The 271715-nt window shown below is 49.7% G+C and overlaps 82 protein-coding genes across 82 annotated transcripts; 35 read left to right on the forward strand and 47 right to left on the reverse strand.

Annotated features, from left to right (window-relative positions):
• Positions 1-56789: 56789 nt before the first annotated feature.
• Positions 56790-58918, forward strand: CLAFUR5_06646 (Metal tolerance protein 3; the record flags this gene model as incomplete). The annotated part of the gene is made up of 3 exons (XM_047905794.1): positions 56790-57229; positions 57313-58181; positions 58272-58918. The coding sequence occupies 3 exons, from the start codon at positions 56790-56792 to the stop codon at positions 58916-58918; spliced, it is 1956 nt and encodes a 651-aa protein (XP_047763330.1).
• Positions 58919-59499: 581 nt separating this feature from the next.
• CLAFUR5_06647 (Putative amidase) lies at positions 59500-61215 on the reverse strand (the record flags this gene model as incomplete). The annotated part of the gene is made up of 3 exons (XM_047905795.1): positions 59500-60419; positions 60472-60883; positions 60931-61215. 3 exons carry the CDS (start codon positions 61213-61215, stop codon positions 59500-59502), a joined length of 1617 nt encoding a protein of 538 aa, XP_047763331.1.
• Positions 61216-61562: 347 nt separating this feature from the next.
• CLAFUR5_06648 (Replication factor C subunit 3) lies at positions 61563-62768 on the forward strand (the record flags this gene model as incomplete). The annotated part of the gene is made up of 1 exon (XM_047905796.1): positions 61563-62768. One exon carries the CDS (start codon positions 61563-61565, stop codon positions 62766-62768), a length of 1206 nt encoding a protein of 401 aa, XP_047763338.1.
• A 509-nt stretch (positions 62769-63277) lies between these two features.
• On the reverse strand, positions 63278-64180 carry CLAFUR5_06649 (Short-chain dehydrogenase/reductase ascJ; the record flags this gene model as incomplete). The annotated part of the gene is made up of 1 exon (XM_047905797.1): positions 63278-64180. One exon carries the CDS (start codon positions 64178-64180, stop codon positions 63278-63280), a length of 903 nt encoding a protein of 300 aa, XP_047763339.1.
• Positions 64181-64913: 733 nt separating this feature from the next.
• Positions 64914-66031, forward strand: CLAFUR5_06650 (Pyridoxal 5'-phosphate synthase subunit PDX1; the record flags this gene model as incomplete). Its single annotated transcript, XM_047905798.1, has 2 exons — positions 64914-65555; positions 65627-66031. The coding sequence occupies 2 exons, from the start codon at positions 64914-64916 to the stop codon at positions 66029-66031; spliced, it is 1047 nt and encodes a 348-aa protein (XP_047763891.1).
• Positions 66032-67166: 1135 nt separating this feature from the next.
• CLAFUR5_06651 (Meiotic recombination protein SPO11-1) lies at positions 67167-68041 on the reverse strand (the record flags this gene model as incomplete). The annotated part of the gene is made up of 2 exons (XM_047905799.1): positions 67167-67974; positions 68010-68041. 2 exons carry the CDS (start codon positions 68039-68041, stop codon positions 67167-67169), a joined length of 840 nt encoding a protein of 279 aa, XP_047763890.1.
• Positions 68042-68089: 48 nt separating this feature from the next.
• On the reverse strand, positions 68090-68618 carry CLAFUR5_06652 (uncharacterized protein; the record flags this gene model as incomplete). The annotated part of the gene is made up of 2 exons (XM_047905800.1): positions 68090-68339; positions 68389-68618. 2 exons carry the CDS (start codon positions 68616-68618, stop codon positions 68090-68092), a joined length of 480 nt encoding a protein of 159 aa, XP_047763893.1.
• A 221-nt stretch (positions 68619-68839) lies between these two features.
• On the forward strand, positions 68840-70983 carry CLAFUR5_06653 (uncharacterized protein; the record flags this gene model as incomplete). The annotated part of the gene is made up of 2 exons (XM_047905801.1): positions 68840-70821; positions 70875-70983. 2 exons carry the CDS (start codon positions 68840-68842, stop codon positions 70981-70983), a joined length of 2091 nt encoding a protein of 696 aa, XP_047763892.1.
• A 208-nt stretch (positions 70984-71191) lies between these two features.
• CLAFUR5_06654 (Transporter aclS) lies at positions 71192-72918 on the reverse strand (the record flags this gene model as incomplete). Its single annotated transcript, XM_047905802.1, has 2 exons — positions 71192-71479; positions 71512-72918. The coding sequence occupies 2 exons, from the start codon at positions 72916-72918 to the stop codon at positions 71192-71194; spliced, it is 1695 nt and encodes a 564-aa protein (XP_047763887.1).
• A 502-nt stretch (positions 72919-73420) lies between these two features.
• CLAFUR5_06655 (2-oxoglutarate-dependent dioxygenase gloC) lies at positions 73421-74733 on the forward strand (the record flags this gene model as incomplete). The annotated part of the gene is made up of 2 exons (XM_047905803.1): positions 73421-74426; positions 74486-74733. The coding sequence occupies 2 exons, from the start codon at positions 73421-73423 to the stop codon at positions 74731-74733; spliced, it is 1254 nt and encodes a 417-aa protein (XP_047763886.1).
• A 51-nt stretch (positions 74734-74784) lies between these two features.
• On the reverse strand, positions 74785-76149 carry CLAFUR5_06656 (FAD-dependent monooxygenase OpS4; the record flags this gene model as incomplete). Its single annotated transcript, XM_047905804.1, has 2 exons — positions 74785-75342; positions 75394-76149. 2 exons carry the CDS (start codon positions 76147-76149, stop codon positions 74785-74787), a joined length of 1314 nt encoding a protein of 437 aa, XP_047763889.1.
• Positions 76150-76884: 735 nt separating this feature from the next.
• On the forward strand, positions 76885-78511 carry CLAFUR5_06657 (uncharacterized protein; the record flags this gene model as incomplete). Its single annotated transcript, XM_047905805.1, has 2 exons — positions 76885-77037; positions 77093-78511. The coding sequence occupies 2 exons, from the start codon at positions 76885-76887 to the stop codon at positions 78509-78511; spliced, it is 1572 nt and encodes a 523-aa protein (XP_047763888.1).
• Positions 78512-78661: 150 nt separating this feature from the next.
• Positions 78662-81346, reverse strand: CLAFUR5_06658 (uncharacterized protein; the record flags this gene model as incomplete). Its single annotated transcript, XM_047905806.1, has 3 exons — positions 78662-79952; positions 80009-80991; positions 81050-81346. The coding sequence occupies 3 exons, from the start codon at positions 81344-81346 to the stop codon at positions 78662-78664; spliced, it is 2571 nt and encodes an 856-aa protein (XP_047763895.1).
• Positions 81347-81689: 343 nt separating this feature from the next.
• On the reverse strand, positions 81690-83006 carry CLAFUR5_06659 (AP-2 complex subunit mu; the record flags this gene model as incomplete). The annotated part of the gene is made up of 1 exon (XM_047905807.1): positions 81690-83006. One exon carries the CDS (start codon positions 83004-83006, stop codon positions 81690-81692), a length of 1317 nt encoding a protein of 438 aa, XP_047763894.1.
• Positions 83007-83169: 163 nt separating this feature from the next.
• Positions 83170-84906, forward strand: CLAFUR5_06660 (Origin recognition complex subunit 2; the record flags this gene model as incomplete). Its single annotated transcript, XM_047905808.1, has 1 exon — positions 83170-84906. One exon carries the CDS (start codon positions 83170-83172, stop codon positions 84904-84906), a length of 1737 nt encoding a protein of 578 aa, XP_047763371.1.
• Positions 84907-85642: 736 nt separating this feature from the next.
• Positions 85643-87199, forward strand: CLAFUR5_06661 (uncharacterized protein; the record flags this gene model as incomplete). The annotated part of the gene is made up of 3 exons (XM_047905809.1): positions 85643-85732; positions 85790-86445; positions 86527-87199. The coding sequence occupies 3 exons, from the start codon at positions 85643-85645 to the stop codon at positions 87197-87199; spliced, it is 1419 nt and encodes a 472-aa protein (XP_047763372.1).
• Positions 87200-87977: 778 nt separating this feature from the next.
• Positions 87978-89210, forward strand: CLAFUR5_06662 (uncharacterized protein; the record flags this gene model as incomplete). The annotated part of the gene is made up of 3 exons (XM_047905810.1): positions 87978-88133; positions 88183-88369; positions 88435-89210. 3 exons carry the CDS (start codon positions 87978-87980, stop codon positions 89208-89210), a joined length of 1119 nt encoding a protein of 372 aa, XP_047763373.1.
• Positions 89211-90222: 1012 nt separating this feature from the next.
• On the forward strand, positions 90223-90809 carry CLAFUR5_06663 (uncharacterized protein; the record flags this gene model as incomplete). The annotated part of the gene is made up of 2 exons (XM_047905811.1): positions 90223-90323; positions 90377-90809. 2 exons carry the CDS (start codon positions 90223-90225, stop codon positions 90807-90809), a joined length of 534 nt encoding a protein of 177 aa, XP_047763374.1.
• A 321-nt stretch (positions 90810-91130) lies between these two features.
• Positions 91131-94037, forward strand: CLAFUR5_06664 (uncharacterized protein; the record flags this gene model as incomplete). The annotated part of the gene is made up of 1 exon (XM_047905812.1): positions 91131-94037. One exon carries the CDS (start codon positions 91131-91133, stop codon positions 94035-94037), a length of 2907 nt encoding a protein of 968 aa, XP_047763367.1.
• Positions 94038-94905: 868 nt separating this feature from the next.
• Positions 94906-95881, forward strand: CLAFUR5_06665 (Short-chain dehydrogenase ptmH; the record flags this gene model as incomplete). Its single annotated transcript, XM_047905813.1, has 3 exons — positions 94906-95353; positions 95404-95753; positions 95807-95881. The coding sequence occupies 3 exons, from the start codon at positions 94906-94908 to the stop codon at positions 95879-95881; spliced, it is 873 nt and encodes a 290-aa protein (XP_047763368.1).
• Positions 95882-95970: 89 nt separating this feature from the next.
• CLAFUR5_06666 (uncharacterized protein) lies at positions 95971-97314 on the reverse strand (the record flags this gene model as incomplete). The annotated part of the gene is made up of 1 exon (XM_047905814.1): positions 95971-97314. The coding sequence occupies one exon, from the start codon at positions 97312-97314 to the stop codon at positions 95971-95973; it is 1344 nt and encodes a 447-aa protein (XP_047763369.1).
• A 445-nt stretch (positions 97315-97759) lies between these two features.
• Positions 97760-98475, forward strand: CLAFUR5_06667 (uncharacterized protein; the record flags this gene model as incomplete). The annotated part of the gene is made up of 3 exons (XM_047905815.1): positions 97760-97834; positions 97962-98106; positions 98162-98475. The coding sequence occupies 3 exons, from the start codon at positions 97760-97762 to the stop codon at positions 98473-98475; spliced, it is 534 nt and encodes a 177-aa protein (XP_047763370.1).
• Positions 98476-99085: 610 nt separating this feature from the next.
• CLAFUR5_06668 (uncharacterized protein) lies at positions 99086-100406 on the reverse strand (the record flags this gene model as incomplete). The annotated part of the gene is made up of 2 exons (XM_047905816.1): positions 99086-100179; positions 100238-100406. The coding sequence occupies 2 exons, from the start codon at positions 100404-100406 to the stop codon at positions 99086-99088; spliced, it is 1263 nt and encodes a 420-aa protein (XP_047763365.1).
• A 1890-nt stretch (positions 100407-102296) lies between these two features.
• Positions 102297-103138, reverse strand: CLAFUR5_06669 (Endo-chitosanase; the record flags this gene model as incomplete). Its single annotated transcript, XM_047905817.1, has 2 exons — positions 102297-102974; positions 103028-103138. 2 exons carry the CDS (start codon positions 103136-103138, stop codon positions 102297-102299), a joined length of 789 nt encoding a protein of 262 aa, XP_047763366.1.
• A 2408-nt stretch (positions 103139-105546) lies between these two features.
• CLAFUR5_06670 (uncharacterized protein) lies at positions 105547-105895 on the forward strand (the record flags this gene model as incomplete). Its single annotated transcript, XM_047905818.1, has 3 exons — positions 105547-105600; positions 105653-105742; positions 105800-105895. 3 exons carry the CDS (start codon positions 105547-105549, stop codon positions 105893-105895), a joined length of 240 nt encoding a protein of 79 aa, XP_047762792.1.
• An 80-nt stretch (positions 105896-105975) lies between these two features.
• On the reverse strand, positions 105976-106845 carry CLAFUR5_06671 (uncharacterized protein; the record flags this gene model as incomplete). The annotated part of the gene is made up of 1 exon (XM_047905819.1): positions 105976-106845. The coding sequence occupies one exon, from the start codon at positions 106843-106845 to the stop codon at positions 105976-105978; it is 870 nt and encodes a 289-aa protein (XP_047762791.1).
• A 242-nt stretch (positions 106846-107087) lies between these two features.
• CLAFUR5_06672 (50S ribosomal protein L1) lies at positions 107088-108075 on the forward strand (the record flags this gene model as incomplete). The annotated part of the gene is made up of 2 exons (XM_047905820.1): positions 107088-107353; positions 107415-108075. 2 exons carry the CDS (start codon positions 107088-107090, stop codon positions 108073-108075), a joined length of 927 nt encoding a protein of 308 aa, XP_047762790.1.
• A 252-nt stretch (positions 108076-108327) lies between these two features.
• On the reverse strand, positions 108328-110997 carry CLAFUR5_06673 (Calpain-type cysteine protease DEK1; the record flags this gene model as incomplete). The annotated part of the gene is made up of 1 exon (XM_047905821.1): positions 108328-110997. The coding sequence occupies one exon, from the start codon at positions 110995-110997 to the stop codon at positions 108328-108330; it is 2670 nt and encodes an 889-aa protein (XP_047762789.1).
• Positions 110998-111936: 939 nt separating this feature from the next.
• Positions 111937-113784, reverse strand: CLAFUR5_06674 (uncharacterized protein; the record flags this gene model as incomplete). The annotated part of the gene is made up of 1 exon (XM_047905822.1): positions 111937-113784. One exon carries the CDS (start codon positions 113782-113784, stop codon positions 111937-111939), a length of 1848 nt encoding a protein of 615 aa, XP_047762796.1.
• A 728-nt stretch (positions 113785-114512) lies between these two features.
• Positions 114513-116441, reverse strand: CLAFUR5_06675 (Arylsulfatase; the record flags this gene model as incomplete). The annotated part of the gene is made up of 1 exon (XM_047905823.1): positions 114513-116441. One exon carries the CDS (start codon positions 116439-116441, stop codon positions 114513-114515), a length of 1929 nt encoding a protein of 642 aa, XP_047762795.1.
• An 884-nt stretch (positions 116442-117325) lies between these two features.
• Positions 117326-119106, forward strand: CLAFUR5_06676 (Quinate permease; the record flags this gene model as incomplete). Its single annotated transcript, XM_047905824.1, has 3 exons — positions 117326-117530; positions 117586-118429; positions 118485-119106. 3 exons carry the CDS (start codon positions 117326-117328, stop codon positions 119104-119106), a joined length of 1671 nt encoding a protein of 556 aa, XP_047762794.1.
• Positions 119107-119492: 386 nt separating this feature from the next.
• CLAFUR5_06677 (uncharacterized protein) lies at positions 119493-119882 on the forward strand (the record flags this gene model as incomplete). The annotated part of the gene is made up of 3 exons (XM_047905825.1): positions 119493-119524; positions 119586-119739; positions 119793-119882. The coding sequence occupies 3 exons, from the start codon at positions 119493-119495 to the stop codon at positions 119880-119882; spliced, it is 276 nt and encodes a 91-aa protein (XP_047762793.1).
• Positions 119883-119969: 87 nt separating this feature from the next.
• On the reverse strand, positions 119970-120833 carry CLAFUR5_06678 (uncharacterized protein; the record flags this gene model as incomplete). The annotated part of the gene is made up of 1 exon (XM_047905826.1): positions 119970-120833. One exon carries the CDS (start codon positions 120831-120833, stop codon positions 119970-119972), a length of 864 nt encoding a protein of 287 aa, XP_047762798.1.
• Positions 120834-120977: 144 nt separating this feature from the next.
• On the forward strand, positions 120978-121868 carry CLAFUR5_06679 (1-(5-phosphoribosyl)-5-[(5-phosphoribosylamino)methylideneamino] imidazole-4-carboxamide isomerase; the record flags this gene model as incomplete). Its single annotated transcript, XM_047905827.1, has 3 exons — positions 120978-121277; positions 121335-121521; positions 121576-121868. 3 exons carry the CDS (start codon positions 120978-120980, stop codon positions 121866-121868), a joined length of 780 nt encoding a protein of 259 aa, XP_047762797.1.
• Positions 121869-124385: 2517 nt separating this feature from the next.
• CLAFUR5_06680 (Major facilitator-type transporter ecdD) lies at positions 124386-126141 on the forward strand (the record flags this gene model as incomplete). The annotated part of the gene is made up of 3 exons (XM_047905828.1): positions 124386-124713; positions 124768-125939; positions 125995-126141. The coding sequence occupies 3 exons, from the start codon at positions 124386-124388 to the stop codon at positions 126139-126141; spliced, it is 1647 nt and encodes a 548-aa protein (XP_047763257.1).
• A 1881-nt stretch (positions 126142-128022) lies between these two features.
• Positions 128023-129850, forward strand: CLAFUR5_06681 (Cytochrome P450 monooxygenase; the record flags this gene model as incomplete). Its single annotated transcript, XM_047905829.1, has 4 exons — positions 128023-128139; positions 128188-128275; positions 128325-129537; positions 129589-129850. 4 exons carry the CDS (start codon positions 128023-128025, stop codon positions 129848-129850), a joined length of 1680 nt encoding a protein of 559 aa, XP_047763258.1.
• Positions 129851-131140: 1290 nt separating this feature from the next.
• Positions 131141-132523, reverse strand: CLAFUR5_06682 (Malate dehydrogenase, cytoplasmic; the record flags this gene model as incomplete). The annotated part of the gene is made up of 4 exons (XM_047905830.1): positions 131141-131144; positions 131199-131946; positions 132028-132261; positions 132511-132523. 4 exons carry the CDS (start codon positions 132521-132523, stop codon positions 131141-131143), a joined length of 999 nt encoding a protein of 332 aa, XP_047763255.1.
• A 796-nt stretch (positions 132524-133319) lies between these two features.
• On the reverse strand, positions 133320-134326 carry CLAFUR5_06683 (Transcriptional activator HAP5; the record flags this gene model as incomplete). The annotated part of the gene is made up of 2 exons (XM_047905831.1): positions 133320-133433; positions 133490-134326. The coding sequence occupies 2 exons, from the start codon at positions 134324-134326 to the stop codon at positions 133320-133322; spliced, it is 951 nt and encodes a 316-aa protein (XP_047763256.1).
• Positions 134327-135590: 1264 nt separating this feature from the next.
• Positions 135591-137798, reverse strand: CLAFUR5_06684 (Glycine--tRNA ligase 1, mitochondrial; the record flags this gene model as incomplete). The annotated part of the gene is made up of 1 exon (XM_047905832.1): positions 135591-137798. The coding sequence occupies one exon, from the start codon at positions 137796-137798 to the stop codon at positions 135591-135593; it is 2208 nt and encodes a 735-aa protein (XP_047763261.1).
• A 295-nt stretch (positions 137799-138093) lies between these two features.
• Positions 138094-139395, forward strand: CLAFUR5_06685 (Ribosome production factor 1; the record flags this gene model as incomplete). The annotated part of the gene is made up of 1 exon (XM_047905833.1): positions 138094-139395. One exon carries the CDS (start codon positions 138094-138096, stop codon positions 139393-139395), a length of 1302 nt encoding a protein of 433 aa, XP_047763262.1.
• A 1030-nt stretch (positions 139396-140425) lies between these two features.
• CLAFUR5_06686 (RNA-binding post-transcriptional regulator cip2) lies at positions 140426-142340 on the reverse strand (the record flags this gene model as incomplete). The annotated part of the gene is made up of 2 exons (XM_047905834.1): positions 140426-141925; positions 141978-142340. 2 exons carry the CDS (start codon positions 142338-142340, stop codon positions 140426-140428), a joined length of 1863 nt encoding a protein of 620 aa, XP_047763259.1.
• A 2769-nt stretch (positions 142341-145109) lies between these two features.
• Positions 145110-146486, reverse strand: CLAFUR5_06687 (LIN1-like protein; the record flags this gene model as incomplete). Its single annotated transcript, XM_047905835.1, has 1 exon — positions 145110-146486. One exon carries the CDS (start codon positions 146484-146486, stop codon positions 145110-145112), a length of 1377 nt encoding a protein of 458 aa, XP_047763260.1.
• A 1194-nt stretch (positions 146487-147680) lies between these two features.
• Positions 147681-148070, reverse strand: CLAFUR5_06688 (uncharacterized protein; the record flags this gene model as incomplete). The annotated part of the gene is made up of 1 exon (XM_047905836.1): positions 147681-148070. The coding sequence occupies one exon, from the start codon at positions 148068-148070 to the stop codon at positions 147681-147683; it is 390 nt and encodes a 129-aa protein (XP_047763263.1).
• A 1365-nt stretch (positions 148071-149435) lies between these two features.
• Positions 149436-149762, forward strand: CLAFUR5_06689 (uncharacterized protein; the record flags this gene model as incomplete). Its single annotated transcript, XM_047905837.1, has 1 exon — positions 149436-149762. One exon carries the CDS (start codon positions 149436-149438, stop codon positions 149760-149762), a length of 327 nt encoding a protein of 108 aa, XP_047763264.1.
• A 450-nt stretch (positions 149763-150212) lies between these two features.
• CLAFUR5_20218 (uncharacterized protein) lies at positions 150213-150668 on the reverse strand (the record flags this gene model as incomplete). Its single annotated transcript, XM_059463054.1, has 1 exon — positions 150213-150668. The coding sequence occupies one exon, from the start codon at positions 150666-150668 to the stop codon at positions 150213-150215; it is 456 nt and encodes a 151-aa protein (XP_059319019.1).
• Positions 150669-150743: 75 nt separating this feature from the next.
• CLAFUR5_20219 (uncharacterized protein) lies at positions 150744-151130 on the reverse strand (the record flags this gene model as incomplete). The annotated part of the gene is made up of 1 exon (XM_059463055.1): positions 150744-151130. One exon carries the CDS (start codon positions 151128-151130, stop codon positions 150744-150746), a length of 387 nt encoding a protein of 128 aa, XP_059319020.1.
• A 276-nt stretch (positions 151131-151406) lies between these two features.
• Positions 151407-152234, forward strand: CLAFUR5_06690 (uncharacterized protein; the record flags this gene model as incomplete). The annotated part of the gene is made up of 2 exons (XM_047905838.1): positions 151407-151444; positions 151499-152234. The coding sequence occupies 2 exons, from the start codon at positions 151407-151409 to the stop codon at positions 152232-152234; spliced, it is 774 nt and encodes a 257-aa protein (XP_047763790.1).
• Positions 152235-152373: 139 nt separating this feature from the next.
• CLAFUR5_06691 (Trafficking protein particle complex subunit 6B) lies at positions 152374-153392 on the reverse strand (the record flags this gene model as incomplete). Its single annotated transcript, XM_047905839.1, has 4 exons — positions 152374-152505; positions 152563-152669; positions 152727-152845; positions 152914-153392. The coding sequence occupies 4 exons, from the start codon at positions 153390-153392 to the stop codon at positions 152374-152376; spliced, it is 837 nt and encodes a 278-aa protein (XP_047763789.1).
• Positions 153393-154371: 979 nt separating this feature from the next.
• Positions 154372-155108, reverse strand: CLAFUR5_06692 (NADP-dependent alcohol dehydrogenase 6; the record flags this gene model as incomplete). Its single annotated transcript, XM_047905840.1, has 3 exons — positions 154372-154612; positions 154645-154837; positions 154919-155108. The coding sequence occupies 3 exons, from the start codon at positions 155106-155108 to the stop codon at positions 154372-154374; spliced, it is 624 nt and encodes a 207-aa protein (XP_047763792.1).
• Positions 155109-155615: 507 nt separating this feature from the next.
• Positions 155616-156011, reverse strand: CLAFUR5_06693 (uncharacterized protein; the record flags this gene model as incomplete). Its single annotated transcript, XM_047905841.1, has 1 exon — positions 155616-156011. One exon carries the CDS (start codon positions 156009-156011, stop codon positions 155616-155618), a length of 396 nt encoding a protein of 131 aa, XP_047763791.1.
• Positions 156012-156482: 471 nt separating this feature from the next.
• On the reverse strand, positions 156483-159736 carry CLAFUR5_06694 (uncharacterized protein; the record flags this gene model as incomplete). The annotated part of the gene is made up of 2 exons (XM_047905842.1): positions 156483-158809; positions 158857-159736. 2 exons carry the CDS (start codon positions 159734-159736, stop codon positions 156483-156485), a joined length of 3207 nt encoding a protein of 1068 aa, XP_047763794.1.
• A 2134-nt stretch (positions 159737-161870) lies between these two features.
• On the reverse strand, positions 161871-163680 carry CLAFUR5_06695 (Glutathione synthetase; the record flags this gene model as incomplete). The annotated part of the gene is made up of 4 exons (XM_047905843.1): positions 161871-162158; positions 162210-163082; positions 163137-163212; positions 163391-163680. 4 exons carry the CDS (start codon positions 163678-163680, stop codon positions 161871-161873), a joined length of 1527 nt encoding a protein of 508 aa, XP_047763793.1.
• A 1207-nt stretch (positions 163681-164887) lies between these two features.
• On the forward strand, positions 164888-169978 carry CLAFUR5_06696 (uncharacterized protein; the record flags this gene model as incomplete). The annotated part of the gene is made up of 1 exon (XM_047905844.1): positions 164888-169978. One exon carries the CDS (start codon positions 164888-164890, stop codon positions 169976-169978), a length of 5091 nt encoding a protein of 1696 aa, XP_047763796.1.
• A 312-nt stretch (positions 169979-170290) lies between these two features.
• CLAFUR5_06697 (Endosomal/prevacuolar sodium/hydrogen exchanger) lies at positions 170291-172427 on the reverse strand (the record flags this gene model as incomplete). Its single annotated transcript, XM_047905845.1, has 3 exons — positions 170291-171435; positions 171487-172015; positions 172068-172427. The coding sequence occupies 3 exons, from the start codon at positions 172425-172427 to the stop codon at positions 170291-170293; spliced, it is 2034 nt and encodes a 677-aa protein (XP_047763795.1).
• An 884-nt stretch (positions 172428-173311) lies between these two features.
• CLAFUR5_06698 (General alpha-glucoside permease) lies at positions 173312-175481 on the forward strand (the record flags this gene model as incomplete). The annotated part of the gene is made up of 2 exons (XM_047905846.1): positions 173312-173718; positions 173798-175481. 2 exons carry the CDS (start codon positions 173312-173314, stop codon positions 175479-175481), a joined length of 2091 nt encoding a protein of 696 aa, XP_047763798.1.
• A 418-nt stretch (positions 175482-175899) lies between these two features.
• Positions 175900-177300, forward strand: CLAFUR5_06699 (uncharacterized protein; the record flags this gene model as incomplete). The annotated part of the gene is made up of 1 exon (XM_047905847.1): positions 175900-177300. One exon carries the CDS (start codon positions 175900-175902, stop codon positions 177298-177300), a length of 1401 nt encoding a protein of 466 aa, XP_047763797.1.
• Positions 177301-177717: 417 nt separating this feature from the next.
• On the forward strand, positions 177718-179874 carry CLAFUR5_06700 (Homoserine kinase; the record flags this gene model as incomplete). The annotated part of the gene is made up of 1 exon (XM_047905848.1): positions 177718-179874. The coding sequence occupies one exon, from the start codon at positions 177718-177720 to the stop codon at positions 179872-179874; it is 2157 nt and encodes a 718-aa protein (XP_047763143.1).
• A 75-nt stretch (positions 179875-179949) lies between these two features.
• Positions 179950-181562, reverse strand: CLAFUR5_06701 (MFS transporter prlL; the record flags this gene model as incomplete). The annotated part of the gene is made up of 3 exons (XM_047905849.1): positions 179950-180113; positions 180170-180830; positions 180891-181562. The coding sequence occupies 3 exons, from the start codon at positions 181560-181562 to the stop codon at positions 179950-179952; spliced, it is 1497 nt and encodes a 498-aa protein (XP_047763142.1).
• A 278-nt stretch (positions 181563-181840) lies between these two features.
• On the reverse strand, positions 181841-183826 carry CLAFUR5_06702 (FAD-linked oxidoreductase sorD; the record flags this gene model as incomplete). Its single annotated transcript, XM_047905850.1, has 2 exons — positions 181841-183438; positions 183493-183826. 2 exons carry the CDS (start codon positions 183824-183826, stop codon positions 181841-181843), a joined length of 1932 nt encoding a protein of 643 aa, XP_047763141.1.
• Positions 183827-185038: 1212 nt separating this feature from the next.
• On the reverse strand, positions 185039-185635 carry CLAFUR5_06703 (uncharacterized protein; the record flags this gene model as incomplete). The annotated part of the gene is made up of 1 exon (XM_047905851.1): positions 185039-185635. One exon carries the CDS (start codon positions 185633-185635, stop codon positions 185039-185041), a length of 597 nt encoding a protein of 198 aa, XP_047763140.1.
• Positions 185636-185837: 202 nt separating this feature from the next.
• Positions 185838-187118, reverse strand: CLAFUR5_06704 (putative NADH dehydrogenase; the record flags this gene model as incomplete). The annotated part of the gene is made up of 1 exon (XM_047905852.1): positions 185838-187118. One exon carries the CDS (start codon positions 187116-187118, stop codon positions 185838-185840), a length of 1281 nt encoding a protein of 426 aa, XP_047763147.1.
• A 289-nt stretch (positions 187119-187407) lies between these two features.
• Positions 187408-188861, reverse strand: CLAFUR5_06705 (Store-operated calcium entry-associated regulatory factor; the record flags this gene model as incomplete). The annotated part of the gene is made up of 3 exons (XM_047905853.1): positions 187408-187481; positions 187562-187813; positions 187868-188861. The coding sequence occupies 3 exons, from the start codon at positions 188859-188861 to the stop codon at positions 187408-187410; spliced, it is 1320 nt and encodes a 439-aa protein (XP_047763146.1).
• Positions 188862-189198: 337 nt separating this feature from the next.
• CLAFUR5_06706 (Adenylosuccinate synthetase) lies at positions 189199-190524 on the forward strand (the record flags this gene model as incomplete). The annotated part of the gene is made up of 2 exons (XM_047905854.1): positions 189199-189376; positions 189425-190524. The coding sequence occupies 2 exons, from the start codon at positions 189199-189201 to the stop codon at positions 190522-190524; spliced, it is 1278 nt and encodes a 425-aa protein (XP_047763145.1).
• A 534-nt stretch (positions 190525-191058) lies between these two features.
• CLAFUR5_06707 (SRP-independent targeting protein 3) lies at positions 191059-191771 on the reverse strand (the record flags this gene model as incomplete). The annotated part of the gene is made up of 3 exons (XM_047905855.1): positions 191059-191459; positions 191529-191689; positions 191755-191771. The coding sequence occupies 3 exons, from the start codon at positions 191769-191771 to the stop codon at positions 191059-191061; spliced, it is 579 nt and encodes a 192-aa protein (XP_047763144.1).
• A 463-nt stretch (positions 191772-192234) lies between these two features.
• On the reverse strand, positions 192235-193855 carry CLAFUR5_06708 (DNA damage tolerance protein RHC31; the record flags this gene model as incomplete). The annotated part of the gene is made up of 2 exons (XM_047905856.1): positions 192235-193425; positions 193478-193855. 2 exons carry the CDS (start codon positions 193853-193855, stop codon positions 192235-192237), a joined length of 1569 nt encoding a protein of 522 aa, XP_047763149.1.
• A 573-nt stretch (positions 193856-194428) lies between these two features.
• On the forward strand, positions 194429-195772 carry CLAFUR5_06709 (Transcription initiation factor TFIID subunit 6; the record flags this gene model as incomplete). Its single annotated transcript, XM_047905857.1, has 1 exon — positions 194429-195772. The coding sequence occupies one exon, from the start codon at positions 194429-194431 to the stop codon at positions 195770-195772; it is 1344 nt and encodes a 447-aa protein (XP_047763148.1).
• Positions 195773-195958: 186 nt separating this feature from the next.
• CLAFUR5_06710 (uncharacterized protein) lies at positions 195959-196201 on the reverse strand (the record flags this gene model as incomplete). Its single annotated transcript, XM_047905858.1, has 1 exon — positions 195959-196201. One exon carries the CDS (start codon positions 196199-196201, stop codon positions 195959-195961), a length of 243 nt encoding a protein of 80 aa, XP_047763699.1.
• Position 196202: 1 nt separating this feature from the next.
• On the reverse strand, positions 196203-196664 carry CLAFUR5_06711 (uncharacterized protein; the record flags this gene model as incomplete). The annotated part of the gene is made up of 1 exon (XM_047905859.1): positions 196203-196664. The coding sequence occupies one exon, from the start codon at positions 196662-196664 to the stop codon at positions 196203-196205; it is 462 nt and encodes a 153-aa protein (XP_047763700.1).
• A 291-nt stretch (positions 196665-196955) lies between these two features.
• On the reverse strand, positions 196956-197339 carry CLAFUR5_06712 (uncharacterized protein; the record flags this gene model as incomplete). Its single annotated transcript, XM_047905860.1, has 1 exon — positions 196956-197339. The coding sequence occupies one exon, from the start codon at positions 197337-197339 to the stop codon at positions 196956-196958; it is 384 nt and encodes a 127-aa protein (XP_047763701.1).
• Positions 197340-200190: 2851 nt separating this feature from the next.
• On the reverse strand, positions 200191-201375 carry CLAFUR5_06713 (Zn(2)-C6 fungal-type transcription factor afumD; the record flags this gene model as incomplete). Its single annotated transcript, XM_047905861.1, has 2 exons — positions 200191-200300; positions 200343-201375. 2 exons carry the CDS (start codon positions 201373-201375, stop codon positions 200191-200193), a joined length of 1143 nt encoding a protein of 380 aa, XP_047763702.1.
• A 386-nt stretch (positions 201376-201761) lies between these two features.
• On the reverse strand, positions 201762-202535 carry CLAFUR5_06714 (uncharacterized protein; the record flags this gene model as incomplete). Its single annotated transcript, XM_047905862.1, has 1 exon — positions 201762-202535. The coding sequence occupies one exon, from the start codon at positions 202533-202535 to the stop codon at positions 201762-201764; it is 774 nt and encodes a 257-aa protein (XP_047763695.1).
• Positions 202536-202949: 414 nt separating this feature from the next.
• On the reverse strand, positions 202950-204179 carry CLAFUR5_06715 (Serine/threonine-protein kinase Nek2; the record flags this gene model as incomplete). Its single annotated transcript, XM_047905863.1, has 1 exon — positions 202950-204179. One exon carries the CDS (start codon positions 204177-204179, stop codon positions 202950-202952), a length of 1230 nt encoding a protein of 409 aa, XP_047763696.1.
• A 1684-nt stretch (positions 204180-205863) lies between these two features.
• CLAFUR5_06716 (putative NAD(P)H-dependent D-xylose reductase xyl1) lies at positions 205864-206897 on the forward strand (the record flags this gene model as incomplete). Its single annotated transcript, XM_047905864.1, has 2 exons — positions 205864-206021; positions 206072-206897. 2 exons carry the CDS (start codon positions 205864-205866, stop codon positions 206895-206897), a joined length of 984 nt encoding a protein of 327 aa, XP_047763697.1.
• Positions 206898-207094: 197 nt separating this feature from the next.
• Positions 207095-207691, forward strand: CLAFUR5_06717 (uncharacterized protein; the record flags this gene model as incomplete). The annotated part of the gene is made up of 1 exon (XM_047905865.1): positions 207095-207691. The coding sequence occupies one exon, from the start codon at positions 207095-207097 to the stop codon at positions 207689-207691; it is 597 nt and encodes a 198-aa protein (XP_047763698.1).
• An 863-nt stretch (positions 207692-208554) lies between these two features.
• On the reverse strand, positions 208555-211464 carry CLAFUR5_06718 (Vacuolar protein sorting-associated protein 18; the record flags this gene model as incomplete). The annotated part of the gene is made up of 1 exon (XM_047905866.1): positions 208555-211464. One exon carries the CDS (start codon positions 211462-211464, stop codon positions 208555-208557), a length of 2910 nt encoding a protein of 969 aa, XP_047763693.1.
• Positions 211465-211725: 261 nt separating this feature from the next.
• On the forward strand, positions 211726-212839 carry CLAFUR5_06719 (uncharacterized protein; the record flags this gene model as incomplete). Its single annotated transcript, XM_047905867.1, has 3 exons — positions 211726-212032; positions 212085-212238; positions 212287-212839. 3 exons carry the CDS (start codon positions 211726-211728, stop codon positions 212837-212839), a joined length of 1014 nt encoding a protein of 337 aa, XP_047763694.1.
• Positions 212840-213019: 180 nt separating this feature from the next.
• Positions 213020-214201, forward strand: CLAFUR5_20220 (uncharacterized protein; the record flags this gene model as incomplete). The annotated part of the gene is made up of 1 exon (XM_059463056.1): positions 213020-214201. One exon carries the CDS (start codon positions 213020-213022, stop codon positions 214199-214201), a length of 1182 nt encoding a protein of 393 aa, XP_059319021.1.
• Positions 214202-214457: 256 nt separating this feature from the next.
• On the reverse strand, positions 214458-216142 carry CLAFUR5_06720 (uncharacterized protein; the record flags this gene model as incomplete). Its single annotated transcript, XM_047905868.1, has 3 exons — positions 214458-215424; positions 215477-216039; positions 216110-216142. The coding sequence occupies 3 exons, from the start codon at positions 216140-216142 to the stop codon at positions 214458-214460; spliced, it is 1563 nt and encodes a 520-aa protein (XP_047763105.1).
• Positions 216143-217945: 1803 nt separating this feature from the next.
• On the reverse strand, positions 217946-219366 carry CLAFUR5_06721 (Ribosome-interacting GTPase 2; the record flags this gene model as incomplete). The annotated part of the gene is made up of 7 exons (XM_047905869.1): positions 217946-218397; positions 218446-218701; positions 218751-219069; positions 219121-219145; positions 219193-219207; positions 219257-219285; positions 219338-219366. 7 exons carry the CDS (start codon positions 219364-219366, stop codon positions 217946-217948), a joined length of 1125 nt encoding a protein of 374 aa, XP_047763104.1.
• Positions 219367-219769: 403 nt separating this feature from the next.
• CLAFUR5_06722 (uncharacterized protein) lies at positions 219770-221419 on the forward strand (the record flags this gene model as incomplete). Its single annotated transcript, XM_047905870.1, has 1 exon — positions 219770-221419. The coding sequence occupies one exon, from the start codon at positions 219770-219772 to the stop codon at positions 221417-221419; it is 1650 nt and encodes a 549-aa protein (XP_047763184.1).
• A 1366-nt stretch (positions 221420-222785) lies between these two features.
• Positions 222786-223577, reverse strand: CLAFUR5_06723 (uncharacterized protein; the record flags this gene model as incomplete). Its single annotated transcript, XM_047905871.1, has 1 exon — positions 222786-223577. One exon carries the CDS (start codon positions 223575-223577, stop codon positions 222786-222788), a length of 792 nt encoding a protein of 263 aa, XP_047763106.1.
• An 800-nt stretch (positions 223578-224377) lies between these two features.
• CLAFUR5_06724 (uncharacterized protein) lies at positions 224378-225543 on the forward strand (the record flags this gene model as incomplete). Its single annotated transcript, XM_047905872.1, has 2 exons — positions 224378-224954; positions 225008-225543. 2 exons carry the CDS (start codon positions 224378-224380, stop codon positions 225541-225543), a joined length of 1113 nt encoding a protein of 370 aa, XP_047763681.1.
• Positions 225544-271715: the final 46172 nt, after the last annotated feature.

The raw sequence follows: 271715 nt of genomic DNA on the forward strand, positions 1-271715 counted from the left end.
AGTAGGCGCTAGGTACGATACGTAAGCCAAACTTATATACTATCCTCGGGCTAATAATATTGACTTTAGATCCCTCGTTAAGTAGGGCTCGAGTCTGACCTTTACTAGTCCTAAGCTCGGTAACTACCTAAGGGCTAGGTACTATTACAAAATCGTCTAGTATACTAGAGAGACCGATCTTTTTAATGTTCTCGTACAACTCGGCGGTAGGGATAGCATCCTTACTATATAATATCGTTAAGAACATACCTATAAAGCGAGCTTAATAATCATCCCGAAAGACTTCTTTATTAGCCTCTTCTTCCTCGTCTTTATAGGTAGCGATATGACTCGTACGGACTTTAGTCCCTTCTTAGCTAGCTAACTTACGGACGGTAGTAAGCTTAGACTATAGATTAGGGGTATTTACTACTCTCCTAAACAAGATAGTCTTAAACTAGCGACTATACCGAAACTAGTCCCGGGCATTAACGTTTAGAAACGTAGTCTAAAGGATTTAATCAATCTAATAGGTCACTCCCTCCTCCTTAGTAACGGGCCTATCTCCTATACCGTACTGTCGGACGTAGTTATTAATCCTTATCGTCTTTATATTCTATAACCGTTTACGCTATACGAATAGGGTATTAATAGGCCCTACCGGCTATTCCGAGGGCGTAGGCCTTGACTTAGCTCGAGGCTTAGGTGCCCTCCTTCTAAGAGTCTCCCCTAACGCTACCGTTAACTAGCTTCTACTAGCCCTAGAACCGGCGTCTTTAATTATCTCTACCTCCTACTAACCGAGTTCTTCCTACCGGATCTCCTCTTCGAGTTCTTATTATATAGCTTTAGCGGCCTCGGCTCGTACTCTTAATACCTATATACTAGACCTAGTTCGAGGATTCGGGTTCTTTATAATTCCTACTAGAGCTTTGCCTCGAGATTTATTACTCTAGACTAGGTAGGCCTTAACCTTAACCTCGTCGTAGTTTATAATCCTATACCCTTATAGAGCCGGTTCTTCTTCCTTAAACTAGATCTAGTAACTACTAGCGGCCGTCGGTTACTACCTAGATCTAGCATCTTAAGGGCCGTATTCTATAAGGTATCGGTTGTTAGGTAGAGGTTTAGAGTAGTTAGGAAGCTTTACGCTTAAGACACTAGTATAATCTCGACCTATCTATTGTTTCCGAAGCGTAGGGATTTTTATGTCCTTATTAGATAGAATTAGGCTATAGTATTCCTTAAGCTACGGAAGTATATAAAGGAGCTTAGGTTGACTATAGTCCCGTTAGAAGTTAAACTTAGGGGGATTTAGATCGGTCTTCTTTCCTAGGTACTACTAGTTATTCGTCGCTAAAAAGACATACCCTTATAAGATAAGGAATAGTATCGCGGGGTACCTATTAGCCTAATGTTCCGTACTACTATAGTTATAATAGTACCTATTTAGCGCTTTAGACTACTCGCGGTTCTATAACTACGGGCGCTATATTAAGTAAACCTATAGTTTAGGCACTCGATCGGGGTTCTCTAGTTATATAGACCTTTAATTTTCACTAGGATTAAAGGATCTAACCTCCGCCGCGCGACCTCGTTAGTAAGCCTAAATACTTATTTCTACTATTTTCTAAATAAGGTTATTGTCGATAGTAGCGGAAATAGCTAGTTTATTAAATATATTAATCTTAGGGATTAAGCGCGGTATCTACTTTATAACTAACCGATAAAGCTACGGTAAAGTAAGTAGAAAGTCCGTATATACGGCCTTCTATCCTTCTTTACTACTAGCTATCAAGAGGTAGTATCTTAAAGGGAGTTAATAATTTGGAAGTGATCTAGTAGCCTAAGGCATCTATAATGACTTAGCTTATAGGGAGATACCTTCTCTCCCCTTTAGCTTAGATAGACATCTAATATAATTAACACATTAGTTCCTAATATATTGCTATATACTCGTACTATTAGTTGGTTAAAGATTGATCTCTTACTCTACTCCCCTACTATCTACCCGTACCTATTCAATAGGTTATAAGCCCGGGTTTATATAGGAATAAGAGCAACCTATATCAGTATAGGTTACTTATATCCCTTGCTATCGTAGTAGAAAACATCTAGGAATTAGAAGTCTACCCCGTCTATCCTATTAAGGAGCTTAGTTCGATACTAAGTAATAGGTAACCTAGACAAGGACTCTATACGGCTTACTTAAAGCCAATACCTTAAAGATACTCTATAGGTAGAACTGTATCGAGATACTATTAAGAAGAACTTTAAGTAAGTCATTTAAAGCTCTACTAGGAGAGACAGACCTATGTCCTAGCCCCGAGACCTTATACCTCTCCTTCTTTACTTTACTAAGCAGGCCTTAGTATCTATACCTACGAACTTTCCTATTCTATACTAGAAGCCTTAGTAGGATCTGAGCCACTACTTTAGAACTTATATACCTTGTTTCATTACATCCAATCTATTATAGATTTATACTAAGAGAAGATAGAGGAGAAGGGAGGCAAAATCCTAATTCTTAGGAGGGACAATTAGAAGAGATAGTTCAACCTTTAGAGATATAAGATAGAGAGCCAATCAGCATTCTTTGTAATTAATGACCTAATAGAAGTGTCTTTTAATAACATTAAGGGCAAGACTCTAAAACTCTAAGAAGAGGCTATAACTAAAGAGATCCTCAATACGCTAATATAGACAAGACATAATATAGTATACAACTTTAGTATCCTTAGTAGGATTATAGAAGAAGATGAATTTGAGCTTAAGGGCTTATATAAATCTAGAAGAGCTACTAAGAAGTAGGTGTATCTCTAGAACAAGTATAGCTAGGTACTACCAACCTATATATATAAGCTTATAAAGCAATTTGTGACCTTTAAGATGAGTAAAGAGTTCACTATTAGATCTGTATAGACACACCTAGTTTCTCTTAGAAAAAGGATTGCTAATGTTAACCTAGAGGGTCAGTATTATAGGAAAGCTAATGTAAGGATAACCTAGCTCTTAAGCTTACTACTACCTAACTACTATATAGCTAGGGATACTATTATAGCTTAGCTAAAGATAGATCATAAAAGGACCTTAAAGATCCTTAAAGCTTAAGAAGCTAGGTTAGATCCCTCTAAGGCTAAGTATAGTATAGTAGCTACCTAGGTCAAGCCCTTAGGTCTAGTAAGACCACTCTCCTACCTTCTCTATAAGAAGGATTATCTAATCAAGGACTACCCTAGTCTGCCTAAGGCAAGAAAGATCCTTAGATCTTATTCCTAACTACCATCTTCCTAGAATATAATATATATTAAGAAGAAGAGAACTCTACTACCCACTTTAAGGAGGACACTAAGAGAGAAGTCCTCTATAGAAGAACTTAAGAAAATAGTGAAGAAACTCAGCTCTAACATACTGTCACTCTAGAAGAACTAGGCCTAGTCTTATACCTCTAAAGCAAAGAAGACTAGAAAAGGTTTTTCCGCCGAAGAGTCACGTGACTTATGTAGCTCATCCCTAGAGACAATGTCTGATAATGATGAGTATAATAAAGTGGCTTACTTAACTACAGAAGTCTAAGGCAAGTTCCCCTCGTTAGAGTAGTTACTTAACTCCTATGCTTTATCCTATATAACTGACTAAAGCTGCCTCTTTAGATCTATAACTCCCTTAATAAGGAAGAAATAGATCAAAGTAGGAGGTAGGTTTTTATTAGCCACTTATATTAGGAATATAGAGATAAGTAGGAGAGCTAGTAGAAAAGTTGTTTTAGGAGATGTCCTACTTATACCTAAGCTAGGAGTAAACCTAGTTTTATAGAACTAGTTTAGTAAGTAGTTTAGTGTTTAACCTCTATTATTTTCTCTTGTTTCCCCCTCTAGTAAGACTGTTGTCTAGACAAAGCTCCTTAGGGGGGTTCTATTCATTAATAAGATTTCTCCTCTCCTATAAGAACGGGCACATTACTCATTATATACACTACTAATAGAGAATGCCTTTGTAACTACTTAATTAGAGACCGACCTAAAGCAGTAGGAGCTTTAGTATAGAAGATTTGTACACTTTAGGAAGAATTTGCTCTAGAATCTTTATAAGGTAATAGACTTAAAAGAACCTATTCCTATCCCTAAGGATAGCTTTTACTAGTATAGAGTATATTCAATAGTAAAGATAAAGAAGTACAAAGGCAAAGTTATAGAGAGAAGACCTAAAAGACTTGCCCTTATATCTATTGACATATATAGCCTACTACTAATCTCAAGACTAGGATTTAAATACTAGCTTAAGATTGTTAACAACTTCTCTAGGAAGAAGTGGACCTTTCCTCTTAGGAAAAGAGAAGATGCTCCAGTTGCTCTCTAGAACTAGAAGATTAAAGTAGAGAGGAAATTATTAGCGTGGCTAAAAGCAGTAAGACTTAATAATACAAAAGAACTTATTATATTAGTAAAGTAGTAGGAGAAGGATTTAGGGATTAGGCTCGAGCCGACTAAGGTAAATAACTCTCTACAGAATAGACTAGTTAAGAGGTCAATACAAACCTTAGAGGACTCTATAAGGGCAATGCTTAAAGAGGCTAAAATGCCGGTTGAATTTTGGCCTAAAGCACTAGAGGCCCAAACTGATATAAGGAACAAACTACTAAATAGCCTAGATTACGATAGGTTTAAGGTTTTACTAGATAAGGCTTTTGATAGTATCAAACCGACTATCAACTATTTGAAAGTTTAGGGATACAAAGCTGTTGTCTATATAGATACAAGATCCTAACCTTAATAGGTAAGAAGTGACAAGCTAATAAATAGGGGTAAAGAAGTAGTGTTTATTAGGTATATTAAAAACATAGCTAAAGCCTAGCTCTTTTAGGAACTAGACATAAGAGCTGTTAAATAACATATATATAGATAGATAGATATTTCATTAAGCTGTTATAGTGCCCTTTGGCCTATGTAGCTATGCTATCTTGTTTTCGTATATATAGAGGGGAAACCGTGTTAGTAAAAACCCCTCCTCCTTCCCGCCTGTCTTTTCCTCCTAGTTGTTGTCTTAATTTTCCCTTGTTAGGGGTACGCTAGTGTTATAGGCCTGCCCTAATGACTACCCTATCTGCCACCCCCTAGCTTCCGCCTCTTATCTATCTACTCCTCCGTCTCGCTAGCGAGGCTAAACTACTAGAGGTATCCCTACTATAGTATCTACCGAGAGATTCGGCGAATATTACCTTTGTCCCTAATAATTGACTTATAGTCTCTCCTTCCCGCTTAGTGCCTCCAATTTCCCCTACCTCTCGCCTACTACGGGCATCGTAGTAGTATATGTTCTAGGTTTTACGATAGGTAGCTACACTAGTAGGCTAGGCTATAGATGTCTAGTACGCGTCTTCTAAATAGGTAGGCCCTTAACCTAATATGTTCGGACCTAATTTGGATCGCTATACTTGCCTCGGCCCTTGTTAGGTCCCTATATAGCTAGTAATTGTGTCTCTAGAAGGCTCGGAGCGCTATCGGGCCTATTGTCTTAGGGGGCTTCCTTTTCTAGTCCTGCTCCTATAGGCAGCTCGCTATCTATTCCGCTAGGCTTTAGGTCTTAGCCTTGCTCCCGCCGGCCTAGCGAGTCCTACGCTCCTCCTCTTTTCGTGCTAGCCATTCGGTGCTTGTCTATATAGCCGTAAAGGTAGTAAGGTCATCCTCTTTTTGGCTTGTCCTATGTCCGGCCCCTCTCCGGTAGTAGCTTTCTATCTTATTCTTTACCTCCTAGATTGTAGTTTGTACTAGGTAACCTGTCGTCCTTGCCGCGTATTGAATTCTTATTCCCCGGATATACTAGCCGATTAGTAGTGTTCCTGTCTCTATTTCTACCGTGCTTATTAATGTTGTCTTATATACGCCTAGTACCCTACGTAGGTTGCCTACCTATATCCTATTTAGGGGTTGCTCTATCCGTTTCGGGATCGGCTTACCTACGCCTCCTGTTCCCCAAATCTGTGCCCCGTATAGTATAGCTAGTCTAACGATCGCCTTATCTATTACTCTTACCTTGTCGAATGTTGCTCCCTATATAGATACCGTAAGTCTCTTTATCGAGGCTTCGTTGACTTATACTCGACTCTAGGCTTTCTTAACCTATACATTCTAGCTTAGCTTCGGGTCGAGCTAGATCCCTAGTACTCGTAGCTCCGCTAATAGCTTTGTCTCGTAGCCTTAGATTCTTACCGCCGCCTTTATATTATAGTATGTTCTCGCTTTACTAAAGTATATAAGTTAGTACTTTTTAGGGGCGAACTAGGCACTATGCTTCTTTGCCTACTCCTCGCATTTCTTATGCCTATCTTCGAGGAGGCGATAGTTCTCTTCTATCGAGTCTAACTAGGCTAGGATGTTTATGTCGTCTACGAACCCCGATACTAAGGTTTGCGGAGAGGTAAGTAGGGGGATTAGATTAGACATAAATATTAGAAACAGGATAGGGGAGAGAGTAGATCCCTAAGGTATTCTAGTCTCTGCCTTTACCGGGTCGGACGTGTACCTTCCTAGGACTAGGTATGTCGTCCGTTCCTAGAGAAAGGAGTAGACGAACGTCGTTACCTACTAGGGGATGCCTTTCTACTATAGAATATGTATTAGCCTTTGGTATAAGACGTTGTCGAAGGCTCCTACGATGTCGAGGGTAAGGAAGGAATCGTATTTAGTAAGCTAGCTACGAGATAAGGTGACAAGTCTTAACCGCGCTTTCCTACTTATCTAGTACTACCGTATAGCCTCGTTTCGAGAGGTTAGCCCGGAGCAAAAGCTTCCCTCTACGCCCTCCCTCCCTATTTGCTCCTTAAGCCAATATCTACCTCTATAGGCCTAAGCCCTTTAGTGCTCTCTATTAACCGACATACGTATCCGTCCTCTCGGGCTATATAGACAGTGTTAGCCGTCGCTACTAGTATATACTACGCCCTAGGTTTTGACGCCCTTCGCGTTACCGTAGCCTTTCTCTAGAAAGCGGCCGTCTATACCTCGTAGGTTTGCTCGGGGCATATACTACGCCGGGTAGCGTACTCCTTACGTTTCTACCTACTAACTAATATAAAGTTCCTTATTACCCTACCCTCGATCCTCCCCGATCACAGAACTAATCTACTTGTATTATACGTCTTTTCCCCGTCCTAATAGCCGTCTTTTCCTTGCTTAGGCTATCGTCTTTTCCTCGTCGCAATCTACTATATTAGACTAGGTACATTGTATAGCGGGATAGGCAGTGCCTTAGGCAAAACCCTCGTTCCTATACCGGGTGTTTAATAGGCCCTTATAGGCTTCGTCGCGTGTCTACCTACCTACCGTATTGCCCGCTAGCAAATACTAGATTGTTTCGTAGTCCGCTCGACGCCGTTATATAGTCCGCTTAGTTATTGTTCTATAGTCCGCTTGTCTAATGTTCGTCGCTTAGTCCGCTCGGTTTACGGTCTCCGGAGGTAAAAATTCTATACTTATACTAGAGGTGTCCTATCGAGCGTATAGGCTACGGTTCCGCGCCCTTCTTACACGTAGAAAGAAGAGGGACTCGCCCCCGACACGAGTACACGCTCGTCGGATAGTTTTTATACCCGTTTTGCTAGTAGTCCTCTATTCGCCGCGGCTTCGCCTACGTTACGCGCCCGTCGCGCCTACGACGCTCTAGCGTAAGAATACTTAGCTCTCTCGTAGCTAGACGAGAGGTTCGTAGCCGATACTACGTATAGGTGATTCTCGTCGTCGACTAACATATATATATAGACTTCTTTAAGGACTAGCCTAGAGGTAATATAGGTCTTAATATTCTAATATTAAATCTACTAAGTAGTGTACTAGCTAGGAAGCCCTTAGGAAGGCCGAGGAAGAACGTATCCTTAGGACAATCTACCTACTATTTAGGCGTCTATCAAAGCACCCCCGAAATAGATTAGCTAATTAAGAGCCCTAAAGTCGCTTAGCCGAGAAAGCTATTTATATAACTTCTCTAACCTCCGGAGAACGTAGGGGAATTTCAGAAAATCGATTAGCTAATTAAGAGAAGCTCCCTAGATCCCTAGGAAAAAGACGTTACTAGGTCATAAGTGACGGTCCCTAAATCATCCCTTAGAAAGAGAAAGGCTTACTATAATGTTGAGGGCTATAATATGAAACAGAAAGCCCTAAAATCTATAGTCCCTAAGCCCGAACTAACTACTAAAGTAGGAGAAGTAATAGACCTCTTAGAGAACCTTACTACTTTTTACTAAGCTTTCTTTATAGCTATGTAATCAGTAGACATTTCAATACTATAGGATAGCGAATTCCTAGAAGAAGTTAAGGAAATGGCCTTTATAGCAACTGTAGAAGCTATTATATATAAGTAAGAGGTCCCAATTCCAAAATCCTATAAGGATGCTATAAATAATAAGAAATGGGGACATCTTTAGAAGGAAGTAATCCAAAAGGAACTAGATGCTCTATAGAGTAACAATACCTAGGAAAATTCTATTCTACTAAAAGGAGCAAATCTAGTTACATCAAGATAGGTCTTTAATATTAAGAGAAGCATTAGTAGAGCTATTGAAAAGTTCAAGGCTAGACTAGTTATAAGGGGCTTCTTGTAGAAGTTTGGTGTCGACTTTATAGAGACATTTGCACCTATAGTAAGACAGGACACCCTTAGGGTGTTTATAGCTATTATGTATAAGAAGGATCTTCATCTTTACTAAGTGGATATAAACAATATATTTATAGAAAGCACCCTCTATAAAGACATCTTTATGTTACTACTACTAGGAGTTGAGCTTCTACTAAACATAGTGTTCAAAATCCTTAAAAGCTTATATAGACTTAAGCAAGTAGCTAGAGATTAGAATCAACTCTATATATTAAAGCTTAGAGAGATTGGATTCACATAGTCAGAAGTGGATCTATGCCTACTTATCTATAAGAAGAGGGAGATCATAATCCTTATATATATAGATGACATTCTAATTGCTATACTAAAGTTGACAGATGTTCTCTAGTTCAAAAGAGAACTTAGCAAGATCTTCAAGATTAAAGATCTAGGTGAACCTAAAAAGATCCTTAGTATAAGAGTCACAAGGGACAGGAAGAGAGGAATCCTAAAACTTGACTAAGGACACTTTATTAGGGACAGCCTAGCTAAGATAGGAATGAACTATAAGAAGGCAGCACCTACATACTCACCTATAGACAGCTATAAGGCCCTCAAACCTTCAAGCTATATAGATAAGAGGTGTAACAAGGCAGAGTACTAGAGTATTAATAGTACTTAGATGTGGCTAGCAATAATTATAAGGCCAGACATTGCTTTTACCCTAGGAAGGATAAGCTTATTTATGAGTGACCTATCCACCTACTATATAAAGGCTTTGAAGAAGATCACTAGGTACCTAAGATCATACCCTGATCTAGGACTTCAGTTCTTAAAGTCTAGAAAAGGACACCTTATTAGATACTATAATTCTGATTATATAATAGACAAAGTAGACAGAGTCTCAATCCTTAGGTATGTCTTCTTCCTCTATAGGGCACCAGTTTGTTAGATAAGTAAGAAGCAAAAGTCTGTAGCAACATCTATAATAGAGGCTGAATATATAGCTATAAATGTATATATAAAGCAGTCCTACTTCCTAGCTTCACTACTAGGAGAAATAGATTGTCTAGAGTTAGTAGGAGACTGTTCCTATCAACTAAGAATCACTAGAAACTAGGAGACTGTATCAAATTTAAGACTAGTCCAATTAAGAGGTGACAATCAAGCTGCCCTCACCCTAGTAAAAGATATACATATTTATAATAAGTCGAGGCACATTAATATTGCCTATAACGCTATTAGGAAACTTTAGTAGAGGAGGCTTATTGCTATTGAGTACACCCTAACCTCTAAGATAGTTATAGACGGGTTTATAAAACTAAAGACTAGTCTATACTTCTAGAGGTTTATAAGCTAGCTAAACCTATTATAAAAAGGTCTAAGTACTATTGATAGGAAGTGAGCAGACTGTAACCTCCTATACGAGATGAGTAGGACTGTTAAGATGTAGCATCTCAAAGGGAGTTAACAATTAGGAAGTGATCTAGTAGCCTAAGGCATCTACGATAACTTAGCTTGTAGGGAGATACCTTCTCTCCCCTTTAGCTTAGATAGACATCTAACACAATCAACACATTAGTTCCTGATATATTACTATATACTCGTACTATTAGTTAGTTAAAGATTGATCTCTTACTCCACTCCGCTACTATCTACCCGTACCTGTTTAATAAGAGGTAATCGAGAACGAACTTATTGCCTTAGTAAGTAACAACACCTAGGAAGTAGTTGTACCGCCAAAGGGTACGAATCTAATTACTTCTAGGTAGGTCTTTAATATAAAAAGAATGATTAGTAGAGCTATTAAGAAGTTCAAGGCAAGACTAGTTATAAGAGGGTTTTTATAGAAATATATAGTTGACTTCGAAGAGACCTTTACACCTACTATTAGACATAATACTCTCCAAGTATTTATAGTAGTAGTATATAAGAGAGATCTCGAGATATACGTAGTAGATATAAATAATGCTTTTACCTAAAGTAGCCTTCTTAGAGATATCTATATAATCCTACCCCTAGGAGTTAAAGCACCTCTAAACATAGTGTTTAACGTCTTACAAAGCCTTTATAGGCTTAAGTAAGTAGCTAGAGACTAGAACAAGCTCTATGTTACAAAGCTAGAGAAGATTAGATTTACCTAGTCCTAGGTAGATCTATGCCTACTTATCTATACGGATAGAGACCTTATAGTCCTTACCTATATAGATGACATACCTATTATAGCTCCGAAGCTATTAGATGTTTAGTAGCTTAAGGCTAAGCTTAGAAAAGTGCTTAAGATTAAAGATCTTAGTGAACCTACGAAGATCCTTAGAATAAGGATTATAAGAGACAGGTCCTAAGGCACTTTAAAGCTTAATTAAGGACACTATGTCTACGCTAACTTAGCTAAGATGAACATAGCTAGAGAGAAGGCTACGCTAACCTACTTACCTATAGAGAGCTACGAGCATTTAGTACCTACGGTACCTATAGATAAGAGGTGTAACAAACAGGATTACTAGAGCTATAATAGTATCTAGATGTAGCTAATAACAATAACAAGCCCAGACTTAGCATTCCCCCTTAGAAGAATTAGCTTATATGTTGCTAATTTCTCGTAGTAGTATATAAAGGCTTTAAAGAAGCTCTCCCGATACCTACGGTCGTACCTAGACCTAGGTCTTATATATAGAAAGGGAGGGGGTAATCTCTAGGGATACTCGGACTCTAACTACGCTATAGACAAAGTGGATAGAGTCTTAATTCTAGGATACGTGTAGTTCCTTTATAGATTACCTATGTCCTAGATAAGTAGGAAGTAGAAGTCTATTATAACATTAATAATAGAAGCTAAGTTTATAGCTATAAACGTAGCCGTAAAGTAGTTACAATTTCTTGCTACTGTTCTTAGGGAAATAGGGTGCCTAGAACTAGTAGGAAAGAGCTCTTTCTAGCCGAGTGTAAGGGTAAGCAAGGGCACTGTTAACGAGCTAAGGCTAGTCAAGCTTATAGGTAATAACTAAGCCGCATTAATACTTATTAAAGATACCTATATATATAACTATGTCAGACATCTCTAGTAGTAGAAGAAGATTATATTAGACTACTACTATATAAAGGACATAGCTACTAATAGGTTAAGAAAGCCTCTTAATAGCTAGTAGTTCTAAAACTTTATAAGGTAGCTCTAGCTTACGTAAAGGGATTATAGGAGACCATGTGGCCTAAGTAGGAGTATTAAGAACATATAGGCCGCAGGACAAGTATATAGGTGTAGGTGTGTTATATAACTAGATCACGTGACTAGGGTTTGCTAGCCTATAGGCTAGCAAACATCCGGACACCTAGTATCTACCTATACTAACACTAGCGATACTATATATAAATACACGCTATCCTATTAGGTCCTTCTTCGTCTTTTATATAATCCGCCGTCTTCTACTACTACGTAACTCGTACCTATTTAATACTAAATAAGGCTACTATCGTATCCGGACTATAGGGCATTCCTAACGTTATAGTGCCCTTATTTAAGTCATCCTCTTCTTAGTTATTTCGTCGTACTCTTTCCTTACTCTTATTAGAGCCTAAAGCCTCCGGGGTGTTATCTTCGTCGCTATCCGAGTCTTCTATCCCTTCTAGGATTATAGCCTCCCTATAAGGTCTATAGGCCTTTGTTAGACTTTCTAGTAACTCTTAGCTAGCTCTAATACTAGTAAACGACTCGAACCTCGATAAAGATATAACTAAAACTTATGACCTTGTTCGTAACCGTAACCTTACTCGTAACGTTATACTTACTTTACTTAATACTAAAAACCTTGACCTTAGGTGCCTTAATACCTTAAGATTTCGACTTCGAGTCGACCTTAACCTTGATTTTACTAAAATGTACTAATAATACTACCGGGTATATACTTAAAACCCCCCCTTATTAACTACTAAAATATAGACGACTAACTATCCTAGTAAGTAAGGGCGCGCCTAGTGACCTTAGGATAGCTTACGCGTAGGTATATATTGTGAATATAGGTTAGTAGGCATGTCGTACGGTACTAAGACTAACTTAGTATATACTAAGCTAGTCGAGACAATAGTACGGTAATACTATTATAATACCGTACGAATAGTAGGAGCGACTTAGAGGAACTACCGTCGTAGGATAAGATATAGGTAAAACCGATAAGGCGTAGTAAAATAGAACTAGGACTAGAGCAATATCCCTCTATATAGATATAAGAGACGTAGTCTCTATACCGATAGTAGAGATACCTTTAGTACTAAATACTGTTCTACTATATACCTTCGTATACTATATTAGTCCTTCCTCCTTCCCTATTACGTATCCTAACTTCCGTACATATATATACTATACCTGTTTAACAGGTCATAAGCCCGGATTTGCTTAATAGGTCATCGATATATTAAGGAAGTACGACGTAGGGTATTATACCCTATACCCGGAATCCGTACGGTAACGTACTAATAGACTCGGGGAGTCTACTATACGGAACGCTACTAATAGACTCGGGGAGTCTAAGCTTATTCTAACTACCGTAGTTAAGTAGAGCTTACTATATATCTAAGGCTACCTTCGCTATAGAAGACTTAACGAGTTACGAGGGCCCCCGGAAGGTCGGCCCTACCCTTACTCGTAAGAACTAGAAGCGCTAGTTCGTTATACTACGAGACTATCTCGAAAGCCGGGAGGTATTCTAGGTTATCGACGACTCGTCGGCTAATTACCTAGAATCCGTTACGCCTAAGATCACTTCGAAGGCGAACGGTATAGCGAGATATAGATAGATAGATTTGTCATTCCCCTGTTCTAGGACCCTATCCGGCCTATATAGGTATATATCTATTATTATATATAAAGGGAAACCCGAATAGGTGAAAACCCTTCCCGCCCCCGACTACTCCTTATCTAGATTAGCTTTCCCTCTAAACGTACGTAGTCTATATCACTACCCCGTTAGCCCCCGCTCCTAGCCGGTCTCGTCGCGCTACGTCGTATCCTCTCTTCCTATACTACTCCTACTAGGCGGTACTGTTCTAGCTAGCCCTTCTCTAGTATCTAGTTCGTAATACGCCGTAGGTCCTTAGCGTTATTAAGAAGTACCCTAATCGTCCGGTTCCTCGCCTTTACTATCTACTCTCCCCTTCCTAGCGACTACCTCGGACAGACGAGGAGTGCGTACCGTACGTTCTAGGAGCGATAGCCGTAGGGGTAGCTAGTATTTGTGTATCCTAGAACCTTCCTCTATAATAGGTACCCCTAGAGGCCGATGTGTTCGCTTCGTAGTTAGGTTACTATACTACTCTATCCCCTCGTAAGGCGGTAGTAGATAAGCTTCGGGGGGTACTTAACCGCGGATTTCGTAGCTAACTATTCCTTAGGTTGTCCCGCTAGCTAAGGGCGTCTACTATACCCTATAACCTAGTTGTTCTACCTCTCTTTCTATAGTTACTCTATAAACGATTTCTTACCTTCCTATTATATTACTAGCTATTCGTCCCTTACCCGGTAGTTCGGCTCGTTTCCGGATCGAATGCCCTTATACGCTAGTACTAATTCGCGGGCCCTTACGACTGTACTAGCGATGACCTTCTATACTAGGTACTGTGCCGACTTGCCTAAGTAGGAGGTCCGTAGTCCCTAGATATATAGGTCGATCGGCGGTATAGCGGTCTCGTGCTTAAGTATCCTCGTTAGTATCGACTTATATACCCCGGTGACCTTCCTTAGGCATTAGTTTTAGATCTTCGCTAGCGGCGCGACGAGTCCCTTCGATAGGTAGGCCCTCTCGCCTAAGGACTATACTTAGCTACTATAGGTAAGGACTGGCCGTATAATAGCCGTATATAGAAGTCGTGACTACCGGAAGTCCGCCCCCTATATAGACGTAGTGAGCCTCTAGTATAATGCTATATTCTATTTAGCTTTCCGTAATATTGCCTATACGTACTTCCTCTACCGTAGCGCCGGGTCCACCTATAGTCCGAGGATCCTAAGCTAATTTGCCGGGTTAGTCGTATACCCCTATATCTAGATAGAAGCTTATATATTATAGAACCGTGGCCGGCGCGTAAAGTGTATTAGATTGTACTTTTCTAGGGCAAACCGAGCCCCGTGCCTCCTAGCCTAGTCCTCGCAGATCTTGTGCTTCTCTTCTAGTAGCCTATAGTTCTCCTTAGTCGAGGAAGACTACGCTAGGATGTTTGTGTCGTCTACGAAGCCGCTCGTAGCGGTGTTCTAGGATTCTAGGGCTAGGAGCAGCGTCGCTATAAAGAAGAGGAACAGAATAGGTACTAGTATTAAGCCTTACGGGATTCTAGTATAGACTGCTTAAAATAGGCTTCTGTACTAGCCGACTAGGATCGACGTACTACGGTTTTAGAGGTAGGACCGTACGAAGTTGACAAGCTACTTAGGGAGTCCTTTCGACCTTAGGATATAGAGTAGCCGCGGGTATGACACGTAGTCGAAGGCTCCCGATATGTCTAGGCTAAGTAAGGAAGCCACCTTGTCCCTATTCTTATACTAGATAGCCTTTACCTAAGAGGTGATAAGTTCTATCGCGGATAGCGTCGATCGCTATAGGCGCGTACCTATCTAGGTGTCCGGGAGTAAGGAGTGTTCCTCTACCGCCTCGGAGAGTCTCGTTATAACCAGCTTCTTAAGCGCCTTCCTAAGAGTATTAAGGAGCGCAATTGGGCGGTACGACTTTACCTACGTATAGTCTTCCTTCTACGGCTTACGTAGGACCACTGTCGTCGATTGTTTAAAAGCTATCGGGTAGTACCCGGTCTGTAGGCAGGCGTTAAAGATCGCTATAACTACTAGGGCTAGACGATCTCTACACTTCTTTAGTAGCTCGTTTAGGATCCTATCCGGCCCCGGGGCTTTCTTCGCCGGCAACTTCCTTAGTATAGCGGCAACTTCTCCCTCGGACACCTCCTATTAGACCGCGATACTAGGGGCTAGGGGAGTAGAGCTGTTTATGTCGCTTAGATTAGCCTCGACTAGGGGCGGGAAGAACTTGCTAGCTAGTAGACGCGCCTTGGCCTCGGGGTCGCTAACCGGGCTACTAGGCGATTATAGCGCTAGGATAGAGAAGGAGGGGCCCTGTATAGGGTCCTGTCGGGCCCATTTCGCTAGCTTCTATATCCTCTCTAGCTTACCGGCGATTTCTTCTACTATAGCCCTCTAGCCGACTACTTTCTCCCTTCGTATTATAGCTTTCTTCTATTAGTATGCCTCCCTATATACGTTCTAGGCCTCCTCGCTATAGCTACTCGTCCACACCCGGCGGGCTCTCCTTACTTCTCTTACTACCGTAGTGCACTCCGGCGTCTAGTATAGTTTAGACTATGTCGTTAGTTAGGTAAGCGGAACGTAAAGTAAGGTCGCTTTTCTTATTTCGTCTGTCAACCCCTAGACTACTTCGTCTATCTCGTCTTTACTGTTATATTACTACTACGCGATCTAGACTAGCCTCTTAGAGTTATCGAGGTACGCCTAGATGTTGGCCTAGTAGGCCTTTCCCTAGTTTAGCTTAGGGGTTCCCGCTAGTGTACGTTATATCTATGTCGTAATAGAGGTCCTAACTAGTATGTGGTCTAACGACGCCTCGAGTTTATGTTCGATCCTATAGTAGGTTACCGTGTAGTAGTGGCTATCTAAGATCTAGGAGAGGTCGATCGTGCCTTAGAGTCCCCCTCTCTTCTAGGTACCTAGGTCCTTCGGGGTATTAAGGGCAATTACGTTGCTCGCTATTAAGTCGAGTACCTCGTCGGCTATAGGGTACGGCTACATAAGGCTTTCCTAGGAAGGGTGGTGTATGTTAAAGTCTCCTACTACGATGTGGCACCCTTGTCTCTTAAGCGTACTGTCTAGGTGTCTATAGACCCCTAGGTCGCGGCTAGACCTCGAGGCTAGCGGTTGTATATATAGGTTGTGTATCTAGGTGCTACCTACGTAGAGGGAGGTAATATCGCCCCCGCCTTCTTCGTCTACGTAGTACACTACCTCCTAGTCGGATTCTAGTATGTCCTTGCTGACATAGAAGCACGTACGGGGTCTGCCGTCGCCTCGTAGGCATGTCGTATAGCCTAGTGACTTGTAGGTCGTTAGTCTCTTATAGTACGGGTTAATCTATAGCTCCTAGATTATAAGGACGTAGTGGACGCGCGGGTCCGCCTCGTGTAGGAAATGGTTCTAGACTATATCCTTGCTATAGTTAACGTTATACTAGATAATACTAAGCGTATCGAGGCTAGTTATCGGCATCGACAATCATTTCCTCTATATTGTCCTATGTCCTACTACCCTATACGTCCTAGTCTACGCCTATCGGCTATATACTAAAGGGGAGCCGGGCCTAGTTAGATTCCCTCGCCGTAGCTAGTAGAGTACGTGGCCTCCCGTACGCCCTAGGTTACGTATCCTTTATATCGTTCTCGGCCCTAGGGCGCTTATGCCCGACCGCCGCTAGTTAGTTCCGGTATAGGCTAGCCTTACGGTCGCCGTAGAATCTTAGGGCGACGGTTCTATTTGTGATTGCCTTGTTTTTCGCTAGTTTCCGCTATAGGCATTCCGTACTATACGATAGGTAGTACCCCGGACAGTTCGCGTACCGTCTCGTAGTCGATGTATAGTCCCTAGATATATAGTCTCCTATATAGTTTAAGTAGGCCTACTTGTTTGTACACGTATAGGTTTAGTGTCTATACTGTTAGCATTTGAAGTATTAGAGGACACGAAAGGATAAGGAGTGCTTTTCTACTATCTTAAGGCTATATTACTAGATTAGGCCTTGTTCTATCGCTAGATCTACCGCTTTCGCGTCTTATAGCTATACTATTAGCGCCGAGGCCTTCTTACCTTCTAGCCATTTCCTATAGAGCCAAGTCGCCTTCTAGATTAGAGAGTTTAGGGTGACCGGGTTGTCCTCTTAGAGAGTATGTAGGTAACCTTAGTTAGTTAGGTCGAACTCCTTAGGCATATCGTAGACTAGGATTGTAAATTGCTTTATTAAGACCTTCGCTAATACCGTAACCTTAGATGCCTACTATAGCTATACCTCTAGGTACCTCCTAGTAGTAGTAGAGCTAGTATAAATCTATAGAGTGCCGTTAGACTATTAGTTTACTATAACTACCCCTAGTTAGTTAATTCGTTAGGCGAGCTCCTTGTTCGATAGCTTCGTAACTTCGGCCTAGTCTTCCTTTGCTACAATACGGATCGTAACTATATCGTACGTTAGGCGGGGGCCTAGTATCGATGCCGCGACCGATGCCTAGCTATAGGGGTGTTGATTCCGGGTGGCCTTATTAATCGCCTAGGACGTCGTCCTTATTTCTTATTGCCCTCGGTAATACGATAGTATAAGCGCCGTACGTAGCTAAGTGATCATTACCTATAGAGACCGGTATAGGAGCTGATTATTACTTTCTATACTTTTTACGTCCTCTATAAGTTACTACTAGTTATCTTAGGGGAGCTTCGCCTATAGGGCCGTAGGCGCCGTTAGTACCGTAGCCTAGGCTACTATTGCCTAGGAGTTGCCTAATGTAGCTAGGCACCTCCGCGGCGTTTAGAGCTAAAGGGATAGGGTGAAGAGAACTTTAAGCTATCTAGATTGAATAAGGTAGAACTCCCTTAATTCTAGGGGCAGTGGCTAGCTTTATATATCGTTAGAATAGCCTTAATAAGAGCTTTCGACTTAGCGATTCTTAATAGTAATAGCGTTCAGCCTACGGTAGTTAATATATACTCGTAGCCCTCCTCTAGGCTTTCTTACTACTAATACCGGTGCCGGTGACTAGCTTATTTTCTAACCGGCCTTACCTACCTTACCTTCTAAAGTCTATTCGAGTAACTATTTCTTAACGGCTTTATTCTCCTTCTCGGCTAGTCCGTATAGCTTTCGATATAGCGGTTCTTTAGATCTACCGGGTTTAATATAAATCTCGTAGTCGATACCTAGTCGGTAAGGTAGGAGTCCCTCGTAGTCCTTTACTAAGAAAGTATCTATAATATCGTAGTATATAGGCGGGAGCTTCTCTTTAGGATTGTAGTTAAACTGCTTATTTAAGAACTAATCTAGGTCATTAGCTACTATCGCGCTTAGTTTAAGGCAATTATCGTTGTTATCGTTATCCTCGCGCCCCGTAGGCATAATATAGAAGCACTCGGCCCTAGGCCGGTACGCGTACATCTCCTATACGCGCTACGAGACTTCCTAGTAATCTACCTCTTTATCTACCTCTAGAGCGGACACATTTAGCTCCGCCCCTCCGGCTATAAATCCTACTAGATCGCTAGTAAAGGGCTTTAGTCTATATTTCGTTTACTAGGTTCTACCGATATAGTTTAGAGATTGTACTATTATCGATATCTTATTATATAGACAGTAACCGAAGTAGTAATTATATCTAAACGCCACCTCGCTAGTTTCCTAGAAGATATTCGGGTTATACGCGGAGAGCTACGGTAGTCTAAAGACGATGTCGTATTCGAGGTCGATAATGTAGTATAGTATTTACTCGTAATAACCGCCAATAACTACGTCTATAAGGGCTATATATATGATCTGACGCGCTATAGCCGATCTATCTCCTAGTATTAATCGTCTATTCTTTATTAAAGGGATTAGCTACACAACGCACCTAGTCTGACATAGTAGATTGCAACGAGGAAAAGACGATAGCCTGAGCAAGGAAAAGACGGCTGTTAGGACGGGGAAAAGACGTATAATGCAAGTGGATTAGTTCTGTGATCGGGGAGGATCGAGGGCAGGGTGATAAGGAACTTCATATTGGTTAGTAGGTGGAAACGCAAGGAGTACGCTGCCCGGCGTGGTGTGTGCCCCGAGCAAACCTGCGAGGCATGGACGGCCGCTTTCTAGAGATAGGCTGCGGTAACGCGAAGGGCGTCAAAACCTAGGGCGTGGTGTACACTAGTAGCGACGGCTGACACTGTCTGTACAGCCCGAGAGGACGGATGCGTATGTCGGTCAATAGAGAGCACTAAAGGGCTTAGGCCTATAGAGGTGGATATTGGCTTAAGGAGCAAACAGGGAGGGAGGGCGTAGAGGGAAGCTTTTGCTCCGGGCTAACCTCTCGAAACGAGGCTACACGGTGGTGCTAGATAAGTAGGAAAGCGCGGTTAAGACTTGTCACCTTATCTCGTAGCTAGCTTGCTAAATACGATTCCTTCCTTGCCTTGCAATCCAGGAGCCATGGATTAACCCGCACTATAAGAGACCAACGACCTGCAAGTCACTAGGCTACACGACATGCCTACGAGGCGACGGCAGACCCCGCACGTGCTTCTATGTCAGCAAGGACATACTAGAATCCGACTGGGAGGTAGTGTACTACGCAGACGAAGAAGGCGGGGGCGATATTACCTCCCTCCACGTGGGTAGCACCTGGATACACAACCTATACATACAACCGCTAGCCTCGAGGTCTAGCCGCGACCTAGGGGTCTGCAGACACCTAGACAGTGCGCTCAAGAGACAAGGGTGCCACATCGTAGTAGGAGACTTCAACATACACCACCCTTCCTAGGAAAGCCTTATGCAGCCGCACCCTATAGCCGACGAAGTACTCGACTTAATAGCGAGCAACGCAATTGCCCTCAATACCCCGAAGGACCTGGGCACCTGGAAGAGAGGGGGACTCCAAGGCACGATCGACCTCTCCTAGATCTCAGATAGCCACTACTACACGGTAACCTACTGTGGGATCGAACATGAACTCGAGGCGTCGTCAGACCACATGCTAGTCAGGACCTCTATTGCGACACAGATACAACGCATACCAGCGAGAACCCCTAAGCTAAACTGGGGAAAGGCCCACTGGGCCAACATCTAGGCGTACCTCGATGACTCTAAGAGGCTAGTCTAGATCGCGCAGCAGCAATACAATAGTAAAGACGAGATAGACGAAGCAGTCTAGGGGTTGACAGACGAAATAAGAAAAGCGACCTTACTTCACGTTCCGCTTGCCTAACCAACGACATGGTCCAAACCATACTGGACGCCGGAGTGCACTACGGTAGTAAGAGAAGCAAGGAGAGCCCGCCGGGTGTGGACGAGCAGCCATAGCGAGGAGGCCTGGAACGTATACAGGGAGGCATGCCAACAGAAGAAAGCTATAATACGGAGGGAGAAAGCAGTCGGCTAGAGGGCCACAGTAGAAGAAATCGCCGGCAAGCTAGAGAGGATGTGGAAGCTAGCGAAATGGGCCCGACAGGACCCTACACAGGGCCCCTCCTTCTCTATTCTAGCGCTACAATCGCCTAGTGGCCCGGTTAGCGACCCCGAGGCCAAGGCGCGTCTACTAGCTAGCAAGTTCTTCCTACCCCTAGTCGAGGCTGATCTAAGCGACATAAACAGCTCTACTCCCCTAGCCCCTAGCATCGCGGTCCAATAGGAGGTGTCCGAGGGAGAAGTTACCGCTGTGCTGAGGAAGTTGCCGGCGAAGAAAGCCCCGGGGCCGGATGGGATCCTAAACGAGCTACTAAAGAAGTGTAGAGATCAACTAGCCCTAGCAGTTGTAGCGATCTTTAACGCCTGCCTATAGACCGGATACCACCCGATAGCTTTTAAACAATCGACGACAGTGGTCCTACGCAAGCCGCAGAAGGAAGACTATACGCAGGTGAAGTCGTACCGCCCAATTGCGCTCCTTAACACTCTTGGGAAGGCGCTTAAGAAGCTGGTTATAACGAGACTCTCCGAGGCGGTAGAGGAACACTCCCTACTCCCGGACACCTAGATAGGTGCGCGCCTATAGCGATCGACGCTATCCGCGATAGAACTTATCACCTCTTAGGTAAAGGCCATCTGGTATAAGAATAGGGACAAGGTAGCTTCCTTACTTAGCCTAGACATATCGGGAGCCTTCGACTACGTGTCATACCCGCGGCTTCTCTATATCCTAAGGTCGAAAGGACTCCCTAAGTGGCTTGTCAACTTCGTACGGTCCTACCTCCAAAACCGCAGTACGTCGATCCTGGTCGGCTAGTACAGAAGCCCATTTCAAGCAGTCCACACTAGAATCCCGCAAGGCTTAACGCTAGCACCTATTCTGTTCCTCTTCTTTATAGCGACGCTGCTCCCAGCCCTAGAATCCCAGAACACCGCTACGAGCGGCTTCGTAGACGACATAAACATCCTAGCGTGGTCTTCCTCGACTAAGGAGAACTGTAGGCTACTAGAAGAGAAGCACAAGATCTGCGAGGACTAGGCTAGGAGGCACGGGGCTCGGTTTGCCCCAGAAAAGTACAATCTGATACACTTTACGCGCCGGCCACGGTTCTACAATATGTAAGCTTCTATCTAGATACAGGGGCACACGACTAACCCGGCAAATCAGCTCAGGATCCTCGGACTATAGGTGGACCCGGCGCTACGGTGGAGGAAGTACGTACAGGCAATATTACGGAAAGCTGAATAGAATATGGCATCATGCCAGAGGCTTACTGCGTCTATATAGGGGGCGGACTTCCGGCAGTCACGACTTCTATATACGGCTATTGTACGGCCAGTCCTTACCTATAGCAGCCAAGTGTGGTCCTTAGGCGAGAGGGCCTGCCTATCGAAGGGACTCGTCGCGCCGCTAGCGAAGATCCAAAACCAATGCCTAAGGAAGGTCACCGGGGCATATAAGTCGACACCAACGAGGATGCTTGAGCACGAGACCGCGATACCGCCGATCGACCTATACATCTAGGGACTACGGACCTCCTACTTAGGTAAGTCGGCACAGTACCTAGTATAGAAGGTCATCGCTAGTACAGTCGCAAGGGCCCGCGAATTAGTACTAGCGTATAAGGGCATTCGACCCGGAAACGAGCCGAACTACCGGGCAAGGGACGAACAGCTAGCAACACAATAGGAAGGTGAGAAATCGTTTGTAGAGCAACTATGGAAAGAGAGGTGGAACAACTAGGTTGTAGGGCATAGTGGACGCCCTTAGCCAGCGGGACAACCTAAGGAATAGTCAGCTACAAAATCCGCGGTCAAGCACCCCCCGAAGCTCATCTACTACCGCCTTACGAGGGCACAGAGTAGCATAGCAACCCAACTGCGAAGCGAACACATCGGCCTCTAGGGGTACCTATCATAGAGGAAGGTTCTAGGATACACGAATACTAGCTGCCCCTGCGGCTATCGCTCCTAGAACGTACGGCACGTACTCCTCGTCTGTCCGAGGTGGTCGCTAGGAAGGGGGGAGTGGATGGCAAAGGCGAGGAACCGGACGATTGGGGCACTTCTTAACAACGCTAAAGACCTACGGCGTATTACGAACTGGATACTAGAGAAGGGCTGGCTAGAACAGTACCGCCTAGTAGGAGCAGTGCAGGAAGAGAGGACACGACGCAGCGCGACGAGACCGGCTAGGAGCGGGGGCTAACGGGGTAGTGACATGGACTACGTACGTTCAGAGGGAAAGCTAATCTAGACAAGGAGTAGTCGGGGGCGGGAAGGGTTTTCACCTATTCGGGTTTCCCTTTGTACATAACAATAGATATATACCTGCATAGGCCGGATAGGGTCCTAGAACAGGGGAATGACAAATCTATCTATCTATTAAAGGGATTAAGGGGGTTGTATATTTACGTATAAATTTCTGATTAAGAAAGAGAGAGGTAGAGGTAGAATCTATAAGGCCGCGAGCCTTTTTATATTATATTATTACGGGTAATACTATATAAGGGTATATAGCTAGTTATTGTTTATCTAGTATATATACCGATATCTTAAGCTCCTTACTATAGTCCGTCTCTTATATTCTATATCTCTTAATCTTATACTCTTTCTATCTTAGAAAGTTCGATTACTAACCGCTATCTACTACGCTTAGGTAGCGGTCGTACTATTTCCCTATTACTATAGGTCGGTAGTAAGGGATCTAAGGTTTGGGTTGTTTCGTAGGCGTAGAGGGCGGTAGTCGCCGTCGTAACTATATATCGGGCATTCGGGGTTCGTTAATACGTACGAGCCTATACGGTAGCGGTAGTACTTACTCTACTTCTTAAGGTCCTCCCGCTACTTACGGTTTAATATAGGCAGGTTCTATAAGTACACCGGTAGGTCCTCCTTCTTCTTCGTACCTACGTATTATAGTAGTCGCTAGACAATTATAGCGGTTATACTAGTAGCTACGGCGCCTACGGTATTACTACCGCCCTATACGCCGTTATTATTCGAATTAGGGTTGCTACGTAGGCGCTCCTTCTATAGATATAGTCGGTCGGTCTTATAGAAGCTCTAATCTAATACCGTATATTCCTTAATAATATCCTATATATTATATAAGCGTCTATCTACTTCCCTATTACCGAAAGTCTTAATAAAGTACTTACGGTTTAGGCGGTTACGAAATAGCATTAGCTTAGTCTCGTCGGTCTACTCTATCTAAGTACGTAGCTTCGAGTAGCGAGCGTAGAAGGTTATAAAGGTCTCGCCCTACTCCTACTTATAGGTAGCAATATTAACTATAGCCTTAGTTCCTTCGTTACGGGTGCCGTACTAGCGCGTTATCTAATCTAGTAGTTCTTTACTAGTCTTAAACTCGTTAAATAATTGTTATCTAGGTACGGGGATCCTCGGCTTAATACTTCTCTAAGGGTCACTCTATGTCTATCTATATATAAAATATAGGCCGTCTACCTCGGAGCGGAAAGTAGTTATAGTTAGCTAAAGAAGCACGCTACTATACTAACTATCGAAGTTAGGGTCGTTATCGTTCTTAAAGTACTTCGGGTTAGATACGCCCTTACTAACCTTAATACCGCGTATTAGAGTACGGTTAATAGTAAATAGGCGTTCTAAAAGTTCGGTTAGGGGAGTCTATATACGGGTATTACGCGCTCGAGAGTCGCGACCGTTATTATTATTAGGTCGTAGACGGTTTCTATTACGTCCTCGGTCGTTATTACTATTACCGTCATGATTATTGTTACTACTACCTCCGCCGCCGCCGCCTCTACTAGTAGCTTTACGATACTTACGTATTAGCTACTCGAGTAAAGTCTCGCGCGGAGGTAAATAGAAGAGTCGGCAACTAGAGCGGCCCCTACCTCTATTCTATATAGTGTCTTTAGTAGCTTAGAGTCGAGTCTTTAGATCGTTAACCTCCTTCTATAGAGCCTAGTTCTTAGCTTCGGCATCCTATACCTTCTTCTTCTCCTCTTATAACTTTACTAAGTTATAATCCTTCTTACTCTTTAGGTCTACGGCTATCTTTTATATTATAGCCTCCTCGCTTCGTAGTATCTTATAGATACGGTTATACTCGGTATATAGCGTAGTATACTAGGTGTTCTAGAGGTTATTAGCTCGCTCTATTATATCGAGTTATCTACCTTTAGTAATCGCTATATTTACTACCTATAGTACGAAGTCGTAGGTAGTCTTCGGGTACTAGGATACGAGGGTCGTAAGTTTATCTAGTATAACATTCTAGTATTCTAATACGAGAATATGCTCTACCTCGTCGAGTAATAGGTACACCTCGTCTAGGTCGCCGCCTAGGTTCTCTTCGAGCTTAAACTTAAACAGTTCTATAAAGTCAATCTTACTACCTTCTTCTCGCTCGAAGGCTTTCTAGTAAGCTTTATTAATTTTCTATTATAGCGCGATACCGGTGTCTACTATAACCCGCCGGTTATCGTCCTATATCTAACTCCGAGGAAAATAGGAGAGGTCGGGGAAAAGAGATATACGCTACTTACCTTTGCCCTTAGGCTTTAGTAGCGGTAGTATACCGCCGTTTGTCTATAAAGTTATATTATCTAGGTTCGGGGGAGGCGTAGCAATGCCTGTTTCCTAACTATCTACGAGCGCGCGACTACCTACTAATAATGTCGCCGCGTTACGTTCTCTAGGTATCTACGCGCTATACGCCTTACCGTGTTCTATATTCTAATACGACTCTACGCGTTCTCGAGTTCTACGGTTCTATCTATTCCTATTATTACGCGTCCCTTACCTAGATCCGCGATCTAGGTAGGGTAGTAGAACAAACTATAAGGGCGCGCGTACTATAGGGTCCGAATAAGAGAGTTGTTATTCTGAGTCCGCGGTTTAGCCGGGCCGACGTAGCTATAGTAAGAGGTCGCGGGCTACCCGTAATAAACCCGAACGCTAAGACTAAGTAGGCTAATCGACCTTAGGCATTTTAGTATATCTAACCTTTAGATACTACTCGCGCCTAGGAATATATCGATTAGAATCGGTACTTAAAGTACGAATAAGAAGGTCACCGTCGTGTCGATACCGATTAGTACCCCCTTCGAGATATCGCCCGCCGCCTATTTACGCTAGGCTATAACCTAAGTAATAACCGCCGTAATAGTAGTAATAGTAGTAACGCTAATAATACCGGCGGCGCGGGAAACGTCTAGTCTACTCCGTAAGTATAATACGTAGTAGACCGTACGAGTTAGGGTTACAAGAAAACGAGAAAAAGTATAAATATAAACATAGGCCTCCTAAGAGAGGCAAGGTTTTAAGTAGATCGGTATACTCCCTACTAGCTATAAACTACTCTATAGGTAAATACAATCCGGTAATAGCTTCTTATCTAGTTATACTATATATAGTAAATAGAAAGATCTCTACTTAAACCCTTTATAATAATAGTACTAACTCTACGTACTTTAATATCGACTTTACGTATAAGGATAACCTTAATATAATATAGCTACCCAATCCGCTAGGGCTAATATTAGTAGATAGCCGACCTACTAGTGACCTTATTACTTATAGAACAACGGTATAGATTCAGATCGGTAACTACGTAGAGACTAGGTCTAGCTACTACGTATTATTAGAATATAATATAGTCCTCGGCCGTCCCTAGTACGACGAGTATTAACCTACGTTCTATTTTACGTTAGGAACTATAACGCTATTCTTACTATATTGTCGACAGAACTATATACTCGGAACTAAACTAGTATACGTATAGTCTATTAACGATAAGGGTATTATACTAAGAGACGTTCTTTAGACGGAGATACTAGTACTAGAGAGTTCGCGACCTTAAGCTATATCTAATTACGTTAAACTCTACGTAGAGGATAAAGACGAACCTATAGTAGTATAGGAGACGTATACAACGAAGGTAGTAATACGACATACCGTCGATATCTATAATAAACCGGAACCGTCTTATTACGTCCGCTAGCTACTACCCGCCAATAGGGTTAAAACACTTAAGCGCCTAGCGCGTCGAATAAAGAAAGAACTAAAGGTCGAGACTAAGCTAGAGATCGATATTAAGCCTATTAATATAGAAGCACTTCGGTGTCTAAGCTAGAGGAAGGGCTATAAAGTCTATATAATATAGATATTTAATCCGAAAGAAGATCTTAATAAGTAAGTCGCGCGAGACCTACTATCCGCGTATATACTAAAAGCTTTCGGTATAAGAGCGAAGCTAGTACTAGGAGGTAGCGCGGTAATGTTAGTAGATACTAATACTTAAGAGAACATAGATAGATAGGAGAAGCCCTAGAGTAACTATACCTAGCGGTAACTTAACGCCTCTAATATGCTTTACTACCGAGCGGGCTATACTACCGAGCGGGCTACGTTTACTAAGAACTATACTACTTCTACTTTAATTACGACGGTATCTTAACACGACGACATCCTATAGAATCGTTACTAGGAGGACAATTCCTCTTTAGATTCTTCGCTATCTAGCGAGTCTACTTAATAGGTATGTACGTTATACCCTAACTCGCTATATCGCTTATAGCGTCGTAGCCTTAGTACTAGCCGAACACTATCTAGCGACTCTCTACTCACTTCCTACCTCCTAGTATCCTCTAGAGGTATTAATTACGACGCCTTATCGAAGGTTAGAGACCCTCTAGACTGAATATACTTGCGCTTTCGTGCTTTCCGCTATATAAGGGCCTCGTTAGACTTACGTAGCTTACTAATCTCGCTTCGTATAAGAGCTATCTAATACGCTATCTCTCTACTCCCTCTCTATTGCCCTATTAAACGACCTTCCTCTTTCTACTACGCCTTTCTAAACCCGTAACGACGCTCTAAGACGTAATAATACCTATTATAATATTACGGGTAGTGATCTATAAGACGATAGTATAGGGTTGCCGTAAAATAAGCGTTATTCGATAAGGCTACGAAAGAGAAGCGCGAAGCGCGCGAGATATATAAGGAAGCGCTAAGGCGCGCGACGTCACGGTAGTAGTAAACCGTAATAGTACTACCCCCTTTAGATCGCTATTCGTCCTCGGACGGCTCTATCTCTATAGTAGTATATCTACGAAAACTATATTATTCTCTAGTCCACCTTGTTTAGCTTAAGTATCCTCTAAACCCTTAATATCCTCCTTACTATCGATTACTATATCCGTCGGGCAGCTAAGCTAGTACGGCTATATAGAGGCTTAGGATATATAGCGACATCCTTGTTCTAACGCTTATTATAGAGACTTTTATCCGTTATTATCTTTATAGAAGTAGGCATACGCAGTTCTATAGTAGCCCTAGCGTATTAAGTATCCGAGCCTATATCTATAGCGTTCGTTTCTATAGAGCTTTATAGGTTAACTATAGGCGTATCGACGGCGGCTATAGGATAAAACTCTATCGTACTCGTATTAAGTCTTATCGAGCGGCGTAACGTCCTTACTTATAGCTTAGACGCCGTTACGGGCGTATTAGTTTACGGTATAACTACCGGTATAGACGTACTCGCGTTCTCCGTAGGTAACTACCTAGACTTAGTATAAGATCGTAGTATACTAGTAACTCGGTCCTTATTAGGTACCTAGTTATACGGTAGCTTAAAGTCGGCGGGTATAGACTTCGTCGGAAAGTTGTAGTAGAAGTCTATAATAGAGGCGGCTACTCCTACTAATACTTCTAGTAGCTCCTAGCTCGGCTCGCGGTATCCTTTCTACTTTACTAGGTACTTATACTCGTCTTACTTTAGTAGTAAGTGTTTTAGTAGTCTTCCCTTTAGCTTGAAATATTTCCTATCGAGTATATCCTCTACGAAGTACTCTTCGGATATTTCGCCGTCGTTATCGCGGGTAATCTCGATTAGAGGCGGCGGTACTAGGATCTGTCTAGGTTCGGGGTTATTAGTAGCTAGTTATAGGAGCGAGGCGTAGAAAGTATTATAGAGATTACCTAACTAATCGGGTATTATAACGCGGTAAGTATTTTGATACGGGAGTACTACGGTAACCTCGTACGGCCCTACGTTCTTAATGTCGAGCTTCTTAGACGGGCGTGTTATTAACTAGTTAGTAGTATTAATATAAACTTCGTCGCCGATGTTATAATTCGGAGGTAGCTAGCGATATACGTTTATAAAATCTACTTATAACGCTTAGGCTAATACAATTTCTTACCTTAGATATACGTATATCTAGTTTATAGGCTTAGTAAACGTATTCGTAGATTCTATATTGAGTCGTTACTTATAGAGCATAAGCTTTATAGGAGTAGTTAGACTAGTATCCGTGAATTCTAGGTTACGACCGGTATTAGCGTAGAAGGGTAATACTCTAGTAGTAGCTAATATATAATTGTTAGTAGTAAACTCGGTAAGTAGTAACTAATCAACCTAATCATCTTAGGCGTAGTTAATATAGGCCCTAAGGTAACGTTCTATAACCTTATTTATGTTTTTAGACTATCTATCGGATTCTAGGTAAAAGGCCGTCGATAGTCGTTATTAAATACCGAGTAGGGAGCAAACTCGTCTCTAGAATATAGACGTCTACTAGGAGCTCCGATCCGAGACGACACTCTTAGGAATACTATAACGTACGAAGATGTAGCGGATAAAGATGTATACGATATATAGGGCGTCTATCTATAGTACTAGGATTAGGTGCCTCTCCTTAGTAAGCCTATCCGTAACTATAAGGACGTTTTTATACGTTTATCTATCGGTTAAGCTCCTACTTACGGGCAAATCTATAACGAAGTTAATAGCGATATCCTCCTATACTCTAAAGGGTACCGGTAATAGTATAAGGAGGCCCTAATACTACTAATTTAACGGAACCGTTGTTCTATATATAATATTAAATAGGTACGAGTTACGTAGTAGTAGAAGACGGCGGATTATACGAAAGACGAAGAAGGACCTAATAGGATAGCGTATATCTATATATAGTATCGCCGGTGTTAGTGTAGGTTAAGGATATAGGTGTCTAGATATTTCCTAGCCCGGGGCTAGGAAATATTAGTCACGTACTTAGTTACGTAATTAATGATCACGTGATTAAGTACGGGTCTACTAGACCTATATATTTCGCCCTACTGGCCTACATATTCTTAATACTCCTACTTAGGTCAGAAGGTCTCTAATAATCCCTTATAAGAACCTTAGCGAGTATAAATCTAAGATATAGGAAAGCTACCTAAGAAAATTCTAAATATAAAGCTAAGCGCTAAGCCGGCGGTATGTTCGGATAAAAACGTTATATCCTCCCCTACTAGACCCTAACACACCTATATTAGCCTAAGGCGGCCAGCCTGATCGCCTATATACTTAAATCGATAACAAAAGAGATCCTAAAGCTTTAGCTTCCTTCGTCGTAGCTTCCTAGCCTACGACCCTTTAGCTTACTTTACTCCGTATATATAACTACCTTACGCGGCTTAACTCTGCTACCTAAGCTCACTACGAGCTTACTGACCCCGTTAGATAACCTCGCCGCGAGCTTCTTACGCGTATACGCGCCTTCCTATATCGTTAGAAGCTCGTAGTATTAGGTAGCTCGTATAGAACGTAAGCACAAAAGTACGCTCTTATTCCAAATCAATCTGACTACGAACATTAACCTTTAAGCTTACTAAGTCTTAAGTAACCTCTTCGCCCTTCGGTAGCTTCTTCCTTAACCTTCTTTAGCCTTAGCTAACTTATTCTTAATTAGATTAAGGTATATAAGCCGCGCCGCGGTATCAGCGTTAACGTAGTAATACTAACGTATTTCAGACTCCTTTCTTCCTTATAGCTTACTATAGCTCTTATCCCGCGCTCTCCTTAAGGCGAGGAGTTAATAGCTTAGATAGACGCCCTTACCGTTACCTATACTTCGGCCGTATCTAATAACTTCCCGCGGCTCCCCGTTTGTACTAAGACGCGCCTTCTAGATATACCTACCGGATAGTTAGCCGGTTAGTAGACTCGGCTCTACGCCTTCTAGTTTAAAGTCTAGTTCTCTCGCGGCGTTATTAAGCTAGACGATTAGATCGCGCTATAGTTAGCCCGTATCGCGCGCTAGTAGCTAAGGGTCGACGGAGAAGCTAGATTCTTTAAGATAATTTATATACTCCCTTCGCGCTATAGCCGCTTCTAGTTTAGGGGCGTTCTAAAGCTAGTAGCCGCGTTAGACTCCGACTTCGACGTCTTCGAGGAGGTCCCTTAGGGCGGTATCCTAAGGTAGCCTATCGCTTTTAGACCGTATACCGTATAAACTAGGCTAGCGGCGATTGTCTTTAGCTACTATAGCGGCCGCTCTAGATCTATACGATACGTATAAAGCTACCGTTCTAAGGGCGATGCCGAGCGTCCGCTAGGAACCTTTACTAAGTACTAGTAACTCAGCCTACCGAGTAGTAAGCTAGAGAAATACGACTAGGAGGATCCTAAGCCTAATACTATAGGCGACTTTACCTTTATCGAGCGCGGCGGCTACACTAATTGTTTCTAGACTAGTAAGTACTCTACCTACGACCGTAGCCGGTCTCGTACTAAGTTTAGCTATACTAAGCGGTCTTCCCGGTCAAAGGACTCTAAGCGCCTAGTTACCCCTAGTAAGGTAGCTAACTTCTCTAATCTTCTATAGGCCTACGATATTACTTAGGTCACGGAGTCTAGTTAGTTCTAGAACACTAAGTTTAAGTATCGTAATCTAGCTTAGATTAACGCCCCGACCCTAGCTATATATAGTCTAGTCTTCTAGGTTAGTCGTAAGCCTTATACTACCCGCGACGCCGCTAGCCGCCTAAAGGCCGCGTTAAAGGCTAACTTGGCTTACGTCCGCGCCTTTATTTACGAGAACGCCGAGACTAATATAAATAGACCTAGCTAGGAGGAGAACACCTTAGATATAGAGGACGACGGCTTGTTCGTGTTACTAACTAAGCCTAGTAAGTCCGCTAGTATACCTAAGGTACCTAGGAAGCCTCCTAGTAAGAAGCCCGTGTCTTTAGCTAGTAAGAAGCCCGCGGCCTTAGCTAAGAAGAAGTCGGCTCCTAGGATTCGGCGTAGCCCTCGGTAGATATCGCCGCGCTATACCCTAGACCGTAACGAGCCGTAGGAGGGTCTAAGCGATACCTCCGACTACGTTAGGTAGCTCCGCGAGATTCCGGTATAGACGCCTCTCCTAGAAGACTCTAAGGGTAAGGGCGAGGCGGTCGTAACCTCGCCTACGGTCTACGGTCGTATAGCTAGTCCTCCCGTTCTTCTAGTAGCTAAGCGGTTTAGGCGGTCAATCGCGACTAGACGTACTTTACGATTCGGCTCGATTACCGAGAGGCCGAGAGGGGCTATAGTTCTATCTAGCTCCTTAGCTCGTTCGCCTATACCGATAATAGAGGATGATAATAGAGAGGATCTAGAGGTAGTACCTAGCAATTTCCGGTTCCTAGGTTAGAAGTAAGGCTCTAAGAGCCTAGATAATAATAAGCCCGAGGCTACTTTATAATTTAGTACTACGTTCTTGTTTTATACGAGCGATAGGTAGCCGAGTAGCCTAACTTAAGAGTACTATAGACTAACAACCCTAATTAATAATTCTTACGACCTAACTCCCTTAGCGCCGCTTCGGTAACTAGGCTTACTCCTATAGTTTCTTCTTCGTTATCCGCTACCTTAGTCCCTTTAGGCGAGCGGTCTTAGCTACTACCTCGGCTTCTTAAAGTAGCTACTACGATAGGTTAGCTTATCTAACCTCCGGGTCTACTAAGTCTAGTATATCTATATCTAAAAGGCTATTAGCCGCTTTAGGTTCGGCTATAACTTCGTCCGCTACGCTTGATCTAAGTAATGTTCCCTAAGGTAGGGCTAACTCTTTTTCGTCGGCCTAGGGATAGAGCGTCGAGCTAAACACTTTAATCTCCCTAACCGGTATCTCCTACGGGACCTTAGCGGGTTTAGCTAGGATAGGGATAGCTTCCTAAGGACTTTCTTATTATAGAGGCTAACGATCTTCCTAAGTGTCCTTCTCGAGTAGTAGGGAATATACCTGATCTTACTCCTCGCCTACTCTTCTTAACTTAATCTAATAAGATCGCCTTTAAGACCTAAGTGCTTTAGCTAAAGTCTTTTGCTCGCTTCTTTTCCTCTAAGCATTCTTCGTAACTCTGAGGTCTCGCTAAACTTACTCTAGTAAGTTAGCTTCTCTTCTTTAACCTTCCTCCCCTACTAAGAACCCTCGCGCTCCTACGTAAGGCTAGCTACGTTCTTTCGTAGTCTAGAGTTCAACTTGTTTCTTTAACTACTTAGCCTCCGGTATAGTTAAAAGGTCCTTTAGATTAAGACTCGTGTCTTAACTAGTGCCTAGAACTTCCTTAAGTTCTAGCTTATCTTCTAAAACACCGGACCTATCTAGAAGCCTCCTAGCTAGATCATTATATACGGCTAACACAAGCCTATTCCTATAGACGAGATGCCTCAGAATCCTACCCGTAGGGGTCTAAAGTATATACGTCCCTAGGAAGCTCGCTTTACGGATCTTATAGGGTCTAAAGTACTTAGGTTCTAGCTTACGCGGATCTAGGTTCATTAGCAAGACCTATTCCTTCCTGCTCTCCTCCTCCTTCTTTCTCTCCTCAATCCATCTCTCTGTTTCCCTAGTAAGAGAGAACTGCTCCAAAAATCCTTGGTGGATGATCCACCTTGTAATTCTCTGGAGGTCTCCCTTATTGCTGATCATGGCTTGGAAGTTTCTGTTCCTTGCCCTTGCCCTCCATTCACCTCTCCCTGTACTCCATTCTTTGCAAACCAGAAGTCTATGTTCGACATTCTGGGACAGGTAGCCGCATGGGCAACTCTTGTCTTCGATACCTGGGACTTTTCTCTGATGCAGGTATGCCCTGACTCCGATGTGTTCAGAGCGGATTTGTATTGCTATGCTTGCTTCTGACCTGGTCAGGTCTGAGTACAGTAGGTAGTTGTGGCTACCAAACTGTTGGAGTGCCTTTGGGGTTCCTGGCCTCTGTGGGGTTCTTGTCCATTCAGTCTTCCAGAGGAGTCCTGCCATCCTTTCAGCTAGAGACTGTTGCTTCTTCCCTTGGCTGGCTGCTGATCCTCTCCCTTGAGCCCTTCTGTCCTGTTCCTGCTGGGCTAGGTGCAGCTGTTCTGTTAGTTCTTTGAACTTCTGCAGGTCCTGCTGCTTCTGTGGGGCTGGATTGGGTCTTGCTTGTCTGTGCCTTCTTGTGCACTGGCTCCTGATTTTGTTGACTGCCTTCTGGATTACTAGCTGGGCTGGGTATGCAGACGTCTTTCCTGCATACTGGTATCTCAACCCTTGAAGGTAGAGCTTGGCTGGTGGGGAGCCAGACTCCATTTCGACCACCCTTGTTGGAGTTGACTTGTATGCTCCAAGCACCTTTTTCAGACAGGAGGCTTGGGCTCTGCTGATGGGATCTGCAATTCTCTTTGGGATCTTGTCTTGGGCTGACCAGATCTGGGCTCCATATAGCATGGCTGGCTTCACAATGGCCTTGTACATAACCTTTGCTTTCGCAAATGTGGCTCCCCATGTGGAGGCTGTAAGCCTGTCAATTGATTGCCTGTTGTTGTCTGCTCTTGCCTGTGCTTTCTTGACCCGTGGTCCCCAGCTGAGCTTTGGATCCATCCATATTCCTAGCACCCTTAATTCACTTGAGGGTTCTGTTGTGTGTCCCTGAATAGTGATTGGGGCTTGCATATTGTGTCTGTTTCTGGCTCTACTGAAGTGGATGAGTTGATACTTCTCTGGGGCAAATCTGGCTCCATGTTTCCTGGCCCATTCCTCACATTCCTTGTGTTTCTTCTGCAAGATTCTGCAGTTCTCTTCTGTGCTGTCTGACCAGGCTAGGATGTTTGTGTCATCTACAAACCCTGAGGCTGATGTGTTTCTGGAGTTTAGCTTTGCTGGCAGGTCTGCCATAAAGAGGAGAAACAGGATTGGAGACATTGTTGATCCCTGTGGGATTCCTGTCTCTGTAGGCATGCTGTCAGATTTGTATCTGCCCAGTCTTAGTCTTGTGGTTCTGCCTCTGAGGAAGGACTGGATAAACTGGACTGTCCAGTTAGGGATAGCCTTCTGTTTCAGGATGTGGATCAGCCTCTGGTGTGAGACATTGTCAAAGGCTCCTGATATGTCTAGTGAGAGGAGTGTGGCTGCTTTGTTGTTCCCAAAGTGCCATAGGGTCTTGATCTGCTCTGTGATAAGTTCCACAGCTGTTAGTGTTGATCTTTGTTTCCTGCCTCCCATCTGTTCTTCAGGAAGGATTCTATGTTCTTCAGCTAGGTTTGTCAGCCTTTCTGCTATGATCTTTTCCAGGAGTTTGCCTAGTGTGTTGAGCAAGGCAATAGGTCTGTATGCCTTTAGCTTTGTGTAGTCCTCTTTCTGTGGTTTTCTCAAGACCACAGTCAGTGACTCCTTGAAGTGTTTAGGGCAGTGTCCTTGGGCCATGCACTGTGAAAAGATGTTTGACAGTGCAGGGGAGATCTGGTCCTTGCATGTCTTAATGAACAAGTTTGGAATCCCATCTGGTCCTGGGGCCTTGTTTCCTGAGAGTCTCTTAATGATGCTCTTGATCTCTCCCTCTCCCACTGTGCAGGATTGCTCTAGTGGTGTTGGATACACACTGCCCTCCAGATCCTGCAGGTCAGCTTCTACCTGTGTGCCAAAGAAATGTTTCCCCAATGCCTGTGCCTTTCCTGGGAGAGTGTGTTGGATTACTCCTTCCTGGTCTTCAATGTTTGGAAACTGGGGCAGCATGTTTCTGTCCTGTGTGGGTTGTCTTGCCCACTTTGCTAGTTTCCACATCTTCTCAGGATTCTGGGTAATGGATCCAACTGTTGACCTCCACTCCAGCATCTTGTCCCTCTTGATCTGGGCCTTCTTGTCTCTGGTTGCCTGGTTGTATCTGTCCCATGCTTCCTGGGAGTGGCTCTGGGTAAGGGCTCTCCTGACCTGCCTGGCTGCCTTGACCTTCTCTGAGCATTCCTTTGTCCAGAATGGCTTCTGGTACAGTGACTGTTTCTTTTCTCTGGTGTGGGCTGCCGCAGTTTCCTGCATTGTTCTAACCAGTTCTGCCACTGCTTGGTCTATGTCTAAGGCTGTTTCCAGTCTCCTGGTCTCTAGTCCAGCTAGATTCTGTTCCAGGTCTTGTCTGATCTGTTCCCAGTTGGCTGCCTTCTAGGCCAGCTGAGGTTCTAGGTCTCCTTCCTGCTGTGTCTGTGTTTCAAACTCCACCTGAATTGGGAGGTGATCTGATGAGGACTCCAAGTCCTGGTTAACCCAGCATCTGGTGACCTTCTGCTGCAGGTCATGTGATGCAAAGCACAGGTCAATGGTGCTTGAGCTTGCTCTCTGTGACCAGGTAGTTAGGCCCTTTGGGGTAAATAGGTGCATGTTGTTGCTTTGGGTAGTGGAGAGGAGTCTGTTAGCTAGGAAGTGATGGGCAGGTGCAAAGTCTGATCCCCATGTAGGATGGTGCAAGTTGAAGTCTCCCAGCACGATGTGTTGGGAGTCACTCTGCAGGATGTCTGGCAGCTGTTGTAGTGTGCCCAGCTGGGTGCTGCTTCTGGAGCTGGGGGGTGGGTTGTATACACTGTGGATGTGGATGCTGCCTTGGTTGGTGTTGAGTCTGACTGAGGTGATGTCTCCCCCTTCCTGTTGGATTTGTTCCCAGCTGTCTGTTGCCATGTCTTTGCTGATGTACATGCATGTTCTAGGGGTGCCTTGTTTGGCTAGGAGTGTGTGATACCTTGGGTCGTTAGCAGTAGATGGTCTGTTAGATTTGCTGTTGATCCAAGGTTCCTGGACTGCAATAACTAGGTGTTTCTTTGGGTCCAGTGCTTGGAGAAAGCTTCTCTGGACCTTGTGCTGGCTTTTGTTGACGTTGTACTGGATAGTGGTAAGATTAGGTGTCTCAATCATGACTCATCCATGCTGGTCTCCTGCTGGTCTTCTCGTGCTTCCTGCTGCTGGCTGCTATTTGGGATTGTGGTAAGGTTGAGCCTGCTTTGTGACGGGTCTCTTCCTGCAACCACAATTGATTTTGGTCTACCCATAGCAGGGTGGCCTTGGGCCTGTGTGGTCTCTTCTGTTCTGCCTCTTTTCAGAGGGTTGTAGACAGTCCTTAGGGGTTCTTGGGTGATTGTCCCTGTCTGGAATCTGATAGGGGTGTTGATCCTGGCTTCTCTTGCCCTCCTCTTTGCCTCAATCCTAGCTGTGCAGTCTTGGGACCAGGAAGGGTGTTTCTTTCCACAGCATGCACATCTGGCTTCACTCTTTGGGGCTGTGCAATTCTGTACTTTGTGGCTACCAGCACAGTGGGAACAAGTGTCCTTTTGGCTTGGGCATCTAGTAGAGATATGACCATACTGTTGGCACTTGAAACATTGCAGTAGTCTGTGGGTGCTTCTATGGATTTCTGTGTCCATTCTTTCGCATTCCCAGAAGATGCCCTTGTCAAGCACGGTGTTTGCCTGTTCTACAGTGCCTATCCAGAGCACTAGAGAAGACTCTCTCTTTGTGTCCTTTGTCTTTCTGTTGACCCATGCTGCTTTTGTGATCTGTAGCCCTGGGCATACAGCCTGGTTCTGGTCCTGCAGCCTCTTAAGGTCTCCTTCAATGTCAAACTTTGTGGTCATCCCATGGGCAATAACCATATTTTGTTGGTGTGAGACCTTAGCCGTCTTGCCTAGTTTGACTGTCCACTCCTTCTGTGTCTCTAGCCTCTTCCTGTCTTGCTCCTGTGCTGTGAACAGCTTAAGGACACCTCCCTTCTCTTTCCTGGCTCCAATGATGCCTTGTATCCCAATCTTCTGTATGATCTCCTTGCCTGACAGGCCCTCAATCTCTTTCTGCTCTTGCTGGTCGGAAATGTAGACCTTGATAGCTGTTTTCTGGGGGGGAGGGTTTTGGGATGCAACTGCTGCCCAGGTTGGTTGGCTTAGTTTCTGGCCTTCCTGTGTCCTCTTCTTTGCTGCTGCTGCTACTGTCCTGTTAATGATCTGTCCTGTTTGGCTCCTTAGTGCCTTTAGCCCTCCAAGGAGCTCCAAAATCATCCCCTTAAGTGCTCTTTCTGGGTGCTCGCCATCTCCTGCCATTGCCATTGTTTCTGCCTTCCTGCAGACCTCCTTCCACTCGTTACTCTCCTGCTCCTGGTCGTTTCCTGCGATCGCTATCATCGTGTCACGCCTCTATTAGGACCCTATTCGATGGTCAACTAATAGTACCTAGCTAGTAAAGGCTTCTTCCGGTAAAAGAGCGACACTATTAACAATTAGGCCATTCGGTAGTTTGTTCCGAACTATAGCCTAAGTAATAAGGGCTTCTAGCTAGAATTCAACTAGTATGTTTGAGTCCTTAAGCATAGCTCTGACTATGTTCTTAGAGGCTTGAATTGACCTTTCTATAGGCCTATTCTAAAGTGAGTTATAGGCATCAGTTATGTCTATCTAAATGCTAAACTCCTTCTCCTACTGTTTTAGTAAGGCGAGAATCTCCCTTATACCGTTACTCCTTATTATAAAGAGAAAGCACCTTGAGCCTTTCTCTGTCTTTATCTTCTATTCCTATAGTGCTATAGGAGCGTCGCTCCTAGCCTTTAAAGGGATTACCTACTTCTTACGAGAGAAGTTGTCTATAATCTCAAGCTAGTACTTGTACCCTAGTCTTAAGACTACGCCCTAAAAAGGCCTACAGATGTCAATAGAGACAAGGGCTAGCCTTTCTCCTTTTCTCTCTATAGTAGGTCCCTTAAACTTCCTTATATTAGCAAGGGAGTATACCTTATAACTTAGGTGTTTAGAAGGAATAGGGATAGGATCTTTCTTATTAGTAACTCTATAAAGGTTTCTTAGTAGTCCCTTACTAAGGTGTACACATCTTCTATACTATAGCTCCTACTAATCTTCGGACTTAGTATTAGCTATAGCGGTACCGTTACGTTCTTAAGAGAGTATACTAGTATACTATAGCTTAAGAATTTCCGAGATCGAGTAGATAAACGGTACTCCTCCTCGAAGTTTAGTCTAGACAACGGGTTTACTAGACAAGGATTTTAGGGTGAAACTAGGTAGTTATATAGCAAACTATTAGCTGAACTAATCCTACGAAACAAGACTAACTCTAAGGCTAGGAACAAACAGGACATTTTCTAAGACAATTTGCTTTCTAGAAGGACCACCTATTACTACACTTCCTATATATATAGCTTGTAGATAGCCACCCCTAACCTTAATCCACTTCCTCTTTTAAAGAGGCCTTAGTGTCTCAAATAGTAAATCTTAGTCAGTTATATATAATAAAGTATAAGAGTTAAGTAACTACTCGGACGAGGGGTACTTACCCTTAGCTTCTATAATAGAATAGGTAACCTCATCAATATTATTATCTTCTAATAGTATCTTAGAGTCTAATACGTCTTCCTAGGTCGTATAGGCCCTTATAGGCTTACTAGAGGAGGCCTTTAGCTTACGGCTCTCCTTTATCTACTTTATAAGGTCCGTTATTACCTTAAGGACATTACGAAGGTTTAGTAATAATGACCTCCTACGAGGTAGTAACGGTTATCTCTTAGTAGGGTAGGTAATCCTAGCTAGTTTGCCCTTGTTCCTAATAGCCTACTAAGCTACAGAAAGGTGTAGGCACTTGCTTATAAAATGGTTACTACCGTAGAGATAGTACGTAAGCTTGCCCTAGAGACCCTTCTTAGCGAACATAGCTGTCCCTTAATAAATCATTGATTCTTGCTTCTCCCTAAGGATTATAAGAATGTCTTATAGTAAGAGATTTACCTAGGCATCAATTGTATCGCGAATTGAGCCAAATGAGTCTAGTAGAGCTACTAAGAGTTACTAGATCTTCCTGTCCTTAGTCTTGATATCTTAGAACTAAGGCGAGATTAAAACAGCCCTCCTTATAATTGAGCTAAGCTCCTACTAGGCGTCATCTATTGACTAGTCCTCTGTTATTATAAAATTAGTGTATTGCTAAAGCAAACTTCTTCTAGTAGCGAGAAGTCTTCTCTTATATTTAGCTTCAGCCCACTCCTATAACTCCTTCGTATACTAGATCTCGTATATTATCTCTTAATTATCTATCGACAGACAGATATACATCTTATATAGGGCCGTTACATTGTGCCGTCTATATAATGCCTTCCTTATCGCTTGATCTAAAGAAAGGGATGACTCCGATAATATAGAGGGTGTCGCTATAGATAGGATTATAGCGGGAATGTCCGTAATAATGTCTTCGAGGACCTAGTCAACCTACTTTAATACTAGGTATATTCTTATTAGCTTGAACTATATTTCCTAGTTCTCTCTTATTAGAACAGGTGCTACTCTCTTTCTTATAAACCTAGTCTCGTTCTCTATTTTTATAAGTTAAGGGACAGGTTAGCTACCCTTAGGTAAAAGGATATATTCAATCGTACGCGATTAGATCGATAGGAGGTGAACCGAACGCAAGGTTAATAGTAGAGAGAATAGCTATCTACTAGAAAGTAAGGAAAGTCGTTCGTAAGGATCGTGTTTCTAAGACACTATCTCGTATTAGTACTAAGACATTATAGCGTAACTCGGTTAGTAGAGGGGGTTTCTAAGACACTACGGCTCTCTTAGAATAAACAGTTAGTCGATACGAACGCGATGTCCGGAGAGCGACTCTTCTTAGTAAGCTCGCCTACTTGTCTAAGGTATTAGTATAGGCTCCCTAACTCGGAGTCTAATAGTGCCTTACTAGGCTCTTTTACGTCTTATATATACCTATAGCACGGCTATAGCTTCCTATATAAGGCGGGTGCGGCCTCTAGTCTACCTTCCTTTTGTTCTAAAGAGGAATAACTCTAATACGACTTTGTCGAGGGTAAAACACCGAGTTACTAACTCGGGCTTATAACCTATTAAATAGGTACGAGTTACGTAGTAGTAGAAGACGGCGGATTATACGAAAGACAAAGAAGGACCTAATAGAATAGCGTATATCTATATATAGTATCGTCGGTGTTAGTATAGGTTAAGGATATAGGTGTCTAGATATTTCCTAGCCCGGGGCTAGAAAATATTAGTCACGTGCTTGGTTACGTAATCAATGATCACGTGACTAAGTACGGGTCTACTAGACCTGTATATTTCGCCCTACTAGCCTGTATATTCTCAATATATAACATAATTACAGACGAATCTCTTAATTATTTATACTATACGTAGCTAGCGGTAGTATCTACTAAATAACTCGAATGTCTTTTTACGGCCGGGATACCTAGCCGCGGGTATATCGTAGAAACGTTTCGTAATTAGAGTACGAAGTTCTACTACGCTAGTAACTTCTAGGATAAATAAGCTATATCCTCCGTAGGCGTTCTTTATATAAATTATACTATCTTCTACTTTAGACGTACGATTGTCGATCTTATATTTACGTAATAGGGGTACTTACTAGTTCTAGGATAGCTATTATATAGTAGCCTGAACGGTCTCTTTATTATATAGAGCCTTGACTTATAAAAGTAAATCCTACTATACTACCTACTACGCTACCTCCTACTTATATAGCTCGCTTAAATTAAGCTTAATATCGAGGCGAGCGGGCGGTAGGATGACCTAGCTCTAATACTATAGACATAGATCGCTTAGATCCGACGGTAGATCTTGTCGCGATCCGAGCGTGTATATAGGTAACATCCTATTATCAAAACTTGAGGCTACGTACGCTAAGAATCAGGTGACTAATTAGTCACCTATAGCCTCTTCAAGAGCAATACTTGTCCATTCTAGATAGACACATACAATACACAACCTGCTTTTGAAACACCCTATATAAGCCCGTACAATAACTTCCTATACTTCTAACGTAATAGATCTTATAATCGTCTAGTAAGACTATTAGGCTTTATGCCCTATATACCTAGATAATAGGTAATTTTGAATACGAACTATACTAGGAACTATACCTAGCGTACCTACTGTCTATTAAGTTATTTCGTACTTATAAAGTATTCTAGGTTCTTATAATTGGAGTAGATAATGACGGGATTATTATCTATATCCTTCGTATTCTCGAAATTAGTATCTATATTATCGTCTAAGTTAACGGTAGGCTTAGGTCTCTATTCTTCGAAGGCGAGGACGATAGCTAATAGTTCCTTATCGTAAATCTCGTAGTTATACTCCTATAGTAACATCTTCTTAGACATATATACTACCGGTCTCTAGACGTCTCCGTGTTTCTATAAAATTACTACCGTAGTAACGAAATCTAAGGCATCTATTTCGACTATAGTTTCTAACCCTAGTACGAAGTATACGAGTACCGTATCCGTTAAGAATATATCTTTGAATCCTTAGAAGGCTACTTCGTATTCTATTATCTAAACGAATAGTATCGGCTTACTATTCTTACTAACGTACTTTACTACCGAGCGGGCTATACTACCGAGTAGGCTACTTTTACTAAGAACTATACTACTTCTACTTTGATTACGACGGTATCTTAATACGACGACATCCTATAGAATCGTTACTAGGAGGACAATTCCTCTTTAGATTCTTCGCTATCTAGTAAGTCTACTTAATAGGTGCGTACGTTATACCCCGCCTCGCTATATCGCTTATAGCGTCGTAGCCTTAGTACTAGTCGAACACTATCTAGCGACTCTCTACTCACTTCCTACCTCCTAGTATCCTCTAGAGGTATCAATTGCGACGCCTTTTCGAAGGTTAGAGACCCTCTAGACTAAATGTACTTACGCTTTCGTACTTTTAGCTATATAAGGGCCTCGTTAGACTTACGTAGCTTACTAATCTCGCTTCGTATAAGAGCTATCTAATACGCTATCTCTCTACTCCCTTTTATAAGCTAATATACCCCTTCCTATAACGAGTTTAGCGATAAACCTGCCCGGGCACGCATTTTGTTCGTTACTAGTGTCGATTAAGAGTCGAATTCTTTTGTAGTTCGTAGTGTCTTTGACTCCTAAGGAGTAGAGTCCGGAGCTAGAGGGGTTAGCGTACGTAGCTTAATATTAAGCTTGTCTATCACTACCTATAGATTAAATAGAACCAAACTAGCGCCTCTAAAGCTCGATAGGATGTTCTCCTATCTAAATATAGCGTTATAGGCTGCCGGGAAGGCGCGTAGGAACTCTACTTTATCGATATAAGTAATACGCTAGCGTACTAAGCCCGAGAGCTAAGTACCGTATACCTTCTTTAAAGGCGAATAGTAACCTACATCTAATAGCTAGAGTAAGTACGAGGCGTACGATAGTATATATAGGGCTAAGATCTTGTATTCCTTATATAGATTCTAGAATGCCTTCGAGTTATAGCTCTCGTAGCTATTAATAATAAGTAGTCTCTATACCCTAGTCGTACGAGCTATAGTATAGTTCTAGAAATACTCTAGCTACCGTATACCGAACTCATTATTAGTCTAGCCGTTCTCTATCAGCCCGATTGTCTAGTCTAGACCCAAGTTGCCGTCTTAGTACTAGGTACTAATGTACTATTTGCCTATAAGGATGACGTAGGGTAGGAGCGCTATTCCGTCTATATAGATAGTCTTAATCACTATTACCTATTCTCTATTACCCTATTAAACGACCTTCCTCTTTCTACTACGCCTTTCTAAACCCGTAACGACGCTCTAAGACGTAATGACACCTATTATAAACCCTATCTCGTCGAAGTTGTAGGTGTCCTAGTTAAGGATGCTATACTTCTCCTTTATATTACGTATAAGTAAGAACTACCTCTCGATAACGTCTAGATCTTCTATTAGGGCTTGCTAACGATCGTATCTACGTGTTATACGAACCTTTAGCTTACGATACCGCCTAATGAACCTGTCTATCTAATTAAGACTAGCGGGCTTAAGACCCTTCTCTTATAGTAATAAATCGGCTATTACTCGTATACTAGCCTTTAATAGCGGGAAACCTCTAAGATCTAGCTTAAGTATGTACTTAAGTATCACCCTCTCTTCTAGCTCTATAAGCTTCTTCGAATTAGGCTCGTAGTCACCCCGAGGAGGTCGTCTATTTAATCGATACCCTAGTATAGTTCTAGACGCGTCGTATACCTTTATAGTAAGTCGATTCGTAATCGTCGCGTCGCGTTTCGTAGCCTAGATAGCTAAGGTCAGTTTGGCCTCGTTTAAAGACAATATACGCTATAATAGTAGTTATATAGCTATATCTATAGAAGTAGTATAGTTCTTAGCAAAAGTAGCCCGCTCGGTAGTAAAGTACGTTACTATATTAGCTAACGACTATTAACGTTTTATAAACGGTAAGGATAAAGACTAGGATCCTATCCCTTTATTACTAGTAGAGTTTAGGGAAATAGCTAGGCTATTTAGCCGTAAGGAAGTAGATAAGGTCCTACTACGACGGCCTAGCGTAGACTATAAGATTAAGCTAAAGAATAGTTAGATACCGCTATTTCGAAGACTATACTCCTTCTCTATACAAGAGAACGAGGTGATTAAAGGAGTAGATCGACGACTAACTTAAGAAAGGCTTTATTTAGAGAAGCGTATTACTAGTAGTAGTACCTATTCTAATAGTTACAAAGCCGGGTAGAGGGCTACGAGTATACGTAGACTATAGAGCTCTAAACGCGCTTACGACAAAGAGTCGCTACCCGATTCTACTATTTTAAGAGACCTTAGATCGTATTACTAGCGCGTAATAGTTCACTAAGCTAGATGTTATCGCTACGTTTAATCGTATCCGTATTATAGTAGGAGACGAGTAGAAAACGGCCTTTACTACTAGATATAGGTAGTTTAAGTACGTAGTTATACCTTTTAGACTATATAATACACTAGGAACGTTTTAGTTATTTATAAACGATATACTGAGGGAGTTTCTAGATGACTTCGTGTTATATTACCTTAATAACGCACTTGTCTTTAGTAAGATAAGAGAAGAGTATATCTAATATGTCCTAAAGGTTCTACGAAAGCTAGATACCGCCGGGCTCTAGTTAGATATTAATAAATACGAGTTCTTTAGACACGAGACTACTTATCTAGGTGTCATTATTATAAATAAGGGCATTAAGATAGACCTAGCTAAGATTAATTACGTTAAGAATTGGCCTATACCCGCAAATATTACCGATATCTTATCGTTTATAGGGTTAACTAACTTCTACCGTAGGTTTATTAAGGATTTTAGTAAGATCTACTTACCTATAACGAAGCTTACGAGGAAGAATGTCCTATAGGACTAGTCTCTAGTATATTAATAGGCGTTCGAGGCATTAAAGTAAGCATTTATCGATACGCCTACCTTAAAGTACTTCTACCTAGGGCGAGAGACTATTCTAGAAATAGATACCTTAGATTACGTAATAGTAGTAGTACTCTTATAACGTAACGAGTAAAGAGTATTATATCCTATTACTTATATATCTAAGAAGGTCGACGACAAGAATTACCTATACGTAGTATCGGCTACGAACCTCTTGTCTTACTACGAGAGAGCTAAGTATTCTTACGCTAGAGCGTCGTAGGCGCGACGGGCGCGTAACGTAGGCGAAGCCGCGGCGAATAGAGGACTACTAGCAAAACGGGTATAAAAACTATCCGACGAGCGTGTACTCGTGTCGGGGGCGAGTCCCTCTTCTTTTATAAGAAGGGCGCGGAACCGTAGCCTATACGCTCGATAGGACACCTCTAGTATAAGTATAGAATTTTCACCTCCGGAGACCGTAAACCGAGCGGGCTAAGCGACAAACATTAGACGAGCGGACTATAGAACAATAACTAAGCGGACTATACGACGGCTAGGAGCGGACTACGAAACAATCTAGTGTTTACTAGCGGGCAATACGGTAGGTAGTTAGACACGCGACGAAGCCTATAAGGGCCTATTAAACACCCGGTATAGGAACGAGGGTTTTGCCTAAGGCACTATCTATCCCGCTACATAACGTACCTAGTCTAATATAGTAGATTACGACGAGGAAAAGACGATAGCCTAAGTAAGGAAAAGACGGCTATTAGGACGGGGAAAAGACATATAATATAAGTAGATTAGTTCTATAATCGGGGAGGATCGAGGGTAGGGTAATAAGGAACTTTATATTAGTTAGTAGGTAGAAACGTAAGGAGTACGCTACCCGGCGTAGTATATGCCCCGAGCAAACCTACGAGGTATAGACGGCCGCTTTCTAGAGAAAGGCTACGGTAACGCGAAGGGCGTCAAAACCTAGGGCGTAGTATATACTAGTAGCGACGGCTAACACTGTCTATATAGCCCGAGAGGACGGATACGTATGTCGGTTAATAGAGAGCACTAAAGGGCTTAGGCCTATAGAGGTAGATATTAGCTTAAGGAGCAAATAGGGAGGGAGGGCGTAGAGGGAAGCTTTTGCTCCGGGCTAACCTCTCGAAACGAGGCTATACGGTAGTACTAGATAAGTAGGAAAGCGCGGTTAAGACTTATTACCTTATCTCGTAGCTAGCTTACTAAATACGATTCCTTTCTTACTAGGGACTACGGACCTCCTACTTAGGCAAGTCGGTACTATACCTAGTATAGAAGGTCATCGCTAGTATAGTCGTAAGGGCCCGCGAATTAGTACTAGCGTATAAGGGTATTCGACCCGGAAACGAGCCGAACTACCGGGTAAGGGACGAATAGCTAGTAATATAATAGGAAGGTAAGAAATCATTTATAGAGCAACTATAGAAAGAGAGGTAGAACAACTAGGGTATAGGGTATAGTAGACGCCCTTAGCTAGCGGGACAACCTAAGGAATAGTTAGCTACGAAATCCGCGGTTAAGTACCCCCCGAAGCTTATCTACTACCGCCTTACGAGGGTATAGAGTAGTATAGTAACCTAACTACAAAGCAAACATATCGGCCTCTAGGGGTACCTATTATAGAGGAAGGTTCTAGAATATACAAATACTAGCTACCCCTACGGCTAGTACTCCTAGAACGTATAGTACGTACTCCTCGTCTATCCGAGGTAGTCGCTAGGAAGGGGGCAGTAGATAGTAAAGGCGAGGAACCGGACGATTAGGGCACTTCTTAATAACGTTAAGGACCTACGGCATATTACGAACTAGATACTAGAGAAGGGCTAGCTAGAATAGTACCGCCTAGTAGGAGTAGTATAGGAAGAGAGGATACGGCGTAGCGCGACGAGACCGGCTAGGAGCGGGGGCTAATAGGGTAGTAATAGAGACTACACACGTTTAGAGGGAAAGCTAATCTAGATAAGGAGTAGTCGGGGGCGGGAAGGGGTTTCACCTATTTGGGTTTCCCTTTATATATAATAATAGATATATATCTATATAGGCCGAATAGGGTCCTAGAATAGGGGAATAACAAATCTATCTATATATCTAAGAAGATAGATCCCTAGTAATATAACTACGATATCTACAATAAGGAGCTCCTTAATATTATATAAGCTTTCGAGGAATAGCGACCGGAGCTAACTATTAACGAATACGATACCGACGATTATAAGAATCTACTAGACCCGGAATCTAAGGACAACCCGACGCTTATATACCCCGATTATAAGAACCTTAGATAGTTTATAAGTACGAAGTAATTAAACCGTAGATAAGCTCGCTAGGCCGAGTTTCTCTCGTAGTTCTTCTTTAAGATCGTCTATAGGCTAGGAGTTTAAGATACTAAGCTAGATAGCTTAACCCGACGTTTATAGGACTTACCGAAGCCTAGAGACCTAGATAATCTACGAAACTAATAGTAGTATTAGGTATTACTAGGCCTAGATTGTATCCTAGACCTATCGTCTACTAGAGTATTATCGGTATATACTAATAACGTTATAACTCCGCTTACGACCGCTATTCGAGAACTCTATACGTAACTAGAGGCTAAGGAAGCCGTTTAGTAGCTAGAACAAGATAAACTATATACCTTACTAATGAAGTACCGTATCGATAACGTTATATAGTCCTAGTCGGAGGTATAATATATATTAAGAATGTATATAGTAGTTATAGCCTATTCGTTCCTCCGGAGTTAGAAGACAATCTAGATAAAGGTAAAATCCCGGTACGTACTCGTATCGTATAGGCTTTCTACGACTATATAGATAGATAGATATTTCATTAAGCTGTTGTAGTGCCCTTTAGCCTATATAGCTATACTATCTTGTTTTTGTATATATAGAGGGGAAACCGTATTAGTGAAAACCCCTCCTCCTTCCCGCCTGTCTTTTCCTCCTCGTTATCGTCTTAAATTTCCCTTATTAGGGGTACGCTAGTGTCATAGGCCTACCCTAATAACTACCCTATCTACAACCCCCCTCGCTTCCGCCTCTTATCTATCTACTCCTCCGTCTCGCTCGCGAGGCTAAACTACTAGAGGTATCCCTACTATAGTATCTACCGAGAGATTCGGCGAATATTGCCTTTGTCCCTAATAATTGACTTATAGTCTCTCCTTCCCGCTTAGTGCCTCCAATTTCCCCTACCTCTCGCCTACTACGGGCATCTTAGTAGCATATGTTCTAGGTTTTACGATAGGTAGCTACACTAGTAGGCTAGGCTATAGATGTCTAGTGCGCGTCTCCTGAACAGGTAGGCCCTTAATCTAATATGTTCGGACCTAATTTGGATCGCTATGCTTGCTTCGGCCCTTATTAGGTCCCTATATAGCTAGTAATTGTGTCTCCGGAAGGCTTAGAGCGCTATCGGGCCTATTGTCTTAGGGGGCTTCCTTTTCTAGTCCTGCTCCTATAGGTAGCTCGCTATCTATTCCGCTAGGCTTTAGGTCTTAGCCTTGCTCCCGCCGGCCTAGCGAGTCCTACGCTCCTCCTCCTTTCGTACTAGCCATTCGGTACTTGTCTATACGGCCGTAAAGGTAGTAAGGTCATCCTCTTTTTAGCTTGTCCTATGTCCTGCCCCTCTCCGGTAGCGGCTTTCTATCTTATTCTTTACCTCCTAGATCGTAGTTTGTACTAGGTAACCTGTCGTCTTTACCGCGTATTAAATTCTTATTCCCCGGATATACTGGCCGATTAGTAGTATTCCTATCTCTATTTCTACCGTGCTTATTAACGTTGTCTTATATACGCCTAGTACCCTACGTAGGTTGCCTACCTATGTCCTATTTAGGGGTTGCTCTATCCGTTTCGGGATCGGCTTACCTACGCCTCCTGTTCCCTAAATCTATGCCCCGTATAGTATAGCTAGTCTAACGATCGCCTTATACATTACTCTTACCTTATCGAATGTTGCTCCCTATATAGATACCGTAAGCCTCTTTATCGCGGCTTTATTAACTTGCGCTCGACTCTAGGCTTTCTCGTAGCTCTACTAATAGCTTAGTCTCGTAGCCTTAGATTCTTACCGCCGCCTTTATATTATAGTATATTCTCGCTTTACTAAAGTATATAAGTTAGTACTTTTTAGGGGCGAACCGGGCACTATACTTCTTTGCCTACTCCTCGTATTTATTGTGCCTATCTTTAAGGAGGCGACAGTTCTCTTCTGTCGAGTCTGACTAAGCTAGGATGTTTATATCGTCTACGAACCCCGATACTAAGGTTTACGGAGAGGTAAGTAGGGGGATTAGGTCCGACATAAATATTAGAAACAGGATAGGGGAGAGAGTAGATCCCTAAGGTATTCTAGTCTCTACCTTTACCGGGTCGGACGTATACCTTCCTAGGACTAGGTATGTCGTCCGTTCCTAGAGAAAGGAGTAGACGAACGACGTTACCTACTAGGGGATACCTTTCTACTATAGGATATATATTAGCTTTTGGTATAAGACGTTATCAAAGGCCCCTACGATGTCGAGGGATAGTAAGGACGCCGCTCGGTTCCTACCGTAGTACTAGAGGGTCTGAATTTGCTCCGTAATTAGCTCTATTACTATTAGTATCGATTACTAGCTTCTTCCCCCTATCTATATTGCTAGGAGTACGTAGTTGTCCTCGGCTAGCTACGTAAGTCTCTAGGCTACTATCTTTTCTAGGACCTTCCCTATCGTATTTAGAAGTGCTATTAGTCTATACGACTTAGGCTAAGTATAGTCTTCCTTCTATAGCTTACGTAGTACTACTGTTATAGTAAGGAAGGAATCGTATTTAGTAAGCTAGCTACAAGATAAGGTAATAAGTCTTAACCGCGCTTTCCTACTTATCTAGTACTACCGTATAGCCTCGTTTCGAGAGGTTAGCCCGGAGCAAAAGCTTCCCTCTACGCCCTCCCTCCCTATTTGCTCCTTAAGCTAATATCTACCTCTATAGGCCTAAGCCCTTTAGTGCTCTCTATTAACCGATATACGTATCCGTCCTCTCGGGCTATATAGACAGTGTTAGCCGTCGCTACTAGTATATACTACGCCCTAGGTTTTGACGCCCTTCGCGTTACCGTAGCCTATCTCTAGAAAGCGGCCGTCTATACCTCGTAGGTTTGCTCGGGGCACACACTACGCCGGGCAGCGTACTCCTTACGTTTCTACCTACTAACTAATATAAAGTTCCTTATTACCCTACCCTCGATCCTCCCCGATTATAGAACTAATCTACTTGTATTATACGTCTTTTCCCCGTCCTAATAGCCGTCTTTTCCTTGCTTAGGCTATCGTCTTTTCCTCGTCGTAATCTACTATATTAGACTAGGTACGTTATGTAGCGGGATAGGTAGTACCTTAGGCAAAACCCTCGTTCCTATACCGGGTGTTTAATAGGCCCTTATAGGCTTCGTCGCGTGTCTACCTACCTACCGTATTGCCCGCTAGTAAATACTAGATTGTTTCGTAGTCCGCTCGACGCCGTTATATAGTCCGCTTAGTTGTTGTTCTATAGTCCGCTCGTCTAATGTTCGTCGCTTAGCCCGCTCGGTTTACGGTCTCCGGAGGTGAAAATTCTATACTTATACTAGAGGTGTCCTATCGAGCGTATAGGCTACGGTTCCGCGCCCTTCTTACACGTAGAAAGTAGAGGGACTCGCTCCTGATACGAGTATACGCTCGTCGGATAGTTTTTATACCCGTTTTGCTAGTAGTCCTCTATTCGCCGCGGCTTCGCCTACGTTACGCGCCCGTCGCGCCTACGACGCTCTAGCGTAAGAATACTTAGCTCTCTCGTAGCTAGACGAGAGGTTCGTAGCCGACAGTACGTATAGGTGATTCTCGTCGTGGACCTCTACGACTATATAGTAGCTAGTTACTTAGGAGACGAGAAGACGTATAAATTAGTAGCTCGTAACTATACCTAGCTAGGTATTTTACGATTCGTTAAGAGCTATATACGTGCCTACCGCGCTTACCGTACGAACAAGAATACTAATATCTAGTACCTAGGGCTATTAAGACCGCTACTAGTACTATTTAGCGCTTAGGAGGATATCTCTATTAACTTCGTAGTTAAACTACCGAAGGAAATAAGCGTAGTCGACGGGCAAATATACGAGAATATTATAACCGTTATATACCGCCTAACTAAGGAGCGACATATTATTTCTATTACCTTAATAATAGTAGAGTATTACGTACTAGTATTCCTTAAGTACGTGTTTAGTAGACATAGGCTCCCGAAGTCTATTGTCTCGGATCGTAGTACGTAATAGGTTTCCGTATTCTAGCGTAGGATATACGCGCTACTTAGGATTAATCGAAAGCTATCTTTATCGTTCTACCTAGAAATAGATAGATAGTCGGAGAACACGAACAAAGTAATAGAGTAATACCTACGTATCTTTATTAACTATACCTAGGACTACTAGCTAGATTAGACTCTATTAGCTAAGTTTATAGTAAACAATATAGTATCTATAATAATAGGCGTCTCGCCGTTCTATACTAATACTAGGCGTAATCTAAGGTTCTTATTAAACAGGTACGGGTAGATAGTAGCGGAGTAGAGTAAGAGATTAATCTTTAACTAACTAATAGTACGAGTATATAGCAATATATTAGGAACTAATGTGTTAATTATATTAGATGTCTATCTAAGCTAAAGGGGAGAGAAGGTATCTCCCTATAAGCTAAGTTATCGTAGATACCTTAGGCTACTAGATCACTTCCTAATTGTTAACTCCCTTTAAGATACTATATCTTAACAGTTCTCTAAGTTCGACTTAGACTTACCTATACTACTAATACTATATAAATAACGACTAGACGCCGAGTTCGTAGACAAGTTTTTAGCTTAGATATAAGAGATATACTAATACTTACGACAGTAGATAGCCTTAGTATAAGTAGTCTAAGCTAAGTACGTAAACTAGACTCGTATACCTATACTACGGTACGCCGAGGGCGACGAAGTATAGGTAAGTACTAAGAATTAGACGATAGAGAGACCTTCTCGTAAGATAGACGTAAAGTAGTCTAACCGTACGTAATTACGGAGGTACTACCGGGCAACACTTATAAAGTAGAGCTCCTACCTACTTTAAATATCGATAATCGCTTCTACTTATACCTTCTTATACTAGTTTATCCGCCGGTTATAGGACAGATATAACCCGAACTACTACCGATCCGAATTATCGACGACGAATAATATAAAGCCGATCCTACCGAATCCGATTAATAGGAAGTTAAGCAAATTCTAGACTATAAGAAGAGATAGCCGCGAGGACTAATACCGGTAGGAGGTAAGTAGCTATATTAGGAATACTTAGTGAAATATATTAGATATAATAAGCCGTCCTATAAAGCTACGGACTAGGTTATCGAGACTACTACCGCCTCTATAGCCGACTTTTACTATAACGACCCGAGAGCGACTAAACTACCTAGTTTTTAACTACCTATAGACTAGATACCGAATAAGAATGCTATAGGTATACGTATAGCGCGCTAACTAGTATAAGTAGCGATAGCTCTAATACCGGTAGGACTAGGCCTCCGGGCTTATAAGAAAGAGAGCAATACGCGTCGCGATAACGATCTTACTCGACGAGTAGACCGAGTAGTAGACGCTAATCTTCCGATTAGCGCGAGTTAAGACGATATTAAAGCTCTTCTAAATATAGAGTATAGCCGCCTAGATAGCGCGAGTTACTACGGTATAGGGTACCTATACGAGGAACTTAGTATATATAACGAGAGAGATACCGTCTAGATATTAACTAAGGTTAATACGCTATGTCGCCGTAGTAGTCACCCCGCGCCTCGTAGCGTTATATAGGATAGTTCCGCGGAGGATAGACTAAACGACGAATTAGACGATAGTCTAATAGATAATAAGGTATTTACGAAGGTAATAAGAGATATAATAGATACGATAGATATAAGAGGAGAGAAGAGTACTCCGGAGCGTACTCTTAGAGAGGGGGTAGTATTACCGTACCGGCGTATATTTACTTAAACCTACGGGTACGTACCTAGACCCCGCGCCCGCTAACTAATCCGACTAGCGGCTTAGCGCCCGTATATACTCTCGCGCCCTCCGCGCCTCTCTTAGATAGAACATCTATTCGACTTGTACCTTACCCGACTACGTACTTATACCTACTTATAATACGTCTAATTAGAACGCGAGAAACGCCTCTAACTTACTACTAGTAACAATACTACTACCTTATTACTATATTATCCGCTACTTTCGCGCCTTATATATAGTATACACTTGCCTAAAACAAAAAGGTGTTACTACTCTAAGGTAATGACCTTTAAAAGTATAGAAAGTAAGGCACCCCGAAGGTGCCTTTTTAACTTTCCGATACCGTTACTCCGGTATTACCTATTAGAGCCCTATTATACCTTATATAGTATAAGCTCTATCGTAGACAGCCTAGTACATTACGCTACTAACTAGTATCTTATACTCTCTAGAGGTAGAGCGAGCTCTCTTACTATTCGCCGGAGCGAAATAACTTAGTATAGAGTAATTATTAGACAATTTAATAAGTTAAGCGGACGACAATATATATTTAAGTATACGATAGGACTAAGGCTACCCCTAGATTAAACTTAGGACCTCTAATGTTTACCGGTAGGTAAAATAATTATATACTTAAGTAAAAGTCCGTATAACGGGACTATTACCTAAGCTATCTTACCGGTAATAGTTATATAATCTATACTTTATTATAACGTGCTTTACTACCGAGCGGGCTATACTACCGAGCGGGCCACTTTTACTAAGAACTATATAACTTCTATAGATATAGCTATATAGCTACTATTATAGCGTATATTGTCTTTAAACGAGGCCAAACTGACCTTAGCTATCTAGGCTACGAAACGCGACGCGACAATTACGAATCGACTTACTATAAAGGTATACGACGCGTCTCGAACTATACTAGGGTATCGATTGAATAGACGACCTCCTCGGGTCGACTACGAGCCTAATTCGAAGAAGCTTATAGAGCTAGAAGAGAGGGTAATACTTGAGTATATACTCGAGCTAGATCTTAGAGGTTTCCCGCTATTAAAGGCTAGTATACGAGTAATAGCCGATTTATTACTATAAGAGAAGGGTCTTAAGCCCGCTAGTCTTAATTAGATAGACAGGTTTATTAGGCGGCATCGTAAGCTAAAGGTTCGTATAACACGTAGATACGATCGTTAGCGAGCCCTAATAGAAGATCTAGACGTTATCGAGAAGTAGTTCTTACTTATAGGTAATATAAAGGAGAAGTATAGCATCCTAAACTAGGACACCTATAACTTCGACGAGATAGGGTTTATAATAGGTGTTATTACGTCTTAGAGCGTCGTTACGGGTTCAGAAAGGCGTAGTAGAAAGAGGAAGGTCGTTTAATAGGGTAATAGAGAGGGAGTAGAGAGATAGCATATTAGATAGCTCTTATACGAAGCGAGATTAGTAAGCTACGTAAGTCTAACGAGGCCCTTATATAGCGGAAAGCACGAAAGCGCAAGTATATTCAGTCTAGAGGGTCTCTAACCTTCGATAAGGCGTCGTAATTAATACCTCTAGAGGATACTAGGAGGTAGGAAGTGAGTAGAGAGTCGCTAGATAGTGTTCGGCTAGTACTAAGGCTACGACGCTATAAGCGATATAGCGAGTCGGGGTATAACGTATATACCTATTAAGTAGACTCGCTAGATAGCGAAGAATCTAAAGAGGAATTGTCCTCCTAGTAACGATTCTATAGGATGTTGTCAGGGCGAGAGCCTGGCCTGTGAGATGCAAGGGTGAAAGCGAGAATGCAGGTGCGAAGTGCAGATGCAAAAGGGTATGGTATGATTGCTACACAAAACAAAAGACGAAGAAAGCAAGAGAGGCCTGGGGAAGGCCAGATATTTATACGCGACCCTCGCGAGTGCGTGTCCCCGCATCAACAGGGCTAACCCGTGCGAAGCCGCGCTCAGCAGCTTTGCTCAAAACCTTATTCCAACCTGCCCTACGTTCCGAGTCTTCCACGTGCTTCTTCCAGGGTCCAGCGCAGTCGCGGGTGCTCGCGGGAGTGCCGTGAGTCACACAGTCACGAGCCGAAGTGAATCTGTCAAGGTTTGGTAGAGGGGTGAATTTGGAGGGCTGGGTCCCGTAGCGAATGTTACGGGGCATGTGATTCTTGGCGCTCACACACCAAGCTGGACTGTCACTTCTTGACGACTTCTGAGCACTCTGAGGCTCTTCTGTCCCCACCTTCTGTACACTCTGTGGAGAGACCATGACAGATGTCGTCGTGTTAAGATACCGTCGTAATTAAAGTAGAAGTAGTATAGTTCTTAGTAAACGTAGCCCGCTCGGTAGTATAGCCCGCTCGGTAGTAAAGCACGTTATAGGTAACAATAGTAGTAGTGAAAGTGAGGAACAAGGGAAGGGGTATAAAGCTCACCTTACTTACCTTAGCTTACTTTACTTAAAATAGCTAACTTAGCCTTACTATAGTAGTAGTACTACCGAGGGCCTAACGTTACTACTATAGGTAGGGAGGGTAGTTATAATAGGGTATACGCAATTATATAGGAATTAGCTTATTTACTCTAGCGTACGAGCTAAGGGGGTATGTTATGATCTGAGCGTATATATAGGCAATATCCTATTATTAAAACTTAAGGCTACGTACGCTAAGAATTAGGTAACTAATTAGTTACCTATAGCCTCTTTAAGAGCAATACCTATCTATTCTAGATAGACATATACAATATATAACCTGCTTTTGAAACACCCTATATAAGCCCGTATAATATTTTCTTATACTTCTAACGTAATAAATCGTAGCTACTTAATTAACCGACTTTAACGCTATATAGGTAATACCGCCGCGATATTGCCCTCTCTCTATCGAACTAGTCGAAGGTAAAAATATAGATAATCTTAAGATATAGCATCTTAAAGGGAGTTAACAATTAGGAAGTGATCTAGTAGCCTAAGGTATCTACGATAACTTAGCTTATAGGGAGATACCTTCTCTCCCCTTTAGCTTAGATAGACATCTAATATAATTAACACATTAGTTCCTAATATATTGCTATATACTCGTGCTATTAGTTAGTTAAAGATTGATCTCTTACTCTACTCCGCTACTATTAATCCGTACCTATTTAATAGATAATAAAGATATAGTTATATACTCTTAAAGATACGTAGGCTCTTAAAGAGCCTATTAAGATAGTAGATAAGGACGTACCTTATCGTTGCTACTAGAAGAAGGCTCGTCCCGTTATAAAGTTATTAGATGATAGTTACGTACTATTACCTAAGATATTAGCTACTATTACCTAAGATATTAGCTAAGAAGCTTATTCAAGAGTACTAGTAATTAATAATACTAAGATTATCGTAGAAGTAGTAGGATTCTAGCTTTTTTCCTACCGACAGTAGCGGTAAGATCTCAATATTAGATGGGAACGCGTCATTCCGGTAATTTACCGGTAGCAAAGGCCACCATCGGACACACGGATATTGAAGGTGTTCCGTCCCCGTCTTGGGCCATTTTAGAATATCCCGGCCTGCAGCTCGCAGTCGTCGTCTTTCATGCACTTCTCAACTTTCACTTCAACTGCTGCAAGCACTACTGCATATCATCTCACAGCTTGCCATGTGCGCATTCACAGAACCTAGCAAGAACGGACAATCGACATCACCCATCGAGAGCCATCTCACGCGCATCGCGTCGCATCGATCCACCACTACCCCGGACGCTGAACGAAGACCTCAATCGAATCGCGAGTCGTCGACATCTCACATTCCTCGCATATCAGCCTTGAAAGACTTTCTACCCTTGTCAGCGGAAGACGCATCCCTAACGTCTCCACGCGGGAGTCACTTGCCGAGCATCTTACAGACGAGATCCAATAGCAACCTTGTGAACCGGGCACAATGGCATCGGAGATCGAACAGTATTACAGTGGCGGAAATGCCAGCCTTGGGACAGCGGACCAACAGCCAGAACTCAGATGAATTCAATTTGGGGCACAAGTCACAGTTGAGTGACCCAGCAGGTGGTGTAGCAGCATGGGGTGGAGGGGACGATCACAGGTACGACCGGTCGAGACAGAGTCGCTTTGATTTGCGTTGGCGATGCAGCATGTGGGACATAACTAACGCTCTCCGTCCGTTAGTCGACGACTGAGCTATCAGGCCAGTCTGCTCAACACACCGCAAATGCGCAGTCAACGACTGATCGGCTTCACGAATCCTCGATACCAGTGGGAGCAGTACTGGAAGACGGACGAAGAGTTGAACAAGATCAAGAGCAAGAGCGTGAGGAAGTACTATGAGCGGATCAACTACCTCATACAACATTATCTGTACATCGATCGATTGCTGGACAGCAGTCTGCCACACGATTTGATCCAGGACTACCACCATACGCAACCATCGCCTCAAATCAAGCCAATGGCACCCGCTCCATCAGCAGTTCGCGGATCATGGCAAGACGACCTACCCGAGACGATTGATGAAGAGGATGGAGCCGAGCCACCACGGATCTACCACGAAAGAGCTGGGTCCGCGGATAGCATATTTGCAGATGGCGCTTTCTATGCAAATGGATCACCAGACCCGCCACCACAGAAAGTTAAACGAACGCCGAAGGATCTGTACATGATCAAGAAGCCCGAGAAGCAAGCAAATGGAGATCATGCGAACGATGAACAGGCGCCGCTTCTCAGTACCTCCACTTCCAGCGAAGATCTCGAGTCCGGGCCAACAGTACCCGATCTTGAGTACGAAGAGGAAACATCGTCGCAATCGCCCGTCGTTACTGTCGCCATCTGGATCAACGTTGTGGCGAACACGCTCCTTCTGATACTGAAGATCATCGTTGTGGTCTTGAGTAGCTCTGTATCAGTCCTGGCATCGCTGGTTGATGCCGCACTAGACTTCCTCAGTACTGTGATCGTCGGCATCACTACAAGGCTAATCGCGCGAACGGATCAATATGCATATCCCATCGGTCGACGACGATTAGAGCCCGTCGGTGTCCTAGGTACGTACGCGCAATCACACCCCCGGCGCAGCAGTAGTCACTTCTTCACAGCGTCGTCCCAATCGCCTACAAACTAACCCACCCTCCCAGTCTTTTCCGTCATCATGATAACAGCCTTCATCCAAGTCCTCTGGGAAGCCACCAGCGCCCTAACCAACGGCAAAAAAGAAATCGTCGAACTCGGCATCCCCGCCATCGCCATAATGGCCAGCACCGTCCTGATCAAAGGCGGCTGCTGGTTCTGGTGCCGCCTCGTCAAAAACTCGTCCGTCCAAGCCCTCGCCCAAGACGCCCAAACCGACGTCGTCTTCAACGTCTTCTCCATCGTCTTCCCCTTGATCGGCTTCTACGCGCGAATCTGGTGGCTAGACCCCGTCGGCGGAATTTGTCTATCCCTATACGTCATCATCAACTGGTCGAGCACTGCGAACGAGCATATCAGGAATTTAACGGGCGCGAGCTCGAGTGCGGATGAGAGGAATATTTTGCTGTATTTGACGATGCGGTTTGCGAAGACGATTAAGAAGATTCAAGGGCTGCAGGCGTATCATAGCGGTGACAAGCTGAATGTCGAAGTCGACATCGTGCTAGACGAGCATACAAGCTTGAGGGACTCGCATGATCTGGGGGAGAGCTTGCAGTATGTTTTGGAAAGCGTACCGAGTGTGGATAGGGCGTTTGTGCATATGGATTATGCGGATTACAATATTCCGACGCATTTGATGCAGGAGAATTGAGGAAGGGGTGGTTGTAGTGGTGATGACTGTACATAGAAATGATACCCAAGCTTTCTCTTCTCCACTGCGATAGATGGAGCTGTAAGCTCACCGTGATTGAAAGTGCTGGAGGTTGGTGCGCGCCCCGTGATATGGAGATGGGCTTCGCGACGATCAATTCTGTGTAAAAGAAACCGAGTGCCTGTGGATGCAGTGCCGAGAGCGAAGCACACAAAGCAGACGCGCGGTGCAGCCACGGCCTTGCGCATCACATGCATCACATGCACAATTCCTGCTGCGACAGGCGTCGAGCATTCACATTGACTGTACGTCAAGCCGCAAAGTCTCTATTAGTCTTCAGCTCTCCACTTACTAGAATCTTCCCAGACAGCAGTTCCAACAACAACATCAGCAGCGCCGCAAACCCTGTACGTACAACCCACTATACCCGGGCGCGATTTGGACATGTGCTTTTGTACTGCAGGTGAGTACAGTATGTTTTGCTATGCAACGGTGGATCTTCCAGACGCTTCACATGTCACACACACAATTCCCAACAATCCAGCACCACGCATTGCCATCAAAATCATCTACATACACCACTACCCCTTCAAATCCTCCTCAATCCTGTGCACCAACGCCAAGATCTTCTCTTCCTGCAACCTCCTCCCCGTAACCTGCAGACTCACCGGCAACCCATGACACAGCTCCGGGTCATACTGCTCCCTCGTCGTTTTATCCACTTCATTCAACGCCTCAAACCCTTCCTCCCCCTTTCCATCTTTCTCCTTGTCAACCTTCACCCCCGACGGGAAACTCACAGACGTATAATCCAAAATATTGAACACCCCCGTATACCCCACATGCGTAAACTCCCCTGCCCTCGGCGCACCGGCATACGGCGTGACGGGGCCTAGGATAGCATCTGGCTGGATTTCATTCCAACGGTCGAGGTAGCGCTTCGCGAGAGCGGTGCGTTGTTTCTGGAGTTGCCAGAGTTCATGCACGCCGAGTTCTGTAGCTTCTTCGTATGCTTTCATTTCCGGACGGAAAGGCTCTCCGACAGATCTGAGGATCTCCTCCACAGACTTGCCCCCATCCGCGAGGAAGAGTTTCGCTAGGAGGTCAATGGCTTCGACGTGGTCGGTAGCAGGCCAGTCAACAATATCATAGCCCTGCTTCTTGAGCTTGTCGACAGTTTCGCGGAGGGCACGGGTTACGGGTGGTGTTGGTTGGACTAGGTCGTTGGACCAGAGGACTGCTAGTTTGGGCTTGGATGGGAGTGATACGGGGCGCCAGGGGATTTCAATGCATTTGGGGTCTCTGAGCCAGGGGGCGGAGTTGATGACATTCTCGGTGTAGAGGCGCAGGTCGGCTATGCTGCGTGCCATGGGGCCGTGGTTGCTGGCGACGGCTTCTTGGCCTGCGAGGCCGGATCGTGCGTCGAAGTGGGGGAAGCGGCCGAAGGAGGGTTTGATGGTGTAGATGCCTGTACATGCTGCTGGGATGCGGAGGGAGCCGCCTGGGAGGATGTGTTAGCTTCTTTTCAGGAGGTATTTGCTTTGTATCCTCACCGATGTCCGTACCCACACCGAGCGGGCTACCTCTCAAGGCGATTAGGGCGGATTCGCCACCTGAGGAGCCGCCAGATGTGTTCTCACGATTCAGCGGATTCGACGTTCGACCGTAGCAGTTGTTGACGCTCTCCGCGATCATCATGGCTGTTGGGACATTGGTCTTGACATATGGAACTGCGCCAAGTTCCTTCAGTATTCCGACGATCGTGCTCTGCTGCTCCATTGGATCCATGGCCCAGCTACAGAACCCAACGGAACTTGGGTAGCCAGGAATATTGAAGTTGTCCTTGAGAGAGACAGGAAGGCCATGTAATGGGCCTGTAGGCTTGCCAGTCTTTTCGAACTCAGCATCCAGTTCCTTCGCTCGCTTGATGGCATCGTCGAACATGATCACTGTTAGGCAGTTTGTCTGGTTGATATCAGCGATAGTCCTTGAGCGAGACTTCGACAACGTACTAGCTGATGTGCTATGGCTGCTCTTTTGCAGAACGCTCGCGTAACATCTTCTGCCTTCCATACGCCTTTGGCCAACTTCGCAACGATCTCGGTGGCGTATGAGTCCGTGATCTCGAGGTCCTGCTCTGAGAGGAGCCCAGACTTGGCAGGAAAGCCAGTCACGTCTCGGACATCATGGCCTGGGAGTCTGTTGGTGGGCACACGCCATTCCAAGGGAATATCATCAATGACTTTCTGCTGTGCTTTCTTCGCAATTTCCTTCCATTGCTCTGTGGTTGAACCCATCTTGAAAGTATACGAAAGGGAACAATCGTGTAACAGTGCCAACGCAGCAGTTCGAGGAACGCGAAGAAGGAATGGGAAATATGATATGCAGCGAATGACCTACGATGAAGACGACATGCCGAGCTGCTCGAGAGCTGTCGGCCGCGGTGATAGGCGACGTTGTAGTGGAGGCGAAGATGGGGAGGGGAGAGTTGGAACGAATTGCCCTATCGAATGCCGATGTCGCGTTGTCAGGCACGTGATCTCAATCTAAAGCGCGTCGAGGAAGTCGCGTCGATGGACTTTCGTGTTTCCCGAGTTCAGCAGCAGAACAGTAGCACTGTCGACGACTGACTACCACAGCAATCATGTCGGACTACGAGGACAACGATGACATGGACATCGACGCTCCATCGAAGCCATCCAACGACATCACCTTTTCCTCCAACAACACCGACTCGAAAGGCAAGCGCAGCGCAGCAAATCTTCCCGTCGAGCTCGAAGACAATCTGCCATGGGTAGAGAAGTACAGACCGAACAGCCTCTCCGACGTCAGCGGCCACCATGATATTCTTGCAACCATCAACAAATTCGTCGACACCAATCGACTTCCTCATCTCCTGCTTTATGGCCCGCCCGGAACAGGAAAGACTTCCACAGCACTGGCAATGGCGAGGAGAATCTACGGCAACAAGAACATGCGACAGATGGTGCTGGAGCTCAATGCCTCGGATGACAGAGGTATCGATGTAGTGAGAGAGCAGATCAAGACATTCAGCAGCACCAAGCAGATCTTCGCGGGATCATTCGATAAGAGCAGCAACCAGAATGACACCCTCGCGAGTTACAAGCTTATTATCCTGGACGAGGCGGATGCCATGACAAGCACTGCGCAGATGGCGTTGAGACGGATCATGGAAAAGTACACAGCCAACACACGATTCTGCATTATTGCAAACTATACACACAAGCTCAGTCCGGCACTGCTGTCGCGATGCACGCGATTTCGATTCTCGCCGCTGAAAGATGCCGACATTCGACAGCTGGTGGACAAGGTCATCGCGGAAGAGGTCGTGAACATTGCACCAGAAGCCACGGACAGTCTCGTCACACTTTCCAAGGGTGACATGCGTCGTGCTTTGAACGTGCTTCAAGCATGCCACGCATCCTCGACACCTCTGCATGTACCAGGTCAGCCGTTGAAAGAGAGCAAAGACGTCGAAAGAGACCTCATCACGCAAGAGACAATCTACGACTGCATTGCTGCACCACATCCTGGCGACATTGCTACCATCACACAGACACTTCTCACGACAGGAAACGTCGGTTCGTGTCTCAGCACCATCAACACTCTCAAGAAGCAAAAAGGTCTTGCTCTGGCAGATATCCTCACAGCAATGGGCGACCAGCTTACTGAGATCGACGTGCCTGCACAGACAAGAGTCACATGGCTGGAGGGTCTAGCGGAGATTGAGTACCGTCTTAGTGGTGGAGGGAGTGAGAGTGTGCAGACTGGTGGCCTTGTCGGCGTCATCAGGAACGGCGTTGGAATCATGGAGAAGGGCAAGGCTTAGGAGGCTGCTACAAAAGTCGGCGAAGACCAAACAACCAACAAATCCAATCCTCGTAAGGCGCGCGACAGGAATGCTTAGGAAGCGTTTCAAGAGATCAGATCAGAACATGAGTCACCAGAGCATGACACCGCCGTCGAAGCCCCAGCTACCGCCACAAATACCCCTGGTGCTACCTCACTCAAAGCATCCGATGCCTTTCTGGCAGATCAGATGCAATATCTAGCTCCTGGTCAGACTGGGCCGAAGCTCGGCAATGCAGCCAAGTTGAACAGGAGAAGACGAGAAGTGGCAAAGGAGCATGGCATCACTATCAAACTACACAGTCGTGTGCCTCGGGTATGAGAGGTCCTAGCACACAGCGGTGAACCGTCTACCGACGCGGAGTAGACTTAGGGTGATGGCGTGAAGACACGAGTCGGCCCAACAATGCAAGAGGTGACGGACAGGTTCGATGGGGAATCAGGCGTATACACTGATAGCTCACAGTCCCTAATGATATTTTACGAATCTCAAGCTCCCGCCTCCCCCTTCGCCGCCTGCCCCTCCTTGATCCCAGCCTCCACCGCCAACTTCGAAATCCTCTCAAAAGCCTCCTGCTCATTCACCGTCACCTCCGCCACCCCACACGCCTTCGCGGCCGCAGGCAAGAGACAACTCTTCTCAATCTCATAATACCTCCCCCCACTAGAATAACTAAACTCCCCATTCCTGCTCTCATCCGCCATCAAATACGCTACATTCCTCCCCACAACGCTCGCGGGCTGGGACTCTATGCCTGCCGCATCGATAATCTCCTTCGGCACCAGACCCGTGATAGTCCAAGAGGGTCCGATGCAGTTGATCCGGATGGGCAGGGAGTGCAGGGCCAGGTTCGGGAGCGCGCCGCGCATGAAGCCTAGCACGCCGTGCTTGGTCGTGGTGTAGTCCCAGACTGCGAAGGGCTGGAAGGAGGAGCCGGAGGCTGTGCAGACTATGCTGCCGCCCGGTGGGGACTGGTGCTGGAAGTGGTGGAGGGCGAGGTAGGAGGTGTTTATCATGCCTCGTAAATTAATGTCGTAGACTTGACTTGTCGGCTCCAGCAGCTCCCCTGCATCGTCGTAGTCGGATGCGAGGTAATCCGCTCTGCCGGAAATCCCGGCGTTGGAGAAGACGTGGTCGATGCGGTGGTGTTTGGATATGGCGAGGCTGAAGAGGGATTTGAGTTGGTCCCAGGAGGTCACGTTTGTTTTTTGGAAGGTGAGGTGTGCGTGTTGGGTGGGTGGGTCGTTCATGTCGCCGGAGACGACGTGGGCGCCGTTGGCGAGGAGGACGTTGATGGATGCTAGGCCTATGCCGCTGGAGCCGCCTGTTACGACGACGATTTTGTCTTGGAGGGGGAGGAGGTCGGAGTCGGTGATGTGGAATTGGGTCATGGTTGTCGTATAGGTTTCTTTATCGGGAGAGGTGTCTGGGAATGAATATGGAATGGATTGTCTCTGTTCTTTCGTGGGCTGTATTTGATGCGGTACTGTTCTTGAGTCTTTCTGCCTGGCTGAACGATACGGAAAACAGAGAATATGTAAACAAAGGTCTCCCGCAGTACCTACGTATGTGGCGAGGAGATCATATACCATGAGTTATTGCCTGGATAGTACTCAGCGTCCTTCACATGCTGCAGCTGCCCTCGGTCTGGTATAGCCACGAGGCGACCCCGCCATGGTCCTGATTGCTAGGCGGGAGGAGAGTCGTGCGTCTTAACATGCGAGGAGGAGTAGGATCCGCACCCCGGCTGCCCATATCGAAGCTCTTACAATTCAAAGGTATGGAGCCCGTTGATCAGCATCAATGTCGCGCTGCTTGAAGTGAAGGTATGCAAGTGTTGTTTAGTTGGTGAGATGATGTCGAAGACTTCAAGATGCTGCGATCCAGACTGTCCCTTCTTCCTCCGCAGATCGGAACGACCCCTCCATCAAAGTTCGTCGGTCCTTCTTTGTGCCAGGGCATGACTCTTCCATATTTTCCTCACGCCCTTTCGTCTTGTACATATTTCGACTCACCTGCTCAGCAGCATATTACATTGACATCTTGCCTGCACAAAGACTCACAGCCGTCTCATAGTACCCATTGGGAGAACACAAGCTACTCACCACATACCAAGACTACACAATGGCATCGAACGGTACCACCACCATGCCTGAGCGCATCCCGTCGGCCTTCCGGTACAACAACCAGCCTGAGAGCAGCCTGCCTACCAACGGCACCTCCAATGGCTCCATCCCCGGGCCCGACCCATCGACCGTCAAGAAGACCACCACCGCCTTCTCTACCTCCGACCCACAATCGTCTTTCGCCGTCAAGGCAGGACTCGCACAGATGCTAAAGGGCGGCGTCATCATGGACGTCGTCAACGCCGAGCAAGCCCGCATCGCAGAAGAAGCAGGAGCCTGTGCTGTCATGGCTCTCGAGCGTGTCCCCGCAGATATCCGCAAAGACGGCGGTGTTGCACGCATGTCTGACCCCGCCATGATTCAGGAGATTATGCGCGCGGTAACGATCCCAGTCATGGCAAAAGCACGCATTGGACACCTCGTTGAATGCCAGATCCTCCAGGCCATTGGTGTGGACTACATCGATGAGTCTGAGGTCCTGACCCCAGCTGACCCAACCAACCACGTGGACAAGCACCAGTACGCCACTCCCTTCGTCTGCGGATGCAGGAACCTCGGCGAGGCTCTGAGGAGAATCAGTGAGGGTGCTGCCATGATCCGAACAAAGGGCGAGGCAGGCACTGGCGATGTTGTCGAGGCGGTGAGAACTAATTGAGCGGAAGACGCTCGCTACATGCGGGCACACACTGACACAAATTGTTTCCATTACAGGTACGACACATGCAGACCGTCAACGCAGAGATTGCCCGCGCCAGCTCCGCCAATGACGCCACTCTTCGCCAGATGGCCCGCGAGTACGAATGCGACTACGCCCTCCTCAAGGAGTGCGCCCGCCAAAAGAGACTACCCGTCGTCAACTTCGCCGCAGGAGGCATCGCTACCCCAGCCGACGCCGCACTGATGATGCAGATGGGCTGTGACGGCGTCTTCGTCGGCTCTGGCATCTTCAAGTCCGGCGACGCCGCCAAGCGTGCAAAGGCCATCGTCCAGGCTACGACCCACTACAACGACCCGAAGAAGCTGGCCGAGGTCAGCATTGGCCTTGGAGAGGCTATGGTTGGTATCAACTGCGGCCACATGGGCGAAGCTGACAAGTTGGCCAAGCGTGGCTGGTAAGATATCTAACATGACAGGTTCCGAGCTCTCCCTGAAGAAGCGGCAGTTCGCCGAGTACGGGAGTAGCATTATCGCTACATGAGCGATGACTTGGAGGTTGTGGGATCTTGTTAGGTGGTGGAAGCTCAACGTACCCTGAACAAGCGGCAGTTCGCCGAGTAGGGGTTTGGGATTTGGCTAACGATGGGAGGATTGGGTGTTGTAAGGATTGATGGTGTCGTTCAGCTTGTCAGTGCTCATGTTCCAGAAGAAGTGGCAGATCGCCAAGTACGGAATAGGATCATTGACAGTTTGAGTGGATACATTAGTATAGGCGTTGGGAATGAAAAGCGTGTACAGGTCCAACCCTTTCTCCTTTCTTACTCATCTTGACGCCTTGGTGACTGCGATCTGCCTCCTCCGATAACTTCGACAGTGGCAACAAGTGGAATGTGAAATGTCTTTAACAGAGGACATGATGATACTCGCACAATATCTTGTGGTAGGTCGTAGCGAGTTTTGGTACAGATTACGGAGGAATCACCAGCCATGTCCAACAGCACGACATGAGGTCCTGGATATTGGACTCCCCCTATGACTTCGCAGGCTCCACCCCATGACTTTGACCTACCACACTGCCTTACCGCTAGATGGTCCCAGACATTTGACGTCCCTTCGCTTGAACGAGGGCTCCTGACGAGAGAGGTGTCCGCTTGCACAACTACAGAGTTACTTCTTTAGGTACTTAGAAGCGGTATACGACGCATCTATCTCTACAAAACTGCTTAAGAGGCCTACGGTGCTCGGGGGGGGGGGGGGGGGAGGGTTGCACAGGCTCTAATCACTATCGCCATTTGAAGCGCCGCGGCCACTTTTTGTTTTGGTCCAGAGCCCTTGGAAGCTTCGTGCACCATTGTTAAACCAGATGCGCATCTGCAGCGTGCTTGACATCACTCATACATGTATCTGTAAGGGCAGTGGCAACATCATGGAGAAGCACTTTGAAAGCAGAGACAGATGATCTGATCTGTGATTTGACGCTACTATGCCGTCATGTTGAAGCCATCTGGCAGCATGATTCCTTCAACTCGAGCAACATTTCTTTATCGATAAGTTCTCAGGACATTGCCTCCCCTTTGGCTCCGTGGTATCATTTCTAGAGTTTGGCGAGCTTCGCAGTAAGGAGGTCTACCATGCCACCTGTCATAGCATCGAGAAGCTGCAGCTCGGCTTTCGTGTTGAGCATGAGCATCGTACGTAGTTCGGCCTTCCAATCTTCAGGTACCGCCAGATCATCGTCCTGCTCTAGCATCCTGATAGCTTTCTTGCGATCTCGAGCCGTGAGCTTGAGCAGACCTTGCGATGCGTGGGTATCGTCTTGGTTGAGGTAAAGGTGTTCGCTTCGGAGACCTAGCCATTGCAGGTGTGGTGCGCAGTGATCTTCACTCTCATGTGCCAAGCTTTTGGAGCCTTGTTTGTAAGTCGACAAGATCGATGGGCCGTCTGGGTCGAAGTCTGCCAGGCCGTACACTGGAGGCGAGGCAAAGCCGTTCTGTGGCGATGCTGTGCTGAGGAAGTGCAGCAATGCGCGGGTAGAGAGGTCAGGGTAGCCTTTGCCGGTCAGAACGATGCCTTGTGTGGCGATTGTGTCCCAGAAGAGACCGGCCGTGATTGATCGGAATGTTGCCTCCTTCTCGATGACAAGGATCCATTTCACTGCCTGCAGATCCACCGCCAGCATGTCCTTCAAGCTTGGGACAAGAAGACCGTCTCGATCGTTGCTGGCAGTGGTGCTTGAGCCATCTGTGCGATGGAATGTGATTGCCCCCGCCACGAGACCTTTGGCGACTGCAGATACGTTGAGTGATGCTCGTGATAAGCCGAAAGTGAAGGCAATGTCGTCCACGTAGCGGTCCACGTATGTCTGATTGCCGAACAGCGCAGGGTCGCGATAGTATATGTCTCTGGCACAAAGTGAGAAGTGAAAGGTCTTACTTACGGGTGAGCATTACCTCTTTGACATGACAACATCGTTGCGAAGAGCTTCATGCATCAACTCGAGAATGCGAAGCACGACCGCTAACCAGCGAATGTCAGCCGATGGCGTTCGAAACCGACGAAGGTGATCTCACCAAACCGCCATGCTTCATCAGCAGTCTTGCCTGGAAAGCAGATGCGCTTGGTTCGATCATCGATATCAGGTGATGTATGCTGGTTCTTCGCCTTGGAATTGCGGACTTTCAATGTAACGCTCAGCTCGTTCTTGTCGTTCAACATGGCATCGGCCATCAGCTCGAAGACTGCCTCAATCTTGGCTATGGCGTGGGCACTGCGAGCGTTAGCGTCCTGCCAGGTCTCTGGTCCAGGAAAGGCATCACTTTGGCTCCAATTTCAACGGCGGTTCCTGATCTTCGAAGGCTTCTTCGGGCCATTGATCTAACATATCAGTATCTTCAGGCGCTGCGAGGTTGTCTTCAGACGCGTATGCTTCATCACCAACGCTCCCGCCGAAAGACATGTTAGCTGCGGCATCAGTCAAGGACACCTGGGAGGAGCCTGGGAGAAAGTCGACCTCACTGAATAGGTCGTCGAAGTCGTCGTCGTCCATTGTGACGAGGCCGAGTGTTATGTGCATGTGTGAAAGAGGAAGAGAAGAGCGTGGAGTCGAAGTCGAGATGATCACGCCAAGACCGTTGGCGTTGGGACGCGACGCGACTTCCAAGCGCGTACCTGCAATGATCCAATACAACTCCAACAACACAACATTCACTGTCTGGAAGCACTGTGTGCCGTGTGTTGTCTGCCAAACTCAGAACATATACAGCCCTCATGGACGACATCGTTTCCTCTCCACCGGCTCCAAACCCCAAGAAACGACCATCTCCCGAGGACGAGTCACCAGGGGAGAAACCATTGAACCTCAAGGGCACCCAGTTCATGATGCCCACTCCACCAGACACAGACAACTCCAGCAACACGAGTCCTGACGGCAGTGCCAACAATGATGCTCACAATCGCGCAGCATCTCCGGCTCCGAGCAGCTCAGCACTCAGCAGCACAGTCGACATCGTCTCAGAGCATGCATTGCCTAGCTCGAAGACAACAACTGGCCCCCCTACAGCAGCAGCAGCATCTCCATCAGGCCCTCCCCCGGCCAAGAGGCGAAAGCTGACTCCTTCCGAGAAGTTGGAGAAGCAGCAAGTTAAGGAAGCCGCAGAACGCGAGAGGGCAGCTGCCAAGGCGCGTAAAGACGAAGAGAAACGTTTGAAGGACGAGGAGAAGCGCAAGAAGGATGAAGAGAAGGCAGAACTCAAGCGTGCGCAAGACGAGGAGAAGCGTAGAAAGGCCGAGGAGAAGGACGCCAAGAAGCGCGAGAAGGAGGTAGAGGAAGAGCGCAAGACTCAGGAGAAAGAGGCCAAAAAGCGTGAACAGGAGGCGAAGAAGCGTCAGCAGGAAGAAGAAAAGCTGAAGAAGGAGAGGTCTCAGCTGCGATTGGCATCATTCTTCCAGAAGCCAGCGACACCTGCAAAGACGGCATCGCCAGACAACGACGAGAACCAACCACGAGCTAGGCGCCGATCGTTGTCTCTCGAGCAATACGATGTTGTGGCTGACAGGATCGGCTCTCCTGTCAAGGGAACTCCCCCGCCAGTCTCCGAGAAGAAGCCTTCCGCTCAGAAGCCCGCCGTGTCTGCCTACCACCGAGCGTTCCTGCCCTTCGAACTCCAGTCGCACAGCAGGATGGCAGTTACACAAAAAGAAGCCTCGGAGGCTGCTCAAGAGATCTTCGATCGCGAACTCAAGAACCCATCGTTACAGGAGCAATATGACTTGGGCATGATCAGCACCTACCAAGGATACGCCGAGCTCGGTCATTACTTTCCTGGCGAACGAGACCTTGATCGAGGCTTGAACTTCCCAGCAACGAGGGACATCGTGGACAGAATACAAGGCACTGCGAACCAACCTATCGACCTCACGAAAGGTCAATCTTCACGGCCAGCAGTCGAAATCCTGCGCGATCTGCCGACCAAGCATCTCCACTTCGCCGAGGATGTTCGGCCACCATACTGCGGAACCTACAACAAGATACGATCACCTGGGACTCGACGGAAGGTGCGTCGAAATCCCTTCACTCGCGCCAGGCCAGACACGAATTACGACTACGACTCAGAAGCAGAATGGGAAGAGCCTGAAGAAGGTGACGAGGAGGTCCTTTCCGATGAAGAAGACGAAGCTGATAGTCAAGCTGATGCGGACGATATCGAAGGCTTCTTGGACGATGAAGATGACACTGCGAAGAGCAAGCGCAAGATGATCACCGGTGAACTCGTACCCGAGAGCACCGGCTTATGCTGGGCGAAGGAGAAAGGACGTATCTCGGTCGTGGAAAGCATCGAAGTGGAAGCACAACCTGAGGAGCTGCATGGCATGAGCATGGGCGTACTACTTCCTGGCCTGGCAGGCAAGACCATCGACCCATTCTCGACTGTGTATTGGGACCCGCCTGCTGCCTCACAAGCGCCCGGCCTATTCGTCAATGACCGTCCTGCTAGCACCATGGCACCGCCTCGACCACCATTGCAGCCACGTCTGAACCCGAACGGAACGTTGGATAAGGGACACGATTTCATTGGAGCTACACAAGGAGTCAAAGGTCCGATCACAAGTGTGGCCGCATTACAAGGAGCGAAGCGTGGTCCTAAGCCGGCACCAAAGACCCTTAGCAAAGAGGACTTGGAGGAGTTCAAGGAAGCCGTGGTCGGTAGTCCGATTGGCAAGCTCGAGCTACAGAAGGGCCTCAAGACCAGGTGAGTAATGCTCTTCGGCGTGCAATGCATTTCAAGCACTGACATCAAGACAGGTTTCCGAAGATGACCAACGAAGTGATCAAGGAGACGTTGAGCTCACAGTTCGCACAGGTCGGCAAAGGTAAAGCTGACAAGCGCTGGGTGTTTGTTGGTCAGTCATGAGCGACGATCGACGAGACTGCTCACATGCATGGCGTGCTGTCGGAAAGTGCAGGGCACCGGATTCTAGATCACAGTGTACAGTATTGACGATGCCTACAGAAACCACATGTTTACACGGCGTTGTGCATGAGCGGTAGAGAACATGATCTAGAGGCATGTCCAGAGACAAATAACGATAATGAAAGACAGCATCACAATCTTGTGGGAGTCATGATGGCTTTAGATTCTGGTCATTGCAACGAAGATGGCCATTTGCTTTACAACATCGTCGAAGGCTCAGTATCGACGATTTCCATGTCCCGACTGGAGGAACGTCCGCCGCATCGAGTATCTCCACGTGCTCAGCCAATGCGAATGGCGAGTGTCCGGTCTGACGAGGAACAGGAAAGGCCGTATGAAGGATCCAGTAGATGAGGAGCGCTGAGAAGAAGCCGTAGAAGTACGTGATCAACGAGAAACGCAATAATGGTGAGCATGAGCATGAATACCGAAATGGCTTGAGGAGGACTGACGACTGACCTGATAGACACGATCCCACCCGTTTCCAAAGCTTACTTCACGGATGGTTCTCACAAAGCCTGGTAGGACAGGCCATATCCCCATCGCCCAAGCAAGAAAGCCACGCCAGTTGAAGCCCACAGTGTACCAGTACGCACTGGAGCTATTGCCAGTGTAGAGGTCGCCGAGATGATACTCCCTCTTCCTAATCAGGAAGTAATCGCTTATAACGACGATTCCGGTCATCGGAGACAGAAACACGGACCATCCGCTGAGTACAGTGATGAACGTGGTAGGCTGGGTGACATACTGCCAAGGACAAATCGCGATGCTGATAACGGACACCAGGTAGCAGCCACGACGGATATTGATCCACTTCGGACACAGTGCTGCAAGATCCATCCCAGCTGAGACGCAGTTCAGGATGATGCATAACGCCATCTGGCTCGCAAGGAAGCCCAGACCAGCGAAGAAGGTTCCAGCGCGACAGCCTGCAGTAAGAGAGGTCTGCTGGACATGTAGCAACAGCTCAAACGGGTTCCAGAGGTATACGCCATAGATCTCTTGAGTCGCAGATGTGATCAACAGACCACAAATTGCAGTGACTGATATCGTGATGGGCGCTGTCACAAGCTGACCAAACAACGCAGAATTCGGCGTCTTCGCGTATCTTGTGCAATCGCTCTGCCCAAGACACCCCGATGCCTGCGAGCCCACAAGAGACTGCAGCCCGAAGAGCGCCGCCCAGGATAAAGCACTCCCATTCGCCGTCGACGGCGTATGCAACAGTGTCCCGGCACCACCATTCGTCCCAACAGCCCACCCCAAAATCCCAAACATCGTCAGCGTAATCATGACCAACGTGACCCTCAAAGGTACCTGCAGCCGCTCCGGCGGAACGTACAAACAAGGCAGGAAAATCGCCGCAAACACGAAAAACGAGATCAGACTCGCCGTATCAACATTCGCAGAAGCGGGAAGCGTATTCGCCATAAAAATCCATTTAGGCCCAATCACGGCTCCCAGAATAATCTTCACGGCGTGTCCACCCCAGTACATCTGAATCCCTAGCCAAATAACCGCCGTCACGATTCGATCAACCACAGCCCAGAACCCGCCCCTGATCCCCCAAGAAGATCTACACAGCACCGTGAAGCCCAGGTATTGGTGGGAACCCGCCCAACGAGCGAAGACGGCGAGGATGGCGGTGATGAGAGAGCAGCCTGCTGAGACGCCCATGGCTTGGGGCACGCTGAGGCCTAGGGACAGGAGCGAGGAGCCGAAGGTCCAGGCTGTGGTGTTGATGCCGGTTATGACCCAGTAGCCGGCATAGCCTTCCCACGTCCAGGTCCGGCGGTTTTGGGGGGGGGGGGGGGGGTGAGGTCGCGGTTGCACCGGAAGGTGTTGTGGTAGTTGGAGTCTGGGTCGATGGGGCATTCGAGGCGCTGGGCCCAGGTTGTGAGTTGCGAGGGCGATTTTTTGGAAGTCATTTGTGATGGAAGGGGCCTGGAGTCGTTGGGAAGGTCAAAGATGAGTCCACGGATTTCTGGACAAGACTTGCTGGAGATCAGTGGTTTGAACGAACTCGTAGCATGCCAGCCAGGTCTGCAGCAAGTGCCTATCACGACCCTGGTGAAGGTAAGCTAGCATTCATGCAGGTTGGCCGCCTCAGATACATGTATCTTCTGAAAAGTCGCTGTGTTGACTGAGCCGTCGACATCAGGCAGCAAGGAGACGATCGACGAGCACAGCAGGAACATCGCATACCATCCTTATAACATTCTTCTTCGCTACAGCCGCACGCAACCGCTGATAAAGCCATGTCGGTCAACCGTGATAGTCAACGCTACACCAGAATCCCCCACATTGAATCCTTCCAACACATCCCAGCCGCAAGCTGCAGAAGGGCAGAACCAGGGCGAGCTCGTGGTAATACTGTATGCGGGGATGCACGCATGGCCTATCAGTACAGTATCAAGTTGCGGCCGACGGCGTTCAAGTCACCTCACCTCACCTCACCTCCACAGGTGGCACACTACAGCACTCCATCCTACAGCACGACCTGAAAGTGCGAACTTCAAACCAGCGCAAGACCCTCCACACTACGCAAACCACCACACCAACCACAAGTTTCTCCATCATGGGCTCCATCGACCAAGCCACGCCCCCATCCTCCACCATCCCCATCATCGACTTCGCAGCCTGGAGCAACAGCAGCGACGCATGCGAACGCTTCAAGATATCCAAAGCTCTCATCACCGCCTTCCAGACCGTCGGTTTCGTCTACCTCATCAACCACGGTCTACCCCAGCCGCTCTTAGACCAAGCCTTCGCCACCTCAAAACGCCTCTTTGACCTCCCGCTCGAGCAGAAGATGCTAGCACCGCAGCCCGATGGGCCTGAAGTGCATCGCGGCTACTCACACCCCGGCCTGGAGAAAGTATCCCAGTACACCGGCGGCGATGTAACAAAAGGCGAGGAATTGCGAAATGTACTTGATTACAAGGAATCCTACGAAATAGGCAGCGAGGAGAACGCATCGCAGCCAAACATCAGGCTTCCGGGTTCCGTTCTCCCAGACTTTCGCCCCTTGACCACAAACTTCTACTGGGCTTGTAACGACATGGCGCAAGAGATTCTGCGATGTATTGGCTTAGGTCTCGGGTTGGAAGATGCAGAATATCTGATCCGGTATCATAGTGGTCATAATAATCAGCCGCGCTTGCTGCATTATCCGCCCGTGCCGGCTGGAGACGTGGAGCAGGGGAAAGTGGCGAGGATGCCGGCGCATAGTGATTGGGGCAGTATCACCATGCTCTTTCAGGATGACTGTGGAGGCTTGGAGGTGGAGGACGCTGTTATGGAGGGGAGGTTTGTGTCTGCGACGCCGATAAGGGGAGCATGCGTGGTCAATGTCGGGGACTTATTGATGAGGTGGAGCAATGGTGAGTTTTACTTTGGTAAAGCCCGATGCTCGGGTGTAGTGCTAATTCGATGCGCACAGATGTCCTAAAGTCGACGCTGCATCGTGTTACTCTGCCTCCTCTGTCGGACCGGTATGATGGCGCGCAGAGGATGACGAGGGCTAGGTATTCGATACCATATTTTGTCAGTGCAGATCCGGAGAGTCTGGTCGAATGCCTGCCGGGTTGTACGGATGCGGAATGTCCAGCTAAGTATGAGCCAGTGACGCAGCGGGAGTATGGGATCATGAGGGCGAAAGTCCAGTATCGAAGCGCAGCAGATGCATAGGTGTGTAGCCAGGAAGATGTTGTCGAGTAGATGACAGCGTTTTGCAACGCCTTACAGTCGAGACTGGTGTGCCACGTTTTTCATGTGCTTCTTCACCTCTTCCACGGCATCGTACCCAAACGCCCACTTCACAAATGCCTGTGTCCTGAAGTCAGCATCTCTATCCGGCTCGACGTCCGCGAATGATACCGCTGCCGCCTTGCTTCTGCCCGCGCTATCTTTCCTAGTTCCCGAGCCAGTATTCACCCCTGTGGTATACAGACTCTGATTCCAGCTCGCCAAAGCCTTCACCCTGTTGACACGAGGTATCCTCACCTCCTGCCAGATAATAGTCAGAGCTGGGATGCCCCGATGTTGCTCTGTCTTGAGGAGATACGACAGTGCCGCAATATCTTCCACAATCGAAGAGAAGCCCATCGCAGCATTAGGATACATGGCATGCGCAGAGTTACCCAGCAGTACTAAGCGACCGTGTTTGCTGACCCATTGTGGGAGATCCGGCATTTCGGCGAGACGCCATCGGTCGCAAGAAGTGACAATGTTTAGGAATGCTTTGAGCTTCGGATGGGAGTCCTTGAAGTAGTCTCGGACGTAGTCGATGTCGCCGTGCTGATGCAACAGGTCAGTATCTCCACCGAATCACGATCGATGTTTACTCACTTCATCCCACATGCGCTCGTCTGCATCAGCTGCTTCAGGTATGCCGAACACAGCACTATGTCTGCCGAAGCTCCTCTTATAGCTACTGACAACATATCCGCCACCGCCGCGGACCATGTAAACTTCCAAATCGTTGGTCTTGACAAGATCTTGAGCATCCTTGTCTGCGAGCAGTTCGTGCTCGGCGGCCTGTGCTTGGTGCAAAGTCGTGTTACCCACAATGGGCCCAGGTGCGCCCGGTATGATCTTCGGTCGAAGCCGTGACAATACCCCGTCTGCTGCAAGGACGATGTCGGCTTCCACCCTCTTCCCAGACTCCAGGACAATCGATGCTGCTGTAGAGTCCTCCTCGACATCAGCAACGGCAACGCCGAAATGTAGATGTGCTCCAGCTGCCTTTGCTTTATCATGAAACAGTATCTGGGTCTCACGTCGAACAGTCTGCGAGTCCGGGTTGCCACCCATGAGAGCCGGCGAGCCTGGGATATGCGATGTAAATTTGCCAGAATGCGCATTGTAGAACGTGGTTCCAGCAGCCGGGTTTGCAATACGCTTGAAGTCGTCCTCGAGACCCCATTGTCTCAAGAATCTGGTAGCGTTCGGTCTGAGCATGATACCACCGCCTCTGGGCTCGAATGATGAGTATCTCTCGTAGAGGTCGACAGAATGGCCATCTCTGGCAAAGCAGAATGCTGCAGCTAGACCGCCCAGACCAGCGCCGACTATCACAATCCGTAGAGGCTTAAAGCCGGACATGCTATGACGATGAGCGGATAATAGGTAGATGTAAGACTGTCGATGGTGAAGATGAGTCGAGCTTGAAGACGGCTAATGATCCTTAGCGAAGCAAGCCAGTCAGCACGTTGTTGTCGGTGTGACACGCTCGATAGTGCGGAAGTCGGGGCCGTCCTTAGCAATGCCCATGGTGTTGTTACTCCGACAAGCAGGCATGAGCTCTTTAAGAAAGACCACTGATATCGATATGCTTCCTGTTGGTGTTCCTGCTTCGAGTGCGAAGGGTCTGCGGTCGGTCGAATGTCATACCGGCTTGGCCGTACAAGCCACACCACGGCCAGCATCGCATCGTTAAGGCTCTGAGATCCCATCGTCAGCCTTGACGATGCGTGTCATAGCCCCTCAGGCTGAAGGGTGTCGAGCACGAGCGCCGCTCGAGATGCTCGGTGTAAGAGTGCGGTCACGGAGCGTAGTCTCTTATCAGAGCCGAGGCAAAGGACATTCACTAGTCAATGCTAATCAACAGACCATACAGCGCGTCCAAAGCTATTCGAAGCCAGCGCTGACATGACTTCTTGAGGTATGTTGATGCTGGAAGAAAGTGTACGTTACACAGATGTCGACGCGAAGAGTCTGGATGTTTTCAAAGCCTGTGCTATTGGCTCGGTCATCTCCGCCGCTAGCTAAAGCACAGCCCAGCAACAGTTACCGGGCTTTCGGGATCTGTCTCTAACATCAACCATTATCATTGCGAAGATGAGGCAACGCATCACATATCTCCTTCCAAATGGCACGGGAGTTGACCCTGCCGACATCACAGTCAGTGACACGGAGCTCAAATATGCCCAAGCACGCGATGCTGCTGAAGAACGACGGATAACAATTGGCTACGATGAATTGCCAAAGGAGGTGTGATGATATCCTCAGCAGCACTCCTCACGACATGTATTGATAGCTCTCCTAGATACAAACGATCCTCAAAGACTTCCACGAACTGCACATCCGGGTAGCGTCCTGGCAGAACTATGCTGCCTTCTCTCCTGCCGTTTCGAGGGTCTCGCCGGGTCTACATGCCTTCTTCACGCCGCTGAAGCACAAGGATGACACTGTCGAGACATCACTGTGCTCAACCCTGCACAAGCTCTTCGATGGCCAAGGAGGAAAGGTCAAGTGCTCAAACGCCTCTAACTCCTTCACCAAACCACCCGTGCTATCCGAGCGCTTCGCCAGCTCATCTACATACCAATTCAACCACCACCCAACCGACCTCCTAATCCTCAACGGAAGACTCCAAGCCACCCTATGCTCTCAACTCGAAGCCTCATCCCCTCTCCACAAAGTCTGCAAGGTCCTCTCCAGCACTCTAACAGCCGCCTACGTCGACCTCGACTTCGACGTCATCAGCCACGCCCTCACCCTCACGATCCTCTGGCCTCCCTCCACCGCCCTAACAGGCCACCACACCAAACTCGGCGCCCGCAAATTCTCCCCCACAGACCGCCTCGAAGTCGGCATCATCTCCCCCGAACTCTCCCCCGAACCCGAGTCCCTCTCCATGGCCGGCTTCCTCACCGTCATCGGCGAAGACGAAAAGCCCAAAGCCACCATGTTCTCCTTCCCAGCGCGCCACCACCCCCTCCCCTTGGACGCCACCTACAACGTCCAATTCCAAAACCCAACCGGTCTCCACCCCAAACTCGAAATCACCCTCCCACCCTCCTCCCTCACCCCACCAAAAGAATCCGCCTCCTGCGCTCTCCACGCCTACTGGACCCTCCCCTCCACCCTCTTCATCGACAAATACCAATTCACCGACTCCCTCTCCCTCGCCTCCCAAAACCTCAAACGCCTACCCTCCATCTCCGGCGAGCAAGACCTCGAAGCCCCAGATTGGGTCATCAACACCTGGGGTTCCGCCTCATTGTTCGAACTCGCTCACCCCTCCCCCTCCTTGCCTCCCTTATCCTCGGATGAACCCTGGACCATCACAATCCCAACCCACCTCCGCTACATCAACGCCACAGGCCTCACAACTCCCTCCAGCCACACCCACCTCTCAGTCCCCTGGCCCGTCGTCTTCTGGGCCTGCCCCGCCGAGGAAGGGCTCAAAATGGGCACGAATCCCTTCGACCGGGTGAACCTAGGCTATGACGGACTGTTTGGGCCGAAGACGATGTTCTATCATCTTAACCCTGCACCACAGACGGAGAAGCAGTTTTTGGTGGAGAAGGTGATGGTACCGGTGTTGGATCCCGAGAGCGCGAGTGCGCAGTGGGTACCGATGGGGACGATGGCGGTGGTGGTGGTGGGGTTTGCGTGGATTGTGTGGGCGTTGTTGAGGCCTGTGTCCAAGAACGTTACAGTGGAGAGGAAGGAGAAGTAAGTAGACAAGACCGGCTCGTATTAGCTATATACGGTGTCGTCACTGCTGTAGCCGGGTCGTATTAGTGGTGATGCACAACCACCATGCTCATCAATTCTCACGCACGCAGCCGTGTCAGCCCCATGGCTCAAGTCATCGTTCTCGAGAGCCCTAACACATCTCCTCATCCCCATCGCCATCAACTTCCTTCTTCACACCCTTCTGCCATGGAACGTCCTCCTCACGGACACGGATGCACGTCAGATAAGGCAACTTATCCTTACCATCATACTGTAGCCTGCTCTGGAGAAGAGGCGCCACAATCTTGGCAGCCGCTCTCTTCAGCTCCTTCAGAGTCGTGCGCAGAATCGAGTCATCCAAGTCCGGAAACTGGTCCACATCCCAGTATTCGTCAATGAGTGACTCGGGTGGGAGGTAGCTATCGCCGCCGCGACCGATGGTGCGGTGGAAGCCGGCTACTGTGAGACACTCACCCTCGTGCTTGCAGATGGGGTCCTGGTAATCTGGCTTGGTAGTACAGCCGCTGTCGATGTGGGAGAGATGGCCTGTAATCCAGTCACGCCAGATGTTGACGACGCTGTAGGTGATCGGCCGGACTCGCTGGTTGACTGGCACAGGCTTGCCGCGGTTCGGACCACTCTTCGGGGTACCGGTGAGCGTGGTGAAGAGTAGCATGCGCTCTGCCATTTGACGGCCAAACTCCAGCTCTTTCGATCTGACCACGATGGCTTGGTACATGTCAGGAAGGTTTGTTCGGACCTTCTCCTCATTGAATGCCCAGGGCCAAGCTGGGTACGCGCCGGCAACGTGTACGAAAGCCTCGTTGTAAAGGAGAGGGCTTTGCAGACGTACACTCAGAACTAGCCAACGTGCCGCATCTTTAGCAATCGCCTGCCAGAGCCGGTGGGTGTTGATGAAGCCACTGAAGAGGCGCTCCAACTCCCTCGTGACGGACGACTCTGGCGAGACTGCTGAGTAGCGCTCCGCTACCTGTGCGACCATCTCGATCTTCGGACGCGCCGCGTCGACGTTCTCTTGCGCGATACCGAGATGCTTTGCTGGGAAGTTGGCAATCATGCGGAACATCGACTCGTATGCGCCGGCCCAGTCGATTCTTGGCGCGTCAGGCATTGGTGTTGCTTCGCCGTTCTCAACCTTGGCCTTGGTATCGATCTGAACCCCATCAGGTGTGGCGATTTGGGCTGTGGCGGGTTTGGGTTCAGCACGAGGCGCGTCGAGATCGTGGCGAGCCAGTATCGGCAGGCTCTCCGCAGGATCGATGGTGAGCATGAGAAGGTGACGCACACCGTGGCGACTAGGACTGTCGTTTGAGGGCAGCTCCAACAGTTGGGCAAAGGCTGGCGAGGTGTCGATCAAGTCGTCTGAAAAGACACGGCAAGCCCTCAAATCTCCGCCCAAGTAGCACCAGAACGTCGCCTCCCTTGTCGCGGATCTTCAATTTCTAATCCATGGCCAGTGGCGCCTCAAGAAATTTACGGAAAGGCCGTGCATACCTGGAGTGTGGCAGCGTAGGCTTCCAGTGCATCGTCAATGAGTGTAGGTAAACGCGGCTCTTCAGCGGCAGCCACGACAGGTGCAGGTGTCAGACTCTTCAGCATTGCCTGTTGCAAGTCACCGTTAGCGTCCTCGAGATACCGCTTAGCCTCATCTTCTGAGCATTTGGCAACGGCCATAATGGTCGCGATGTTAGTTTCCCTGGTGGTGGGTTTTGTATGTGCAGACATGGGCGGCGGTGTTGGCGGTGTTATGTTAGTAGTGTCCTCGGAAGTGGTGGCGTGCTGAGGTTCGTTCATAGTATCAAGCTGCGTTTGCTCACTGTGAGCTTCACTTTGTTGTTGGAGGGGTGCATTTTCATGTGCAAGAGCGCATGTGTTTGCATCGCTTGCCGCGTCATGCATGTTAACGTCGATCCTGCTAGAGCGATGCTCAGCTGAAGGATGCTCTTTAAGCTGTGACGCTCTGGACGCAGTGAAGAGCTTGCCATCATTCTTCTCCACAATGTTTCCAAGCATCAGTACAAACAGATCTACCCGATCGCGTACGTCGTGCCAGGGGATCTCCATAGTCTTGCCAGCACAAGGGCGGAGGTCGAGTAGTCGATAGGACAGGTAGAGACGAGCGCAACGTAGCATGATCTTTGTCTCCTCGTCAGCGCCAGCCGGTCTCTGGCCGACCTGTACCATGGTCAGAGCATCTTCAAGCTTCTGCCTGAAATTGGTCTTCTGCTTTGCTCCGTCGAGATACTGCTGTATGAGCTGTCGAATGTCGGCACCGGCCCATAGAAGCGATTGAACCAGAAGAGCGTTCCGATTGCTCGATGCGATGAGGTGCTTCGCATCCCAAGCGCCAACCTCATCTACCGTGGCCTCCAGAGGATCGTTCGGGAGGTTCGAGGGCTTCTGCTGGAGAGGAGACAGCGCCCAGCGATCGCGTCGTAGTGGAGCCTTCGTCCTCATCATCTGAGTCAAGGATAATCGGCTCAGCCCTTCTTGGTATGGATGTCACCGTGCTTGACACCTCACCTTCATCCTCATCTTCACCTTCATCCTCATCCTCATCTATATCTTCATCTTCATCTTCCTCCTCGTAGTCAGAGTCTACGACTCGTTTCACCCTCCTGCGCGGGGTCGGCTCCTCCGAGCTGTCTTCATCATCAGAAAGCTCGATGATTTCCTCGGTCGCGTGGGTGCATCTCTGTCTCTTGCTGCGACACTCTGCACATGCGGTTCCTCTCGATCGTCGAGAAGAGGCCGAAGATGCAGAGCTGACGCTATCTGCCTTCCCGGTCTTCAGCGTGACACGCAAGGAACCCATATTGTGCGGCTTTGTTATGTGTTGATGCCAGGTAGCGAGCGGTGTTAAGGTCTTTGGTCGAATGACGTTGGATGTCGAGTGATGTCGTGTCGCAAGTTGGTAGAAGTAGACGCAGAGCGGCTAGAAATATGGATGTGGTCGCACAAACGCTGCTGCGAGAAGTGAAGCCACTTGATGCCGCATTTACGCGTAAACGCACTTCACTTCAGATAACCTGACGTCCTGCAGAAACCAGGAGACTCTCTTGGTCAACGCGAGTCATGCCTGCGATATCTTCGGCTGCCTTGAAGGGAAGGGCGAAGCTCAGTACATGGGGGCCCAGATTGGTGTACCAAAGTGATCTCTAAAAGCGGATCTCATAACTTCCAGCTCTAGTCATATATCGCACCCACTTGACGCTCGAATAGTTGCTCTTCTCAAACACCTTGAGGTATCTCACAAGCAGACCAGAACTCGTGAACATCAGCAAGCTGAACTGCATGCTCAACGGCGGCCTGCTCCATGCTTTATGCGTTGTCATAGCGCTCAGTTCTGCCTCTGCTGAAAGCACAAACTCGCTCTGACCCGTAAATCGGGCAATCTTCCACTCGATGACGTTCTCAGATGGGACATACTTTGCTTTGCCTTGTGATGCCCGATGACTCGTGTTTGCGGTGTTGAGCGGCGTGGGTATCCGCACAACGACATTTGTAGCGAAGAGCTTCACCCCGTAGTTGGCTCTTATGGCGATGCTGTACTCGACCTTGGTCCTCCCAATTTCGTTGACGATGACTTGTACCTTGAATGGCAGATTGACGTTCTCGGAGCACCGATAGCTCATCAGCTGGAAGGAACCATCCGGTGGAATGAAAGAAACAGTACGGTCCTGGGTGAAAGAGCTGAGCTTCACACATTGATGTAAGGAAACGTCCTCGAGGGTGACGCTTCCTGCCGCAGCTTTCGTCGCCTTGTTGCCAGAAAGATTGCCGATCGGTCCTGGGGTGTCCAATCCATGGCTTCCGAGAGTGAGGGCATCGTTAAGCCCGAATTTGCATTCAGGCGTGCCAGAAAGATATGCTCGCATCTCAATGGCTCCGTTGACATCTGCTCTTAGGACCGTTCCTGACGCAGACACCAAGAGATTGACGTCTTCAATAACATCCACGAAAGCCTCGTTCTTGCGGTATTTGATGCCTTCTCTTCTCCAGCTCAATGCTCCTGTAGCCTGCATCGTGATCCTGCTGCTGTCCTCCAATGCCCTCTCGCTCTTCACCCCTTCCGTGGTAATGTACATTTGCAATGTCTCGGTCTCAGTATTCTGCGGGTAGCCAAAGTCCAAAATCTCGTCCAGCAGCTCGTAAACCATGACGAAATTGCTCTTGACCGCTTCCTCGTCGAATCGTCCAAAGTAGCTCTTTCCCAGCTGGACCAGCTTGTACAGGAAGTCGAAGACCAGCGCACTGTTGACATTGCCCTTCGATACACCGACGATGTAGATGTTCTCGCTCTTGATATGGCTAAAGGTCGTGCTTCCCAGGGTCAGGATGGGCGAGCGGATCTGAGGGTTCGAGATGACTTGGATGCGGAAGACATCGGCAAGGCGAGGGCGCATATCCTGGCGAAAGGCTCGTAGAATGAGCAGTTCGCCCTTCTGATTGAAGAGCAGTATGCCGGACAGCATGTTGGCGGTGTTGCTGTGTGGTGAATGTGGTAGGAGAGCGACGGGATGGGTTGGAAGTGGGAGACTTTCGCCACGATGACGACGAGGGAGCCGGAGCACAGTCGCGTCTCCCAAAACGCGCTTGGCCGTGGAGACGGTTGGAATACCACCAGACACACACGAGATGCCGAAGAGACGGAAGGCTGATGATGAGGTCGAAGATGATGGTCCTACACCACGGAAGAGCGTACGAAGAAGTGCTAGGACCGCTGCCGAAGAAAGCCAAAGTCCCGCGGAAACAGCTTCGCGACGGAAAGGCATACTGAAGCATGCGACCCCATCGAAGGCGAATGGCTTGAAGAGTGTTGAGGCGACCCCCAGTGCTATGCGGAAGGTCCTCTTCGCGACACCCAAAGCCGACAAGGAGGATATCAACGGCGATGATGAAGACACCCCGATTGCAGCACGCAACGATCGATCAGCTCGTAGAAAGAGAGGCCGAATCTTGCAGCAGCAGATAGTAGAGGTGGATGATAGCGATGGAGAGGCTGACGAGAGGGACGCAGCCGTTGCGCAAGCGATCCTGGGTGGAGAAGACGAAGAGGAAGACGAAGACGAGATCGAGCTGAACCCATCATCAGCACCAGACACACCTTCGAAGACAGGACGACCACGAGGGCGACCGAAAGGCAAACGGCGCGAGCGAACACCCAGCCCACCACCGAATCTGCCCTCCCATGAGCTGTACTTCTTGCAGAACAAAGCAGGTGCGAACAAGACATCAGCCAATACCTTGCCGTCCCAGCTACTGCTGAGCCATGAAGACTACTTTGCTCAGATCGCTGCGTACAAGGACCCACATACCGCAGACATCGAACGACTGAAGCAATTGCATAAGCCTGCCTTTGATCAATGGGTGTTTGAGCTCGAAGAAGGCTTCAACATCTGCCTGTACGGCTATGGTTCGAAGCGGAAGCTACTTCTGGACTTTGCGACGCATGTCTACCATCAATCAACGGAGGCTCCGAAGATGATCATCGTCAATGGCTACACTCCGAATCTGACCATCAGAGACATCCTGACTACTGTCGCTGGCGCCACTCTCCCGAAGAACACCAAGCTCCCAGCACAACCTCAAGCACTCCTGGAGCTCCTGCTAGCAGAGATGACCAGCCCAATAACAATCATGATCCACTCACTGGACCGCTCCAATCTCCGCAAGTCCTCGACCCAGTCCATCCTGGCCTCCCTAGCAGCTCATCCCCACATCTCCCTCGTCGCCACTTGCGACACTCCCAACTTTCCCCTCCTCTGGCCCACCGCCCTCACAACCCAATTCCGCTTCCTCTTCCACGACGCCACCACCTTCGAACCCTACACAGCAGAACTTGAAGTCGTCGAAGACGTCAACGCCCTCCTAGGCCGAAGCTCACGACGTCTAGGCGGCAAGGACGGCGTCGGCTACGTCCTGAAATCCCTCCCCGAAAACGCCCGTCGCCTCTTCGCAATCCTAGTCGCAGAGCAAATGGCCCTCGCCGACACGGAGCTCGACGCCGGCGGTGCTGCAGCACTCGATTCCGACAACGATGACGATATCCTACGCGCTGAAGACGAGGAGGAAGCTGCTGCCGAGACTCCGTCGAGGAAACCTAGACGAGGTCGGCCAGCGAAGAAAAATAAGACGGTTGAGAAGACGGCAAAGAAGCAGCAGGTGGTCGTGACGGGGGTGGAGTATAGAACTCTGTACCATAAGGCTGTGGAGGAGTTTGTATGCTCGAGTGAGGTGAATTTCAGGACGCTATTGAAGGAGTTCCACGATCATCAGATGATTGAGTCGAGGAAGGACCCCATGGGGACGGAGAGGTTGGTTGTGCCGTTTAGGAGGGAGGAGCTGGAGGCGATTCTGGAGGAGTTGGTTTAGGAGAGTATAGCGACTGATGATAAGCTGGTGGTCATCTTGGTTCAAGATCTGACTGCAGTGGTGGTCTGGGCCGTTGCTTGCTAGCTGCCAAGCTACCTCGAGAATTGCAGTATGGCTGGCGGAGCGGTTTGCTTACATGCGACAAAGAGCATCGCAGTATCAAAAGGCTTCCCACTTCAATCCTGGACGATGCACTCAGTTTCCAAAGGTGGGAGTTGCGAGCGTATATCCGATGATGTCACCCTGCTATATACCACTTTACGGCTCGCGACACTGTCTTCGCCCACATGACTATACTGGCTCAACTTCCTTGCCTCCCTCCATGTCGATTCTGGTTGACACATCTGCAGCCAATGCCATGAGGAAAGGGAGGCACTGTGCAGTGCCTGAGATCTTGAAAAACTACAAGATAAGGGTGAATACGACGAGAAAGGCAGCCGCAAGCCCCGGCTGACCCGATCTGGCCCGTGCAGCTCAGGAGGTGAATGATCTGGCGGCTGCTGTTCGTTCATCAACAACACTTCAAGTGGTCTGTGCGACATGCAATGAGAGTACGTCGCCTTGTTGAAGCAGACTTGTCTCGCTGCTTTTCGTCTCGACATCGTCCGCGACCTGGATTCATCTCGACTGCAGCTCGACTGCATCTCGACTTCACCACCCACACAACATCCTTCCTCCACCGCGACATCGTCCGGAACATCGAACACCACAACAGCTACTATCCTCTACCTCTATCATGGACTCACTCGCAACCAGCATCGGCGAGCTACTTCTCGACCCGAAGTATGCGGATCTCGAGATCCAATGTGGAGGCAAGCGGTTCTTGGTAAGTGCTTCCTGCAGACCCGTTGATCTCGACTTGTACTGACTCGACTTTTCCTAGGTACACCGCCCGATTGTATGCAAGCGTTCAAGGGTAATCGAGAGGGAGTGTGATGGTCTCTTCCAGGTAAGTCTTCGCATCTGCGCGCAACTTCCCCTGCCTATCACTCAATTATGCGATGCTGCTGCGTGCGACTCGAGTGTGGCTACTCCGCTACATTCCAAAAAGCAGAAGTCACTGACCTTGGCTGCTTCACAGGAGTCCTGGACCCGAATCATCAAACATGATGTCTACGACTTCCGCGCTGTCGACAGGATGCTCCAGTACATTTACTCAAGCGACTATAAGCTCGAGCCGTGCACACCATGGACATATGCTGCAGACGTGAAGACCACGAGCCGGGAAGTCGACACACGCGACGAGGATGAAGAACCTCTGATCGCCCACGTCTACGTCTATGCTATCGCAGACTACTACGACGTGCCTGGGCTCAAGACTCTCGCCGAGAAGAAGTTCGTAGTCGAGAGGGACACGAGCGAGGCACTGGCCATTGACAAGATCCTGGCAATCGCGGTCGCGATGTACAAGAGCACGTCTGGACCATGCACACTACGGAGACTGCTGATGGAGCTGTGTCACAGCAACGTCAAAGTCACGATCCAGAACAAGGTCTTCTTGGAAGAAATTGCTCGGCGAGATGACTTACAGGAATTCAGGTATGTACGTCTTGATTGGCTACACGCTGTATCCCAATCGCAGCAGCTTGATGCGCTGGTATGACTGACGAGTTTGAACAGGCGAGACTTTTTCGCGTGGCAGTTCGAACGCGTCTGCCAGGAGAAGAAGGACGATGTCGCGACATACCAGACTGCTGTGAAGTCGATCACGGACGACCTCGATACGGCAAAAGTGCAACATTATGCACGCATCGCTCAGCTGAGACAGGAGCAGCGCGAACTCGAAGCTGCTCATGCCAAGGAGAAGGACGAGCTGCAGACAGAGATCACCGCTGGGAAGTTTTTCGTTGAGCAGGCACACAAGGCAATCACAAAGCTCAGACAGGAGAAGGCTGACCTCGTAGCTGCACGTAGCAAGGAGAAAGAGCAGCTGCAGAAGGAAAAGGCCGACCTCGAAACTGCACATAGCACGGAGAAGCAGCAGCTACAGGAGAAAGTCGCCACTGGGGGAAGGCTCGCCACGTTGGCCTATAGTGCATACAAGAGGGACAACGAGCTCCGCCTCAAACAAGAAAAGGCACACACAAAGACCGTCGCAGAACTCAACGAAGCCAAGAATGCATTCGCCAAGCTTGCGCTTACGAGACTGGAAGTGTGCCCACATTGTTCAGCCCCGTTCGACAACTACGACAACGAGCTGAAAGTCAACTATCGGCAAACCGAGTCTGTTCACGACATCAAGATCACGGCGAAGTGTCGGATGTGCGGCAAGGCGATAGATGAGAGGCTTTAGGCCCGTGGGGTGACAGAGAGCCGCCCGGAGTATGTTGGCATGGTCCATACTCTTGCTGAGTGGAAGAGATGGGTATGGAGGCTAGTTGTATGGGACAAAGCGAGGGTATCATTGATCGGATGTCAAAGGCTGTTGAGTCGCGTTTATCAAGGGAGGCGCTGGCAGCCACATTCACGGACGACTAACGGAACGTCTATCATACATTGTGGGGCAACAGCAAGCTGCGGCCTGGTGCAATCGACCTTTGAATTTCCTTCCTCTCCCTTGTGCCCACTCTCTCGTTCTTACATTGCCACGATGGACTCAGCCACAGACAGTATTAGTAAATTGCTGTGCCCAGCTCAGGCAGATATGAGCAGGTGGGTAATTAACGCTGCTGAACGAGGCAGAACGGCGAAGTGCCATGAGGTGGCAGCATCTTGACGGGCGCTACGGAAGCAAGAGTAGCCACGCAGTCGCTCGGGGGGAGATAGTGGGTATGACTACAAATAATCATATCAAGTCGCCAGTATCAAGCTCCACTCGTGCGAAGGTGTTGGGTCAGGACTTGCAAGAGAGTGTGGCATCTGAGTCACGGGAAGCTACATTCACCAACCTTCCTGCCGGGCTCGTGCTGATCGGCCCGTGCTGCACCAGCGCATAAGACCCCCCCCCCCCACTTGCATCTCAAACATCTTTCCTTGCACCGCAACATCTCCATCGCAGGACCCTAGCACTCGAAAGCACGAACACACACACACACACACACACACACACACACACACACACACTTCGGACAATGGAGTCTCTGATCCAAAGCATGAGCAAGGTGCTCATCGACCCAAAGTACGCAGATCTCGAGATCCGCTGCGGAGGGAAGAGGTATGCGGTTCATCGGGTAGTTGTCTGCAACCACTCGAAGGTGTTGGCGAGGGAGTGTGATGGTAACTTCAAGGTATGCGACGTCAGTTGTGTTCAGTGGCTACTGGCTAATGGTCTGAAAGGAAGCGCAGTCTCGAGTCATCGAGCATGGCATGTATGATGCGCGAGCGGTGGACAGGATGTTGCAGTTCATGTATCGTGGTGACTATGTTCTCGACACTGTCGTGCCGTGTGTGTCTACACTCGACACTGGAGCCGAGGAGAGCCAGGGCGTGCCAATGTGGGACGGAGCTCGACTGCTGACGCAAGGTATGTACCCTGAAGTCCTCTAGAGGTACCGGTCAGACTCGAGACTGACGCTTCTCTTCTTACAGATGCCAACGAGGACCGCGACCGCGAACAGCCTTCGCCGCCCAAGGACATCGAGACCACAGAGGATCCGCTGATTGCTCACGTCTTCGTCTACGCCATTGCCGACTACTACGAGATACAAGAGCTCAAAGATGTTGCTCTTCAGAAGTTCACAAAGGAGCAGCTAGCAAGGAAGACCATCGGCGCCGAGGAGCTGCTTCAGGTTGCTAGGATCTTGTACGAGCACACATCAACCGAAGCGATTGCCCTGCGAGCGCAGCTACTGGATCTGAGCTACCGCCACCCCACTGCCGCTGTCGAGAGCGAGGTCTTCATGAAAGCAGTGGCAGGACAACAGGAGTTGCAGGAGTACAGCGCCGACTTCATGTCCGAGCTCGTCCGCCGCCACAGGGTCGAGCGAGAGGAAGACGCCAAGTCGCATCAGGAGGCCGTGAAGAAAGTCAAGCAAGATCTCGGCAGGGCACACAACCTCGCTACCAACAACGCTGCGACTGTCCATCTGCAGGAGAAGCAACGTCTGGAGGCAAGGCTTAGTCACGAAGCCGCAGACTACGCTATCCTCAAGTCGTCCCGAGACACAGCCCAAAAGCAAATCGCACAGCTTCTGGCGGTTTCGACGATGAAGACGTGCAAATTGTGCGCTTTTGGCACCGAGTTTGATACATTCCTGAACGTCACTGACTATTGCGCGCAATGCCGCAGCTGCAAGAAGCGGAATGTGCTGCCAGTTGCGGAGCAGCCTGCACTGTTCTTCTTCAAGCCGACAGTGACGAGGTAAGAGTGTATCAATCGTTCTGTCTCGAAGGGGAGCCGCCAGGAAGCAAGAGGAGGAGCGTGTAAGCTGTCTCCTAAACCAGACCGCCTGGCAGTTGCCATCAAGATCTGTGCTGAGTGGCTAGTGTAGATGTTGTATTGGAGGACATAGTCGGGTCTCCCGATACGTTCTCATCATGCATAGAGCATGTGGTCCCGAGGAAAAGTAGGCATCTCGAGAACACTGGTAGCGCAAGAATAAGATAAGCACATGTCGGTTATGATCAGATGGCGAAGACAAGAATGCCATGGCACGTGTCGATCAAATCGGCCCTACGCCGAGATCGGAAGTCGCAGTCCCGCCGGAGAAAGCTTCCATCCCGAAAGCTTGCAGGGGGTTCGCGCGGTTCAGTCGAACTATCGACTTCTTCATCCACCATATGCAGCCACCATTTCTCTTCCTCCCTCAAGTGGACTCACAAGCTCCCATGCAATTGCCCGAGAGAGCAGGTCGGGAGACATACGAGCTCTGTCGTACATGACGCCGCAGGTCGGAAGTTTCCTAGTGCAAGCCGACTACCATTCCCAGAGCTCGCATTCCTGGCTGCCTGGCACCCGAGTCTTTGCATCGGAATCGGCGGTCGTCAACTTGCATGATGGCCGCATGTGCAAGGCCACCTGCAAAGCATCGTCAGCTCTGCGACTACTCGACGTGGCTAGAGAGCACATGCCGACATGTGCGGACCCATCGAACTGTCAAGATCCCGGAAACACATGGCCATTGAGGCCACGTGAAATCATCCGTCATCCCTGTACATTGAACAGACTTCATCTATCGAGTTAGCATATTGCCATCACGAGATAGAGCCGACGTAGATAAGCGAGCTCGTGCTGCTGATTGTATTTATTCTGGAAGACCCTCTGGATCTGCGACTCAATATCGAATATCCCCAGCCAACCTCCCGCATCATACAACAGCACGTTCAGACCACAACATCTCTCTCTGCCAAGTCTGACACAAGATAGCAAGCATCGACATGGAGATCGAATCACCCAGACTCCTGCTCAGGCCCGTGACAGAAGACGACCTCATTGGCTTCCACAAACTGCAGTCGAGTCCGGAAGTCACCAAGTGGACGTAAGCAGGCTATACATCAACCTCTTCCAAGCCTTCGAACTGACATACTCTAGCAAACAAGGCCCCAACAAAACCCTAGAACGCTCCCAGGAAATGCTCGACGACCTCCTCGTCCTCGTCAACATGATGCGATCCTACGAATGCCGCGGCCAACCAGTCCTCATCCACGCCATCACAATACCGCCCTCAAACGAGCTCGTCGGGCTCATTGGAACCTTTCGACCTCGAGAGATCGGCTTCTCACTTCACCCGAGCTTCTGGCGTCAAGGCTACGCCCAGGAAGCGACGAGGGCGTTTTGTGCCTGGTACTTCAGAGAACATCCCGGTCAGCCACTCTTTGCAAAGGTCAATGCCCAGAATGATGCCAGCATGCGGTGTCTCATGCGATGCGGCTTCACTCCTGCCACGGAGAAGGAGCTGAAGGCTGATGGGGCTTATGGGAAAGATCGGGAGCGGGAGACGTGGTTGTTGAGAGTTGGGTCTTGATGCTTTCACTGGCAGGCCTTATTGACGGTTCATGAGCTATGACCACGACTTCGCCGCTTCTTGGCAGCACAGGATTCAAAGCTTGTGCAAATTGCTCTGGCTTCACTTCACTTCGTGTTCCGTTCCAATAAGCATATGCAGAAGCTAGTCTTCGTGGCTGCCTGATCCACTATACCGTGGCATGTAAGCACTTCCCCTCGACTCCAACCTTCTACAAAGCACAAGCAAGACTCAACACGACCGACACACATATAGCACCTCCTCCTCACCACATCGCTTGCCACCACCACCGGACGTCTCACTATCTTCGCATCCGCCAACATGTCACGACCACCTCCCTTCGGAGGATCTCCACGGCCTCGAAGTCGTGACCAAAGCGTGACATCTCGTCGCAGCTGGGAGGGCAGCAGCCTATTCGGCACTCCAGAGCCGACCGCTCCTGGACAACGAACCCCGCTCCTCAGAACAACGGGCATCATCAGTCCGCCTGCGTCACCCGCATCGACCATCAACAGCTACGGCCACATTCTGAAGAATGGCTCTGACACTTCTTCAATTCTCTCGAGCGACTCAACAGTCTGCCCGTCATTTCGTCCATCTCCTCGTCCATCTCCTCGTCCATCTCCTCGCACGTGGTCGCAACGCCAGGATGTCAGCGAAGACGAAGGCTTCGAAGAATGGCAAGATGATAGCGACGAGGAGTATGAGAGTGATTGTTTGTATTCCCAGGCGCAGGAGACATTCCCGAAGCTTCCAGCATTCGACCCACGGCTGTCACAGCTCAAACAACAAGCATCTCAGCTGACAAGGGACTTGGCGCTACTGCTGGATCCACGAAAATATGGCAGTAACGATGTAAGCAACATGGTCATGAAAGCCACAGAGCTTATGCAAATTCCTGCGGCAAAAAAGCCACGAATTATGATGCTTGGGGTGACAGGGTCTGGCAAGAGCTCCACAACCAACTCTTTCGTCGACGATCTTCACGCCAGTAGGGCAGCATCTACAGGCAAGAGTTGCACATGCGTACCCACACTCATTACTTCAAGGCTACCCGACCAGTCTTTGCCGTATGCCGCCGAGATCCGGTTCTTCGATCCGGAACAACAGAGGGGTTTCTTCCAACAGCTGATCGAAAACTACATCAGGTTCAACTTCAAGTACGATCCAGAATGGGACGAGGACTTGCAGCTGGAATACTCTGCTCTGTCTGCATCGGCAGTGAAGATCTTTCAAGCGCTATTCTGCAATGAGCAAAATTTCGATTCACCTGGTGCTCTCAAAGTCTTCCTCGACCAGCACCATCGCGAGAACAACGTTCCATCTGTTCTTGACTGGTTGCTGTCACGTACAGCCGATCTGCTCGATTCTCGTTGTGTCATGAAAAATGGTCACTTCACCATCTTCCACGAAGCAAGCACAGGCGAAGGACTCAACGAAGAGATTGATCCGCACATCTTTGAGACATCAGAAGATCTTCATGAGCCTGCTTTGTGGCCACTGGTCAGAGACGTGACGAAAGGTCTCATGGGAAACGCAATCCTGGAATATGTGGAGTTTTTGGATCTTCCCGGTACTTCGGACATCGACTTGATTCGCAGCAGTATCGCGACAGAGTTCCTCAAGTCCTGCGATGCCCTCTGGATCGTGACTACACTGGATCGCAGTATATCGAAGAATGACCTGGACCAAATGCTCAAGGCACATAGCGAGCGCTTTGGTCACAGCATAGCAGTCATTGTGACTTGCTCAGATGCCAACGTGAACGATGCGCTCGCCGTGGGCATGCATCGGGAGAATCAGTCCATCAGTCAGTATAGAGAACTTGGCAGGGAAATCTCGGCTATCAAACAGGAGCTGGACGCTGTCAAATCGGATCGGAGGAACACGGTGAAGCGTAGACGTGTTACGAGACTGAGTCCCGAGGTGGAAGTATATCGAGCCCGCGAGCGCAAGTTGACCACTAAGTTGGAGAAGCTCAAGGACGAACAGTTCGAGTCGCTGGTCCACGTCCGGAACTCTTTCGTGGAGCGCCAGCTGAAAGCAACGAAGTCGCAGTATCTCGTGAAAGGAGTGGAGCTCAAGGTATTCTGCATCTCGAACACGCAATACCAGGCCTGGCAAGGCGTGGAATCGGGAGACTGTCGTCGCATGAGCGTCGAGTGTACAGGTATCCCAAGGCTCCGCGCCTATGCGCTTGCACTCGCAGCACCTGCAGAACTCCGCACTGCTGCTGACTATATCACAAAAGCCACAGTACTTCTCAAAGGCTTGTCCTTGTGGGTAGACACCGATCCTGCGCAACGACATGCGGGACTCATGGGGGTGATCAAGAAGCCGTCCAGCATACTCGATACCGAAGCTAGACACTTCATGGGACAACACACTACATCACAGCAGAATGGCGAACCAGGCTCTATGTTCACCGCAATTCTCAACCCTCTGTACATCCACAGGCGCACCCACATCAAAGCTGCATTGGAAGTGGAGCGAGAACTAGAGACCTGGTTTTTTCAGAGTCTCAAAGCATTCATGGCTAGGGATGGCAAGCATGAAACAGACAGACATGCCGCCCAAGTCTGGAACGAGCGGTTCGCAGAGCAGCAGACAACAGCAATCGAGAGAGGCTGGGAGATCATGCTTCCCTACTACAAGAAGAAGCTGAAAGGCATGACCGAAAAACTTCAGCGGCAACTGAAGAACACGCCGATGGAGCTTAGCAGTCTACCATCTGCAGTACCCTTGCCAGTCTCTCGATTTGAAGGCATACTCAATGGATACTCGCGCCGCATTGATACGTCTTACCAGACACGCATCGCAGAGCTAGAGAAAAGCCTCAGCAATGTCAGGCTCGATGCCACTCGTGACGTCTACTCAGCTTACTTCACTCGTGCGATGCGACCTGTGTACGCAGAAGCCAGAACCATCATCTGGCAAAGGCAGCAAGGACGCATACCACTCGCTACTGAAATCTTCACTGGGAGAGAAAGATGGAGAAAAGCCGTTCACTGCTGTCTACCTGGGCTTGAAGAAAGACCTGCGGTACGAAATTACCTCTGCGGCTGGAGCGCTCAAGGACGACATCGGAACCATCCTCGGCGATATGGTAGAGACGTTCGAGGTCATCTTTGCCAGAGATGCACAAAACACTTGCGAATATCATGCTCGCCAAGAGCTCAGACCATTCCTGGTGAACGCGATGCAGCAAGTCGAGCATATGGAGGCTGAGCTGAGGAAGATCAGGCCGCCGGTCGTGCTCAAGGCCAACGCGCTCCGCCGTCCAGGTCAATCACAAGCCTGACGAGATACAAGGCTGGGCTGTTCCCGGGCAGGCCGGCAGTGCAGACCAGGAGCCTTGCTTGTACGATAGCATTTAGTACCAGCTAAGATACTTCGGCTGCTGTAATTCAACTCTTGCGTGTGACATCAGAGTTACTCTTAGTCAAAGCGTCTTCAGCATGTCGTATATCACTCATCCATTACCTTACAGTATACGCGAGCTTTCTGAGCGCAAAGACACTGAAGGAATCGAACGCCACAGATCGTGGAGCCTGCTCAACGAATGAGGCGATGTCGAAGTCCCATAAGCAATCTTGCATAGCAAAATCATCAACAACACCTCAATTCGACAGCACACAACCCTTCCGCGGACGTCGCACAACTCCAATCTCCAAGTCTGCTACCCACATTGATGCATCCCACCAGGATCTTCGTGAAGCGCGAGCAGCTCGGTGTCCGGTACCTTGATGATGTCACAAGCATATGCCACGCTAATCCCGAAATGGGAATTGATTGAGCTTCTCACCAACCACGTCTCGGTCAACAAAGGATAATCGAAACTCCACCTTGTCCCTTGACGCGTGAAGGCCGAGCGCGTCTGCTTGTAGCTATCACCGAGCTCCCGGAACAAAAGTTGGACAGAGTCGTCAAAGTGAGGTCCATTTATCTTTGCAGCCTTCATCTCTTGATCTGCTCTTGAACTATATCCTTGCTCTTTGACAGCACAGAAGTCAAAGGACCGCTCCCAGCGTGACGACCACCCTACCTTGACTTTCCAGAGATTAGCAACCTTTCAACTTGCGAGAAGTGCAGCAAGATGGCCATCACCAGCAAAACAGTCCTAATCACAGGCTGCTCAGAAAACGGCATCGGCGCCGCATTAGCAACAGAATACCAGAAGCGAGGCTACCACGTCTTCGCGAGCGCCAGAAACACCAAGAAGATCCCAAGCTCGCTGGCCTCGGCATCGAACGTAACACTTCTCCCGCTTGACGTGACCAGCGAAGAGTCGATCAAGAATGCAGCGTCCGCAGTCTCAAAAGCAACGGGAGGCAAGCTTGATATCCTGATCAACAACAGCGGCGCTGCATTCTCTGGGCCAGCTCTCGATACGGACTTATCGATCGCGAGGAATTTGCTTGAGGTCAATGTAGTCGGTGTGCTTGCTGTGTGTCAAGGGTTCCAGCATCTGCTCGCGAGCACGAAAGGTGCGACCCTTGTGAACAACAGCTCGATCAACGGAGACTGTAACATGCCGTTCTCAGGTAAGATGGCCCGAAATCTCGCAGTGGATAGTTGCTGACTTGACCTCAAGGTGTATACGGCGCCACAAAAGCTGCCACCACCATCCTCAGCGAATCGATGCGCCTCGAACTCACACCACTCGACATCCGAACTGTCACCCTGATCACTGGCATCATCGAGTCGAACCTCCACGTAAACGAGGTGGAGCACCACCTTCCAGCAAACTCGTACTACAAGGTCACTGAAGATTGGCTCAACGAGAGGAAGAAGGGTACCAACAGGCCTCCGGGCATGGCAGCCGCAGACTATGCCAAGCAATTCGTCGACAAGGTCGAGCGTGGCGCGAGCGGGAAGACGAATATCGGACATATTATGCCGATGTTCGTTTACGTCAAGTGGTGGTTGCCGCAGTTCCTTTGGGTGAGTCATCATAGTGTTGATGACATGGTTGATCTTGCTGACTTACTTGGTAGGACTTCGTCATGTACAAGGCCGGTCCACCGAATTTGATGGAGGTCGCCGGCGCCGTGAAGAACAAGTCGCAGTGATTTGTATTGTAGTGTGGAGCCATGGCGATCCGGGTAGGATGATATGCGGAAGAACAGCTAATACTGGTACAGTCATGATACCGTATATATCAGCATTGAATGAACGGTGGACCGTTCTCAATATTTCCAAGTAGACCCCTCACAACCTCGTCTCGGTTTATCAGTCGCAGCTCACTATCGTATCTGTTTTCTTGGAAAAATGCTTCTGAAGGCTCCGGTGCAAGCAGGTCCGCGTAAGAGAGGTGCTCATTTGCCGCATCAACCACAAGTTGAGTCTGTTCCTGCAGTGACTTGAGCGACAGGTGGGTCAAATTGAGACACTGCGAATGCATGGCCTTGATGACGTTCAGCCAGGCGTCAGCCTCTGGATTATGCAGACAGACGCCCACAAATTCTATCGTTCGTAATGTTTGTTGGTTACGCTCCAGCAAGTCAAGCAGGACCAGAGGGCTGCATTCCATTCCGGAGAGACTCAGGCTTTCGAGTCGCTCGAATCGGCAGGCGTCCGGATCAAGGATAGTATTTACGAAATATGCAAATTGGCGGTACTTCCGGTCTTGCTCCAGGCCATCATACTTTCTCGCAGCGCAGTAAGGAGCAGAGATATGCAAGGACTGTAATGACTTCGCGGCGGAAATGATTGCGATTAATGGACTGCACGCAGAGGATATATCTCCTCTGTGTTGCACATGTTGGCTCATTACACGCATTACACGCTTGACATCGTCTGCTTGCAGCCTCAAATGCATTGCACGAAGGCCGTGACCTAGTCTGTTCAGAGTCTTGAGCCATTGAGCCTCATTGCTGGTACGTATGTCGAGGAAGCGTGTATCGCTTAGGTCCAGCTTCGAGATCACGCAGTCCGAAGCAAGGACTGTGTGAAATATCATTGCCAACGTAGAGTCGGCGATGACAGGCCAGCGCGCTTCCGAGATTCTTCTCCTGTTCCATGGTTGTTCGCCATTTGAAAGTGACAATGCCACATGTGGGCATGCAGAAGTCTTGAGTCTTGAGAGGATGTCTGCGAGGACCGAGAGATCCAGCTGAGGGCATTCAAGCCACTGGCCATAGCAGTCCTCTTCGATGAGTTTCGCGAACTCCGACTGTGCATCACTCAGGTGTCCGAATTGCTCTTCGTCGGGAACAGAAGGATAGTCATCGATCCATTTACCCTCATGTGGGCTCAGAGTGATTGTCACTTTCTTGATCTTGCAGAGGAGGTGTGCTTGGCGAGTGATGGCGTCGAGACGATTGAGCCGTTGTGGGTCCAGAACGAAACAATGGACATCGTCCAAAAGTCGCTTCGCAAAGAGGTCCAGGAACGCTGCATCGAAACGGCGGCAAACCAGTCTCAGGATTGTTGGTTCCAGGGGAGCAGCATCCCCTATTAGCTGAAGCACCTCATCGGGAAGATCGAATATGTGGTTGGCCATATGTTCGGTGTCGTGCTGATGTTGAAAGGTTTGGCATGAGATGCAAGACTGCAAGAGTGGGGAAGGGAAAGTGCAAGGTAGACGCGTCGTGGAATCTTGGCTCGGTGCTACGTGTCAATCTCGTGATGCCGAAGTCTTCCCGAGCGACTCCACATTCGTGTTCCCGCCTCATTCATGATGATGCGACACGTGCTTGTCAATGCAACATAGTGGTTCTAGAAAGGCACTTCAGCGTCGGGCTCAGAGAAAAGACAGTAGAGATGAAGCGTGATGGGTTGTCTGGATCTTCTTCTTCCGAATGGAGTCGCTGTGGTCAGCATCACTCACATGCTCTCGACATCATTCACTCGCGACGCTGAGCAACTACGTCATTGGGCTGCATACATTCCCTGGATTTCCCTTTCTTCGTGCCTTTCCCTGCACATCCACCTAGGCGGCTCCAACAATGGCTGCAGAGGTGGAGACGTCAACCGGCGCGTCCAAATCAGCCGTGAGGCGTCGCAAGCGCAAGCAAGGCAAGGTAGGTCGCCTCGAGTCTGCCGTATGCGGCCTGACAAAGCATAAGCATCACGATCGGAGCATCATACTATTACTCGGACTCTGCTTCTCTGCCTTACACATGTGACTAACAGCGGACCATTTTACAGGCCGACGGAGCCGCTCAAGCGCAGGGACTCGAAGGCAAAGCCCAGGACCAGCTTGAGACGACGCTCACGGACAAGAACCGGCTTGCGATTGCCCCTCGTAGCAGCCGCAAGCCTTCGCATCGCAATCCTGTTCTCTCGACATGCAGTAAGTTCTTCAGGCACTGCGTCCTACATCTCTAGCCCCTGACAAAGAAACGCAGAAACAAGCTCTCCTGAAAAAGCGAAGACTAAGCAGCAGCGTCAAGCATCCAACAGCAAGCGCCGCCTGAGAAGGCTCGCGAAGAAGAAACGGCAGCGCGAAGAGAAAGCTCGCGTACGCCAGGAAGATAAGGAAGAAAGAATGAGGGTCTATGCCGAGACTGGTCGTGCTCCGCCGAAGAAGAGGTTCAACCCACCACCTCCAAGGCCAGAGCCTCAGAGTGCTTGGGACACGGGCATATATGAGGGCCGGCAGATCTGGGTCTTGCGACCTGAGAGACAACCACCTGTCACGGAATCGTGGTGGGAGTGGTGATTAGACTTGTTTAGTACAGTGGCTATGGCACCATACCAGTGCAGTGACGCTATACAACTGTGAAGGGTCGTGTCTGATGGTTATAGAAACTGGCGGTGGCTCATTTGGAGTACAGCCAAGAAACCCCCTAGACATGAAAGCGCGTTTCCTCTGTTATACAGTATCGTCTGAATCGTGCACGTTACTTCTGCACAATTACTTTCCATACACTGAGTGCTGACGCCCACTACTACTCCCAGCATCTCCGTACATTACACATTGTACAGTATTCATAGCATCCGCCATCACCTCGTCACGCATTGCAGAATCAATCAACTCCTACCTACTGCTGCGGAAGGCTAAGCTCCTCGCCCCAACGGTCACGTCGGGTCAGGCCACCACCCAACGGGTCATGATCGTCCAACCATACATGGAAGTCGTCGGCGAAGTCGTAGCCGGTCTTGGCTTTGGCGGCGGCGGCGAGAATCTTGGCGGTGAAATCGGCTTTGGCGGTCATCACAGCTTTGGTGAGCTTTGCCAAGTTGGGTGACTTCGAGTCGCATGCTTCTTTGCGCTCCTTCAAAGCTTTGCGGTAGGCATCCTCAGCGGCTTCGGCGTCAATGATTACTTGTTAGTCCTCGCCTTCGTCGTCGCTCTCTTCGTCGTCCTTGTTCTTGGTCTCTTCTTCGCCGTTGTCGTCGTCCTCAGCCGCCCCTTCTTCTTGATCTGCGGCCTTATTTGAAGCTGCGTCTCCTGTTTGGTCGCCTTGCTCTTGATCTGCAGCATCATCTGAAGCTGCGTCTCCTGTCTGGTCGCCTTGCTCTTCACCGCCAGAGTCCTCGTCATCGTAGCTCTCGTCTGTAGGTGGGTCACGGCTGGCGTGCTCGAGTGGAGGGGAAGCAGGCTTCGCAGCGTCGGCCTCTGAGCTCGACTCTGTGGCGTTCTTGGTGTCTTCTGGAGGGTTATCTTGCTGGTCATTCGAGATGGGCGGTGCCTTCTCAGAAGGCTTCGGGTCTTCGTCCTTGGACTCGGGCGATGGCGGTGGGGTCGGTGGTGGCGCAGCTTTAGATGAACCTGGGAAGGTCTGCGATGGAAGTGCGCTCTTCGGCTGCTTAGATGCATTGGGAAGATACTGGAGGTCAGGCGCGCCAGTTGCGGGCTGCTGCTGAGGATCAAGAGGTGCCGAGCTGGGCAGTGCGCCTTTGGTAGAAGATGGTGAAGCAGCTGAAGGCGAAGTGCTGAGGCGCTCTGGGCTGTCCTTGTTGTTCTTTGCGGGCACGTGGTCGTCTTCAGTATCCGAGCAGTCAGTCAACCCGTAGCATGGTGCCATCAACTCCTCCGCCTCGCTTCTGTTACGCCCAATCCTGTCCCACCATACGCTGCGATCCGCGCCGGGATGGTCGCTGTATAGCCAGGCATATGTGAAGTAGTACGGTCGACCGAGCTCTCTGAGACGGTCTTCGAGAGCCATGGCCTCTTTGAGGCACTGGGCAATCTCCTCTTCACGAAGCGCGACCTTGGTTGGGTCTGTCTCGCACGTGTTTGCTTTCTCGAGGTGGTGGGCGTCCACCATGTACCGTCGGATGTTCTTCCAGGTCACCTCGATATCGTACTTGCGGTCAGTGACCATGGAGATCTTGGTGTCTGGCGACAGAACGTCCTCGGGAGCAGATTTGTCGCCATTTAATTTGGTCGACCGAGCCTTCTCGCTGGCCGCAATAGCAGCTGTGTTAAAGTCAGTGATCGGGAGCACTTTCAGAGCTTGCGATATAGTCTTGCGTACCATCGAGCAATGCGGCACTGGCCTTCCACGCTGGTTTCGAGGGCATGCGCTGCGATGGCTTGCTAATTCTGTTGCCGTTCTTATCGCGGGCATTGTTGGGATACCTCTTGTCTTTCTTGGGGGCCTTTGCTGCAGCGGCAGCTGTGCGCTCTTGTCTGGATTTACCCATTGCGGCGGAGAAGTCTCGACTGTCGTCAGGCGCAGGTCTTTGTGTTCTGTGACAATTTGCGAGAGCCAGAAGTTGAGATTCCAATGCTACATTTTGTGCGTGAAGCCGAAGCGTCACGGGCACGCTAACATGCGCACAGACCCGCAGCTCTGCGGGAGGGCCGTTTCGCACTGCCCTCTCCGCTTCCCGCCACTTTCAAATTCTCCTTCCCTGACCATCGCTTTCTTCTTCCTCTTCCTCCACTACCACACAATTCGCCATCGAATCCACGCAGGCTAAATTCGAGGCTTCGGCCGGTCCGTTGACAGCGTGCGTGGACGCTCTCTCTCCGGTCACTGCAGGTCGTGTGATGAGCGAGGGTGCGGTCGAGTTCAGTTGGGGGAAAGGTGGCGCGGCAGACCATTGCGGCCATCTCCCCATGAAGGATGTACTTGAGTCTCGGCTCTTGTCATCTGAGGCTCGACCTTGTGGAGGTGGAGAGGTGTCCACTTAGCCTTCCACGTACGAGACATGGCGGATTGTGTGGGGATTGATGGGAAAGTGTCGCATGGATGGTCCCCATCGGCACATGGTCGCTATGGAATCCACGCAGGCTAATTGTGAGGTCTCGGCCTATTCTATGATGGCGTGCGTGGACGCCCTCTCTCCGGTCACTGCAGGTCGTGTGATGAGAGAGGGTGCGGTCGAGTTCAGTTGGGCACTGGTGCAGCAGACCATTGCGGCCATCTGCTCATGAAGGATGTACTTCTTCTGTCATCCGAGGCTCGACCCCGTGGAGGTGGCAATTGTGTAGCTTTCCACGAGAGACACATAGCGACCAAGATGGAATGGATTGTGTTGCATGGATGGTCCCCAGTGCGCACAGCAAGCCAGGTCTACAGCTGAGGCCTTGCTCTCGACTCGAGAGCAGGGCCGCATGGTAAGCAACCCACAATCCTCAACATATTCTTTTGAAGAAACAGATAACAAGCATTTTCCAGCAGATCCTGAGCGGGTGGTGCCCGAGTCATGGTGGGCGGACATGGCTCGATTTGTTTTTTCATCAGATTCCCAGCATGTTTGCTGGAGGCTGGAGAAGAGATATCAAGACCACACATACTGTGTCTCGATGGCGTTCCTCCTGGATGGCGAAGAGTGTCAGTCGTTTCGTTGTCTACCTTGTCGCTGCCGCCGGCGAGTATTGTTTGCGAGCCAAGCAGACGAGGCTCGACAAGCTTCAATTGAAGGATCTGGGTACGTTTATGCTCTCCGAAGTGGACTCGGTATTGCCATATAATGCTGTGGTATGATATGTATAGTGTTCGTTGCAGGTCAGTGAAAGGAGAAGAAAGTGAGGTGGACTTTCAAACCGCGCTAGCTCGATCTGGCTTCGCCAAGGATATCGATCTCCTCCGCGAGAGTGTACATCAACTGTAGACCCAAATCGCCAGTGCCGACTTCTGCTCATGATCATAATGTGATAGCCACGCAGGGATGAAGACTTCATCAATCTTTCAGGTATGGGAAGCAGACCCAGGAGGCCTTTCTACGCGCAAGCTTTCGCAACACCTACTACTCGCAGTCGTGATCCCTGCCGCTCGCAGGAAATGATGACCCCTCGAGGGCAGATAATGCACCAGCCACGCGAACCACGCCCTGCGTACATGCGATGACACGGCTCTCCGAAGAGACACAACATAGCGGTATGCGGACCAAGGTGTAAACAGCACAGCTAAGACTAGCTGTATGCCAAGAGACGTGTAAGCATGGAGGTTGGATATCTTACAAAGGGTGACATGCATTGAAGATGGGCGCAAGACCGTGTCCGATTGTTGTGGCAGTGGCAGTGGCTATGAGAGCTTACACTGTTCAAGCATCTTCACTATCTGGCCATTGTGCGTTCCCTGCAGCCTACAAGCCTCCAAGCAGACCCTTCACCAAACTGTCACCAAGACCTCTGATACTGTCCTCGAACTCCTTCGTGGTACCCTTCCACTTGGCATGGTTCTTCCCACCATATCCTGGATACGCCGTCTCGTTCCTGAAGCCAATGTAGAGCACATCATTCGCATCATGGCCATTGTTTCCGCCAAGACCTTCGCTCGGGAAGCAGAGGTTACCCATCGCCAGAGACGCCTCGCCTGTCGATGTCCCACCATTCGTGTCACCCCAGACTCCGTAGTGGACCTGACCGTTGCAAACAACAGCCATGACGCTCAGCGGCACCATGCCATAATCCTTTGGGTTGAAGGTCGGCTTTGAACCTTCGTTACCGAAGACGACGTAGGGATGGCGGGTGGCATTGAGATCGGAGACGTATGCACCTGCCGCTCTACTGAGCTCTTGCACGCCTTGGTAGCCGCCATAAGCGGTCTTGAAAGATGTCTGACCCTGGAAGGTCGGATCATCCGGGCACGCCTGAGCTCCATCGCAGTCGATATCCATATCATTCAGTCCGCCGCCATTGCGGTGCAGGAAGATGGCTTTTAAGCCGCCTCCAAGGTCACCGCAGTAGCGGTAGTAATGCCCATCTTTGGTCTGGCCTGCGTCGTAGAAGCCATCTTGAAGTAGGGCACTGCACTCGCTGTTCTGTGGACTAATTAGCTCCAGAATCAGGAGTCTCGCTTGATCATGGACGTCACCGCTTTGTTGTATCTATCGTAAACAGCCTTGAGCTTGGGGTATGTTGACAGCGAGTAGGCGTTGGCGAGTGATGCTACTGCGAGCAGGCGGACTAACGTTGGAACGATCATAATGGAAAGTTGTCCTGTTGCTACAAGGCTGGTTCGAATGTTCAACGCCTAGAGAGAATGTCCGCCTCTTTATACTGCTCCCACAGCTGGACATAAAGCAATCTTCGCTATCGGAGCTTGTCTAGGTGTGGTGGATGCAATGCCTCAGGACAGCCCAGATTTGCGCCAACGCTGCCAGCATGCATGCATCCAGAACAAGCTATGTCGAAGATTTTGCCGCAGATGTTGTACAAGGGAAGCTATACTTGATCTCGTCACGGACGCCACAAATTGCCAAGGCGGAGCTGAAAAGCGGTAATGCTCGGTCAGGGTATCCTGGCATCTTTGCGGAGACAATGCATGAGTGCAGTATGCGTCCAGACTCCATCAACTCTTTGCTAGGTTGCTTGTCACCGCTGACGGAGATCTCAGGTTGCCACTCGAGCTAGGCTCCGCGATCGTGAATGTCGCGCATGAGGCCCCCGCCAAGCAGAAGCGATCGAGTATGATAATACCGAGTACCGCCGCATGGCCTGGCAGCCCTCCATCACCAGAGTCTGCCGCGCGATTCGCGAGGAGCTGGTTCACGACTACTACGAGGCCAAGCCCGCCATAACGTGAGGGACGTCTACGAGCTGGGGTTCCAGCCTCGCATGTAGGCTCGCGAGCGCGAAGCTGTAGGCGATTGGCTCCATGCTATTGGGCTGCGGCACACCTGAGCAAGGCCTTTAGTCTAGAGCTGGAGTTGGGGGAAATTGCGTGTGTGCCTGTCTATCTGGGTCTCCGCAAGGCTGAGAGGCCGCTTTGCAAGGTCATCGGGTAGATGGAATTTCTCGGGTAGCGTATAACGAAGTGAACTTAGCGAAGCGACGACGCCTTCGAGCATCTGTGCAAGGCTGACCCTACTGGGTGGCCTTCATCCTCTACAAGCTCCGCACAAGGCAAGATAGCACAGCGAAATAGCATAGCGACATCCTACGCGAGCGGTAGTTGAGCTATAGAGGCTTGCAATTCGGAGGTCTTGAAGATCACCATATGCTTGCGTTCTACAGTGGCAGTGCGCGAGCCAGATGTCGAATAGGTATGTCGATTAGAAGAATGTCACGGAGGATGGTACTGCGTGGCGCTAGCAAAGGACATAACAAGTAGTAAGAGGAGCAGCAAGCACGAGTGTACGGTTCCACTCTACCGCTGCCATTCCAACCACGCTTCCGACCACACAGAGAATCTGTGGACCAGACAAGTTCGGACTCGAAAGACTCTGCAATCCCACCGAAGTAGCATCGATACCAGCTGGAGGCATCCTTCATCGGTGGTGCGCAGAGGTGACTTTTCAATTCGTCCCTACGCGGTACCCGTACGTGTTGCTTTCAGTTTGGAGCCACAACGACTGGTTTTCATATGACCCCGTCTGTATAGAATGGGGCGATGGTGCGCGACTAATCCTTCGAGAGATCCTGAGGCGCCGGAGGAATGGAAGGCGCTTCGTAGTCTATCGCCTCGAGATGGAGGAAGGAGGCGATGTGCGTGGGAGATGGCGAGGAGTGATCTCGCACGGATTGTTCTCAGAGTTAGTGTCTCTGCCAACTGACTCTCAGGACCCTTTCTTCCCATCAAGTACCTATAAAAGATTACAACATTCTACGTACACCAGCGACATCTGCGGGCTACACATGCCGCATCGTCCTAGCCTCAACCTTGCAGCGAAGTCGTTCTAGGCAGGGCTTTCGTGCGACATGGCCGCTTCAGCTCCTTTCTACCACAAACATGCGAGTCTCCGTAGAGTGCGAGTCCGACTATCCTGGCATGTGCGGCCGCGATATGTAGACCTTGATATCCTACGGAGCCTATGGAAGAGCTTCTTGCCGTTCGCGAACCTCCCAGTCTTCACCGGTCATTAAGCATGGTCTTATGCGTACTTTGGCAGCGACATTCAGCCGAGTGCCTAATCCAGGAACAGATCGATCTCTCACAGCTGAGATGGTGCCACTCTGTGAAATGTTGATCAAATGTGCTCTATCCGGTGGCACTACAGGCATCATATCTCCCTTTGTCGGCCAAGAAATTTCCTTTCGTCTCAGAGGCAAGCCAGACCGGTTCGATATGTGTGCTAGATCCGTGACATATCAGCACACTGGCATCACTTGGACCCGCGTGCGGCGAACATGTGCGCTTTGCCCCTTCTCGGCAGAAGCATCGCGACTTGGTGAGACCTCGAGCACCGCAGAGCCTTGTTGGCACTGTGCCTTACCTCCGGCGCCCTATGCGAGTTGTACGAAATGCAGAATAGGGAATTCATCGCGCAGTCGTACCAGGACAGAGAATGCGCGAGCTGGTACAGGTGTGTGCTGCGGCAGATATAAGAGGCCACGGTAGTCGTCAGTTCTCACCCTGACCCATCTTTGCACACAATCGACCCCGTCGTTACAATGAAGTTCTTTACGGTCGCTGTCTTCCTCCTCTCCAGCATGGCTTGGTGTTTCGTAGGCTACTCCATCCGCTTTCTCAGGGACGGCATGCTAACTTCATCAACAGTCCTGCGAGTTCACCAACATGGGTGACGGGATCTGTGTCCCCAATGCCGAAGAATTTTCTCGCGGCTGGAAGTCGCAGCTCTGTTTTCAGGTCCGTGCTCACCCAGAGACGTTCATCCTGCGCCTCTGTATACTAATCTTTTCACAGGAGTCCGTCTGCAAGGAGAAAGGCGATGGCTGCATCATAAACGCAAGACGCGACAACACAGGCCTAACCGACTTCAGAGCCAACTGCAGCGGTTGATCGAGTGCCACAGGAAGAATTGATGGCGCATGTACAGGTTTGGGCGTGTATTGGTTGTAGTGCCTCTGATATGCATCTTCTCAGCCTGCTTTCAACGCCTTCACGCCTTCGTCTTCCGCACCCAGATCGCCGTAGATCTTCGTGATAGCCAGAATCGCCTCAGAACTCTTCGCAGCTTTTGCCTGCCGCAAAGCAGCAGCAAGATCCAGTAGTATCGTCTTGCTGATTTCTTCCATTCTGCTCGCCTGCGCCACAAGGAAGGGGTGACTCGCTCCGATTCTGTCCATCATCCTCGTGACCAGTACATACTCCATCGCATGCCTCTGCAACTTCTTCAATGGAATGTTCAGCCTCACCACGTCTTCGCCGCCCTCCTCATCCTCGTCTTCAAACTCTTCCACATCTTCCTCATCTTCACCCTCGCTGATTCCCAAACTCCGCTCCAACCCCTCAAGCCTCTCCCCGACCTCAAGTAAGCTCCGACCCAATACGACATCCCTCCTCACCTCCTTCCTCTCATCAACCAACCCCTTCACCTCCATGGCCCTCTCCCTGACACCCTCCCTAATGCCCTCGACTTCCCTCTTGAACCCCAACAACCCCACCCTCACACCCTCAACTTTCTCCTCGCCGCCCTTCAAGTCCGAACCAAGAATTAGAAACTCTTCATAGTTGCCGTTGACGAGATCTAGCAGCTCTTTGTTGAGGAGTTGACTTCGTTGTCGGAGGTCTGAACGCAAGTCTTCGAGAGTCTGATGACGGTTTCGGAGGGTTGAGAGATACGTCTGAGGGTCGAAGTCAGGTGCTAGGAAGTCATTGCGAGGCAGCTCGCCAGGGTACGGGAGGGTGTCGAGATCGTCATCGTCGGAGGAGTATCGATCTGGTGAGGGAGCGGCTGCTGGGGTCGAAGCAGGGGATAGAGAGGCGGAGGGGAGCTCGAAGCTACTCATCGTGTCGAGGTGCTACGAGGCAGGCATATGGGTGGTGTAGGAGAACATGTACGTGTAAACGTTGGTACGTGTAGAAGTGAGGTCGACGTGAGGCCAGCAAACTTGATGGAAAGTTAGCGGAGCCCAACTGATAATTATGTACTTGGTCGCGGAAGACACCCCCGAGATTCTCCGCACCGGCACATGAACGTCTCCAACATCGACGATAGCATCGCATTCTGCCCCGGACAATACACATCACAATGGCGACCGCACGATACTGTCCATCATGTCTCTCCTCCATCTCGCGATCAGCAATATCACACGTGCGAACACAAACGATACAAACGCCCTCCTTCCTCCTCCCCTTCCACCAAGTCCGCACAGCAGTCCAATCCGCCAATGCACTCAAGTATAAACGGAAAGGGAAAGATATACCCGCGTCGCAGCGAAAAAAGAAAGCAAAGAGCAGCTTCGATACGCCAGACTTGAGGAATGCCATACAGTTCAGCCTGACAGACGCCATGCGGTACGTCCAGACCCTATCCCATACCCGACATGCGACCACACAGCATACTGATTTCCACTAGATACCTCCGCGCCGCCGAGGTAGGCCGTCCACCCACAAGCAGCAAATACGAACTCCACGTCCGCCTCAAGACACCGAAGAACGGCGCTGTCGTGCGAAACCGCCTGCGACTCCCACATCCAGTCAAGACAGACCTCCGAATCTGCGTAATCGCCCCTCCCGACAGCAGAGAGGCGAAATCAGCCAAAGACGCCGGCGCCTTTCTCGTCGGCGAAGACGAAATCTTCGAAGCAGTAAAGGCAGGAACCATAAACTTCGACCGCTGCATCTGCCACACCGATTCACTCCCTAAACTCGCCAAAGCTGGCGTTGCGAGAGTACTTGGGCCGAGGGGTCTTATGCCGTCCGCGAAGACGGGGACTGTTGTGAAGGATGTTGGGGCCACCGTGAAAGATATGGTGGGTGCGAGTGAGTACAGGGAAAGGGCTGGGGTTGTGAGGATGGCGGTGGGGCAGCTGGGTTTCACGCCGGAGGAGATGCAGAGAAATATCAGGGCTTTCGTGAATGGGATTAGGACGGACATTGTGGCGTTGCAGGATCGGATCAGTAAGGATATACATGAGGTGGTTTTGTCGAGTACGAATGGGCCTGGTTTGAGCTTGAGTGGAGAGTTTAAAGGGCCTGGGAGTGTTGGGGTGAAGGAGTTGAGTGTGCCGGCGTAGGAGATGAGGACAGAAGGCACAAGAGACAGAGTAGGGGCTATGTGTATAGTGGTGAAATACCTTGTATACTTCGAAAGTATGTGCTATTACAGCGCTCCTACCACTGCTAGCTGCTGAAAGGTAGTTAAATAAGAATTGCTCGACAAGGATACTGCAAGCAATGCCCGAGAATGAAGCACTATGAGTGGTAATGTTCAGACCTACCTTCCAGGTAACAAGCCATGGTTGACCGTCGTCGAGCAGGCTGGCAGCCTACTTCCGCAACATAGAACTCACCATCTCATCCATGTGCGTTGCATAAGCATCGGTAGCCTTGCTCGTCCCAGCATCAGTCGATTGGGACGGAGCCGCCTTCACTTCAATCGAAGGCTCTGCTGTACTCTTGACCTGGGCGTCGGCATGCTTCTCCTCGCGATAGTGAAGCTCAAGTCGCATGTCGGGATCCTTAGCGAAGACGCGCAGGCCCACACCACATTGGGCATTCCACGCCACCTCGTTGGGGCCTGAGTACGCAAAGTGCTTATCCTTCGCCTTCTTATCATCCTTGTCCTCTGTCTTCTCGTCCTTCTCCTCACCTTTCTTCTCGAGCTTCTGGTCGATCTTTGTGTCATTCTTCTGGCTCGAAGCTGGTTCAATGATCTGAAGCTTCCCATACGCCTCGTCGTAGTTCTTGGCAAGCTGTTGAAGCTTCCTCGGTTGAGTGGTCGACTGCTTGATCGCGTCCTCCACACTCCAGGGTAGTTCGCGCCCTTCGTAGGCTCTGCAGGCCTGAGCAGTGACCTTGACGAGAATGTCATAGATGCCAGGCTGCAGTTCGACCGACGTGTTAACGTTGTTTCGCATGCCGAACTCGAGACCCAGTACATTGGAGAAAGCTGCATGCGCTACATTGCGGTGATCTGATCCGTCTTTCTGGCGCACGACGAATGCAAGAGTGTAGTTGTACCGTCCATGCAGGCCTCGATAATATCGCCAATTGAGCTGGGAGAGTGCGAAGACAACTTCGCTGCGTTTCGTCAGATGCAGCTGGAAGAAGACAGGGCTGTACTGCGGGTTCCAAGGAACGTGCACCTTGGTCCAGAGTTGCTTACATGTCCACTGCTGTGCGTCGAGTAGTCGTACTTGTTGAATGTCTCTAAAACACTTCATCGCCTTTTCGTACGTGATGAAGAACACACCCCTCGGGGCATTGTGCAGCTGTAGCCACCAAGTAGCGATAGGATTCCACGACTTGCTGCCAACACCCCAAGGACCTTGCCAAACGCCATCATGGTGTCTTCCCCATACGCTTCTAGCTACTGTCAGATATAGCCCCTTTCGGATTCTGCGCAAGACTTGCCGTATTCTGAGCAACCTCGTCTTTTTCAGTCGCCACCCATGGAGGTGATAGTATTCGAACGCGCCATCCACAACGTAGCCATGGCACAGCACCAAACCTTTCTCGTTGTATGCCCTACCCTCATGTGGGGTATCAAGACCATAAAGGTACTCTCCATCGCCGCGACGCAGCTGGTTCCAGAAGGCGTCTTTGTCCCTTAGACTGAAGGCGTTCAAGACGGAGCCGACACCGCCTGTCAGGTCTTCGAGTCCCTCTGAGCTCCAACCACCTACAATGGCTTCGTAATCGCCATGCGCCTTTGCGTATGCTTTTTCCAGAAATGATAGCCACGTGTAGTTGGTCCCTTTGCATTTCGCGAATTGAAAGGCTCCAGTTCCTGTCAAGTGAGCATCATCGTAGGCTTTTGCTTCCGGCGAGAATCTATCGCCATCGAACTCGAACGCGTAGTTCTCTGTGTAGTCCTTTGCCGAGAGGTATAGGTAGTCGTCCACAACAGTATATGTCCAAGCACCATCGCGGTAGAAGAGGAAGCCGTACACGCCCACGTCTTGGTCCCACGCAACGCATATCTTGCTTAGTAAGTCGTTCCGTTTGCTCATGATCCCTACCGTTGCAATCCACCAGCAATTGCCGAGTTGACCCTGATTGATCTCGGAGGAAGCAAAGTCTGGACTCACTTGGCGTGATGTTAAGTTGAGGATCAGTGCCCGAATCAGGATGATCGCTAGATATGCTGCCACACAAAGCGCGACGTGTGATCGAGCAAGCAGGTCAATAGACCACAAGAGCACGACTGCGGGTGTAGCATAGCCGAGTGAGCGGCTAACATTCGTAGTGCAGGCATTGACAAGTGCATGAAAGCGAGGACGAGGCGTATCACCAGGGTCAAGTTCTCGCTGGAGCTGTCGCAGATTACTTTTCGGGGCATGCGGTGCAAAGGAAGGGTCGGCGACGATGTCTGTAAGCCTGCGGGCTGTGGAAGGAAAGTCATACTGATCCTGACACCAACAATGGTCGTCAAACTTCGGTACAGGAGCGGTGCTTGGGAACTCCTGTTTGGGGTGTGCTTGGCCACGCGAAGTTGCAATCGGAGTCTGCTTCGTTGGGCTCTGGCAACTCTCGGGAGCTTCTGTAGATCGTTCGGGGTCAGGTAACTTCAGGCCGTGCAGACATATCTGATCACAGTCCTCATCGGTATATGGGCAGTAGATGTCTCGCATGATGTGGAAGTCCAGGTCGGTGAACTTCTGATTGTTCAGCTTTGACTCGTGTGCAATGTCCAGGACTCTCCGAATGCAGGCACGCCTTGCAGATGCGTAACTTCCTGCATCGTCCCCTGTGATACTGCACCCTTCGACATGCTTGGGATCCCGTAATGGCGAGGTGCTGTCCGTGCCAAGTATGTTTCGTGCTAAACCTGGTTTCTGGGAGTTGAAGGTGCTCCAGAACTGATCGAGTGCCGCTTGAGGCTCCTCAAGCTGTTTGTGTCTTTCAAACTCCTGCTTGACCATGACGGTGATTTGTCGATATCGCGCTGGTGTTGGTGTAGTCCTCTGATGGTGCTTGCTTTTTTGGTTGACCATTCTTATACTGTCAGCAGTCCTTAACAATGTACAGTGTGCGTGGGGACTCCATGGTCCGCAGCACGACTCGTGAATACATGGAGAAAGGCTACATGCGGGTATGTGTGTTGGACTGCCGTGCATGCGGCGGCATTGTCGCCAGCATGTGCTCATCGCCTCGCCATCAATATTAGCATTCCTTCACTTCTGCCTCAATCGCCCTCGCCCAAAGGGTGCATGGCCGACAGCGAGCATCATGTTCCTCATGGCTGGTGTTGTGGAAAACGAAGTGGAAGTCGGATCTCAAGAAGTCGCGTCAAGAACAACGCCAGGCATCATCCTTTCAGGCACCTAGTGCTCTTATGGTTTTGCCAAATATACTGGTGGGAATACGACAACATCCCCATGACGAGAGACCACTTATGGTGCAGCATCTGTAAACACCCTCGAACCATTTGAACTCTATTAAATGCCACTAGCAAACACCCCAGAAGAGCTCCTGCAGTCGACCAAACGGCGCAAAGCAAAATAGCCATGAAACAGAGGAAACCAGCGTCTCAAGCAGATGAGGATGATTTATTGGTTCTTGGGTATCTCATCATCCATAACAACAGACAACCCACAACAAAAGAAACAAACCCCCAGTGCTTCATCATGCATGTGCCCGATCCTCCCCCTTTCCCTCCCATCATAATACAAGCAGTAGTAGTAGCACATCCCAACCAAATCCAATACTCCATATCCCATATCCCATGCACCTTCATCTTCCATCGCCCGCTCGGCATTAAAGGTCCAGCTTTACGTGCCAGCCATCATGATCGCGATCCTCTTCGAGTCAGGCCCAGAGACCACTAACCACACACAATCTCGCTCCGCTCGATTGAATCACCTCCACAAATCCATCTTCCCCTGCCAAAGCTTGAACTTGACCCTCGCATGAGCAAAGCGACCCGGACGACTCTACCGCCACAGATCATGTTTGCTACCTCTCCTCTCCTGTTTCGAGCTACCGCCCAGAACAGGCGGCGGCTTCAACCAGCCTCCTCCTCCGGCACCACTTTGGCTCGCAGTGCTGCCCCAGCGTTGGTGACCTCCCGCTCCAGGACCATCGGAGGTCATGGGTCGTGGAACCTCCTCTTGAGGCACAGCCAAGAAGCCACCAAAGCCGTTGCCGACAATGACAGATTTGCGAGCTTCGCCGCCGAATCCACCTTGTGCCCATTGTGGCCCAAGGCCGCGGCCTGCGGCATATGCGGATAGCGGTCTGCCGCCTGAGACGCTGCCGCCTCGGTTGCGGCCGGGTGCGGGAGGCGCGATCGAGGTGAAGACCCATTCGAGCTCGTCGATGCCTTTGCTGAAGACTTCGAGGGTTTGGTTGAAGCCACCGCCGTTGAGGGAAGCGGCGAACGGACTGGGTGCTTTTTGCGAACCCATGGCGTTGCTTGCTCGGAGGGAGTCGCGAGAAGAGCTACCGCCGCCTGCGAAGGGAAGTGGAGGTAACAGAAGAAGCTCGGGGAAGTTCGTGTCGCGGACGTAAAGTGTTTCGAGACCTGGCAGGGCATTCTGGTGTAGTGAAGAGGCGAGGTAGGAGTAGTATGATTCTGCCGGCCTTTGGAGACCATGCACTTCATCGCTGCTTGTGATCTCGAAGTGGAGAGTCTTGAGCGAGATAGATGTGAGTGGTGGGAGTTGCTGTGCTGCGAGGGAAAGTGGCTTCGATACAGTTCCGATCATGGCCAAATGACCAAGAGAGCTTCCTGCCCATAAAACTTGGTGTAGATCCTGTACCGTGACTCCAGTATCTTCCAATGTCAGCGAGAAGAGCATTTCTCTGACGTGCGGCGCCTGTAACCACCCATCTATGCCTTGCGCGGTGATATGTGGAATGTGCCTCAGCTTCAACAGCTGCAGCGGAGGGAAATCCGGAAGTTGTCCAGGAGCCGGCTGAAATATGGTATCGTCGATCCATTCCATACCCGACAGCGTGAGCTCATGCAAAGTCGGCAGACTCGCAAGAACGATCCGCAACGTAGCAGGCTCGACCGAGAGGTTCGAAAGATCCAGCATCTGAATCGCCTGCCAATGTCTGTGCGCCAGCAGCTCCAATGCATCCTCCGACCCAGCTCGATAGCTCATCTTCCTGATATCCGGACAACGTGCCTGCAGCTCTTGTCTCAGGGCCAAACAGCTGGGGTCACCCGAGTAGAATCCATCCGGCAAGTCGACAAACCTCAGGTTTGACAGAGCAGCCACAGTCCGCGCCAGATCGCTCTTCGCAGTCTCTCGCGTCATGTACGGTAGCTTCAAGAACATCGTCTGCGACGCCAGATTCGGCTGCTCCCTCACAGTCCTGCATAGCAGCTGCAATCTAATGTTCGGCACATCCACCGGCTCAACCGCACTCTTATTTCGAAAGTGTCCCTTACTCTTCTTCCGCCTCTCCGCCAGAATCTCTTCCAGCTCACAATAGTGGACCGCATCTATGCGTACGCTGCCATAGAGCAGTCCCTGTGCTACTGCATACCACTTCCGACATGTTTGGGCACATTTCGATATGTCTCGTAGATCGCAAAGCATACAGCCATCGCCCAATTGTGACGCCTCGCATGATTCGTAGGTGTAGTCGAGTGAATGCGGGCAGACGTAGGAGAAGATGTTGGCCAGCACTTTGTCTGGTAGTCGTTTCGTGTAGTCGGGTCCACTACGGTATTGGATCTTGGGTGGTGAGTATGGGTTCGTGTAGACGGCGGGCTGCGGGCTCTGTTCCTTCAGGCGCGACTTGGAGCGAAAGTGCTTTAGTAAGCCCATCTTGTGAGCGCGTGAGTGTGGTCGATCGGAGTGTAGTGAGCGGGGAGCGTGTTCGGAGTGGAAGGTGGTATTGTTTGTTGGTAGATTGTTGCTGGTGCGAGCAATTGGCCGTGACCGTGAGCAATTGAGGTGCAAGTAATTTGGGGAGATGATCACGAGAGTGTTGGTTCACTATTCACTTTGATGCTCGCACGAGTGGCACCTTCCCCTTGCTGCACGGCTGGCGAGGGCGCATGCAGGGTTCTTATTGTGGGGGTTTCAAAGTTCACTCCCATCTCCTGCCTGAAACAGGCGAAACAAATATCTCATACACCACCAAGCCGCGGGATTCGACGTCAGCTCAATCTCCCTTATTACGAGCGCCTTTCAGCCTCAAATTCCTCCATGATTGCACACGGCTTGCAGAGTGTGGCAAAGCGTGGCGACACATCATTCACATGTGGTGCTCCCGTGTGTCACTTGCACACCCGCCGGTAGACGTTGCTACTTGGCTGATGACGGCTTGTTACCGGATGTTTGCGACAAGCCTGAGCATGTCGCGAGCTTGTTGTACAGTAAGATGAGCAACAAGACTTAATTGCCGTGTGTGTCAGACCACCTCTTCGATCCGAGACAGCCTGGGCCTCTGCAACTGCCGCGTGAAAGACCACGACGTTGTTACAAGCACGCGACGAATGCTTGAACTGACTATTGTGGCTTATATGCTCTATCTCTAGATCACTTGTATCCTACATAGCCTTGACCTCTCTAGTAAATCGTGGTATATCCCTCCTAAACCTCTCCGGCTCATCCCTCGCCCCCTCCTTCCAATACTCGTACTCCATCCAAGCGTCCTCCGGCATCTGCTCCTCCATAGCAGCAATCCACTGTCCCAACGCCGGCGCAAGTGGGATGACCCCACACTCCAGGACATACTGATCCCACATCTTGATCATCTTCTCCAGCCGCTCTGGATCCTGCTCAGCCAGATCGTTGACCTCGCCAGGGTCTTTGGCGAGGTTGTACATCTGCCACTTCTCAGGTCCTTTGGGTTTGGGGATGAAGACGATCTTCCAGTCTCCACAGCGGACCGCTGCACGGCCGCAGGTTTCCCAGCCGTTGATAAAGTCTTTTGGGTGGACTGAGGCTGCCCCGCCGTTTATGTAGGGGACCATGCTCTTGCCGCGCATGGAGACGACTTCGCGGCCTTGGTAGATTGGAGCAGGGTGCTTGACGCCGGCCATTTCAAGGATCGTCGGTGCAAGGTCCATGACTGTGCTGAATGTGCTGGTGATGCTGCCGTTCTCATTACTAACGTGCGCGCCTGAGTCTTTGACTTCGATCGGACCGGAGGTGAGAGCTTCGCCGTCAGCACGAACGTTCATGCCAGTCGGGAATTTGGCCAAGAATGGCACACGAACACCGCCTTCGGTCGTGAAGGCTTTGTACAACCGACTCGGTGCGGTAGCGGCCTGTGCCCATCTTGGCCCGTACCAGATGAAGCTGTCACCTCGACCTAGGTTTTCCAGCGAGTTGTTGTAGTACTTCTCCAAATGTCCCAACATCGTACTCTGCACAATCGGGTACGCTTCGTAAGCCGCTCCCTCCGCTCCGTTGTCCGACATGAAACACACAAAAGTATTGTCTAGCTCGCCAGTCTCTTCAAGATACTTGACGACCTTTCCAACGTTGTGGTCGATGCACTCAACCATCGCAGCGAAGACCTCCATGGACTTGCACGACTTCTCTCTCTGCTCTGGCGTCAGATCCTTCCACTCTTTCACCTCGTCAGCCACGACTGGATGTGGCACAACATCTTCCGCACACAACCCCATGTCCTTCATTCTTTGTAATCGCTTCTCGCGAAGTACATTCGGACCTTCGTCGTAGACACCTTTGTAGTGCTCGATGTATTCATCCGGAGCCTGGAGGGGCCAGTGCGGAGCTGTGAATGGGTAGTACGCAAAGAACGGACGCTCATCTTTCGACTCCTTGCGATCCTTCAGATACTGCAGCATCTTGTCACCATACCCTTCAGTACTGTACCAGCCTTCTGGTAGCTTCTTCACGTACTCGCCGTCCTCAGCATGCAAAGCGATGAAGGACATGGTCATGAACTCTGGGATCTGGTCCATTCCCTCAAGCTGAGGCTCGTACGCATAGTGGTTTGAGCATGCCGGGAGATGGGCAAAGCTACGCTCAAAGCCTCGCTGATGCGGGAAGCGTTCTGGCGTCAGGCCCAAATGCCACTTTCCCGCCATCATGGTAAGATATCCAGCATCGCGCAGCATCTCAGGCAGTGTGACGACTCGTTCATTCAGGTATCCCTCGTATCCGGGCATGCCACGCTGGGGTGCTGTAGACCAATACTTGATCTCACCCTCCGAAGGTGCATTCTGGTCGGATCGGTTCGTCCATTCAATGAGATTTCCAAGACCTGCGATGTGATGATCTGTGCCAGTCATGATCATGGCTCTGCTGGGAGAGCATGCCGCCGCCGCATGGAAGTCGGTAAACCGTAAGCCATTGCTGGCGAGTTTGTCCAAGTTGGGTGTCCAAATCTCGCCACCAAAACAGCTCAGATCGCTGAAACCTAGATCATCCGCAACAATGACGAGGAAGTTCGGTCTCTTGTCTTTGGCGCCAGCGGTTGCGTTTGAAGCCTTTGATCCGCTCATGTTTCGTTCCGATAAGCATCAAATGTGCTGGAGAAGGGTGGGGAACAGTTGGGAGATGTGGAAGGAGGGAAGGGGATGCTGATTGTCAGTCTGCGTACAGTCATGCGAGACGTGTCATGACAAGCCTAAAAGCCGGGAGGAACAATGAAGCACGCAATCGCTTGAAGCAATGGATGTTGGACCTGCCCTGTACCTGTACCTTGCATACCACCTACGGTACGTACCCCGCCGAGCAATATTGCGAGGTCGGCGTCTTGCCATCTCTTGTGCTGCTGCCCGCAGAGTACCAAGTGCCCCGGCGTGCCATCTCGGCAGGTGTGGTGTTGCCAGCGGAACGATCGTGTCAAGGCGTTGGTATCGTGGTGATGGTCGAGGAGGATGCGATTGACAAAGGAGCGGTGTCTCGGGTCGGAGTGGAGCCCTCGGCCGGCACGCGTGGATGCTTGACGCGTCACAAAACGTACCCTCGATACTCCTGCCTTTGCAACAGCATTACGATTGCGACCCTACCGGGTCATGTTGTGGACATGCAGTCAAGCATATGATGGCATTGTCGTGACTACCTAGGTAGGAGGCATGGGGAATCAACCGGCTGGCGCGGGAGAAGGCAAGAGTGGCAGTCGCAGTCGCAAGTCGATGATCGACCCAACGACACGTCGCGTGGTGCCAGGATACTGCTATCGAACTGTGCTCTATATCCTGGGTCATCGCAGTTCATATGAGCTGACCTTCCTCGAAACCTTGCGATTTGCCCAATGAGCATCTGTTCATCTACTCTTGGCCTGCTAACGTGCGAGGCAGCCTTTGCGAGCCACTGCACCGACAAGTCGTCCAACCCACAGATTCGGAAAGGCACATGACAATACTAATTGAGCTTCTGAGAGATGGCTGCATCGTCATGTCGCGATCGTTTGAGGACGGAGGGCAGGCGAAGAGTTGAAGCCGAGTCTGCGGATGCTCACACGCCTCTTCTGGACAACCAACGCGGCACACAGGCTGGCAACCGGACAAAAGACACCACCATGACGAGACTGGGAACGTTGAGGGCATACTATCTCGGCACAGTATGCTGTATCGGAGGATTCCTGTGTACGACATGTACCATTCTGAGCTTTGCATTGCCATCTACTGATTCTGCATGCAGTCGGCTACGACTCCGGCATCATCGGTGGAGTCCTCACATTAGCATCCTTCCAGAACGACTACCGCTACGACAGTGACAGGAAGACCTTCGTGACTTCACTCGCTGTTGCGCTTCAGCAGCTGGGCGCCTTCGTTGCTTGCTTTGCCATATGGCCAATCGCCTATCGATATGGCAGACGCAGCGCAATCGCGGTCTGCTCCCTGATCTTCTGCATTGGTGCCGTGATACAGACTATCAACACTCACTCTCGGCCGGCTTTCTATGTGGCCCGTGTAATTGCAGGTCTTGGTCTTGGTGGCAGTTCTGTGGTCGTGCCAATGTTCAGCTCGGAGATGACACCCAAGCAGCTGAGAGGACAGATTGGCAGCTTCTACCAACTAATGTTCACATTTGGCATATTTACGAGCTACTGGGTTGGCTATGGCGTCGCGCAGAACATCTCAAAGGCAGAGACCAGGCAGTGGCAGATACCGGTGGGACTACAGCTGATGCCAGCAGCTTTGCTAGGCCTCGGCATGCTGACGCTAAAAGAGTCGACCAGATGGCTCACAAGTCGAGGCAGGCACGACGAGGCTTGGGAGTCGCTGAAGTGGATCCGTGCTGATGACAGCGAGGAGACGCAGGTCGAGATGGAGAATATTCGAGCTGGCGTTGAGTATGAGGCCCACGCCAAAGAAGGCTTCAAGTTTACAGGTGAGCTCTACATCGTGGCAAGGGGTCTCTATGCTGATGTGCAACTAGAACTGGTGGACAAGCATAACTTCAGGCGGACTGCCACAGCTGCAGCCGTCTTCACGGCACAGCAAGCCACTGGTGCAACGGCATTTGCATACTACGGACCACAGTAGGTCGTCCATATCCCTGCTGCGTCGCTGTGCTTACTGACCGTGAAACCCCAGATACTTCAAGCTGCTCGTAGGCAGCAAAGGCATCAACAATCTCCTCCTAACCGCAATCTTCGGTGCCGTCAAGGTCGCCGCTTGCGGTCTGTTCGTACTCTTCGTGGCCGATAACATCAATCGCCGCACAGTCCTGATAGGCGGCGCACTCTTCATGGCCGCCTGCCAGATTTCAACCTCTGCCATGCTGAAAACACACCCACCACCAGAAAACGCAGACGTCACACCAGCCGGCATCGCCACAATCGCACTCATCTACCTCTTCGTAATCGCCTACAACTTCTCCTGGGGGCCCCTCCCATGGCCATACGTCGCGGAAATCTTCCCAGCGAGAGTGCGCGAGCCAGGCATCGGGGCCGGTGTGGCTTTCCAGTGGCTCTTCAACTTCGTCTTCTCCCTCACGACACCATACATGATCGACAACATGGGCTGGGGCACTTTCCTCCTCTGGGGCCTCTTCGACGCTGTCATCGCTGGATATGCCTGGTTCGGCCTCATCGAGACACGAGGAAAGACTTTGGAGGAGGTCTCTGGGCCTGCGGCTGGTGGATATGGGAGTGGCCCTGATAGTATTAACGATGATCGAGAAGTGGGAAAAGTCCCGCAGCTGTCTTTGCGATAGTGCTCGGAACAAAATTGATGCATGCGAGCGAACGTGCACACGATCGGGGTTCTCGCTGCACACATATCGCGGCGTATACGTAAAAGTATTGTGAGCCCTTATCACCATTTTGAAAAACGGCACTGCGGCGCTCCAGACGTGCGGCCACTCGTTTGGACCGAGACATAGTTCTACGGCGTAAGGTCGGCGCCAGAGTAGCACGCAGTATGATTGGGCCTGAGCCAGAGCCTCATGATCGACATGCCGCGAAGATAGTCTGCAGAAGGTGTCTGGACGTCTGTGAGTGCGGCATTTTGAAGACTCAGATGTATATCAGGCAGGCCTCGTGACCACCTTTCAACATTCCAATAGCTATTCATCATATCGCCTCATGACCAACCAGTACGATGTTCTCCCTCAAGTTCGTCGTCGCCATCACGTATGTCCAAGCCATCACAATCTCCTAACTTACCATCGTACCACTGACCCCATCACACCAGCGGCCTCGCCACCCTCGTCACAGCTCTAGATGATATCAAGAACTGCTACTGCGCCCACCCTATAAGAATTGGAAAAGCATCGGATCCTCCGGCCATTGAGGCTGTGTGCAACACATATGGCACCTTGAAGAAGGACTCGGGTGGTTACACCACGGTAAGAGCATGTCCTGAAACATTGCTGATAGGTTCTGACGATGATCGGTGTAGCGTGCGATCATGATTGAAATCAATGAACCACTATTCTTCAGCGCGTGCACGGCGCAGAACGGGCAGAATACTGCGAACTGGTGCGCTTGAAAGGTGGTGCATTCGGGTGTGGATGACTGGGCTCGTCGGTCTGTTGGCGCCTGTGCGAAGGATGTAGATAGAACGTAAATACCCTCATCACCTCTTCCCCCTCTTCCCACCCCTCCCACTTCTCCCACCACCCCTCCTCGGCCCAGAATTCTGTATACTACTAACATCCCTCGAACTCAACTTCAACGTCCCACCTCTAAACTTCCCAATCCCCGGCCCACCCACACTCCTCTCTCGTCGTTTCTCCCCCGACGCCTTGAACTTGACCCTCTCCAAAATGACTCCATTCTCCGCCGCCTCCTTCCTCCGACTCGCTTCTCTGGCCGAACTCTTCGCCGCAATCCCCTTCCTGTGCGAGAGCGGCATTCTCTCTTGCTCGAGGAATGAACTCTTGGCGCCTAGATCCTTGAAGCGGGAGTCGAGGGCTTTGAGGCGGTGTTTCCCTTCTAGTGCTGAGGAGGTGCGGAAGGAGGAGGGGTCGAGGATGTGGGATTCTTTGAGGAGGCGTTGGAGGGCGAGGTCGTTTTTGAGGTTGGTGCTTTCTGCGCCTTCTTCTTCGTCGGGAGGCGCTTTCGAGGAGTGCTTTTGCTGTGCTTTGTCCTCTTCTCCTAGTGTGGGCGGTTTGGAGGACATGAATTTCTTCTTGCCACCGGAGAAGATGTCGTCGATGCTGGGTTGGGCATACTCGATGGTTTCGACTTCTTCTTGGTCTTCGTTTTCATCGCCTGATAGTCCGCTCCAGTCTTCTTCGTCTTCGCTGTCGTCTTCAGGCTCTTCTATTTCTTCTTCCGCCGCTGGTTTTGACGGCTTGTCGAGAGGCCTGAATTTTGCCTCGAACGCACGTTGAAATAACGCTCGTGCATCTTGCTCATCTTCAGAATCGCTTTGATGTGACGATGGCTTTGGTTCAGTGATTGTACGCCGTTTGCGCTTCCCAAGTGCGACTGCCATTTGTGCGTTGATGTCGATCCACGGTCGAAGAGAAAGAAAGAGCGGATCCGAAGTTCTGACTCAGCCAAAAAGTCCCGGAACAAAGTTCATTGCGGCGTAGAATCCTTCCTCACCAGCCATTTTCATTCGAACAACACACAAACCATGACACGATTCAGGCCGTGCATTGACTTGCATGCGGGCTCTGTCAAGCAGATAGTCGGCGGGACTTTGTCTACGGACAATGCTGGATTGAAGACTAACTACACCTCCGAGCATCCCGCTGCCTACTTTGCCGAGCTATATCGGAAGAATGATCTCAAAGGAGGACATGTCATTATGCTAGGTCCTGGCAATAACGAAGCGGCTCAGGAAGCGATCGCTGCTTGGCCAGGCGGTCTGCAGGTTGGTGGCGGGATCAAAGATTCGAATGCGAAGGAGTGGATTGATGCTGGCGCTGAGAGGGTATGCGATGCTACCAGATCACAATTCACAGAGCCACGCGTTGACACTGCCCAGTAGGTCATCATAACTTCTTATCTGTTTCCTTCTGGCACTTTTTCTCTCGAACGTCTTCAGTCTGTGCTCGATGTCTTGGATGGCGACATGCAGAAGCTTGTCATCGACTTGAGCTGTCGCCGTGTCGGAGATGGCTGGAGAGTGGCCATGGACAGATGGCAAACCATCACGAACTTTGAGATCAATAAAGGCATGTATCAGGAAATGTCCGAGAACACACAAGGATATACCTAACTTTCGGCAGACAACATAGCAATGCTGGAGCCGTACTGCAGCGAGTTCCTGATTCATGCAGCCGATGCCGAAGGTTTACAAGCCGGAATCGACGAGAAACTGGTCAGCTATTTGTCCGAGATCTGCACTATACCTGTGACTTATGCAGGCGGTGGACGCAATATCCAGGATCTCGAGCTGGTAGAGCGCTTGAGCAGCGGTCGAGTCGACTTGACGATCGGCAGCGCATTGGACATCTTCGGCGGCAAGACCGTAACCTTCGAAGAATGCTGCAACTGGAATTCCCAACGCGAAGGTCGGTGAGCTAGCATGATGTGTACATGAGCTCGCTGCTCGGATCGTGGACCGAACGGGGCATCATGCTGCTGCTCTCAACTCTTCCAGGATGGCATGGACCGTCGTGCGCAAGTGTGGCGCTATGGCTGCCACGTTCGCGCTCCACAGTTTTACGGCTCGCATGGTAGTACCTAGCACAGCATAATGCTTCGCAAATCTCTGAGAGTTGACAGATCTTTGGCAGCCTTGGTCTAACCAGGAACAGAGCGACTGTCCATATAGAATGACGAAACAGGCGCCTTGGTGCTTCAAGCAGCTCATGTACACTTTTTTGAACGCGCTCTAGCAGCGATCTGGAACGTGGCCGGGTACGAAGATCGTGGGACCGGTAGCTGCCGCTCAACCTACCTTTCTGTCGGCGTACCCGAGTCGCCAGACCTTGCCAGGAACGCCTGTCCACAACGAAGCCAATGGCCTGGTTGACATGAGGTCGTGGTCGTCATCCTACGATGTGAATATTGAAGTGTGGTACAACATGGACGTAATGTGGTGACCGCAGCTTTGCGCGGGTGGCAGCTTAGTCGATGCGCAAGCGCTGACACACGACGACCGCGTCGTATAGTACGTATTCGCAAGAAGTCACGAAATGTGCTTCGTAGGTACCTGATCACGAAGATGCTGACAGACGCCGTGGCGATGGGGTGTCGTCGAGAGGTATCGTGAAGACGGCCCGATTCTCCAGGAGAAGGATTGGAGCTCCCACAAGCCATGCGCCCCGCGCGCGGAGCACTATGTGGAGGTGGAAATCTCGCATAGAGTGCGACCGACAGCTTGAGCTGATGTGGTCAGAAAGTGGAAACAAGGTCGCTTCCAGACCTCTGGGCGAACAGCATCGGCAGCAAGGTCACGATGGGGGCGACTCCACTCTGGCGGCTATCGATGTTCAGCCGTGTTCGGCACCGACTGCAAACCGCGTCGCATGAAACTGTCATGAACTGCAAAACGACTTCCCATACTTCGCACGCAGCGTTCAGCCTTTCGCAAGCCATGTGTCATCGAAGAGTTCTGGAAGCATGAAAAACTGTTTCCTCGTACCAAACGGGGCGGCCAGCGAAGATCCACATGGTGCTGGCGCTACTCGCTAGCTGCCCATGGCGGCTCTCTGCCACATGTCGCGCGACCTCACGAGAACCAGCTGGACGGGAGTTGCATGAACGCAGAACGGCCGTTGTCCCAATCTGGAACCAGCACCTTCATGGGTACTACCCTTGGTGCAGAATCTGCTGCACCAACAAAAGCCAAGAGGTAGTATAATACTGTCGTGTAGACTAAGTGGGGAGATCCTTTGCGGCGTCGAGGGCTTCGGGTCATGTTCCGGCGACACTCTGGCAATGTAGGATGGGATATTTGAGGTGTCCGTAGCGAGGTACAGGACGGACAGCGACGGATCATAACAGCGATCAAAAGATCTTGAAACGTGAGATAAGGTCGTGTAGCAGATGTTTGCAACTGTAGTACAGCCTCGATGCACGTCGCAAATGTCCCTAGTAATCGACAGTACGATCCCAAGGTTCCACCTACTAGCTAATTTGTCTCACAAGCTTCTGCGCGTAGCCTCTGCATCAGTCTGGGCGGTATGCCGAATCATGATTCGATTCCTGTGTGGCAAGAGTTCGGACTAACCAGCGCTTTCACGCGGCCGGGCCAGCATCATCACACCACGATCTTGATCATGCGGTACGTACCACGTCCATGACTGCTGACCACGCCAGCGAGGAAAATCCATTGATTCCAGATTGAGCTTTGTCCTCCACAAAGCGCGAGTGCAACCCACCGACAAAGAGCCCGTTTACCATCTAGGCTAAACGCCGTACTGCAGCCGAACCGCGGCGCAGGTGCAGCTGATGTCAGGACAACCAATGGAATGCACACTCTCGAGTCCTACACGGAAGCAGCTGATGCGACATTCCAGAACTGTGTCCGGACGACGGTGAAGTGTGTGTGTGCAAGTGTGACGTACGGTTTGGGTTTCTGGTGAACGCAATGCAACGTATAACAGTTGTCTTCTGCGCGTGTGAACGCTCACCGGCTTCGCTCCGCAGCTGAAAAAATCGCGTTCACATCGAAAAGCTAATTCAGGCCGCTGGACTGCCACTATTGGTGCGCGCGATCCCTGTCATTGGTCGCACAGCAGCCTCCATGAATGCCAAGCTGGGGTGCGGGGCGCTAGTCATTAACGAGATCGAGCCCGGTCCTTCCACGTGACGGTTCGGTGAATGGACCGGTCGAGTCTGTGCAGGGAAATTGCATGCAGCCAGGCCCGAGCTCGTGGCCTGCAGGTGCTCCCCGCGAGCTAACACCGCTTTCGCCAGTTGCTTCTTAAAGCTTGGAGTCGCCATTGTTTTCTCTTCCACCACCTCGTGCGCTCTTCCAGTCTCCAAACCACCAACAGACAACCTGCGACCACCTACCGGACACCACCTCACCGTCCTCGATACCTACCACACACTCATCACCTAACAACAACTTCACCACACCGCCGACATGGCAGGCGGCCTCACTGCCACTGCCGATGTCAATCGCATCGAGGCGCCCGTCACATGGAAGGCCTACCTCATTTGCGCGTTCGCCTCTTTCGGTGGTATCTTCTTCGGCTATGATTCTGGATACATCAACGGTGTCGTCGGCTCACCTGTCTTCATCGCCCTGATTGAGGGTCCTGGCCAGGATGCTCTCCGCGGATCCTACCAATCGCTCATTGTTTCTATCCTGTCAGCTGGTACCTTCTTCGGTGCCATCATCGCTGGTGATGTGGCCGACATGATCGGTCGCAAATGGACTGTCATTCTTGGTTGCGCTATCTACATCATCGGTAAGTCGAGAGAACCTTAAATCAAGCATGTGATTTCAGAGCTGACTTTCCTAGGTGTTATCCTCCAGGTCGCATCTTCAGGTCTCGGTCTGATCGTGGCTGGTCGTCTGATTGCCGGTGTCGGTGTCGGTTTCGAGTCAGCCGTCGTCATCCTCTACATGTCCGAGATCTGCCCCCGCAAGGTCCGTGGCGCCCTCGTCGCTGGCTACCAATTCTGCATCACGATTGGTCTGCTCATCGCAGCCTGTGTGAACTACGCAGTCCAGGACCGCGCCGACACTGGTTCTTACCGCATCCCGATTGGCATCCAGTTCGCCTGGGGTCTCATCCTCGGTGGTGGTCTCTTCTTCCTGCCAGACTCCCCACGATACTTCGTCAAGCGTGGCCGTGTCGAGAAGGCTCGCAATGCTCTTGCCCGCCTGCGTGGTCAGCCACAAGAGAGCGAGTACATCGAGTCTGAGCTTGCTGAGATTGTCGCCAACGAAGAGTATGAACGCTCCATCATCCCAGCTGGTGGTTGGATCCAGGGCTGGGCCAACTGCTTCAGCGGCTCCGTCTTCAAGTCGAACTCCAACCTACGCAAGACCATCCTGGGTACTTCTCTCCAGATGATGCAGCAGTGGACCGGTGTCAACTTCATCTTCTACTACTCCACCCCGTTCCTGCAATCGACCGGCGCTATCGACAACGTCTTCTTGATCTCGCTGGTCTTCACCCTGGTCAACGTGTGCTCGACCCCGATCTCTTTCTACACCGTTGAGAAGTTCGGTCGTCGTCCACTCCTCGTCTGGGGTGCTCTTGGCATGTTGATCTGCCAGTTCCTCGTTGCCATCATCGGTGTCACCGTCGGATTCAACAACTCCACCACCGTCGGCGTTGGCGCCGATGCTGTCACGACTGCCAACAACATTCCGGCCGTCAACGCCCAGATTGCGTTCATCGCCATCTTCATCTTCTTCTTCGCCAGCACTTGGGGTCCAGGCGCCTGGATTCTCATCGGTGAGATCTTCCCACTGCCAATCCGATCTCGTGGTGTCGGTCTCTCGACTGCATCCAACTGGCTCTGGAACACCATCATCGCTGTCATCACCCCATACATGGTCGGCACGGACGAGGGCAACCTCAGATCCAGCGTCTTCTTCATCTGGGGCGGTCTCTGCACTGCTGCGTTCGTCTACGCATACCTATTTGTGCCAGAAACCAAGGGTCTGTCTCTTGAGCAAGTCGTAAGTTCATTCCATCATCCTCTTACCCCAGACTCATCTGCTAACAACCACACAGGACAAGATGATGGAGGAGACCACTCCACGTACCTCTTCCAAGTGGAAGCCATCGACCACCTTCGCATCCGAGATGGGCATGGCTAACGGCGAGAAGCTGGATGGCGAGGTCACAGCGGACGTCGAGCGCAAGGGCTCAGTCTTCTAGATGGTCGTTGGCTATTTCCTGCATGCATAATGAAAGGCGTATAATGAGAAGCATGAGCGAGTGCATTTAGTAATCAGGAGCATGGGATCTGGCTTGAGTGGAAAGAGACCACACGACTTTCTTGGTTGTCAATAGAAGCGGATACCCAGATGTGTTTATGACCAGGTCAGCGAGAAAGATCCTGACCAAGGAGTACATACCACAGTTCTTGTACTTACCTATCCTGACCGTACGAGATCATGCTTTCTCCTGAATATCGTCCCGCTTACTGCCATTATCCGACTCTGCCGGGGGTTGTCTTACGTGTTGTTGTCGCGTGATCTCGTATACATGATCCCTCGTGGGGAGCAGCCGTCGTGACGATGTGGGAAGAGCAGTGGCATGGCATATATCCACGTGGGAAATGCATGAGCAGTATTAGGCAGGAGGTGGAAGAAGAGATGAAGTCCGGATAGACTATGGAGTATGGAGTAGTTGTTTCTGATCTGAAGTCATCGTCGCAAAGCTCGGAGCAGGGGTGTTTCATTGTGATCTTGCACCCAAACTCTCTTTTGTTGTAGTTCCGTCTTTCCAACCACGACAGACATCGTGATACAGTACATACACTTCAGCATCGCTATCTGCTGGCTCCACGGTGCAATGTAGAGGTATAGCACTTTCCACGTCTAGCAGTTCTCCGTCTGACGAACCAACTCTACGCATCTCACTCGAGCCCATCACCGCTCTTCAATATGTTTGGGGTTCCGGCGAGTCATCATGCCAACGGCACTTGTCATCAACACCACAACCATCGAAACCTTACACGGTGTCCCTGATGCAGTCAGTACTACAGTACTCTGCGGCCGCGATGATGAGGGGGGAACGGGTCTGTGAAACCGTGGCCACAAGCTTCGCCGCACCCCAGCAATCGCCGCACCCCAGTGACTTTTTATCATCAACACCACCAATATTGCTCATATCAACTTGATTCTTTTCCCAATGTGTTCGCAGCTATCTGTTTCCACATTCTGCATACTCATATTGCGTAAAAACACGTTGTGTTGCCGAGAGGTTGGTGTTGACGCTTCGGCATGGGATTTTGGTGAGAGCCCCACCAAAGCTTCATGCGCCCGTGTCGAGATTCACGCGTTTCTTGCTTTCTCACCACCTCACCACATACAACAACACACCATGGAGCCCACTATAGTGCCCACAGGCTCTCAAATTCTGTATTCGCGATGCTATTCTGAGCAACTTGAGCTACATATCGTGTATTTTGAGCGTGTGTGGCAATTGATACAAGCCAGCAACACCATGTGTCGGAACGCGAGAATCCGAGCTGGGGTGCGGCGATTGCTGGGGTGCGGCGAAGCTTGTGGCGAAACCGTGTGCCACGATCCTTGTCACCGGAAGATCAGGTCCCGTCCAACTACCATGCAGTGCATGCCTCCCATGCATCGCACCACAAGGAAGAGAGACGAGTCCGAAGGACACGAGCCACTTCCAACTCCCCAGCTGCTGCTTACCTCTTACTCGAGTCCGTTGGTGGCGCTGCTATAAAGGATTCAGCAGAATCAGCATTGCATCCTGCAGCCCAGGAGGAGAGATTGGATGCTCTATTGATCAACTCAGCTGGCAGGCACGACAGCTTCAGGTCAGGCACCGCGAAAGCGACGTACAAGACCGGGTACAGCTTTGTCGGAGCGAGACGTAGAATCTTTCGAAATCATTCGTGAGGCCCGCAGGCGTCTACACCAGACAGCCACCGACTGAGTGCACTCGTGGCGTCTGATCCGACTTATCGGCTGGTCAAGACTGGATATTGACGACCAGAGGCTCTGGCAGGCGGGCAAAATACCTAATCTAGACACTGGCATAAGCAACGTTGATCAAGAAGCCGAGATGTTCGAGTTCTTGCAGTCACACCTTCTGCTCGCTTCCGCTCTCATCGCTGCTATTGTCTATGTGGGCAGATGGCTCGCCAAAGGCTATGCAATCCGTGCGAGGGCCCACAAGATGGTAGGTGAATTCCATCATGGATAATGCGCGCGTGCTGATACCTCATAGCCAGGACCTCCTCACTCTATGCTTTGGGGTCACCTCAAAGTAATGGCAGAAGTGGCGGCCAAAAACCCCCGCAGAGTCCATCCTCATGGTACGAGACTTAGCATATTGAGTGGCACAGCTTCGCTGACATGTTTCAGTTTACCCAGCGCAGCTGCGAAAGAAGTACAACCTGGGCTCCTATTTCGTGATGGACACATGGCCAGTCGGGTACGATAGCATCATAGCAATCATGGATCCCGAAGTCTGCCAGCAGCTATCAGTAGAGCACACCACACTGAAGCACCCATCGATGAAGGCCTTCATGGTTCCACTCGTGGGCGAGGGCGACATGATCTCCGCCGATGGCCATGAATGGAACAAATGGAGGAAGATGTTCAATCCTGGCTTCTCGTCGCAGCACTTGATGTCACTGGTGCCGGGCATGGTCGATGATGTGCTGGTCTACATCGAGAAGCTCAACGACCATGCCGCCAGGAAGCAAGTGTTTAGACTGGAGGAGGACACGACTCGTTTGACTGTCGATGTCATCGGAAAGGTCACGCTTGACTTGCGCTTCAATCTGCAAAGGACGAATCACCCCTGCATCGTGGCGTTACGTGAGCAGATCAACTTGCTACCAAACGAAGGTCTATCGAATCCGTTCGAAATGTGGCATCCCGTAGGCATCTATCGCCGTTGGCGAAACCAGCGAATCATGGTCGACTACATTGGCAAAGTGTTAGACGAACGCTATGCTACAGCCGAGCCGAAGGTCGCCAAAGCCCAAAAGAAGCGAAGCATTCTCGACCTGGCACTGAACAGTTACACATCTGGGGCGACGGACCTGGAAGAAATGACTGGCCAGCTACCAAAGATGGACGCCGAGTTCCGCAAAGGTGCCATTACCCAGATCCGGGCCTTCCTTTTTGCCGGTCACGATACCACAAGCTCAACCATCTGCTATGTCTTCTACCTTTTGAGGAAGTATCCTGAGGTCTATCGCAAAGTTTGCGAGGAACACGAGCGATTCCTTGGACCGACCGATGGCGCGGCAGAAGCCATCAAGGATAAACCACATCTGCTGAATAGTCTAGAGTACACACTGTGTGTCATCAAGGAGACCTTGCGGCTGTTCCCAGCAGCTTCAGCGCCACGTAAAGGGGAGCCTGGCCTGATGATCCGCGACCCCAAGACTGGTGAGACTATGCCGACAGAAGGCCACATGCTATGGCTACTCCACTTCGGTCTACACCGCGACGAAAACGTCTGGGGTGAGACTGCAAATGACTTTATCCCGGATCGCTTCTTACCCGAAAACTCCAGTAAGATACCAGAAGGTGCCTGGAGACCCTTCGAGATGGGGCAGAGAAAGTACGTATACCATCACCCATATCCACCAAGACCCTACTGACTCCATAACAGCTGTCTTGGCCAAAACCTGGCACTGCTGGAATCACGCATCATCCTCGCCTTGACGTGTCGACAGTTTCAATTCGATCTTGCGCTAGATCGTCTCGATGAGCTGAAGAATGATGGTAGCTTCTATGCTCGCAGTAGCAAGTTTCAGGAGGGAGTGCAGAATGTGCAAGGCGAGGAGATGTATCAGATTCTCCTGGGGGCGGCGAAGCCGAGGGAGGGTATGCCTGTTGTGGCGAGGCGAATTGGGGATTGGAGGAAGGAGTAGGGTTGTCTATAATATCCTGTTGCTTTGAGATGCTAATGCCTTTTGGAAGAATGTGTGGTTGGCGTGAGTTGGCTCACCACGCGCGATATCCGCTGAAAGTATGGACGCTTGGCCTTCTACAGAGGCCGCTTGTAATGCGTAGAAGAGGACACGGCGGCGAGGCCAACTTGCGCGTCGCGCCCATCCCTCTGCCGCGTCCACGAAATTTACAGTACCTTACTGACCTTTGTACCAAAAGGCCGGGAAGTCTCGCAGCGAAAGGCGACAGCATCGTGAGGCGAATTTGCGCTTCAGTGATCAGCGACGATCACATGGCACTCAAGCGCAACCTCGCCCTAGAAACCTCACAAGCAGACCACATGATCCTTCCAGCCCTCCCTCCTCAGAAGCCATCTCCAGCATCGCGTATAAACCCCTTCACTTGATCTCCACAAAGGTCCCTCCGCTTCGAAAGCTCCAGGCCTTCAGCAACTCCTCTCGACCCTCCAAATACCACCTCCAAAGTATAAAACCTCTACAACAAGCCAAGCCCTTCCACCACAAAAGCGCCAGAAACCCACTACCTCTACACCCACCACACCACACTTCCAACCCTCCCCCTCCCTCATCCAGCCCCCTCACTGGAACCCCAGCGCTACACGGCACGACATCTTCACTTCCAGCGTCCTGTGATCCCATACTCCCTCCTTCCCATCACCAAAGCAGGCTAGCCTCTCCTTCCTCGCCGTCGCCACTCACAAGCGCATCCACATGATACTATCTATGTCTGCTACCAAGCCAGAACCTTCTCTGTCATGCCACACGTTAGCCTCAACTCATCCCAGTAGGCTCTTCATTATCTGCTTCGGTTCGCATTACGTGGACAACGGTACGTTGCGACATCTATCGTACTGCTGGGATGATACTGGAACTGTAAGCATGAAGGGACTCAGAGTTATGGACTGGAGCCCGGAGCGGCGCCTTGAATCACCTCGATATACCTCAAACACGATGTTCCGTGCTGCGAACACGATCGTGCTGCCGCCTATTTCCGGCCACCTTATTGTGAATCTGTTGCTCGGGGGACTCATTGAAATGGAATTTTGTTTCATACGGCGACAGGGCATGGTCGTCGGCTGAAGAAAACCCAAAAGAAGCATCGGGAGGAAGAGACAGGACTGGAGGAGTTTCTCAATGGCTTTGGTTACGGACCCCTTCGACTGCCCTTTCGCTATGTACTTCATAGACATCTCTTCGTTTCATGCTGGGCAAGGCGCCTGGCCTGCTATCGTATGATTCGTAGCTCATCATCTATCTGCACTTGATCAGCACCATGAACATCACAATCAGACTCGAACGAGGTACTCACGCCTTTGGTGGTGGGTTGTGGACGAACTCAATGCCCTTCTCGATGTTGCCCTTGAGACCCTCGTAACACTTCACGAGAAGAAGCTTCTCGTACTCGTTGGCCTCCTTGACGACGTTGCGTGCCTTCTGGGCACCGCCCTTGCCGAGCTCGACTGGCACCGAGAAGTACTCGAGGCCGGTCTCCTTGACGATCTCGTCACCGCCCTCAACACCGGGTAGGTAGACGAATGTTGGCTCCACGATGCCGGACTCGCCCTTGAAGGCCTTGATGACCTGCTCAGCGAAGCGGAAACCAGCGTATGCCATTGAGAGAGTGGCTGAGCCAGCGCCCTCCTTGGCCTTGACAACCTCGTCACCACCGAACTGCACGCGGTTGGTAAGTGCGTCGAGCTTGTCCTCTGGGATGTTGACTGATGGCTCAGCCTTGGAGAAGAGTGGAACGATAGTCTCGCCAGAGTGACCACCGATCACGGGAATCTTGGTCTTGGCCGGGTCCTTGGTGCCAGTGATGGACTGCACGAAGGTCTCGGCGCGGACGACGTCGAGTGTGGTGACACCGAAAAGCTTCTTTGGGTTGAAGACGCCGGCCTTCTTGAGGACCTCAGCAGCGATGGGAACAGTCGAGTTGACTGGGTTGGAGATGACGAGGACGAAAGCCTCTGGGCAGTTCTCTGCAACGCCCTGGATGAGACCCTGCACGATACCAGCGTTGATCTTGAACAGATCATCACGTGTCATGCCAGGCTTGCCTATGCATTGTCAGTGTCCGCCTTTATTCCATCCCATCCGTCCATCCGCGGGACTGCCCGAATGTGCATTGCACAACTTACGTGGAATACCAGCCGGAATCACCACAATATCAGCACCCTTGAACGCCTTCTTAATACCCTCGCCATTCTCTGGTAGGTAACCCTCGATCTTCGCAACGGAGGAAATGTGGGAGAGATCGGCGGTGACACCTGGGGTGTTGACGACATCGTAGAGGGCGAGCTCGTCGATGAGAGGGCTGGCCTTGAGGAGGAGCGAGAGTGGTTGGCCGATACCGCCGGAGGCACCTGCGACGACTGCGAGGGGTTGTTAGTGGATTGTGTGTGGGTGAGCGCCATGTTCAGTGAGTGTGGTGAAGGTGCCATTGCTGCTGAGGGAGATGGCGGAACAGGTCGATGTTTCCGCTGCCGCCGCCGCGAATGGAGTGAGGTGATGCAACACCACTGACAAACAACACCGCCCCGTCTCCAACAGCCATGGTAATGGCAAAGTGGTGACTCGTCGAGTAGAAAGTCACCTCAACACAATAGTGGGGTAGCTCTTACCTGCTTTAACCATGATTGCTTCTGTCTGTGGTGGTTGTCGGTAGTATTCGTTGATGTGAGGTGGTAGTTACAGAGAAGAAAAGGAGCTCGATGAAGTTTTTTGTCGAAAGTAGCTGCAACGTGTGAGGTGTTTCGAAATGAGTTGGTCGGTCAACAAGATCCAAATCTGCACGGCAAGCGCTTGGAAGCACAGTCCATTGCGGGGCACTCTGTTTTGGTGGGGGGGGGCAGGGAAAGTGCGTCTCGGAAGGTACACCCGTCCGATATTCTAGATCCATTTGCGAGCTCACCATCACTTGGGCCTCATTTGTGCCGTATTCAAGCAGACATCATGAGAGCATGCCGAGGCTGCGGGCCTGTGATAGAGAGTGAAGTGAATGAAGCGAGGCACGCACCCGGTAAGTTCTCTGGACCGCATCTCATGGTCCCGATCTGCTCCGAGCTGGCGCCAATGGCTCATACCGTCATTGCTCCAATATGTAAAGAATAGCTGAGCTCTAAACAGCCAGTGCTGTCTTCCTGCGTTTACTAGCCATGTGCTCATCCCATTCATGACCCTCGCCGTTTGACATCTCCTTTACAGTAAGGTCAATCGCAGGCATCTGCAATGCAGGATCCAAAACTCCAGTTCCCACCCCTCGCAGTCTTTCACTGCGCCTTGCAACACGTTTCGGCCCAGGAGACCTCACCGCTTTCGGCAGCTCATTGGGGCTTTCGCTAAAGCCTCCAAGTATTGAGCGAATGTGCGGTACTGTCTCAAGGGACCTATCGGCAACACGGTGAGCAGGGCCATCGTGCAATACTGAATCCTATCCATTATTGCCATAGTCTTGCTCACCATCCGCGTCTTGATCATCGCCGCCACCCTGCGGGACTTGCTGGTATTGCTGTGGGTGGCCGGGCTGCTGCGGTGGTGGGTACATCTACGGCTGTCAGCTACTCAGCGACATTATAGACCGGGGACTGGTGTGTGACTTACGTTCTGCTGTGGCATGCCCTGCGGCATCTGGCCCATTGGATATTGCTGTGCTGCGTAGATGCTGGGGTCGAACATCTGCTGACCACCATATTGTGGCTGCTGCTGAGGTGGAGGATATGCGCCCATTTGCTGCTGATACTGCTGAGGCGGCATGTGCTGTTGATCCACGCCGCCAAAGTCAGGCTGCTGGCCCATCTGAGGTTGCGGCTGCATATTGCCGCCGTCTTGTCCACCAGGTTGATTGGGATCTGGCACAGTATATGTGCCGACGGGAGTGTACTCAGGACGTCGCTTATGCTGTGGTGTCGCGTCCTCTCGAGGAACTATATCGATCAGGAAGTCGAACATGTCACTCTTTGCGAGTGCGGATGCAATGTCGCTACGTTGAAGTGTCCGACGCTTGTTCTCCTCAGCGTGAATCCAGGCGCGCATGGTGAGCTCCGTGATAAAGATGTCACAACCCTTCGCGAACAGGATGGGTGCTTCGGCGCTGATCATCTTGACCTCAGGATCCGCCTTCATCACTTTCTTGATACGTGCAAGTGGGAGTTGATGCAGCTTGTAGTCGTGCTCATCTGTCTCAAGCTTGGTGACCTGATTCTGCCAATAAGTGTTGAGAATATCGCGATAAGGCCCGCTCAGTCCCTGCGATACGTTCTGCCAGTGTCCGGTGAACGTCTCTGGTGGTGGTGCATGTCCATTCGCGGCGATTGCAGCACTAGCTCCATAATGCCCTCCGTGATTATGATCGTACACTGGTAGTCCGTTCTTGCCGTCGTATCGCTTGGGTGCTTGCTGCGCCTGCCCGGGCGGGAGTGCGCCGTACGGCGTCTGCATGGCGGGTCTTTCGATCGAAGGTGGAGGTAGCAGAATGGCAGACGCTCAGCGCCAGTGGTGTGCCAATGCGACTGTCGCAGACGATGCGCCTCACGTCGCGATGCCGTCTCTCAGTGACGTTGCGTGCGCGCGCCGGTCTCGCAGTCGAGTCGAGGCGGTGACGGGTTGGTAGAGGTCGCGGTACAGCTAGCTTGTTGTTGCGTTGGCGCGTGAGAATATAGTCGATCGGATGCGATTCAATCTATTCGATGTCGCGTTAGCCAGGCTCGGTATGCTCAATCGCAGCGACAAATCGCATTGCCGGTCGCAACTCTGCCATGATGGCGCGAGTGCGTCTGAGATGTCGCGCCGCGCGAGTAGGTCGTTGTTTACCAACAACTTACATACATCGAATGACGTTGCGGTTCGCGCTGCGGTCCTTGTCTCGCGGTCGACCAGTAACAATTGTTGCCCAATGAGATGAGGAAAGAGGCGAAGCCAATGAGCGGCGAAGGGAGTTGGGAATGGGACTGGCCTTGGCAAGGGAAGCGCGGAAGCGGCTGCTCTTCAGCGGGGATTATTGTCGTCCCGAGGCGGTGGATATGACAGGAGCTGCTCACGGGAAACTGGATATGCTGTGGCAGGTGGCATCAACGTGAAGGAGAAGGGAAGACGGTGCTATGGAGTGCTACAGCCAATACTCGTACTAAACAGCACCAACATATGCACGTTGCATATCGAGCTGCATCCTGCTGCACCTACATGACGCTGTTCACCCAGCAGCCCACGCCCACGCATGCTCGTCTCTGCATACCTGTCAATAGGAACGAAAAACAGTGAACGCGATGTTGACGAGCTGGCATTGCCTGCATAGCAAGCCATCGTCGACTGTGGCATACCGTCAGCGTGCCTGTCGGGGAGGGCGGACGATGCAGCTTTAGCCGCTGTCGAATGAATGTGATGCGCTGGCAGGTATTCATGTACTTTCCTGCAACGGCATGCCGACTGCGAACACCCTACCGAGCAGGAAAAAAAGCAATAGGCTACCAAGTCCGATTTCCCTTGCACTGCCTCACACGATAATAGAGAGCTACATGTGTGACGTGCCTGTCTGCAACACACGTGCTCACCAACCAACCACTTGCGCCCCCAATATGCAGCTCGCCAGGGCCACGATCCACCGCATCGTCTATCGGGTCTCAATATGCTGTGCAACGGTGACGGAGAAGATGGAGCAGGGCAGCAAACAAACATTTCTGCTCTATTGCTATGTCTTGCACTGCGACTATTCCTTCTCTTCTTCCTTGCCTTCGTACGCAGGGAGACGTTGCTGTACGTCGCTCCATGACCACTTGCCCTTCACCACCTTGGCGATCGCCTCGACAATCTCGTCCAGGCTTGCGCGGACCTGCTTCGTGCTATCGCGGTCACGCAGTGTGAATGTGCCAGCTGTCTTGCCCTCCAGTGATTCGTAATCGATGGTGATGCCGAATGGGATTCCCAGCTCATCGTTGCGCGAGTAACGCTTGCCGATGCTCACACCAGACTGGTCCACCTTGTAGGAAAGACCTTCCTCATCTAGCCTGTCTTCGAGCTGCTGGATCAGTGATGCGAATTTCTGGTCTTTCTGCAGTGGCACAACCAACACCTTCATTGGTGCTACTGTTGGCTTGAAGGACATGACTGATCGGGCCTCGTCTTTGCCCTCTCTGACCCAGAAAGCATGCTCGAGCAGGTGGTAAAGAATACGGCCAATGCCGAATGATGGCTCGATGACGTTGGGCACGAACTCGCGCATCGTCACTGTCCTCTTTTCCTTCTCGATCTTAACAAGTTCCTTGCCGAGCTGGATCTTACCAAGGTTGGGCACTTCTACCTCGACCTTGCCCTGCTCCTGCAAGCTGATGCTCAACTTCTCCTTGATGTCTTGAGTCAGATCATCGAGCGCCGCTTGAACAGCACCGACGTTCTTCCTCAGCTTGGGCCCAGATTCCTTCTTGTCCAGCTGTGCAACATATTCTTCAATATGCTGTAGCTCCTTGAGCGGCTCGCGGATACGAAGAGGCACGCCTGTCGCCTTCTCGTGCACGCTCAGATCGTAAGCACTTCTGTCGGCACAGCCAACACATTCCACCCAGCCGTAGGATCCCTGCAGTTCGCAATCCCAGCAGTCGGAGGCGTAGTGTGCCATTTCGTTAGCCATGTGCTGTCGGAATCGCAGCTTCTTCGTGTCGACACCAATGCGCTCCATGAACCGGTAGATACGGACAAGAAAGTAGCCGAGAGTCTCGTTGTCTACCAACTTCGTCTCGACTGCCTTGCCGATCGTCATGGTCTGAGGTGTAGTTGATGGTGAGATGCCCTTTGCCTCATTACCGGACTGGGTATCGCGATCGAGCAAGGGAAGCTCAACGTCCTTGACGGAGGCGAACTTTGGGTGCTTCTTGCCACCCTCTGCATCTACGAAATGTTCAACCTCTGCCATCAAGAATTCTCTAACCCGGAGAAGACCGTTTCTTGGTGAAAGCTCATTCCTGAAACTGTAGCCGATTGAAGCGGAGGCGAATGGTAGCTGGCCGTCGCTGTACTCGACAAGCTTTGGAAAGGACAGGAATTGACCTTGCGCGGTCTCTGGTCGTAGGTAGGCCTGCTCCTTGCCAGACATGCCCAGCTGCGTGGGAAACATGAGGTTGACCTCCACAGGATCCGTGACCTCGTTGCCAGTGACTGGGTTGACCATCTTGTGCTCCTTGATCATCTGGCCCCATTGAGCAACTGTATCGTCAAGAGTAGCCAGAATGTCGTTGTACTGCTGGACGACTGCATCATCGAGCTTGACTGCCTCATTCTTGACCTTTGATGCCTTCTTCTTTTTCTTTGGGTCTTCGGGCGCATCGCTGACTTTCTCACCTCGTGCTTCCTTGTCTCCCTTCAACCGTGCCTCAAGAACGTCCTTGATCAGATGATCGGCACGCAGAATGTCACCGGTCTTGGTGTCCTTGCACATGAAATCATTGAATCTCTCCACGTGACCAGACGCCTTGAACACCGGATACGGAGTCAACATAGAGCATTTGAGTTCCATCATCTTCTCTGAGCGGACGAAGTGGTCTCTCCAGATGTTTGTGAATTCGGCCTCAATGGCGGCCAGTGGTGGACCATAATCGAAAAGACCCTTGGTTCCGCCATATGGTTCGAAAGATTGCCAGTAGAACTGCTTCCGCTTGATGAGTGACTCGAATGCATCGCGGTTGAAGATCTGGCCAGCGCGAGTCTTGTAGTCGTCCGCCATGGTGGTGTTTCGTGAGTTGCGTGTCCTGATCGGGACTTGGAACTTTTGAGAAGATGCTGTTTGGGAGAAAGATCTGATCCACTCGGGACTTGACGTTTTTGCTCCACTTGTTGTGAAGGCAGATGTCGATGTCAAGAATGAGTTGCGAGCTAGTCTTATGTTTTGCAGGCTCGTGACTCTTATTGTGGTGGAGGAAAGCATATAACGACCGGGTTGTGTTCAATGGTGCTCAATTTTGCTGACGAATAACACCTTCAAGTTGAGTAGAGACTCCGCGGATGCTGACGAGCCGTGTATGATGGAAGATGTAGTTGTCAAGAGCGAAATATATGAGTCGCAGTGGCATTCGAAACAAGGCCGCTAAAATGTCAGTGCATCTCCACGCAGCAGGGAAAGGAAGGAGCTGCCGACGGCCGATCTCAGCCACAAGCGCCACACAAAAAAGGTAACGTCCGTTCGATCGATATGTAGCAGAGACGAATTTACACACAACACCATGGCGTCGTCGAATCTCAACAAGATTGGCAACAAGATCAAGCGGCAGGAGCAACACTTGAAGGCGAAGAAGCTGAAAGAGAGCGCGAAGCGAGACGATCGGTTGCGAAGGAGAAGACATGAAGATAAGAACCCACATCTGAGAGCGCAGAGACAGGCGAAGAATGTGCCGCAGACGATAGACAGCAAGCGAACGTGGGATGAGGTCGATGATGCCGACGAGGATGAGGCAAGACTGGACAGAGCGGTCAATGTCTTGAACCCAAAGCGGAGGAAAGTCGAGAAAGATGCGCCGGCAGACGAGGGCGACGGCTTGACGAGTGGGAAGCTGGAGGCACTGGAGAAAGCGCAGGAGAGGGCAGAGAAGGGCGAGGAGGAAGATGAGGATCGCGACAGTATGCTGGACTCCGACTCAGAGGGGGAGGACGAGGACGCAGACTCCGCATCAGACACCACCTCAAATCGCAAACGTTCCGCCCGCGCCCCCAGCGAAGCACCCTCAGCAGCCCCCTCCGCCGCCACAGCAGTAACAGCAGCAACAGACATGACAGTGCGCCCCGAAGCCCTCCGCGCCAAATTCCCCTCCCTCTTCAACGAAACCACCCACGACCCCAAAGTCCTACTCACAACCTCCATAAACTCCACCCTACACCACGAAGCCGAGCTCCTCACCACCCTCTTCCCCAACTGCACCTACATCAAACGCACCGCAAACTTCCACGGCTACAAATACTCCATCCGCGAAATCGCCTCCTACGCCTCCGCCCCCTCACGGGGCTACACCCACGTCGTCGTCCTGAACGAAGACCTCAAGAAACCTAAAGGGCTAGACATAGTCCATCTCCCGCACGGCCCAATGTTCCACTTCAGCATCTCCAACTGGATCCCCGGCGCGCGTTTGCCCGGGCACGGGAACCCCACAAACCACTACCCCGAACTAATCCTCAACGGCTTCAAAACGCCCCTCGGCCTCTTGGCCGCCCACCTCTTCAAATCCCTCTTTCCCCCTCGCCCCGAGATCCAGGGGAGACAAGTCGTTACCCTGCACAACCAGCGCGATTACATTTTCGTGCGGCGGCATCGCTACGTGTTCCGCGACAAGAAGCAGACTGAAAAGGTCATCCATGGCACCGACGGGAAACCGATGAAGGGCGCGGAAGATATCAGGGCGGGACTGCAAGAGTTGGGGCCGAGGTTTACGTTGAAGTTGAGGCGGGTTGATAAGGGGATTCAAAGGGCTAGTGGGCAAGAGTGGGAGTGGAAGGCTGGGGATGAGAAGGTTCGGACGAGGTTTAGTTTGTAGTTGTAGAGGAGGAAGTGAGAGAGATACCGATACCCCCGAAATTGTGGCTGAGGTGTCAGTAGGAATGAAGGAATTTCTGTGGCATAAACACATCTTTTCGATTTGATCCATTATTAACTTATCTCTCGACCGTTTCCTCTTTGATCCCATCAGCGAACGAACGAACGCAGTACACCCAAAACGCAATGCAAACAGCAAGCAACAGCAGCCCTTGTGAAAATACAAGTTGATGAAGTGAAGAAGCGGAACGCGCAATGACAAGTGTAAAAGCAGTGGCATTCTCTCATCCATCCAGCCCTTGTTGATGTGACAAGACAAGACAGTGATGTCCAAGAAATTCTGTCATAGTGCCCAAACAAGTCGCGTCCATCCCATTCTCGCCCCGTCAGACTCCCACACAGCGCCTTCAATGTCCACAAGTCCCAGCATTGATAGCCAGAAACCAGAACAAGTACAAGCACATTGCGAGATCTTTCTTTCTACCCCTTCCTTCGCCCCCTTTACGCCGTAAAAATGCGCAACGCATAACAACATCAAAACAAGCAGCCGGTTTCAATCAAGTCAATTATTACCCAAACAACAATCCATTCCTCCTTTGCCAGTGATGGCGGTGGTACACAGATCTTGTTGGTGTGGTAGTGTTGGTGTCGGTAATGCAAAAGGTCGCGCACACATCCATAAGAGCCATGATGCAACAAGGTCGCTTGTTTCTTTCTTTCGTGGGTGGTTGTCATTGGATAGTCGTCAGATAAGTGGGCAGCGAGCTCCAGGGTTGTCTTCTCTACTTCTTTTGATCATTTTGTCGTGTCGGTCATCCGATCGTCAGCGGGTCTTGTCGTCGTCGTCGGAAAGGCGAGAGACAGTAAGGATGCCTGTCGATCTCGCGTTTCACGTGTGTCGTCTTCTCTTTTTCGATGCTAGTCATGCTTCGTTCATAAGTCATGCTTCCATGGGTTCGTGGTCGCTGGTTTATTCCGCACGTAGATTTACAGCTTGATCTGGCGTCCATTGATCTTCGAGTCATGCACCTCTAGTGCTCGACAGTGATCTCTGCAGCGCTGCTCTGTTGGGAGAGCTCATCGCTGTTGCGCTGGACATGGCCGTTCTGTCTGCGTGGGAAGCCGGCACCTCGCTCTGGAAGTGGGCCGCGAGGTTGGCGTTCGGGTCCGCCCTGCATGTTACTGCGAGACTGGGAGCGGTCGTCGTAGTTTGTGCTGAAGGAACGGTTGCTGCCAATGGGTCCTGGGGTATCACGATCCCAAGAGGGGAAGCCACGAAGACCACGTGGGCTGCCACCAAACCCTTGACCAAGATTCATGTTTCCAAGGCCGTTGATAATGTTATTCGTGTCTCCGCGCTCAGCCAAGCCGGAGGTGGGTGTCATGAGTGTAGGTGTATTAGATTGCGCGCTATCGCGGCCAAAGTCTTGCTGGAGACGGGCGACATTGTTGCTCAATGCAGCAGGAAAGCTGGCTGTAGATGGCACAGGAGATGGTGTGTAAGATCGTAGATCAGCAAATGACTTTGCAGAGCGCAGATTGCTACCGGCGGCCAGTCCATGAGGCGAGTCATGGTAGCCAAGATAGCCAGAGGCTTGATGGCGAAGGTTTGGAGCGCCGTAGTAGGCTTCGTTGGCACGAACGTCGCTGAAGTCAGTGGTGGCGGCCCGATTAAGCGCACGCCGTTGATCACCCTGTAGGTTCTGGATGGATGGCATTGGTGGACTCAGCCGCTGGTGGCCTTCCTTGAAGACATGTACAGCCCGCCGATCTGACTCGCCCTTGGATGCGTGACCGAGTCCCATGTGGTGTGCCAAAGTGTGTACGATTCGTCGCTCGGGTGGAGACAAGGTGGGTGAGAACACTAGCAGATTCCTCGCAGTGTCTTCCTTGAACAGGAGCAGCTTCGAGTAATGCTGCAGAGCTGCTGGGTCGTTTAGGTCCACCTCGACTCCAGCACTTGGATCCGGGAAAGAGCTGGGCAGGCCATTGCGAGCGGTCTGGTTGCGTGCTGATACAGGCGAAGGCGAGCCAGCCATCATGCGAGACGACAAAGAGGAAGCAGATGCCTGTGTCTGGAGTGTCTGTGGTGCCATTGGGCGGTGTTGCTCCTCCAGCTGACCTCGTCGTTCACGCTTCTCTCGCTCGATACGTTCTCGCTCGGCAGCTGGTAGCATCTTCTTGTACTCGACTCGCAGCTTTCGTCCATTGAGCTCGAAGTGATTCATCGAGTCGATGACTGTTGCCGTCTCTTCAGGGTTGGTGAAGTTTGCAAAAGCAAGACCACGGAACACGCCGTTGTCGAAGTGGTAGTTAAATGCGTACGGTAACGGCAGACCCATGTCAGTCATGATGCCCACTAGCTGCTCTTTCTTGATTGCGAAGGGGATGTTCTTGATGACGATGGCAGTCGGAATGAGCTCCTCGTCCGGCTCGGAGATCTCCTGACGACCATATTGGGGACCGCCCATGCCACCAAGGCCATTAGCATATGGGTTCATGGGCATCTGCTGGTTCTGGTCAAGCCAGGCCTGTGCAATCGTTAGTAAGTACAACTCCTCCACATGACGCGTGCAATCTTACCGAAGGTATGCCTGACCTGCCTCCGCGTGAGGGAGGCTTCCTGAGGCCCTGCGTGCCGCCGAGTCCATTCAGCGTGTTGTTCTGCCCAAATGCGCCTGAATTCCACGACTGCTGCCCGCCCATATCGTAGCCATTGCTGTAGCCTCCCACAGTCGCGTTGCGCATGTCGTTCGGGTTGAATCTGTTCCCACCATTGAAGTTGGCCTGGGCGTGATCTTCGGCCGTGTAGAGACCGGAGGGGAGGTGGCCGTAGGCTTCGAACTGCTGGCGGGAGTTTTGGCGGTGCAGCGAGTTCTGGCGCTGGGAGGTCGGCGAGCGGTTGGGGGGACCGTCGTAGTACATATCGAAGTGCTGGTTGTTCATGGCTTCGTGCGGCGCACGCCGGGGTGGGACGTGGTGTCTTGCGGTGAAAAAGCCTGCGGGAGAGTGATGCTTGCTCCCTAACACGACGCCAAGCTGCACTAAGCAGTACTACGCGGCCAGCTCGGGGGTCGGGAGATGGGGTGTAATACAGGAGGCGCTGTCAATACGGGTGGTGTGGTGTGGTGTGCGATGTGCTCTGCGGCGACGGGCAGAGGTGTGGTGCTGTGAGGTGTGAGGTGCGCGGTGCAGTTGCGGGTGGATGTGCAGGTGCGCAAGCGTGCAGTGCTGAAGACGTCTCCAGCTGCAGATTGTCGACCGTAAATCGTGGCGCGCCGTAAGCTCGTTAAGCTGCTTCGACAGGTGCGGACAAAGAACGGCGGTGGCACACGCAGCAGGCGGTGCACGAAGATCTGGTCTGTTGATACAGCGACGTGAAAGGCGTGGCGGCGGACGCGCGCACCAAGAGCCTGGCGGTGCAAGGAAGGTGGGAAGCAAATTCGGACGCTGGCCCACAGCGATCTGCTGGCTGCACGCTCAAAGGATGGCCTCGTGTCACACCCGCAGCGCCAGTCTTGGGGGAGGATGGGAGGATGGGAGGATGGGAGTGGTCGTGTGGTCGTGGTGCTGACACACGTCGTGGCAGCCGTAGATACTATGGAACAAGAGACGTTCAAAGGTCAAGGTAGAGGAAGAACAGAGAATCAATGTGGCCAGGAATCTGAGCAGATCAAAAACGCTTTCCTTTCTTCAGGGACCAGGGTGCTGCTCAGGAGGTCATTGCACGTCTGCATCCTGCCTCTGCTAGGACAACATCCGGTAAAGGGGGCAAGCAACGACGATATGCACCCGACGCTGCTCGCACGATGCTCGACGCAATAATGCAATTCCAGCATGACATTCAAGCTTTACCCAAAGACTAAAACTAACACGGCCGCCTTATGTATCCGCGTCCACGCTTGGAGTAGTATGCAGACCCAAACGGCCGGCGACGATGGTGCACAGCATGTCGGCGTCCAAGCAGCGTCGTCAAACCACGATGCTATTCTCCGATTTGCTGACGTAGCGGGCCTCCATCTCCCAATTGCTGCTGCCGATCATCGTTTGGCTGCCGACGACATCCACACCACGATCCCACCTCTCCGTCCTGTTTGATGGCATCACATTTCCTCGCCGCACTCGCACTTCTCTCGCCCGCCACCGCCTGCCAGCAGCACCACCACCACCGGCTGCCGTGCGCGCACATTTGGAACCCTGTGCACCTCCAGCATGGATAGCTGCTCGACTAACGATAGCGTGCAGGCTGCTGTCGCGTATGAGCAGCTGCAGCGGGCAAGCGATGAGAATGTGTGTCTCAGCGACCACAGCCAATTGCACCTCCCGCCTCGCACCCACCTGCATCTTGCCTCCAAATCACTCGCATGACTGACTTGAACCATCTTTGTTCGCTTGCTCCGGCCAAGATTCTTTTCTGACCCTCTGCACGTCGCGGCGGCCGCCTGCTGATCATCAACGCAGCACGAGGTAACGTTCCGGCCCGCTCCACTCCATGGCAACCTTCAAAACTGCCATGCCTGCCAACGCCATCCAAACCATCCTATCCCGTCACCATAGCCGGGTCTTGCATCGACAAAACAAGGACTCGACAGCCCAACACTCGGTCCGTAGATGCACCTCGATGTACTCGCGCTGCAGCGTCCTCGCTTCCAGCGTTTGCCTCATGCATCCTGACGCATCCGATCATGTACGTCCTCGACAGAAAGTGAGGGGTCGATTTCTGTTGCTCTCCTGCTGAGAGACGGAGCACAACACATGCGCGACATGCGCGACAAACTGCAACAAGGTAGGTTGCCGCCAAACACAGCAGCACACAAACACCCACCTCGCGGCAGACTTGGGCAGCCTTGCCTTGTGGTCGCACCGTAGCAGCACCAAGCTGTCTTCGAAGGTACAGCTTCGGATGCATTCGGCGCTGCTTCCACGCTGCCGCCATCCCTCGCTCGAGCACCCATCCTCCCTCCCACACCTCTCATGATTGGAGCTCCAACCTGGCCCTACTGTGACGACTTGCCCATCACGCATCTCAACTACATCAGGTGACTGCCCTGCCAGACGTCGCATATATTACAGCTACATTTAATAACCTGGGCAATCTGCCCGCAGCTCAATCGTGTTCGCTGCCGTTACCCGCTCTCGAAACCTGTCAAATATTCTCTGGGTCAGTACAGGACAGGGTATCTCCGAAGCCTGCACGACCAGGTGAAGTCCGACAGCCAAGGATCGTAGCTCGCCCCCTCCCTGACTGGCGTGTCTACCAACAGCGAGAACGGGTAACGGGATTGTCGACGGAGCTTCTCGAAATAACAGTGCACACGCGATACTGTAGACTAATGAGACCGATCTGAAACCGACATGATGGCGACGCAGAGATTTCAGTCATTGCCTGGACGACGGTCACCGTGCCTGCGGCGTTTCATCTCCAAGCTTCGAACTACGACAGGGTCAACGAATTGCCTTTACAATGCTGAGAAGCGTAAATACTTCGGCGTGCTTACTCTGGCATGTACTGTGTACACCATCACACGCCGACAACCTAGATCGTCCAAGACGAATCACATCCATCAACGCGAACCACTTACCACGTGTAGCCTTTATCCATCTGATTACCGGTGCCAGGGACAGCAATTACAGGCTAAGCATGGGTCATGACATGATCGCCATGAAGTCATACACCGATTACAGGCCTCGTGGAGCGGCGGAGGACTTCCGATACTAGCTGATATCCAGTAGCCTACTCCACTCACTTCCACCAACTTCTCGAAACTCGACCCCTTCGCCGAAATACCCAGCATCGTTCCATGCCTTCATGGTCGGTGCATCGTATGGACCATGCGCTTCACCGCCATCTCTGGCGTCACTCCAGCGGTATTCCCACTGCGACAGTGCTCCGTCTTGTTCGTCGGCCCCGGCAGCGGCAGCTTCAACAGGAGATTGCCAGTCTTCCCCTGTCTCTTTGCGGTATTGCCGCATGAGCAGTTCGCGTTCTGCCTCGTAGATCTCGAGCTGGCCACGTGAGTACAGGGCGTCTGCGGCCCCTGTGATGGCTTCGACTGCTTTTCTTCGAGCTTCCTCTTTGGGGTCTGTGGCTGTGCCGTGGCCACTCTCGGCGGGTTCATCCACATCCATGCCGTTACGTTGCTTCTTTTGCTTCCACTTCGGGATCTTCTTCTCTTGGGGCTTGCCGCGATTTAGTCGTTGCAATGCTTCCAGCGGACTCTCGCCAGTCTCGAGTCGTGATATGAGTGTAGACCGCAGATCGCTCGTGAGCATCGCATCGTCTGCCATAGCTTTTCGTCTCCTCTCATCTTCCCGCTTCTCCTGTGCCTCTTTCGCCTTCTTCATGTCCTTTTTACTCAACCCGTCAAGCCAATTGTCATTGACTGCATCAGGATCCGCCGCTTTCCTGACATAATTCCCTGACTCATCGAACCTCCCATCCTGTTCCTCATCCTTCAGATTGAACGCATCTAACCGCGGCGCATGCTTCTTCTTGCCTCCCGCTCCAATCTCCGCAGCAAGCTCATCCTCCATTTCCTCGTCTAACTTATCCCGCTCCTCCTCATCGCCCGAGGACTCATCTTCCTCATCCTCCTTTGATGCCTTCTGCTTGCCCTTCCCACCCAGTAGAATCTCATCAGAAACTTTCCCACCGGACGTGCTATTCATAACCTGCCCCTCAATCTCCTCCCCTTCCATAAACCTCACATCCTTCCCCTTCCCCTTCCCCTCCCGTCGCACTTCCTCATCGTCATCTCCATCCTTCTCCTCCAAATCCGCAAACATATCATCCTCCTCCTCATCCTGTGACTTCTCCGGCTTCTTCTTGTCCTTCCTCGCGGCCCGAGCGTTGAAGTTATCGTTGTCGGAATCCGATTCGTAGCCGTCTATGTTCACGGCATTACGTTTGGTGTTGTTGCCGGATTTGCCGATCACGTCGGCGTCGAGGATGAGATCGTCTTCGGGCGCGTCGGCGGCGAGGGTGGAGGGGTTGCGGTAGTCGAAGCGGGGTTTTTTGGTGGTGTTGTCGTGGGTGCGGTTGAAGTCTTCGCCGGCGCGTTTGGGGCGCGCGGCGGAGGTGGGGTGGGGCATTGGTGTGGTGGTTTGTAGATGGAGGTGTTTGCGACAGGAGGGTGAAGTGTTTGGGCTTGCATGTGAAGGGCTGCAGAAGCTCTTTCTTAGCGCAAGTCGCGCTTGCATTGGCAATGAGGTCATTTTGGTCCATGTCGGTTGGAGTTGCCTTTTTGTTGAACGGCAATCAGTGTTCTCACAACGACTCTTGGAGACTTGTGGGTATTAGCTTCGTCCCAAGTCTGGTGAACATACTCCACCGGATGCAATTTGCGTGCTTCTCACTCGTCTCGCCTAGAAGTGCTCACTTTGGAGATGAACGCAAAGAGGGGTTTCAATCCAGCTATGTAGCTGGATGCTATGGCACTTCTTGGAGACCTTCAATCATGGCTCACCTACATGGCTTCAAGTGTCTGAACCAAATCGGAACCTCGAGATACTAGCCTACGAGCATGAAACACCTCGAACGGGCGCCTGCGATAGCACTTGAGAGCTGTTCGCAACGAACAATCGAAACGGAAACAGACCGTTCTCAACCAACTCGCGCATACTGGCGGCTTGGCAGATGGCATCCTCGGGAACGTCCAAGGCCTGGTGGCCATATCAGTCGGCTCCAATGCTAGGGATCTGCTAGATGAACAGATACACGTAGATTCAACATAGGTCGACGCGCCGAACCACGACTGCATCAACCGGACTCCGCTACTCAGCTGCATGCCAGCGGGTTGAAGCAACGGCCTGCGTTTCTATATTCTATATGGGATCGAAGCGCCAGGCGGCAAACAAATCTGTCACCAGCCCTCGATGTTCTTATACTTCGATGCGGGCTAAAAGGGATTCCTTTGTCTCGGTCCATGTAGTGCTATGCCGTTGATCTATACTTCCACCCTGGGAGCACAATGGGCAAAGACGAGTATCCCTGCTACGTCAAGGTCCGACTACAGTAGCTCTTCCAGTTCTTCAAGATGCGGCAACATCACGCGGAAGAACTCACAACGCAGCAACTGTCGCGAAGTCAAGCTTTGGTGAGCTGCAAGGACGATGAAGTGCAGAGGTGGAAGCAAAGTTGAGACATGGGATGTGTCTTGCGTCTTTCGGATTCAAGCTGATCTTAAAGGCGAAGTGACCAACTAAGATCGTTCCAGCGCTCCAAGCTCGATTCCATCAGCTGCATACGATACTCACATTCGCAAACGCCCCTCGCTTAATTCCTCCTCAGACAAGTCGCTTCAGCATCCAATAAATCGCCACCAGTACAATCTCCACTCCGGCTCCAACAGCTATGACTTGATACGCAACCTCCTCCAGCCACACCCCAAACCATTCTCCGAAGCTGATCTTGTGCCAAACGACGGTCGCGACCAGAGATAGCGAGGACAATGCCAACTCTAATTGGCGCCACTCGCGAAGTGTCCACTGTCCATTAGCGTAGGTACTGTGCCAAGCGCGGGCGGGATGCTGTCTATAGGCGTTGACGTCGGTCACCAGCAGGTAGAGCATGTAGCACTCCATCATGACCCAGATGATGCAAACGATCAGGAAGTAAGTCGCGAATTGGTGCCAGAGTACCCAGAGTGCGGCGACTGCGGTTGCGGTGTAATTCATGGTGAGGTAGTTTTCAGCTTTCTCAGTCGATCTGAATCTTTGGTTCCAGCTGGACTGTGGGAAACCCTCGCACTCTTGACGGATGGCTGGATGTTTGCTTGTTCAACACAGTCAAGCTGCAGAGGACTAGGACAAAGAGGCTATGTATAACATGGTATGGCAACGACATGATCTTTGAGAGGCTAAAATGCAAGGACAAAGCATTGCTGGGACACATCAGAGTGGGCGGGCTTGATGAACACATATTAACAAGCAGGGAGATATGGTCAAGTGGGACAGCTTGATATCTCTTCGCGACACATGTTGACACAAACACACACTCAAATATCTCACCCCATGCGCTCTTGGAGTACACGTTACCTGGGCTTTCGGGACTTGGAGGATGCTGTTGTCAATATCTCCCCAAGTTCAACGGCAAGAGCGCAGCATCTTGCTGCTTCATAAGCATAGAGTGAAAGAGCTGGTGGAGGGTTCGATAGCGCGGCGGACCACGAGACTTGGAGTCACGGACGCGCAGTGAGTCTCGATGTCAAGTCCTCCGCAGGCCGGCGTGGAAAACGATGTGAATGAGCAAGTCTCGTTTATGAAGCCGCCAAAGCTCGTGACTGTAGACTTTAATGCTTGTGCAGCGAAGATCCTGTAACTCATTCTCACGGGACGGCTACGACCTTGATCAACCTTTGTCCTGTATGTGCTTTTTGCTAGAATGAAGAGAGGCAAGAAGTGCGCCCGTACACTCGTCGAGATTCTTCATGAGCTCACCCGAGCGAGGGCAGGTGACAAAGTTGCCCGCTGCCGGGCGCTTCGACTTGCTATTGTATTAAAGGCCTTTGCCTGAGCACGCTGGCGTGCAGCTAAGTAGCAAGGCCGTACCGATGCAGTTGAGCTTGCAGCACGTCGGCCTATGTGTCTTCTAGGGCTATACGCTCGTCGAATAGCATTACAAGAAGTAAAGTCGAGACCCAAGCCGGCAACGTACTTTGTCACCAGCCCTTGGAGAGATGTGCTCAATCGCCAAGCCTCGATCATGTGCTATATGCTACTTATCTTCATTCACCGAAAATCGTAGTACACATGCACATGCGGTGTAGCCAAGTGTCGTTAGCGTCTAAACGGAACATATAGAGAGCATCGTCCTCACGTCTCTTTGATTCTTACGCATCACGGCCCAGTACCAACACACTGACACAACCAGTACCGCCACCCCCTTCACTCCTTCGACAGTCTCATCCAGCATCAACCCGAGTGGAAAAGCCACCACGACACAGGTAGCTTTCCAATCAGTATGACTTCTCGGGGATCCAAGCTAATAATTGCAGCCCATCTTCAACATCACAAGCCCACAACAGTTTCCGAACAAGCGACATGGCACAGTATCCGATCCCACCTCTTCTTCTACTCACCACCGATTCAGGTGCCCTCCTCGTCGCCGTATCCGTCATCGCAGCGTGGGCCTTGAACGCCTTCTCACTACTCGCCAAGTTCATCGGCATGGGCGCCGCCGAGGACGGTCGTGCTAGCGGCGAGAACAAGGTCCAGGCACTCGGCTTTGCGTTGATCATTACAGGCTTCTACCTGATCACCGTGGCAGTATGTGCAACGATACCTAACTGTACCAAGCGCAACGTCGATCTCGTCTACTACGCTCACGATTTAGTCTTGGCTCCAACCATGTCGATCGTCGTCTGCTAAGGTATGGTCATCGGCGCTGTGCTTTTGGTGCTCACGGCTGTTGAAGATCAGAGCCGGAACACATGGCTTCATCAGCTGCCAGGTTGCGGTCTCGCCGGCACACGTGAGTGCTTGAAGCGCTTGGGAAGCGAGGACGACATGGAGGGCTTGATTGGGAAGGATATGGGCGACAGCGAGAAGTCAAAGAGGACGGGTCCAATATCCTCGTTGTCGTGAGGAGTTTGTGCGCTGCAATCGCAATCAGCGCATGAAACCAAAATGCTGAATGAAGCATAGAGCTAAGAGGAAGGACGGGATTCTCGCATTCGGGAGACTTGAGAAGTCGTGCATGAATCAGTCGCTGCGAAGGGACTAAGACGCTGAAGTACACAGTAGAGAAAGCTTTCACTGCAGCGAGTGTAGCTCGACCCCATCGGTCAAGCCACCACCAAATCAATATTTCAACCTCCCTCAGAACAGCTTCCGCAGCCACCCACTCATCATCTTTCTAAAGCTGAACTTCCCGCAGTCCGCCCACCCCGGCTGCGGCACCACCAAACGCCCCATCTCACCCTCATCAAGCGCCACCTGCGAAGCTTTCACCTTGATCGTCAACCTCTTCCCCTTGACAGACTTCTTCAACTGCTCTGCCAACATGCTCCTCAGCAGCTCGGGCTCCCCTAAAAAACCCGACTCCCCTAAGCAACCTGATTCTCGCTTCTTCTTCTTCTTCTTCTTCTTCTTCTCCTCCTCCTTCATGATCTTGCCCACAGCCTTCCTGAACATCTGCCCGAGTTCGCGGCGCAGAGCCGGATAGTGTCCATCAGACTGCGGCAGATTTACGCAAAAGAGCACCAGCGCCTTCGACCTGTCGCCCTCTTCGTCATACTTGATCCTGAGTGTAAGGTCATTGAGACGCACACCCATGTCTTGATACACATCGAAGGTCACGTCCGCGATTGGAGGATGGATAGCAGAGCCCACCAGTCGCTCAAATCGTTGCTAGTGATAAGCCTGCCCTTGTTCTCTGCCGTAGCCTTCTTTCGGGTATGTACCGAGCGAGACTTGATTGGAGGGCGAGTTATAGCTGTCGATGCCGTGTTGGATGAAGAAGTGGAGGAATCTGCTGGTTCGAAGGGAGGGATCATTCTCGTCGATATCGACGGCGTTGTTGTCGTGGAAAGGGTCTTCGGCGGCTCGGACTTCTTCGTCGAGGTGGTGGTCTTCAGTTGGTGGACGTGATGTTGCTGGTGCTGGGTTTGCTGGTGCTGTTTTTGCTGGTGCTGCCCTTGCTCGTGCTGACTTTACTGGCACTCCCCTTGCTCGTGCTATCAGATCTGGTAATGACGTTCCTTGTCCTGAACATGCTGCTATTGCTTCGAAAGACATTGTTCTTTGTAGACGCTCGAGCACGTTCGTATTGGTGAAGCGCTGTGGGAAATGCTTGCTAATTAAAGATTCGTGGAAAGGCCTGGGAGGACGTTAGAACAATGCAGAAAGGACTTCTGTGCTCGAGCCCGAGGTCGAGCCTGGAATGGTGACAGAGCATCCTCTCCATGTGTTTGGAAAGTGTACCTTCTCGTGTAGCAAACGTGCCGAATGTCGCTCCTCTGTAGATATAAGCGCAAGTGTCTTTTGGGGTACTTCTGCTATGAATACTGTGAGATGAACATCGAAAGCATGCAAGCAGAATCCACCTCAAGGTAAGTTGGCCATGGCTATGTGAAAGAACTCGGGCCACTAACCACACGAAACAGTGACAAGAGCAGTAACACCCTGCCACACCCGGCAGGATCACCACACGTCCGAGAGCAACGTCGCAATGCCATCGCACCTCCCTCACCTGATCCCGAGGCACCCATGATCTGGCACTTCTTCGTCCAAAATGGCATCCACATGCACGCACTTTCCCACGGCAAATATCTCGGAAGTCATCCAAGCGACACTGCCGACTCAACAGAATCAAGAGACGAAGCCCAGATCCAAAGCTATCTGTCCCGTCTGGAGGATGCCGGAAGAGCGCTAGACGCCCCAATCGTGCAGCTCACCTTCGACCTCCGAGGACGAAGACTTCACCGCTATGGTCTTCGCTTCCATGACCTCACGATTCGAGTGAAGTTGATCGAAGTGGTGCGCGATGCGCCAGCGTTCCTGGTCTGTCTCGGAATGCCGCAGGTGAGCGTGGAGTACGATGACCTAGCTGCGCGGGTAGCGAGTCTATTCATCAATCGGCTTATGGACTTTCGCGACGACGCTTCGGGCCAGTCGGCGAACGTTTGGCCAGGATACAACGAGGTACTTCGAGCACTTCTGGAGCCAGGCCGGACCATCGAAGACGAGAGCTTCCAAGTCAAGATCAATGACTCCGCGGTGGCGCGTGACCCGGAGGACCTCACTGCGTTGCCAGTCTCAGCGCCAGGTTGGTCACAGCCGAGCAGTCTGAAGTTTAAGAAGCAGAATGCTAGTTGGCCGGTTGCGTTCTGGCGGACATAGAACCATCGGGTTGGAGGTTTCGTGGCATGTTGGAGGTGGCCGGGTACTGGTAATGCTTGGCGTGCGATGTTCGTCAAAGCATGTAGAAGCTAATTGACGATGCTCACGTGCTGTCGAGATTTCATGATGGCAGACCTGTTCATGCCTTGGCACCTTTCGTCTTGATCTGGAATGTGGCGCTGGGTATCTCTGTCGTCTCTGCTGTTATCGTGACATCTACGCCAAGGCCTTGTAGCGCACCTCTGATGACGCCACGGGGGAAGTAGAGGTACTGAAGGGACAATTATCAGCTACCGTTGGCTATGTGCAAGTTGATGACCAGACTCACTATCTGTGCCCGTCGTAGCGCATCCTCTGCTGCTTTGGGGCCTGCTCTTCGATCTACGCTCATGCGAGATATAGGCTGGAAGCGGGAGTCGGTCAGGACGAATACGCCTGCAGTCAGTCAGTATGTGTTCTTGACTGTGAACGCTTTCTTTGCGGCTTCATTACCTCGGTGATTCGTCTTGAGGTTGTCAATCTGCTTCCGGAACAGTAGTTGCCATAGGTCCTTGCAGATGAACTTGATAGCTTCGAGCGGTGTTGTTGGTCGAGGCTTGCCGGCCGAGAAGCTGCGATAAGCATGGTCAGTAAAACCAGCGTCATTAGGTGTGCTGCCGTCCTTGGGTGGCATACCTACCGCTCTACCAGGCCTTGCCCAACCCTGTATCCTAGGCCATCCAGGCGCCAGAAAACCGCCTCTCGTGTCTCATCATCCATCACTGTCGCTGCTCCCAGCGCTGTGGACCGCATGCCATCTGCTGTAGAAGAGTCCTTGACGGAGCTCGCACTTGTCCCATCTGTCACTGTGACTGTTGGCGCGTTACTCTCCCTCTCCTGGCCTTTCGGCGTGTTCGCAACAACAGCATCCTTGTGAAAAATCTTCGATCTCTTGAACTCGTCTACCAATGCTTGTTCTCGTGCATGTAACTGGTCTGTAATCCGTTGTGCCAGTGGGACGAGTTCGATGAGCAGGAAGTCGAGGCATGAGACGTTCAGCTTCGGATTATTGAGGTCTTCCGTATCTGCCTGCGACGGCGGGACTTTGGACATTGCTATCGTTACTGGATCCGGACGAGCATCTGGAGGTGGAGATGTGTAAGGTTGACGGAGCAGCATGAAATGGATGTAGACTCGAAGTGTCGATGGACCGCGGTCACGTGTTAACGTGTTGATCGGAAGCAGAAGGTGCAGCCGACATTGGCCCATCTCGAAGGCCAACAACAGCACGACTTACTTGTACACCAACTATGATACATTCTGATGACCGTTTCAGAGACACAATACCCTTATGAGATCTGGAAATCAAACGAGGACTCCCGACCGTGACGCCTTCCCAAGCGCCACCTTGACTCAGGTGCATCTTAGTGCCCAATGCAGCACTGCTTTATTCGAACATCAGGTCGTGGGCCTGTCATCTGTTGAATGTCACCAACCTGGGCTATGACCGGACTTAACTGCCACTGGACTCGCTAGCAGTAGCAACATGAAGCGCTTCGACCCTGTGCTTCTTGGTTACAGGATCTTCGACTGGGTGGTAGCGTGGGACGTTTAGAGCCTTGCCACCATCATCAGTGCCCGGAGCCCTACGACGGCAACTAGTGAAAGAACAAGTCTGCTCACCGCTCCAGATATGCGCGCTCTTCAGAAGTCACAACAGCAATCGAATCGTCCTTAGATGCCGAGAAGGCGTGGCTGTGTGAGTACTGATCGACGATGAACGCGCTATTAAACAGTTCAAGTAAGATTTATTCTCGAGCCTGTACGCTCTACGGCGCCAAGACGTTCTCGGCATCATCTACTCGTAGCGATGGACGATGCGATCTATTTTGTGGGATGCCCCAGTACCTGAGCAGCCACAACACTTGGAGTAGTACATAGGACAAGCTTCATGAACGTGTTAGCTACATGATGCGTGCGCCTGCGCAAGAGCGTAGATCGCATTCGATGTGGGCACATGCAACCGCTATTGTGGAAGGAAGAGCATGGTCATCGGTAGAATGATTTTGGTGTAGTTACATATGCTTCGCTGTTGTGATCCGAGCAACGAGTGCAAGCGATGAGATCATGCTTCGGCTTCGTCGACTTCTACCGCCGATCATATCCCAGCATGCTTCTCGTTGACCAACACGAAACGATACCTTGGAATCCCTTCCTCAAAGTCTACAATCGCCTTGTTCACGTCCTTCATCGACCTGAGGTTGACCCACGGTCGGATATTCTTCTCGGCAACCAACGCCAGCATCTCCTCAATCTGCCATGGCGCTCCAATAAGCGAACCGCCAAACCTGATTCCCTTCATCATGGACTGGAATTGCAGTGAGATCTGGCAGCTTATCCTCTGGAGCTCCGACTTGGATGAACGTGCCGCGGGTTGAGCAAATTAAGGTAGCCGTCCAGTGGCATCTTTGGCGGAGACACAGTCGACACGACCAAATCCAGACTCTTTGCATGCTTCTGTGCCCAATCTGCGTCGTGGTCTGTGCTGATATACTCATCAGCACCCAACTTAAACGCATCCTCCCTCTTGCTATTCTTCCGACTGATAGCCACGACCCGGTCAGCTCCGAGCGCCTCGGCGAATAGCACAGCGAAGTGCCTCAGTCCTCCCAACCCAATGACTTAGTCTTTCTTCCCTGGCCCACAGCCATTCAGCTTCAGCGGCGCATATACCGTTATCCCACCACAAAGCATCGGCGCCGCCTCCTCACTTGGTATAGATTCCGGAGTCTTGACGACAAAATGCTCATGACACCGATGGTAATCCGCATACCCTCCATACGAGTCACTCCCATCCGCATACTTGAAGCCATACGCGTACGAACACGAAATCATCCATGTGGTAGCATCCTATCTACATAGACCGAAGGGAGTCGGCACTCCGATCTCACCGGCACGCTTCAGGTAGGGATCACGGCTTTCCATCAGTTGCTTACGGACGAAGCTCGCGAAGCTGCCTGGCGCTGGAACCAATGAGTCTGCTGCTTCCCTGCTGCGCTTATGGCTTTCGGGCAACTCAGAGGTATCGAAACAATGATGCAAATGGTCCTCAAGCTGCTCTTGGTGCTGGTGGAAGTGAGTGTAGTTCCGCGTGCGGACATGTGGCTGGTAAGGCTGTACCACGAGTCCACGACTACCTCACAGTGGTTTGCATCTCCATGTGTCCAGAATGTGGGGCTGATACATAAGATCAGTGATCGTGCCAGGGATGCTTGCCCAGATCCTTAGCAATCCGAAAACAAGTCCCAGTGTGGTCCCGTTGATGATTACACTTTTTCTGAGTAAGGACCTTCCTGCTACTATGCCGCACGGGGAATCTATTGAGCCTTAATGGCTTCGCTTTCAGGATGGTCGACTTATCCGTGCCGGCACGGTCATGGTGCCGAGTATCTTCAACGACCTCACTCGGGCAAACGGTCCAACCTCAGACCCATTGTCGGGCACGGTCATACCGCTGGCCATCTTCATCGACTTCGCTCGGGCAAAAGGCCCACCAACCTCATTCTTGTTAATCGAGTTGCACTTTGAGCTCCTGGTAGAGTCGCACTCAACATATTCGCGCTCAGCCCAGACGTCGGTGTCGGCAGAAGCGCTCATATTAGTGTCGATGTTCTTCTGTGTCTCCAGGATCGCTGGCCAGTGGGCATCGTGCAGATACGTTAGATGGACGTGGACGAGGTTGCTGTACGTGGACAAGCTTCCTGTTCGTTTCCGGGCAATCAGGAAGGGGAAGCACATGCTTGCCACTCCCGTTGCACAACACGAAGACCGCCTTCCCATCCACCGCGACACCGACGACCAAAGCCTTCAGCTTGCAACACCACGCACAACCCAACTCCAGCGAACAACGGCCAACATAGAGAAATTCACCGTTAATCCAACCGCCCCAAGATTCGAGCACCAAGTAACAGTCTGCACTGTCTCTATATCTCTTCTATGTCCATAATCTGTCAAACATTATCTCTCTGTAGTATTTTATCTTATCCCTGCCCTTTTTTTAAGCTCATTGGGTATCATCAAGAGGAAAGTTGTGTATAAACAACGCAAGTCCCCCATCACTTCGCTTCGCTTCGCATGCCCAACACCACGTCCACGTTCACGTCCATATATCGTGTCCCTCCCTCATGTGCAACAGCCACGCAGGATTCCAAACACTAGCCTTGTCCCGCTCGGGATCGTCGTCGTCGTCAAGAGAGTGCAATGAGGCGCTCATTGCATATTCTTATTCGCCTTACTCTGCATTTTCGCCAAAGCTCTGGCATGCGCATCATTGATGCCTCCCATCCTCGCATGCGTATCCATCTGTTCTTGAATAACCTGCTTCTCATGTTCCTGCCGCTTCACCTCGTGCACGCTCTGCAGGCGCATAGCTCGCAGCATGTCTTGCTGGTTATCGTTGACCATGTAAGGATTCCGGTAATTGTTGGCGACCTGCTGTGAGGCGCGCCATTGGTTCCAGTTTTGGGCTTGTTTGTTGACGTCGTGGCTGCTTTGGCGTTTTGGTTGGTGCGAGTCGTAGAGTGGTTGCATGCCGCCTTGGCTGCTGATGCGGACTGGTCTGGGGGGTGTGACTTGGGGGAAGCCGTAGCCGGAGGCGTGGCGGGAGTTTAGGGGTCGGGCGGCTATTTCGGCGTTTTGGAGTTGGAGTTGTGATTGTCTTTGGACAAAGGCTTTGCGCTCGGCGAGGGTCATGTCTTCGTCGTCAATGTGGGTGGAGTCCATGGAGGCGGAGATTTTGCCTGATTGGAGACTACCTTCGCGACTGCCATCTTTGCTGTCGTGGGACAGGGTCTTGGGTGGCGTGTTGATGCCGAGACTGGTACTCGGCCTCATGAAGGATGTTGATGTGAGGCGCTTGTCCAGTCGCTCCCTGCGCTCATCCATCAAGTTTGGCAGACTGGGTAAGGTGGAGAGTCGGTTGTCCCTGGAGGGCGCTCTCTCGGGAGATGAGGCAGGTGAAGTAACCAGTGGCTGCTCCAGTATAGGTGCCGAGACATTTCGCATCACATCGAGCGGCGTTGAGCCGGGCTCGGTACGCAGCAGCTGAGCACTGCTACTCCGCTTGCCTAGCGGCACGGACCAACTGTCGTCGCTGGCAGTGCTCTTGTGCGAGTAGATTGGCGTAGGCATTGCGACAGATGTTCGTTCAGTGTACGTGCTCAACTTGCTGGGTTTCGCAACCACAGGCTTCGGCTCAGGTGGAGGTGGAGGTGTGGGTGGTGGCGGTGTGGGTGGTGAAGGAGGGGCTGGCGCTGCGTTGTTCTCGGCTGCGCGTGCAGCCTGAGATGCGTCACCGGCCTCAACGCGAACACACTCTGGATCGTCCATTTCAAGTTCCTCAATGGGCTCAGGTTCCGCTCGGCTGACCTCCATAGCCCATTCCTTGATGCGGTGTTTTCGCACAGGGCGGGAGGACTTCTGTTGCAGGCGGTCTATCAAATCTTGATCTGGCTGAGCTGCACCAGCAGTCATTCCGTTTTCAGACTTCTCGATCTCTGGCGTCGCTGGGCCATCGCGCAGGCGGCGACTGCTAGAGCTTTGGCGACGGCCACTGGAACTGAGTATGCTCAGCATACTGCGTCGCCTCCGAGGGCCAAGAGCATCGTTGTCCTCCTCCTCGAAGATGGCTTGCTCCTCGATTTGAATTTCCGGACTTGGCGCAGGGTCCCACTGTTTGTATATGTCGAAGTCAAGCTGAACAGACAACTTGTCAGATTTGCCATCAGGCGCGGTGGCTCCCGTTGAAGAGGCGAGGTCACTGCCAGAGGGCGGCGGCGGTGGGACATCCTCTTCCTCCTCCTCCTCCTCCGTGATTTGAGGAGTGTCGCCACCCTTAGCTCTCTTAGCCTTCTTGTCTTCCACAGCTTCCATTGCCGCCTTCTCTTGGAGCGATTGCAGAGAGAGCCGCTTGACTGCGACACTGCGTCGATCTTTGATGGAGCTATTCGGCACATCGAGACTCGGGGTACCTGGCGTTGATGGTTCCGATGCCGCCTGCGATCCTTTCGCGCTGGCGTATGTCGTCTTACCAGTCGTCTCATCGTAGTATGGAGCATCGAAGAAGCTGAGCTCAGGAAGACTAGGCACCGTTGCCAACTTGCTCTGTGGGAGCAGGTTGGAGGTCGACATATTCGGCTCACTGGCTGCAGTCCGAACCTGCACCAGTGGGTATGAGCAGCGCTTGTGGGATGTGGTCGTGGAGTTGTAGTCTTCATCAATGGAGCCAATGCCAGAATCGTGAATTTCCACACTCGGCATCTTCTTTCCATCATAGTCATGCTCCCATTGTGCGAGGGCATCCTTGTTCTCGGTCTCGACCCGCCGGCCAACGTCTTCTTCCCGGGCATCCCTTGCTTCCTCATCTTGGATGCGTTGAGCAGCGCGTTCCTGCCGTCGCTCTTTCACGACCTTCCAGATCTTGATCTGCGACATCGAGCCCAAGAAAGCGATGATAATGATAGCTGCGACCTCAGCACGGATCGGTCGAGTGATGGGATATGTATCTGTGAAAATTGGAAACACATCGTCGTTGAGATCTGCTGAAGGTTAGCACGAGTATGGAAGAGCTACCCCGGCCACTCACTCCAAATGTACAGCCAGAACTCTTTGAGGCCAGCTCTGGTGAAGCAGTCGAGGCCAAGCACAAAAGCCGTGGAGCCCGCCAACGCTGTAGAAATAATGATGCCGTACACACGGGTGAAGCGGCTGATGTAAAGACAGTAGGATACCACACAAAAGATGGCAATGAGAATAATCTTGCCGACACTGCTCTTGATGGTTCCACCAGGAGCAAGGACCAGGAGCCACATGGCAAAACAGAATCCACCCAGGACACAGCCGAAACCTTCGGAGACTTCCTTGAAAATGAGGGAAGCGCCTGCGACGAGTATACCACCGACAACTCCAGCGACCAGGTATGCACCTTGGATGGCCACAGGCACGGGGGGCTTCATCAGGTATACGATCAGCACCTCAATGCTGAGAGCGACCAGAAGAGCTGTGCTTAGAAAGGTCTGGACACCTCTTCTCTTGATCCCGACAAATCCTAAAATGGGGCCTGCAATCATCAGAAATGCACCAGCAATGCCCAGCGGCGGGTTGATCTTGGGTTCGATGGGAAGCGGGTTCTCAGCCGTGGCATTCTTGTCGCCTGGTAGGATTGATGGCGTGGTAGTAGGCACATCGACAACAGTGCCAGTCCTGGTGATCGGGGACGCCTCGTCTCCGGTCCGAGAAGCAGTCCTCGAGCCCTGGTCCTGATCGCTGTTGGTTGTAGAAGCAGGGTCTGTGGGCGCCGGACTGGAGGAGGGGTTATCTTCAGAATTCGTCGAGCTTGCTGGTGCATCGCTCGTGGTCGCAGCATCGTTGTTGTCCTGTCGTATTTGGAGGCCATGGCGTCCTGCTATGCGCTCTGCGCTTGATAACGCGAAAAGGAATGTGACGAGCGCATATTGGAAGCGCATCTTTGTTGTTCAAAAGTATTTCCTTGGCCAAGTTGGTCGCGTTTGGTCCAGATGTTCAGCGCGTGCTTATACGAGCTATCCAGAGTGGCGCAAAAGTAGCCATAAATCGTTATAGCAATGCGAATAGAAGACCAAGTGGTAGCACCATATTCCAGAACAACAGTGCAGACGTCGTGAATGGCGTGGGTAGCGAGCGTGGTGTAGGTCGGACGAGGAAGAAGGTGAAAAGCACGAACGGTATTCGCAACAGCACTGAGATAGGCGCAAGAAGAGCAAGGCCCACCCAGTCAGATGCCAGATGAGAGGACCTCGACTTTCACGAGCGGCACGGAAGCTGTCTTTCTCCAACTCCAGGGAAGCGGCACTGGCACTCTTGCGCAAAACTCTGCTTTGTCGTTGGCGCATTGACAGCCAGTCAGACGTCATATCCGATAGTAGTCGAACGGTCACAATATCTAGTGCAGCTGAAAGAGGCAACTGCGAGGAGCTTAGCAAGGAAAACGCGGACCATCTGGCTCTCGTTGCTGGAAGCACGACTGGGGATCAGGCTTCCCCATCGAGCCGCAGCTGCGGCTATCCTCTAAACCAACCAAGATTTGCGTATGCCACGAAGCCATACTCGCCCGTTCGCCTAGGGCAATGTTGCTGGCTGTGATATGCATTGACAGCCCGGGGTCTGCAGCTTGCGTGCTTGCGTGCGTGCATCCCAACAGAGCTTCGCCAGCGCATCATCTGATGGTTGCCATGCGCAGAATCGAGTGAGAGGTACCCGCGGTTGATTGTCGCTGTCGTGGCGGAGACGAACCATTGGCAGCTGGCCACGGGCTGACGATTGATCGAAACCGCATGAAATTGAAATGAGATATCGGGAAATGAAGTCCGGAATATACACTAGACCAACGGCCGGCTCGCTCGGGACGTTCTTGCTCGTGCGCTAGTGGCTGACCCCTGTCCATTGGCAGCACGCGTTGACGTGAAGAACGCCCTGCCACGCAGCAGAGGCTGTGCATATACTGTGATTGAAGATGGCTCCTTCTCCACTGACACTCACATGCCCATGTCATCCAGATCCCGCAGCTGTACACCAATCCGACGCTCGCAATATCCCGATATGACAACGCGGAAAACGCAGGCCCAGGCGGAACCTTATTTGATGCGACTCCACCCGCATCTGCCTTGAACTTCTCCACAAAGGAACGCGCAACCCTGCTCGCCGTCCAGATCGATGACCGCCAAGCCAGAAACTCGGACGGACAGAACAACACTTCCGGTCCTCACATGCACGACACCCCAGCCACGCTTTCAAATCGCTATAGGCGTGATCAGAACGTGCGGCGTGCCTCTGTACGACCGGCATGCCGACATCACCTCCGGATCGGGCACTGACATCCTCGTGGTGGTGGTCACCGTGGTCGTCGTGAGGAGTTGAGGCCCGCGACCCCACGACTCCACAGCGCACGAGGGGGGCAACGACATGGTTGCGATCACCACTTCCCAAGTCATGGCCTGCCTCCTCATCAGCTTCCAACTACTCAGCATTGAAAAATGCCGCGACCTTCGGGGCGAGAAAAGTCTGCCGCCTGATGACCATTGACACTGAGTGGGAGGGATGAGGAGCATTGGGTTTAACAGACAGAAGACATCATGTCCATCGCTTGTACTCTTTGCTGGCCTGTCCGCTGTGCTGGGGAAGCGCACTACCTCCTAGTGCTGCATCTCAATGGCATGGATGCACGCTGAACGAGTATCGGTTGCTTTACCAGACTGTCATTCATGTTTATCGCTTCTCACTGTGTTGGAGAAGTGCAATGACCTGTGATTCACAGCAGATGAACAACCGGTAGACGTGCACCGCTTCTGAGACCTCTTGTCCTTCGCTTTGATTCGTTCTCATCGGGCGCTGACAGCAACAGAGCGGCAGACCCAGCAGTTGTCGAGGCCGTGAAAGCACATACTGCGTCACGCATCATGCGTGAAGTGAAGTGCATCAGACTTGAATACATTGGTAGCCCGGCGCTCTAACTTCATCTGCACAGCGCGTGGCTGCATGACCTGCATACACGTCAGCTGCGGAACACCCGGCGACAAAACCCGAACCACCTCACAATTCAGCCACCACGCACCACGCATGCATCTACACATTCACGAGACAAGGACTATCCACGGATCCAAAGCCGGCCGCCACGCCGCCTTCTTCGCTCTGATCACCCTTGGTACGCAACAAGAATCCCGCCTCGAAGTTGTCTAGAATCTCGCGTTTCCCGTCGTTGACGCTCTTCCACACGCATGCACCGTAGATGCCCAGCTCGCAGATCACACCGCCTGTTTGGACTTCTCCGTTGCGGAAGATGCTGTTGCTCTGTGCCGGTGGCTCGATCATCTCCATGAGGATGTATGCTGGCCAATGAGACTCGGGTAGGCTCTGTTTGTTGTCAGTAGAGATGGTGGCCGTGGTTGGGGTATGTGTACTCACCTTGAGGAATGCAGGTATTGCCTTGCGGTAGACGTTGTTGCCGCCGCCTTCACGCTGGGGCTTCAACACGTATTTGACGGCTGTCTCGGGGTTTGTCGCGAGCTTCCGCGCTTCGATGCCAGCTTCGCTCTTGTCGAGTGGATATATGGGTGCGAAAGTGCCAAGGACAGTGGCAGCTTTTGCCTCATCTGGCAAGAACTTCGCCAAGTGAGGTGAGTGGGGTGTTGCCAGGACTTGCTGTACCTTCTTCGTGCCTGCAAGCTGAGTGAGCACAGTGGGGCACTTGATTGCAGCACTCCGCTCCAGCAGAAGTCTGGCATCCCACTGTGACTGATCTTTGTAGTCTGTTGGGGCATATCCAGCTCTGAAGTATATGACGGTAGCTTCGTAATGCTTGCTAGGTGAATGAGGTGGGGTGTAAATCAGGTTCCTGTGGCTGTCGAGCTTTGTGTCTTGAAGGACTCTGTCAAAAGACAGACGGAACGTCTTGATGCCATCGTTGTCGTTCAGGGCATATTCCAGATGCCGCTGATCAAACACATTCCGCTCGGGGTCTTGCACCAGGAAAAGGACTACAGTTGGCAAGCCAGTTTTGGACGCTCCGTAGGCCTTGTGTGCAGAGGCCATGCCCTTTGCAAGTGACGCTATCGATTGGCTCTCTGGCTGCGCAGCGTCGTTTATGATCGTTGACACCGAATCGGGGTATGCATCAATGGCTCGCAGATGCCGGTGAAGCTTAGTAACCTTCCCAGATAGACCGCCAAAGGAAGATGCAATCGTGTTGAACTCGACTTGCTTGACAGTCGGCTTGGGGGCGTGATCTTGGCCAAGATGGACCATGTAATCCGAGCGGAACAGGCCAAGGTTCAGAGACTACAGTATCGTTAGCCACAACACTTCAGTTGGGGTTGAGTAGATGCGCAGTACCTGAGCGAAGCCCTCCTTCTTCACAGCTAGATGCACCTTCCACAGGCCAGCCATAAAGTCATCAATCTCAACGAGCCTATGACGAACATCAGCACATGGACTGATGAAGAGGCTCGTGAGACGATGCATGTGACTGGGCAAGTGAGGAGCATGAATGGCGCAGGTGACCGGGCATGCTGTGATGTAAGTGAGGCAGAACATGAAGAGCACATGCTATCCAGCCGTGGGTGTCATTCTTGAAAGTGAAGACCTACTCTTCGACAATGCCTGTCAACCAGTTCTCATCACTGGCAATGGCAGAGTACAGCTCATTGTACGCCTTGGCCACCGACTTTGCCTGCTCGAAGCAGACCTTCGGGAACAGACTTGGGAATAAGGTGACAGGAGCATTGCCAGCCAGTGCTTCACCAGGATTCTTGTCGGTTGCAACATAGGACGGTGCTGGTCTGACAGCAAGTCCGTTGGCGATCGACCAGTCCTTCAGGCTCTGTAGTAGGTATTGTTCTTGCGCCTTGTTCAGCTCTGGTGGGTATGTTGGATACATGGTAGCTGATATTGCCTTCAGAACTGGTTGTAGGTTGTTGTTGTTGTTGTTTGAACGATCAACAAAGTCGAAGGTCGATCTTTCCTTCTCATCTTCTCGATGCGAGATCGGCATTTCGTGATTTGAGCCGAGCCGCCGATCAGCCGCTCTGACTTCAACTTTCCCGCCGCTTCTGGCCAACAGCTAGACGGCGCATTGGAAGTCGCTCACACCACGACCAGCCCACAGTACAGAAAACTGGATATAGCAGGCGGTATACCCACCGCCCCGGCATATCGCGCACGTTGGGAACGTTCCTCAACACCTTGCGCCGACACCCAATCTTCGGCCTACTGCTCGAGTCCTCAACCACGTACAACACGCGATACCTCGAAGATACGATCGCGCGACATAGCAGATGGGACAGTAGGGTACAACGATGCGAGAAGTTTACGGACAATTTGTGAAGCGGCCACCGTCACGGGAGTGGCCTGCTCCTTGGACTTGAAAGAGCAGATTCATACGGCACAGCACAGCGCTTAGGCCACAGATCGGAGCATCACACCTGTGCTGCTTCTGGCTTGGAAGACAACTGTAAGGCATATCTGGTGAAGAGCAGGAGCTAGCAAAACACCTCAGCCGGACATTTGAGCACTTCCAGCAGGCAACACGGCCTCATACTTTCAGGTAGGTCATGCCCCCGAGGCTGCCCTTCCTTTACAAATTATGGTGTTATTTGCTTCTCGCATTGCTTGAGGCGACCCCTCCATGACTCGGCTGGGGTTGAGGTTGGGCCTGCAATGGCTACATGCTTTGGCTGCTGCGGGACAACTGAAGGGATTCATTCACTCGATCCCATACTCTGCCGTGTCTGTTCTTGTAACGAGCTGTTGTACCTCTTGTTTCCACCTTTCTGATTCTTGACATGACAGGCAGCACAAACTCTCAGACATCGCAAGTGGTCTTGCAGCTCCACTATCTCGATAATACAATTCGACCTGGCCAACACGACTGCTCACAGCACACTGTTGGTGGTGCCCTAGCGGTGCTTGACGCTTCACGGCGCATACCATCACATTCGACGACACAATACGGTGGAAACCCACGTGACCTCGTGTTGGCGCGCGCTCGAGGCAACACCGGCCTCGAAAGCAGCTCCACAACTGCACTCGAACCTTCTCGAGACAACAACAACTACCACGTCAATTTGCGCTGAAAGACCACCGCCATGGATGCTGATCCGTGGGTGTGGTCCGCCGAACAGGTGGCACAATTCTTCCAAAGCGAGGCAGCGACCTTGATCCAAGACAAGCCCAATAGTCAATTACCAGACTTGGTGTCACTCGCTCAGACATTGCTAGACGAAGGTGTCGCAGGAGCGGATCTGCTAACCCAGGTGGACTCAAACTTCCTGAAAGAAGACTGTGGCATCCGTCAGCTAGGCAAGCGAAGCTCTATTATCTACTGCATTACACGCCTTCGAGGGCAGTCCGATGGCTATCAACAGAGAGACGGTGTCCCGGGACTTCGGACTCCACAGTCACTCAATGTCTTACCACCGCAACCCCCAAGTTTACTGCAGCAGCCACTTCCCACCCCAGCGTTGGACTCACCAGGAGAACGTGTGCGCTCTGGAGAGATTGCAGTCCAGGATCGCAAGGGTCGTAAACGCCGCAAGCTCGATCTCAGCGCAACAGTCGAGAAGGCTCCTACTGGCGGTTTCATGGCTGACTCTAGCCTACCCATTGACAACCTTTTCTACGGTAAAATGCAATTCAGTCGGGAGATCGGCGATCTGGAACCTTCAGCAAACATTGAACAACACCAGACAGAGTCGAACCCCGACCTGGAAGTGTATCAAATCATGTCTGATGAACAGCCTGCTGGTGATGTGCAGTACGTCTATCGTCAAGTGAAGCATCTCTTCATGAACGACTCCACCAAGCATGTCAAACGTCGTGGTCGAGATGCAATCGCCATCTTACCATACCGCGAGCGCCTCCTTCCTGAGGGAAAGGCAGTGTCAGCAACTGTGTTCGTGCCAGACGACGGGGCCGAAGATGGCGCCATGGCAGTCCGCGAAAACGCAGCGTTTCTCGACGAAGAGGTTGACTACAATGAGTCCACTGAGCAGCAGCATACCGATGGTACGTGGGACTATCTGACCACGAATTGGAAGAGCAAGCCAGATGAGGATGTCCTGCCTGAGTACGGTCAGTCCGACGCCGAAGACAACGAGATGCCTTCTGATCTTGAACGTGAGGTGGACGAAGAGGAGGCGGAGAGACAAAAGGAAGCAGAGGCGAGGCCAGGCAAAGAGGATATTGAGAAGATCCTGGAGGAGTCTATCGAAGCTCTCGCTCAGGCATGGAGAGCAAAGAAGCTGGAAAAACTCGAGGAAAAGCAAGCTTGGACAGTATGGAAGAAGATGCGAGGAAGCAAGACGATTCGTGACGGCCTGATCGCCAACACCCATCAACAGATCCGTAGCTTCAATGAGCGATTGAGGAAGCAGAAGCGATGGATCATGGAGGAAGACTGGACTAATGCGGAGAAGCTGCAAGAACAATGCGAAATCATGGTACCGACCATCGAGGACCGCGAGTTACTACTCTGGAAGATGAAGGTGTGGAATCGCAAACAAGAGCCGTCCCACGTGATACGTCGCGGACACCACTCGGGCTCCAACAATGCCAGGCAGCCGGCACCCAGTGGCCCTGGCTTTGTGCTACAGCCTGGTGATCGACTAAGTGTTGAGCCCGCGGAAGAGCAAGACGAGGAAATGTTCCACACGCCCGAAGGAAGTCAAGCTGGAGATCAAGATGACCATGGCGAAGAGGGCGACGACGAGCAGGACGGTGCCGCTGACGACATGGATCTCGACTCTTTTAACGACAACTTCATCGTTCATGAATCTTCGCCGGTTCCGACCGTAGACGACCCGAACAGTTCAGACGTGCCCATCACACCATCCGTGCGCAAGAACGATGGCTCACAGGCACCTTCGTCAACCCCTCTTCGTAGGCGGGAGCAGACTGTCGACTCCGACTCCGACTCGGACCCGTTACCAGCTTTGCCTAAGATGCCGAAAAGCTCTTCCCAACGACCCAAATCGGAAATCTTCAAGACACCTACCAAGAAGCTTGCTTTTTCTAACAGCCAAAGCAATCCTGTGGTGTTGTCTTCAGATTCAGAGGCGCCGACATCGAGACATAACGTCAGAAAGAAGGGAGCGCTTCGAAAGCCCGGTTTCAGCGCCGATCCTCTATCCGACAAGAAAGCGGATGTCGACTCGTGGGAGCTCAGCATGCTCATCGGGAAAGGCGATCGATTGCGCTTTTTGATCAAACTACTAGCAGAGGCTGGCCACGAGCAGAGGAAGCTCATTCAGTCCTATGTTGCGAAACTGCGCAGGCTTGGCTTCAAAGCACTACTCACGGCTACACTGGTAGAATTTCAACGTGATGCTCTATACGAAGGCGAAGACGAGAAGGCCAGAGTTGGTGCATTTTGCGCGCGGCTCTACATGACATTCCAATCTCTGGAAATTGAGCTGATGGAAGGCGCATTCGATGTCGATCCAGTCCTGGCCAAGATCATGAACGATGCACAGCAAGTTGAAATTTTCATCGGCTATCTGGAAAACGTCCTTCGTAAGAGCGACTCTGACCTCTTCGTCGCAAAGAAGCCACAGGCAAACAGATCGAGCTCCATGCTAGGCTCGTCCCCAAAGAGCGTTATTGACCTTGCAAGCGATGAAGAGCTTAGTGAAGACGAGTATCAGCGCCTCTTGAAGGACACTCCACGCAAGAAGCGAAAGCGCAAAGTCAAGGAAAGCGAATCTGCTCTTCAATCGCAGAACAATGCAGCCAAGCGTATGGAGAGATACCAGAAGACACAGATATCTAATTCGCAGCAATTGGTGGCCATGGTGCAGCGCGACCCGACCAACTCGAAGATCTCCATCAATCCTGTTAAGAACGAGGACGATGAGTCCATATTCATTCACCAGCCTATCGCTAGTGTTATGAAGGGCCACCAGATCGACGGAGTCCGGTTCATGTGGCGAGAAATCACCGCTGACGACGGGGACGAGACCGAACCGCAGGGGTGCTTGCTAACCCATACAATGGGTCTTGGCAAGACGATGCAAACCATTGCAGTTCTGGTGGCAGTGAATGAAGCTGCGCAGTCGGAGAACTTAAGAGTCTCAGCCCAGTTGCCAGCTCAGCTGCGACTGAATTCCGAGCGGGAGCGTCAGCTTCGCATCATGGTCTTGTGTCCACCCCTGCTGATAGAGAACTGGCGAAAGGAGATCAGGAGATGGGCCAGGCACAGGCTACCGAATGTCTTCTGCATTGTGTCTAGCGGCGGTGGCAAGAACAATCACTTGGACGACATGCGGACCTGGTATCGCATTGGAGGGGTACTGATCATAGGATACGAACTGTTTCGCAACAAAGTTCATCGGAAGGAGTCTAAGAGTGCGAAGACGAATCTGGCCAACAATCGAGACGGCGACGAGCTTGACCAGTATCTGTTGCGGGGTCCCGAACTTGTTGTAGCGGACGAGGTTCACAATCTGCGAAACAGAAACGCCAAATCTCTGGCCGTGGACCAAATAGAGACTCACAGCAGGATTGGTCTGAGCGGCACGCCGCTGAGTAACAACGTCGATGAAATCTATGCGTTGATCTCCTTTGCGTCACCTGGCTATCTCGGCGAAACCAAGGAGTTCAAGGCTCACTACGCAACGCCTATCCAGGCTGGCCTTTATGGTGACAGCACGCCATACGAGAAACGAAAGTCGCTGATGAAGCTGAGAGTTCTTCACAACCGCATCGAGCCCAAGATCAATCGCGCAGACATCAACTCGCTGCGTGGCTCCATCCCGCCAAAGACCGAGTTCGTCATAACGCTACCACTCACTTCGATTCAGCAGACAGCTTACGGCAGATTCGTTTCAGCCGTGCTTGGCGACTCGAAGAACGAGAAAGCGGGTCAGTTCCAGATGTTTTCTTGGCTGGACCTATTAGGTCTGCTCACAACGCACCCCCTAGCTTTCAAGAGGAAGCTTCTCAAGCCAGTCGTGAAGAAGACTCGCGGGAGAGCCACATCGCCGCGGGGTAGCACGGTGTCAGACAATGGAGGCGTTGACATCGATGATACTGAAGACCTTGCTGACGAGGCTGTGCTGAACCTCGGCTTTTCTCAAGAGACTGTCGACGAGATCGTGGAAGGTATCACGGATGAGCTGCAGGTGCGAGATTCTGCTAAGATGTCTATGTTGATCAGCATCCTGGAGCTTTCGGCTGCCTGTGGCGACAAAGTCCTCGTCTTCTCGGGCAGCCTTGGCACACTGGACACAGTGCAGCAGACTCTTGCTGAGAATGGTGTTGAGTGTGGCCGCATAGATGGCAACGTGCCACCAGCCAAGCGACTCTCGGTCATCGCGAAATTCGACAAAAGCTCTACTACAAACGTCCTGCTGTGCTCGACCAGGGCCAGTGGTGTGGGCCTCAACATACAAAGTGTCAACCGCGTTGTTATCCTTGATTTTGGCTTCAATCCCACACATGAGGAGCAAGCAGTCGGTCGTGCTTATCGCCTTGGTCAGCAAAAGCCCGTCTTCGTCTACCGAATGGTCATGGGCAGCACTTTCGAGGGGCACATCTACAATAAGCAGCTGTTCAAACAGAGTCTCTTTCAGCGCGTTGTTGATCGAAAGAATCCACGCCGTGTCGCTCAGAAGAATACAAGAGATTTTCTGTTCCAGCCACAGCACGTAGAGCAGAAGGACATCTCGAAGTGGCTCGGCAAGGATGACAAGGTACTTGATCGGATCTTACGGCGGGAGCTTCAGACGGCTGAGGCAGCAGGAAGTGGAGACACAATCATCCGCGACCTCACAACATACGAGACCCTACAGGAGGACGCTGGCGACGAACAGTTCACTGAACAGGAGAAGCGGGAAATCCAGGAAGAGATTGAGGCCGTCAAACGTGGCATCTTCTTTCGCCCAAGTGGCATAGCATCACAAGCAGGACCAGCGCCACCACCGACTGCTCAAGCAACGGGCCTCCCCGCTAAGAACGTGCGAGTCACCAATGTCTTACCCAAGCAAAACGTGCGGCGCTCAGTCTCCGGTGGTAAGCCTGGTCGTCCTCCATCCGCCGATAAGAACGGCGTGATGGCGCCTCCTCCTTCGACAGCCAGGCCAGCAGCTCCAGCACCAATGCCGCATGGTCTACCCACTGCCTACCCGCCAGCAGCGAGCATGCCTAATCAGGGACGACAGCGACCACCTGGCCAGAACTAGCAGCCTGCCGCTCGTGAACCGCTGTATCGGTCGAGGCTGCCCTGGTCGCAATCAAGGAGGCGGTCGCAGATGAAGGAGTGATCACTTTGCTTTTTGGTTTGGAGTTGGCATGAGATACCCCCTGTTGCAAATAGCTCGACAGTATGATGATGTTGATGATACAGACGTCTCTCCTGTGATCGTGATCCATCTCAAAACGTGTGTGTGAAGATGAAGGTGAAAGTGAAGGTAATAAAACGTTACATGCCATATCCTCATACTCATCTACGTATACAAAAACGCCATGCACATGCAATAGCTCATCAATGGGTATCAAGAAGAGCCTCCATGTCCATTCCCGCCCCCACTCCCATGTCCCTTACTCGAGCCTCCCGGATCAAGAAGTAAATGCGGCTTCAAGAACCCTTCATCAAGCCGGTTAAACAGCGTCCCAGCATCTTCTTGCGTAGCTTGCATAATCTGCGACAAAGCGCCCCGCACATTAAGATGACTCGCCGCCGCCGCCTCGTTAGCTCTCGTGCCTGAGACGGGATAGTTCGTATCGTCATCGCCAGCAGCCTGTCGAGACGGGGAGCGCCGTGCTGCGGGAGGGAGGTCAAGGTCATCAGTTTCCAAGTCGGAGAGGGTCCCTTCGTCTTCTTGGTAGAGGAGACCGCGTTCTGCTTGGTCTGCAGTTCGCACGCGGGAGCTGTTCCGGCGTTCGAGATCGTGGGGACCGCCTGAGCTGGGTGGTGTGCCGATGCCATGGCCGGAGCTATAAGTCGCTGTACTAGCGCGACTGCGATGTTCCCCGACGTTATCGAGGCCGATGTTGCCATTTCCGAAGCCGACGTTGCTGACTTTGGGTGTGTGGCCGTATGCGGCACCATTGCGCTTCGCCCAGGTGTTGGTGCCTTGCGGCACGGGCTCGATATCGAATTCGTCGTCGCTGTCGATTTCTTCGACGACGTTGGTGCGGATGTTGAGAATCTCGAGCATGCGGGCGGTAGTACCGCCGAAGATGATGACTGTCAACACGACCGTGACAAGGACCGTAGCGCGTAGCGCGCGACTATCTTTGCCGGAGAGACCTGCTGCTAGGGCGACACCTACAGCTCCACGGAGTCCTGCCCAGAAGAGCATTATTCTCCAATTTTGTGGGATTTCCTCTGCTAGGCTTTCTTGTCCTCTTCGACGTGCTCTTGTGCGGATGACCCAGTTGATCAGGGCGCTGAGGGGGAAGACGGCGCACCATCGTGCTACGCAGATTCCGATGAGGGTGATGAGAATGAAGAGGGGTTTGTATTCGAGTTCGCGTTCGGTGAAGAGGGAGAGGCCGAGGTAGATGAAGATGAAGTTCTCGGTGAGCTGCGCCATGAGGGAGAAGACGAATTTGGTGGTGAGTTGGGTTCGGCGGGACATGTTGTGGTAAGCGTAGTGTTTGAGGCAGATTCCGCAGAAAAGGAGGGCGACGATACCTAGGTAGTGCTGTTAGCTGGGTTCCGTATATCTTGCGGTGTCAACCTTACCACTCATGTGGATTGCGTTCGCGAAGAAGTATGAAGCGTATGCGATCAGGAAGATCAGACAGCTCTCGATCTTGGGGTCCCTTCGCACATGTGTGAACTTTAGCAACAAGCTGGTGGCCAATCCAATCAGAATTCCAATCAGCAGGCTGCCAAAGAAGACCAGCAAGAAGACTCCAATACTCTCGAACAGACTCAGGATGGTCAGCTTGCCCGCCTCTTCTCCTGCCCTATACTTCTGTGCCGTCTCGAACAAGACAATAGCAATGGCATCGTTCAGAATGCTCTCCCCGAAGATGACAGTGTATAGCTTGGGATCCACCTTGTATGTGTTGAAGATGGCCAAGATCGTTACCGGATCCGTTGCAGAGAGTGTCGCGCCAACCGAGATGGCTTCGACGAAGGAGATGTTCAGTCCTTCCAGCGGTATCCGCGTCCAGAGCCACAAGATCACACCCAGTACGATGGCTGATATAAACGTCCCAGCAAAAGCAAATGTCAAGATACTGCCAATGTTGCGGAAGAAGTTGCCCTGTATTACCCATCAGCACTATCCTCCCTCACCGAAACACATATTCACCCACCTGATGCAACTCATACCCACTCGCCAAAATAATCGGCGGCAGCAACAAGTTGAAAAAGAACTGATAATCAAACGTCACCACATCCAGCACAGAGTTCACACTCGTCAACCGCAGTATCAGCCCAATCACCATGCCCGCGAAAATCGATATAACCGTCTCGTGCACCGCCTGGATCTTCTTTGATCGCAGGATATAGCTCATGAAGAAGGCCATGATCAGCAGGACGATCAAGATGAGGAGGGCCCATGATGAGTAGATCTCTTTCTGGCCTGCTTCGGGGTTCTCGTCGTCGTCGGCGTCGGAGGTTTGGCGCTTGGCTAAGGCTGTGGCGCCTTGGGCGAAGTAGTGGGAGAAGCCCATGGTGGGTGGGAGGTTGTTATTGCTGCACCATGCTCGGGTTGCGGTGGGAAGACGATCGGTCTTTGGAGGGGTTGGTGTTAGTCGCAAGGGTTGTTACAGTGCTCAGGGGGGTATGTGGCGTGGTGTATTGCGACTCGGGTTTGTGGACAGCGGAGCGTAGAACGTGCAGAATCTTGTGTATGGTACAACAACTCAGTGGTGAAGTGAGTGATTTGGTATTCAAGTGCCTGCTGTGCTGCAATGGACTGCCACATGCTACGCTAAGGACAAGTAGCGAGCGCTCGGCTAATTGCAACGGCAGCGGCCGTGCCTAAGCAAGGCCCGACCCAGTGGTTCACGATCCCTGTTCGCTGCACGGTTTCGTCAGGCGCGGTCAGATGGTGGTATCGCTTTGCCCGCTCACCTGGAAGTTGAGTGGTTGCTCAGGCACAGAATGCAGCTTCTCTGGCTTTCTTCATGCACTGCACTCTACATGCCGCATCATGCTGGCGTGCGGCGAAAAATCGTGCTGCAGCAAAGTCACCTCACCACTACGGAGATCTGTCGTCAGCGTCAACACATACAGTACATAAGCTCCCGCAGGCCACGCGACACACGATCGATGAACCATTGGAATCGGCAAGCCTTCAGCCACGCTACCACCTACACTCTTGCCTCGTGACTCTTTCGTTTTCTATACATCAGCCAGTCCTGCCCATCGCGTGATGCTATCTGCGTGCGTCTGACAGAACACTATCCCCCACTGACACTGCACACCTGAGCCTGCGTGCCACTTCCACCGAACATGCGACCAGGATCATGCCAGTAAAACAGGCCACGACCCGACTTCTCTTTGTCTTCCGCAACGCATACCTGCCGCCCTAAACCCTACCGACACCGACACCATGGACCTTCCCGATTCCTCTCCAGGCTCGTCGCCGTCGCGGCGAGGCTCACACCTTGACACAGCAACGAATGGCGTACCATCACATCCTAAGCATGTTTCTTGGAGACGCGAATCCAGACCCTCGTTCACAAGAGACGAACCACGACGAAATTCGCGGCAGATGTCGACTGGCAATGCACATATTAGGCGTAGTGTCGACTTTGTCAAGGCAGAGGAGGAGTTCAACGAGTCATCGCCACTGCTTCTACCGCGTAAGAGTGAAGAAGTAGAAGCGCTGCCGCCGCTCGCGGAAGTCTTCAGCCCGGATGAGAGCAGCGGAGAGTCGTCATGGGACGTGGACATGGGCACGAAAGAGGAGAGCAAGAGCACAGTATACATGATCCTGCTGACCATATCATTTCTTGGGTGAGTTTGCTTGGTAACTGAGCCGGTACTCTGGTGAGCCCGACCTCAATGCCATGCTTTCGCTGACACTGTCTGATAGTCTACAAATAGCGTGGTCGGTCGAAATGTCGAACGGCTCCCCGTACCTGCTCAGTCTTGGTGTATCAAAGAGCATGTTAGCATTGGTTTGGATCGCCGGTCCACTATCCGGAACTTTGGTCCAGCCATACGTCGGGATCAAGTCGGACAACCTACAGTCGAGATGGGGCAAGCGGAGACCATTCATTGTCGGAGGCGCAATTGCTACCATTATATCGCTGATCATTCTGGCTTGGACACGCGAGATCGTCGGTGGCCTTCTGTCGATCTTTGGCGTTTCGAGAGATAGCTCTGGAACTGCCACGTGCTCGGTGGTCCTTGCGGTGCTGATGATCTACGTTCTGGACTTCAGTATTAACGTTATCCAGGCGGCGATCAGAGCGTTCCTCGTCGACAGTGCTCCGACACACCAGCAAGATACTGCCAATGCCTGGGCTAGCCGTCTCAGCGGTATAGGCAACATCACTGGATACCTCTTTGGATACGCAAACTTACCAAAGTATCTCTGGTTCTTTGGCGATACGCAGTTCAAGGTGCTTTGTGTGATCGCATGTCTGGTTCTGGCCATCACCGTCGCCATTTCAGTCACATCCGTAGGCGAGCGAGACCCTCGGCAGGATGGCAAGCCTATGCAGCAGACGGGCGGCGTGATTGCGTTCTTCAGGCAGTTATATCGATCTGTCAAGAAGCTGCCGCCACAGATCAAGGCCGTGTGTGTCGTCCAACTTGCCGCGTGGATCGGCTGGTTTCCATTCCTGTTCTACATCACGACATACATTGGCGAGCTTTACGTGGAGCCTATATTCAAGGAGAAGGGGCCAGATCTGACCGACAAAGACATTGACGAGGCATGGGAGCACGGCACAAGGGTCGGAACGTTCGCACTGCTGATATACGCAATTGTCTCGTTCCTGGCCAGTGTCACAATACCGTGGTTCGTGGCCAGCTCCTACGACCCTGAGAATCTTCACGACACACCAAGGACGCCAGGCACACCCATGGCTAGGACGCCAGGTACGCCAATGACCGACTTGACGCCAGGCCGGTTCGGAGATGGAGGCGATGGCTACTTTGGCATCAGAGCTTCTGGCGCAGCCGATGCACGCTCGACGAAAAGCACGTTCGCCCAAAAGGCCAAGAAATGGTTCACAAAGAAGCGAGGCAGGTCCCTTGCCATCCCGTGGCTGACGCTCAAACGCGGCTGGCTCCTCTCCCACATCATGTTCGCCATCCTCATGTGGCTCACCTTCATCGCGAAGAACACCACGGTCGCCACAATCCTAGCGGGTCTAGTCGGCATCCCCTGGGCAATGACGATGTGGGCACCCTTCGCGTTGATCGCAGCAGAAATCTCAAAGCGTGAGAACATTCGACGAGGCATCATCAAACCCCCACCCACTCGCGACGGTGAACTCCTTGCTAGGGGCGAGGATACTAGTGAAGGCGCGGACCAGGCCGGCGTGGTGCTGGGAATCCACAACGTCGCGATTGCGGCGCCGCAGGTCATTGCTACGCTGATCAGCAGTGCAGTCTTCAAAGCTTTACAGAAGCCAAGAGGCAGTGTGGGAGATGATAGTGTAGCGTGGGTTCTGAGGTTTGGGGGCATTCTGGCGCTGGTGGCCGCGTGGCTGACGAGGAGGATTAAAGAGGAGGACGATCCTGAGGACGCGAAGCCGCATTGGTGAGGACTCTCGAGTTCAGTATGGGAGGATACATGCAAGCATTTGATACAGAACGACCTCTCTTGCATAGATCGGTAGGTTGGAATAGTCGCCCCGCCGCGAAAGAGCTGGCGCGTGGCTTTTTGCGTTGAGCATGCGAGCGAGCGCAGGCGTTGTGGTTCTGGGGTTCCGGGTTTGTGTTTCGGGGGATGATGAGATGAGACGAAGACGATGAGTATATGATCTGTAGCGCAATGATACCGATGTTTGATGTCCTATCCGGCGTAAAGGCGCTGTCAAGGTGAGCCGCTAGTGAGGAAGGTGAAACGTTGTGCAGGGGTTGGTGTTGGAGGAGGAAGGCACGTGTAAGACGCGACTAAAAGCTCACAGCACCAAGAACTCTTTCAACAACATAGCGCTCATTCGTGCGCCCGAATCCAAGATGGCGCAGCAGCTCGTGCCTGTCACAGAGATGACGGACTCGCATTGGCACGCTTGGTCCAAGGCGCATCCAAGACTGGACCCGAGTAGGCAGCCATGCGGCGTTAACAGCATACTGTACATGCTGGGCCATCTCTGCATACGCCTCGAAAAGAAGGGTCATCATGTAGGTGCTACAAACAACGCGGTGTGGCGAACCGGCGATGACTCACTTGATGGTACACCTGGCCTGCGCCGCATCAAAGCGAAACTTGCCACATTCCACGAGACACTGCTCGGCGAACTCGTCGAGGACAGCATGCAAGAGTGGCACCGAGCCCGTCACGCGGCGAATAACAACCACAACCCCAACCCAATTGGTACGGACGCCGGCTCAGAGCTACATGCGGCGTTGTACAAAATGCAGCTCAAGAACCAGAGACTCAAGCAGCAGATCAAGTACCAGCACATGCTCAGGAAGGAGTGGGCCGGGGAAGCGGATACGAAGATTCACAAGCTTGAGGATGAGCTTTCAGCTCAAAGACAGGCGGCCGCCGAGAAGGTTGAGGTACTGGAGGACATGCTGCTGCAGGCAAAAGTGGCGGCAGTCTCAATGCAAGCTTCACTCAGCATCATCATGGTACCATCCCTGCGCGGCACTGCTGGAGCAAGCAGAGCATATCAGATCCAGCTGGATGCCAGACTCGGTCGCCAAGCTGAAGAGGAGGTCAAGATGAGGGGAGGCTTAAAGGCTCCTAGCTACATCAGCCGCGATCAAAGCGACACGTCAAGCCTGAGCAGCTTAAGCTCCGCCAGTGACGAGCTAGCACCTCATACCCTACAGGAAATCACCATACGAGAAGCTGTCTCATCTCCGACACAATTCACAAAGGGCGAAGACTGCGACATCGATCTGTGGTCGGACGGTCGGCGACCGCTGCACGTGAAGCATCAAGCACTGTTCGAAGCCGGACAGCGGCGAAAGCAGCGAGAATTCGACGAGTATTGCAAGCGCGAATTCGGCGTCTATGAAGGCCAGGAGACGGACGAAGGAGAGGACAGTGACGACTCCAGTCTCGAGGAGTATGCTCCCGAGAGCTTAGGGGGTGTCACGCAGACTCGATCGAGAACTGCAATTCGCGGAGTTGTCCCACCTGCACGCGCTACCTCTACCATCAAACAAGGGGACAACGAAGAGTGGTCCACATGCCGACAGGAAGACCATATGAAGAAGGGCGAACAACGGCTCGACACGGAGATCGTGAAGCAGCAAGAAGAGGCTAAGCATCTTGACCGCGAACCACCTGCAGCCAGGACGCAGTTGATGGCGCGGGAGCAGGTTGAGCGTTACGACCGCTTGGCCGCAGCGATACAGAGGCATGATGCCTCTCTCGACGCAATGAAGAAGATGAAGGCCTGGTAGGCATTTGCTGCTTCGTCACTTACTTCATCGGTGTGTGGCTCAATGAGGCGCTCTGAATATCGTCATTCAGGACCACGAACGGCATGTACATAGCTCCTGATAGCTCAAAACTCTGTTGGCGTTCTCATTGTAATGGCTGTGAGACGTCAAAAGTCATCTCAGTCCTTGGCGTTGTGAGCATACTGTTGTCCACATTGAACTAGGATTACGCTAGCTCGGGCTGCCAAGCTGCGATTGGCCAAATTAGGCGCGTGATGACTCAGCCTCGCTGGAAATTCTAGCTTCGTGACTGTCGCGAGACATCTTTTCTCAAGAACAATTGGAGCGTCTTACTCAACACCATAGGATCAGTGTTTTCAATGCGCACAGTCCTCATGATCTAGAGAAAGATTTACATTCAATCTGAACACCGCCAACATGGCCGAGACGACAATCAAAGTCCCATGTTCCTCAGCGAACATTGGCCCAGGCTTTGACGTGATCGGTCTTGCTCTCTCAGTCTGGCTGGAAGTCACACTCACCACCGACGACCAGGCTTCATCTGGAGCACCATACAACTGCAGGATCACATATGAAGGCGTCGGCGCAGAAAATGTGCCTCTCGAAGCAGACCGCAACCTCATTACACAGACCGCACTTTACGTATTGCGATGCGATGGCCAAAGGTCATTTCCACCCAACACACATGTGCACATCAACAACCCAATCCCTCTAGGACGAGGTCTCGGCTCTTCTGGTGCAGCAGTAGTTGCAGGTGTCGCTCTTGGCAGTGAAGCAGGCAAGCTCAACCTTTCGAGGGAACGCATTCTCGACTACTGCTTGATGATCGAGAGACATCCGGACAATGTCGCTGCAGCCCTTTACGGTGGCTTTGTTGGTAGCTACCTCAAGGAGCTCAATCCTGAAGACATGAAGCGCAAGGAAATCCCGCTCGCGGAGGTTCTTCCTGCCCCACAAGGAGGTGAAGATACCGGACTGACACCACCTATTCCACCGAATGACATCGGCAAGCACATTCGATTCAACTGGGCACCGGAGATCAAGTGTATAGCCATCATTCCGGAGTTTGAAGTCAAGACTGCAATGGCTCGTGAAGTGGTACCACAATCTTACGACAAGAAGGATGTGATCTACAACTTGCAGAGAGTGGCATTATTGACGACTGCGCTTGGACAGAGTCCGCCAAATCCAGAGCTGATCTATGATGGTATGCAAGACAAGATCCATCAGCCATACCGCAAAACACTTATCCCTGGCTTGACCGAAATCCTACACTCAGTCACGCCAAGCACACATCCTGGATTGCTCGGCGTATGCCTCTCAGGAGCTGGACCAACGATACTTGCGCTTGCAACCGAGAACTTCGAGCAGATTGCAAACAGACTCATCGACCAGCTCAAGAAGAGCTACAAGGAAGCCAAGTCTGTCGACCTGGAGTGTAACTGGAAGCTGCTCGAGCCCGCCACTGACGGTCTCACCATAACTCACGAGGGCGAATCGCAAAGCAAGGGTATGACTTACGCAGATGCCGGCGTATCGATCGACGCTGGCAACAACTTTGTTGAGAGAATCAGAGCCGCCGTGAAGTCGACCAGCAGGCCCGGCGCAGATGCCGAGATCGGTGGCTTCGCAGGCGCAATAGATCTGGTCGCAGCTGGCTACGAGGAGGCCCCAACAATAGTCTCCTGTATCGACGGCGTCGGCACGAAGCTCATGATCGCATTCGGCATCGAAGACTACTCAACCGTCGGCATCGACCTCGTAGCCATGAGCGTGAATGATTTGATCGTGCAAGGCGCCGAACCTCTCACATTCCTGGACTACTATGCCTGCTCGCATCTCGACCTCGATATCGCGGCTCCGTTTGTTGAGGGTGTTGCGAAGGGATGCATAGAAGCCAACTGCGCACTGGTCGGTGGCGAGACGGCGGAGATGCCGGGTCTGTATGCGGGTAAGGACTTTGATGCAGCTGGCGAGGCGAATGGTGCGATCAGAAGAGGCCAAAAAGTCCTTCCCGATCTTGACTCGATGAAAGAAGGAGACGTCCTTCTCGGCCTACCAAGCAGTGGCGTTCACTCGAACGGCTTCTCCCTGGTGCGAAAGATTTTGGAGCGGAAACGTCTCAGTTACCGCGACCAAGCGCCTTGGAATAGCAGCAAGTCTGTTGGCGAAAGTCTTCTCACACCTACCAGAATCTATGTTAAGCCCCTCATGGCTGCTATCAAGGACGATCTCCTCCTTGGCATGGCCCACATCACAGGTGGTGGTCTGGAAGACAACATTCCCCGCATGCTGCCGAAGGATGGTCATCTTGCTGCTGAGGTCGATGTCTCGACATGGGAGGTGCCTGCCGTGCTTAAGTGGTTGAAGCAAGCTGGTAATGTCAGCAGTCGGGAGTTCGCCAGGACGTGGAATACAGGATTGGGCATGGTGATTGTGGTGAAGGAGGGGCTTGCGGCAGAGGCCACGAAGGTGCTGGAGGCTAACGGGGAGAAGGTGCATAGGATTGGTAAGCTGGTGGCACATAAGGGTGAGGGAGTGGTGCTGAAGAACTTGGAGCATTGGGAGAAGTAGGACGTCTTGCTCTCCCAGTTCAATATGCCAAAAAGCAAGGAATTGGATCTTTGATGGCGTCCCATTGGACTACCATCACAACTGATGAAGCTTCAGATCTTTCTCACTCTCCACCTCACCACCAGCCTCGAGCTCTAGAGCCTTCCTCACCTTCCTCCTATTCGCAAGCCTCAACCCAAAGTAGAGTGCCGACATACTCGCAATGCTCAGACAACTGAACGCAGTCCCCACCGAGAAGCCTACACATCATTAGCAACCCACCCTTTCCTTCTACAATCACCTCCACGATACTCACCCGTCCTATACCTCGGCTCCTCCTCTGTAATGTAAACATTACTACTCACCAACGCACCACAATTCCCCACCGCCGTCGTCATAGCAAATGCCACAACACGTTTGTATCCCTTCCCTACATTGATCGCATTCCACACTACAAGAATCGGCATGACGATATAACACCCAGAGGCCATGAAGAAGGTTCCCATATATCGGATCCTCGTATCAGCAGGATTTCCAAGCTGGATCGCCAGACCCGTGAGATTGAGCAGGCCACCAAACAGGGCGAAGAAGTAGCGCTGCTTGAGGCGCTCGGCGGCGTAGGCGCAGGATAGGGTGAGTAAGAAGGCGACGCAGTAGATTGGTATAGAGTGGACTTGCGCTTGGACGGAGGTGTAGCCGAGGCCTTTGAGGATTGAGGGCAGGAAGGCGACGACTGAGGAGGCGTTCTCTTGGACTCCCATATATGTCAGGGTTGCTGTCCAGATTTTCCAATCGGAGAGGGCTGTGAGGATTTCTTTGCGGATGTTGATTTTTGGTTCGGGCTCTGGGGATTTGAGGTCGAGGCGTTGGAGGAGGGTTGCTTTCTCTTCGCCTTGGAACATTTTCGTGTCCTGCGGGAAGGCGGGTATGAAGAAGTAGGCGAAGAGGGCGAGGATGCAGGTTAGTGCGCCTTCTACCTAGATTAGACTGTTAGTATGCTCTCCTCTCTATTGCCAACGGCGTGCAGCTTCACTCACAATGAAGATCCACCTCCACCCCTCAATGCCACCAGCGCCATCAGCCTTCGACAGCAAAAACGAGAACAATCCATTGAAAGCCCCAGCAATAATAGCCCCACTCATAAACACCGCATACCTCCTCAAAAACTCCCCATCCCGATAATAACTCCCAATAAGAAACGCACACCCCGGCACAAACCCCGCCTCAAACACCCCCATCAGAAATCTACACACCACCAGCGCCTCCCAACTCTTCACGAACCCCTGACTCAGCGCGAAAGTCCCCCAGATGAACATCATATAGCTGAGACTCGAGGGGCCGATCTTCTTGAAGATGATGGAAGCCGGCAGGCCGAAGGTCATGTATGCTATTGTGAAGACCATGACGGCGATGTTGTAGCGGTTGCCGGTGAGGTGGAGGTCGCGGGACATGCCGGCGATTTTGGCGTTGCCGATATTGGAGCGGTCGGCGAAGGAGACGATGAAGAGGATGTTGAGGAGGGTGAGGAGGGTGAGGTCGACTTTGCGGAGGATGTGGCGTTCGAGGGCTTTGTTGATGGGTGGTGCTGTTGTGGTGCCTGGCTCGAGTTCGTCGGTTGTTCGCTTCATTTCTAGTGTTGAAGAGTCTGTAGGTGATGGCCGCTGTGGAAGTGCTGTGAGCTCTGGCGAGCTGGATCGTGTTGTACTCATAGCGTTGGGAAGAGGCGGTGGTCATAGAGTTGTTGGGTGTGTATCGAGATTGTCGTCGTGGCGGTCGGATGGGTGTTGAACTGGCTTAAACATGTGAGCTCTATCAAGCCGTATGTATGCGAAGTCAGACTCGAACAGCGCATCGAGCTACTAGTGCATATGCAGTGTTCGCGTGTGAAGCTTGGCAACGGATGTGGCTTGCATGTGCAGTCGCACTTTCCTGTACCGCGAAATCATGTCTGAGGAGAATATCATGTAACGCTTGCAAATAGACAATTCTATCCACTATCCTCAGCATCCACCTGAATGCTCTGCGGGTTCCTAAACACATTATCAGGATCCAATTCCGCCTTGATCTTCTGCAGCCTCTCCACATTATCACCCCAATATGCCGTCTGAGCATCATGCAAGCTCTTGTCGACATACCCAGGATACGCACTATCATCAACACCAGGAGTCGCGTTCTTGGCGGCCTCGTTGAGCCCATTTAGGAAGAGCCTCGAGGTGGGAGTGACGATTTGCGTGAGGTCCACGATGTAGCTCTGCATCCAATACAGCGCATCACGATGCCAGTATGCTGTCGCATCTTGAGCCACGTCGTTGATCGCTCCACCTGCGAGGTCGAAGACCACGAACCATAGAGGAGAGTTGCTTTCGGCAGTGTCGAGGTAGTTGAAGACCTGGTCGATGGCATCTTCTGTCATCAGAGTGTTCTCGGTGAACTTCAGGCTCTTGCTGTAGAAGTGGGCGGGCGTATGCGAGGCGAAGAGAGTCGAGAAGACGCCTGAGAGCTTGGTGCCAGGTGGTAGTGCTGATAGCAGTGGGCTCTGCTGTACATCGCTGACAAGCTCGAGGATCGACGTGAGATTGAGGTTCGGGAGAAGCTCGCCCAGGATATGCAGGTCGGTCGTGTTGGTGATGATGTCGAGGAGACCCGAGTATCTAAGGTTCGTGAAGACGGACTGCAAAACAGCAGTATCGCCCTGGAAAGCTTCGAGCACGGATGCTAGACTGGTATCCTTGAGTTGCTGGACGTCTTGTAAGACTGCCGCGGTATCACCAGACTCGATTGCCGGTGCCACTTGTGCAAGGCTGCCAATGAGGGGCTGGAGAATATCTGCAGACAGAGCCGGTAGGAAACCCAGAAGACCTGTACCGGATAAGTTGTTGACTAACCCGAAGGCAGCGGTCAAGTTAAGCTTGTCCAGGACAGCAAGCAGATCGGCCGTGTCAAGTGCATCGCCGGTAGGCCCTGCAACCCCAGCGGCAGCGAACTGTACCTCTGACTCTGTTTCGACCTTCATCAAGTCCTCCGGTGACCCATAGAACGACCCAGTGACGAGCGAGAAGCCCTCGTAGATATAGATCGTAGAGCTAAGACTTCTCGACAAATTCTTCTGCGAGATAAGACCTTGCCAGCCGGCGACGACACCCGCAGAAGTGCTAAAGTTGCCAGGCACAATGTACGAGTAGGGAACGGGTTGAACAGGATCGCGCGTCTTGATCGTGAACCGGGTGACGATACCGAAACTCCACGCGGCGCCCTTGATGGCGAAGAAGAGATCCTGGTTCTCGTCGTCGGACGCGGTGACGATGGAGCCGTCCGCCAGCACGACTTGCGCTTCTATGATCTGGTCGGCAGCAAGTCCGTAGGTCCTCGACAGTGGTCCAAGGCCTCCTACAGTGAAGTGTCCTCCCGTACCAATGGATGGGATGAAGCTGTAGACGGCAGTACGGCCGACAGCAGTCAATTGCTCGGTCAGAGCACCAAGTAAGTTCCCGGTGCCGAAGCAGAGCGTTTGATCGGCGTCGTTGTACGTGATACTGTTCAGGTTCTGCAAATTGATCGACAAGGACCCATTGATTCCTCCCAGACCTGCGAAGAACATCAGCATGGCAGTATAAATTGACCGACCTTTGGAATACATACCAAAATTATCAAAACCATGTCCACCACTCAGCGGCTGGACCGCTATCTTCGCATCGCGAGCACACTTCACCAAGGCAGCGACCTCTTCTGCCGTCGTTGGGAAAGCTATAGCCGAGGGAGCGACCACATTGTCGAGGTTGTAGATGTCCAGCTCGCTCACATAGTTCGGCGAAGTCGGCACCACATATTGACTCGAGTTGCCACTGACAGCATTCGCAATGCAAGTGGCATACTGAGCAATCGTAGCAGGATCAGGCGGTGATGGAGGATACTGTGGACCTTGCGCAAGGCTGAAAGGCAAGGCAGTAAGTAGACCTGCTACGAGCGGCAACATTGTCTCGAACGGAAATGCGAGGGAGGTAAAGGTGAACTCGCTCTCGAAACAGTCTCCGGGAAGGCAAGTGCTATATCAAGCCACTCGTAACTTTCTCTACGGCATTGCAAGCGAGTAGCTGCCGGTAGATGAATTGTCTCAAATGTCAGATCATGGCCATCATAACCTCGTACTAGTTTGTGATGAGGTTCGAGGTTTCGACATGGAGTGCGATGCCTGGCCTGTCAGTCTGGCGTGCCATGTGGTGTGCATTGTGCCTGATTGGCTGGGGCCATGAGCATCTGTCGAAGCCTGTCAATCAATATACACCCTCTTACCATGATCGTGCCAAAGCACATGGTGTGCAATCTTGCCAACGGGGATCTCGCCGTTCTTCAACAGGCCATCCTGCCGTATCTAATCCGCTCCAGACAGGCTGCACAATTGGCCACATTCGTTGCTTACTTCGTCTCGGGCACGGCCGACACTTTGATCTGGTCGTTTTTGAGCATCTGAAGTCGCAACGCTAACTATGAACGGCCTCGATCGTTGAATCCTTACGAAATTGTCTCTCCTATGAGCAGGGAATAAGACGGTGTAGCTATTCACAGCTTCAGTGCAGTCTTTGCGAGTCGCCTTTATGCGTTATCGATACTCACGTACCGGTCAACACAAACTTCTTTCACATCAGGTTGATCAATGCAATGCGACTCTCTTGAGATGTCGTCCTTCATCCGCTCCTCATCAAGATTCCGGCACTAGTTGATGAAGGTGCATTGCCTTGGCAGACCAGCATCCATGTTCCAGCAAGATCCGCGAGAAACTTTTAATAGCCAGACCCATGTCTATGCCAACCACGTGGGCGCGGAGTGCAAGCGTTCCGAGACTGAAGTGGTGACACCGCAAGAAACCAGACACAGTCGTACCCTAGTTGCCAATTCTATATGACGCTCGATTGCGCGGATGTTAGAACTTGGCCCGCCTCTGGTGGCACCATTTCTCGAGCATCGATCACTCTGCTTGAGATGAACTCATTAGAGTACCAGCAGAATATCAGTAATCTACCCCTTAAGCGTCATGTATTCCAGCATTGTCATAACCTCACCTCAGGTACGTTGCACACCGCTGATACCACAGTATCCATAGTTGAAGCTTTCACTCTCTCACGTTGCGGCCGTATTCAAAGCAGTGAAATGAATAATGCTCTCCCACGACCCTCGCTACACGAATACTTCAGTTCTCGCCCTCCTCGCCTTTGCTCTTCACAGGCAACTTTTTCCTATACACAACGACATCCGACCCCTCCATTTTCACTGCATTGATGTCGATCCATTCCATCAACAACGAATGCTTCTCATTTCCCTCAGGAGCAGGTGGTCTGGACGCGGTGAACTCTTTCCACGTCAAAGCCTGAGGTGATAACGTTGATGGCGCATTTGCAATGGCTGTCGCTGGCGTTTGTGCTGATGGTGGAGCTGCTGAAGGTGTTGTCGTTGGCACTGATACTGTCGTCGATACTGACGCCGATCCCAAGGCCTGGCTCTTAATCTGTACCCCATCAGCATCACTGACTTCGCGGGTCTCCCGGTTCGGGAAATCATGCTGCGCTGATAATGCGCGCGACTCTTCCCGTTCCGGAAGATGCGTTTTCTGCTGTTGACATGATTGTAGGCCAATTGATGGCTGTGATGATACTTGTGCTGTCTGCGATAGATATGATATCTGTGTTGGCTGAAGACTGCTCCGGTTCGATGTTGTGGACGCGGTGGAGTCACTGGTACGTTTCCGCCAGTGGGCAATCATGTCTGTGATAAGCTTCGGACTCTCCATGGTGTCTCTTGCCCGGTCTACACTGTCAAATCCGGAAGGCACCCCTTGGTATTGCTAAGGTGGTCGTTGTTACGCTCGATGTATAAGAAGCCCATTGCGCTTGCGTGCTCAGAGCAGTGGTGAAGTATGGTTTGCTGCATCCCGGAGCTGGATAGACAAACCTGAACACCGCTGCCCAGAAAGAGTCCACGTGAACAGTCCTCTACCACTTCCTCGCAATATCCCTCCCACCTATTCTATTAAACACCCAACTAATCCCAATCATCAACGTCCTCCTCCAACTCCTCGGCCAATGGAAAATACTTCCACTCCTCCAAGCGATCCACGCAGACTGGCCCGTCCACTCTTCTCTCCCCCCAATAACGCCATCGTGCTGTCCCAGGTACGCGATATTCGGCCGGGAGTTGTATTGAAATGGGCTTCTTGGCTCGTCAGCAGCGTTGAGCTCTTTCGCTAGATACTCTGCCTTCTGGACGGCGACCTCGGCCAGCATTGGGAGAGTGTAGCCGTCGATGTTGGCGGAGTCGCCGAGGGCGTAGACGTTGTCGATGAGGTGGTCGTATTTGTTGAAGACTCGCAGTCTTCGATCTGTCATGATCCTGGGAAGCTTTTCAGTCTTCTTGACATCAAGCTTGTCAACAAGACTGTTTATACCATTGCCAGTGGCCCAGATCAGCATGCCGTACTTTTCTTCGCCAAGTTCCTTGGTCCAGATGGCTCCAGCCTCGACTTTTTCGATGTGGCTGCTAGTCCTAACCTCGACGCCCCGACCTTCCAATTTCTGCGCTGCGTATTCTCCCAGGCGTTTATCGAAGTTGCCCAGTAACCCAGGCGCGACGTCATGGATCTCGATACTCAGCTTGCCGTCCAGGTGTGGGTAGATATGTCTCAAGTCGTGGTGCCAGAGATCGAAGAGCTCGGCAGTTGCCTCAATACCAATGGCGCCACCACCGACAACCAGGATTCGAAGAATGTCACGCTGCTGGGCGTCCGTCAGACCCGGTGTGGAGGCAGCATCGAGCATCTCCAAAATCCGCTGCTGGACCTTCCGGGCGTCGTTCGTGGTACGCAAGAAGTTTGCATGCTTTAAAGCGCCAGGAGTTCCGAATGTCTGAACATCACAGCCGGGTGCCAGAACGAGCTTGTCGTACTTGAGCTCGAAGGGATTCTGGGCTTTCAGATGTTCTTCTGCGATGTCCGGAACGGCGGGACGACAATGTAGTGTCTTCTCCTTGAAGTTGATGTCTTCGACTGTCGCTTTGTAATACTGAAGCCCTGGAAGCTTGTTCTGTCGTCGAATGGGCTCTTCAGCTAGGCGGAAGTTGAACATGCCAGCAGCCGCACTTGCCAGCAATGGTGTGTATTGAATGGTCCTTGTCGGTGATATGACAGCCACATTGTACTTCGTGACTGAAAGAGCTTGCGCCAAAGTGAAGCCTCCCCAACCGGAGCCGATTACTGCAATGGTGGGTTTCGATGCCATGTTTGTGGATCTACTGGTGCGCCTAGAATGCTTTTTGGGTGCTGTGAAAGCTTGTCAGTGATAGTGCAGAATCCCGTTGCACCTTTTGTTCTTTGAAAAGTGTCCGTCTTCGTTACGTCGCGGCATGTTGTTGATTTGACGTCACACAATAGTGGATCCCGAAGACAGGGATGCTGCATAGATTGCGGAGTGTAGGGCGAGAAGATGGTGAAGATGACAACGAGAACCAGAAAGCGACTCGTGAGCGATTTCAAAGGGGTATACAGCATTCTCAACCTCGCGTGTAAGTCTATCGTCGCCTGGTACCTCCGAAGCCAGTACTTTCCTGCCGGCTACTGCTTGGTGCCGGCGAACTGCTCGATCCTGAGGAGTACGTGTCAGTACTAGGTCCCGCCAACGTGAACGCACGGGAGATGAAGGAGGTGGAGGAGGTGTCGGCTCACGAGCGGGAGCCCTGTTCTCCGTAGCAGAGTAAGGTCTCGACGGCTCGCGAGTCCGACGAGTGGTGAAGTCCCTGGGATGTGATCGCGGAGGAGAAGGGGGTGTGGACTCGCGAGCGGGATCTCTATAGCTTGTTGAAGCATTAGAGCTCGACAGCTCGTGGCCCAGGTCCTGATCCATGTCCGAGTCGTGTCTGTTCGACTCACCTGCTCCCCAGCTACCATAGCCGGATGGTGCATTATAGTTTGATGGGCCTGAATGATGGTAAGCAGGTGAGGTATTGGTTCCACCAAAGATATTGCTTGTACCTGGTCGGGCATAAGCATTCCTAGCTTCCTGAGCGCGGGCTTGACGACTGGCGTTCCATGCTCCTGCGGCGTACCCTGCTGCGGTTCCTGCAGCAGTGCCGGACCAGAAACCCGGTCGCCATGGCTCATTCTGTTGACTGCTGGAGCCTCTTGACGAGGGTTTGGGTTTGGGTTGGCCTGAAGAAGAATTGTCAGAAAGGCTCGACCTATTTCCACGCCGAGAGGGTGAACGAGGGGAGGTAGAATTGACCGCTGCGCGAGTGACAATCTCGAGCACCTTTAGACATCGGATTGGGGTCCATGTTCCGGCGGACTCCTCGGCTTGCTCACCTCGGGGAGTATACGGTGGTGGAGGGTCGTCATTATCATCTCCTCCACCCCAGAAGTTGCCACCAGCGCGACGGCCGTTACCCGGTCGTCTGCCACCATTCCGGTTGCCACCAGTAAAGACACTGTAGAGTATCACGCAGACAATGGCCACAAAGATGATCCAGAAAAGCGTAGTGGCCAGACCATCTCCCAGTGAGCTCTCGTCTCCGCTTCGATTCTTGGACCTCCATGCCTTGTTGTTGACACGATCGTGGTACTTGGCCTCGCCTTGTGGAGTAAGTATAAGTCGATACTCAACGCCACACGATCCTTTCAGGATATATGGATCGTCCGGGTTCTCGTAGCCTTCACAAATGACATCGGTACTGCCAAGCTTGAACTCTGGCGGCAAGCTCGCTTTGCAGGTCCACTGGATATCTTCTGCACCGTAGTCTGATCCAGCGTTGGTGCAGCGCATGACATCGACGTCGTAGAGGCCTTTTGCGTTGCCACCAATGCATGTGAGTTGTGGTATTGGCTCGACGCGTCGCGCGGACGTCAGCGCGCCATCACGAAGTGTCAGCGTCTTGATGGACGACAGCTTAACGGCATCTTTCTGCTTGCTGTAGTATGCTAGTGATGATGTTGCGAGTGCCAACAGCGCGACAAGTCCGGACAGATGCATCCTGCTGTCGGTTCTGTGGGTCAGATCTGCGAGTGTGTTAGATGCTCATCACGAGGATGAGATGCATGGATTCAGTCCGAATTCATTAGGAGTACAAGTGGCGATATGTCCTCAGTCGTGAAGGACAGCTTTCTTTCTCATCACGTCGTGACTGCCTGCGCGAGCGTTATTGATGCGATCACGTGCCACAGCATCCAAATCGTCACTGCCCCAATGCCCCGCTAGCGCATTCGGCTGCCCATAAATCTTCATTCAGTCGCCGATTCTGCTCTTTCTCACAAAATGGCGACTCACACGATAGCATCACGGCGACAGCCTACAACCACACCGCCACACCATGGCCACCATCATCCTCGGAGCCCAGTGGGGTGATGAGGGCAAGGGCAAGATTGTCGATGTCATTGCCCAAGACGGCATCCAGCTGTGCTGTCGCGCGCAAGGCGGTCACAATGCCGGCCACACCATCACCAAAGACCTCAATGGCACCATGACCACCTTTGACGTCCACATCCTTCGTATGTCAGTCGCAGAACATGTGACAGTCATATGCTAACCGTCTGCAGCTTCGGGAGTCCTCACAGAAGGTTGCGTCAACCTCATTGGCACTGGCTGTGTCGTCTACGTGCCCAACTTCTTCAAGGAGATAGAGACTCTGGAGAACAAGGGCATCCAGACCAAGGACCGCATCCTCGTCAGCGACCGTTGCCACGTCGACCTGGACCTCCACACCAAAGTCGACGGCCTTGAAGAAGTTGAGCTGGGCAAGGCCAACATTGGCACAACTGGCAAAGGCATTGGCCCTACATACTCTACAAAAGCATCTCGCAGCGGTATCCATGTCGCCGAGATCTTCAACAAGACGAAGTTCGACGAGAAGGTGCGCCAACTCGCATACAGCTTTCAGAAAAGATATGGCGACTTGCTCAAGTATGATGTGGAAGACGAGATCACACGCTTCGACGACTATCGCGAGAGGCTGAAGCCATATGTCGTAGATCAGGTCCCACTAATCGAGTCAGCTGTCAAGGGCAACGTCCGGATGCTGGTAGAAGGTAGCCAAGCTGCGATGCTGGACATCGACAATGGCACGTACCCTTATGTCACCTCCTCGAACACTGGCCTCGGTGGTGTCTTCACTGGTCTGCATCTCAACCCTCGCAAGATCCAGGAGACCATTGGAGTCGTCAAGGCATACACAACACGTGTCGGCTCAGGCCCGTTCCCCTCAGAACAAAACAATGAGATCGGCGAGAAGCTGCAGAAGATCGGCAAAGAGTTCGGTGTCACTACTGGACGTACTCGGCGCTGCGGCTGGCTCGACTTGGTCGTGGTCAAGTTCTCACACATCCTCAACTGGTACGACGCCATCAACCTCACGAAGCTCGACATCCTGGACGACTTCGACGAGATCAAGATTGCAACCGAGTACCGCTACAACGGCCAAAAGATCACCTCTTTCCCAGCAGACCTTACAATCCTCGAGAAGATCGAAGTCATCTACGAAACCCTCCCAGGCTGGAAGTCCAACACAGTCGGCATGAGGAAGTACGAAGAACTCCCAGAGAATGCGAGGAAGTACATTGAATATATCGAGAAGTTCGTGGACGTCAAGATCAAGTATATCGGTACTGGACCTGGCAATGAGAACATGATCGTGCGGTAGGACCGTCCGGTTGTTGTCAAGTGCGAGGGCAGGAAGGATTCTATTACGACTGTGAAGTGCGAAGACAGAGAGAGTTCTGTCACACTCGATCAGGATAGTACTGGAATAGCTTTGTAGAGCTGCGCAAGGTATACCCAGCAGCCAGCACATGGAAATGAATAGCAAACGAAGTAGACACAAAAACAGAGCTTGCCCTTACCTTGAAATTGCAACTCTTGCGTGGCCGGTGGCATTATGAATCGACCTGGGACTGACACGTCTTACGGAGTGCAGCATCTCGTGCTGTGAGACGCAATACGGCAAGCGTGTGAGGAGTGTGAGGAGTGTATGTCAAGCCACAGCTCGTATTGTATTTCCATGCTGTGTGCAAATACTCAATGTGCTTTTATGGTTCTGGTGCATCTACCAGCGCTTCAATACAGCGCACTCAGGTTCTCAAGGTATGGACGTAGGAAGCCCTACCATCCACCGAGCAGGGCACAAGATCGCGTTGTCGCAGCGTCCTCTCAATCGCAAGATCCTCAGGACAAGCCCCTACTCCTCCTTAACCCCACCCCGTCCAGCCTTCTCCGCCGCTTCAATACTCTTCTTATCCGTCTTAACCTCCCCCTGCTGTCCCCCCAGCATCCCCGCCATACCCGCATTCGCCTTCCACGGTCTCTTCAAATCCCCCGTCGCGGCCTGTCCAAACAGGTGCACCTTGACCAAATTCCCCTCGAACGCTCCTTTCAGTGGGATGATGGACTGGATCAGGAGCGGGTTGGTGTATTTGAAGTAGAGATGCATCACGGCCATCATGCCGACGCCCATCAGCTGGGATTTGAAGAGGCCTTTGAGTTGGGTTGTGTCGTAGGCGTGGACGGTGGTGGTTACGGCTTTGGGTTCTTCCGTGCTGCCCATGGGGGCGGGTTCGACGTATTTTAGGACTGTCATGTCTGGATCCAATTGTCAGTAGGCTCTCGAGAGTGTTTGTGGCTGGTGTGTGTGGATTGGGAGCTGTGTACCTCTCTTCTTATTGATCGTCTGCTGGACATAGATGTAAATGCCCGCAATAATGATATTCGACACGACGTAAAGCGCGCGAACACCATTGAGCACATTCGGATCGTCGAAGGGGATCTTCTTGGAGGCTTGCATCATCACCAAGATGATGACGAGGTTGGTACTGTTTGTCGCCATGTCAGTCAATAGCCCTGGTCGTGGGTCGCGTGCGAATAGCTGTCTGCGTACATTTGCGGGTTCACCATGGTGACAGTCCTGGTCGCGGATATGCCGGCGTGGCTGTGGAGGATGTTGTAATGGCGGTGGAAGCTCGTGTGGGGTGGTGAGAGGTGAAGATGTTGTGGTGAAGGGTGTGAAGATTTATGTCGGATAGCGAGAGCGAGAGGACAGATCTGGCTCTTCAGGGTCGGGCAAGAGCCGCGCCGCGCACGTGACAGTTGGGCGCGACTTGTGAGGATGTATCAACCTCCGCGTTCACTTTCATGGGCTGTTTCTGCTTCTCTTCAATCACATGCTGTCCTAATCGAGGACGTAGGGTATCGCTACATACTGCGAGGACCGCTGTTCCGGTCTCTCACTTCCTGTTCCGCTGTGCGCTACAGTACACGTATCTCTTTCGACCTTGCCACCTCTCGAGGGCCCATTCTGCTCTCTAGGCAGCGCTTCAGTTCGCCACTGTCCATGATCTGCGTATGATAACTGCTTTATTCACTGGCTGGGCGCTCCTTGACTGGTCTGCTGATCTGCATGTCCCGGAGCTGGTGCCGCCGAGACTGCTGCAGCGTCTGCGCCGTTGTTATCCACATCGCCTGCAGCAGGGACCGCACTGCCGTTACTGCCATTGGCGCCGACCTGCGCTCCCATCATCCCAACATCTCCAGCATGCTGCATCGGCGCCGTCAGATCAGGTAGCGGTGGGAAGCCGTTCAGACCAGTCATGTCACCGTTCATGGTCATATCCATCCCCATGCCCATGCCAACTCCCATCGCCATGCCGTTAGCATCTAGACCCATGCCCAGACCATTGCCGTCCATCGCAAAACCGTCCATCAGGCCCATGCCGTTCATGTCCATCGGCGGCATCGGCATCAGTGGCGTGTAGAGGCAGTAGATCCTGCCATCTAGCGCATCACCATCGAAAAGAGCAAAGTTTTGGATGGGCTGCTCACGCTTCCCAATCACATTGATCACGTCCTCACTGAGGCGGCCGCCAACAAATGCTGCCGTGGGAGTGATCTCGGCGCCGATGTTCTGCAGAAAGCTCTTAAGAAACTCAGAACTCAGCGTCTCTGCTGGAAGCTGCAACTCGTCGGATTTGGACTTGGCCATGGCTGCGAAGGTGGCGAGATCTTGCTGCTGAAGAACGGGCAGTCGGCCGTGGTCGCGCTGGAACTCGAAGAGAGCACGAAGGCAGGGTAGCAACGCTGGCACTGCCTTGAGTTTGCGTCGATTCTTGCGGACATCCTCGGGCAACGGCGAGCTGTTAGCCAGCAGAAGTGGGCAGTAGATCTCTTGCTTTTCGACGACTTCGATGTTCTTGCCGTTGTTCTCCCTCCTCGTTGTCACGGCTTTGACTGAGCGTGTTATCGACTCTGCTGTGATCGCTGTATGTATATTCGACTTCTCACGCTCGATCATGAATTCGTGAGCGATGAGATCAGCGAATATGTAGCCGTAAAAACCATGTGTACCTGCAGCGTAGAAAGGGACGCTAGCCATATTGGCTGCGGTGTTGATGCTCGACAAGGTCATGAGGTCGTGATCGCAAGCAATAATGCATGTGAATTGAGAGATGTATGTTGCATCTTGGAGAAGGCCTGACTGAATCCCACCAGTCTCTGCTTTGACAGTCACGCGAGGGTTCAGCTCTTGCACTCGAGGCGCCGCAGCTGCAGCACGCTGCGAATTGTTAGTCTGGGCCAGAGAGCAAACGTGGACTGATAGAACTCACCTTCTGGCCAATATCCTCCTCTCGAAGGAAGAACTGAGCACCAAGGTCTTCCTCTGTCACCAGTTCTTCGTCGACAATGGTGAGTGAGCTGATACCGGCGAGCGTGAGGTTCTTGGCAATCTCAGTGCCCAAGGCGCGTAAGGAGACGAGCAGAATGTTTGCAGATCGGATGCGTTCCTGTGCTTTCTGACCCCAAAGACGGATCTGGCGATCGTACTGAGCCATTTCGTCAGCACTCAAGGCAGCAGCTGTGGTAGTCGTTTGGACGACTCCATTGCCATTGCCATTGACTTCGGGCTGCTGGGCCACCGGCTGGCCAGTTGTGCCATTGAGGCCATCGACTTCTCGCGGAAACTGGATCGCTGACTCGGAAGACATGTTAACTTCACCACGCGTGTGAGATCATCTAAGATCTATTGTCCAGACGCGGAAGTCGCGATGTGGTGAAGTTCTGGTTTGTGCAGCGAAGTCTCGGACTCGGTAAGATGTTTCTGCCGGCCTGTAGTTGTGAAAGCGTCGTTCCAAGACTGTAACAGGTATAGTGCTATACACACTGTGGGCTGATGGTCAGCAAATGGCAATGCGAAGTAGCGTGTGGTGTTTGTGTGCGATATCTCGAAGTGAACGAGAGCACCACAAGTGATCTGCGAGATACACGCTAGTCCTCGGCTGACGGGCCGAGGCGCTATCTAAGCGAGCCATCAACCTTGCCGGCGTTTCGTGTCCCATGTGCTCTCGTGTTGGACAACTTGAAGCTGAGGTATATCCACGCATTGTAAGAGCACCAACACCAATATTTACACGGCTCGAGGCCATCCGCTAGCCAAACACCACATCGACAGGCGACACCGACGAAGTTGTTTGCGCACCTCCCAGACCACCACAGGAAGCCGAGCGGATCACGAACAACGCATGGTCGACGCAGCACTTCCTCAGTGAGCGGCGCGCACGATGTCGGTGTGGAACCCAGAGAACGTGATCGATGTCGCCGAGTCCGTGGGTATTGCTGCGCTCAATCGCGATGTCGCAGAGCATCTGGCGAGAGATGTGGAGTTTCGCGTACACCAGTTGATTGAGGAGGCTCTCAAGTTCATGCGACATGCGAAACGGACAACACTTACAACACAAGACATATCACAAGCGCTACGAGTACTGGACGTTGAGCCACTATACGGCTACGAATCAACACGACCGCTGCGTTTCGGCGAAGCATCGATTGGACCGGGCCAGCCACTGTTCTACGTGGAGGATGAAGAGGTGGATTTCGAGAAGCTGATCAACGCTCCTCTGCCGAAGGTACCGCGTGAGATCAGCTTCACGGCGCATTGGCTGGCGGTGGAAGGTGTACAGCCCAGCATACCGCAGAATCCAACCCAGGCAGATCAGCGAAATCAGGAGCTGGCGGCCAAGGGACAAGGCGCAAACACACTTGCAGCAGTCAGCGGAAACGACAGTGTGCAGGTCAAACCGCTTGTCAAGCACGTGTTGTCTCAAGAGCTACAGCTATACTTCGAGAAGATATGCGATGCCATCTTGGACGAGAGCAACGAGCAGTACCGCGCGGCAGCATTCTCGTCATTACAAACGGACCCAGGACTGCATCAACTGGTGCCATACTTCATCCAGTTCGTGGCAGACAAAGTCACGCACAACCTCAAATCACTCTTCATCCTTACCCAGAGCATGCAACTGGTCGCCGCACTACTGGAGAACCCAAGCCTGTACATCGCACCTTACGTGCCACCCGTGGTACCATCCGTCCTCACCTGCTTGGTAGGCAAGCACCTCGGACCCAGCCACGCTGGTGACATCCACTTCTCACTCCGCGACTACGCCAGCAGTCTGCTCTCGAGCATAGCACGAAAGTACGGACCAAGCTCTTCAACCCTGAAGCCGCGTATCGCAAGGTCATGTCTTAAGCACTTCCTGGACTCGCACAAACCCCTGGGGACACACTACGGAGCTGTCCTCGGCTTGACGATGATCGCGGGAGGTGCCGGCGTCCGATTGCTGATTCTACCCAATCTTAAGGCTTACGATGTGCACCTCTCAGAATGCATGAAAGATGATGCGAAGCGGGCAGATGCCGAGAAAGTGGTCGAGGCCATCATGAGGGCATTGGATGAGCTGGAGAAAGACGCAGTCACAGCTCCACAAGCCAACGGACACCCAGAAGGCAACGCGCTGAAAGACAAGCTCGCGGAGGCGATTGGGGAGACAATCGGATCGCGAGTCTTCGAAAGCGGACGACAGACTCTGATCAACGCAGTTCTTGAGAAGGACCTGGCAGTCTAGGTGCCTCCAGGTCTCGACTCGGACTCTGCAATCGACATTGACCCATACCATTGAGAATGAGATGTCATGTGGTATACTTGAGCTTAGCGCGGCGTTTGGAAGGGGAAATATGACACGATAGCAAGTCTACCTCACAGAACAGGTCTTGAAATGAAGTATAGCCATCAACACCTTTTGTACCTTACCTCATGCTTCCAACTCTCGTACTTCACTAACCAGCTGACCCAGCTCATACAGATCCGCAGTAGTATAGCCAGCCTCATTCTCAACCGTCGCCCAACTCTTCGCAGCCTCCGTAAACGAGAGGAGGAAGTTCAGAGCTTTCTTGTTAACAATCTTATACGAAGCAAGGTAATGTGACGCTGTATTTCCCATATAATCCTGCGCGCTAAAATCTGCTCCGCTCTCAGCAGCAAGAAATCGCACCATCTCAAACTGATCCTGAAAACGACTCTGTAGATTGTGGTCGGAAGAACGCGGATCGGTTGTTCATGCTGAACTCAATGTTCGCTATCTCGGAGTTCTCTCTGGCTTGGTTGACGTACCTGAAGAACCCAATCTCCTCGGACTGCCAGTCTGTGGATGGCGTGCGGACATGGTGGATCGAGTTGGCGATGGCTTGCGAGAAAACGTTGACGAAAGTGTCGTCGAGGGGCAGGCAGGCGAGGTGTAACAGCGTATGGCCGAGGGCGGTGGGCGTTATTTGGGAAAGGTTGATGTATTCCAGCATAGCGATGAGAAGGGTTGTGTCGAGGGCTGCTGCTGCGAAGTGGAGGGCGTTGATCTTGAAGATGGGGGTGGTGGTCAGCAGTGTTGAGGTTGGATTGGACTCGCATAAGGCTTGTAGGATTCGGAGTTGGAGGGTTGAGGGAGGCGTGTAGAGTAGATCCATGGCTGGAGTTATGGAAGTCCAGGGGGACGACACTGGCGTGGTGGATGGGTCAAAGCCGTTTGCGAGCAAAAGTTCAATGGCCTGGAGGTGGCCATGCTTCACTGCAGCGACCAAAGGGGATGACGAGAGGTGCGAGTCCTGACCTTCCTCTTCTTGAGACAACCGGGGCAGACTCCAGGCCGTGATGTCGGACGCCGCTGACAAGATCATGCGGACGATGGTTACATCACCACTCCCAGCTGCTGCTTCCAATGCAGTCAAAGGATGTTCCCGACCATTCTCACGAGGAGGCTAGAAATCCGACCAGAAACGTGCCCTCTTATCAGCGCGCTTTCGATTGATAAACGCCTGTCCCGATAAAGACACCATGGGCATCGGCGCTATCGGCTTGCCCATATACCTTCTCTGTACCTTGTCCGGTTTCGCTCCTGCTTCGAGTTGCAGCGCTACATGCTGCTCCAACCCATTACGAGCAGCCTCTATCAGTGGCGTCGCGGAATGAGCCTGGAAGTATTCATCACATTGATAGTTTGGGTCGAAGCAGTGCTTCCAGCGAGTCGTGTCGACTTTGAAGCGCTCGATGGCTTGCTGGAGGTACTTGATATCGGCATGACGGGCTGCGCGAATGATGGGCGGGTTAGTGAACTCATTACCGATCTCGAGAACGTCGTCCATGATAGAATGAGCACGAGGTAGAGAGGCCGGACACAGTCGCTCTCAAGTCCGATCGAAGGATCATGGGAGAGGCACAGCTATGCGGCAAAGTCGAGCTTGGCACGCCAGGCAGCCGTGCAGTATACTTTCTGGCCTGCATTGGGGCAGATATGCCAGTTGAGAAGTAGCAGCACTGTGAGGAACCTGCCAGAGTTGGTCGGCAGTGCTTCTCTTCGTGCACACTTCGTAGCACTCAGATCTCGGATGTTCGACTTGCGCGGCTGCCGAGGACAAAAGTTCCAGGTCGAGTTTGTTGCAATCTACACATCTCGTAGAGTCAGCACTGAGCTCAAGCTTTCGAACATTCATACGTCAGCAAAAACAGCTCTGAAGATAAGCTATCACATGCCCAGGACAACCCCATGGTGTCATCCCGCACACCTCATCATTCCAACAACCCCGGTCAGCCTCATCAATGACCACCACGGAGGCACTGGAGGATGGCCGCACATATCCACCTCTGCCCTCCGAGCGTCCGGTTATATGGCACCTTCAAACAAGTCCCACACCTCACAAGTCCCACACCTCACCGTGCTCACCACGTTGCTGGTACCACGGGTACGAGAGCGACGGTCTCGTGGGAGCAGTCACCGGACGCCCACGACGCCGCAGGAAGAAGAAGTGAAGTGTGGTTCCGAATGAGGCGAGGCTTCCGATAGACGAAACGTCCGGCAATAGAAGGCGGCTAGCCGTCCACGCCGTCCAACGGTGCCGCCCTGTGCGCCCGTTTTTGTTGCAGCCCAAGTCGCGTCAGCTTCCCAGCACAAGCCACTGAAGATCTCGACGGGGAGACGTGCCGACATCAGATGGGGTTTGGCAGATGTCGTGGTGTCTCGGGCTGTGGCACTCTCTCGGCTCTCTCTTGACATCGTTCTGGCTGTCATGAGTGACAATCAGGCGTTCCTTAGTGCGAGAATGCGAGTGATGCGATTAACGATATTCGCACGCATTCTCGCAGCGCATTGACCTCTGGAAGGCTTAGTCACCACCAAAATAACCCCTGTAGAGGGACTCGTGCGAGTGCAACTAATTTCTGCGAGTTGCGAATACGCGTGGGATAAACCGTTAGTCGCGCGGGTGAAGGAGCCCTGGTGACAATGGCTTACGTCGTAGCGGTGAGATTGATGATGAGTTGTCCCTCGAGGTGGTGACCAGGAGAAGATGGCGTTGTTCTCGATCACACAGCCGAACATCTCCACCCGGCAGGGCGATACCCGGCCACGCTAGCAGCTGCTATAGTGGTTCCCCTTCCGACCGATCCAAATCTGTCCACCTCATTCTCGATAGTCCGGAGGATGCGCGAACTCTTCCATCTATTCTGCAACTCTGAAGAACCTCCTTGGCCGCCACTCGCACGGCAGTTGCCAATAGCTCTCCAACTACGCCCAGCCCAATGCCTGCCACACCTCCGCATAGTAGCCCATCTACCAGTAAGGAAAAGACATTCCCATCGAATTCTTCGACATGTGTAGAATGATGCGACGACCCCTGCGCCGAACTTGCCTATGCGGACCACTTTTAGGCCTCGCGGCGTGGCCCAGCGTGCATTGCATTGCAGGTTGCATCTGCAGCGCGTAAGATGTTTCCGTAATTTACACCTTGTAGTTCTATTGACAACGCAGAACTACTCCACCTCTCACATACTCAACCGACCTGCAGTACTGTACCTGCGTCTCACCGCCGCGCTGCTGCATGACATACACACAACACACCATGATGTGAAATCTTAAATCTAAAGCTCCACGTTCTCCGGATCCTTCCTCAGATCTCTGACGAAAGCTAGCCAGCTACGATGCGACCACAGCGGGCAGAAACGATGTCTTCCATCGGGATTGAGGAGCGTGAGGAGGATTTCTCGGTGTCGGATGTTGAGTCTTACTTCTCTGCGAGGACGGAACCGGAGTACTTGACGAGATTGAGTATGGCGGTTGGCAAGGACTCGAGATCTGGTGCTAAAGAGGATGCGAAATCGACACGGAGCGGCCATTCCAGAGCAGAACGATCTTCAACATCGACACGGGCATCGACAACGACAACAGCCTCGACACTCTCTTCCCTTTCCTTTCAGTCAGACAGCGTGGTTTTCAATTTCCCGGTCCCTCCTTCGCCTGGTTTCGCACCATCTCAGCAGTTGCCATTTCAACTTGGAAGCTTGACACATCTGCCAAAGTCTCCCAAAGAACAATCAGACGTACAGGACTGGGCCCATCAAAGGACGTCCTCGGCTGCAGCTGGAGCACTGCCTATAGTTTCTCCCAAGCAACGGGCAGACGCACAAGACTGGATTCATCATGATGCTTCCTCCGATACGTCGGATGCAATGCCTCGCGTCCCCAAATTAGCCAGACCACCGCGACGAGTCCGCAAGGAGGTTGCTGCTGAGGTCCAGCAGGAAGCCCTTACGCCGCCTGCCACGCGCTGCAGGACTGCGTCTGATGCTTCCGCAGCGCTGCCACATTGGATGGCAGCAGATCTACCTATCCGCCCGGACACAGCTGCTGGGAATACAGCCGAGCCTGACGATGATGGTGAATCCGAGTTCGTCAAAAATTTCCGGGCGCGGCTATGTGCACCAGATCGTCAACGTCGGGCAGCTTTCGGTGGCCAACAACAGACCGCGAGGCAGGCCCTCGAAGCGCGGGATGCCACAGCAAAGCCGAAGAAGAGCAAGGCCAAAGTGACGTCGCCGGCACTTGCGAACAAGCTTGGGGTATCGATACGCTCAGATATCGACCTTGTCACTGATGACGTGAGAATTCGGCAAGACTCGGATTCAGTTGTCGAGAGTGTCATCACCAATGTTCGTGGAGGTTCACTCTGGAGTTATCACTTCTGAGACTCTTCTTAATGGCCAGGCAAGCAGAGGTTGCCAGGCCACATCCAACTCTTCAGCGATGGCTTCTGTCAGTCGCTTTCCGAGGCCTTCGATCATCCACAATCGCCCATAGAGGTGAAGAGCCACACCATAGTGGCCAAGAATGACCAGCGCCAGCGGGTCTCGCCGTTTCAGCAGCTGCACAAAAGCTGCGCCAGCTAGGATCGGCCACGCGACCACAATCGAAGCTTGACGATCGCCAGGTGCCGGGTACATCACCGTCGCCAAGCCGTAAATGCTGGCCAGATACGCCTGTCTTCTAGACATCATCCCTCCCGCAACACCATTCCCCACCTCTTCACCGACAGGCGCACCAAGTGGTGGAACGGGCGTGCTGGATCCCGACGTGGGCTCAGACTTGCAAGTCTCCCCAACTTGTGCGATGAGAGCCTCCAACGCCTCTTTAGCACCTTCCTTGAGATGCGCAAAGTCGTGCACCTCCGGCCAGATATCCTCCATGATCGGGCGGAATACACCCTGTCTGAGCCAGTGTGCCGCTTCGTACGCGACAGCAGTGGCGCCCATCAAGGCGTCGAAGCAGTCCAGAAAGCGGCTGACCAGTGCTCGCGAGCCTAGACCCTCGTCGTCTAGCATGCCGAAGCAGAGGATCCCAAGCAGCATGGAGAAGGCGAACAGTGCGTGGCAGTTCTCTTGGTTGATGGAGCGCAGTCGAGGAATGTACAGAGTAAGAGCATGCTGCTGGTGATATCTGGCAAGATTCATGAGCGTCTCCTTCTGACACTCCTCCGCATCGTACCTCCGATGCAGTGCCGTCACAGAAAGGATCCCATGGAGGAGAAAGCGATATGAAAACGCCATCTGCGGCACATAAACCTGCCAAATGCTGTGCTGATCGGGCTCGGGCGACATCATTTTGTATGTTATAGCCGTATAGTGATGTAGTAGCTCCATATCCCTCACCGGGAAGATTTGATCCTGAGCATCGATATGTGCCGTCGCCAGACTATTCGGAATCGCCAGGATCTGACTAGGATAGCTGCACGATCTATTCCCACGCGTGCAATTCCTGCAAACAGGCTTCTCCTCGTCGCAGCGCACTTTTCGCGCCTTGCAGGTATTGCACCCGTGGCGCGTCTTGGTGTGTGGCCGTCTCGAAGGCATGTGGGTAGCAGTGTGACTGACTTCCCGTGTGGTGGTGGTGGCGGTTAGTTCATGAGGTAAGGTAGACGCCCATGCGGCACCCTTGTTGGCTATGTAGCATTTTCGTTGGTTTCTGATGATTTCAGCCATGATGAGGAGGGCCAATGTGCATGTGGTTCTGGCCGCAGCAGAAGCCAAAACAACTTTATACGACCAAGCAAGCGGCATGGCCGGATCGTTATGCAGCTCCGTTCCGCTCGGATCCTTTGCATTTCTCTGTCATTCCGCCTGCGTCTCAATTTCTGGCGCGATGACGCGCGTTTTGGGTGAGATTGTTTTCCGCGCGAAGATGGGCGTTGTGCCCCTTCTGGTGCTGCTGCTCGTGTTAGTGGTGGTTGGTTGGTTGGTCAAGAGAGATCAGAGTTTCGAAGCATGAGCGTGTGCGCGGGATCCTTGTACTCCCGACTGATTCGAATCTCAGCCGGGTCCTTGCCGATGGGCCAGCAGGGATGCTCGCGAGCTGCCATCTTGTACCAAATCTGGCCCATTGAGCAAACGTCCATCGCTACGCTTCGCGAGTTGACAGCTTTCCAGAAGATCCGACCGTTTTCCCAGGTGTACTTGTGCTGACCGTAGATCTGGACGTCTTCCGGAGCATGATACTCCCAGGTCCCTGCACCCAGCCTTGCATTTCTGTTGCCTGCAAGCTTGGCGATGCCGAGATCCCCGAGATCGATCTCTGGCATGCCTCCGGTGGGGGTGTCGGTCCAGCGAAGGAAGAAGTTGTCTTCCTTTACGTCGCCGTGGCTCACTGGCCTGTGGCAGGCGTCCTGGTAGTAAGTGCCGTCACCACGGGAGCGGTAACCGAAGTGGATGAACGCGAGTGCTCCCGCCATTTGGACAAAGGCATGGAGGAGGAAGGGCTCCGGGATTGGACTGCGTCGTTTGGTGGACCACCAGTCGATGGCCTCCCACAGGCTTCCACCAGAGCAGTATCCCATGATGACCCTATACCGACCTGGTTCGAGGCGATCTGGTCGGACACCCGCGATGTTGACGATATTCGGATGGAGCCTTAGCGTATGACAGACGATGTCAACCTCGTTCGGGTAGCGGAACTCGGTGATCTGGTCCTTGGGGAGGTTGAACAAGGCATTGTGAATGCCAAAGAGACAGATCATGGCCTTTGTGTGTATACCATGGACAAGGCCATTATACTAGGCGAATAAAGGAGATGCACAGGTGGGAGCAAGAGGAGTGGATGAATGAAGGGCATTGTTACGATTTATGGATGCTGGATGGGGGGTGTCTTGCCAAGGAAATCAGGAGCTGAGACCTCGACGATAGCGGCTGAGACAGCCACGCCACGTAGGTCGACAGCAATGTTCTGCGTCAGGATGACCGATGGGAACACATTATTGAAGCAAGTCGACGAAGAAAGTATTACAAAAGCCTTCCCTGGTCTGCTTGTACACTGGTCAAATGCCCTACCCTTCAGCCAAAAATGCGCTCCGGATCCAATATGATACAGCCTCGACGTCCTACTGTTGCGCTTCTCTACCATCTGAACTCTCTGAATCACAACACTTGGTCCATCATCTCAGACTGCCTGCAGGCTTTGGCTTCTGTAGCCACTCCAGATTATCCAGAGGTCTTCGCGCTGCGACCATGGCATTGCGAGCTTTCCTGATGTCGTTGATGGCCGGCATTAGGCCCAGTTCTTGGTCGAAGTTAGCCATTGCCCGCTGTTGATGATCAACCTGGAGACAGGACTGAGCAAGCTGCAGGATGCCCAATGTGCCATACTCGCGGGATATGGTCAATGGCCCGGGGCTTGCACCAATTGGCCAGGGTCGTCGGTCCTTCGCAGCGAGCATATATATAACCTGCCCAAAGCCGTACACATCGACCGCTGGGCTCCGGTTGTCGACCGCTTTGCAGTAATCCTTCCAGGTGGCTTCTGTCATTGGCGCATTGCGATGGATGGCGTGGTCTTCCGGAGCACCGTACTCTGGGGTGCCAATTCCGAGATATGAGCCCTTTCTGTTGATCGGCTTCGCGCAACCCCAATCGCCTAAGACAACATCTGGCATGCCTCCAAACTCACGGCTGCTCCATCTCAAGAAGACGTTTTCCATCTTGATATCGCCATGGATTATCGATGTGTGGTTGTCATCCTGGGTGTACTTGCCGCCACCTCTTGCCCGTAGACCCCAGTGCGCGTATGCGAGCGCATTGGCGATAGAGATGATGACGTGCAGGAGGAACGGTTCCGGAACGATGGCTCGACGCGTGCGCCACCAGTAGTCAACCTGCGCCCAAAGATCGCCTCCAGAGCAGTACTCCGACCAGATGTAGTACCGCCCTGGGCTCAGCTCGTCGTCGACCACATCGAGGACACCGATGATATTCCTGTGTGGCTTGAGGGTGTCGCGCAGGATCCGCACTTCGTTGGGAAATTTCCAGTCCTTGGAGTCCCCGGCCTGGAAGTGGCCGGCATCGCGGAGTCGCACCGCCTTCGTGTGCTTGACGACGAAGACGTGGCCGGTGGCGGCGGATCTCATGAGGCTGCATTGGCCTTCTGAGGACTCGTCGAGATCCTTTTCTGGCCAATACTGGTCTTCTCGGCCAAGGTAAACGGACACGGCGTCCGATGCAGCCTCTTGGAGCTGCTGCTCAGTCGTGGGACCCGCCATAGGACCACGCGCGAACATCGCTGCCACCGCCGCGCCGAGCCTCCTGAACGAGACGGATCTCCTACGACCGGCGCCCGGTGTTGGCACTGTGGTAGATGCTTGTGAGTGCTCTGAAGTGGAGCGACGCATCGCTACTATTGGTTATGATTGCGATGTTGCACTTCTTCGGCAGCTGATGTGATGGTGGTACTCGAGTTGGCTGCTGTTGTTGGTCGCGAGATTGTGTTGTAAGAGGTGGTGCAGGCGCGATGTGCAGCAATGAGAGATCTCAGAGATGGTGGACGCCATTTTGAGTTCAGAATGTGGCACATGACGCCCTGGTGAGTGAATGCTCTCGACGACTTCCATTCACCTCTCAAAGTCTTATACTGGGCTGGATGTGTATACTGGTGCTTGGCACTATGCTATACGGCAAGAGAGGAATACATGAAGCAGGGCTGACGCTCGCAGAGCACTCGCCGGTGATATAAGAGGCGTACTGGTCATATTGGCTGTCGAAAACGTGAGACAAGCCAAACACTACGAAGATCCAAGACAGTCTCGCGAGTGAATGAGACAACCGGAGCATGCATCCGCGCTAGGCAGTATCACTTGTGGAAGGATCGCCAAGGCTTCTCACAGGCAGCCATGCAGGATCATCCTCGGGCTTCCGCGTTACTCGACCTAAGATTTCCACGATCTGCTCAGCCTTCAAACTATACTTCTATCCATTACCGCCAGGAATAAGAGGTGCGCACAACTTCGACACATTTCGCCCAAAGTACTACTACGGAACTGGCCTACAATGCAGACGAACAATCGAGCCACTCTTCTGGGCTTACCAGCAGAGCTTCGCAACACCATCTACGAATATGTCTTTCGTCCTGGCACATGCAAGCCATACAACCCAGTCGTTGCATTTCGAGGACTCTTCTCCTGCGACTGCCGCGGTCAGGCATTGATGACTACTTGCAAGCAGACGAGAGGCGAGACACTCGCAATGTTCTACCATAATCACGACTTCCGTCTCTTCGCGAGCCAAAACCATCGACCGGGGCTTGACGCCTGGCTGGACTCTTTGCCATCAGAAGCATATGGACACATCCGGAGATTTCATATCCAGCATACAGGATCGAGTGTTCAGAGGAGTCTATGCGTTTGTTTTGATCTTCATGAAGGAGATGTCGCCGTGACTGCTGTCAAGTTTGGGCGCGTCTATCACGACACAGTATCCTGGAACATCAATGAATGGGACCCTCCGATCAGCAGAGAGGAACAGGTACCTACTCGTTATCTTCCTCTTCCTCTCTCTCTTTCTCTATAAGCATCTGCGCGACTATCTTCTTGTAAACCAAGCGACCTTTCAAACTCTCTTCGATCTTTACCCTGTCATCCCCTCACCGAGGCTTTCGACAGAATAAATGGGCGCCCGGTACTCACCTAAGCAAAACTTCTCGATGCCATGGCGAGGTATGGCGAGACTGCATGCAGCCACTGCGTTTGGGGATGGCAGTGCTACTGTCGTCCTCGGGTCGAAGGTATTGAAGTCTGATCAGATTACCATACTGACGAGAGCGGCTAAATGCAATACATCGGATGGCCGGGCCGGGAGTACGAGGGAAGGTGTAGGCGCTTCGACATGGGTGTTGCACACCATACATGTACCGAAGGCCCACACAAGCTCTTCCAAGGTCCACCTCATGCCATCACGAGTATGATGAGGCATGAAGATTCAACAGCCATATAGTCGATCAAATCGTCCTGGCGAGACAGACTGAGCCCGTTCGAACTTTGATTCTGCCTTTGCACAACTTCAACTCGAGTATCAACGACCATGGCCCCAAACGCAACTGTCAAGCTGGCTTCGGGTCATCAGATGCCGCTGGTTGGCTTCGGGCTATGGAAAGTGCCAGCCGAATCAGCAGCAGATACTGTATACAACGCTATCAAGACAGGCTACCGTCTGTTTGATGGTGCATACGACTACGCCAAGTAAGACGTGTATCACATCGACCGAGTCCCGGTATACTGACATCCACCAGTGAGAAGGAGGCAGGCCAAGGTATCCAGCGCGCCATCAAAGAAGGCCTCGTCAATCGCGAAGACATCTTCGTAACAACCAAACTCTGGAACAACTTCCACCGCAAAGATCATGCACTCCAAATGGCCAAAGCCCAGAATGACGCCTGGGGTCTCGGCTACATCAATCTCTACCTCATTCATTTCCCTGTAGCACTGAAGTACGTCAACCCGGAAGAGATCAGATACCCCGGCTGGTGGATGGACAAGGAGCACAAGACCATCTCACTCGACAAAGTCCCGATACAAGAGACATGGCAAGCACTCGAAGAAGTAGTCGATGCCGGCATTGCGAAGTCGATCGGGATCTCAAACGCGCAGGCACAACTCCTCTACGACATGAGCTCTTATGCAAAGCACCCGATCTCTTCCCTGCAGATTGAGCATCATCCATACCTCGTGCAGCCAGACCTCATCACTTTGGCCCAGGAGCTCGGCATCGTCGTCACTGCATACTCCTCATTCGGACCACAGTCTTTCTTGGAACTGCCAGAAGCCTTCCGCGAGCGTGCCAAGGACATGTCTCTGCTCTGGGATGTAGAGCCAGTCAAGAAAGCAGCACAGCGAACTGGAAAGACTCCAGCGCAGGTTCTGCTGAGGTGGGCGACGCAGAGGAATATTGCCGTGATACCAAAGTCGAACAATGTCAATAGGCTGCAGCAGAATCTGGAAGTGACGGACTTTGACTTGCAGGAGGATGAGATAAAGGCTATTGCTGCGCTGGACCAGGGTTTGAGGTTCAATGATCCTGGGTTTTATCTGCATGAGCCGATTAGGATATTTGCTTAGATGCTGTAGCGGTCTTCACACATTGCGACATGCTTGACCACGTTACCTGCATCTTTCACTGCACCCCAAAACACCAGCATAGTACAATGAACAAAACGCCAGCCAAGCAAGCACCTCCCATCGCCCAGCAAACATTTCCGACCAATATATGCAACATGGAACATCGCACCATCCTCACCCCCCCCCAACCCCCACCAATGTCCAAAGACAACCCCAACCCCAACCAAATGTCCAACAACCCCAACACCAACAAATCCGACCCCAAAAACCTCAACCCCTACGTCGAAGACGACCTCTCCCCTCAGAGCTCCCCACCCCACGGTCCCCCCACAGCCTCCCAATCTCTCTCCACAACCGCCGCCCTCGCCAGCTTCGAAAAAGCCTTCCCCTCCCTCCCCAGCAAAACCGCCCAAACCAAAGCTTGCGGCAAGACTCAAAGTCTCGAAAAAGACTCCCCCTCCCTCCCCACCAAATCCAACCCGCACACCAAACCCCACAAACGCTCACCCTCCAACGAGCAAGACTACGACATGGTCGACGAGGCAAAGGACACGGAGCTCGGGGAGGAGTGGGAGGATGTGCCTGGTGTTGAGGATTTGCCCAAGGAGGATGAGTTGGAGGATGTGGGGAAGCCGTTTGCGGGGCGGAGGGCGTGGGATGATGCTGTGAAGGAGGAGCGGGAGAAGGAGAAGGGTGAGGGTGGGAAGGAGGGTGAGGGGAAGGCGGGCAGGAGTGGAAAGAAGGGGGGTTGGTTTTGGAGTAAGGAGGGGGATGGGAAGAGGGCTGGGAAGTGAGGTTGGTGTGCTGTGGGGTGTGAAGTAGTGTCGCTATGAGGACCGTGAGAACCATGAGGAACTTGCTCGGTGCAAGGTGACTTGTGCTTCTAGCGACTGCAGCGCCTACACTCTCGTCCTTGTCCAGTGAAGGTACATTTATGCGTTGACATCGCGTGTAACATTCTGTGCCGGAGTCGATGATCAGCATATGCAGCCTTAACCTTTCTTCATCATATGCCGTCGAGTTTTACCATCGTAAGCGGGAGTAGTACAACGGCCAAAGGCAGTGCCGTCCCTTACAGCATGATCAGCCGGCGTAGCCACGTCTGGTCATCACGTTAGAAACGTACATTCAGCAAGGAGCGGACATGGTTCGACGTACTCAGCGTCGTGACGTCCCACTTGCCAAAAACTCCTACGCCCTCCTCCAGATTCGCTGCATCGAGATCTGCACCACGGCAGCTTGCTCAACTCTTTTCCTCACTAGAGACCATTCTCGCGTCATCGCATTTTGCACATGACAGGCAGCCCGCACGAGGTCGAGCTTGCAGTGTACGCATTGGCGGCGTTTGCGGAGACGAGCTCTCTGCGGCCGTAACGCAGTAGCTTGATGCATCAACATGCCGTGTTCCTGGCAAGATGTTTGTCCCATGCTCATGCTGCGCCAGCTTGTCGCGGAGGGTACCTGCTGACTCGGGTACATGGTGTTGAGGGTCCGAGTATTAGGGGTAGCAGGTTCCGCGTTGACTATCACCATATCATTCGTGTTGATGTGCGATTGCCGTCGAATGCGCCTTGCCAAGTCGGGCCCTGTTATGAGATACCAGCGCCACGCTTGGCTATGATAAATGTGTCACCGAGTTGCGATCATGGAAGAAGCTTCATACCGCCCACTCCTGTTTATTGTCGGCAGCAGTAATGAAGGGCTCATCGATCTGCTTCACAGCCATCTCGCTGCACAGCACACAAGCACCAGCAACAAGACCGTCGAGCTCCTTCACCATGCCTTCCCTCCTCTTACCGAGAGCGACGCCACGGCCAATCTCTTTCTGCAGCTCTCTAATTCGCTTGCCTTTGCCCATGCCGGCCATGTTCATGACCATTTCGCCCAGACAATCTGCATGAAAGGCGTGCTGACATGGAAAGACGAAGAACTGCCTCATAAGCAGTGGGAGTCTGCACTTCCAACATCTCTCGCCGGGCTCGACGATGGCATATCGTTGGTCGAGAGACTTGATGTCGTCTTTGATGTGCTGTGCTGTCGATGCTGACTCGTCCATCTCGCGCTTTAGCGCATCGATCTGCCGGCTGTACTCCTCAAGTGCGGCACAGATCTCCTCCTTGAAGTCGTCGATGACGATGAAGTCAGGGAAGAAAGGTATCAGATCCTCAATCCTCAGCAGGTCGCAGCGTTTCAGAAACTCGATGGCAGCTTTGATGCCCTTGTTTTGGCCAATGACCTTCTTTGCAACCTTGAGCCAGAGTTTCTTGCGCAACGGATCTTGGATACCGGGGCGATCAGCCACTTCTGCCGCAAGCTCTACTTCATCGTACTTCAATGCAAGATCGACTGCGGCAGCGTGCTGTTCCATTGTAGTGTACACGTGGACAGCGGACTGAACACGCCTGTGCCCGATGCAAAGGCGAAGAGCGAAGTCGGCATCGTAGAATTGATGCCGATTGTCTGCTTGCGTCTGCAAATAGCTCAGAAGAGCGCTTTCGTCTTTTGTCGAGTGCGCGGCGTACATGGAGATCAGCGTGTTGTGTACAGCAGGTTCGGTGGAATGCGAGTGGTTGATACAGAACAGCAGATACCGTATCGCCTGATTATTGTTGATCGACGTTCCATCGCCTAGGATCTTGTTGTAGTTCAACAGTGCTGGGATGATCTTCTTGACGTCCAGACCAGTCTGGCGCATGAGCACGTCGACAAGCTCAGATGCTAGATGTGCCATCATTACTGTGCTGTATCGGCAGAACATTTCTGGGTCTGACTGTTTCTTGAGCACAGTCATGGCTTCCTGCCACCTCTCGCGGTTGACCCAATACGACAGCACATAGTTGTAGTCCTCCACAAGGTTGGCGAAGTATAGTAGCTCTTCTTCTCGACCATGCGCACTGATAATCTCATAGGTGGTCTTCCTGTCGAGGTCCGATTTGTATTTCGAGGCGAAGTCCTGGAACTCCTTGCGAATGACAGGAAGCTGTTTCTGTGTGTCTGCCGATGTGGCTGTGCCGTCCGCTGCAAGTTCAGCTCTGGTCGAGATGGTATCGTCGAGCTGATTGAGCTTCGCCATGTACAACTCGATCATCCAGCTAGCCAGCATGATTCGCTGCATTGTTGCGCTCCGCTTCAACGTCGACAGCTTGACTTGAAGATATCTTCTCAGGGCGTCATGCTCACCCTTGTCGATGAAGCTGAGCGCGACATCTTCGAAAGGCTTTGTGCTCTTGCCAAGTATGATAGCAGCTTCGGTGAACTTGCCTTGCGATATGAGGTGATCGCCAGTCATCGATGCGACAGCGTCCTTCTGCTCTGCGGTCTTGGCGTACTGCTGCGCGGCTTCGTATTGGCCTTGCTGAAGCATGATCTTCCATACATGTCTTGCTTCGTCTGTCACTACGATCTCGAAGATCTCCTGTGGTGTGAAAAGCCAGTATGTGTTCTTCTGATGGTCGGCGAAGAGACCAAGGTTTGGCTGGCCACTTTCGAGGATCTGCTGGTTGTACACCACAGTCTCGTCTAGGCGGTTGATGCCTGTTATCCGGCCATCCACCAAAGCCAAGATGTGGAACTGTGTCAAGATCGTTGCAGCGACGGGGGGCTGCGCGGCTCGATGTCTGCCGCTGGTGGACTGTATCGGAGGAAGCTTAGAGTGCTGGAACATCTTCGACTCTTTGAAGAGCTGCTTGCCCAGCGTTGCAAGATCGGGCGACGATGTCAACAGTCTTCCGTGGTAGATCCCCTCTGCGCAAAGCCATGCGTATGCACGTTCTGCACTCTGTCCATCCAGTACAGAAGGCGGCGCATCGGGAGGATCTGGCGAGGTAGCCAAGCAGGCGTAGGTCGCATTGACTGTTCTATCGATTTCGTGCACTGTGGGCTCCTCGCTTTCCAGCAACTTTGCGTATATTGAGGATTCATTCCCGCGTCCCGCTGACCTGCCAACAAAATGGTATAGCTTGTGCTGCGTAGCGATCAGGACCCGCCTGACTTCAGGCCGTGTAGACACCAGGTCTGTGTAGAGGCCAACGATGGGTCCGTGCGGAGGGTTGTAGACATTCCGCACGTACTTCTCTATGCTTCTGTAGGTGTGTTCTGGTTCGATGTATGCCTCGTACACGTTCCCATCAGTGCTTCCCACCAAGATCTCTCGCGTCGAAGCTGTAGGCTGCGATGCGTTCCATGCTACGCTTTCCACTTGCACGCCCTTCAGTCTTCCCAACACTTTCGGCTGCCGCGATTGCGTATGCAGGTAGTAGTTCTCGCCCAGGGTCGTGGAGATGAGCAGATGCGATGCGGAGGGATCGAGGAACAGCTTGCGGATGACGCCGATTTCTGCGGGTCGCTTGGGCAGGTCGATATCGTCGATGTCTTCGGGGTTGTCAAGATCGAAGCGGAGGATGCGGCCGGTGGACAGCGCGAGCACAAGGACATTGTTCGCGACTTGTGCTGCTACGAAGTCGGCCGAGATGTCGAATCGCATCTGTACTTTCTGCACGTCGAAGATGGGGAGCGCCACATGGTCGTGGGCTCCGGCGGCATAGCCGCTTGTTGCATCCAGAGCCATGTGTTATCGGCTCATTGTCGTTGCCTGGAAGGAGGTCGTCATGTCGCATAGAAACAATGTCGGTGCCTTGATCCTAAGGTGTCGATGAAGCTTGCGCTTGGGCCACATCGATGAGACCGACGCGACTTCCACTTTCACGGCTGCTTGGCCCCAGCACTTCCAGAATGGCAACGACCCATCTTTACCGACACGAAAGCTGCGGCAGTGCTCATGATAGCGTGTGCACAGGTCTGTCGCCGCCTCACTGAGACGGCATGAGTCATGTCCCGAACCATGGGCCATGCCCAAGACCGCCGAATAGCTGCTCGATACATTTCACTCCAGGCGGGTGACTCATTCGGCGTACGTCTTACCCTCGACGAGGACTTGACTCTCACTGACGGCGACGATGTATTCGTCACTATCTCCATCGGCTATGAGCACCATAGCAAGACTCAGACGTGGCGCATCAATGGAACTGCAGGAGAGATGTTGAAAGGGAAGACGAACACCCTCATTACTCACCAGTACTTCGCCAATGACGGGCCCAAATGCGGTCGTCCTCTACACGTCCCTCCGCCACCTGTTTGTAAGTATACTTGGCTGGTTCAATGGCGGCAGTCTCACTGACGAGGACACAGCTAGAGCAACTACCTCCGCTGCCACCTGGCATTTTGGCGTTCATCCACGGGCGCAGCCCGGCTCTATTGCTGTGTTCATAGAGTTCGGCCAGATAGCCGAGCACCTCTTTGAGGACGAGACTAGAGAACCGAGTCAGCCACCCGTCACATATCGGTAAGAACAACTAAAGGAGTCTTCGGACATATCTGACAGCCAATTTAGGAAGAAGAACAAACCAAAGCGGGTAGCTGTCGTCCACCCTGCTTGCATTATACCCAGCGATAACCGTGTAGTCTTTGACTTTCGGAATATCATTTCGATAAGTGTGGATCGCTCGAAGTACAATCCTGCTCCTGCTATTCACAACAAACTTCCAGCGGACAAAGACAATAAAATTGACTCCCGTGCAACGGACCAAGAAGGCGACGGACGAAGCACCAGACCCAAGGAGTTAGAAGATCATAAGGACCCGGGGGCTGCAATGCCTGTAGTCGACCTAGAGAGAGGAGCAATTGAGCCCCAGCACATCTCGACTTCTTTATTTGAAGACACATACGGGACCAAAGACCTCACTCAGTCCACCGTCACTTCGGGTGAGACCTGCAAGACCGACAAGGCAGATCCGTTACCCTTGCTTGCTGGCGCAGAGGCTTCTGAAGTGTCCTCGGCTACTATCAACGACAGCCAGAGCTCGGCCATGAAAAACTCCGTCTTCAATAGTGCCGTCACGACTGAACTCACCCCCCTTCGTTGCCGGACAAAATTCCTGTGCTAGCCGATGGAGTATCACCGAGCAGGACCCATCACGCCATTGATGGTGAAGCTCAGGTTTTGCTAGATGATCACATGGACGCGTCTTCTACGCCCTACATAACAAAGGCCGACGGCGAATCCGTTCCGCGGCGGCCCGTCTGGTCACGCAAGGGGTGAACCGGGCATAGCTACAGCGAAGCAGATGAAAAACGTATCCAACGCTACAGGTAGGCCCGCACGTGTCAGCGAGGCCGGACCTATCCTTGAACAAGCCAAGAGATTACTGTATCTGTCTGGAGACGAAGATCAGCGTGCACCTCGAGACCTGAGACCCATGATCACCGCTATAAACGGCAGCTCACAACCACGACGAACAGCGCAAGAACCTGTCGCTGACCTAAGGAGGAGATACAGTCAGGCTATTGGTGATGCCAACTCGCTTGCACGAGAGGAGGATATCAAGCGAGCTGACAGGATATATGAAGATGGAGAAGATGGAGAAGATGGAGTAGGCTGGTCAGGCGATGAAGAGGACGACCACGACAACTACGAAGATCACAACGCAGATGGATCAAGTGTCGATAATATCTCTTCAATTTCAGGGTCGCCAAGTTCTTCAACCAGGAGCAAGACTATACGGCAGTCGACCATGCAGCGATTCAGAAACCCAAGTAGCGCTTCGGGGCTACCGTCTCCTCGTGCCACCTCCAGGTCAGCCGATGAGATTTACGACAACATCACGGTCAGTCCCACTCCTCGGAGGGTAAAAGGTGCTGGTTCGTCGGCGCAGCATGCCAGACGTAGCCCGAGTCCCGCAAAGAGGAAAAGATCCACATCTTCAATGTCGCCTAAATCGAGCACTGGAGCCCAGAAGACACGTACAGTGGCTAAGAAGCCGCGTTACTCGGAGAAAGCGTCATTTTCCGACTCTCCGCTCCAGCAGCACAGGAAAGACAGCGTCATGCATATCGGAGAAGAATCCACACAACATGAAGACACTCTAGACCCAGATCACAAGAGAGGACTCAACCTAGAGCAGACACCATTGCTCAGCCAGGGCAATGTCGAAGTCAAGCCTGACCATACCGAAACGGCTCCAGCGAGCGAGCATAACCTCGCACAGGACTCGGGCCAAGGGTGTACGGTACAGACCGAAAGTCGTGAGCAGGTGTCCAGTTCAGCGCCGAGGGAGCAGTCGCAAGATGTCTCAGTTACATGTATGACAGATACCACAGCCCCAGGCGGTAATGCTAGGAAGATAGCGATTCTACTGCTTGATCTAGATGAGAATCGTGTCAAGAAGCAGCATTCAATGGCGTCCTTCGATATGACAGACGTCAAGATCAGAAGACAACTGACCTTACTTGGTCACAAATTTGACTGACCACGAATCAGTCGAGCTCCCTGAAGAGCAGGGCCTTCACGCGTTGAAGGCGATTGTACGACGGAAAAATTGCACTGAAGCAAGTGACAGCATGTCTAAAGGATACTTGTATGCTCGGACATAGCCATTTAAACGAGGCTATCTTGAGCACGAGGGCATGTCACCTAGACAAGCATGTTCACTAGGTAGCAAGATCCCACAGACCCCGTGTAGCAATAATCATCTCGTCATTCCAATCATAACTCATGCCCTCATGCTATCGATACTCCACAGACGGGAAGAACCTCGACCCGCCGAAGCCCTTAGCCACCACGCTCTGTACATCCACATTACTTCTGTTCGCCCACAGCTTCAGCAAGATAAACCTTCCAGATACTGGCGGATCGAACTTGATGGCGACTTTGTACTTCCCGCGCTTGATGTGGAAGCGAGCGCGTGTCACGTTCGGATCGCGGAGGCCGTCGTTGTAGTAGTCTAGCCCGTCAGCGTTTTCAGTCGGATGGTAGTAGGATGATGATTGAGGAGTTCCTGAGTAGGGATATCGGCCATTTCGTTCTCGGTCGTCAGGTGTTTCGTCTCTTTGTGGTGAGTCTGCCATGCGTGATCGTGCCATCATGGCATCGAGGTGACGAAGCCGCCATTCGCCGTCTCGTTCGCCATCTGCTTCACGATTTCGTTGACGTTCACGATCTTCGAAGTAGGCGTTTGTACGGTCGACTTCTTGTCGTTCACGCTCGAATGCATCATCGAAGCGGCGTCGCATGTTTCGTAGACGTTGTAGTCGGAAGTCAAGAACTTCTTGTGATGAACTTTCTTCTGGTCCAGCTTCGTCATCAGAGAGTATTGTCACTGGCAGGCCATCATCTGCAGACACAATGACATCTGCCATCTCACTAGAAGAAGGTATCTCGCAGTGTGCTTCAGGGTCTTGCCTGCCGAAGCCGAAGTCATCGCCATAATAAGGTTCGTCTGAGGTATCATGAAGAGCATCAGCACGATTTGCATATTCTTGCTGATCACGTTGGCGAGCGTCAAATGCAGTGCTGACTTCCGGATCTCTTAGGGCGTCGGAGAGAGTGATTTGCTCGGATGATGGCCGAAAGCTTCTCCGCTGTCGGTAAGGAGGGGAATGTACTCCGTGTAACCTGGCGTGATGTGGTGGATCCATGTACTTGGAGAGATCGTTGAGTGTCATTGCAACATATACGAGTCCTTCTCGAACTCTGCGAATTGTTAGTCGTAGCACATCATACAGGTAGCAATGGAGAGGTGTACGGTGCAGTGAAGCCATGCTCAGGACCAACAATGTGTAGCTTCTCCAAGCAGAATGGTGTGTCATCCGCGTGCCGTAGCACAATACCACTACTTGGCCTGTCGGAGCAGTACACGCTCTTATCGTGTCGAAGCAAGTTGTCAGGGCCAAGGGAGGTACTGGGGTGGCGTGGATCTCTATGCTCGCCGCCATCACAGCTTATGACTTGCAGCTTGAGCTTGCCAGGCTCTACCTGTCCATAATGACCATACTTGACGGGCTGCTGGATACCACCAGCAGGATCGGAGTCCAGCTTTCTCCGCTTGGGTCTCCGTCTTCTGGTGTCCTCGCTGCTGCCAGTATCTCTTGACTCTGTTGCTGGTGATCGCTGCCGCCGTCTTTGCAACGGGCCCAAGAAACCTCGCCTTGCTGACTGGGGGCTACTCGTGGCACCCATCTCGGCTAAGTCGTTGGCAGCCATATCAGCGGTGGCTCGCAGGGCGTTGTGCAGACGATTGCGGCGTGTTCGTGGGGTCGATGTCGATGTAGGAGACTCGGAGGCAGGAGGGTAGTCGTGTTGGCCAGACTGTTGACCACTCAGTCAGCTGACCTGTACTCGTGCACAAGCGTGATCGTGGACGTGGCATGGCACGCACTCGTATGGATGACAGCCGCCGAGGGTCTGGCATCCTATCACCTATGCAGCCGCTGCAAAGCCAGTGGCCGCTTTCGGCGGCTGATTGTGAATGAGTGAGTTGGAGAGAATGAGAGCCAAACTGCCAGTGAATCACTGCTACACCGTCTGGTCATCAATGTACAGTACGAGGGGCTGGTGGTAGTGCGTACAGACAGCAGTTCACACAGGTGGAGCACCGCCGCCTAATGACGGATCAGGGACAAGGGTGGGCGGATCGCTCGCGCGACGAGCCGAGGCTTAGCGCGGGTATGTGCACAGTACAGACTGCACAGTATCAAAGACTCCTTCCTCAAGGTTTCTCCATCTCACTACATGTACATACAGTCGCGTGTTCGCTACCTACGCTTTCCCTTTCCCTGACGCCTGCGCCCGCGCTTACCTCCTCTTCTCTCGCCACTCTCTTCACGTTCCTGAGGCACCCCAATAAAGTCGTGAACACCGTCATATCGCCTTGGCCGAGGGTCGTACGTTACAGTCTGTACATCTTCATCCGACACCTGCCTTCGTATTCCGACGGCTTGATCGAAATCATCGTCGATAGAAGACCGATCTTCGCTGCGATTCCTATCCGATTGCCTATCTCCAGGATCTTGTTTACCCTCCTCAGAATCACCATGAAATACATAGACCACTTGCTGATGGTGGTCCGCTGGAAGCCTTGTGACCCAGTGCTTTGGACCGCGATTGTCCTTCGTCAGATCTCTGAAGCGATCGTAGACGGACGGTTGCACGCTATGGTCTTGTGCTTGTGGATCGTCCCAGCGGTCATTCAGGAGGGAAACCAACACACAGCTGTGCTTCAAGCGGGATCTCCTTGGCAACTGTAAGTATGTCTATCACTTGAAGAACAGCGTTCAATACGGACCGATGACGAGCAATGCTCTGGTGTACAATGTACAGAAAAACCAAATGGAAGCAGATCCCGATGCAAAAGAGCAAGGTGGCTATGCTTTCCGACATGATGGTTGGTTTGTACGATTTCCGGTTTCACCTGGAATCGACTGGAGTGGTACAAGAAGATATACCCCTCGGCGATCGCTCGTGCTTCATTCATCACTGCATCATCTTGCCGCGATGTTGTTTGCAAGAGATGCTCTAGATCGTATCGAAGAGATCTGAGAACCCAGTCGAAGACACGATGTGGCCTTGTTAGATCTTGAGGCTTTCCTCGTGAGTGCGCCCTTCACCACTCAGGGGCGACTGTAAGCATGGTTCTACCTCCATATGTCAACTCACGCGGCGTGAACATCGACGGTCCCGTGGCGCAATGGCTAGCGCGTGTGCCACATATGAGGGCTGTAGATCTGACTGGCGCAAGCTTGGGAGGTCTGCCTGAGGTCCGTTCATAGCACTCCAGCTTGCTGGTTGTGTGCAGGAGATCTGCGTTCAATTCGCAGCGGGACCAGTTACCCTATCTTTTTGCCTTCAAGGAGGGCATTAGGCTGACGTTCATAGTACGGTCTGCTGTCAACCAGGAACATAACCGTAAAAGCTTATTGCCTTCGTCAGAGTGTCGTCAATTCTTCTGTAATATGTCAGTACATTATAGCAGCCTCTAGTCATGGTCCCGTGGCGCAATGGTCAGCGCGTCTACCACATGTGAGGGCTGCTTGTTGTGTGGATGTTGGGACGATTGTTCTTCATCACCCCGAAAGATTTTCGGCCCGTTCATAACACTCCAGGCTTTTCTGGTTGTGCGCGGAAGATCTGTGTTCGATTCACAGCGGGATCAATGCATGTTCTTTTGCACCTGATAGGTGTCATCGAGACACAGGGTCGACGATGTTGTATCTGCCTATTTGGCTGCCAGACCACTCTTGGTACCCACGATGCTGACCACGTCCTCATCCGCTACCAAATGTGACAGACCGACTCTCTGCGGCACATGTCGCGCGCTGGCTCCCCACACCAACGCATACTTGAAGCTTTCCTTGATCGTCCTGTGGATGGCGTCACATACATCCTCGATGGTGCTGTTGTTACGGACAATCAATGCTTCGGAGAAGTCCGGATCGATACCTTTCCGCTTGGTGTAGACGCGGATGAGTCGGAGCTCTTCCCAACATCGATCGACCACATCCGTGATGCCGAGATCCAGCTCACAGCTCATGATTTCGGTATTTGGTTCGCGTGCGAGCTTGTTTAGATGCTCGAGACCAATTGCGTCGACTTTGTTGTAGACGTAGAGGCACTTGATGTATGTTCGGTGGTCCTTCATAATCACGTCGATGAACTGGTCAACGGTAGCTATCGCGTGTCAGCTTAGTCTATAGGTGCCTCTTGCAAACAGTTTACCGTTCTCATCCCGTACGAGGACGTCTGCGTTGAGGATCTTGTAGTCCTTGAGGATCGTGTAGAGCAGCTTCTCGTCCAGGTTCTTCGACGGCGTAGCGAATGTGACCTTCACGCCACCTGCTTTCTTCGGCTTGAGAGTGATATTTGGAGGTTCCTCGTTGAGCCGTATGCCTACAGCGTTCAGTTCGGCCTCAAGTAGTGCTCTCTGCTCAGCTCGCTTTGTGGCGTCCAGTACCATGAGGATCATGTCGCTGGTCTGAGTACGAGTTAGCCAAATCACCCTCAATTGAGCTAGGTTTGATTACCTTTGCCGCCGAAATAACCTGCCGTCCTCTACCTTTGCCTTCTGAAGCACCTTCGATGATACCAGGAAGATCCAGAACTTGGATCTCGGCGCCGCCATACTCTAGCACACCCGGGATCGCCGTGAGGGTTGTGAAAGAGTATGCAGCCACCTCGGACTTCGTCTTCGTGACTTTCGACAGGAATGTAGATTTTCCGACTGATGGGAAGCCGACCAGAGCTATTCGAGCATCACCAGACTTCGAGACATCGAAACCAGCGCCACCTCCGCCAGCAGCTGTTGTGGGCTCGAGAAGTTGGGCACGTAGTCGGGCAAGCTTTCTGCAGGGATTCAGATCGAATAGATGGCACAGTATTTTGCGGCTTACCTACCCCTTCAGCAATCCTAAATGGTAGTCTGAAAATGCTTAGCAAGTTCCGCGGCTCCACAAATAGGCAACATACTGGTGGCCTTGTTTTCTTCAAGCAGTTAGCGATTTGTAGGCTCATCAAGGTGAAGCGTATGTACTTTGCGTCCTGCTCATCTCATCTTCGATCCTGAGGTTCCATTAGCCGTTGACCACATTTGGAAAGGCGGAGAACTTCTTACTCCTTGATCTTGTCCGTGATGTTGACCATCTTGACGAGTCGTGCTCACTAGAGAGCGAGTCTGAGAGGTAAAAGGAGAGCGCCCTCGAGGAGGACTGATTGAAAGAAGAACAAAAGCTGATGGGTGTGTTTGGCCCTCGAGCGCCGACTGCTGTTCGAGAAAGAGTCGCCCAAGCTTCATCGCTTGTTCGGCTGGAGGGACCGGTCCGCTGCAAGGACAAGGATCCCAGATCGCGTACTGACATCACCATGCAGTCGACATCAAAATAACGTCTGGTGTCCAGCGATGAAGGCGTGAAAATTGTGGCGACCATATCTGTGTTCACAGCCCTATAGACTTACACTCAGAACCAGAGAGACCATCATGCTTCTTGCTATAACTAACACCCCTGTCGTCCTCGCCACAAGACCATAACATCCATCCAACGACAGAATGGTCCTCCCTCCTGGGCTGAAGACAGCCAAAGAGGTCAGATTCTACTACGAACAGATAGTATATCCGCCTCTGATTTCTTCGGGCAACTACCGACCCTTCGTCTACCCATGGGCGATAGCAGGCTTCCTCGTGGTTCTGGCCTATCTCCTGGTTGACCACAGGAAGTCACCCACCCTGCAGTCGCTACGCTTCCCGCTGTTCGGTCTTTTGTGCGCCTTCTCGGCTTGGTGCGTGATCAATAATCGAGGACGAAGCTCAGCAGCAGCATACGGAGTCGGGCTTCTGTCAGGATGGGGCACCTTATTCACTGCATCGATCATGTTCTTCAACGACTGCCAGACAGACTTCAAGCGGATCGAGCGTGCAGATGCTGCAGCACTTGCAAAATTGAACGCTACGCGGCATAAAAGCATATCCGTGAACGGATCACTCTCGAACGGGACAATTGCAACAGCAGTTAGTGGACCAACGCAGCACGACTTGGATGATGCAGACCAATTGGCGACTCAGTATGCTTCGCATCGCAGAGGTCCTCTCTTCTGGCAGTCGTATCCTGTGCAATCGTTTTCTGAGCGCTTGGACTGGATGCTCGACTGCTTCAGCAACTTTCGAGGTGTAGGCTGGAACTTTCAGACATATGGAGTTCCATCGCCTCCACTCTGGGTTGAGGCGGAGCTGAGGAATACTGCCTCGAAGAAGGAAACTATTGCCCGGACGAGCACTATGACTGTGAGCAAGACTGGCATTCGTCGGTATACTGATCGCAATGCGTTGCTCAAGGATGTTCTCATTCGCCTCGCACTCGGCTTCTTTGCTCTGGATCTGGTCAAGACATTGATGCATCACGATGCGTACTTTTGGGGCTATATGGATGCTGCTCCTCCCACTTGGCTGCCGGCCTACGTGCAAAGTTCTTATATCCTTGTCAAATCCTACCGACTTCTGTTGTCACTTGCTGGCATTTGGGTCGCGCTTCTGGAGATCTTCAGGCTTGGTCCACTTTTCTTTTGTGGTATACTTGGCCCAAAGGTACTCGGCATACGAGGCGAGCCGTGGATGAGCCCCATGGACTTCTACGGGAACTTCAATGCAGTGCTTGACAATGGCATAGCAGGTTGGTGGGGAACGTGGTGGCATCAGATCTTCCGCTTCGGGTTCGAAGCACCAACAACATCACTTCTCAAGCTGCTCGGGGTGGACAAGAAGTCGCAAGCAGGGAAGCTCATGTCTATGTTCACGGCATTCGTGCTGTCCGGTGGTCTCCATGCTTGTGGAAGCCATACACAACTTGGTGACACCCGGCCGTTCCTGGGCCCCTTCCGCTTCTTCTTGCTACAGCCTTTTGGTATCTTAGCGCAGACCGCCACGTCTGGCTTGCTCAAGAAAGCTGGCATTGCGGATAAGGTACCGAAGTCTTTGCGGCGACTCGGCAACTTCCTGGCCGTGTTCGCCTGGATGTACTTCACTGCACCTCTGCTGGTCGATGATTTCGCCAAGGGTGGCGTCTGGCTGTTTGAGCCTCTCGCAATCAGTCCACTGCGTGTATTAGGATATGGTGCGAAAGACGACAACGGCTGGGACCTGTGGTATGGTCTGGTCTTCTGGCGAAAGGGTAAGCATTGGTGGGATACAGGGTTGGCATTCTAGATGGTCCAATACTACTATGCAGCAATGATACTATTGCTCTATGTGCATCAGCAGCATCATCACATTGTGTCATGGACGGCTGCGCAAAGGTATGAAAATTTGGAAAGCAAATTGGCCAAAGAATTGTCTTCATTTTGTCCACGGGTAAGAGCAGAACCCCATTCTATTACTGAATCCAAATCAAAAAGCAAATTCCAACGCCCAGACGCCATCTCAAGAGAGAAATGTTAGGTCCAGCCTACCGTCGCTTGATACTGGTACAGTTTCCATGCTGTGACCGAAGTCAATATCAAAAGCACTTCTCAACGCCTCGACGCCATCTCGAAACAGAAAAACAGGTCGAGCCTACCGTTGTTTGGTCGATCACTGACGGCTCAGTCCAGCTGCACCTGCGTCGATCCCTACCGACAGAGCAGTCTGCATCCTTTGATAGACCTTGCGGTCACGGGGTCTAAGAACGCCACGTATCGTTACCATTGTGGACTGAACGCCACTTAGACAAGCCTTAAAGGCTGGCAGGTCCGCCTGGGTCGCTTCCTCGAGGCTTGGGAGTAGCCATTGAGCATAGTCAAGCCAGAACTTAGCTTCTCTATCCACTCGATTGGCGGAGTCGAGAGCGGAGACGGTCTCGATCGCTGTGCGTATCTTTTGATACGTTGTGACCCTCCAGGCTGTCTTCTCGTAAAGTCTCTCTCGGTCGAGTGGGCAAGAGTCGTGGTCTGCGAGCCATTCAATAGCGCAGAGCCTACAGAAGACGTGGCCGAAGGCACAGGGCAACTGGACAGGGTCAACGAACGGTTCACGACAGCTTCCACATTCGGCATCTGCTGCGGGTGCCTGGGTTGGTGCAGACAGACCTTTGATGAGTTCGGCGAAGTTTCGCATACTGGTGTTCGGAGTGGGAGGTTTCTTGGTCGATGCTGCTGTGGTACTCTTTCGGGTGGTCGTGGGAGTTCGATGATGTGCTAACGGATTGTTGTGAACGAGAAGGTGCTATCGATGGCAGAGTAAAAACTGTGAGGAAAGGCTTGTAGCCATTATATACGATGGTTCAATTGCACAGCAATTCTTTGTTTGAAAATAATGCCTTGCTTCCCATTGTAACACCATCCTAACAATGCAATTGTCTTGACATGACTGACGTTGTACACTCTCGCGTTGTAAGAGATATGCCCCATGTCAGTCGATGAGGCGATTACAAGCCATCTCTGAGAAGAATTGGTGGCCTACAGACCCGCGTGTGATGTTTCAATACATAGCATGGGTGGCATAGTCCTGCAGATGTTGCCTTCATTCGGATATACAACACATCTCTCTCATCGATATCTCCCACCAAAGTACAGGCGATAATCGCGCCGGGAGACCCTCACTTCCTCACATTGCTTTGAACGCCTGGTGTTTGCGGATACTTCTTGATCGGTCCAATGGTCCTGATAGTGGCAGCCTCATGCTCCGCCCTTTCCGCAACAACCTCCAATCCGGGCTCTGCTTCAACGTGATAGTCCAGATCCACCATAATCATCGAGTGCTCTTGCAGCGTCTTCAGTCCCAGGATAACGTTCGGCACTCCGTCCTTGGCCGACTTCTCGGGCTGGTCTGCGAGGACCTCGAATCGCACCTTATCAAATTGTCGCTTCGAGCGGCCAGCTTGGAAGGAGAGGTTAACGTACTGCGTCACTTCGATTCGATTGTCGCCGAGTATATGGAACTCTTCGTTCTGTATAGTGAGAGGGCGTAGGAGAATCTTTGCCTTGTGGCCGAGGAGAGCAACAAGTGTGCTCGCGTTGATGATGTTGGCATCGGCGCCTGTATCCATCTTCGCCCAGAGGACGACATCCGTGCCATCGTATCGTTTTGCGATTAGTGGCACATTTGCGGTGTTGCGTTTCTCTGGCGTGTGGTGAGGGACACGGAAGACATCGAAGTCGCGCTGCTTGGGCAGCTTGATCCATTCGAAGTCGTCGTGATATTCGTCGTCGTACCAGTCCAGTCTTGAGGCCTCTGAAGCTGCGTTCATAGCTGGCTGAGGTGAGCGATTGCGTGGTGTCAAGCGCGGAGTGTCACCGCCATTAGCATCGGATCTTGCGAAGTGGTCAACATCGGCCTGTGCTGGGTGATGAAACGTTGGCGTAGGAGGCTCTATCTGAATCTCGGCCATGCTTGCGGTGTGTCGTGTCACCAGTCTCTGGCAGGGAAGCGCTCTCGAAGTGCTACGGCCACACAATCCTTTATGAATGTCTTCAGCTGTGCGACCTGGCCTCCCTCTGCGTAGCGAGACACAGCCGCACCATGCGGAGCGGCAGTGCAGAGGGCGGCCCTGCGAACGGGCTATGTGTATAGGATAAGCCACCAACGTCGAGGTCGTCAGCTGCGAGGTTCTGCGTGCTCTCGATCTTGTTGGGCTTGTCGAATCTTTGCGTAGCGTAAGTAGACACAGTGATGAGTCTATCCGTGCAGGCCTCTTTGGCGCAATTAGAAATGCAGGTGGGCCGTTCAATGCACCTGTCAAGGTTCGTGCAGGAGCTGAGGTCGCTTGCCGCGCGCTTCAAGCCACAACGCCCTCTTGAAGTGGTGTTCACGATGAATATGAAACTGTTAACAACGGTCGAAGAATTCGCAGCGACATACATGTCGGTTCAATCGGTTGCACTACGACGGGTCGCCCATGGTGCTCCGTGGCACAAATGTGATTTCCCCTCAAATGAGTATCAGCAGCTTTGACGGATATAATGCAGGTGTCATCGGCAGTATGTTGTAGCACCAGGATGGAGGTACTTGTATCTCACCGGTGGAACCCATGCTACTTGGCTCGGTCAGCACTTGATCTCAGGCACTGCGCCCTTCCTCTCTCTCCTTATCTCTTGTTTCATCACTCTGATTGATCCGCCAGCGGGCGCCAGAAGGGCGAAGACTTACGCCGAAGTCGACTCGTTCCGTATCAATCAGCTGGTCCTCATCATGGATTCGCCAACGGCGCTAGCACCTGACGAGTTACCTTCGCCACGGTCTGGAAGTGTCAGCTACACAGTCGAGGACCTCGAGAAGCAGGCGACCTCGTCAAGCGTGTTCAACAGACCAGATACATGGTCGCACAGCTCGTGCACGACCTTCGCGAAAGAGTTGCCTCGGCGAGACACTTTACTACCCAATGGCCAGCCGGATGGTGTACATCGCCGTGACACAGGCTTTTCGACAGCAACTTCCAGCTTCTCTCCAAGACTGGAGCGAAGGCAAACCTGGAAGGTAGAGGAAGAAGCGCTGCATGGTTACCCTCAGTTGGCTGCAATGTTAGGGACCGAGGATAACTATGCGATCTATCGCAGATTCGCAGCTTTGAACGCTCGGAACTTGCTGTACCACCAAGCCAAGCTCATCCACCTGGAGCACCAACTCCACGATCTTGAGCTGATGCACGGCCACGGCGAGCACGAGGACCTGCACTATAAGATCGAACATCTTTTCTCGGATATTCCGACGAGCAACCCGGCCGCGCCATTCGAGCGAAATACAAAGATATCAGCCGAGCACTGGACAAGTACAATCGGCTGCTCCTTGACCAGGCAAAGCTTCACGAGTTACCGAAGCCAGATGCGACCTTTGTCGATAGTATCTGGAACTATCTTCACTTGGCGACCACCAAGAAACCGGGCTGGCTGCAGCATCCAGAAAACACTGCCTATGCTGTAGATGAGCGGACCCGAAAACCCTTACAAAGCGACCTTGTCACGCTGAATCGTGCTTTCAAGCAGCAGGATATGTTCACCAGATTCTTTACCGGAACATTCCTGGACTGGTGGCATCGGATATACTCGAAGATCCGCAAGCCAGATGGTGACCATGGAGAGTACATCTATGGCGATGGAAAAGTCAGCATAGCCATGAGGGCATTTGTGATGGTCATCGCGTCAGCGCTACCGACATGCTCGATCGTGGCGCTGTACTTCATCCAGTCTCCGATATGGCGGTTGATCTTCATCGTGTTGTTCTCGGGCGTCTTCGCGTGCGCGCTGACGATATTCACCGAAGCCAGGAGCATCGACGTGTTCACCGCGTCAGTCGCATTGGCGTCGGTTCAGGTGGTCTTTGTTGGTACAGCTTTTGGTAATGGTCAGAACAACGATTAGCTCTTTCCGCGTGGTGATTGCTGTTCTTGTCGCGAAAAATCGCGTCTTATTGTTCAGAGTCCAACGCGCTTGTACTTGTGCGAATGGGAAGGAGCCCACTGTGGCGACCATGCCGCACGCGGATGGAGCGGGCGCTTCGTCGAATCTGTAGGAGAAGTCGATGTTGTGCATAGAGAAAAATGTTGGTGTTCTTCGGTGGACGGCTTCGATGGGAAGGGCAAGCAACCTGGGACGGGAACATATCCGCTCCGGCGGGGGCGGTTACAGGCAGAGGTCTATATCAATGTGTCACGGGCAGCCCGCGACCCCCCACTGTAGCTGCGACGGCCCGGCTGAACCGCGGACCTTCCGCATCAGGTTAGCGCGGCTTGGCTTTGCTTTATAACTTCGCCGCGCCTCGCGCTCCTCTTTCGTAGCTTCGTAGAACAACAACTATCTCGTTCGGACCCTATGATACGCGCGCCCTTACAGTTTGTTCTACCACCCTACCCAGATCGCGGATCCAGGTAAGGGACGCGCAACAACAGGAACAGACAGAACCGCAGAACTCGAGAACGCGCAGAGTCGCATCAGAACACAGAACACGGTAAGGCGCATAGCGCGCAGATGCCTACAGAACGAGATGCGCCTGCTGAACAACCGGCGACGCGTGAAAGTCAACAGGAAGCCGAACTCGAGTATCGAATGTCGACGGCGTACGTAACCGATAACGAGCTCAAGACCGCGATCAAGGATCTACAGAAAGACCGCACTCCTACACTGCTACAGAGAGCGAAGATTCACCTAACACACTGCAAAGTGGATGGCGACCTGCTATATGTTCGAAATCAATACGACGGCTGGAGCTTATAGGTACCAAATGACCAAGCCTTACAGACCAGGATAATCAAGATAAACTATGACGCTCTAGTAGTAGGCCATCTAGGACGAGCTCGTACCTATAAACTCGTAGCACGTAAATTCTACTGGCCTGGATTAGCGAGATCCGTACGTAGATACACCGCGAATTGCCGCACCTACCGTACAACAAAATCTCTACACTCCTAGCCACTAGGATTATTATAGCCACTTCCTATTCCAGATCGGCCTTGGAAACATATTGCAGTCGACTTCGTTATCGGACTCCTAGACAGCACTCTTGACGGCATAGTCTATAACAACATTATGACCGTTACTAATAGGCTTACTAAGGAAGTCGAGCTAATCCCTATTAGCGTAATGATAGCACAGAATGCGGCAAGGCTTTTCCTCAAACATGTGTTCTGTCGGCGCGGGTTTCCTAACACTATTATATCAGACCGTAGTAAGTAGTTAGTTGCTACCTTCTAGAAGAAACACTATAAGATGCTCCGTACAAATCGTAAGCTAAGTTCTTCGTATTACCTAGAAACTAATAGACAGTCAGAACGTACTAACTAGGCGATAGAACAGTATCTTCGTATGTTTACTAATAAGGTATAGGATAACTAGGTAGAATGGCTATGCCTTACTTAGTTCGCGATTAATAATCACCTGTCCGAGACTACTAGTATGTCGCCGTTCTACGCCACCTTAGGCTATAACCCTAAGTTTATAGAGCGAGTTGACCTGAACGCTAGAAAGGAGGGAGGACTAACTACTCTCTAGCGACTAGATACGCGATCAGCAGAAATCTTTATACGTCGAATTTACGAGCTTTATAAGCACCTTTAAGAGAATATACGAATGTTATAAGCTCTCTAAGTAGAAGTAGTAAACCGCTACCGAAGCATTCCTCTAGACTATAAGGTAGGTAATTAGGTATATCTTAGCACTAAGAACATCCGTACGACTCGACTATCTAAGAAGCTAGATAGGAAATATACCGGCCCTTACTAGATCACGGAAGTCATGCCGGCTAGACTCTCTTATCGACTGAAACTATTAGACGCTCTAGTAGGACTTGATAACTACTTCTATACCTTACTACTATAACGAGCCGACCACCCCGATTTCCTACTACTTGAAGGGTAGCATCTAGCGCCGCTACTACCGATAACTATCGAACCTAATACTACCGAGGCTAATATAGCAGCCGATATAGTAGTAGTACCTACGTATATATACGAGGTAGGAAAGATCCTTAATATATATACCCGTAAGCGGGTAGGTAAGGTAAAGAAGGGGCATAAGCGCAAGGTAGATACATAGTATAAGGTGAAATAGGCTAGATATTAGAACGAGGAGGATAGTGAGACCTAGTAACCTATAGAGGATATACTTGAACACGTAGCCGCCGCTGTTATAGACTTTCACTATAACCGGCCGGAGTTGTCTACGCCTATAGGCTTCGTAGCTCTATCTGACTAGTCCCTACTAGCTACTAAGGTGCTCGGGCTCAATACGATTAGGGTCATTCCGAAAGACACCGTTACGAATAAGTCGCCTCGAGCCTTACCTCTAATAGAATCTGCTCCGTATATATTCGATACTCGAGTAGAGCCTATAGAGCCTACAATAATACCTAACTTTAGTTATAAGGATTATACGCGAGTGCTAGCCAAAGACAGACTTAGGTCTAGGGCAAGCTAGCTAACTAGGCAATATGTTTCTTAAAGGAAGCCGGTCGAGGATAGTCTTAATAGAGCGAATACGATATTATTGGATAACGATAGGGTACTAGAGGATGATTAGGCGTTCGCGCGATTATAGAGCTCGATAGGCAAGTGGCCTTATAAGGTAGATAACGCTTAGAGGACTGAGGCGTGTTTTAGGAGGGGGGGTACTGTTACGGGCAGCCCGCGATCCCCTACTATAGCTACGTCGGCCCGGCTAAACCGCGGACCTTCCGCATCGGGTTAGCGCGGCTTGGCTTTGCTTTATAACTTCGCCGCGCCTTGCGCTCCTCTTTCGTAGCTTCGTAGAACAACAACTATCTCGTTCGGACTCTATAATACGCGCGCCCTTACACAATGCCTTCTAACTAAGATAAGTAGTACCCGGCCTTTCTATCTCGATGCATAAGTAGACAGTCTAAACTATTTAAATATTAGCTAGAATACTAAACTAGAAAACTACTATTTAATCCCGTAAAAGCGTCGGAATAATCTAGAGAAGTCTAAGTCTAACTCGGAGGTCCTCGAAATCGAGAAATACCTCTACCTACGTCGTACGTACGCTATAATACTTACTATTCTACGATATATACGCCGTTCAAATTGCCTTACTATCGCCGTTCTAGCGTACCTCTTTTTACGTTTATACGACCTCTATCGCTTCGGCGTATTATAATCTAAGTGTATATATAGGGAATAGCCTATTATTAAAACTTAAGGCTACGTACGCTAAGAATTAGGTGACTAATTAGTTATCTATAGCCTCTTTAAGAGTAATACTTATCTATTCTAGATAGATATATATAATATATATTATATACGCTTGGATCGCGACAGTACCCCCTAGGCCTAGTAAACCCGCGTAGAACTTTTACTAGCCTCTAACCTATTCGTAGTTATAGCTACTACCGAGACCGCGGTAACTACCGGTACCCTACCTTAGAGTACCGTAGTTCTAAAGAGCTATAACTAATAGGACAAGTTTGACCGTTAGCTAGAGCTCTACGCCGAGTCTCTAAATATCTAGAAGTACCTAGATCCCTATTAAGAGATAGTCGAGCTAAAAGAGCCTATTTATATATTATTTAAGGAAATCTAAGTAGAATATATAGATAGATAGATAGATGATTCATTTACCCGTTGTGGTGCCCTCCGGTTTATGTCTATATATGTTACTACATAAGGTAGGAAACCTGTTCCTAGGTAAAAACCTCCTCTCCTCCTCTAATAGCTTCCTTGCCATGAGTTCTCAGTTTTCCTTCCATTAGGGTGCACTAGTGTCATGGTGGTTAGCCTCTGACTACCTTGTCTACAACCCTGGAGTTGTCCCCCTCTTCCTGCTCTCCTCCTCCTTCTTTCTCTCCTCAATCCATCTCTCTGTTTCCCTAGTAAGAGAGAACTGCTCCAAAAATCCTTGGTGGATGATCTACCTTGTAATTCTCTAGAGGTCTCCCTTATTGCTGATCATGGCTTAGAAGTTTCTGTTCCTTGCCCTTGCCCTCCATTCACCTCTCCCTGTACTCCATTCTTTGCAAACCAGAAGTCTATGTTCGACATTCTGGGACAGGTAGCCGCATAGGCAACTCTTGTCTTCGATACCTAGGACTTTTCTCTAATGCAGGTATGCCCTGACTCCGATGTGTTCAGAGCGGATTTATATTACTATGCTTGCTTCTGACCTAGTCAGGTCTGAGTATAGTAGGTAGTTGTGGCTACCAAACTGTTGGAGTGCCTTTGGGGTTCCTGGCATCTGTAGGGTTCTTGTCTATTCAGTCTTCTAGAGGAGTCCTGCCATCCTTTCAGCTAGAGACTGTTGCTTCTTCCCTTGGCTGGCTGCTGATCCTCTCCCTTGAGCCCTTCTGTCCTGTTCCTGCTGGGCTAGGTGCAGCTGTTCTGTTAGTTCTTTGAACTTCTGTAGGCCCTGCTGCTTCTATAGGGCTGGATTGGGTCTTTCTTGTCTGTGCCTTCTTGTGTACTGGCTCCTGATTTTGTTGACTGCCTTCTGGATTACTAGCTAGGCTGGGTATACAGACGTCTTTCCTGCATACTGGTATCTCAACCCTTGAAGGTAGAGCTTGGCTGGTGGGGAGCCAGACTCCATTTCGACCACCCTTGTTAGAGTTGACTTATATGCTCCAAGCACCTTTTTTAGACAGGAGGCTTGGGCTCTGCTGATGGGATCTGCAATTCTCTTTAGGATCTTGTCTTGGGCTGACCAGATCTAGGCTCTATATAGCATGGCTGGCTTCACAATGGCCTTGTACATAACCTTTGCTTTCGCAAATGTGGCTCCCTATATAGAGGCTGTAAGCCTGTCAATTGATTGCCTGTTGTTGTCTGCTCTTGCCTGTGCTTTCTTGACCTGTGGTCCCCAGCTGAGCTTTGGATCCAGCCATATTCCTAGCACCCTTAATTCACTTGAGGGTTCTGTTGTGTGTCCCTGAATGGTGATTAGGGCTTGCATATTGTGTCTGTTTCTGGCCCTACTGAAGTGGATGAGTTGATACTTCTCTAGGGCAAATCTGGCTCTATGTTTCCTAGCCTATTCCTTACATTCCTTATGTTTCTTCTGCAAGATTCTGCAGTTCTCTTCTGTGCTGTCTGACCAGGCTAGGATGTTTATGTCATCCACAAACCTTAAGGCTGATGTGTTTCTAGAGTTTAGCTTTGCTAGCAGGTCTGCTATAAAGAGGAGAAACAGGATTGGAGACATTGTTGATCCCTGTAGGATTCCTGTCTCTATAGGCATACTGTTAGATTTGTATCTGCCTAGTCTTAGTCTTGTGGTTCTGCCCCTGAGGAAGGACTGGATGAACTGGACTGTCTAGTTAGGGATAGCCTTCTGTTTTAGGATGTGGATCAGCCTCTGGTGTGAGACATTGTTAAAGGCTCCTGATATGTCTAGTGAGAGGAGTGTGGCTGCTTTGTTGTTCCTAAAGTGCCACAGGGTCTTGATCTGCTCTATAATAAGTTCTATAGCTGTTAGTGTTGATCTTTGTTTCCTGCCTCCTATCTGTTCTTTAGGAAGGATTCTATGTTCTTCAGCTAGGTTTGTTAGCCTTTCTGCTATGATCTTTTCTAGGAGTTTGCCTAGTGTGTTAAGCAAGGCAATAGGTCTGTATGCCTTTAGCTTTGTGTAGTCCTCTTTCTATAGTTTTCTCAAGACCACAGTCAGTGACTCCTTAAAGTGTTTAGGGCAGTGTCCTTAGGCTATGCACTGTGAAAAGATGTTTGACAGTGCAGGGGAGATCTAGTCCTTGCATGTCTTGATGAACAAGTTTGGAATCCTATCTGGTCCTGGGGCCTTGTTTCCTGAGAGTCTCTTAATGATGCTCTTGACCTCTCCCTCTCCTACTGTGCAGGATTGCTCTAGTGGTGTTGGATACACACTGCCCTCTAGATCCTGCAGGTCAGCTTCTACCTGTGTGCCAAAGAAATGTTTCCCCAATGCCTGTGCCTTTCCTGGGAGAGTGTGTTGGATTACTCCTTCCTGGTCTTCAATGTTTGGAAACTAGGGCAGCATGTTTCTGTCCTGTGTGGGTTGTCTTGCCCACTTTGCTAGTTTCCACATCTTCTCAGGATTCTGGGTAATGGATCCAACTGTTGACCTCCACTCCAGCATCTTGTCCCTCTTGATCTGGGCCTTCTTGTCTCTGGTTGCCTGGTTGTATCTGTCCCATGCTTCCTGGGAGTGGCTCTGGGTAAGGGCTCTCCTGGCCTGCCTGGCTGCCTTGACCTTCTCTGAGCATTCCTTTGTCCAGAATGGCTTCTGGTACAGTGACTGTTTCTTTTCTCTGGTGTGGGCTGCTACAGTTTCCTGCATTGTTCTAACCAGTTCTGCCACTGCTTGGTCTATGTCTAAGGCTGATTCCAGTCTCCTGGTCTCTAGTCCAGCTAGCTTCTGTTCCAGGTCTTGTCTGATCTGTTCCTAGTTGGCTGCCTTCCAGGCCAGCTGAGGTTCTAGGTCTCCTTCCTGCTGTGTCTGTGTTTCAAACTCCACCTGAATTGGGAGGTGATCTGATGAGGACTCTAAGTCCTAGTTAACCCAGCATCTAGTGACCTTCTGCTGCAGGTCATGTGATGCAAAGCACAGGTCAATGGTGCTTGAGCTTGCTCTCTGTGACCAGGTAATTAGGCCCTTTGGGGTAACTAGGTGCATGTTGTTGCTTTGGGTAGTAGAGAGGAGTCTGTTAGCTAGGAAGTGATAGGCAGGTGCAAAGTCTGATCCCTATGTAGGATGGTGCAAGTTGAAGTCTCCTAGCACGATGTGTTGGGAGTCACTCTACAAGATGTCTGGCAGCTGTTGTAGTGTGCCTAGCTGGGTGCTGCTTCTGGAGCTGGGGGGTGGGTTGTATACACTGTGGATGTGGATGCTGCCTTGGTTGGTGTTGAGTCTGACTGAGGTGATGTCTCTCCCTTCCTGTTGGATTTGTTCCTAGCTGTCTGTTGCCATCTCTTTGCTGATGTACATGCATGTTCTAGGGGTGCCTTGTTTGGCTAGGAGTGTGTGATACCTTAGGTCGTTAGCAGTAGATGGTCTGTTGAATTTGCTGTTGATCTAAGGTTCCTAGACTGTAATGACTAGGTGTTTCTTTGGGTCCAGTGCTTAGAGAAAGCTTCTCTAGACCTTGTGCTAGCTTTTGTTGACATTGTACTGGATAGTAGTAAGATTAGGTGTCTCAATCATGACTCATCCATACTAGTCTCCTGCTAGTCTTCTCGTGCTTCCTGCTGCTGGCTGCTATTTGGGATTGTGGTAAGGTTGAGCCTGCTTTGTGACGGGTCTCTTCCTGCAACCACAATTGATTTTGGTCTACCTATGGCAGGGTGGCCTTGGGCCTGTGTGGTCTCTTCTGTTCTGCCTCTTTTTAGAGGGTTGTAGACAGTCCTTAGGGGTTCTTGGGCGATTGTCCCTGTCTGGAATCTGATAGGGGTGTTGATCCTGGCTTCTCTTGCCCTCCTCTTTGCCTCAATCCTAGCTGTGCAGTCTTGGGACTAGGAAGGGTGTTTCTTTCCACAGTATGCACATCTGGCTTCACTCTTTAGGGCTGTGCAATTCTGTACTTTGTGGCTACTAGCACAGTAGGAACAAGTGTCCTTTTGGCTTAGGCATCTAGTAGAGATATGACTATACTGTTAGCACTTGAAACATTGCAGTAGTCTGTAGGTGCTTCTATAGATTTCTGTGTCCATTCTTTTAAATTCCTAGAAGATGCCCTTGTTAAGCACGGTGTTTGCCTGTTCTACAGTGCCTATCTAGAGTACTAGAGAAGACTGTCTCTTTGTGTCCTTTGTCTTTCTGTTGACCTATGCTGCTTTTGTGATCTGTAGCCCTAGGCATACAGCCTGGTTCTAGTCCTGTAGCCTCTGAAGGTCTCCTTTAATGTCAAACTTTGTGGTCATCGCATAGGCAATAACCATATTATGTTGGTGTAAGACCTTAGCCGTCTTGCCTAGTTTGACTGTCCACTCCTTCTATGTCTCTAGCCTCTTCCTGTCTTACTCCTGTACTGTGAACAGCTTAAGGACACCTCCCTTCTCTTTCCTAGCTCTAATAATGCCTTGTATCCCAATCTTCTGTATGATCTCCTTGCCTAACAGGCCCTTAATCTCTTTCTACTCTTGCTGGTCGGAAATGTAGACCTTGATAGCTGTTTTCTAGGGGGGAGGGTTTTGGGATGTAACTGCTACCTAGGTTCGTTGGCTTAGTTTCTGGCCTTCCTATGTCCTCTTCTTTGCTGCTACTGCTACTGTCCTATTAATGATCTGTCCTGTTTGGCTCCTTAGTGCCTTTAGCCCTCTAAGGAGCTCCAAAATCATCCCCTTAAGTGCTCTTTCTAGGTGCTCGCCATCTCCTACTATTGCCATTGTTTCTGCCTTCCTACAGACCTCCTTCCACTCGTTACTCTCCTACTCCTAGTCGTTTCCTACGATCGCTATCATCGTGTCTTCAACGTCTGATGCCGTTCCCTTAGCGGGGTTATATAGGGGTACTACTGAGATATATATAGTTAGGAGGCGACCTTAGTAGGAAGGTAGGATTTACGAAGAATCTCTCTATAAACGATAGATTATCCCTACTAGCTATATAGGGACCTAATAAGAGCCGAAGCAAGTATAGCGATCCAAATTAGGTCCGAATCTATTAGATTAAGGGCCTCCCTATTTAGGAGACGCGTACTAGATATCTAAAGCCTAGCCTACTAGTATAGCTACCTATCGTAAAACCTAGAACATATACTACTACGATGCCCGTAGTAGGCGAGTAGTAGGGAAAATTAGAGGTACTTCGCGGAGAGAAGAGACTATAAGTTAATTATTAGGGATAAAGGTAATATTCGCCAAATCTCTCGGTAGATATTATAGTAGGGATACCTCTAGTAGTTTAGCCTAGCTAGTAAGACAGAGGAGTAGATAGATAAGAGGCGGAAGTTAGAGGGGTTATAGATAGGGTAGCTATTAGGACAGGCCTATAACACTAGCGTTATTAGGGCGAGAGCCTAGCCTATAAGATATAAGAATAAAAGCGAGAATGTAGGTACGAAGTATAGATACAAAGGGTATAGTATAATTGCTACATAAAACGAAAGACGAAGAAAGTAAGAGAGGCCTAGGGAAGGCCGGATACTTATACGCGACCCTCGCGAGTACGTGTCCCCGTATTAATAGGGCTAGACCCTCGCGAGTACGTGTCCCCGTATTAATAGGGCTAACCTATACAAAGCCGCGCTTAGTAGCTTTACTTAAAACCTTATTCTAACCTACCCTACGTTCCGAGTCTTCTACGTACTTCTTCTAGGGTCTAGCGTAGTCGCGGGTGCTCGCGGGAGTGCCGTAAGTTATATAGCTACGAGCCGAAGTGAATCTATTAAGGTTTAGTAGAGTAGTAAATTTGGAGGGCTAGGTCCCGTAGTAAATATTACGGGGCATATAATTCTTAGCGCTTATATACTAAGCTAGACTTTCACTTCTTAACGACTTCTAAGTACTCTAAGGCTCTTCTGTCCCTACCTTCTATATACTCTATAGGGAGACTATAATAGTAGCCCCCCCGAACAAAGCTAAGTTCCTACGAAGCCGTAGTAGTTCTATATATCGAGGATATTTAGCTTTAGTACTAGGCTTAGGCCTAATATTATAGTCGATATACTATTAGTAAGCCCCGTCGAAGAGCTTAGATTCGAAAAGCCTGCCGATATTGACCTCTAGGCCGTCTACGCGGGGGTAGTATTCTTCGATTACTTAACGATTAAAGATAATATATTAGATAGGTTCCTATAAGGTATCCTACTTAGGGCAACCTTACTATTCGACTTTATACTTAATCGGCGGTAGCCCTTTAACGTCGTTAGGCTCTACGCGGATTCCCCGGATCTTACGGACGGTATAGTCGTTAGAAGGTAGGTTAACCGGCTCGTCGACTTCTACTTTATCGGGAGGACCTAGTATGTCTTAGTTCTAGTTTAGGAATAGGTCCTTAGCCGACGGCTAAAGGCGTACGGGATAGAAGACGTCGTAGATCTTTATGTTCGCGGGAAGAGCTAGACGGTAGGCGTATAAACTAATACGCTCGGTGATCTTAAAAGGACCTAGGTTCTTCTAGCTCAGCTTCTTAGAGGGGCGGTCCGTCTTAATGTTCTTAGAGTTAAGGTATACTATATCGCCTACTTAGTAGTCGGGAGCTAGCTAGCGACGACGATTAGCTTGATCCTCGTAGATTACTTATACGTATACTATCTCGTCGTGAACTTCTTTATAGATCTGTAAGAGTATAGTAGCGAACTCGTCTACTGCTTACTCGTTTACGTCTTCGGTAGGCGGGAGAGGTTCTTCTAGTTCTATACCTATACGAGGGTAGTAACCTCTCGTAGTATAGAAGGGAGAGTAGCTAGTAGTCTCCGAGTCCTAGTTACGAGTAGCGAACTCTACCGTAGGGATATACTAAGGCCAATCCTTCTAGTAGTAGTCGACGAAGTAACGAAGGACCTATTCGAGGATAGCGTTCGTAATTTCGGTCTAGCCGTCGGTCTATAGCTAAAAACTAGTCGAGAGGATATACTTAATGCCTAGGATAGTACATAGACGCTTCTAGAAGTACGAGATGAACTAGGAGCCTCTATTAGAGGTGATGCTATCCGGGAGGCCTTGAAAGCGCTAGACGAATTCGTAGAATAAGCGAGTAGTCTCCTTTACGGTTATACTCTAGTACGGGATTATATACCGGTCCTTAGAGTAACGGTCTACGATTACTAGAAGGGCCTTTGCCTTTACGCCGCTAAAGGTCTTACCGTAAGGAAGATCGGTAATAAAGTCTATAGTGATGTGCTTCTACGGACGATTAGGAGCCGGGAGAGGGTATAAGAGACCGTAGGGGCGGTAGCGGTTAGCTTTAGCTCTTTAATAAGTAGCGTAGTTTAGTACGTAGCGGCGGACGTCCTTCTAGGAATACGGCTACTAGTAATACCTAGCGAGGAGCTTATAGGTCTTAGCTACGCCTAGGTGACCCCTAGAGGCAGAGTCGTAGACGATTTAAAGAATCTTAGCTCGGATATTAGAGCCTTCGGGCTACGGTACGTAAAGCTTCTTATAGAAGTAGACGATACCTTCCTAGAGCTCGTACTTAGATAGCGAGAAGCCCGGGAATGTCCTCGCGCTAGATTTAAGGGCCTAAACTAACTCTTAGGCGTCTAGGTCGGCATCGTACGCTATTTGTACTCGTGCTATAATGCCCTTAGGTTACTCCTTATTATCAAACCCCTTAAAGTCTAATTCGGATAGGCCGTCGGTCGTTATTAAGCCCTCTTTATCGTCGTTCAAGTCCTTAGCGTCCGAGGCGTATTCTTTAGGCTCGGATTTATTATTACTCTCGTTAAGGTAGGTAGGAGCGAGCACGAGAGTAGTAAAGGAAGCGGCGAGCGTAGGCTAGCCGTTCGATAGGTACTCTCGAAGCTCGGAAGAGAGGTTGTACTCTTTAATAACTTGTTGCTCTACGATTTGCTAGCCCCCTCTTCGATTAACTAGAGAGTCGCTAGGGCGGCGGGTAAGGGCGTCGGCTATCGAGTTGGCCTTACCGGGTGTATACGAGATTATAAAGTTAACCCGGGAGAGGAACTCGCTCTAGTAGGCCTAGTAACGATTAAGTAGCTTGCTCTTTATAAAGTAGACGAGGTTCTTATAGTCGGAGCTTACTTAGACGGGTATAGTAGAGCCTTCGAGCTCGGGGCGCTACTCTTTAAAAGCTTTAACGATAGCGAGAAGCTCCTTGTCGTAGATCTCGTAGTTATACTCCGTAGCGGTCATCTTCTTAGAGAGGAAGGCGATAGGTAGCTAGGGAGATTCAGGCGAGCGGCGTTATAGTAGGACACCGCCTACTACGCCGTCGGATACGTTAGTCTCTATACGGGTCTCTAGTTCGAAATCGAAGTACTATAGAAGCGGGTTCTTAATAAACTTCGCTTTAAGAAAGTCAAAAGCTTTCTAGTACTCGTTAGTCTAGGCAAACTTCTTACCCTTACGCGTAAGCTTCGTTAAAGGGCGTACTACGCCCGAGAATACGTAGATAAAGCGGCGGTAGAAGTTAGTAAAGCCTAGAAAACCCTAGACCTCCTTAACGTTTATAGGAGTATCGTATTCGACGATAGCGTCGATCTTCTCTTAGTCTATCTTAATACCGTCTACGGTGATAATTAAACTAAGGAACTTGACTTCGGTCTTCTTAAACTCGTACTTGTTAATGTCGAGCTATAAGCCGGCGTCTACGAGCTTCTAAAGGACCTTATAGACGTACTCGCGGTACTCCTCTTTAGTCTCGCTATAGACTAGGATGTCGTCGATATAGGTAGTATAGAACTAATCGAGGAACTCCTAAAGGATGTCGTTAATAAAGTTCTAGAAGGTACTAGGCCCGTTATAAACGCCGAAGGGTATAACGAGCGACTCGAATAGCCCGTAGCGAGTACGGAAGGCTATAAAATACTCGTGTCCTTCTACTATTCGTAACTTATTAAACGTAGCGATAATATCGAGCTTAGTAAAGTACTTAGCCTTAGAGAGGCGTTCGAGCGTCTCCTAAATTAACGGTATTAGGTAGCGGTTCTTCTTTATAATAGCGTTTAAGCCTCGGTAGTCTACGTAGAGGCGTAGACTACCGCCGGGCTTCTTAACGAACATAACGGGACTACTAGCGCTAGAACGGCTCGCTCGAATAAACCCCTTCTTTAGGTTCTCTTCGAGGTATCTCTTAAGGACGATAAGCTCTTCTTAGGACATAGAATATAGCGGTCCGAACGGTATCTCTATACCTTCTTCTAGCTCAATCCTATAGTCGTAAGGGCGATAAGGAGGCAGCTTGTCTACGGCTTTAGTATCGAATACGTAGAGGATATAGTATGCCTAAGGAGGGACCTTCGTAGTAGGGTCGGTAGGTATACGCTTCTTATCGAGCTTCTCGAGGGCGATATCGATATTACGGAGAGAGGCGGCGAAGACTTAAGCTTTAGGCTACTTAGTAGTAGTAGTAAAGGTAGCGGCGTTTACCTAGAAGATCTTAGTATACTTAGGACCGCGCTAAGGCGGCGGAGAAGGCGGAGGCGCCGGAGGAGCTTCTAGAGGGAAACTAATAGTAAGGGAAGTCTAGTCGATAATAGGCTAGTGTCGTCTAAACTAGGGGAGGCCGAGGATAAACTTCTAATACGGTAGGGACGTAAGGAAGCTAGTGATAGACATACGCTTTCCTCCGAGAGTGATTAACGTGTGTATAACATAAGTAATCTTACTAGTAGTAGTCTCCGTACCGTTAAAGAGTTCAAGGGTACGAGGGTACTTTAGTTCCTAGAGTTCGAGGTTAAGAGAGGTCGCGAGTTTATAGTCTATAAAAGACTCGCCTAGTACGCTAGTGTCTATAAGAGTGAGATTAGAAGAAGAGAGTTTCTTTAAGCCGATATTTACATTCGTAACGAACGGTTTATAAGCGTAGTCCTTACCCGTCTCGTTATATAGGTCTAGCTATACTATATTGATCCTTAACTTCTTTCCTCTCTCTACTTTCGGTAAACGTTATTCTTAGTCTTCACCGCGTCGATAAGGAAGACCTAGGCTTTTCTCTACTTAGCGGGAGTAGTAGGAGTAGGCTCGATAGCGCCGATAGCGCCGCGAACCGGGTTACGGGCGTTACGGGTAGCGAGCTACGGACAGTTAACTACGATATAGCCTAGACCGCCGTAGTAGGTATAGAGTCCGGCCTAGCGACGGCGAAGCTTCTCTTCGGGAGTAAGCTTACCGTTAACGAGGCCCTAGACTCGAGGGACGGCGGTACTAGCGCTAAGATCTATAGCATTACCTATAGAGACGGGAGGGAGAGCCGTAGGAGCGGCGGCGCCTAGTAGAGTAGCGAAGTAGCTTCCGGGACTACGAGGCTAACGACCTTAAGAACGGGAAGCGAGGAGAGAGGCGGTATATTTTATATTAGAGTCGAGGCGCTAGTAGGTCTCGACGAGCTTACGGAAGCTTATAGTACCGACGTCCTTGTCCTCGAGGGCTCGAAGAAGCTCTACTAACAAACTACGGCGGAGAGTGCTCTTCTTAGTCTCTTCGTTATAGCCGGTTAACCCGATATCGCGGTTAAAGGCCGCGAGGTACTCGGCGAAGCTCTTATTCTTCTAGAGGAGGTTATAGATAGCGTTCTAGGCGGTAGCTCCGCGGCCTAGATCACTAAAGGTAGTACGGAGGTCCTATATTAAGGTGAGGACGTCCGGGTAGCCGATAGTCTACGTAGCGTTGTCGATATAGTACTATACCTAAGCCGCGGCGTCTTCCCGAAGGAGGGAGAAGACGTACGTAACCTTGTCCTTCTCTTACGGAAAGTGGTCGGCATTAGCTAATAGCTTAATAGTGAGCTATGTCTTAAATGTCTCGAACTTACTCTTATTACCGTCGAACTCGTCTAGGTCATTGACCTTCTTAGAGAAGTACTAGCGGCGGTTATCGTCGGCGTACGGTACGAGGTTCTAGAAGGTGTTTATAATACCTTAAAGGTATATTACTTAGTTATTTACTTACTCGACCTACTAGGCGGTCTCGCGGAAAGAGGAGACGGTACGGTTAATAAGAGCGTAGGTAGTGTCGGGGTTAGCGTTTGCCTAGACACCGAAGGTAGCGGCGTTCGAGAAGGGGATATTAGCCTACTTACTAAAGTAGAATAGGGTATCTTAGTTGTCGAGGTTAATACCTTTATCGGTAGCGTAGTCACCTATAAGGATAACTCGAGTAGTTAATAGTTTGTTAGTCTTTCGTAATATTAGGGCGAGAGCCTAGCCTATAAGATATAAGAATAAAAGCGAGAATGTAGGTGCGAAGTATAGATATAAAGGGTATAGTATAATTGCTATATAAAACGAAAGACGAAGAAAGTAAGAGAGGCCTAGGGAAGGCCGGATACTTATACGCGACCCTCGCGAGTACGTGTCCCCGTATTAATAGGGCTAACCTATACGAAGCCGCGCTTAGTAGCTTTACTTAAAACCTTATTCTAACCTGCCCTACGTTCCGAGTCTTCTACGTACTTCTTCTAGGGTCTAGCGTAGTCGCGGGTACTCGCGGGAGTGCCGTAAGTTATATAGCTACGAGCCGAAGTGAATCTATTAAGGTTTAGTAGAGTAGTGAATTTGGAGGGCTAGGTCCCGTAGTAAATATTACGGGGCATATAATTCTTAGCGCTTATATACTAAGCTAGACTTTCACTTCTTAACGACTTCTAAGTACTCTAAGGCTCTTCTGTCCCTACCTTCTATATACTCTATAGGGAGACTATAACAAGCGTACCCTTAATAAGGGAAATCTAAGACAAGAACGAGGGGGAAAAGATAGGCGGGAAGGAGGAGGGGTTTTTACTAATACGGTTTCCCCTCTATATATATAAAAATAAGATAGTATAGCTATAGAGGCCAAAGGGCACTATAATAGCTTAATAAGATATCTATTAATCTATCTATCTTGTTAAATAGGTGCGGGTAGATAGTAGTAGAGTAGAGTAAGAGATCAATCTTTAACTAACTAATAGTAGGAGTATGTAGCAATATATTAGGAACCAATATATTGATTACATTAGATGTCTATCTAAGCTAAAGGGGAGAGAAGGTATCTCCCTATAAGCTAAGTTATTGTAGATGCCTTAGGCTACTAGATCACTTCCTAATTATTAACTCCCTTTAAGATACTACATCTTAATACTCCTACTTATCTCGTATAGGAGGTTATAGTCTGCTCACTTCCTATTAATAGTACTTAGACCTTTTTATAACAGGTTAAGCTAGCTTATAAACCTCTAGAAGTGCAGACTAGTCTTTAGTTTTATAAACCCGTCTACAACCATCTTAGAGGTTAGGGTGTACTTAATAGTAATAAGCCTCCTCTACTAAAGTTTCCTAATAGCGTTATAGGCAATATTAATGTACTTTGACTTGTTATAAACATATATATATTTTACTAGGGTAAGGGCAGCTTGATTGTCACCTCTTAATTAGACTAGTCTCAAATTTGATACAGTCTCCTAGTTTCTAGTGATTCTTAGTTAATAGGAACAGTCTCCTACTAACTCTAGACAATCCATTTCTCTTAGTAGTGAAGCTAGGAATTAGGACTGCTTCGTATATACATTTATAGCTATATATTCAGCCTCTATTATAGATATTGCTACAGACTTTTGCTTCTTGCTCATCTAAGAAACTGGTGCCCTATAGAGGAAGAAGACATACCTAAGGATTGAGACTCTGTCTGCTTTGTCTATTGTATAATCAGAATTACAGTATCTAATAAGGTGTCCTTTTCTAGACTTTAAGAACTGAAGTCCTAGATCAGGGTATGATCTTAGGTACCTAGTGATCTTCTTCAAAGCCTTCATATAGTAGGTGGATAGGTCACTCACAAATGAGCTCATCCTTCCTAGGGCAAAAGCAATGTCTGGCCTTGTGATTGTTGCTAGCCACATCCAAGTACCATTAATACTCTGGTACTCTGCCTTGTCACACCTCTCATCTATGTGGCTTGAAGGTTTGAGGGCCTCATAGCTGTCCATAGGTGAGTGTGTAGGTGCTGCCTTCTCATGGTTCATTCCCATCTTGGCTAGGCTGTCCCTAACAAAGTGTCCTTGGTCAAGTTTCAGGATTCCTCTCTTCCTGTCCCTTGTGACTCTCATGCCAAGGATCTTTTCAGGTTCATCTAGATCTTTGATCTTGAAGATCTTGCCAAGTTCTCTTTTGAACCAGAGAACATCTGTCAACTTTGGTGCAGCAAGTGGAATGTCATCCACATGTATAAGGATTATGATCTCCCTCTTCTTATAGATAAGTAGGTAGGCATGGATCCACTTCTGACTGTGTGCATCCAATCTCTCTGAGCTTTGACACACAGAGTTGATTCCAATCTCTAGCTGCTTGCTTAAGTCCATACAAGCTTTTGAGGATTTTGAACACCATGTTTGGTGGAAGCTCAACTCCCGGTGGTGGTAACATGAAGATGTCTTCGTGGAGGGTGCTTTCTGTGAATGCATTGTTCACATCCACTTGGTGAAGATGAAGATCCTTCTTATACATAATAGCTATAAACACCCTAAGGGTGTCCTGTCTTACTGTAGGTGCAAATGTCTCTATAAAGTCAACACCAAACTTCTGTGAGAAGTCCCTTGCAACTAGTCTAGCCTTGAACTTTTCAATAGCTCTACTAATGCTTCTCTTAATATCAAAGACCCATCTTGATGTAACCAGATTTGCTCCTTTTGGTGGAACAGAATTTTCCCAGGTGTTGTTACTCTGTAGAGCATCTAGTTCCTTTTGAATTGCTTCCTTCCAAAGATGTCCCCATTTCTTGTCATTCACAGCATCCTTGTAGGATTTTGGAATTGGGACCTCTTGCTTGTATGTAATGGCTTCTACAGTTGCTGCAAAGGCCATTTCCTCAACTTCTTCCAGGAATTCGCTATCCCATAGTATTGAACTGTCCACTGATTGCATAGCTACAAAGAAAGCTTGGTGAAAAGCAGCAAGGTTCTCTGAGAGGTCCATTGCTTCTCCCACTTCAGTGGTTAGTTCGGGCTTAGGGACCATGGATTTTGGGGCTTTCTGTTTCATGTCATAGCCCTCAACATCATAGTCAGCCTTTCTCTTTCTAAGGGATGATTTAGGGACCGTCACTTGTGACCTAGTAACGTCTATTTCCTAGGGATCTAGGGAGCTTCTCTCAATTGGCTGATCGATTTTCTGAAATTCCCCTACGTTCTCCGGAGGCTAGGGAAGTTGCACAAACAGCTTTCTCGGCTGAGCGACTTTAGGGCTCTGAATTAGCTGATCTATTTCGGGGGGGCTCTGATGGACGCCTAAATGGTAGGTAGATTGTCCTAAGGATACGTTCTTCCTCGGCCTTCCTAAGGGCTTCCTAGCTGGTGCACTGCTTAGTAGATTTAATGTTGGAACATTGAGACCTATATCACCTCTAGGCTGGTCCTCAAAGAAGTCTGCATGTGTGTGTTGTTTAACAGCTCTTATGTCTGGTTCCCAAAAGAGCTAGGCTTTAGCTGTGTTTTTAACATACCTAATAAACACTGCTTCTTTACCCCTATTCATTAGCTTGTCACTTCTTGCCCATTGAGGTTGGGATCTTGTGTCTATATAGACAACAGCTTTGCATCCCTAAACTTTCAAATGGTTGATGGTCGGTTTGATACTATCAAAAGCCTCATCTAGTAAAACCTTGAACCTATCGTAATCTGGGCCATTTAGCAGTTTGTTCCTCATATAAGTTTGGGCCTCTAGTGCTTTAGGCCAAAATTCAACCGGCATTTTAGCCTCTTCAAGCATTGCCCTTATAGAGTCCTCTAAGGTTTGTATTGACCTCTCAACTAGTCCATTCTATAGAGAGTTGTATGCCTCAGTCGGCTCGAGCCCAATCCCTAAATCCTTCTCCCACTACTCCACTAATGCAATAAGTTCTTTTGCATTGTCAAGTCTTACTGCTTTTAGCTGCGCTGATGATTTCCTCTCTGCTTTGATCTTCTAGTTCTAGAGAGCAACTGGAGCATCTTCTCTTTTCCTAAGAGGAAAGGTCCACTTCTTCCTAGAGAAGTTGTCAACAATCTCAATCCAGTATTTGAATCCTAGTCTTGAGATTAGTAGTGGGCCACATATGTCAATAGATACAAGGGCAAGTCTTTCAGGTCTTCTCTCTATAACTTTGCCTTTGTACTTCTTCATCTTTGCTATTGAGCATACTCTGCACTGGTGAAAGCTATCCTTAGGGATAGGAATAGGTTCTTTCAAGTCTGTTACCTTATGAAGATTCTGGAGCAAATTCTTCCCAAAGTGTGCAAATCTTCTATGCCAAAGCTCCCACTGCTTCAGGTCGGTCTCTGATTAAGTAGTCACAAAGGCATTCTCTATTGGTGGTGCACATGATGAGTAATGTGCCCGTTCTTGTAGGAGAGGAGAAATCTCATCAATGAATGGAACCCCCCCAAGGAGCTTTGTCTGGACAACAGTCTCACTAGAGGGGGAAACAAGAGAAAATGATGGAGGTTGCACACTAAACTGCTTGCTAAACTGGTTCCATGAAACCAGGTTCACTCCTAGCTTAGGTACAAGCAGGACATCTTCCAAAACAACTTTTCTGCTAGCTCTCCTACTCATCTCTGCATTCCCAATATGAGTGGCCAATAAAAACCCACCTCCTACTTTGATCCATTTCTTCCTTGTCAAGGGAGTCATAGATCTAAAGAGGCAGCTTTGGTCAGTCATATGGGATGAAGCACAGGAGTCAAGTAACCACTCTAACGAGGGGAACTTACCTTAGACTTCTGCAGTTGAGTGAGCCACTTCATCATACTCATCATCATTAGACATTGTCTCTGGGGATGAGCTGTATAGTGACTCTTGGGCGGAGAAACCTTTTCTAGTCTTCTTTGCTTTAGAGGTATAAGACTGGGCCTGGTTCTTCTAGAGTGACAGTATGTCAGAGCTGAGTTTCTTCACCATTTTCTTAAGTTCTTCTATAGAGGACTTCTCTCTTGGTGTCCTCCTTGAAGTGGGTAGTGGAGTTCTCTTCTGCTTGACATATGTTGTATTCTAGGAAGATGGTGGTTAGGAATGAGATCTAAGGACCTTTCTTGCCTCAGGCAAACTAGGGCAGTCCTTGATCAGATGATCCTTCTTATAGAGAAGGCAGGAGAGTGGTCTTACTAGACCTGAGGGCTTGACCTAGGTAGCTACTATGCTATACTTAGCCTTAGAGGGATCCAACCTGGCTTCTTAAGCTTCAAGGATCTTTAAGGTCCTTTTATAATCTATCTTTAGCTAAGCTATAATAGTATCCCTAGCTATATAGTAGTTAGGTAGTAGTGAGCTTAAGAGCTAGGTCATCCTTATATTAGCTTTCCTATAATACTGACCCTCTAGGTCAACATTAGCAATCCTTTTTCTAAGAGAAACTAGGTGTGTCCATACAGATCTAATAGTGAACTCTTTACTTATCTCAAAGGTCACAAATTGCTTTATGAGCTTATATATATAGGTTAGTAGCACCTAGCTATACTTGTTCTAGAGATACACCTACTTCTTAGCAGCTCTTCTAGATTTATATAAGCCCTTAAGCTCAAATTCATCTTCTTCTATAATCCTACTAAGGATACTGAAGTTGTATACTACATTGTGTCTTGTCTATATTAGCGTATTAAGGATCTCTTTAGTTATAGCCTCTTCTTAGAGTTTCAGAGTCTTGCCCTTAATGTTGTTAAAAGACACTTCTATTAGGTCATCAATTGCAAAGAATGCTAATTGGCTCTCTATCTTATATCTCTAAAGGTTGAACTATCTCTTCTAATTGTCCCTCCTAAGAATTAGGATTTTGCCTCCCTTCTCCTCTATCTTCTCTTAGTATAGATCTATAATAAATTAGATGTAATGAAACAAGGTGTGTATGTTCCAAAGTAGTAGCTTAGATCCTACTAAGGCTTCTAGTATAGAATAGGAAAGTTCGTAGGTGTGGATACTAAGGCCTACTTAGTAAAGTAAAGGAGCGGTATAAGGTCTCGGGGCTAGGACATAGGTCTGTCTCTCCCAGTAGAGCTTCAAATGACTTACTTGAAGTCCTTCTTAATAGTATCTCGATGCAGTTCTGCCTATAGAGTATCTTCAAGGTATTGGCTTTAAGTAAGCCGTATAGAGTCCTTGTCTAGGTTACCTATTACTTAGTATCGAACTAAGCTCCTTAACAGGATAGACGGGGTAGACTTCTAATTCCTAGATGTTTTCTACTACGATAGCAAGGGATATAAGTAACCTATACTGATATAGGTTGCTCTTATTCCTACATAAACCCGGGCTTATAACCTATTAAATAGGTACGGGTAGATAGTAGCGGAGTAGAGTAAGAGATTAATCTTCAACTGACTAATAGCACGAGTATATAGCAATATATTAGGAACCAATGTGTTGATTGTGTTAGATGTCTATCTAAGCTAAAGGGGAGAGGAGGTATCTCCCTATAAGCTAAGTCATCGTGGATGCCTTAGGCTACTAGATCACTTCCTAATTATTGACTCCCTTTAAGATGCTACATCTTAATAGCCTACTTAGTAAAGTAAAGAAGGAGTGATATAAGGTCTCGGGGCTAGGATATAGGTCTGTCTCTCCTAGTAGAGCTTCAAATGACTTACTTGAAGTCCTTCTTAATAGTATCTCGATACAGTTCTACCTATAGAGTATCTTTAAGGTATTGGCTTTAAGTAAGCCGTATAGAGTCCTTGTCTAGGTTACCTATTACTTAGTATCGAACTAAGCTCCTTGACAGGATAGACGGGGTAGACTTCTAATTCCTAGATGTTTTCTACTACGATAGTAAGGGATATAAGTAACCTATACTGATATAGGTTGCTCTTATTCCTATATAAACCCGGGCTTATAACCTATTAAATAGGTACGGGTAGATAGTAGCGGAGTAGAGTAAGAGATTAATCTTCAACTGACTAATAGCACGAGTATATAGCAATATATTAGGAACCAATGTGTTGATTGTGTTAGATGTCTATCTAAGCTAAAGGGGAGAGAAGGTATCTCCCTATAAGCTAAGTCATCGTGGATGCCTTAGGCTACTAGATCACTTCCTAATTATTGACTCCCTTTAAGATACTACATCTTAATATATCTATCTATATTCTCGTAAACCTGTCCGTCGACTATACTCTTACTATAGGGTAGCTTTACTACGAAGTCTTATTACGGGTAGTAATCTATAAGACGATAGTATAGGGTTACCGTAAGATAAGCGTTGTTCGGTAAGGCTACGAAAGAGAAGCGCGAAGCGCGCGAGATATATAAGGAAGCGCTAAGGCGCGCGACGTTACGGTAGTAGTGAACCGTAATAGTACCCCCTCCTTTAGATCGCTATTCGTCCTCGGACGGCTCTGTCTCTATAGTAGTATATCTACGAAAACTATATTATCCTCTAATCTATCTCGTTTAGCTTAAGCATCCTCTAAACCCTTAATATCTTCCTTACTATCGATCACTATATCCGTCGGGCGGCTAAGCTAGTACGGCTATATAGAGGCTTAGGGTATATAGCGATATCCTTATTCTAACGCTTATTATAGAGACTTCTATCTATTATTATCTTGATAGAAGTAGGTATACGCGGTTCTATAGTAGCCCTAGCGTATTAAGTATCCGAGCCTATATCTACCTAGACTTAGTATAAGACCGTAGTATACTAGTAACTCGGTCCTTATTAGGTACCTAGTCGTACGGCGGCTTAAAGTCGGCGGGTATAAACTTCGTCGGAAAGTTATAGTAGAAGTCTATAGTAGAGGCGGCTACTCCTACTAATACTTCTAGTAGCTCCTAGCTCGGCTCGCGGTATCCTTTCTACTTTACTAGGTCCTTATACTCGTCTTACTTCGGTAGTAAGTGTTTTAGTAGTCTTCCCTTTAGCTTGAAATATTTCCTATCGAGTATATCCTCTACGAAGTACTCTTTAGATGTTTCGCCGTTATCGTCGCGGGTAATCTCGATTAGAGGCGGCGGTACTAGGATCTGTCTAGGTTCGGGGTTATTAGTAGCTAGTTATAGGAGCGAGGCGTAGAAAGTGTTATAGAGATTGCCTAACTAATCGGGTATTATAACAAGGTAAGTATTTTGATACGGGAGTGCTACGGTAATCTCGTACGGCCCTACGTTCTTAATGTCGAGCTTCTTAGACGGGCGTATTATTAACTAGTTAGTAGTATTGATGTAAACTTCGTCGCCAATGTTATAGTTCGGAGGTAGCTAGCGATATACGTTTATAAAATCTACTTATAATACTTAGGCTAATACAATTTCTTGCCTTAGATATACGTATATCTAGTTTATACGCTTAGTAAACGCATTCGTAGATTCTATATCGAGTCGTTACTTATAGGGCATGAGCTTTATAGAGGTAGTTAGACTAGTATCCGTAAATTCTAGGTTACGACCGGTATTAGCGTAGAAGGGTAATACTCTAGTAGTAGCTAATATATAATTATTAGTAGCAAACTCGGCAAGTAGTAACTAATCAACCTAATCATCTTAGGCGTAGTTAATATAGGCCCTAAGGTAACGTTCTATAACCTTATTCGTGTTTTTAGACTATCTATCGGATTCTAGGTAAAAGGCCGTCGACAGTCGTTATTAAATACCGAGTAGGGAGTAAACTCGTCTCTAGAACGTAGACGTCTACTAGGAGCCCCGATCCGAGACGATGCTCTTAGGAATACTATAACGTACGAAGATATAGCGGATCAAGATATATACGATATATAGGGCGTCTATCTATAGTACTAGGATTAGGTGTCTCTCCTTAGTAAGCCTGTCCGTAACTATAAGGACGTTCTTATACGTTTGTCTATCGGTTAAGCTCTTACTTACGGGCAAATCTATAACGAAGTTAATAGCGATATCCTCCTATACTCCGAAGGGTACCGGTAATAGTATAAGGAGGCCCTAATACTACTAATTTAACGCAACCGTTATTCTATATATAGATAGATAGATATTTCATTAAGCTATTATAGTGCCCTTTGGCCTATATAGCTATACTATCTTGTTTTTGTATATATAGAGGGGAAACCGTATTAGTAAAAACCCCTCCTCCTTCCCGCCTATCTTTTCCCCCTAGTTATCGTCTTAGATTTCTCTTATTAGGGGTACGCTAGTGTTATAGGCCTACCCTAATGACTACCCTATCTATAACCCCCCTAGCTTCCGCCTCTTATCTATCTACTCCTCTGTCTTACTAGCTAGGCTAAACTACTAGAGGTATCCCTACTATAGTATCTACCGAGAGATTCGGCGAATATTGCCTTTGTCTCTAATAATTAACTTGTAGTCTCTCCTTCCCGCTTAGTACCGCCAATTTCCCCTACCTCTCGCCTACTACGGGCATCGTAGTAGTATATGTTCTAGGTTTTACGATAGGTAGCTATACTAGTAGGCTAGGCTATAGATGTCTAGTACGCGTCTCCTAAATAGGTAGGCCCTTAATCTAATATATTCGGACCTAATTTGAATCGCTATACTTGCTTCGGCCCTTGTTAGGTCCCTATATAGCTAGTAATTATATCTCTAGAAGGCTCGGAGCGCTATCGGGCCTATTGTCTTAGGGGGCTTCCTTTTCTAGTCCTATTCCTATAGGTAGCTCGCTATCTATTCCGCTAGGCTTTAGGTCTTAGCCTTGCTCCCGCCGGCCTAGCGAGTCCTACGCTCCTCCTCTTTTCGTGCTAGCCATTTGGTACTTGTCTATACGGCCGTAAAGGTAGTAAGGTCATCCTCTTTTTAGCTTGTCCTATGTCCGGCCCCTCTCCGGTAGCGGCTTTCTATCTTATTCTTTACCTCCTAGATCGTAGTTTGTACTAGGTAACCTATCGTCTTTACCGCGTATTAAATTCTTATTCCCCGGATGTACTGGCCGATTAGTAGTATTCCTGTCTCTATTTCTACCGTGCTTATTAACGTTATCTTATATACGCCTAGTACCCTACGTAGGTTGCCTACCTATATCCTATTTAGGGGTTACTCTATCCGTTTCGGGATCGGCTTACCTACGCCTCCTATTCCCTAAATCTATGCCCCGTATAATATAGCTAGTCTAACGATCGCCTTATATATTACTCTTGCCTTATCGAATGTTACTCCCTATATAGATGCCGTAAGCCTCTTTATCGAGGTTTTATTGACTTGCGCTCGACTCTAGGCTTTCTTAATCTATATATTCTAGCTTAGCTTCGGGTCGAGCTAGATCCCTAGTACTCGTAGCTCCGCTAATAGCTTAGTCTCGTAGCCTTAGATTCTTACCGCCGCCTTTATATTCTAGTATATTCTCGCTTTACTAAAGTATATAAGTTAGTACTTTTTAGGGGCGAACCGGGTACTATACTTCTTTACCTACTCCTCCTATTTCTTATACCTATCTTTAAAGAGGCGATAGTTCTCTTCTATCGAGTCTAACTAGGCTAGAATGTTTATGTCGTCTACGAACCCCGATACTAAGGTTTACGGAGAGGTAAGTAGGGGGATTAGATCCGACATAAATATTAGAAACAGGATAGGGGAGAGAGTAGATCCCTAAGGTATTCTAGCCTCTACCTTTACCGGGTCGGACGTATACCTTCCTAGGACTAGGTATGTCGTCCGTTCCTAGAGAAAGGAGTAGACGAACTTTGTTACCTACTAGGGGATACCTTTCTACTATAAGATATATATTAGCCTTTAGTATAAGACGTTATCGAAGGCTCCTACGATGTCGAGGGATAGTAAGGACGCCGCTCGGTTCCTACCGTAGTACTAGAGAGTCTGAATTTGCTCCGTAATTAGCTCTATTACTATTAGTGTCGATCGCTAGCTTCTTCCCCCTATCTATATTACTAGGAGTACGTAGTTATCCTCGGCTAGCTACGTAAGTCTCTAGGCTACTATCTTTTCTAGGACCTTCCCTATCGTGTTTAGAAGTACGATTGGTCTATACGACTTAGGCTAAGTATAGTCCTCCTTCTATAGCTTACGTAGTACTACTGTTATAGACTCTCTATACGGCTTCGGGTGATACCCTAGCCGTAGGTACGCGATAAATAGGTTTATAAGGCTCGGCGCGATCTCTTCTCTATACTCTTTTAGTAGTATATTTAGTATCCTATCTAGGCCTAAGGCTTTTCGTCCTTTTAGCTTACTTATAACTCCTATTACTATATTAGAGCTAACCGCCTAATCTATGTCTAGAGGTTCTAGGTATAAGAAATAGTCGGCTAATACTTTTGCCTTACCCCGGGGCGTAGCCTAGGCAATCCCTTTACGGTCTACGATTAGAGGGAAGTAAGGGGTTTGTTACTCTTTAGGTAGTCGTACCTATTTAGTAAGTCTCTATATCTATTCCGGTAAGGAAGGAATCGTATTTAGTAAGCTAGCTACGAGATAAGGTAATAAGTCTTAACCGCGCTTTTCTACTTATCTAGTACTACTATATAGCCTCGTTTCGAGAGGTTAGCCCGGAGCAAAAGCTTCCCTCTACGCCCTCCCTCCCTATTTACTCCTTAAGCTAATATCTACCTCTATAGGCCTTAGCCCTTTAGTACTCTCTATTAACCGATATACGTATCCGTCCTCTCGGGCTATATAGATAGTATTAGCCGTCGCTACTAGTATATACTACGCCCTAGGTTTTGACGCCCTTCGCGTTACCGTAGCCTATCTCTAGAAAGCGGCCGTCTATACCTCGTAGGTTTACTCGGGGCATACACTACGCCGGGTAGCGTACTCCTTACGTTTCTACCTACTAACTAATATATAGTTCCTTATTACCCTACCCTCGATCCTCCCCGATTATAGAACTAATCTACTCGTATTATACGTCTTTTCCCCGTCCTAATAGCCGTCTTTTCCTTACTTAGGCTATCGTCTTTTCCTCGTCGTAATCTACTATATTAGACTAGGTACGTTATATAGCGGGATAGGTAGTACCTTAGGTAAAACCCTCGTTCCTATACCGGGTACTAAATAGGCCCTTATAGGCTTCGTCGCGTGTCTACCTACCTACCGTATTGCCCGCTAGTAAACACTAGATTGTTTCGTAGTCCGATCGACGCCGTCGTATAGTCCGCTTAGTTATTGTTCTATAGTCCGCTCGTCTAATGTTCGTCGCTCGGCCCGCTCGGTTTACGGTCTCCGGAGGTAAAAATTCTATACTTATACTAGAGGTGTCCTATCGAGCGTATAGGCTACGGTTCCGCGCCCGTCTTTTACGTAGAAAGAAGAGGGACTCGCTCCCGATACGAGTATACGCTCGTCGGATAGTTTTTATACCCGTTTTACTAGTAGTCCTCTATTCGCCGCGGCTTCGCCTACGTTACGCGCCCGTCGCGCCTACGACGCCCTAGCGTAAGAATACTTAGCTCTCTCGTAGTAAGACGAGAGGTTCGTAGCCGATACTACGTATAGGTGATTCTCGTTATCGACCGTTATTCTATATATAATATAGTTACGGACGAATCTCTTAATCGTTTATACTATACGTAGCTAGCGGTAGTATCTACTAATCAACTCGAATGTCTTTTTACGGCCGGGATGCCTAGCCGCGGGTATGTCGTAGAAACGTTTCGTAATTAGAGTACGAAGTTCTACTACGCTAGCAACTTCTAGGATAAATAAGCTATATCCTCCGTAGGCGTTCTTTATATAGATTATACTATCTTCTACTTTAGTCGTACGATCGTCGATCTTATGTTTACGTAATAGAGGTACTTACTAGTTCTAGGATAGCTATTATATAGTAGCCTAAACGGTCTCTTCGTTATATAGAGCCTTAACCTATATAAGTAAATCCTACTATACTACCTACTACGCTACCTCCCCCTCTCGTAGCTCGCTTAAATTGAGCTTGATATCGAGGCGAGCGGGCGGTAGGATGACCTAGCTCTAATGCTATAGACGTAGATCGCTTAGATCCGACGGTAGATCTTACGATCGTCTAGTAAGACTATTAGGCTTTATGCCCTATATACCTAGACGATAGGTAATTTTCAATACGAACTATACTAGGAGCTATACCTAGCGTACCTACCGTCTATTAAGTTGTTTCGTACTTATAAAGTATTCTAGGTTCTTATAATCGGAGTAGATAATAACGGGGTTATTATCTATATCCTTTATACTCTCGAAATTAGTGTCTATATTATCGTCTAAGTTAACGGTAAGCTTAGGTCTCTATTCTTCGAAGGCGAGGACGATAGCTAATAGTTCCTTATCGTAAATCTCGTAGTTATACTCCTATAGTAACATCTTCTTAGACATATATACTACCGGTCTCTAGACGTCTCCGTATTTCTATAAAGTTACTACCGTAGTAACGAAATCTAAGGTATCTGTTTCGACTATAGTTTCTAACCCTAGTACGAAGTGTACGAGTACCGTGTCCGTTAAGAATGCATCTTTTAATCCTTAGAAGGCTGCTTCGTATTCTATTGTCTAAACGAATAGTATCGGCTTACTATTCTTACTAGTCTTTATTAAATTCGTAAGGAGTATATAGATTTTGAAGAAGTTCTATATAAACCTTCGATAGAAGTTTCCGAACCTAAGGAATGCTTATATATCCTTTAGGCATATTAGAGTAAGCTATTTCTTAACTACGTCGACCTTTTCTAGGTCTATACGGATACCGTCGACTCCTATAGTAACACTAAGCCACTTCGTCTCTATTTAGTAGAACTCGTATTTATCGATGTCTAATTATAGGCCGGCTTGACGTATACGCTATAGTACTTTACGTACGTATTATATATGTTCCTCTAATATGTCGCTAAAGATTAGGATATTATCTAGGTATACTAAATAGAAGTTATCGAGATACTCCCTAAGCGTATCGTTGATATATAATTAGAATGTTCCTAGAGCATTATATAGGCCGAAAGGCATTACTATATACTCGAATTGACTATAGCGAGTACTAAACGCAGTTTTCTATTCGTAGCCCTCCGTAATACGAATACGGTTAAAGGTAGAGATAATATCGAGTTTAGTAAAGTACTTCTTCCTATTTAGACGGTTTAGCGTTTCTTAGAATAGCAGTATTAGGTATCTACTTTTGACCGTAAGGGTATTAAGAGCTCTATAGTCGATATAGACCCGTAGACCGCCGCCTAGTTTACGTATAATTAGTACTAGTATAGAAGCCGGGCTCGTACTTCGTTATATCGCTCTAGATTCTAGCTATTTATCGACCTACTTCTTAATTACCTTATTCTCGCGAGACGACATTACGTATAGCCGCTTAAAAGGAGGTGACTGAGTTTCGTCTTTAAGGTGTATTTTATAGTCTTTACTAGGGCGGTAAGGTAGGATCTTCGATATATCCTAACGGTTAAAACAGTCCTCGAAATTGTATAGTTCCTAGGGCAAGTAGACCTTAGTATCTTAGTCCTTATCTTTACCTTTTATAAATCTATCGAAGTCGTTGTTTACTATTATTATATATACTATTAAGGGGTTTACTAACTATACCTTCTAAAGGGTTATAGCGTAGAGCCTAGTAGGATCGAAGTCTTGCCTAGTCGCTACTATTACGTAGGCTCGTAATAGGTTAGCGTAGTACTTCTGACTAGGTAGTATAATCTATATTATATAGACTTCCGCTCCTTTCTTACGAGCTAGTTTTACTACGTAGGCCGTAGAGATGTTTACGATATCGATCTCTAGTTCTAGTTCGACAACTCGTTACTTTTGTTTCGTATATCGGTACGGTCGCTTTAACGTCTTAACGCCGTCTACCGGTAACGGTTATCGAGTATATATACGGAAGTCATCCTCTTCGTCCTCGAACGTCGTATAGAACTATAGTTAGGGTATATACTTAGGTAATAATAGCGTAGGAGCGGTGACTTCGTCGGGGTTATCTTCTACTATCGGCGGTCGATAATTGCCTAATAGTACTAGCGTAGCTAGATAGTTAATAGACTATACTATTAGGTACTTATTAGACCTCTAGTTTGCCTTATAGGTACGGCATTTCAAATGATTCATTATTATAATGCCCTTCTCCTATTATATCTCTAGTTCGTAGTCTACGAACTAACTAGAGCCGAGTACAATGTTATACTCTAGTAATTCTACTAAGTAGTAGCTAAGGATTTCGACGTAGCCGCCGACATTAAAAGGAAAGTACGTAGACTCGGTAATAAGCTCGTTAGCGGAGCCGCTATTAGCTAGTCCTAATTAAAGAGGTTCTTCCTAGAGTCGAGGAAGATTATATCTACGAGCGTATACAGAATTTATATACTAAGAGGTAGTACTATAATTAAGGAAGGTAAGAGCTTGATTACTATCTATACTACTAGGCATTATAAGGTAAGGGGACACTCTCGGCCTTAGTACCCCTCGTATAATAGGCGGTATTAGAGAGCTTACTAATATACGTAAAGCGTACTCTAGTCCTTATATTACCGTATCTCGCTATATTTCCTTCTTAGTATTATATTCGTAAGTAGGACTAACGGTTGTCGTACTTAAGCGTTAGTCTAGCCATTTCCCTATTACTAAGGGTTGGCCGGTGTCTATATAATAGAGCTAGTATTCGCGCGCGGCGGAGGGCGCTTATACTACTTAATAGGGCAGTCTAGCGAGTATAAGTTATAGTCTATACGGCGGTAGCGGACATAACTACCTACTACGATAATACTAGCCTTCTCCTTAGGCTCGAGCTTCTTAAGTTCCTTAAATTTGCGCGGTATCTAAGCGTATAGCTTAAGGCCTAAACCTTAGGCTACGCCGGGCGCGGTAGGTATAGTGCCGTTACTACCGCTAGTACTACGAGGTGGTCGTAGTATAGCTAGGGTCTTTGACTTTAGGCGCTCGAACTTAGCTTCGAGCTTATAGTATAGGTCGACTAAGTCTTCGCGGTCCTTAGTCTCTATAGGCAGTACCTCTATATATTTGTAGTTAAGCTTACCCTCGAGTAGGCGGTAATTAGTCTTAGCTAATAGGTCGTATAAGTTACGCTATTCGTCGTACTTAGCGATAAAAATAGAAAATGACTCGTTCTTACCCTACTATAAGACCTAGAGCTTCTAGAAGGCCTTGCCTACGACGTCCTTCTTACTATACCGATCGATAAGGAATTAGATTATCCTATCGATAGACTTAAAGGGGTTAACGTAATTACGCTTAGAACGCTTAGAGCGTACTCGCGGATTATATAGCTAGTACGGGTACCCGTCGAGGTAGTTAAGGATATAGCGTAGTCCGTCCTCGATAGTCTAGAACTATATTACGGACAGCTTAATCTCTAGCTAATCGAGCTAACGGTTAAAGTTTATATTCTTGTTATTAAACTTACTTTCTAGGTCCTTAACTAACTTATTAGTATATATAACATTAACGGAGGGTTCGATAGTAGTGAACTAGCTAACGGCGGTATTACTAGTCACCCTAGAAGTACTACTAGGTATGCCCTAGCGTTCTCGTTATAAGGAGTTATAGCGTAGGTAACGGCGTAGTCGACTATTATCTCTACCCTTATCGTTATTAGAGTTGTCTCCGTCGTTATCGCTACTACCTCTACTACCTCCTCGTCGGGTGCCTCTACCTATACGGTCCTACTAAGTAGGAGGCGTAGGTAATCGTAAAACACCGTTACGACAAGGGGAGTAGACGCGGACCTAACGACTACGGTTATTATTATTATTACCGTTAGTACCGCTAGTATCGCTAGTACCGTTCGTGTCCTTAGCTACTAGCTAAGCCTTTAGCTCTACTACCTCCTTGTTTAGAGCCTAATTACGCTTAGATAGGGCTTTAATGTCCTTAGGTAATATACCTACCTACGACTCCTCGACCTATCCGAAGAGCGTATCGTTATCCTATCGGAGGCGCTAATTAGCTTCCTTAAGGTCTTATATCTAACTCTTATACTTCTAGTATTTATTAAAGTAGAATATAAAGAGGCCCTTAACATCCTTATCCTTTTCGAGTTAACTAAGACTCTCGGATACGATATTACGTTCCTTCTTTATATCGGCGTACTTACGCTATATAGCCTTATTAGCCTTCTTTAGGGACTCGACCTAGTTGAAAAGTGTAATAAAGTCTAACTATATCTAGCGAACGAGGTGAAACATAATCTCCGGGTATACTATAGTACGAGTCGCGAACTCGGCTAGGCTCTTAATAGTAGTATACTCTAAGGCGATTACCTACTCCTTAGGTTAGCGTATATCATTAGTTTTACTATCTTATATAGATATATTATCTCTTGACTCGATAATCTTATATACCTTAATTCCTCCTTCTTCTAAGATCTATTCTTTATTAAGGAATTATATAAAGTTAATAGGGTCGGAGGTTAAGACAAACTACTATTCTTTAGGTAGTAGATCCTTCTCGATCTCTTATTATTCGGCCGCGAAGTTCGAGTCGTCGTCGGAAGGGAAGGCACCTAGGGCGGTATCGGTACCTAGGTTATCGAGTATCTACGTTTTAGTAGATACGGTTAGGAAAAGCTTAGCGCGTACGAGCGACTAACGCTTATACTTACTAAGATCTAGATAAAGAGGTTACTTAGGCAAGAGTACCCCGTTAGTAGTACTACCGGGTGTAGCTATATTATACTATTACGTAGTAGATAAGACTACTCTCTTAGTAGGTATATAAGGGCCCTATAAGAGTAGGGAGGCGCGCGTTTTACGCGAAGGAGAGAGGTGATCTATTAACTTAACTAATGCGTTTGTTTACGCGACTATAGTTATTATTAGTACGCCTATACGCGCGACTCGACGGTTAGTAACTATAGTGAACTTGACCTACCTTAACGCGTTTTACGCAAAGGAGAGAGGTGATCTATTAACTTAACTAATACGCTTATTTACGCGACTATAGTTATTATTAGTACGATTTGATTATAACTACTAGCCTAACTAGATAGGCCGCTTATAAGACCGAACAAACTATTACGGGCAGTACCGGGGCATATAAGTCGACACTAACGAGGATGCTTAAGCACGAGACCGCTATACCGCCGATCGACCTATATATCCAGGGACTACGGACCTCCTACTTAGGCAAGTCGGCACAGTACCTAGTACAGAAGGTCATCGCTAGTGCAGTCGTAAGGGCCCGCGAATCAGTACTAGCGTATAAGGGCATTCGACCCGGAAACGAGCCGAACTACCGGGCAAGGGACGAACAGCTAGCAACACAATAGGAAGGTGAGAAATCGTTTGTAGAGCAACTATAGAAAGAGAGGTGGAACAACCAGGTTGTAGGGCATAGTGGACGCCCTCAGCCAGCGGGACAACCTAAGGAATGGTCAGCTACAAAATCCGCGGTCAAGCACCCCCCGAAGCTCATCTACTACCGCCTTACGAGGGCACAGAGTAGCATAGTAACCCAACTGCGAAGCGAACACATCGGCCTCTAGGGGTACCTATTATAGAGGAAGGTTCCAGGATACACGAATACTAGCTGCCCCTGCGGCTATCGCTCCTAGAACGTACGGCACGCACTCCTCGTCTGTCCGAGGTGGTCGCTAGGAAGGGGGGAGTGGATGGCAAAGGCGAGGAACCGGACGATTAGGGCACTTCTTAACAACGCTGAAGACCTACGGCGCATTACGAACTGGATACTAGAGAAGGGCTGGCTAGAACAGTACCGCCTAGTAGGAGCAGTGTAGGAAGAGAGGACACGACGCAGCGCGACGAGACCGGCTAGGAGCGGGGGCTAACGGGGTAGTGACATGGACTACGTACGTTCAGAGGGAAAGCTAATCTAGACAAGGAGTAGTCGGGGGCGGGAAGGGTTTTCACCTATTCGGGTTTCCCTTTATATATAACAATAGATATATACCTGCATAGGCCGGATAGGGTCCTAGAACAGGGGAATGACAAATCTATCTATCTATTACGGGCAGTAATCTATAAGACGATAGTATAGGGTTGCCGTAAAACAAGCGTTATTTAGTAAGGCTACGAAAGAGAAGCGCGAAGCGCGCGAGATATATAAGGAAGCGCTAAGGCGCGCGACGTTACGGTAGTAGTAAACCGTAATAAGTCTATAGTAATATCCTCCTAGGCGCTAAATAGTACCGGTAGCGGCTTTAGAAGTCCTAGATACTAGATATAAGTACTCTTATTAGATCGATAAGTACGGTAAGCGCGGACGTACTTCTTAACCTATCGAGCTATACCTAGCTATATATAATTACGGGCTACTAGTTTATACGTCTTCCCGTCGCCTATATATCCGGCCGCTAATTAGTCGTAGAACGCCTATAGGATATGTATACGTAAAGGTATTTCTCTATTATCTAGCGCCTCTTCGGATTCTAGCGGTAGGAATAGGCTATATCCGCCGTAGATATTCTTAATATATATTAGGCCTCCGACGGGTACGGTATATCTATTATCGATACGGTACTTCCGGAGTAGAGTATAGGGTTCGTCTCTCTCTAGCTATTATAATGCTTCTCGGGCGTCCGGAAGGATATAAAGCTCTCGAATAGCTATCGTAAGTAGCGTAACTATATCGTTTACGGACGCGCCTAGTATCCGTAAGCTCGAGATATTAAGTACCCTATCGGGACCTAATAGGACTTAATATTAATATTAGTTACGGAAAACACGACACATTCGAAAGCTCTTATTAAGGCCATTCTAACGATATATAAAGCAGGCCACTGCCCCTAGGACTAAGGGAGTTCTACCTTATTTAACCTAGAAAGCTTAGAGCTCTCTTCACCCTGTTTCTTCAGCTCTAAACGCCGCGGAGGTGCCTAGCTATATTAGGCAACTCCTAGGCAATAGTAGCCTAGGCTACGGTACTAACGGCGCCTACGGCCCTATAGGCGAAGCCCCCCTAAGACAACTAGTAGCAACTTATAGAGGACGTAAAAAGTATAGAAACTAACGATTAGCTCCCTTACCGGTCTCTATAGGTAATGATCACTTAGCTACGTACGGCGCTTATACTATCGTATTACCGAGGGTAATAAGAAATAAGGACAACGTCTTAGGCGATTAGTAAGGCCACCCGGAATCAATACCCCTATAGCTAGGTATCGGTCGCGGTATTAATACTAGGCCCCCGCCTAGTATACGATATAGTTACGATCCGTATTATAGTAAAGGAAGACTAGGCCGAAGTTACGAAGCTATCGAATAAGGAGCTCGCCTAACGAATTAACTAACTAGGGGTAGTCGTAGTGAACTAATGGTCTAACGGTACTCTATAGATCTATACTAGCTCTACTACTACTAGGAGGCACCTAGAGGCATAGCTATAGTAGGTATCTAAGGTTACGGCATTAGCGAAGGTCTTAACGAAACAATTTACGATCCTAGTCTACAACATACCTAAGGAGTTTGACCTAACTAACTAGGGTCACCTACGCGCTCTCTAAGAGGACAACCCGGTCACTCTTAACTCTCTAATCTAGAAGGCGACTTGGCTCTATAGGAAATGGCTAGAAGGCAAGAAGGCCTCGGCGCTAATAGTATAGCTATAAGACGCGAAAGCGGCGGATCTAGCGATAGAATAAGGCCTAGTCTAGTAATAGAGCCTTAAGACAGTAGAAAAGCACTCCTTATCCTTTCGTGTCCTCTAATGCTTCAAATGCTAATAGTATAGACACCAAACCTATACGTGTATAAACAAGTAGGCCTACTCGAACTATACGGGAGACTATATGTCTAGGGACTATATATCGACTACGAGACGGTACGCGAACTGTCCGGGGCACTACCTATCGTATAGTACGGAATGCCTATAGCGGAAACTAGCGAAAAACAAGGCAATCACAAATAGAACCGTCGCCCTAAGATTCTACGGCGACCGTAAGGCTAGCCTATACCGGAACTAACTAGCGGCGGTCGGGTATAAGCGCCCTAGGGCCGAGAACGATATAAAGGATACGTAACCTAGGGCGTACGGGAGGCTACGTACTCTACTAGCTACGGCGAGGGAATCTAACTAGGCCCGGCTCCCCTTTAGTATATAGCCGATAGGCGTAGACTAGGACGTATAGGGTAGTAGGACATAGGACGATATAGAGGAAATGATTGTCGATGCCGATAACTAGCCTCGACACGCTTAGTATTATCTAGTATAACGTCAACTATAGTAAGGATATAGTCTAGAACTATTTCCTATACGAGGCGGACCCGCGCGTCTACTACGTTCTTATAATCTAGGAGCTATAGATTAACCCGTACTATAAGAGACTAACAACCTATAAGTTACTAGGCTATACGACATACCTACGAGGCGACGGTAGACCCCGTACGTACTTCTATATTAGTAAGGACATACTAGAATCCGACTAGGAGGTAGTGTACTACGTAGACGAAGAAGGCGGGGGCGATATTACCTCCCTCTACGTAGGTAGTACCTAGATATACAACCTATATATATAACCGCTAGCCTCGAGGTCTAGCCGCGACCTAGGGGTCTATAGACACCTAGACAGTACGCTTAAGAGACAAGGGTACCACATCGTAGTAGGAGACTTTAATATATACTACCCTTCCTAGGAAAGCCTTATATAGCCGCACCCTATAGCCGACGAAGTACTCGACTTAATAGCGAGCAACGTAATTGCCCTTAATACCCCGAAGGACCTAGGCACCTAGAAGAGAGGGGGACTCTAAGGTACGATCGACCTCTCCTAGATCTTAGATAGCTACTACTATACGGTAACCTACTATAGGATCGAACATAAACTCGAGGCGTCGTTAGACTATATACTAGTTAGGACCTCTCTTACGATATAGATATAACGTATACTAGCGAGAACCCCTAAGCTAAACTAGGGAAAGGCCTACTAGGCCAATATCTAGGCATACCTTAATAACTCTAAGAGGCTAGTCTAGATCGCGTAGTAGTAATATAATAGTAAAGACGAGATAGACGAAGCAGTCTAGGGGTTAATAGACGAAATAAGAAAAGCGACCTTACTTTACGTTCCGCTTGCCTAACTAACGACATAGTCTAAACTATACTAGACGCCGGAGTACACTACGGTAGTAAGAGAAGTAAGGAGAGCCCGCCGGGTATAGACGACTAGCTATAGCGAGGAGGCCTAGAACGTATATAGGGAGGTATACTAATAGAAGAAAGCTATAATACGGAGGGAGAAAGTAGTCGGCTAGAGGGCTATAGTAGAAGAAATCGCCGGCAAGCTAGAGAGGATGTAGAAGCTAGCGAAATGGGCCCGACAGGACCCTATATAGGGCCCCTCCTTCTCTATCCTAGCGCTATAATCGCCTAGTGGCCCGGTTAGCGACCCCGAGGCTAAGGCGCGTCTACTAGCTAGTAAGTTCTTCCCGCTCCTAGTCGAGGCTAATCTAAGCGACATAAAGAGCTCTACTCCCCTAGCCCCTAGCATCGCGGTCTAATAGGAGGTGTCCGAGGGAGAAGTTGCCGCTATACTAAGGAAGTTACCGGCGAAGAAAGCCCCGGGGCCGGATAGGATCCTAAACGAGCTACTAAAGAAGTGTAGAGATTAACTAGCTCTAGTAGTTATAGCGATCTTTAACGCCTGCCTATAGACCGGATACTACCCGATAGCTTTTAAACAATCGACGATAGTGGTCCTACGTAAGCCGCAAAAGGAAGACTATACGTAGGTAAAGTCGTACCGCCTAATTACGCTCCTTAACACTCTTAGGAAGGCGCTTAAGAAGCTAGTTATAACGAGACTCTCCGAGGCGGTAGAGGAACACTCCCTACTCCCGGACACCTAGATAGGCACGCGCCTATAGCGATCGACGCTATCCGCGATAGAACTTATCACCTCTTAGGTAAAGGCTATCTAGTATAAGAATAGGGACAAGGTGGCTTCCTTACTTAGCCTAGATATATCGGGAGCCTTCGACTACGTATTATACCCGCGGCTACTCTATATCCTAAGGTCGAAAGGACTCCCTAAGTAGCTTGTTAACTTCGTACGGTCCTACCTCTAAGACCGTAGTACGTCGATCCTAGTCGGCTAGTATAGAAGCCCATTTTAAGTAGTCTATACTAGAATCCCGTAAGGCTTAACGCTAGTACCTATTCTGTTCCTCTTCTTTATAGCGACGCTACTCCTAGCCCTAGAATCCTAGAACACCGCTACGAGCGGCTTCGTAGACGACATAAACATCCTAGCGTAGTCTTCCTCGACTAAGGAGAACTATAGGCTACTAGAAGAGAAGCATAAGATCTACGAGGACTAGGCTAGGAGGTACGGGGCTCGGTTTGCCCTAGAAAAGTACAATCTAATACACTTTACGCGCCGGCCACGGTTCTACAATATATAAGCTTCTATCTAGATATAGGGGTATACGACTAACCCGGTAAATCAGCTTAGGATCCTCGGACTATAGGTAGACCCGGCGCTACGGTAGAGGAAGTACGTATAGGCAATATTACGGAAAGCTAAACAGAATATAGCATTATACTAGAGGCTCACTACGTCTATATAGGGGGCGGACTTCCGGTAGTCACGACTTCTATATACGGCTATTATACGGCCAGTCCTTACCTATAGTAGCTAAGTGTAGTCCTAAGGCGAGAGGGCCTACCTATCGAAGGGACTCGTCGCGCCGCTAGCGAAGATCTAAAACTAATGCCTAAGGAAGGTTACCGGGGTATATAAGTCGATACTAACGAGGATACTTAAGCACGAGACCGCTATACCGCCGATCGACCTATATATCTAGGGACTACGGACCTCCTACTTAGGCAAGTCGGTATAGTACCTAGTATAGAAGGTCATCGCTAGTACAGTCGTAAGGGCCCGCGAATTAGTACTAGCGTATAGGGGCATTCGACCCGGAAACGAGCCGAACTACCGGGTAAGGGACGAATAGCTAGTAATATAATAGGAAGGTAAGAAATCGTTTATAGAGCAACTATAGAAAGAGAGGTAGAACAACTAGGTTGTAGGGTATAGTAGACGCCCTTAGCTAGCGGGATAACCTAAGGAATAGTTAGCTACGAAATCCGCGGTCAAGTACCCCCCGAAGCTAATCTACTACCGCCTTACGAGGGTATAGAGTAGTATAGTAACCTAACTACGAAGCGAACATATCGGCCTCTAGGGGTACCTATTATAGAGGAAGGTTCTAGGATACACAAATACTAGCTACCCCTACGGCTATCGCTCCTAGAACGTACGGTACGTACTCCTCGTCTATCCGAGGTGGTCGCTAGGAAGGGGGGAGTAGATAGTAAAGGCGAGGAACCGGACGATTAGGGCACTTCTTAATAACGCTAAGGACCTACGGCGTATTACGAACTAGATACTAGAGAAGGGCTAGCTAGAACAGTAATGCCTAGTAGGAGTAGTATAGGAAGAGAGGATACGACGTAGCGCGACGAGACCGGCTAGGAGCGGGGGCTAACGGTGTAGTGATATAGACTACGTACGTTTAGAGGGAAAGCTAATCTAGACAAGGAGTAGTCGGGGGCGGGAAGGGTTTTCACCTATTCGGGTTTCCCTTTATATATAACAATAGATATATACCTATATAGGCCGGATAGGGTCCTAGTATAGGGGAACGACAAATCTATCTATCTAATATTAGTTACGGGGGTCTTCGAGATCTCTAGGTATTAGTAGGTCCTATAACCTCCTTATAAGGCTGTCTAGCTTAGTCCCTTATACGCCTAGTCGGTATATAATCTTAAAGAAGAATTATAAAAGGAATTCGGCCTAGCGTACTTATCGACAGTTTAGCTACTTAGTACTTATAAACTACTCTAGGTTCTTATAATTAGAGTAGACTAGTACCGGCTTGTCTTTAGCTAATTCAGGGTCTAGTAGATTCTTAAAGTCGGCGTACTCGTTAACTATTAGTTCGGGTCTCTATTCTTCGAAAGTATATACGATCGTAAGTAGTTCCTTATCGTAGATATTGTAGTTATATTGTTACGGGTCTATCTTCTTAGATATATATATAATAGGATATAACGTACTTTACTACTAAGCGGGCTATACTACTAAGCGGGCCACTTTTACTAAGAACTGTACCACTTCTATAGATATAGCTATATAACTACTATTATAGCGTATATTGTCTTCAAACGAGGCTAAACTGACCTTAGCTATCTAGGCTACGAAACGCGACGCGACAATCACGAATCGACTTACTATAAAGGTATACGACCCGTCTCGAACTATACTAGGGTATCGATTAAATAGACGACCTCCTCGGGGTGACTACGAGCCTAATTCGAAGAAGCTTATAGAGCTAGAAGAGAGGGTGATACTTAAGTATATACTCGAGCTAGATCTTAGAGGTTTCCCGCTATTAAAGGCTAGTATACGAGTAATAGCCGATTTATTACTATAAGAGAAGGGTCTTAAGCCCGCTAGTCTTAATTAGATAGACAGGTTTATTAGGCGGCATCGTAAGCTAAAGGGCCGTATAACACGTAGAAACGATCGTTAGCGAGCCCTAATAGAAGATCTAGACGTTATCGAGAGGTAGTTCTTACTTATACGTAATATAAAGGAGAAGTATAGTATCCTTAACTAGGACACCTATAACTTCGACGAGATAGGGTTTATAATAGGTGTTATTACGTCTTAGAGCGTCGTTACGGGTTTAGAAAGGCGTAGTAGAAAGAGAAAGGTCGTTTAATAGGGTAATAGAGAATAGGTAATAGTGATTAAGACTATCTATATAGACGGAATAGCGCTCCTACGCTACGTCATCCTTATAGGTAAATAGTATATTAGTACCTAGTACTAAGACGGCAACTTGGGTCTAGACTAGACAATCGGGCTAATAGACAACGGCTAGACTAATAATAAGTTCGGTATACGGTAGCTAGAGCATTTCTAGAAGTATACTATAGCTCGTACGACTAGGGTATAGAGACTACTTATTATCGATAGCTACGAGAGCTATAACTCGAAGGCATTCTAGAATCTATATAAGGAATATAAGATCTTGGCCCTACATATACTGTCGCACGCCTCGTACTTACTCTAGCTATTAGATATAGATTACTATTCGCCTTCAAAGAAGGTATACGGTGCTTAGCTCTCGGGCTTAGTACGCTAGCGTATTACTTATATCGATAAAGTAGAATTCCTACGCGCCTTCCGGGTAGCCTATAACGCTATATTTAGACAGGAGAACATCCTATCGAGCTTTAGAGGCGCTGATTTAGTTCTATTCAATCTATAGGTAGTGATAGACAAGCTTAATATTAAGCTACGTACGCTAACCCCTCTAGCTCCGGACTCTACCCCTTAGGAGTCGAAGACACTACGAACTATAAAAGAATTCGACTCTTAATCGATACTAGTAACGAACAAAATGCGTACCCGGGTAGGTTTATCGCTAAACTCGTTATAGGAAGGGGTGTATTAGCTTATAAAAGGGAGTAGAGAGATAGCGTATTAGATAGCTCTTATACGAAGCGAGATTAGTAAGCTACGTAAGTCTAACGAGGCCCTTATATAGCGAAAAGTACGAAAGCGCAAGTACATTCAGTCTAGAGGGTCTCTAACCTTCGATAAGGCGTCGTAATTAATACCTCTAGAGGATACTAGGAGGTAGGAAGTAAGTATAGAGTCGCTAGATAGTGTTTGGCTAGTACTAAGGCTACGACGCTATAAGCGATATAGCGAGTCGGAGTATAACGTACGTACCTATTAAGTAGACTTGCTAGATAGCGAAGAATCTAAAGAGGAATTGTCCTCCTAGTAACGATTCTATAGGATGTCGTCGTATTAAGATACCGTCGTAATTAAAGTAGAAGTAGTATAGTTCTAAGTAAAAGTAGCCTACTCGGTAGTATAGCCCGCTCGGTAGTAAAGCACGTTAGTACTCCTTACTTATCTCTCTATAATAACACTACTACCGTAACGTAGTTAGAAGCGTCCGTCTCTAGGATAGTCTCCCGTCTAGGGAAGAAGTACTTAAGCGTAGGAGCTACGGCGAAGGCTACCTTTAGTCCGTCGAATACGGCTTAGTAGTCTACTATCTATTCCTATAGTATATTCTTCCTCGTAAGCTTTATTATAGGTAAGTATATCTTGCTAAAGTCTTTAATAAATCGTCTATAGAAATTAGCGAACCCTATAAACGATAGGATATCGGTAACGTTAGTAGGTATCGGCTAGTTCTTTACGTATTTAATCTTCTTAGGGTCTATTTTGATTCCTTTATTAGTAATAATGCCCCTAAGGTATATAGTTTCGTATCGGAAGAACTCGTACTTATCGATATTAAGCTATAGTCCTACTACGTCTAGTTTTAATATTACCTTTCTTATATAAGCTACGTATTCTTTGCGTGTCTTACTAAAAATCAGTATATTATCGAGGTAGTACGAAACGAAGTCGTCGAGGTATTCTCTTAGGGTATTATTAATAAAGGACTAGAAGGTTCCCGGCGTATTATATAAGCTAAAGGGTATAATAACGTATTCGAATTGTCTATAGCGTATCGTAAAGGCTATCTTCTATTTATCTCCTATAGTAATACGAATACGGTTAAATACTATAATAACGTCTAATTTTATGAACTACTAAGCTCCCGTAATACGATCTAGTGTCTCCTAGAATAGCGGTATTAGATAATAACTCTTTATTATAAGTACGTTTAATGCCTAATAATCTATATATACTCGTAGCCTACCTCCTACCTTTCTAACTATTAGAATAGGTGCTACTACTAGTAATACGCTACGCTAGGTAGATCCCTTCTTAAGCTAGTCGTCAAGCTATTTCTTAATAATATCGTTCTCCCGTATAGAGAAAGTATATAGCCTTCGAAAGTATATAGCCTTCGAAACGGTAGTGTCTTACTATCCTTTAGCTTAATCTTATAGTCGATACCTAGTCGTTATAGTAGGAATTTGTCTACTTCTCGCCTACTCTATAGCCGGGCGAGGTCTCGAACTTCTTTAGGTAGTAAGGGGATTAGATCCTAGTCCTTATCCTTTAGATTTATAAAACGCTAGTAGTCGTCCGCTAACATCGCTAATATATTAAGTTGTCGCTAGCTATAATTACCTAGGGGCCTCTACCTAGTATCTATATATTACGGTCTGAAAGGTAGGAGAAGCTCATTTGTCAGACAAGCGAAGAACGAGGGGAGATCACTAGGCAGCCAGTGTATTGGAGTCACTTAGGTCACTCGTGAACGAGGTGACTCAGGGTCACTCGTGAACGAGGTGACTTAGGGTCACTTAGGTCACTCGTAAGCGAGGTGACCGCGCCAAGACATAGTACTATATAGACGACGCTCCTTTGCAAGTAGATAGGAGCCTCGTGCTCAACTCATTTTAAGTATACACTATATACTGTTTGGGACCACTACCTTCTTAACGAGTCAGAGACATCACTACAAAGATCCAAGCCCGGTTGGGATAACGTACAGCGGTTCCTAACACTATATTATCCTATATTCCCTAGCTAACGAGTATCGTAGCTATTCTACCCTAGACCGGTTTCGCCCTTATACTATAAGCTTTTAACGCCAGTAAAGACAATAAGTTACGCGCTACTTATTTATTAAGGTCTTCTCGCGGGTCGAATATCTATAAGAGGCTACTACTATGTCCTAAGCGTTTAGCTATACGGATCGCTACTCCTATTAATATCTACGTAATATCTAGTTTAGGTTCTAGTATAGGGGTACTCTTTATATATCGAGCTAGTCGCTTTAGCGTATTAGGTCCGTCTAAAAAAAGGGGGTCCTAGTATATAGTGACCGCTTAGGCTTATCTTCTTTTTAGACCGTATAGGGGTTCTTTAGTAGCTCGGGTACCGGTATCTCTATCTAAAGTATCCCTACCGGAGTAGTGTTTCTATCGTAGATAGACTAGATATATACCGGCTCCGTACCCTTAATATAGTTCTAGCGACACTATATCGAGAACAAAGTTATAGTACCGGAGGCATAATAGAATATAGGCTAGTATTAGTCGTACTAGTCTCGGCCGAGGACTACGTTATATTCTAATACCGCGTAGTATCCGTCTCTTATCTCGATATAGTTACCGATTCTGATTATAGCCGTCGTCGTATAAGTAATAAGTTCACTAGTAGGTCGGCTATCTACTAACGTTAGCCCTAGAGGGTTGTCTAGGGGTCTTAGTTTAAGGTTATTTCGGTACGTAAAGCTAATATCATAATACGTAGAAGTTACTCTATTATCGTAGAAGGAATAAGTAGGGATCTTTTTATTTACTATAAAAGGTATAACTATATAAGAAGCTATTACGGGATTGTGTTTATCTATAGAATAGTTTGCTATTACTAGCGAGTATTCTACTATACTTAGATCCTTACCTCTTTCTAGAGGCTTATACTCTTTTACTTCTTATACTTTTGACTTATACGGTCTACTTCGTATTACGCTTACGGAGTAGACTTAGCGTTTTCCGAACTACTACCGTTCTTATTACCGTTCTTATATACGTTCGCGTTCGGGTTATATCCTAGTATAAATAGGCGGCGGGCGATATAAGTAAGTAGGTACTAATTAGTATCTATACGGCGATAACCTAGTTCTTCGTACTTTAAGTAGAGACCCTACTCAATACACTCCTATACTCTAGTAGTATCGAGTAGTTAGATATATTAGTACTTCTACTCGCGGTTAATCTACTTAACCTTACTATTAGGGTTAGGCTTATCGCTACCTATACCCGCGTCTCCGCTATCCTTCTTATTATTATTCGACTTACTACCGGGGTTCTTGTTACTACCGGGAGCCTTATCCTTATTATTCTTACTGTTAAGATGTAGCATCTTAAAGGGAGTTAATAATTAGGAAGTGATCTAGTAGCCTAAGGTATCTACAATAACTCAGCTTATAGAGAGATACCTTCTCTCTCCTTTAGCTTAGATAGACATCTAATACAATCAACATATTAGTTCCTAATATATTGCTACATACTCGTGCTATTAGTTAGTTAAAGATTGATCTCTTACTCCACTCCGCTACTATCTACCCGTACCTATTTAATAGGTTATAAGCCCGGGTTTATATAGGAATAAGAGCAACCTATATTAGTATAGGTTACTTATATCCCTTGCTATCGTAGTAGAAAACATCTAGGAATTAGAAGTCTACCCCGTCTATCCTATTAAGGAGCTTAGTTCGATACTAAGTAATAGGTAACCTAGACAAGGACTCTATACGGCTTACTTAAAGCTAATACCTTGAAGATACTCTATAGGAAGAACTGCATCGAGATACTATTAAGAAGGACTTCAAGTAAGTCATTTGAAGCTCTACTAGGAGAGACAGACCTGTGTCCTAGCCCCGAGACCTTATACCGCTCCTTTACTTTACTAAGCGGGCCTTAGTATCTACACCTACGAACTTTCCTATTCTATACTAGAAGCCTTAGTAGGATCTAAGCCACTACTTTGGAACATACACACCTTGTTTCATTACATCTAATTTATTATAGATCTATACTAAGAGAAGACAGAGGAGAAGGGAGGCAAAATCCTAATTCTTAGGAGGGACAATTAGAAGAGATAGTTCAACCTTTAGAGATATAAGATAGAGAGCCAATTAGCATTCTTTACAATTGATAACCTAATAGAAGTGTCTTTTAACAACATTAAGGGCAAGACTCTAAAACTCTAAGAAGAGGCGACAACTAAAGAGATCCTTAATACGCTAATATAGACAAGACATAATATAGTGTACAACTTTAGTATCCTTAGTAGGATTATAGAAGAAGATGAATTTGAGCTTAAGGGCTTATATAAATCTAGAAGAGCTGCTAAGAAGTAGGTGTATCTCTAGAACAAGTATAGCTAGGTGCTACTAACCTATATATATAAGCTCATAAAGCAATTTGTGACCTTTGAGATAAGTAAAGAGTTCACTATTAGATCTGTATGGACACACCTAGTTTCTCTTAGAAAAAGGATTGCTAATGTTGACCTAGAGGGTCAGTATTATAGGAAAGCTAATATAAGGATGACCTAGCTCTTAAGCTCACTACTACCTAACTACTATATAGCTAGGGATACTATTATAGCTTAGCTAAAGATAGATTATAAAAGGACCTTAAAGATCCTTGAAGCTTAAGAAGCCAGGTTGGATCCCTCTAAGGCTAAGTATAGCATAGTAGCTACCTAGGTCAAGCCCTCAGGTCTAGTAAGACCACTCTCCTGCCTTCTCTATAAGAAGGATCATCTGATCAAGGACTGCCCTAGTTTGCCTGAGGCAAGAAAGGTCCTTAGATCTCATTCCTAACCACCATCTTCCTAGAATACAACATATGTCAAGCAGAAGAGAACTCTACTACCCACTTTAAGGAGGACACTAAGAGAGAAGTCCTCTATAGAAGAACTTAAGAAAATAGTAAAGAAACTTAGCTCTAACATACTGTTACTCTAGAAGAACTAGGCCTAGTCTTATACCTCTAAAGTAAAGAAGACTAGAAAAGGGTTTTCCGCCTAAGAGTCACGTGAATTATATAGCTCATCCCTAGAGACAATGTCTGATAATGATGAGTATAATAAAGTAGCTTACTTAACTGTAGAAGTCTAAGGCAATTTCCCCTCGTTAGAGTGGTTACTTAGCTCCTATACTTC

The sequence above is a fragment of the Fulvia fulva genome, chromosome 6, assembly GCF_020509005.1.
Source record: "Fulvia fulva chromosome 6, complete sequence".
Taxonomy (NCBI): Eukaryota; Fungi; Ascomycota; class Dothideomycetes; order Mycosphaerellales; family Mycosphaerellaceae; genus Fulvia; species Fulvia fulva.